The sequence below is a fragment of the Petromyzon marinus genome, chromosome 9 (genome assembly GCF_048934315.1).
Source record: "Petromyzon marinus isolate PM22_M1 ecotype Great Lakes invasive population chromosome 9, UKy_Petmar_22M1.pri1.0, whole genome shotgun sequence".
NCBI lineage: Eukaryota > Metazoa > Chordata > Hyperoartia > Petromyzontiformes > Petromyzontidae > Petromyzon > Petromyzon marinus.
The window spans coordinates 9,520,864-9,746,024 of record NC_133675.1 but is presented as its reverse complement, the minus strand read 5'-3'; the positions used below and the strand labels follow the sequence as shown (position 1 = coordinate 9,746,024).

At 46.8% G+C, this 225,161-nt stretch overlaps 3 protein-coding genes across 10 annotated transcripts; 1 reads left to right on the top strand and 2 right to left on the bottom strand.

The window, feature by feature from the left end:
- Window positions 1–43,878: 43,878 nt before the first annotated feature.
- LOC116940565 (uncharacterized) lies at window positions 43,879–50,709 on the bottom strand. Its single transcript, XM_032950534.2, has 5 exons — window positions 50,565–50,709; window positions 49,027–49,120; window positions 47,179–47,292; window positions 45,767–46,147; window positions 43,879–45,130 (listed from the first exon to the last, which is right to left on the bottom strand). The coding sequence occupies exons 1-5, from the start codon at window positions 50,607–50,609 to the stop codon at window positions 44,223–44,225; spliced, it is 1,542 nt and encodes a 513-aa protein (XP_032806425.2). The 5' UTR covers window positions 50,610–50,709; the 3' UTR covers window positions 43,879–44,222.
- A 39,857-nt stretch (window positions 50,710–90,566) lies between these two features.
- On the top strand, window positions 90,567–114,205 carry LOC116940566 (PDZ domain-containing protein 8-like). Of its 4 annotated transcripts, none has more exons than XM_032950538.2 (10): window positions 90,567–91,044; window positions 92,138–92,290; window positions 92,679–92,971; window positions 93,860–93,970; window positions 96,034–96,136; window positions 108,099–108,261; window positions 108,964–109,152; window positions 109,710–111,289; window positions 111,695–111,958; window positions 112,790–114,205. In XM_032950538.2, exons 1-10 carry the CDS (start codon window positions 90,688–90,690, stop codon window positions 113,198–113,200), a joined length of 3,624 nt encoding a protein of 1,207 aa, XP_032806429.2. In that variant the 5' UTR covers window positions 90,567–90,687; the 3' UTR covers window positions 113,201–114,205. The 4 variants fall into 4 exon arrangements, with proteins under 4 accessions (XP_032806429.2, XP_032806428.2, XP_032806427.2 ...); XM_032950537.2 differs by having other exon boundaries at window positions 109,710–111,316; XM_032950536.2 differs by having other exon boundaries at window positions 109,710–111,316; window positions 111,674–111,958.
- Window positions 114,206–114,251: 46 nt separating this feature from the next.
- Window positions 114,252–215,758, bottom strand: LOC116940568 (synaptic vesicular amine transporter-like). 5 transcript variants are annotated; one of them, XM_032950543.2, is made up of 17 exons: window positions 154,869–154,923; window positions 153,998–154,057; window positions 140,324–140,618; window positions 138,289–138,622; window positions 136,023–136,081; window positions 133,837–133,920; window positions 131,829–131,921; window positions 130,742–130,831; window positions 129,674–129,717; window positions 125,315–125,375; window positions 122,508–122,603; window positions 121,976–122,054; window positions 121,069–121,120; window positions 119,965–120,028; window positions 118,358–118,477; window positions 117,081–117,214; window positions 114,252–115,817 (listed from the first exon to the last, which is right to left on the bottom strand). In XM_032950543.2, the coding sequence occupies exons 3-17, from the start codon at window positions 140,439–140,441 to the stop codon at window positions 115,698–115,700; spliced, it is 1,548 nt and encodes a 515-aa protein (XP_032806434.2). In that variant the 5' UTR covers window positions 140,442–140,618; window positions 153,998–154,057; window positions 154,869–154,923; the 3' UTR covers window positions 114,252–115,697. The 5 variants fall into 5 exon arrangements, with proteins under 5 accessions (XP_032806434.2, XP_032806432.2, XP_032806435.2 ...); XM_032950541.2 differs by lacking the exon at window positions 154,869–154,923 and adding an exon at window positions 154,499–154,638; XM_032950544.2 differs by lacking the exons at window positions 153,998–154,057; window positions 154,869–154,923 and adding an exon at window positions 215,671–215,758.
- Between the last annotated feature and the right edge of the window lie 9,403 nt (window positions 215,759–225,161).

Sequence of the window (225,161 nt, the reverse complement as noted above, 5' to 3'; positions counted from 1 at the left end):
TGATTTAATGCGAAGAAAACCTCCGACTTTACGGACACAAAGCTCTCGACGTATGCCTGGACTTATCAACGCTTCAAATAATGCAATTACTAACACTTTCCTACATTTTCTGAATTGTGTTTTACTTGATTCTTTTTTTTACTAATTACGGCCATTATTTACACAGGAATTATTCGCTGAGTCTTAAAGCCACCGTTTCAAGAATGTTACTTCTGCTTTAGGATGTTTGGCCGTCTTCACTCACGCGAAGTGTGTGTTGTCACGTGGAATGAAGCTGGAATACTCACCATGCATAGGAGCATGTAACAAGGAACCACACAGAGTCAACAAATGTATTGCCTTGCTAGCATCTTGTGGCGACCTCGCAGTCCAAGCTTACAAAAGCTGGCATTCTCAGGCACTCTCTCTTCTAAGTATAGTACTAACCAGGCTCCAACCTGCGAAGTTGAACATGTCAAGATCAGACGCATTTAGGGCAATATTTCAATTGAGATACGGTACTGGATATTGCAAATATTTTTCTAATGATAAAATGGCACGCTTAAACCCCAAGTTGCTTAATGCGTGTTATAGTTTGCATCCAGGGGTAGGGAACTTTTTTTCTGCCAAGGGCCATTTGGATATTTATAACATCATTCGCGGGCCATACAAAATTATCAACTTAAAAATTAGCCTGTTATATTTGGTCAAACATTTAATTAACTCACCCCTAATGTGATGGCTGCAACTGTTTCTCTTTGGTGAGGCGTGTGATGTTAGCTGGTGTTGATGATGTTGCTACTCACAACTGCTTTTCCAGGTTTGCGCCTAGATTTATTGAATTTCGAGTCCTGCCTGCGGTTGCCTTGGCAGGGCCAGACCAAATGATACTGGTAGGAACCTCCTGGTTACATCAGCCCACAGGGGATTATTGTGTCCGTCCGTCCGTCGTGCATACAAAAATGGGAGGGGTGGGGCTGGGTGGAGAGGGGAGGGTGGGGAGGGGCTGGGTGGGGAGGGAGGGGCTGGGTGGAGAGGGGAGGGTGGGGAGGGGAGGGTGGGGAGGGGCTGGGTGGGGAGGGTGGGCCTGGGTGGGGCTGGGTGAGGAGAGGTGGGGCTGGGTGGGGAGGGGCGGGGCTGGGTAGGGAGGAACGGGGCTGGGTAGGGAGGGGCTGGTCACCCCGTGGTGCCCTTATAAAACTCAACGTTTAACCTACTCACGCCGGCTTGTGCCCGCCCTCACAGTCGGGCATATTTGCGGAATACACCACGTGGTGCCGCCGTTGACCCTGGCCATTGACCGAGCAACCCAACGTTCCTACCAGCTCCCTCCGCAGGAATGTGTTTACCGGACGTTCCCCACCCCTGGTGTAAAGCAATAGCTTTTTTGAGAACAGAAACCAATGCAAGAATACAAAATTGAACATCATCAGCCATGATCATTCCACTGCTGGATAGAGGTTTCCTTAAGCCGTTGCCATCCCTAAGCACCTGCGTACAATTAGATTCTTTATTTGCTGTTTCTCTGAGGTGGAGAGCCTCTTGGGTGAATTCCATCCTTTGCCTGCCGCTCCGTGATTATTCTCAATCACCGGTCATCATCCCTTCTAACGACGGATCCTTCCTGTGCACACTTTTATTAACAGTCAAAAACGCGTCTTAAACTGGAATGTGCTCTCGATCATATGATTACCTTTTTACATATATATCTATGTTGAAGTTATTTCGCACTGTACGTAGCCAAGCGTGTTCATCGTAGGTGTGGAGGAAGGATTACAAACTAAACACAAAAAGCAGTTAGAAAGAAATGAGTTTTCAATCTCTCACAATTCCACCGTAGCATCGTCGGGCCTTACCAGATCAAGATACACTTTGTACAAACACACCAGCAGCATTAACCTCCACCTCGTGCGTTTCGATGGGCAAAAACACATGTTTCAAGTTTTTTTTTTTATCACATGGAGTACAGTACATTCATTGTTATTCTTTCCATGACTTGAATTGAACATGCTCTACACTGCGCACATTCGAAATGCATTTACCAAACTTCTGAGAGGCTCAACCATGGCACATGGTGGATTGGCAGGCCACTCCCTCTACTGGCCGCGCCCACTTTTACATGACCACGCCCACTCATTCACTATCCGTGCCCACGGCAGTGGCTTTCCCCATTCTAACGATGGGCCCGGTCTTACTGCTCCCGCCTACTCCTTGCCCAGCCATGACCTTTGCCCGTATTATGAATCGGAAATGAGGCCAAAAAGTGTGAAGCCGGGTAAAAAAAACAAATATTCTAAAGTGCTTTTGACACACCACTATAGCCTCCCTGAAACGAGGATGTTTGCTGACTTTAATTGGAAAAGCAGGAAAATTAAAATGCCTCAAAAATGTACTGCGATGTGTACAGTCCGGTTCAAACACCTGCTGTAAAATGTTTAACTTTGTCTTCCTTTATTGGCTCATAGATGGCCTGATTAATGCGAAATCCCTTAAATGTGGTTTCTGTTGAGAATTCCTTTTTTGTGCACCGCTTATTGTAAAACAATGCTTGATTGAATAAAGCAGCTGTGTGGCTCAAGCTTCTGGAATCGCCCCACGTGAACACAAATGCCACAGCAGCAGCTGCCTGGCTTGTGTAGTTAATATTTCCATCATCATCGTCATGATCAAAGACCGCTGATTGCAGAAATAGTTATTTTATTGGCTCTGCTGGCGGCTGTTATGTAGAAGAGATTTGACGAAGTAAAATGTTGAGCAAGGCCATTGCTTAACTCGCACAAGCCATTGCTTAACTCGCACAAGCAACCGCATCTGTAGAGGACGAGAGATTAGGTAACATTCACGACTGGCGTTCCCTTCACATTGAACACGTGACAAAATGCATGCTAGTATTCCGTGGAACTCTGTAAAAAGGTTTGAAAAAGGATGGCAGCAATGCTGCTTATTTTCCCAATCATTAAGCACTCCATACAGAAATCCCGAGAAGGCTTCGGAGCAAAGCAGTTGTTTACAACAGCTGTAGGTGCTTGTAATTAATAAAACGTGTCGACAAGCCCGCCCAGCAGGGAAAATAAATAAATAATACACAATTTGCAATTAAATAGCATCTAAATAAAACCAATAACATTACATCATATTTAACTTCTTCACATGTTTAGGTTCGTGCAGACCAAATTTCACAAGCAACCTGTGCTTGAATCCTGACTGTGGCTAACATCAGTGGCAAGTGACATCTGAACTAGCCCTGACCTCCCCACCCAAACCTTCAACAACCCACACTTATCAGTGACAAGGTGGTAAAGTATGGTCAAAGGACCCCCCCATCATCAACAGGGCATAATGAGACCTTCGTCCAGCAGCGTCTTGACAATGGGCTGTAAATGATTGTGCATTACTGCATTGCGTCACGTAGCAGCATAGCCAGCGTTATGCTGCTACGTGACCGATTGTATGTCACTACACAAGCGTGAAAGGAGTTCGAGCCTGGGTAACTCAGTTGATGCGGTGCTATACCAGTTGCCATTAAATTGTTCGGGAAAAGCCGAGTTGCCACCAGTCCGCAAAACTGGCATTTGTTTTCAGGTGGCGTGGAATTGATTTGTGCTAAGATCCAGCAGCGTTATTGAGTCAAACTCGATTACAGAATCCTTCAAAGGTGTCATAGACCGAGACTGACTGAAAAAACATATCCCGGGCTTGGTGTTTGGAAAAGGTAACCTCCATGTACATGAAATGAAACAAATTAATTTTAAAGGCAGCGGTTATTGTTGTCGTTGCTGCTGGTGGAAAGGTTATTGGATTTCCCCGGTGCTGTTGCTGTTGAAACATCCGATGCATCTTAATAACTCTGGGCAATGTCTTTTTTGTTGTGTGTTTGTTGCAGTTGTTAGTGTAGGTATTTGCTTCAGCTGTTGCAATCTTATTGGTTGGCTTTTAACGTTAATCGGCTGCTGTCTTTGTTTTTGACGTTTTTTTGTCGTTGCCGTTTATTGTAAATTATATTTTGTTGCTGCATTTGGGGGTAGGCCATTGGAAAGAAAACTAGCGTTGGAACTTTCAACGATATTGTAGTGTTTAGCATTCGCTTTGACAGCCACGTGACGGAATGCACCCGAGGTGATTTAATGAAAACACCACGTGTGTTTGGTGCTAGACGGATTGTCGTTCCATGGCATGGCCGTGAGATGTGGCGACGGCTTGTTGAGGCCTTCATCCAGCAGTCGATGGAGCACTGCTGATTTCCATAGCATTTGCAGGATTTGTAGAGCCATGCGAGTATTCAAATTAATGGGTGCGATTCGGTGCGAAGCTTAATTTGTGTCGCGGTGTGATTATATTATTTCCAGCGGGCATCGTGATATTTTGCATCGCAGCACAGTGTAAGTGCTACTCAGAAGGAAGCACAGGAAGCTACTGTACGGTGATCGGTCGGTTTCGAAATTCTGGGCGGGTGTTTTTGGCCACAGGCCCCTGAACATTCGTGTTGGAGTTGCGTGTTGTGGTGCGGCCTTATCTTCTACAAAGTGGAACGAGGTGTGAGTGCAATGATGCCAAATTTGCTGCGTGAGTTTTCATTGCACGGTGTCGTTTCGCCGACAGGCCACTTGTGTTTCGAATTACACCGTGAGTTTGTCATCTGATAAACTCACGGTGTGCAAATCAGAGCCAAATGGACACTTTCATTGTGCTTGAGGGTGATCCAGATGTCTTGCGATCCCATGTTTAATTCTCTAAAATACATTCTGTAAAACGTCATATATCTTTTTTTAAAGTAAGGTTTACTTAAAACAAAGATGAATACGCAAAGGGCAAATCATTGTTTGGGGTCAATTAATTGAGAGTCACAAGACATCTAGACCACGCTGTGTATGGCGTGGGATTGCATTGATCCTAAATTGCTGCTTGAATTTTAAAGTGGTGTAAGTACCATCGGGCCAACTGGCCACATGGGTTACAAGTCACGGTATGAGTCATATTACCTGGCCAACCAGCCACAACAGGGTATTACGCTTCTTCATTACACTGGGGTGCCACGGTGGCGAGATGTTAACGATCTCGCCTAGTATGCAGGAGGCTGTGGGTTCAATCCTGACCTTAACAACTATAAATTTGGAGTTTGCATGTTCTCCCCCTGGTCGCGTCGAATTTTTTCGGGTCTCCCGGTTTTTCCCTCCACATTTAAAAACATGCGTTTGGCTGCTTATAAATTTCCACGTGATGGTAAGCCACTTCGTTGAGCTATCATTTGTGGACATGTCGCTTATAAAAATAGCTATATAACTCAGTGGGCCTTGCCTGGTAAAATACAAGTGTGTGCAATCAGACCCATTATTCCATTGGACCGCAGTATAATTTAGTAGCACTGGAGGTGGAACATATTTAGTGATTCATATGTTTTTGTACATGGCTAATTGAAATAGTACATGTGATAATGAATAAACAAGATAATTGTTATACTTCATTTTCATTGGTAATTTAAAAAATGTTGATGCAACTCAAGTGTTGTCATCTCAGGCGGTACCCACAAGTAAACTATTCGGTTTTGGGCTATGGATTACATGGGGGGGTGGGGGGGGGGGGTGATAGGGGGGGGGGGTCATGGAGGGTGTAATGGGCAATTGGTCTGTAATTGGGCCAATTATCCACTTGGGGTTTTCCACTGTGATGTCAGTGATTGAATCAGACCATCTGACCACTTTGATTTTAAGTTATGGTGTGTGTATATAAGGGCCAGCTGTGTTGTGAGTAAACAATGGGCTTGCATTGCATACCGCTATGTGCTCTGATCCTTGCCGTCATTGTGCCTGCTTTTAATTAGGGCATGTAACGATATGCATCGATTTAAATTGTTTCTTACCCTCGCGATACACGTTTGGCATTGTACGTGTACGAAATGTATTATTTCCCATGTATGTAATTTATCTGAAAAAATGGAGGGTCAGTGTTACTATTAGGCCAATGGAGTGAATAGAACCACACTTTGAATGGGAAAAAAACACGTTAAAAAACGGTCAAAACAATACCAATATTAATTGACTCTGGGATCAAATTGCGACGCTGGGGGGAGGTCAAATTTAATATTTTAAATGTAAAAAAACAGTTGCGTGAAATGAGTATCAAACTAAATATATAAATGTTTCTATATTTAGCACGTATACAGGCAGCACCGTGTAGTCTATCCAACTCTTTAGTCTTCTGGTTGTGAGGCTCCACCCAAGACTCATAGGAACCAAAAGAGTAGGAAGAAGTAAAGACTTGCGCCGGCATTATCGTCTGCCTGCTTTTAAACAGCATTTTTTTTTTTACCAATTCCTTGCATCTGCACCTGACAACAATGGTTGTGGACGGCAGTATTTTTGTGTGTATGTCAGTAAACACTGCGGCAGTGTTTACACAAAAATAAGCCCTGTCCAAAAAAGCAGAACGGTTTTACTAACGAGAAGTTAGAATTCCTTACTTCTGACGTTACGTGGCGGATACATCCCAACGCTTCTAGTAAATCCCAAAGTCCTGTGTAAGAAAACCATGCAGCCCAAACCAATGAATCAAGTGTTAATTGTATGTATGTTGAACTTCTTTCGCACCATACGTAGCGAACCGTGCTAATGTGCGGGGGAAGGACAACAAACTAAACACAAAAAGCAGTTCAAAAGAAATGTTTTCAATCCAGATTTAAAAAAAGTGCATTACTCCAGCGGCTACCTGATATCGGAAGGAAGAGCATTCCAGACGTTTGCAGAATTGCTTTTGAAAGCACGCGATGTAGTGACCGTCTTTGTTCTGTGGCCGCTGCGAGGGTGACCGCAGTTTGCGTGATGGTTGATGGCCCTTGACGAGATCAGCAAAGTATTGTGGTTCAAGCATGATGGGTTTGTGTAAACCATCGCTGGAATATCTAAGTGTTGAAGTCCCATATGGCAGCTGTGCACATTTCTCATACGGTCTGTTGTGGTGGATTTAGAACAGCTTATTAAAAAAAATGCATCCTTTCCGAGCGAAGATTCCCTAAATCCCACGGGGGGTGTGAGACGATCAAAAGGCATGCCGAGGGAGGCAGTCTGTGCGTTCCCCCGTGTCGCGACAGGGATCAGATGGAACGTACCAACGGCCCAGTGTCCACGTATTAGGAGGTGCATCTCAACGTGGATACGTTGGTTTACCAAATACCAATAATCGCGTTTCTAAGGTGCCTTATTACCGGCGATTAAAATCGCAATTTTAATGCACAGAAGCAGCAAAAAAAATAATAAACAGTGCTTGTATGATTGGTTCTTTTGGTAAAGTCACGTAGAAGGGAAACAAAAATAATAATATAAAACAATAAAATTCTCACGACGTTTCGACTGCAACACAAGCAATCATCATCGGGTGTGAAAACCACAACAAGTTTTCTGGACAAGATTTTTGGCGAAAATGTGCCGATTTATCTGCGGGATCTTGAAAACAATGCGTTTCGGCAAGTTTGTCATTAGTGCGTGCCAGGGGTGGGGAATTCCTTACTAAAACCGGAATAGAATGTTTCACGTACCTTTGGCAGGCCACACATTTAAACATACCTGAGCATAATCATCCAATAAAAACTAACAAAAAAACACGTGTGTGTCAACCAGGTATAATAAGGCCCTTGCATTGATGAGAGTGACTGGGCGCGCTCAAACTAGAAACGCCGTGTTCGTACCGGGTCAAACACATATCCCTCCAGCGCCCGGTTAGTGCGGCCAAGTTGCTTGCAGTGACGGATAGACGTCGTTTGCGAACCGATTCAAAGCAGGTAGGTCTCATGTGGCCACAGGCATCCTGAGAGTAAGAATCGATTTTAATGCCGTGGATCCATGCGCCGCTGCACGTCTATAAAACGTACAGTACATGATGCTTTCATTTTTTTGTTTGTTTAATTCACCAGTGTTTAAATGGGTTGGCGTGAGACTCCAACCAGGAATTCACCCCCCCCACCCCCCATTGCCCATTCCAAGAATGTTCCATTACCCAAAGCCTGTCGTCCCACTGAAGCACTGCGACCATAATATTTATTCAACTGCCAAATGCCGCCCTAAGTAATGAGGCGGTTAGTCTCACAGACCGGTGGTAATGCCACCTATTCACTATTAATTTCGCAAAACCGGATGTCGTTGTGTAAAAACAGTGAGGCGGAGGGTTTTGTAGACGTGCGGACGGGAAAAGGCGCGGCACCACAACCGCTCGCTCACACCGCTGCTGGCGGAAGGGGCCTCCACTCGAGAGGGCTCTGGAGAGTCTCTCTCTCTCTCGAGGATATATTTGGCCTAGGGGCCGTCCATAAATGACGTCACGCGATTTTGGACGATTTTTGACCCCCCCCCCCTCGTCACACGGCGTCACAAAAAGTCAGACCCCCCTCAAATATGACGTCACAAAGCTCTGCCCCCCTCCCCCCCCCAAAAAAAATATAAAACATGCTTCAAATCGCTTTAAACTATTGTCATTGTAGTGCGTATTTAATGTAGCGCTGCACCTTGATGTTGTAGGAGAAAACATTTATTAAAAAGTCTATTTAATTAAGTAGAACGTGTTGTCTATATTTATTTAAAGTTGCGCATTTTGATGTGACGTCACAGTTCTCAAACACCCCCCTCGTCACCCATCGTCACAAATGTCTGACCCCCTCCCCCCCAGGTGCGTGACGTCATTTATGGACGGCCCCCTACTCTTCAACACTGGTCAGGCCTCTCGGAAAACATGTACAATATATTAACAATGACATTGCTATATTCTTGGTTCTTTCGGTAAAGTCACGTAGAAGGGGAATAATAAAATAATAAACAATAAAATTCTCACGACGTTTCGATTGCAACACAAGCAATCATCATCGGGTGTGAAAACCACGGAAAGCACCAAGAATATGAATCCCTGCAGTCACGAAAGCTTTGAAACAAATTTACATTGCTATCAGCCTCTTTAATCACTCACAAAAGCTTTGATGAGTTTCGAGCATCCTTTGCATGACAGCTGTACATTGGGGTGTTTGGTCAATTCCACAAATTAATGTTTGGCTTCCTTTGAGAGGAAACCGGTGGTACCTTGAGGCAATCTACGCTGTAAAGGCGGCAACACTCACAGCTCCGAACGAGTAAATTCAAGAATCAATTTCGGCACTACCATCTCCTGAACACCCTGCAGCCCCAGCCTAGAACTCTTGGTCCCTCCGTCTCCCACTCAAGTGCTAAACAGGCTCCATTCTGCTTACGTTCTAAGATTCCTGATGGGACTGGGGGTACATTCAGGGTGATTTGGCTGTAGGATTCACTTTATTACCACGTCACCCCATCACCAATGCCATCCATTGCCGCGGTATAACAGTGAGAATATCACTGGCAAGGCCACCCCCAGCCCATACTCAGTCACAGTGCCTTGCAGGAGATTTTATAATAAGGATGGATACAACGCTCACCTGAATTCTCACTCGGCCAGAAAGATTTGTATTCTATCTTGGTGCTATGTGGTACTATGAACCCGGCGACCCGAGTTCAATTCCCGGCCACGACAAATATTAGTTGTGAGTGATATCTGAACCATTCCTGCCCCCACATTTTACCAACCTGCACTGGCCAGACCGACGAATTGCAATCAAACAGCGCACGTGACGAGCGCAACGTGCGGAGGCATTCATCCAGCAGTAGATTGATGAAAGGCTTTATTATTATTGTAGTTCTTCCATCCTGCCGATGCTGATAAAAAAAGCAGCGAGGCTGTTTACATTAGTCTGTACTCTCTGTTTTCTGGTCTCTATTCGAGAAAAGCACCCAGAATGAACCAGAACTTGTCAGATCCTTGAACTTAAGCAAGATTGAGGATGATTAGTACCCACGAGACAGGGAAAACCATGCGTGTTTGACTTATCCGTGTTGTGAGGTGAACAGAGTATGGCAGCACAGTCGTGGGTTCTTGACTTTATTTGCATGAACCTTTGATCTCTCCCTCTTAGGCGTGGGGTTTCGCTGGGCGTGTTTTCTTCCATATGGCAAATATTGGAATTGGCCAAACATCCCAATGTTTTTTTTTAAACAGCATGCTCCTGAAAACGAGCCGTGCAACTCATGAAGGCTAAACATGAGTTCATTATGAACAGTATACAGGCTGCTTCAAAAAAATGTTGACACTTCGGAGAATTTGCAACAATACCACAAGGAATGTGCTCCGGGGCTCTGGAGACCACCTGGAGAAGACTCCAGGCCACGTGTTGACAAGTGGGAGACTCTGACTTTTTGAAGCTATTAACATACATGTGTTATCATGTTACAGTGTATTATCCGTCCATTTTCCATTCAAAGCTATAGTCCCATATAAGTGTAAAAAAAGGAAGCACCTTGTATATTCATAAAGTGACAATAGATCCAGGCTGATAATGTACAGTAGTGCATTAGCAAATTCCCCGTAGTATTGTGAATGTTAATCTTGTTTTAAATATTCTATCGTATTGTGAATGTTAATCTTGTTTTAAATATTCTATCGTAATAAAAACACGCAACATAAGGTTTGATGCGCAATGTTTGATGCTTGAGCTAAATAAAACTGTACTGCAGTACAAACTCTGTTTTATTTTACCAGGCAAGGCTCACCGAGCTACACAGCTCTTTGTCAGAGGCGACCTGGCCACCAACGATAGCTTAACGAAGTGGCTTATTGCCTGCAAAACTACAGCGGCCAAAATACTCTAAGCTCGTGTTTCTCCATGTGGAGGGCAATAAAAAAAAACGGAGGACCCGGAGAAAAAAAATCCACGCGACCACGGGGAGAGAAAACATGCAACTCCAAATATAAGCAGGCGTCAGGGTCGGGATCGCTGTACAGACGTAGTTTACACGTTTATTTTACGGAGAGAGGCAGCCATAAGCCGATGGAACACGCAACGTCGTAAGCCTGGACTTAAAAAGGGTCAAGGTGTCGACAACACGCATGGATGTGGGGAGGGGGGGGGGTCCCATACTCGCACATGAGACTGAACGAAGTTACGATATCGCATTCCCATGTGGCAGTTGCTTGACCGCACATTGAAGGGGCAATGAACCTGACAATTTTACGTGGCGCTGATTGCCGCTGCTGCACGTGGACCACATTTTTGTCTCGTGCCAGATCGCCACCTAGTGGGAGAGTCCCTGCACTGGGCGGATTGGCTCCGTGCCCATTGCAAGTACGCCAGCCCCTTGCATTGCTGCAATGTTTAGCATAAGGGTACATGTATAACGAATCGACCCCTTCGCGATTCAATGAATTGTCGCAATTCTGGGTCACGATTTTAATGAAGAATATATTTGTTTTAATGTAGCAGCCTCGAGTAACTGGAGGGGCCACGTAAATCCACTACAGAAAAGCACAATCAAATTTATAGCATCGTTCATTTCAGAAGTGATGCTGATACATGTAACGTGATCTTAAAAATCGATATTTGACGAATTGATGCATCGTTACATGCCGAATACAAAATCATCATCATCATCATCCTCCGAAAAATCTTGAGAAACACTGACCTTTGGAAGGTAGCAACCATCTGGTCCAGGCCGATGGACTTCTTCCTTCGTATGGTGGTGGGGGGAGTTGACCCGAAATGTTTGTTTCGTGTTAATGTTCGTGTCGAGGTTGATGAATGCGCGAGTGGACCGCGTCAGTAGCGGCCAGCCTGGTTAACGTTTCAATCGCTGCCGGCGAACTATTAAAGCGGGCGGTGGCGCTCCTGAGTGGTATCAAGGTTTTGAGATCGGTGCCCGCAGTCACGTTGTGGCCTCTGGACTTAAGGCCCCGTTGACTTACGTTGGCAATAACGTGCAACATGATAGCAAGAGGAATAGCCAATAGCTGTTGATCTACGACCAGCATGATAGATGCGACTCTGAACCATCGCTCCAATGTAAGGAAATAAATTAAACAAATGTTCATTGAAGGTGATAGATTGTGTGATATTTTCGAGGCTCACTTGCTGAAACACAGCTCTTCATTAACTGCTGATGAATCAAATGACTTCGTACTTGTGTGAATCTCTCTCCAAAGAACTTGTACACTACTCAATCATCAGAATCACCCGTGATCTATCCACAGCTAGATGAAGCCATCGCCGTCCCCCCACAATCTCACGATGCAACAATCCATGCAGCTGGTTTTCGTTTCTCCATCTCCACAGTGGACATTCTCCATAACGCGTTCCCTCATTTGGCATGTCTCTCCATCGTCAGTCTCAACAGCCGACCCATCACCTCTTCTCGCCACGTGTCCTGTGCAAATTCTCATGCAGAGAATGCGGGTCAGGTCAGCAACGTGAAATTGGCCTGGAGAATTCAAGCTCGTGCTGAAATCACGGTCATCTCGAACTGTCCAAACATGTAGCAAACAGGTATGCCAGGTGGGGGGAAGGTATGGAACCTATTCAAGTGTTGCGGCTCATGGAAACGCGGTCCTGTATAGGGGAGATTCAAGATGCTCCACCTTATTAGCAGCGATGAAATTGTTGCTGCCAAGTTCACAGCAACTCATTGTGAGTGGCCCTTTGGCATGGGGCCACCTTGAGTCAGCTTTAAATGAAGACGTTCTTCACTCCACAGTCAGCTTTCCCACTTGTTAACCACGACGTTTTCTGGAATCAAGGGGCAGTGGTAAGCGGGCCATGTAATAAGTTGCACGTTGATTTGTCTTCGCGCATATGTGTATTGAGGCTTAAATGTTATATGCCACACAGCCACAATGCCACAATCTGAACATTTTACTTTGTCTCTTTCCCCGGGGTCTGTGTTTCTTGTTTAAATGTGTTTAAATGTTTTTGGAACAATCAAGTTTCCAAACAATGTATATAAAGTGCTGTTTATTCAAGTAAAAAAAGTTATATGGGAATTTTTTTTAGGATTGATACAAATTGTGCACATGTCCATTCTTCAACAGAAATACCTTATGCACGAACAGTAAATAATGTATATGCACTTTATGTTGTTGAGTACATGGATTTCGGACACCGTGAATGAGTTTGAAGTTGAAATGATGTCCATTGTTGCAGCTGCCGCTCCGGGAGATAGTAGCGAACTGGCGATCTCTGGATTAATAATTATATTAATAATCCAGTGTGCTAATCGTTACACCGCGGCAACATACATTACTGTTATTAAAAACGATCATTATTAAAATAAAAACCTCTATTTTATAAAGCGCTTTTCATATTGAAGTACCTTAAATTGATGCTATATACTACGATACATAGGCTCCACTTGTAGTTAAAACTACTGGATATGGTGGCGCGGTTGGGGGATGGAGCGGAGCGCACTTAAATACCCGTGGCAATGTCACGGCGTCGGTTTTAAGAGCCCCAGAATAAATTACGAAGCGGAATTGTACACATCTCGTAGTCCTTCCCTTTCCCGTTATCAGTACATCACCACCATCATCATCATCATCCCGCCTCGCCCGCATTATAGGAACACGGATTTCTAATGCATGTTAATTACCGTCTGGTTTGCACGGAGAGGATCAACCAAGCCAGGCCCATACATCGGTAATGTTAATTTGTGCTGCCTGGTTTCTTCCTGTTATCGGGCGTGACATCAGTGGGAAAATTGCTACGCCGCAGGCTGGAATTTAGCAATTAATTCTAGACTTATGTTAATTATATATAAACCACTCCTGGCTTTGTTTAAACTAGTATTATCAGGTTCATTGCTGTGTGTGTTAATAATAATGATGATAAAATACCCTCTGCAGCAGGTGATGTCTGCTGGTGAATGCAATCACGCACAGTGGGCAGACTCAGAGCACGTGGTGTAGAATAGTCTGATGGATAATTGGGACGTGTCACTGTAAACTCGACAGTGGGTATTCATTAAGGGTGACAAACGGTGGATCGATCCGTCAATACCGTATTGATTTATAAACGCACGACGCACGCGTAGTATTCCCGTGCGTAAGAATCAAGGTTTGTATTTCTGTGTTATATTTCATGGGTTGAAATGACCGCTTTACAGCGATTATAGACGCTAGTGTTAAACACAATATCGTTCTTTTTTAAGAAAATCACAATGGTGAATCGCAACAATAGATTGATGAGAGGTGGGGGTATATGCGGAGGGTGATTCGTTAATTCCTAATATCCATATACGCCTACCCTGTTGATGGTCAAATTCAGCTTGTGAAGTTAATGACGCGGGGTGATGTTCATTGGTGGTGGAAGTGATTATTCATGTTATTCCTACGCTTGGTATGCTGGAAAGCATCACCGAGTCTCAAGATCCTATTTCAAGAGGGTTCTGCCAAGTCTTCGCAGAAAGGAGCACAATACTGTTCCATGCAATCCCAATCGAGTAATTTGCAGTTGATTTTTCAGCATTGGGATGTTTATGGCCCATACCAATTGCAGCTCATTGAATGTTTTTTTTTAACGCCTCGGTGGCGAAATTATAATTACCTCGCCTGGTATACAGGAGGTCGTGAGTTCGATCCCGACCCTAATGCCTGCTGTATATTTGGAGTTTGCGTGTCTTATCTCCCCGTGGTTGCGTTGATTTTTTTTTACTCCGTGTCCTCCGGTTTTCTCCTGCGCATTTAGAATCACAGCGTTCAGAGTATTTGGCTGCTATACATTTCCACGCGATAAGCCACTTCGTTGGGCTATCCTTTGTTGCCAGGTCGCTTTTGAACAAGAGCTACACAGCTCAGTGGGCCTTACCTGGTAAAATAAAAAAAAATGTTTGTTTAAAACCCGACAACTCGGAGGAAAGCCACGCAGAACATGGGGAGAGCATACACACTCCGCACAGAAAAGGGCCCGACTCGCGAATCGAATCCACGCGCCTATTGCTGCGAGACAGAGGCGCTACCACTGACTCACCCTTGCCGCGATAGATGCAATTGCTAAACATTCCTCACCGATGCCATTAACTTGGTAAACATCCTCCACAATCTTCTCGCTAGGTGGGTTCACGTGTGCGATTGCTATCAGTCACAATTAGGCTATTCCTCCACGAAGCCAAGTTGCCGCACTGTTAATGTTTCCCCTTTTAACTCAGCCGTTGGGTCTCATAAAAGAAATGCATCTAAAATATTGCACGCACTTTATTGGGAAGCCACCTGCACACAGTTCATTGCATTTTATATTTTACAATCCTTCTCAATCAACTGAGGAATGATAGCCTACCCCCCCCCCCCACGCTGTTATACCGGTTGTGGTGATTGTTTGGCTATACTTCACCACGCTGGTGACGTGGGCGGAGGGCCCACGATCAGTTGGCATACCACTCGCCACTGATGTCAGCCGCGGCTTGGAATAAAACTCGGGTCGCTGGGTTCGCAGCTCAGTGCATCAACCACCGCGTCAGACGCGAATGCACAAAGCCAAAGATTCGCCACGTCGCTTACTCGGGCTGTTATGGCGAGTGCTAATTTAAGGCTGAGTCGACGTAGGGGAGACCCAGGGCCCCTTTAGATATTCGCCACTGATGTCAGCCGTGAGCGGAAATTGTGGCCAGCAGGTTCATCGCGCATACACACACAAAAACAAAGATCCCCCGTATAGCCTTAACAGACTGTTGGGGCAAGTGCTCTTAGTGAGTACCTATGAAGGCCGACACGGCACACGAGGTGGTGTGTGGCCAGCATCACGCCCGACCGCCTTTGTCTCCATAGTGACGACGTTTATACACTTCACTGGGGTCTCATTTGAGTCCGAGTCGACCTAGGGGAGGCCCCGGACCGGTTCAGATATTCGTCACCGATATTGGCAATGAGCGGGAATCGAACTCGGGGCAGTGTTCGCAGCGCAGCGCGCTTACCGCTACATTACCGCTCCCCGCGCGCACACACACAAGGCATCTACACACACACAAGGCATCTACACACACACACAAGGCATCTACACACACACAAGGCATCTACACACACACACACAAGGCATCTACACACACACAAGGCATCTACACACACACAAGGCATCTACACACACACACAACAACAACCGCCATTCGCCACTAAGTGGCGGTGACGTCACCACGACGCTTGTGCCAGGCTATGTGCACCCTGAGGCCACGTGAAGTGTCGAACGCCCGCTGGCAGGAGGTCACGAGGCAGGCCCAGGTGCCACGGGTCGACTGACTGAGATGACTGGCTGATGCACCACCTGTGCCCCCTACTGTGCCAATCTGCTGTGCTTTAGCCACCCGGCGCTCCGCTCGTTGTTCTGAGCGTCGCTCCTCCGCCCTCCGTTGTTGTTGGAGGGCGACTGCCTCCAACTGCCCAGTAGCATCCTTCACGAGCCTCCTCCACAGAGGCCGATCTTGACACCGCTGGTACCAGTCATCGGCAAGTCCACTCAGCTCCACGTCCTCCTGTACCACATCACTCTATCTCTTCTCTAGCCCGTGCCGCGCCCGCTTAGCCCCCTCAATCCGGCCGAACAAAAGCTGTTTCGGCACGCGGTGGCTGGGCATGCGGGCTACATGACCCAGCCATCGCAGCCTTGCCCGCCGGAGGAGCTCACCGATGGGACCTTGCCCAGATCTTTCAAGGATTTGTGAGCTCCTCACACAATCCAGTCTGGTTAAACCCAGGATGGATCGTAGGCAGGCCAGCCTAAATGTTTCTAACCGGCGAAGATGTTCCATTAGGGGGGTCCACGTTTCGCAAGCGTAGAGAAGGGAGGGAATGACCGTGGCCGAGAAGACCTGAAGCTTAGTGCGGAGCGACAGACCAGGTAGCTTCCACACAGCGTTACGCAACCGATGAAAAGATATTGCCGCTCGACTGATTCGGAGTGAGACCTCTGCTGTTAAACTGGAGCCAGTCATAAGCACACTGCCCAGGTATGGGAAACTCTCCACTCTCTCCACAACTGCCCCATCACTGATTGGGAGTTGTGGGGGTGGAGTGCCCGATGGTACAAAATACCCAGGCAGGTGCTTAGTTTTGGTGGGGCTGATGGTAAGGCCCCACCTCTTAGTGGCACGCTCCAGTCTCAGCAGCAGCGTCTCCAACTCCTCCTCTGACTGAACAGCTATTACCAAATCATCAGCATACATAACGTGGTTGAGCAATAGGGAGCCATCCCTTGACCGCACCCGGGCATCGATCAGCCTCCCATTATATCTGTACCATATGGAGATTCCCCCGGTACAGCTATTGAAGGCTTCACGAACTACGTGGTCAAAATAGATGTTAAATAATGTGGGAGCCAGAGGACATCCCTGTCGCACCCCAAGGTGTACAGGGAATGGCTCTGACTCCCGGCCACGTAGTTTTACCCGGGCCCGCTCACCATCATGAAGGTCCTTAATGATCGTGAGCAGAGGGTCAGGTACTCCAAAAGCACGAAGAACGACCCAGAGCCCAGGCCTACTGATGGTATCATAGGCCTTGACCAGGTCAATAAAGCAGAGATGTAGGTCTTGTTGGAATTCCCTACACCTCTGCTGTAGCAGACGGACAGAAAATATGGCATCTGTGCAGGACCGCCCTTTCCTGAAACCGCATTGAAACACACAAGGCATCTACACACACACACACAAGGCATCTACACACACACAAGGCATCTACACACACACAAGGCATCTACACACAAGGCATCTACACACACAAGGCATCTACACACACAAGGCATCTACACACACACACAAGGCATCTACACACACACACAAGGCATCTACACACACACACAAGGCATCTACACACACACAAGGCATCTACACACGCGCGCAAACTTATGCACGGATAGCAGCAGTGCGCTAACCACAAGCTCCCGTCCATCCACCCACCGCCGCCACCCTATATACGGTAATTTGCCTAATCCAGTTAACTTGGACTGCAAGGGCAACCCGGCCACGATATGTACCTCCTCTGGGAACCTCTACAGCAGGCGGGGATATAATAGCCTCCAGCAAGGCAAAACATAAGGCACGGGGCAAGTAGCAGGGGCCCGGTTAGCCTTCTCCACCCAAGCGGCGGGTCCCCACCACTCACAGATACAAGCGATAGGACACGGACAGCGTGGCCGTGATCACGCGGTGACAGATTCGCCGTTACCCCCCCCCCCCCCCCAATGCTGCTTTATCTCTCGCAGGCCCTTGCATGCCGCGCACATTACCGCTCGTAATGCGAGTCAATCATTGCCGGTCTTCCTTCTCCCATCGAGCAATTATCTCGGCTGCAGGTTCAATTATCGCGTTCTTGTTTCGTAAATGGTTACGCGGGGCTGCACTAACAAAAACTCATTATGCGAAACTACTCGCGCGACTAGGCTGTAACAGCATGTTGCGCGCATAATGGGAGCCACGGGGCGACAAGTTTTTCCCCTTCGGATCGAACGATGCAAATATCACGTTTGCGCTACTCGCGAAATTATTTGCGTGGAATTTTTTTTTAATTCCTAAATGTTTCGCGCAGTGGTGGGCACCCAAGTTTATTGCGTAAACAATTGCAATAGCTCAGAGTTGCCGCTGATTTCCCATCGCTTGTACTAATTTGAGGGTTAGATATAATGAATACAATTTCAATTAGTAACGCGTCGCGGCACACAGTATTCACTCACCCTCGCAGAGAGAGAGAGAGAGAGAACGACTCAAGAGGCATGAGGAGCCACAGACCATATCCCCAAGCTCTGCGGTTCTCTATATACTAAGGTGCTAACGAGTGTTTACATGCTGGAGAAAACCAGAGCAACCGGAGAAACCCCACGAGTGTGACGGTGAAACACTCTATCCTATACGGGCGGAACAGGCGCGGTCCACATTTGCTGCACTGCATTCCTTCTTCTTGCAAGCCCACGGGAGTTTCACAAAATATGTGTGATCCACAAACACTCACTGCCTCCACAGTGCTGGATTACTGGTGTGCTCCACCACTGCATGGCTAATATACCGTCAGCGTAATGCGTATTTACATTTAATATCGGGAGGAAATGTCATCACATCATCAACATCATCGCCAGCTTTAGCCTTGGTCAATAATCTGCTGGATGAAGGCATCACCAATTCCCAAACCTGCGATATAATAATCACCCAGCGCCTGTGCACGAGCTGGTTTCATGGAGAGAGAGGAAGTATAGCAAGTACATTTACCTTCCTCACCGGAGGTGTTTGGCATTTATTATGGAATTAGTGGAAATAATGCTTTTGTATCTGTAAATCACTTTGAGATGCCATGCCAGTTACGTGATTAATACGTACAGTGCATGCAAATCATTATGCTGAAAAATACACTTTGCATATATATTTAATACAGAAAAATAATTATTATTTTAATTTACAGCTCCTTTTGATAACTGTCTGCTGCATTTAAAGCCCCCCCCCCACTCAAAGTCTGTGATCATTATTGGGGTTGTTTAACCATACTTCACGATGCTGCTCACCACCGATGTTAGCCATGACCAGGAATTAAACTCAGGATGCTGAGCTCATAGCACAGTACGCGATTCGCTCTGCCATCGCTCCCCACGCCAAGTACGTTACTGCACATGCACAATACAAGTTATTCGTATTTTTACGAGGTTTATTATAAATGTTTCCCAACACATTGAAAACTCCACTCTTCCATCAATTCAGAGATGTAAAAAAACAAAGTAATGCCAGACTCTTTTGTTTGTCACCGAGTGTGGCCGTCCTGCATTTGATTGGCTATTAATTTTAAAAAAGGGCTTTTGAAACATAACACATTTTTCATTTAAATGCAAAATGATGCCGATAAAGCCGAGGTTAATAGACGCCTGACCCCGGTTTCTTTAAAACACTCAACCTTGGGCTACAGCATGCCCCCTGGCCATCCTTACCCAAAGCCTCCCTTTAAAATACATTAATATACATTTTAATTTAACGCAGCGCTCATCTTTACAAAAGAAAAAGTAACAGCGCGTGTTTAATATTCAAAATCTGTCCGGGGAGTAAAAAAAAAACCCTTACATTTTGTTTCCCAGGCAATCAGTGTTACATTTTAATAGGAATTTAATTTGATGGCTGCAACTGTCGTCATAAAATAAAATTGGATAATTGTCCCTTTACCCGTGAATGTAAATGTGCACCAGCAAGGTGCTAATAGAGGAATAATGTGAGCGGCACTTCGCTTTTGTCTAAAGCCTCCGCATTAGGGATAAGTGCTGTTCAGGGCTCAAGCAAGGTTTTCAAGCTTTGCAATAAGCCACTAATGAGAAACATAGCCATAGACAATGCGGCCTGTATACCTCGCGTTGAAAATTACTCACCGCGCCAGGCCCCCTTCGATGGCACCCCAATTCAAAATGTTATTAACCGAGATGAGTTTGAACGGGATTAGGAGATAACTAGGGTAGCTCGGCAAACAGTTCTAATCACTTTGTGTTCACAAAGCAATGGAACCGTGGCAAGGCCTGCCCAATTCAGTGATGTCACACAAGGGCCGCTGGTGTTTTGTTTGTGGGGCTTTGTAATACTTTCCAACAAGGGTTGAGAGCGTTTATGCATTAGCTATGTCGGTCTGTCTGTAAAGAGGGGGCAGTATAACTCTCATGGACGTGATCCACTCGGAACGAAACAACATACTAAACTTGTGTTGCTATTAGGGACTCTCCCTATTGAAAATCGAGCACATTGATCACAGCGCGCCTCAAAGCGTAGAGACACACACCAAGCACATCGAAGAACGATTGGCAAAACTAAAAACTTCAAACGCAACTTTTTTTTCTCCCCCCGTGGTAGCCACCCGTCAGTTTCCACATCGCTAATTAAACCCCCCCCCCAAACTCCCAGCAAGACCAACAAACACATGTTTGTGAAGCGTCACGTAATCCACGCGCGCGCAACCAATTTTTATTCCACCGCAACTCACTTTAAGATGCGACCGACAAACGCGGACACCTGCTCTGCGCGTTACCGTCGCTCGCTGTGTTATTTGTTTGTTTGTTTTAACCAGACACCTGAGCGGAGTTTACAAAGAACCCGTCTGCGGCAACCAGCCGCAGACCGACCTTGCGCGAGGTTACTGAAAACGAGGGCGCGCGCACGGACAAGCTTGGCCAGATCGTCGCGATAGGACACGGATTTTCCCCAGGGGTTTGAATCGGAGTGTGACCAGGAGCTTGCTTTTACAACCGTGTCCCCGGGCACCCATTCCATTAAGGCCGTGTGTCTCTCCCCTCCCCTTCCCTAACTGAATTTTAAGTCGGCAATAAAAGCCAACCCGGCTTTTTACGATTGCGACTTCCTCTCTGTTAATTTCCCATGCTTGGTCCTAATCCTTAGTTCTCTTTGAGTCATAAATCAATAAATACCTGCGCTAATACCTTTACAATTATTATTAGTGACAACAAAAATGCTTTACTTTTGTAATGCCCAATATTTTAGCAAAATCTAATTAACCCTTTACCGGGAGCAGTGAGGCATTGGCAAGTGGGCTATGCTATGATCCTTCTAAACTGAGTTAGATTCCCGACCGTGATTAACATCTTTGGCGAGTGATATTTTAATCCGTCCAGAGCTCCCCCTTTTACAAACGCGCACTGACCAGCATGGTGAGGTATGGTCAAACAACGCCCTTGAAAAGCGTGACGAGTCCTTCCTCCAGCAATAGATTGATCATTTTTATTGACAACCTGTTTGAACATAAAATGAAAATAATAAGAAAATATACGAATCCATGACTACATTTAGTAAACTTAGGTGCTCTATGTGTTTTTAATCCTTAAACATCATCTAGCCAGGTCTGTTATTTTTCTGCCTTGTAGATTGTGGTCTCGGTTCAAACAAAACTTTGATTACAACAGAGTGCAGTAACATGTTTTAATAGGACCTCTGGAGAGTGTTTAGGTCACCTTATAAATTAGAGAGATTGCTACTAATGATTTCGCCTCGAGTTTTTATGGCATCAAGCAGTATGAAGTTTAACAGCCAAATTGTTTTCCCCCACACTTGTAAACACAAGGCCCAGCGTTTAATCCGGAAAAAAAAGTCGAGCTGAAAGAATTTACAACATTATAAAACAGTTGCACGCTTCGAGATAAGTTATGAACAGACTTTGCAGATTGTCTGCTTCTGAGATGTCGCCCGTGAATCTATATTCGCTGTCATTGTTTATTGAGTGCAGTTTGGAGCGAAGCGAGAACAACACATCCAAGGAAAATGTCTCTAAACCGGCATATCACAAAGCGCGATAACATTCTTTTGACTGCATAGCACCGAGAGTCATTAACAAATAGGACGCTTTAGAAACAATATCTGCGGCATTATCGTGAACATTACGAAATGGCCCATTTCTGTGACGCACCGATGAATGCACAACCCGGCCCGTTAAATTTTTTATTTATTTAGTAAAGTTGGATTAGGATGATCAGGCCACACAGCCTGCTGTTTCGAGTGAAGAATATATTAACGGGTGACATTTTATTTTGATTTAAAGCTTTCGTGACTGCAGGGATTCATATTCTTGGTTCTTTCAGTAAAGTCACGTAGAAGGAAAACAATAGAATAATAAAAATATAAAACAATACAATTCTCACGACGTTTCGACTGCAACACAAGCAATCATCAGGTGTGAAAACCACAGCAAGAAAATGTGTTGTGGTTATCTGGTGTGCGACTGTAATCACCCAGCATAGACCATGGAACATAACGACTCATTACCAAATTCACAAATACAAAGGAGGCATCATCGCAGCGATACACCACTCTGCTGCTCCTGATGCAATATATCTGGCTCTGCCACCTCAATGTGAAATTATAGCTATTGCTTTTCATAAACATCAGCCATGGAAAGACGTGCATTTAATTTTTTGTGACATTGGGCTGGTTGGTTGGCATGCCTTACTAAACATGTGCTCTTCTCCACGACTTTACAAGCTCTTTAGTTCGACCTAATATATTGTAAAATAATATATTTTATTTTTATCCCGAGTAAATGGGAGAGTCAGAGTTGCTTTAATCTCTGTCGCAGGCTTGTGACAAAACATGAAATAGCGAGCGAGTGAGCGAGCAAGAAAAAAATGAGATAAAAAGCCAAAGAAAGGTTTAAAGGGGATTCGTACGCATTTACCAATTCTAGATATGTCACAGCTATTTTCCATGTAAGCGTCATGCGTGCGTGACAAACAAACGTTCAAGCACTGACACTTGGTCTGCAGTGGGACACTGAGAAATAGCATGTACTCTGTGAAAACCAGTTGCCTATCTTCAGCAGATGCTGTCGGCAAGGGGACTGTGAAGTGCCTTTCGATGGAATAAAAGCAATGGATTTGGTCAACAGAGAGATTTGATCCATGGATTCGGTCAACAGAGAGATTTGATCCATGGATTCGGTCAACAGAGAGATTTGATCCATGGATTCGGTCAACATAGAGATTTGATCCATGGATTCGGTCAACAGAGAGATTTGATCCGCTCACTGCTAATTTTGTGAACTGAATCTGTGCCAAGATTTGAGTGTTTTCTATACAGCCCCAAGTGTAAAAGCCCTTTTTTCAGGCTGTAAGGAATATTTGATGATACATCACCATTCCTGGTCAGAGGGAATGTGGGTGTTCTCCTTGTACCACCATCTTCTCCCATATGAAGCTAAACGTTCATGGAATTGGCATGAACCTTATTGGAGACCCGACGAAGAACAGCCTGCTTCCTCTCTGTCCCGACAACAGCGGGGACCGTTCTCAACCGTGTTTCAACAGCAACAACAGCAACGCACGGAGGAATGTGTGGATGTCTCCTACGGAAATGGAATGAATCCACCAAACTGCGATTGCAGTGAGGTGCCAATCTTCGGGCGTATATCTCTGATGGCTGCCCCAACACAGCACGCGTGTCCTGGTGGAACAAGTGAACTGTTCCACCCCAATACAACACGCTTGTCCTGGTAGAACAAGTGTACTATTCCACCCAGCTACCCCAATACAACATGCATGTCCTGGTGGAACAAGCTGACTACTCCACTCAGCCACCACTCCGGATGCCGTGCAGGAGTGGCTCACGCAAAATTGAACGTACAACTGTAGCCTGCTGCTGTTTTTCAAGCGCCCATACGAAAGCAGAAGAATAATAATAAGACTGGAATTGGCCCAACATCGCCATGTAGAACGAGGCAAATGGCCTGTGGAAGTATCTCGAGGCCCCGGTGCGGCTTCTCAGGGTAAATAAATGTCGGCTCGATGCAGTTGATATATTTTCTTTTGACTGCCACATCTGACGAGACGCGTTTAATGTCGCGGTCCACGTCCTCGTCTATCGCGACGAAGCCACTCAAGGCCCGACTGATTGATTGCATTTGCGCGCTACATCGACACTGTTTTAGGAAAGCGCTGTGATAATTACTCGGTTACTGTTTCTTAATTAGGGGTTGGGAATATCATTTAGCCGACTGGAATAAAAGTGGCAGCATTGAAGCCACCCTGTTTGGTTGCCGCGGAAAGGTTACACGGCGCGGGAGGACGAATGCACGCGGCAATAGGGCACCGCGAGGGCAACCTTTAAAAAAATACTATCAGTAATTAGTTTTAGTGTGCTTTTTTCCCATTAAAACGAAAAGGCACGTCTAATTTAGAAGGATTTTTTTTTATTATCATGGGGCACACTCTCCCCTCTCGCTGTTGTCGCAACTTCAGTCGCACTTTTATGGCAGGATGTCTTGCTTTCTTGGACGTTGCGGTGAGAGCAAGTGGCCCCAAGTGGCTGGAGGAGGTCAAGAGAACATATTTTGCAACAAAATAAATACGCAGACGGTACACCGTCCTATGTTTGTCTCCGCATAGAAAGAAAAGTATTTAACACGTAAGATTTTGCGACCAATATCATCCATAATAGAGGTTTTTTTTGGGTTAGATCGCGTAAATATATAAATGTGTCGTTAAATCCCGCCACCACCCGACACAGCCAACTAGTAATGGTTGTCACGTAAACAGAACGTGGCCAATTCGTCACTGGTACAGCAACACCGGTGTGTTGGAGAGCCAAGCCACAACATTTACAATCTGAGTACGACGTTTCGCCAGTAATTACAACTAGCTTCATCAGGCGATGAAGGCGATAGCCTGATGAAGGGATCCTTCATAATCCAGTGCATCTCCTGTACATGAATTGATCTCATGAACTGATCTCATCAGTTCACACAGTAAACAAATAAAAACACATAGACTCTTGTACAAGTGTCATAATCTTATATAAATGCAATGATATTGATGATTTTTTTTTAAATGCGCGTTAAACCGTATTTATATGCTTCCGCTTATTAAACTTTAGTTAATTTAGTATATGGATTTTTTAAATGTATTTTATGCTGAGTGTATGCTGCTGCTGTGTCCTGTACAGCGCTTTGAGGTCCTTGATGAAAAGCCACTATATAAATGAAATTATTATCATAATTTTTGCATTGCCATGGACACATTTAATCACATTTTAATCCATAGACGTGATGGGTTATGCCAGCTATTTATAAATTGCCGGGCGGTGGTGGCTATGCACGTGGCCTATAATCCAGCACAGTGGAGGTGAGGGTTGGTGGCATCGCTCAGATGTTGTGAAACCCGCCCGTGGGCGTTGAGAGGGAGCCATATCCTGGCTGTCCAGGAGAAGGCGGTACAATAAATTGTGGATTCCATCTGTTCCATCTGTACGGGATAGAGTGTTTCCCCCTCGTACGCGTGGGTTTTCTCCAGGTGCTCCAGGTTCCTTCCACCTGTAAACCCTCATTAATTGGCCGATAACACCTGAATATGTAGAGGACCGCAGAACGAATGTCCCTGAAGTGTAAAAACGTGTTTATTCTCACGGGAGGTGCATCGTTACCTGCCTACTGGGAATCGTGATTATTAATGACGACCCAAGCGTTATTCATGGAAAACAATCACCACAAACCAGTGACAACCAACACACATGGAGGGACTGAGTGACGTGAAACTATTTTTTTTATTGTATATTTTCATATCATAGCACTCACTGCAAAATTGTTTTAGTGGATAAAAAAAACACAGACAACTACTAAGTGTCTCCGTATGTTGCATTGCATAACTGCGCGAAATGGTGACGAGTCGGGGAGGCCTTCATCCAACAGTGGACTAATCATGCTTGATGATGATGATGAAGGTGATGATGAAGGTACGAAACGCACAAAATCATCGCTCATACCCAACTGTTCAGGGGGGGGGGGGGCATTATTTTCTTGACTCGGCTTAGCGAGGCTACCGCAACTAAAGATGTTTTCTGCCACCTGCTGTCCAAAGCGCTGGAATGCTCAAATGATGATCGCTGCTCCCGGTTTAATTTCAAGCGTTAGGCAGAGCAACTCCAAATTAAAGTAACAACGGAGAAACGTCAAATGTACTGTTTGGTTCTTTGGGTAAAGTCACGTAGGTAGAAAAATAATAGATCACGACGTTTCGATGGCAACACAAGCAATCGTCATCAGGTGGGACAACCACAGCAAGAAACGTAGTGATCTATTATTTTTTCTACCTACGTGACTTTACCGAAAGAACCAGAGAGTATGCAGTCACGAAAGCTTCAAATTAGGATTAAACGTCAACTGTGTTTTAATTGACAATGAAGGTGATGTCCAACTTTTATGATGTGATGAAACTCTGATGACACCCATCACTGCCTTCATCCAGATGTGTCCAACTCAAAGGTCGCAAGGATTTTTCTCCGGGTCCTCCGGGTTTTCCCTCTACATATAGCAACTTGTGTTTAGAGTATTTGACTGCTATAAATTTGCACATGATAGGCCACGTCGTTGAGCTATCATTTGTGTTCAGGTCGCTTCTGAAAAATAACTTTATAGCTCATTGGGCCTTACCTGATAAAATACAGAGTTTAGTTTTTAGTTTATATTCAACATGACTTCATAACAGACACCTCGCCACACGCTCTCAACTTTTTTCGCCCCGTACGTAACCAACCGTGCTAATCGGAGGTGGAGCATGGCGAGTCATGGGTCCTGGTGCTAGGGATAAAATGCCCTCCCCCCACACCTCAATCCGTTCAAATTCTTCCATCTTCGTAGCCCGGCGCCTGGGCCCTTTCTGCGCGTGGGTCGATGCAATTTCACCACCTGCACACTCGGTAACTGCCCCACTGCTTCCACGTAATGTCTCTGACCTCCGACAGAGCTCGCCGGGACACTTGCTAGGTCACCTCCAAGCCTTAGTCACACATCTGTTCCACCAGTAATCAAACGTATCCGTGTTATCTGCAACATTCCCTCACTACTCGACGTCTGTGAAACTACTGGACATCTGTGAAAAGAGCTTCATAGCTCATCGTATTCCTCCAGTATAAATACAGATTCGCATTCACCTCTCCAGTCAATGCATTCCTGATGAATCAACCTCAAAGATGTAAAATAAAATTCGCTAATTAGAATAGGTAGGTCGGAGGGCCAACACTTTGCTGCAACACACAGGAACTGTACCGATCGACTAACTGTGGTGTGCCCATTTCCATATTTTGTCCTGTTGGTTCGACGGAGTTGTGGGGTTGGAGTTGTGGGGTTGGGGTTGGGGGGTGCAAGACACTCGCCCCCTTGCGTCAACTGCCACGCGGCCGGGAGATCGCACGGCAACAACGCCCTCTGGATTGCGAGTCCATTGGCGCTAACTGCTACACCTCCGACAGATGTACAGATGTATAATGCATTTAAAATGACCATGATGGTCTGTTGTTGATTTATGTTGTATTCCTGGCCACCAAGACAGCCTCGATGTACTCACGATTTCTGAGTCCTCTAAATGCACGTGCAAGTTGGATCGTTGGAGTTAAGTGTATTCCCTCGCCAATCAAGGGCAAAGATCCCCCGTATAGCCTTAACTGACTGTTGGGTCAAGCGCTGTTAGCAAGGGCCTATGAAGGCCGGTAGAGAACTGCACCACGCCCGACCGTCTTTGTCTCCCCAGTGGCGGCGATGTTTACACATCGCACCAGGCATTCATTTTTCGGCTGGGTCGACCAAGGAGAAGCCCAGGACCGGTTCAAATAATCGTCACTCTGGTTTGTCGGGTTAATAGCGCAGCACACTAACCGCTACACTACCGCTCCCCGCACACACACACACATGCACCACCACATTTATTATTGCTTAAAAACAATGCTGGAAAATATTTGCATAGCCTTCTTGACGTATTCGTCTCACACTTTGCAGCTGCTTAATTAACTAAGACGCTTGCGAACTGCTATTTCATTTCACGTCCACTTACAAGTTTATATCTGTCTGACTCGCGAAGAGAATTCACTGTGATTGCTCTAGTGTATGTAAGTTGTATAATTACCGTATGTCACACCACCATAGCCGTAACATTAGCACGTGCTCCGCTAACGAATGATTACACGTAAAAATGCCCTGCAATTGACAAGTTCATATATAAACCGGTATTTTTTTTAAAAAACGTGAGACCATTGAGCCAGCGTGTCTGAGATCCCTGGTTTCAAATTCCACTTTTTAGCCAACCATTATTTAACCAGGTTCTAAAGTGCGGGTGAGTTGATGGTCTCAGCTTGGTCAACATTGGCTGTAAAAAGAAGAAAAAACCCCATTACATTTGGTTTGTCACATTTTGTCTAATTTCCAGCTCTAAGAATTAAAAACATGTAAAGATTCGACAGCCACGTTATGAACATTTCTCTACTGCATAAAGAAGTGCCATGACAGGAATTCATAAGTAGTTACGTGAAATCTGCTTCTTGCCAGCTGTTGTCGAACAAAGTGATGCACGGTTTACTGCAAGAGTCCCCAGTCGACACTGTATCTCATCTCATGATATGACATCTTGTCATATATATTTAGAGATTTTTTCTTGTATATAGTGCGGCCGTGAGTCAACGTGGTCTCTGTTAGTGGTGAATATAAAGCCAAAGTCGATAACAGATCCTTCTCCTCTCACACCGATCACGCTGAACAACAAACTCGCACGGCGCCGCCAGTTCAGCTCTATTTCGTGAGTAGACAAATCACTCCCAGGAAGAAAAAAAAGCCTGGTAAATATTAAATTCTGGTATTTGTCTTTGGACTATCCTCTCCCATTGCATCCATGCGAGAGGATAGCCCAAAGTCAAGGCGTGATGTCTTAACTGGAAATAGAGGAGCAGAAATTTCCCCCACCCCCACCAGATGATTTGAGCAGTTGGTGTAGTTCACGGTTACAATCAGATCAATCAGATCAATCAGATATCGTCTCTGGTGGCTCCTGGGGGGGGGGGGGGGCTTGTTAATGCAATGATACAACTAATCGACTGGAATCGTCGACCCAAAATCACTCCGAACGTGCGCCAATATCGGCAAATCTCCCCCAAGCCATGCAGAGTTGAGTCCGGTCAGCGCGGGACTTTAATGGGTGACCGCCACCAGGGCTTGCCAGGTGGTGTAGGCACGGGACCGCCAGGCGTGGCCAGGAGATGGCAGTGCCGGGTGTCATCGCCCTCGCGTGCGTCGTGGGTGTTATCCGGGTTCATAGGTTTCCTCAAAAATTTTGTTCACGGAATCGGCCAAACATCCCAACGCAAGAAAAATTGGCATTCTTAGAACACATCATCATCGTCGTCGTCGTCGTCATCGTTGTTGGCCACGATGAATCCAGTGCTGCATGGTAATGCCGCTCAATGGTATTGCGATGTAACAATCCACACACGAACTGATTTCATCACTCCATCTCAATTGCGGATGTATCCCTTGGCTGCCGCTCTGCCAACCTGCCTCCGCATCCCTTCTCACGACGTGCCCGGCCCAAGGACAGGGCACAGTGCTAATATCGAGATGTCGCTAACCCGCGCGTGGTTCTCGGTGTAAACCCCAGCGAGCAACCTTCGCCGCCACCCTTCGTGGCGTGCTTTTCAAAATTGTATTCCAATGTTCTCTTGACAGTGCCCATCCATGGCTCTAGCCTTGAGCCACGTCTAATGGCATGGTGACGTGCGCCACGCAAACGCCACACCGCGCTATATCTCCCCCGTGCTTTATTGACGCAGGAAACGCGCTCGTGCAACCGCGCGTATGTCTACACCGCCCCGAGCCACCCTCGATCTACTGCTGGACGAAGGTCCTCCCTAAGCAACCTCTAACTTTTCGGGCGATGCAAGACAATAATCCGCCTAGCAGCTGCACACGGACTGATTTAATGTCACCCCCTGCCCAAGTGCGTTCCTGAGATGGGAGCGGCAAAACGTAACGGAATTCCCACCCGATATTAATAACACCGTCGTTGAGCTTGTAACGCACACCGGCCCCGTACATTCCGTTTATAAAGTTACGGAAATAATTACAAGGATGTGTTCCTTTTTTATTTTCAAATAACCGAGAAACCGCTGGTGCCAAGTATGTTTTTTTTTGTTAAAGTTGGAAAATGCAATAAAACATCGGCGTTTCCGAACGGAGGGAGACGTTGAAACCATTCCTCCTGAACAATTTCAACAAAGGAATGGATTAGCGAGTGGCGAAATTGGAGAATGTTACGTAATGATTAAATGGCTTTATAACGGAATGATAAATGGATAATGCAGTCTGCCAGGTATATACCACTGCAGTAATGTATATTGTTAAATGACTTTGTCCTACGTGATACTATTTCTGCAGTGTAATGTACAAGGTTTTTGTGGAGCGGTGGCGCAGTGTTTAATGCGCTGCAATGTTGACCTGAACGTGTCCTCCACCACCTCCCTCATTCGCCACCCCCCCTCCCCACTACCTTTCACTAATCCTCACCTACCCGTATGGTGAAGTATGGTCAAACAAACCCCGTGATCCACCAGCAGTAGATCATTTTTACGGAATCAATACCAAGGTTCGTGTTGAAATTACATTTTGTAACTCGGGACATGCAAATGACAAGCGAATACAAAAAAAAATATTACAATACACTAATGTAACCGTAATTGTGAGAGATGCATGTGAAAATTACTGCGCTATGTAAAATTGATGAGGACAAAGTCATGTCTTTCAAATGTCCACAACACTCCCACAGTATGAATACGACATATAATAAATAAAAATAAATAGCAAATGAATACGGGACTTTAATTAAATGGAATACATTTTATATATTTAATTCCCATCTGCTAACTGTGAAACCATCAAAATACAATAATGCGTGCCACATGGGTATGGTTATTTATAGGGCAGAACTTCTCAAAAATATTTTCAGAAAATAACTTTCTTCCGCAGGTGTTGCCTCTAGAATTCTTGGGAAAGTGCTGTTAGCGATGACCTAATGTTAATAGGTGCTCACTAACAGCAAGAGAGAAATATACAGCACTGTAATCCCTGTCTTTGTATCTTGTTGTCTCTTTGTCTGTTTCCCCGTCCGCTTGTGTATCCTAGTCTCAGTGTCTCCCTGCATGCCTCTGTCTCTCTGTCTGTCTTTTATAGCGTTTGTTGTATTTGTGTTGCTGGTGACTTTGTGTATTTCATATCGGAATCGCCTCCAGTGCTGTTGCTGCTGGCGGCAATAAAAGTTGTTTAGAAGTCAAAAGTCTCTGTCTCAATCTCTCTCTCTCTCTCTATCATTGTATCCCTGTCTGCCTGTGACCTTGTCTCCCAGTCTCGCTATCTAGATTTCTATCTGTTCTATCTTTACGTTTGATTGTCTCTGTCTCCCTCTCTCTCTCTCTATCATTATATCCCTGTCACTCTCTTATGGTCTTCTTCCCGGTGTCTCTGTCTATCAATCTTCTTGTCTATCTGTAACATTGTCTTCATCTCGTGCTTACGCATGGATTCTTGGACGCTTTCCAGCATGCATTTGTCCTCGCAAGTATTACAATTAGCGATAATAACGTACGTTTCAAGCTGCACAATCAGATGATATCACGCCGAATTACACAATCGCATTGTCCGCCAAGGGTAATTATTTTTTAAATATATAATGAAGGTAATGGGAAACCTTTGATCAATGTGGTCTGTTTTTGTATCGCTTAAGTCCCTAATAGCAACGCAACTTCACGCTAAAGTTGCGTTCATATTGGATCATTTTCACTCGAATTATCACGACCCTCGCTACACAAAATCCGACATACAGAGAGCTAAGACAGACAGGTTTGTCTGCGCTTACCCCCTATCCTTCTTAGCACCGGGTCAGACTCAAATGCGCTTGTGAGGCTGCGTAAATATTGCGCTTTGGTTTCTGGCTCGACTCAGATGCGCCAGTGGAAACCCACCTGCAACTCGCTTGTTTACTGCGCTGGCTCAGCCTGTGGGAGCTATGCTACACCACGGTGGCTAGGATATGTTAACTACCTCGCCTGGTGTACACGAGGCCGTTGGTTCGATCCGGACCCTGACGCCTGCTGTATATGTGGAGTCTGCGTGTTCTCCCCGTGGTCGCGTGGACTTTCCTCCGGGTCCTCCGGTTTTTCCCAGACACATTTAGAAACACGCGTTTAGAGTGTTCGGCTGATATCAATGTCGACACGATAAGTCACTTCGTTGAGCAATAATGTGAGGCTACGTCACACCTCCGATTAGCACGGTTGGCGGCTACCTACGGTGCAAAAGAAGTGCAACATACATACATACATGCACGCCTGTAACACAGTAACTACGGAAGCAAGGGTTGGTTGATCTCACACATATACAGTCATGAAACGGATGTTAGCTGTGGCTGGGAATGGAACTCAGGTTGCCGGTCGCTGGGAAAAAAAATATCTTCGTGCGCGAAAAACACTTGTGCCGAGACTGCAAGACAAAGATCCCGGTTTCGCCTGTAACAGACTGTTGGGGCAAGTGCTGTTAGCGAGCACCTATGAAGGCCGGCACGGTACACGAAGGGGTGGGTTGCCAGCACCACGCCCGACCGCATTTGTCTCCTCAGTGGCGATGTTTACACACCGCACCAGGTACTCATTTGGGGCTGAGTCGACCTAAGGGAGGCCCAGGACCGGTTCAGATAATGGTCACTGATTTTGGCCGTGAGCGGGAATCGACCTCGCGTCGCCAGGTTCGTAGCGCAGCGTAGCACTAACCGCTACACCACCGCTACACCACCGCTCGCGCACACACACACATGCACATCTTATGCCGGCATGGCATGAATTATCCTGCAGACTAATAATTGTCCTCGATGGTTGATCTTACTTTAATAGCATGGGGTACTTCCGCGTAGTCATTTAAACGGCCATTGTCGTACCGACCGTGCAATTGCTCGGTCAAAGGGGCGGCACTAATTGCGGGCGCGGTCAGAGACAGAGGGCCTGCCGCCCCCTAAAAAGGTCACGCGACCAGGACACAATGGGCAGCATGATGTCAGATTGCAAGGTCATCATCATCATCTACGCCGACATCAAACCACCTGGTGGAGCAGAGGAGGGAGCTGCGAAGGCTGGGGACCGAGCCCGCTCTGATTAGGGGGCAGGAAGCGCGGGTCGCAAGGGTTTAACGCTCTTTGTGCCGCTACGTAAATCCCCCTATTCGCTGTGACTCCCACCTACCGACTCCCACTGCCTGCATGAAGAGAAGGGGAAAAAAAAACCACATACACACACGCCCATTAAACTACACGGGAAAATAGAGTTGGCAGGAGGAGGAGTGGAAGGTGATTTAAAAAAATAAACTCTCAAAGAAAGACGCTAATCGCGTCTCCCAATAGAAAAGTTTTTTTTTTTACCTATTTTCCCTCCCTCATTCTTAGAACGAAGCCTTTAATCTTTTCCAGATTTCTCATAGAGCAATTTGGGATTTGAGGACATTGTCCGCGTGCATTAATCGCCGCAGGTTTTCAGGCCACCTTTTCACGGGAGCGATTAAAGCAAGGCGATTAGAAGGGGCCAGCACTTACTCCCGATTCTCCCATCCACTGCCAACCAACCGACCAACCCCATCTGTGATCGCTCTCTCTCTCTCTCTCCGCTTTTCTTTCCCCCAGCACACAGCAGGACTGTAAAGGTGTTTTAATGTACGCTCCGGTGACATGAGTTCCATGCCTGGCGATGGCGAGTGATAGCTCGACCGATCTGGGCCTTCCAATTTAAAGCAACCTGCATTGACCACTGTGGTGAAATATGGTCAAACAAATCCTTATGACTGACACAGCGTATGTGTGGGGGGGGGGGGAATTAATTTAGCAGTGGATCGGATTGACAAAGCGCTGTCATTTTCGGTAAATGCTTGGTGTTTAGTGAATTTGTTCTGTAGTTGATGTGGCCTAGTTAAGGTGCTGTTTGAAATTCGTAAAATGGTTTAAACTCTAAAGCAGTGAAAGAGATCATCTCAAATTAGTGGACAATGTTTTTACACATTTCAAAAATCCCACAATATCAAAAGTAAACAAAGTTGACTCTTAATTTGGTGTAATGGTGCAACAAATAAGCCCATGCCTGCACGGTGATGGATTTCAGCAACACAACGACAATATAATCATAACATGAAGTCACAACAGCAATGACAATGTTTTATCAGGTGATAGCACGCACAACCTCGTCATCATCATCATCATCAGCCGTGATGAATTAACTACTGGACGAAGCCCCCCCCCCCCCCCCTTCAGAAGCTGCCACCGTCTCTCACGACCCCGCTCCGTTTAACTTTTAAAATTCACACGGAATTTAGCCGCACCGATTCATCGCCCCGATGCGCGCCGGCGGCAACCGACCGGCAGCCCAAACACAGCACTCCGGGGCGGCCAGTCCGGGGCGGGCACCCCCCCCCCGTCCGTGACCTGTGAGCGGGAACATTTCGGGTGTCGGGGCGGCAACGTTTAGCCACTCCCGCACGTTTCCCAGGGATTAAGGAGGGCCCGTGGTGTGGGGGAAGTTCCCTCGGCATGGCCAGCCGTCAGGGGTGATTGGCCAGGGAGGGTGGTGGGTGGGGGAGGGCAGAGAGCCGGGGTGGAGGTGGGGGAGGCGTTTGGGAGTGCAATAGGCAAGGGCCCAGTTCTCACCAGAGGCGAACGCGAGAAAACGGGGCTTCCCACATTAGCGGGTTAATTGAGGGTCAAGCTTCTTGCTTCGTCGAGTTGTTCACATCCCCCCCCCCCGACTCCTTTAAAGAGAGAGAGAGAGAGAAAAAAAACAAATCGTCGCACAATGAGCGTGTTGGGCATTAGGTGGGGGAGGGGGTGGTGGGAGAGCACTGCTGCATGAAGCAGGTGCTTGCTCACAGGGAGGGTTTCACACGAGTCGAGCCCAACACGAGCGCCTCCAACTTGTTTTTTATTTCACACGCGGTGTGCTGCTGCACTTGTTCGGGGTGATCCAGATGTATCGTGACCCCGAGTTATATATATCTAAAAACGTAATTTTTGTTTGCACACCAATGTGTGTGAAAACAGAAACGAATAAGCAAAGGGAAAAACATGTTAGCGGTCAATTAATTGTGAGATCCCAAGACACCTGTACCACCCTGTATATATGTACATGTAAGTAATGTTCAAGAGGAACCCGTACGGCTGCTGTTACTATTGATCCCATTTGCCGCGTTTGTATTGTAGGTGGCTAATTTAATCCCGAACGTGCTATTAGTGTCATAGCACGAGACGAAGGGACTCATTCGAATCACTCGCGGAGTAGTACAACCCCTCCGGTTGGGATAAGGGCACGTGAAAGTGGATGCCACAGAGAGTCCCTCTGAGATCCGGTCAAGTGAGATCTGGTCTAAACAGTGGTGGGTAATACTTACTTTCTTCGCTGCCCCTGTCACTGACAGATATGATTCGTCGTTTGACATTTAAGACAAATATTTCTAATTCTCAAAGTCGGAAGTTAGCCAACATGGGGCAGAGAACCACATTTACCGTCATATTTTTTTGCATGGTTGTTGGCGAATGGACAGAGATCATCATTTCACGACAAAATTGAGAACCCACTTTCATCACAAGCGGCTGCCCAGATTCGATCCCAGGATCTCAGCGGGGCCTGCACATTGCTCTGAACTCTGAGCCACCCGCCACGGTTCTCGGGTCTGATTATTCCACCGACACCAACTGCTCGGCCTTAGATTAATTTCCTGTAGTTACCCTTAAGGGTCATTCCCAAGCCACTGTTGAAGCACACTTTCGTCAGCCTCAAGGGCATCCTTCAATCACAATCAATGGCCCTCTCTAGGCACACACAGTGATATCTCTCCATCAGCTGTAAAGGTGCCACTTTAACCATCATCGTTTTCAGGGGTAATTTTAACCGGCAGCCAATAACGTACACAAGGGTCAAAGCAATACAGGTTGACCAATGCCGTACGCCAATGCTCTCTTATATCTCATTTACCTTCTACTCATTAAAAACTCCTTCCTTCTAAGCGCACATTGGGAGCAAGGCTGTAGGAAAGTAATTTGATCCACTAGACTGAATTAGCGATATGAACTTGACATCGGTATTAGGTTGATCAGTTAGTTCATTGGGATGATGATGCACGGGAAGTGACCTTTTAGGGAAAAATGTGACAGCAGCTGACATTCAACTCCCCCCACCGCCCCCCCCCCCGGGCATACACACGTGCTTGCTCTCACACACACACTCACACGCACGTTCGACTGCACACAAATACTAATATCCTCGGTATTGCCTCTACCAGACTGTTGGGGTAAGTGCTGCTAGCGAGCACCTATGAGGGCCGGCACTGCACACGAGGGGGTGGGTGGCCAACACCACGCCCGGCCGCCTTTGTCTCCCCATTGCTGATGTTTACACACAATAGCAGGTACTCAATTTAGGCTGTGTCGACCTAGGGGATGCCCAGGACCGGTTCAGATATTCGTCACTGGTGTTGGCCGTGAGCAGGAATCTAACTCGGGTCGCCGGGTTTGTAGCACCGCGCGCTCACCGCTACACTGCCGCTCCCCAGGCAAATGGCACACACACACACGCGTGCACGTGAATGCTCTCTCTCTCACACACGTTTATTCACACACAATCCACGCACACGCTCGTACACACGCACGCGCGCGGGAGACACACGCGCGCGTCCGTGTTTCCACAGCGGTGGGAATTCGCATTTCTCTACGCTGTCATTCACACAGGATGAGGCGTCGCCGTTCCTGTCCGACGTCCCACACTGCACCTGCAGCCTCGTGCAGGCGTGGCGCCCATGAGGGGTATTTCATCCGGAGTATTCCATCTCGTTCGGGGCACTGACAACCGGGGTTAGAACCTTTCACCCATACATCCCCTCGGCATCCTTCCAGCCGCCCACATAAATGGCACGCACCCAGCCTGCGGGGCGTGCACGCGCGCGCGCACGTGCACGCGCACGTGCGCGCTCAGAGAAGCAAACAAAGGCAAAGATCGCCCGCGTAGCCTTGAACATAACTGTTTGGGGCAACTTTTTTCGTGATGTTATTGCGTTGGCAGTGGTGCACAAACAAATGGCAGCAACAACGGGAATCGCAACAAATGCATCAAAAACACCGTGGCCTTAAACAACAATGAACACAATAGGCGACGTTCGAGCAATGATCCTTATTCACAGGACATAGGTCAGAGAGGTGGAGAGGCCATAGAGGGAGACGGTACATCTTTGTGCTGTGAAGAAGGGCCATCGCCGAAAATATACTTATATATATATTTTTTTTATTTTTAAGGCAGTGTTGTTAAAGATCGAGTTAGCATCTACTTCTCTGGCCTCTACACATTTCTGGCCTATGGGCTGTGAAGAAGGGCCGTTGCCCGAAACGTCGTATATTATATAGTGTATTTTTGTTTTAAATGCCACTGTTATTCATGGATGTGTTGAGTTGGTTTGTTGTTTGTTAGCGAGTACCTATGAAGAGGCGTTGTGTGGCCTAAACCGCGCCCACCCGCTGTCATCTCCCCAGTGCTGATGTTTACACACCGCATGAGATACTCACTGAAGGTTCAGTCGACCTAGGAGAGGCTCAGGATCGGTTCTGATATCACTCGCTACAGACGCGAGCCATAGCTGGGAAGTGACCTTTCTCATGGAATATTGTATGAAAGGGATTGCGGGGAATTATTTTCCTGAGCTCAGTCCCGGACTGCTCCAACTGAAATAAACCTTGGCTCGGAATCCAACTCAGATTGCTGGGTTACGTAACCACTACACCACCGCTCTCCCAAGCAAAAATGAATGCTCATCTGCACAAATTGTGAACGGATCCACAGTTAGGAAACAATGAACTTCTGTCACAGAGAACTCCCAGTTCCAGTTTTTAGACGTATTTCAATAATTAAGTAAATATCCATTCCGTGCAAAAACGTGTCTTCTACATGTGTCACGAATCTCGTCATGTGTTCTATTCTATTCGTGCTATATTGTCAGCAATACATTCAGGATCTAAATGCGAATGTCGAGGTCTGCTGGCCACGAGAGAGCTTTTGGAGAGATCTTTTATTATTATTTAACCTGTTACAGCCCACTGAGCTGCTATATAGCTTTTTTTCAGAAGCGACCTGGCCACAAATGATAGTTCAATAACGAAGTGGCTCATCACTTGGAAATGTATAGCACCCGAATACTCTAAACGCATGTTTTTTTTAGATATGGACAGAAAAAAACGGAGGTCCCGCGGAAAAATCCACACGACGACGGGGAGAGAACACGCAAACTCCAAATATACAGCAGGCGTCAGGGTCGGGATCGAACCCACGACCTCCTTGTATACCAGGCGAGATAGTTAACATCTCCTAGCCACCGTGCCGCACCGAGAGAGAGAGTGAGTTCGTGATGATCACACGTGGGTTGGCGTCGTGGCACGTGTTCAGCCCCGGTTAAATAAATAAATATGATAAGTAAACAAACAAAGAATAATGTTTACATAACGTTTTCCAACGTGCCTTTGTTTTCGGAAGTAATTAATGAATGCGGAAGCCCACGGGGTAGCTGTCAATGGAAAATGCGTTTGCATATTTTCGAGTGGGGTTTTTTTTTTGCTGTGGTTTGTGTCTTCAAAGTTTGCACCACCCTCTTTTTTAACCAATTTTTTTCGACTTTCAAGAGGCTAAGTTCCCAACAACTTTAGGAGAGTTTTAGTGGCCCCAGGTTAGAGGTGAGCAGACGGACAGAGCTAATGCATGAATGTAATTTATTTTTTAAAGAATGTCATTTTATGACGTATAAAATCAGTGTCTAACTCAAAGTAATCGGTAAGCTGTGTATAAGTTACACGGTTAATTTGAACTCCCTTCGTTTCGAACCTTCGTCGATCCGAGAATAAAGGCAAATACAAAGATCCCCCGTAGGGGAAAGTGCTGTTAAAGAGCACCTATAAAAGCCGGCACGGCACACGAGGGGGTGGGTGGCCAACACCACGCACCAGGTACTCATGTGAGGCTGAGTCGACCTAGGGGAGGCCCAGGACCGGTTCAGATAATCGTCACCGGTGTTGGCCGTGAGTGGGAATCGAACCCAGGTCACGAGGTTCGTAGCGCAGCGCGCTAACCGCTACACTACCACTCCCCTCTCCGAGGATACACACACACGCACAAGGGTGCTCTCCGTGAGCCTGCTCCCACAGTGAGCCCTGGCCCGAGCAGCTGCGTCATGAATCCAATATCGTCTGGGTCTGGCTCGGCCTCGTTTTTTTTTTGGGACAGAGCCCGGAATGACTATCTGCTCCAGTAACGTTTTGCCCAAATCAGACTGCGGTGGGTTACCACCGTGGGTGGCTTTTCCGGAACCGTTACACGAATTAACCGATAACGCGATGACCACCCCCGTTCACCAACGCGCACTGACCTGCGCAGTGAAGCATGGTTAAATCACTTCCTTCTAGTAGTGGCTTGATCAAACGAGTTAAATGAAGAGGCGGACGAGAGCAGTTTGGAGTTGTGTTGGGACAGCTCAACGTGATCATTAAAAGTAGTATAGAAGTGTGCCTACAGGAGACAGCTATCGTTAATCAGTGCGCACTATCCGCTACGACATATGGCCCAGAAACGTGATCATTGACAAAACCATGATCTGAAAAGTGTGCAAAGAAGCACGGGGTGATGCATCCTCGCAATTACACCGAGGAGCCAAAAAGGAGAGTCAGATGGATATACAGAGAATATACAGTCTAACACGTAGGGTTTCGCGACTAATATTATTAATAATAAATAATATTTTAGTTAGATCGTGTAACTATGTGTTGTAACCCTCCACCACCCGACACAGCCGGTAAGGTTTGTCACGTAAACAAAACGTGCCAATTAGTTTACTACTTGAGCCCACCGGTGTGTTGGAGAGTAACTCCACAACATTTACAATTATACACTCCACGGTTTCATGACATCGCTCGATCTGTTGAGAAGCGACAGGGGGCTTGGACAGGACGCGTGATGGCTAGACGGCACGATGACCGATGGTCAAGCAGAACAACGAAGTGGCAGCCTTGGAATGGAACGAGCCCGAGAAGACGTCAACTCGGATGGCGCTGCACTGAAAGCAGCTCATGGGCAGCTTGCGAGGTGCAATCATAACATCGCGTAGTGGCGGCGGGAGAGGTCGTTGGCTTTGTTGAGAACTTCATCCAGCAGTGGATTGAACATGGCTGGCTATGCTGCTGCTGCTGATATATTAGAGACCGGCCGGCTGGCTGGCATACTCCTGGGAGGGCGGGCGGGTGGGAGGGTGGTGGTGGTGGTGGTGGGGGGGGGTAACGGAAGTTCGGGCAGAAGTTAGCTTGACCATGATCCCTGCTGCCGCTCGCACGCGGCCGCGGCTGCTTGATGTTGTGTGCAGGTGCGGGGCTCATGGAGGCGCCTTGTTTTGGCACGCGTTTGTCAGCGGCCTCCAGCGGCCCGTGGCGAGAAGACTGTGGCCGCGGTGGAGGGTGAAGGGAGGTGGCGGTGGAGAGGGGATGGGATGGGGTGCGAGGGAGGGATGGGGTGTAAGCAAGTCAGCAGGGGAGCGAGACCTAGAGGAATCGCCTTACCCGCTTGTTTTCACTTCGGGCGGAACGTGGGGCCAAGGACCCATTTCCGTACGGGAGCAGTGAAGCACGCGCACACACAGACCCAGACAAAGATCCACACCCCTGCCTGCCGTGTACACTGCACAGACTGGCGGGGCAAGTGTTGTTGGCGAGCAGCTATATGCACATGCACAGGTACATATGCCTACACAAATATATACAGGCACGTACAGATAAAGATAAAGATCCCCCATATAGCCTTGACAGACTGTAGGGGCAAGTGCTGTTAGCGAGCACCTATGAAGGCCGGAACGGTACACGAGGGGGTGGGTGACCAGCACCAGATAGGCATACACACACGTACATACACACATATACATGCGGGTGTGTACATGCAGGCATGTGTATATGCACATGCACAGAGGGCCGTACACATACAGGTACACACACACATATATATACAGATACAGGTAGGTACATACGCCCATACACAAAGAGGCACATGTAGAGATGCACAAACACACATACATGCACGTGCACATATATAACGCACACACACACATACTGTAACATGCACACACACATATCCAGGAACTTGTATTCACACATACAGGCACACAGCCACGTAAACATACAGGCACACACATATACACGCACAATACATGCAAAGGCTAAGAAGGTCCCCTACAGACATATGTGACTGTAGGGGCAAGTGCTGTCCACACAGGCACATACACACGGACACAGGGGATGCACACCTGCATAAGGGTGACGGTCTATGAATGCACGGATGATCACGTGTTTGCATACACGTGTCACTTGCAGAGTGACACGTGTTTGCATGCACGTGTCACTTGCAGAGTGACAAGTTTCACTGATGCATCATCGGTCAACGATGTAACAAAATCACGCCATTTCCTTTTTTTCCCCATCACGTTTTCCTATGATATCGTCAATCCGGTAAACATTCTCTCGAAGCCAGAATTCCGAACAAGCCCGGATACACATTTTCAATAACACGAATGAACGGAATAGAAAAAAGAAAATTCATTTGATCACAAACATTTTGTGTTTACACGTTAACATGACAGCGTTACACACCAGCAGCTATTGCTTGCTTCGAGGTCACGTCTGTATTACATTCTGCAGACAATCATAATTATTATAGCTTATCAAGCGCCTTTCATAACATATCAAGGAGCTTTACATCAATGACAATGGGGGGATGGGGGGGGGGGTAACTAAAGATATTGACACCACTTTGCCAATCCACTGCTGGATGTAGTCTTTCCCACACCACATCAATTACGGTGGGGAGGAGGTTGTCTAGCCATACTTCACCACACGGTCAGTGCTGGTTGCGATTAATCAAATCCTCGTGAAAATGAGCAATAACCCGGTCACACGAGGGCCAATACTTTAGCAGGAACACGAGGCATAGCGACAGCTTCGGGGAGGCCTTCATCCAGCAGTGGATTGATCAGGGCTGATGATATGCCAATGTATTCCACCGATGCAGTCAACGTTGACGAATTAAAGTGGAGGGGGGAAAAAAGGTAACATTTGTGCACTTAAAACCTTTAACACCACCACCACTACAACAGCCGATGGTTTGAAATTTAAACTTAAAAGCTGCTAAATCTCTCGGCACCTCATTACTTGGTAGCGCACGATTTTTTCGAAAAAAAATAAAAATAATAGCGGGACCAGGCATGCGGGAGAGGGAGAGAAAGCTTAAAATGGAAACCATCCCAGGAATGTGTCTGGATTCTATTGAAACTGAAGTATGGGCCATTTCTCGCGTAAGTACTGGAACACGAAAAGGGTAGTTTTGTCAACAAAAGAATTTGTCAACAGTCGCCTCAAGCCATTCAACTATTGAAGTAAACCTATTCCAGTAAACAAACGTCCGATGATGGTATGTGCATTGTGCTGAATGGTGTTCTTATAGCCCAGCCTATTTGTGCACGTGTGTGGCTGTCGAGGGTTCAGATTACATTTTGCTGGGGCCGTGAGCATTTACCATAGACGTAGCTTACACTGTGGCCAAGTGGGCCTAGCAAACTACCCATTGATGGCTATCGTGTACTGATGATTCCCAACCAAAGTGAAACAGTATTCGGTTGCCTCATTGTCCTGCTGCAGCTGCCGCCTTGAAGAAATGTGGCCGCAATTGTGTCTCGTTTGAGTTGGTGGTCTGAAACTCGGCTGCCAATGTCCTGTGACGTGCAAGGCATGATGGGAGGGCCGATCTATTGGTCAAAATCACACGTGTCTATGAATCACTGTTTGTGTATATTTCTACTATGATTCCGAAACTACCGCCCGTTATGAGTTACTATCTCCTGATGAAACCGCGATGTATGCCGGTCGGCACGGTCCGAGTTTTATAAATTTTATTAATTATTCACAAATAACTTAATTTGGTAAAACGTCATCGCAACATCGCCATCTTACGGGCCGACTATGTACTTCGCGATACTGCCGATACGAATGGTGCCAACGCCAAATGTACTCGTTATTATTGTAACATTTGAAAGTTTAAAGGTTGAAAATGTAAACCTTTTTACAAGGATTCATGTCTGCATTTACCACAATACCTGCAGTCAAAATGCAAAAAAAACATACTATGATAATATATGCATTGTCCTTGAAACTGATTGGTCCACACCAAGGGACGGCTTTCTTTTGACGTGACTTTACCGAAAGAACCAAAGAAGAGGCGTCATCTGGTCGAGCACCAATTATCATAGTATGTGTTTTTTTGCATTTTGACTGCAGGTATTGTGGTTAATGCAGACATGAATCCTCGTCAAAAAAGGTTTCAGTTTTGTTGACAGAAAAAAGGGGAAAAAACCCTATTATTACATTTTGGTACTGGCAAAGGGGGTCTAATGATGAACGTTCATGATTGCAGATCTTTGGCGTTTGATCCGGGTGTCTGAATGGACACTGCGGCTGGGTCGATAACAGGGCCACGACAACACGAGTGTCGCCGCAGCACTGGACGGACTCCATAGCGCAAAAAAACAAACGTACAGACAAATCTAGATTATCTTGGGGTTATGAGGATTCTAGACAAAAAGTGAAAAAAACACCGATAATGCAAATGGTTGCGTGAAAAGCGTGTCTGTATTGATCAGCTGTTGAGCATCGGGGTGAAGGAGTCGAACGTGGCAACTTCTGAGAGCAAAAGGTTTCTATTTGGTGTTTGAACATCTTAACACCTTCTGTTTTATTGCCAGGAAGGGTAAAACCTCTTCTTACATTTTCCTTCATACAGATTGAAAACTCATTTCGTTAGAACTGCTTTTTGTATTTAGCTTCTTGTCCTTCCCCGCAACTCCGATTAGCAAGGTTGGCTACATACGGTGCAAAAGAAGTTCAACATACATACAAACAGAGAAAAATGGGGAAATAATGCAACCACGAATTATTACAGTCATAAAACATACAGCGCACGTTGTGTTTGCGGTCAGGTGTAAACAATCAGTCGGTCGATTTATTTTGGGTCGGGCACACCGAGCGAAGCGTCTCTTTCTCAGTAGGCGAACGTCCTCGCGATGGCGCCGGTGGGGGTGTAAGAGATGTGTGCTGCTAGCGCCGCCGGCTTGTAGATGATGCTGGTGCTGGGCACGTCGCTGAGCGGCGACCCCGACAGCCGACGGTGGCGCCGCTCCCACCGCCTCCCGCTGCTCAGCTGGTGCAGGCACGCCGCCAGGCACGCCGCCAGGCACAGCAGGCAGGACGCCGCCTCTCCGCACGCCGCGACCGCCAGCGGGAGGCCGCCGGGCCGCCCGGGGGTCGCGGGCCGCGAGCTCAGCGACCACGCGTCCGCCGCGACGGTGAGCTTGGCGGCCACCGCGGCGAGGGTCAGGGAGCCGGTCGCCACGAGGGACGCGCGCGGCCTCGAGCGGCAGCGGGAGGCGGGAGTGGCGCGCTGGCACGAGACGGGGCCCGCGGAGGGGGGCCGCACGCCCTCCGAGCTGGCTCCGTGCGCGCGGTACGCGATCGCCTTCACGCCGAGCGTCGCCCCCAGCGACAGCAGCAACCCGGCCGCGTAGAACGACAAAACCGCCTGGGTGTGGCGCAGCATGAGACGTGGCCAGGGAGCTGGGCCGCGCGCCGTCGCGGATGCGCCGGACGCGGCGGCCAAGTAGAGCGCGTGGAAGCCGGCGTAGGAGGCGAGGCGGCTCAGGCCCGTGAGCGTGAGGAACGCGCAGTAGGCGAAGCTCGCGCCGCGATGTTTGCTCCACAGCGGCCGGGCCTCCCGCGTCGCGTGGAACAGCAGTGGGGCGAGGTAGTTGATGCAGAGCAGGCAGAGTTTGGCGGCCGGGTCGAGGTGCGGATCCACGCCTCCGATTTTCGCCCACGCCATCGGCACGATGTGGCCCGCCGGTTCGGCTCCAGCGCCGTCCGTGTGGTTGGCGGAAGCACCCGCCTGGGAACCTGCACGGCGGAACAAGTACGAATTTTCACTATTGATCGCCAGCGATGTTGCTCGTTGAAGCCCCGCGTGAATTGCAACATTTCATGATGATGTTATCGGTGGCATGGGCCCTGGTGGAAGGAATAAAATTGGGGGGGGGGGGGGCTCTGTCCAATTTCCCCTTGTCTCTTTTAAAAAGAAACACTAAACTATTGTGTTTACCAGGTAAAGCCCACTGAGGTATTTGCGCTTTTTCAGAAGCAACTATGCCACAAATGATAGCTCAAAGCAGTAGCATATCATGTGGACATTTCTAGCAGCCAAATAATTAATCTAAGACCACGTGACCACGGGGAGAACACGCAAACTCCAAATATACAGCAGGGGTCAGGGTCGAGATTCAACCCACGGCCTCCTGCACACCAGGCAAGGGAGATAACATCTCACCACCATGGCACCCTCGGTGGCGAGATGTCTGGGACACAGGCCCTGCTGGCTTGGGGGCCCCCCTTGTGCAGTCGCACCTCGTTTACACGCAATAGCCACGCTGCAGAATTAAATGCGGGAGATGGTGCACGCGTGGTTCATCTGCGACCCAGTGAATCCATCCCCGAACAACCCGACAGTCGCGGGTGCCCACCAGTCCCGGTGCTCACCGTTCAGCGGGACGGCGGCGTCGGTGGCGGCGGTGGCGGCGGCGGCGCCGGGCGGACAAACCACCCCGTCGACCGCAGGCGAGACGACGCAGAGGAACGTGTGGGCCAGCAGTAGAGCGAGCCCGGCGAGCGCGTGCAGAGGCAGCCGTTGGAGCCCCAGGAGCGAGAGCGCCACGGCCAGCAGGCGTCGTCCCCGTACGCAGGCGAGCCCCGGGGGGTACCCCGTGGGGGCCGGCCCCGGGGGGGTGGCCTGGCCGGCGGGGAGCTGGGAGGATCTCGCCGCGCGGGGCACGCGCACGACGGCAAGCTCCAGGGAGAGGAAGGAGAGCAGCGTGAAGAGCAGCAGCGCGAGTAACGACGCGGAGAGGCACAGCACCACGCCTGCACGCCGTGGGAGTGGAAGGGATGGTGGGCGGGTGATTTAGATGATGGATCGTTGGGTGACGGATGACGATTGCAAAGTGCATCGTTAATCATCGTGAATGATCATCATCATGAGCCTCAATCATACTCGCCAAGCATCCTAATGTTAAATTCTCATCATTGTCGTCGTTATCATCCTCAGTTATCCCCATAGCACTAATCATCACCATCCATTGTCAAAATAAACCATCAACATTATCACCATCATAACAGTTATTCTATGCACGAGTCAAACGTACTAAGACAAATGCCGTTTAACTAATTCTCAAATAACTCTTGTTCCTGCTTTGCTTTTGTATAAAAATTACCTTCATTTATCCAAAAAAACTTCACTGAGTCAACATTTTATAGGAGCTTCCTGTATTTGTAGATTTTAGGCTATTGGTTTTTAAGACGTATTTTGCAATAATAAGTGACGCTGTGATCTCACATTTATTTGATAATTTCCAGCGTTTTTAATATAGTTTTACTTTCCACTTGTAATGTAATGTCCCTGCCATAGAAATGTGGAATTGAGACCGCTGGCTGAGGAATGTTATCAGGAATAAACACTTACCGTGTGAGCATTAGACACTTTGGCTTCTGACATTGTTCAGGATAATTTTCTCCAGTGATGCATTTGAAACAAATTCTCATCACGTGACGGGATCGTGAGAGATGGCGATAGATTGGGGGAGGCCTTCATCCAGCAGTTGATTGATCGTGGCCTATGATTGATGGTGGTGGTGAAGCAAATTACGTTCAACACCACACACCTGTATTACTTTACACACAAGTATTTTGTTTTCAAATACAGCCGACTGTTCACCGTAATTGGCTTGTAGTCGTTTCCTCCGAGACATAACACGGAGATAAGGAAAGCTAACTTGAAGCAGTCTCGTAACAAATCCAACCAGTTTGGCATCGTCGTTTGAAGTTATCGGCCCGTAAAGATCTTTAAACGAACACAAAAACAAACACCTCCTGCGCTGCTCGATTATTCGGTGTACCTTGGCTGTGGGCGAGCGGAAAGCTGGAGGTGACGTGAGGCAGAAAGTCCTTCAGCAAAATGCCAAAGAGGGTCAAATGAGTGGCCCAAGCCACAAGCAGGTACCAGAGGTTTCCTGCCACGCGCAGCGGCACATGGGAGGACAGTCGCACAGTAATCAGCCATCAACATCCACCGTAAGACAGTGGCATAGCTGTTGAGTGTGCAGGCGATGCAACTGCCCCTGGGCCCGCAGGACATAGGGGCCCATGCGCCTGGGCTAAGAAGTGGGGTGAGGTGAGTGGTGGGGGCGGCACAATAGGACAGGGCCCCCATTTTATAAATTATACCAGGGCCCATGCCAACCGTGGTATGCTACTGTAGATAGTGTTTGTGTTTGTAGTGTATAGAATCAGTGCCAACTGTTGGTACAATTGGGAGAACACAGGTGGTGCATCTGCCAGTCACCTGAGTCAACCGGGCGTGTACACGTGACCTCGTGCCAGCGAGCCTTTTGACACTTCACGTGGCCTCTAGGTGCACCTGGCCTGGGGCACAACTGCCGTGGTGACATCACCGCCCCTCGGTGGCAAACGGCGGCTGTTGTCGTCATAGAGGCAGTGGAGCGGCAACTATCAAGTGTGCAGGCGGTGCAACTGCACCGGGTCCCAACGGTCATAGAGGATCATTAGCCAGGGACCATGGAAGGTACCTCCCTTCCATAGCCCATGGCGTTTAGGGCCCCTTTTGGGGGTGGTGGGGGGGGGTTTAGGGGAATTGTAGAGTGGGGAATCACTCTCATTTATTGCACCAGACCACAGGCCAAAACCACGCTACGCCACTCTTTTAAAGACCAAGAGCCACAGATTCCATTCCTGCTGAAATGAGCACGTCGTCATGGTGATGTGCTCTGCTGTTGGTGTGTGAGGGAGACATCGGCGGTGAACATTCGTTGAACGGTCTCACGAACACGGACATTCCGCGAGACGCGAATCTGTTCCCAAGTGGTTTTTTTTTTATTGGTATGACCAATAGTTGGTTATGTAGAGCAAAGCGCAAAATTGTGTCTTATGTGTGCATGGTAATTATAAAAGTCTTGGGCATCGACATTTGTATTTGAATGATATTTTTAACGATATTATGTATTGGCTTTTTACGAGTGAAACGATACCCATGGCCGTGAGTATTGGACTTTTACAGTACAGCAGCGGCCTTCATAAACCCAAACTCCTGTACCCCACTGGGTCTGGCTATTCCACGTTTATCCTCCTTTGTTAACTCGCCAACGAAGTCCTCCTCACACAATCCGATGAATGGGTGCAGTACGAGAAATTGGACCACGTCGGTTCAATAGGGAGGCTTTCGGGTACGCGACAAACGGGGCGATTCAGCGGCGGTGGCGTGAGGCGAGAGCTTGTTTTGAGTTAACGCGCGGATTGGAGACCATGCGCGGGTTAACGGCATCGTCGAAGTATGAGAGAAGTCGGTGGGCTTGCGCAGGACTCGTCACGGCTGAAAGTGATCATCCGAATCAGAATTTGTGTTTATACTGGATGAATCCGATGAGCTATTAAGCTCTACCTCACAGATGTCTAGTAGTTCACAGATGCCCAGTAGACGATGGCCTATGGTCCGGAGTAATAACAGAGTGGCAGCCAAGGGACAAAAATCCCATCCTCGAGGACCACCTCCGTGGAGACGGAGCGACGAAATAAATTCGTGTGCAGGTGCTGGGCGGATTATTAAATCGCGGGATCGTGAGAGGTGGTGCCAGCGGATTTGGGGAGGCCGTCATCCAGCAGTGGATTGACCATGGCCGATGGTGACGATGATGGTTGCGTATTGAGTCACCGTGCATGGGAGCACTTACCGAGGCTCAGCTGGTCACACGAGGCCGAGAAGGAGATCGTCTCGAGGCCCCAGTCTCTCAGGGCTGGACGCTGCCCCGACAATCTCTTCACGAACTTCACAAAGACAAAGGTCCCCCGTATAGTCTTAACAGACTGGTGGGGAAAGTGCTGTTTGCGAGCACCTATGAAGGCCGGCACGGCACACGAAGGGGGTGGGTGGCCAGCACCACGCCCGGCCGCCTTTGTCTCCCCATTTGCTGATGTTTACACACAATAGCAGGTACTCGTTTGAGGCTGAGTCGACCTAGCGGAGGCCCAGGATCGGTTCAGATAATCGTCACTTGTGTTGGCCGTGAGTGGGAGTCGAACTCGGGGTGTCGGGTTTCGTAGCACGCCACGCTAACCGCTGAGCTACCGCTTTCCAACTCGACAGGTAGATACGGAACAAACATCGGTGATGAACCAACAACAAAGAACTGCTCTGCGATGACGCAGACGCGAGATATTTTTTATTCCCCGCGAATGGAAACAGTCTAAAAACGCTTCGTAAATTGTGAAAATAAGGCACGCTTGTATCGTGTTACGTGCGTGTTGTATTTAGATAGGATCATCTTGGAAAATGGTATTCTTGAAAATGTTGTATGTCGTGGCATAAACAAAGAATTAATATTAGCGTAAATTAAAACGTCGTTGCTATACTGCTCTTGATATAATAATAATAGGGGTCTTCCCCTTTTTTCTGGCAACAAAACTGAAACCTTTTTACAAGGATTCATGTCTGCATTAACCACAATACCTGCAGTCAAAATGCAAACAAAAACATACTATGATAATATATGCATTGTCCTTGAAACTGATTGGTCCACACCAAGGGACGGCTTTCTTTTGAGCCTCGACTCAATTGGTGCTCGACCAGATGACGCCAAAAGGCGTACAGCTGGACAGATGATGATGATGCTCTTGATATCTTTGTAATCTGCATTATGAGGTAGATTTAATAATTCATTTTATTCAAATATTTCTACAGGCGTCATATCATTGGACAGATCAATTTCCAATTTCCATTTCGAACTCTGCAGTTAGCAGTGCATCGCCCTGTGTCAGAGAACAGCCTCATTCAATACAGAAAATAAAAACTCGCAAGAACTTCTTCGTAAGTTACTTCAGCCGGCCTCTTCATGCCCCGGCAAAGCGACCATGGTGTGTCTCAGCCAAACTGAAGCCTTGCCAAATTAAGTCCAAAACCAATATTAATGCCACGGACAAATGTTATCATTAACTTGGCGATGGCTGAAATCGTGAACTCGGCGCAACTTGAGAGCCCGGTTTAGTGGCGCGATGGCTGAAAACCCACAAATTCAAACGCAGCATCTCAGCGACTCTGGTTCGGTCCTCTGACCCTCGCGACACCCGGCCACCTGCACGCGTGCACCTCTTAAACGGAGCGCACCGATCTCCTTCGAGTGACCGTGGCGGAAGAGAAGAGATCTCCCAAAGGTCACGCCAACGACACAAACGCGACAACCCGTCAGCGACGCTGGGGAGGAGTGCGACTTACGTATGCGTCGTCTTTAAGGATCTCCTTGCTTTCGCTCCGCTGCATCTTGAAATCGCTTCCCCCGCGCCGCGGGCTCCAAACAACTGGCTTCTGTCGGGGGAACAGAGAAGGCGGACCGGCCGTGGAGATGTCCGGCGATCGTCTCTTTTATATACGCACTTGTGCCCGGCAGTCTCTCGGATGGCGTGCATGATGGATCTGTGACGATTAACCAGCTTAGGCTGCCCGTTAACAACAACTCCAGGTCTCGTGTCCCACCAGAGCCCAACAATGGCAGATTAATTATTACGGCGGTGATGATGATGACGATGCCATGTGTTTGCACACGGCTGCTTAGGTGGACTTATCAGCCTCTGTGATAATGAGGATCCCTTGTGACAACACGAGGCTAATGGTGTCAGGCCACAGAGGAGCATTGTGTATCTTGAACTTCTTTCGCACCGTAGCTAACCATGCTAATAGGAGGTGCGGGGAGGGGCGGGGGGAACAACAAACTAAACACAAAAGGCAGTTCTCAAGAAATTAGCGGCTGCCTAATATCGGACTGGAAGAGCGTTCCAGACGGCTGTTTGATGCGCATCTGAAAGTTTCAGTTTCTTTTGAATGACCCTGTGAGCCAAGAAGCTCTTAAATCGGGTGTCATCAACAGGCAAATGAATCACAACACCTTGCTGATCTCGTCAAGGAACATGAACCATCATGCAAACCCCGGTCATCTTCGCAGCAGTGGCTACTGGCTCGCCATCGACCAAAGACGGTGACCACATCGCGCGCATTCAGATGCGCTTCTGCGGCCGTCTGGAACGCTCTTCCTTCAGATATTAGGAAGCCACTTGAGCAATTAACTTTTAAATCATCTGGCTTGAAAACTCATTTCTTTCGAACTGCTTTTTGTGTTTAGTTTGGTGTCCTTCCACCGCACCTCCGATTAGCACGGTTGGCTATGTACGAAAGAAGTTCAACGTACATATATGGATCTTTCATTGGGCAGGTGCATGGTCAGGGGACACGGGCAGGAGCCAGGCAAAGAGTGAACGGCTGCACGCGTGTATTTTAAGTGGGGAAATAACACAAACTTAAGTTAAATGCACAACGCCACCACTCAAATGAGCCGCTGATTGTTGTTATCTTATTCGATTTTTTCTAATGGGAATGACCGATTTTTACTTACACAACATGTAAAGTAAATCACATACGAAAGATAAATAAAATAATAGCAATATAATTAACCGACATTAAATAATTGACCGTGTCAGTCAGCTATTGCAAGGGTTAAGTGTGTTAAAGTCAAGAAGAGTAATGTTTATATAGCCTCGACAGTCGAGAGGTGTTGTTGCATTTAGAATTCACCGCTGGATGAAGGCGTCCCAACACTGCGTCAGTCATCGGGGTTGTTTGAGCATACTTCACCACGATGGTCAGCGTGGGGTGAAGTGATTGACCCCAGCACTAGGTGAGGGATCACCCGCCACTGATGTTAGCCGTGAATTTTCGCCGTGGGTGGTGTCCAGGTTCTCGAACCACCGCACCATCACTCCACGCACATTTGGATTATATCAAAATCGTTGTTGTTGTTCAAAGGCTGGACGAAAATTCTGAAAACACTGACACTTAAAAAGAAAAAGTCAACCCCACCTGAGAGTTGGCCTGAATTTGAGGACCCATCATTATGAGCTAATCACGTGAAAAATTGTGAAAGGGGTTTAAGGCATTGACAACGAAGCCGAGCATCACGTCAGAGGCTGTGTGTGGTTTCGATGGCCCATTCCCAAAACATTCAAAACATGCTGATGGTCCCTGATCCATGCTCATGCACGCACTCACACGTTACCGTCTCGCTCCCATCGCGGCGCGGAGATTCGACAGCAACATGTCACTGCAGGCAGCTTTTAATCTGAATGTTTCCGGTGTTTTACAATTTGGCATTTCGTTTGGTAAATAAATGTGCGCGCCGCACAGGGCTTGCGCTCACATAATATTTTGATGTTGCTATGTCTTCTGCACGACTAGAAAAAAACCCGATAATGCCCTTCTGCTGGCGTGCAGATGCACGTAAAAAAAAAAACACCGTCGTATCAAGTAACTGAAATTTACTGAAGACCGGAGGAACTCGACTGTTCATGAGCTGTGGGTGAGAGGATCATATCGGGATTGGATTGCTGTTTTGTTGGCAAGCTTAGAGGCAATTTTCCACTATCTGGGTCCTAATCAACATAAAATAGATTCTGCGTGCGCACGCCTGCCTGGCCCGTCTTTGTGTTTGTGTGCGTTGCCTTCAAAACAAAGATATCACGTGCATTCATTTTCGCTTATTGTCAAAACAGAGAGCATTGCTTCACGGAAGTTTAGTTGACTTGCATCACAGTTGATATCTCCCATTGTCTTGCTCTTGCACGGAATTTTATTAAAAGTCGAGCGGCCACCGGTGTTGTGTTACATACAGTGGGTGCGCTTATATGGCATTTCCTTGTATAAGTTCGGTGGTTTAACAATGCATTGATATATAGCCATCAATATTGATTCTTAAGCTCAGGATATGCGTGTGACAAAACGTGTGCAGGAATCTATTTTTGTTGCTGAATGTAATTTTGTATAATTAGTCCGCGTGACCCCTGCAGCCACTAGATGCGCTATGATTCAACAAACTGTCACAAAAAAACACAACAGTGAAGCAATCCGCTTCTGACCGCGATTCAAATATTGGTTAAAAAAAACATTTCTGGAAAGGAAATCTCATGCTGCAAGCAAATAAGTTCACATGGTGAATACATATGTCATGGTTTACTTCCTCGCTTGGTAGACAGGAGGTCGAGGGTTCTACCCGGACCCTGACACCTGTATATTTGGAGTTTGCATTTCTCTCTCTCCATGTGGTGTGGATTTTTCTCCGGGTCCTCCGGTTTTCCCCTCCACATGTATAATTAACGTGAGTATTAGAGTATTTTGGCTGCTATATTTTTCTACGTGATAAGCCACTTCATTAAGTTATCTTTTGTGGCACATGATGCTTCCAAAAACAAGCTCTATTGGTCAGTAGTGCGCCTTTCATTAGAACACACGAGTTTGTGTTCCGAACAAACATTTTGAAGTCTCCAGCCTGTAGATTTACATTTGCTAATGGGTTATTTGGTTTATCATCCCTGGCATCCCTTGTTTGGATCCGTCTGTGCCCCTTAATCCCTTTCTTTTGCAAAGTCAACCCGAGTCATTTAATCAGGCAGGCGGATGCTCTTTGCTTTGCAAATACACGGCCAGATCAACGAGACTGCCAGAATATCAGAAGATAGTTACCGAGAGCCGTGGCGTCGTGGTCTTTGGCTGTACCCACGTTAAATCAATTCAATATTTTATCTTCTGGTGATTACATAAATTATACCTATATATTTACATGTCCAGCCTTTTTGTTGTAATTCCACTTCTGGATGAGAGCCTACCCACGCAGCGCGTGTCGTGGGGGTTATTTGAACATACTTGACCGGGTTGGTGAAAGTAGGGAGCATAGAGCAGTACAGTACAAACAACGGATGCATCTGCACTACTGTGCACTGCGCACACAATGCAGCGCCCACACAGCTCGTAACCGCTTGCTGTGTGTAGCACACTGTTTGGTGATGCTGCTGCTGCTGAGTGGACATTGGTGCACGGCACAAACAAAACAACAACTCAAACATTCATCATTGACAATTATACAGGAGGTGTTAAGATGTTCAAACACCAATTAGACACCTATCACAAGGCATACAGTCTGGATTAACCACGCGTATTTGCGGTAAAAAAACTTATTTTTAAAATAAATATGCTTTGATAATTATGTGTGAATGTTGTATGGCTTTGTCTAACGCCCGTGCGAGACCAAAGGACGCCAAAAGACGAACAAAACAAGGACGATGCAAACGCCAAAGCATCAACAGCTCGGGTTAAGTAGTTATAAATAATACTTGGTTTAAATGTAAAAAAAAAATTGGGATCGATTGGACAACGGGAAGTGGACGAAATTTTGATTACAAGATTTGACCACGACAGACAAACAGAGGAATCAAGTTAAATAAAACCGTTGAAAAATATATAGTATATGCGACATTTCGGGCAGTGGGTCTTCTGCATTGCATGTAACATGTTTGTAAAACTGTGGTCACACATCCGAGCACGTATCTTGGTTCAACGCTGCTGAGCTTCCGAGATGCGGTGAGATCAGGTCCGCTGTGGGTGCTTTGGTCATTGCTCAATTAACATTATATAAGTAGCATCTGCAATGGCGAGTTGACTATTTCTCTACAAATAGGTAACTGTGTAAGAATGAATAATGACAGAAAGAGCCCAGTTAATACTCTGTCGTTCTTAGCAAATAAAAGAGAAAAACAAAGGACTAGCCATATTTTTAAATGAGTGTCTTCGACCAGAGAGGCCAATTACGGAGACAATAAAACAAGAAAGTGAGACACTCTTTGGTTCTTTCGGTAAAGTCACGTAGGTAGAAAAATAAAACAATAATATTACGTGACTGTATCGAAAGAACCAAAGAGTATGGATTCCTGCAATCACGAAAGCTTCAAATCAAGAAAGTTAGAATAGCAATGGATTTAATGAGTCTCAAATTGTCATTCAGAAATCTACAAAGGTTTTCTCAAGCAATATGGGACTTATTTTCTTCCCGCTGTTATATCAATGCCTGGACAATTTATTTTAACCAGGAGCAGGCCCTGGCTTAATAGATACTTTGAAGATCTGCAATAGTTTACCTTTCTTTGTTCATATGCAGAACTTGTTTGTGTTACCCGTCATCAGTTGGCCATGCTATTATACCCACTTTATCCATGCAATACAATGTACCCATGCTGTACAATGTACTTATGATGTACATTATTTTCATGCTGGACAAGGTATCCATGCTAGACAGAGTATTCGCCCTGGGAAATGTCCTCCATGCTATAAAAAGCATGCATGTTGTAACAACATATCTTTCATATGCTTGGTTCTTTCGGTAAAGTCACGTAGAAGAGAAACATTAAAACAAATAATAAATTCACGGATTTTATGTAATGTGATGAATCGGATCTGGATCTTGTGTTTATTCAAGATTTTGGAGATATGTTTTGTGATCCCCGCAATGTAGGGTAAAGTGATGGTTTTGAAAGGCTCTTCAAGAGGGTCCTTCTTCATGGTTGGAGTGATAGCTTTGCGGATTGTGTAGTCGGAGTAACCATTAGCCTTAAGAGCTTGGTTTACGTGCTTGAGTTCACTGGCTATGTGTTCCTGGTCGGATATGCATTGGGCTCTATGGTGCAGAGTCTTGATGAGGGAATTCTTCTGGGATGGATGGTGGTGGGAATCCGGTTTCAGGTAAGCATCCGTATTACATAAAATCCGTGATCTGGTTCCGTCTGTAAAGTATGTGATTCCGGACATACAGAACCCTGGCGTCTACAAACTAAGTTGCCTCTGTGGTAGTAGTTACATTGGAGAAACCAAACGACATGTCTCGGACCGCATTCGTGAACACAAAGCAGACCTGAAACACGGTAGGACCAACACCTCGGCCGTGGCAGATCACTGTTATAATTCACATGACATTAGCTTCTCCAAGACAGAGGTTCTTTGCAAGCCATCTGGCTACCATGAGAGATTCGTTCATGAGGCTATCCACAAATACAAACACAGAGACAAATTCAACCGAGAAGATGGATTCTGGCTTAGCAATCATTGGAAGGATTTGATAAACCATTTCGGGTCTTAATTGATTGTTCACGCTTACGGTGGCTTTCAGACCGCATCCATTATTTTCGTCTCCCTCATCCTCTTTTCCGAACATAGATGGAATCGTCCATTTGAACAAACTGTCAAATCGCTCTCCGTGGTGCTAACTTTAAAAACAACCGCCACTTTTTTCAAATGTTCTTGCTGTGGCTTTCACACCTGATGATGATTGCTTGTGTTGCAGTCGAAACGTCGTGAGAATTTTATTGTTTTATATATTTTTTTTGTTATTGTTGCCCTTCTACGTGACTTTACCAAAAGAACCAAGCATATGAATCCCTGCAATCACGAACGCTTTAAATCAAAATTTTACATATCTTTCCTATATGATTACAATGTATCCATGATTTACAATATATCCACGCGCGTGCATTCGATGCTGTACAACGTATTCAGCCAATACAGTACATTGTGCATTCATGCTCTATATTGTACGAATGCGACAAAATGTATATGCCAAAGCTACATCCAAAATACAACTCTCAATATTATGTCACTCTGTTGTGTTGTGTACATGTTTTCTGTGTTATTGAATTGTATTTTCAATCTGCTTTGTTGCTACCTGAGATTAGTGATGGTGCAGTCAAATTGAGTTTGATTCCCGGTTCACGGATAACATCAGTGGCGAGTAATATCTGAACCGGATCCCCTTGTGCCATTTCATCAACCCTCACTGACCAGCGTGGTGAAGTATGGCCAAACAAAACTCCGATGCCCAACACGGCGCGGGCAGACCTTCCACCAGCAGCGGATTGCCAGAGCTTTGTAAGTAAACAATGTTTTTTTTTCTTGCTGATATCATTAACACACAAAAGTGCCCGACTAAGATGTTGAATCATAGTTGTGTGATTGTTTTGACAATGTTTCTTATTTCAGCACTTTACACTGCTTACAAGCGTTTAGGCAGGCTTCTTTGTTTTTTCACCCAACTTAGCCTGCTTCCTGAATTTTCACGCAGTTTTCAGGCAGTCGACACGGCATTTGCAGGCAGTCTGCGTTTCATGGATGGTGGGGCTGTTGCAGACCAGTGAAACTTTTCGAAAATGTTTGGTGATGCTGATGCTCTTGCGTTGACAGTGGTGCACAAGTACAATAAACAAATACAAAACGCTGTCAATAACACTATGGTCTTGAAATAAGACAAACTATATAATAGACGACGTTTTTAGCAATGCACCCTGCTTCATTTTGCTCATAAATAAGCACAAAGTATTGACATGATAGCAGTATTGACGAATGTATATATATATTTCTTGTCGTGAGCAGTAGCGCATTAGTCAAGCGCACTTGCGCTACAGTACTAATCTGGCCACCTGAGTTTAATTCCTGGCCTTGGCTAATATCACAACAGCAGCGCCTTGTCTATCGGGTTTTTTTTTAATTCTTCACGGCTCTGCTCATCAGATCTGGGGTACCTCCCGCGCTCCACAACAAGGCTCACAAGCTCCTCCTTTGCAAATCCTTCCTCCCTCGCACCGTGGGCTGAGCCAACAACATCTGATGTCATTGCCCCTATCTCGCCCCGTTCCCACAGACAGACGAACGGTTTGCTGGTGCGGGAAACCCGATGCGGGTTCGGGCGGCAGCACCGGCCATGGGCCCAGTCGAGTCGGAGGTGGCCTCGCTCAAACAAAAGCATCCGCGGCTTGAAAGGCGTGAGATTACTTCTCAGTGAACTCAGGACCGCTGGTCCCCATCGCTGTGATTCGCACTCAGGAGGGGTGGTGGGGGGTGAGGTGCAGGGGGGGGGGTGGTGATCCTTGGCTGGTTATGGGTCATCGCTTCTTGAACAGAGATATCTGCGAGTTAAAATAAACGAATAAATAAACGAAGCAGTTGATAAGCACGTGAAGATACCGAGCGATAAACGAAAAAGCCGAAATCCCGATGCGTGTGTGTGTTTACTGTGTTTTTTCGTAAGAATACAGTACAGTCGTGATCGCCTGCACACGGAATAGTGATAAGACCAGACGAAAGCCAATCTGCTGATTTCCCGCGGTCGAGATCAAACAGCTGGAATTTAAATTACACCGTCGGTCGATGTAAGGGCTTTGCTTTGGATGGCATAGCGCTTATTTTATGTTCAATGTATATTCACACAGCGGTACATATCTGTGTATATTTATATACACACATACATGTACACTGTATATGCATGGGGGTAAGTCAAAACGTCTTGGGATGAAGATACGAACAAACATTCATCTGCACACTTCAAAGAAACTCGCATGGGAAGGAGGGCCATTGCCCGAAACGTCACCAATTAAATGTGATTTTCCTTTTAAGGCCAGTTTTTTGACGAATGTACTGAGGTTTTTTTTGTGCACGATAATTGTAAAAGGTGCACGTATGGTTTACCACTTGTACATTATGCTGTTAGGTTATGCGTGTGGCATTTTTGTAAATTTACCCAAGTAATGTATTAAAATATGAAAGTAAATGTAAAATTTTAACACGTTTCATGAGCTATCCCTCATCATTTCCCCCCTAATAGTTTGACAGAGATAACATTCACACAAATTATTCCCCTACTATATAAGCAGACGGTGGTAGAGAGGACCGGTGAATCTATGTATGTCGAACTTCTTTCGCACCGTACGTGATGAACCTGGCAGCCCGAGTTATATATTTCTGGATCCCACCTACATTCACCAACCCGCATTGACCATCGTGGTGAAGTATGGTGAAACAACCCCCACCCCTCCCCCCCCCCCCCTTTGTCTTTCTGATCTATGTCGACGGAAATCGCTTAAGTTTAGTTTTAGTTTATTTATTTTGGTATAGCCCTGTGAGTCATTCGGCTCTTGAATCGGGTGCAACCACAACAAACAAAAAAACACAAACAAGAAAACATCTTAAAGTGACTATGTGTGACTGTGCAAACAGAAAATCCATGAAAAAAAAACCCAGCAAAATATTCCTGAAAAAAGCACCGTACACCAACGCTGTGTGCAAGAAATCCCAGTGGGATGCAAGTCAAACAACAACAACCACAAGAAAACTTAGATTAATCTCGCAGCCCCACGCACTTATGTCTGAGCTCCTCAGTTTATGGTGGAGATCCATCTCTCTTTTTTTTCTTTCCCCCAAAATCAAAATGACAAATGTTTCTTTCACAAATCCGTCACTTTATTTCTTACACAACGCCATCGGCCTCCTTTGGAGAGTGCATCGTTTCAGCAGCTATCCCATCAAGGCAAGCAAATCCTGCAAATCGGTCTCCAACACAGTTGCTCCTTCATCAGCAAGCGGTCAGGCTCGCTTGGACCAGTGCTGGTAAACTGGCCGATCCTAATAGACAAGGATCCCTCTTTCTGTGTTACACGTTTTTGTTTGGGTTAGATCGCGCAAATATTAGTACAGGTTTTTTTTGTTGTAAATATTTAGGCGATCTAACCCCCACAAAAAAACCCCCTGTATTATGGATATTGGTCGCGAAAGCATGCTACGTGTTAAATCCCTCCCTCTCGTTACGATGATATCGGAATACATACCTCTAAATAATCGCTGGCCGGATTGTGTTGCATATGAACAATACAAATAAGCGGGCAATATTCTCCTTCACATAATCTGTCTCTCCACGGACAACATCAATAAGCATGTCTTCGTTCATTTCATTTTATTCGCTCGACCTCTCTCTCTACTTCCTACGCCTTCCACATGATAGTGCAGGGCCGTTGTTGGTCATGGATTGTTTCCTCCTTGCTACACCTTCAGGTGTGGGTGCTGGCCACGTGCTAAGTGTCGCGGTTAGCGCTACGTACGCTGCGCTACGAATCAGTTCTGGGCCTCACCTAGGTCGACTCAGCCTCAAATGAGTGCCGGGTGCGGTGTAAAAAAAAAACACATCACCACTGGGGATACAAAGGCGGTCGGGCGTGGTGCTGCTCGTGTACCGTGCCGGCCCTCGTAGGTGCTCGCTATAGTGCACTTGCCCCAACAGTCTGGTATGGCTATACGGGGGATCTTTGTCTTTGGTGCTGGCCACTCTCCCCCTTTCGTGTGCCGTGCAGGCCTTCATCGGTGCTCGCTCACAACACTTGCAGCAACAGTCTGTGAAGTCTGTACGAAAAATCTTGCGCCAAAGTTAACATTCGTCGGGCACTGCCGCCACCTGCTGGACGACGCCGAGAGTTAAAAGTTCCAGAAAATTCCACGAGAAGAAAGCCGGCCCGCTGGGGCGGGTTAAAATACAAACGCAGCCATGAAAACGTTCTCGGCAAAGTAAATATATTATTAAGCTGGGGGGGGTGGGGGTATTTTCAAAATGAGATCATGTATTTTGATATGTTTGCCCCGTGTTTTCTTCTGCGCTCTGGGCTAAATCACATCATATTTTGTACCACTCCACAACAACAGCCTCAAAACATTGTTAAACACATTACATTTGATGGTGTGAACGTTGCGTTCATTAGGCTTTTTTGCGCTGTCGTTATTCATCTGACAATGCTCAAAAAATGTCTTGTGAAATGCCTTTAATGGGCCTCCCTTGTTTTATTTTGGTCACATTTCGCGTCCCAAAATTGTCCTTCGCATCTCTCTCTCTCTCTCAAGTGTACCGATGATAACATATCTGGCTGACGGCTTTGCTCAGAACGACAAGGGAGCACACATTATGAATATAATGATATTCATTCGCAGCACTGGTAGTTCTCGGATGTGGTTTTTGGCTTGTTACCGCGGTATTGTCTGGCATGCTGTCCGACGTTTGTGATGCACCTGGAGCGAAACGTCGGACATTATGCCTAACAGCACACGGTGCAACGCACAGGAAGAGCGACTGAAATCGGTTCCCGAAAAAGCTCCCTGCATGTGGAACGAAACGTCGGACACCATGCCGAACAACACGGCAGCACAGCCCAAACACGCATCGCAGAGCGATGTCAGCAGCACCGTGAACAACTTCGCAGCAGTAGCACTGGGCTGCGGGTGTCCTAGCACCAGGCGGTATCACAGCGGTTGTTGAGCCAAGACGGAACCACAATAACGGTGGATCCCATCACGACACAAAACCCAGGCGCAAAGGGGGGCCTCCTGCCCCCCTCCATCCCCAAAGTGCTCCTTGCACCGACTGAGGGTTAAGCACGCCGGCCCATCCCACAGGGGCCACCCGATTCCGGTAGCTACACTTTGCGTTTCATGTAGAAATGCACGTGACGCCATGACATTTCCCGCAGCACCAAGGCATTTGATTCGGAATAAAAGCGAGCGCCGCAGAGCTATCTGCAAAGGTGCACGCCGAGTAGGAATGCTCCCCGCAGATAGCCCAGGACGCATTGAAGAGACTTAATGAGGCAATTAAAATGCCATTTGCGAATGTCCGATATAATGATTACACAGCGGGCCACAATGATACTTTAAATATTACAGGCTAAATAACAATCTGATAAAGCGGGCTCCCATTTTATGCCCATCAAGGAGCAGCGGGCTGAGTTTTTGGCGGCGCGGCGACGCGGCCCGCGCGTCCCAGCGCCGTCGCTCGCGGAATGCCGGCGTGCATTCTGCCAGCGGTGTCGATAGGAGTGATAATGCAAGAGACGTGCGTGGCTGTGTGTGTGTGTTTTTTTATTGTGGGGGAGCGGTCGTGCAGCGCGGCTAGCGCACTGCACTAGGAAACCGGCCGGCGATCCGAGTTCCATTCGGCCAACACCAGCGACGACTGTCTGAACCGGTCCTGGGCCTCCCCTAGGTTGACTCAGCCTTAAATGAGTACCGAGTGTGGTGTTTAAGCATCAGCACTGGGGAGACAAAGGCGGCCGGGCGTTGTGCTGGCCACCCACCCCTTCGTGTGCCGTACCGGCCTCCGATAAGCACGGTTGGATACGTATGGTGCGAAAGAAGTTCGGCGTACATGGTCATACATTAGTGCTCGCTAACAGCACTTGCTCCCACAGTATGTTAAGGCTATACGGGTGATCTTTGTGTTTTTGTGTTACTACTATCGTTATTATAAGTATTACGTAGAGCGGTGGGGCAGTGGTTAGTGCACTGCGCGACGCACCCGACAGACCGAGGGTTCGAATCTCGCCCTCGGCTAACACCATTTGCTGCGAACATCTGAACCGGTCCAGGGTTTGCAATTATATCAGCACTTGGGAGACAAAGGCGGCGAGGCGATGGTGCCGGTCACGCTACCGCCATTCGGACGCCGTGCCAGCCTTGCTTCACGGGTGCTCACTCACAGCACTTGCCCCAGCAGCAGCCTGCGTGGAGACTACACGGGGGTTCTTTTGAAAAATATTTGACTGGAAAAAAAACACAAGCACAAATAGGGAAGACATCCACCTACGATTCCTTGAAACTTGCTACACCGCCTCTCATCAGAATATCTCCACAATCTCCACGTCTATTTCTTCCTCTGATGTGCGGCTGTCATTGGCATTTTATTGCAGGCTCAGCCCCATTTTCGAAATGTTAACAGCCCATATTGGCATAATTAAGCGATGAGTATCACAGCATTTCCTCATACACACGGGGCGGCGACGGTGGGGTGACAGCCAGAGTAGAATGTGTAAATGGATAAAAGCGGCTCGCATCGCACGGTTGGCTACGTACGGTGCAAAATAAGTTCAACATACATGCACACGTTCCGTTTAGCGTTTATCATTTGTTTGACTTTGACTCTGTCGTGGCCCCATTGAAATGTTGTATGCACTCCCCCTCCCCCCTTTTTTTGAACCAATGTCACGCAACTTTGTTGATTTCCGAGGGATTGGTGAACTGGGGGACGCAAGATGGGAGGTTGCTGTCCAGAGGTTCCTGCAGGTCTGGAGGTAGAGCGTCACGTGACCCCCCCCCCCCCCCCCTTATTCCACCACCCACTTTGTTCAAACCCACGTCATGATTCCTCCAGCCAGAACACCACTTATTTGATCACAACATGCGCTCACTATAATAATGACAATAATTCGTTTAAGTACAGGCCTCTTGTGCGGTATGAGACGCGGTGACCCTCGCCGCTTACCCTGCCTCTGGGCTGCTCTGAGTGGCGCAGATAACAACCCTAGGTCAAGGACCTTGCTTAAGAACAAGTTGAGGAGTTGCTACAACTGCCGCTGCCTCTGCTGCAGGGGATGATCCGAGATACGTGCAGATTGCAACTTCTGCTTGCCAGGTCTGCGTCGCCTTGAGGTCGCAGTGGCGTGACAATGAAAGGGGAGGGAGGTGGTGGCAGCTGTCGGAGTGAAATGGGTCACCCCGGCAATAAAACAACAAAACTAAAAAAAAACGCATGGGCAAGGCACGCGCCATGCCAGCTCTTATCAGGAACACGCCAACGAAATCCATTGCCTCCTGATAACATTCCCAATGTCACGATCGTATTGGTCGATTACCCGCAACTGCTTGTAAGTATAAGTCCCTGAAAGGTTGTTCGTGTAAAATGTTTTATCTGCTGTGATTAGGGGGGGGGGGGGTGGTGATGGTGGTGATGATGATGATGGCAATGCATTGAGGCATTGAATGATTATGATTCTTACGCCCGTGATATACGAGCATTGGATTGCGTGTGTAAGTTGTGTAAATAATCGCTGTTTTTGTCTCTATTCGTACACGTTGTATATCATGGATTCACGTTATTTCTGTGTTAACTACAGGCGTTACCATTCACTGAAATCTGCAACAACAAAATAATAAATTCATTAATCAGTCGGTGACCCTGAATCATGAGAACAAAATCATTGTGGGGGGAGGGGGGGTGGAATTACACCGCTGGTTATGACTGAATTACTACTTACGTGTGAGCTGACTGGTACTGAGCTGAGTATGTGAGAGTGCGCTATGAACCTGCATCCCAGAATTCAAGTTCACTAACCACGGCCAACATCACTGGCGATTATCTGATCCGGTCCTGAAGCTCCCTTAGGTCGACTCAGCCTGAAATGACGACCTGCTGGTGCGGTGCGTGTGCACACGGTCAGCGCTGAGGAGACAAAGCTGGCAGGGGTGTGATGTTGGCAACACCACCCCCTTTCGTCGTGCGCTATTCCGGCCTTCCGTCATGGGTGCTGGGCTCGGAGCCTGTGTACGGCTCCACGAGGAGGGATCTCTGTCTGGTGCTTTGTCGGAGTATGCCAGCATCGGGTGCGTTAAACAGCCACACCGAGTGCTCGAACGCAAACACGTTTCATTGTTCATTATTGCGCAGCACCGTTATGACAATGTATATATTTTTTTGTTTCATTACCCCCAACTTGTTTCATTATTATACAAATTACCATGGATTAAAAAAAAACATAATTGGCCTTTTTTAAATGTCAATCTGACACTTCCTCGCCTAATGTGGCTTTTTAGATTAAAAATAGAGGTTGTCACGAGGACAGATCAGGCCCTGGGTGTCAGAGGAAAAAGGGCCTTTTGATGTTCCAACATCCGTGTGATAAGTCTGAACTGAAATTAAACTGTGCTGGATCATTCGTGTCACTAGGGAATGAGGCACATTAGAAGATTCAGCACCTCAAAAGGGATGATTTTACCCATTGCCGTGTTATCTCGGCGCAATGCGTTAACCCTGTAATGGGTCAAAAGACAATAATGCCACAGTGACTGTATTTTGAAAAAATATATATCCATCCAGCTGGTTTAGCAGTAGACTGAGTGGCTTGCAATCGGAGGGTTGCCAGTTAAAATCCTGGCTGGGGGTTGTCTCAGCCAATGTTTTCTCTGGGGTGGTTAAAATTAGTACCGCTTTGTAGATAAGTCAACAGTGATCGTCCTATGGGTAGACCGTCTCCCGCTATAGGCATGTGCAATGTCCACCACTGGCTCGGGGCTGTAAACAGGAGATATCAGTGTTCATTTGAGCAGAAATAACTCTGACTTTGTGAACTATACATTATATTATATAACAATATCCGTGTTGTGTGGAGGCTACTGTCAATAACAATGTCGCTAAAAGAAGAAGAAAATGAGCTACATTATTTATTGTGAAGCTTAATTAAGGGAATGCGATAATTCAGTATTTGCAACTCCTTGCTTAGTCCACTGCTGGATGATGGCCAGCTCCTGATTTCGAGTCCAGGCACCCCGGTCACCGATGGCGGCACAAAAAACCCCACCAAGTGACAATGAAATGTATACAACAAATATCGGTTTAAGAGGCATGTGGTGGACATTACTCTCAGAGGGTGGACAAATTCTGACCCCTACCGTGAGGACCAGATGTCCACTAAAAAGGCCTTTCATAGGTAGTTCTGTGGTATCCACTTCCACGGGCTGTTCTCTAATGCACGGACACGAAGGGTTGCACCGGTATGGGAAGATGCGAATCGACACTTCATCTTGTGAAACGACGGCGACAGCACCTTCAGGATAACATTGGGACAAGATAAAACAAGAGATTACCATGTGATGTGCTGTTTGCAATCATCATCACCATCACCGTATTGCCTTCATCATCGTTATCATGAATGGGATCACCACCTAAAACACTGAGTGAGAAATTATCCTCATCAAGCCATAATCAACATCCAGATGCGTTTATTTAAATATTTAGCATTCAGAGTCCCACCAAGATGAATCTCATTTTTTTTTTATTCCAGCAGACAACTCAAAGATATCTTAGCAGGGTGAATAAACACTGTCTTTGCCTTCTAGCCTTTGATGTCAACACGGTCATACATTGATCAGATCGTGGCCACTCTGGTGACTGAGCACGAGGCAACTCACGAGAGTCTCGATGCTGTGACCTCCACAAAAAGAGGTAAAAATTTGCTCAAACATAGATTACTTCCGTCCAGGTCAGAGAGAATGAACAAAAATCCACTCCTTGGAATGCTTTTTTTCCGTATTTTTTTTATTGTATTCCACCCATTCTCAATGTGTCAGTGGACGAAGGCCTCCCCACATCATATCAAACATGGGAATTCTCTATTGTTTTGCACGATGGTCAGTGCAGGTTGGTGAATGTGGGGAAGGCGGCAGAGTGGGGGAGACAATCGGTTCTCATGTCAATTTCACTGATGTGTGGCATCAGTCGGAAGTGGAAAACGTAAAACCGTGCGGTCATTCTCGATTATTATGTTTCAGCAAACTGCCAGAATGACATTGTTGGCTTAAGGATAACTGGGTGAAGACCAACGAATACTTTTTTTGTTACTTGTGATGCGCGGAGGCTCGGTTGTTAAAAGGGCAGCAGCTCTGTGAAACAACAAAGTTACCTTCAAATAAGCACTCAGGGAGGCGATACATAGCCTAATTTGCTTTTGCGATTTAGATGGAGAAAGCTGCGCGGCGCATTATGCGGCTCACTCCTCGGTAAAAGCTCTGAACATAGATCCACCCATCCCCCCCAACCATCAAAAACGGGACACATTAAAGGAGGCTGCTTGGCTGAGCCACGATACGTGTGATTTATCGTGACCCGAGAGAAGTGACTGAACATGGCAGATTACACCACTTTTTGTCCGGCTCAAGAAATTCATTTCACGGCAGGCTAAGCAAGGCAGGGCAGCTGTGGTGCAGCGTGTGTAACATTCACGTCTCACAGCCCTTGCGTCAATCACGTCTAGCCCACGTCTCCCATACTAGCCCTGGTCTCACTCTAGTCCTGGTCTCACTCTAGTCCTGGTCTCACTCTAGCCCTGGTCTCACTCTAGCCCTGGTCTCACACTCATCCTGGTCTCACTCTAGTCCTGGTCTCACTCTAGCTCTGGTCTCACTCTAGCCCTGGTCTCACTCTAGTCCTGGTCTCACTCTAGTCCTGGTCTCACTCTAGTCCTGGTCTCACTCTAGCCCTGGTCTCACTCTAGTCCTGGTCTCACTCTAGTCCTGGTCTCACTCTAGCCCTGGTCTCACTCTACTCCTGGTCTCACTCTAGTCCTGGTCTCACTCTACTCCTGGTCTCACTCTAGTCCTGGTCTCACTCTAGCCCTGGTCTCACACTAGCCCTGGTCTCACTCTAGTCCTGGTCTCACACTAGCCCTGGTCTCACTCTAGTCCTGGTCTCACGCTAGTCCTGGTCTCACTCTAGTCCTGGTCTCACTCTAGTCCTGGTCTCACACTAGCCCTGGTCTCACTCTAGTCCTGGTCTCACTCTAGTCCTGGTCTCACACTAGCCCTGGTCTCACTCTAGTCCTGGTCTCACTCTAGTCCTGGTCTCACTCTAGTCCTGGTCTCACACTAGTCCTGGTCTCACTCTAGTCCTGGTGTCACTCTAGTCCTGATCTCACTCTAGTCCTGGTCTCACTCTAGTCCTGGTCTCACTCTAGTCCTGGTCTCACACTAGCCCTGGTCTCACACTAGCCCTGGTCTCACTCTAGTCCTGGTCTCACTCTAGCCCTGGTCTCACACTCATCCTAGTCTCACTCTAGCCCTGGTCTCACTCTAGTCCTGGTCTCACTCTAGTCCTGGTCTCACTCTAGTCCTGGTCTCACACTAGTCCTGGTCTCACTCTAGCCCTGGTCTCACTCTAGCCCTGGTCTCACTCTAGTCCTGGTGTCACTCTAGCCCTGGTCTCACTCTAGTCCTGGTCTCACTCTAGCCCTGGTCTCACTCTAGTCCTGGTCTCACTCTAGTCCTGGTCTCACACTAGTCCTGGTCTCACTCTAGCCCTGGTCTCACTCTAGCCCTGGTCTCACTCTAGTCCTGGTGTCACTCTAGCCCTGGTCTCACTCTAGTCCTGGTCTCACTCTAGCCCTGGTCTCACTCTAGCCCTGGTCTCACTCTAGCCCTGGCCTCACACTAGCCCTGGTCTCACTCTAGTCCTGGTCTCACACTAGCCCTGGTCTCACTCTAGTCCTGGTCTCACACTAGCCCTGGTCTCACTCTAGTCCTGGTCTCACACTAGTCCTGGTCTCACACTAGTCCTGGTCTCACTCTAGCCCTGGTCTCACACTCATCCTGGTCTTACACTAGCCTTGGTCTCACTCTACGCCTGGCCTCACTCTAGTCCTGGTCTCACACTAGTCCTGGTCTCACTCTAGCCCTGGTCTCACACTCATCCTGGTCTTACACTAGCCTTGGTCTCACTCTACGCCTGGTCTCACTCTAGTCCTGGTACCACTCTAGCCCTGGTCTCACTCTAGCCCTGGTCTCACTCTAGCCCTGGTCTCACTCTAGCCCTGGTCTCACACTAGTCCTGGTCTCACTCTAGTCCTGGTCTCACTCTAGCCCTGGTCTCACTCTAGCCCTGGTCTCACTCTAGCCCTGGTCTCACACTAGCCCTGGTCTCACTCTAGCCCTGGTCTCACTCTAGTCCTGGTCTCACACTAGCCCTGGTCTCACTCTAGTCCGGGTCTCACACTAGCCCTGGTCTCACTCTAGTCCTGGTCTCACGCTAGTCCTGGTCTCACACTAGCCCTGGTCTCACTCTAGTCCTGGTCTCACTCTAGTCCTGGTCTCACACTAGCCCTGGTCTCACACTCATCCTGGTCTCACACTCATCCTGGTCTCACACTAATCCTAGTCTCACTCTAGCCCTGGTCTCACACTAGCCCTGGTCTCACTCCAACCCTGGTCTCACACTAGTCCTGGTCTCACTCTAGTCCTGGTCTCACACTAGCCCTGGTCTCACTCTAGCCCTGGTCTCACTCTAGCCCTGGTCTCACTCTAGCCCTGGTCTCACTATAGCCCTGGTCTCACTCTAGTCCTGGTCTCACTCTAGTCCTGGTCTCACTCTAGCCCTGGTCTCACTCTAGCCCTGGTCTCACTCTAGTCCTGGTGTCACTCTAGCCCTGGTCTCACTCTAGTCCTGGTCTCACTCTAGCCCTGGTCTCACTCTAGCCCTGGTCTCACTCTAGCCCTGGCCTCACACTAGCCCTGGTCTCACTCTAGTCCTGGTCTCACACTAGCCCTGGTCTCACTCTAGTCCTGGTCTCACACTAGCCCTGGTCTCACTCTAGTCCTGGTCTCACACTAGTCCTGGTCTCACACTAGTCCTGGTCTCACTCTAGCCCTGGTCTCACACTCATCCTGGTCTTACACTAGCCTTGGTCTCACTCTACGCCTGGTCTCACTCTAGTCCTGGTCTCACACTAGTCCTGGTCTCACTCTAGCCCTGGTCTCACACTCATCCTGGTCTTACACTAGCCTTGGTCTCACTCTACGCCTGGTCTCACTCTAGTCCTGGTACCACTCTAGCCCTGGTCTCACTCTAGCCCTGGTCTCACTCTAGCCCTGGTCTCACTCTAGCCCTGGTCTCACACTAGTCCTGGTCTCACTTTAGTCCTGGTCTCACTCTAGCCCTGGTCTCACTCTAGCCCTGGTCTCACTCTAGCCCTGGTCTCACACTAGCCCTGGTCTCACTCTAGCCCTGGTCTCACTCTAGTCCTGGGCTCACACTAGCCCTGGTCTCACTCTAGTCCTGGTCTCACACTAGCCCTGGTCTCACTCTAGTCCTGGTCTCACGCTAGTCCTGGTCTCACACTAGCCCTGGTCTCACTCTAGTCCTGGTCTCACTCTAGTCCTGGTCTCACACTAGCCATGGTCTCACACTCATCCTGGTCTCACACTCATCCTGGTCTCACACTAATCCTAGTCTCACTCTAGCCCTGGTCTCACACTAGCCCTGGTCTCACTCCAGCCCTGGTCTCACACTAGTCCTGGTCTCACTCTAGTCCTGGTCTCACACTAGCCCTGGTCTCACTCTAGCCCTGGTCTCACTCTAGCCCTGGTCTCACTCTAGCCCTGGTCTCACTATAGCCCTGGTCTCACTCTAGTCCTGGTCTCACTCTAGTCCTGGTCTCACTCTAGCCCTGGTCTCACTCTAGTCCTGGTCTCACTCTAGCCCTGGTCTCACTCTAGCCCTGGTCTCACTCTAGTCCTGGTCTCACTCTAGTCCTGGTCTCACTCTAGCCCTGGTCTCACACCAGCCCTGGTCTCACTCTAGTCCTGGTCTCACTCTAGTCCTGGTCTCACACTAGTCCTGGTCTCACTCTAGCCCTGGTCTCACACTCATCCTGGTCTTACACTAGCCTTGGTCTCACTCTACGCCTGGTCTCACTCTAGCCCTGGTCTCACTCTAGCCCTGGTCTCACTCTAGCCCTGGTCTCACTCTAGTCCGGGTCTCACTCTAGCCCTGGTCTCACACTAGTCCTAGTCTCACTCTAGCCCTGGTCTCACTCTAGTCCTGGTCTCACTCTAGTCCTGGTCTCACACTAGCCCTGGTCTCACTCTAGTCCTGGTCTCACTCTAGCCCTGGTCTCACTCTAGCCCTGGTCTCACTCTAGCCCTGGTCTCACTCTAGTCCTGGACTCACTCTAGTCCTGGTCTCACTCTAGTCCTGGTCTCACTCTAGTCCTGCTGTCACACTAGCCCTGGTCTCACTCTAGTCCTGGTCTCACTCTAGTCCTGGTCTCACTCTACGCCTGGTCTCACTCTAGTCCTGGTCTCACTCTAGTCCTGGTCTCACTCTAGCCCTGGTCTCACTCTAGCCCTGGTCTCACACTAGCCCTGGTCTCACTCCAGCCCTGGTCTCACACTAGTCCTGGTCTCACTCTAGTCCTGGTCTCACTCTAGTCCTGGTCTCACTCTAGTCCTGGTCTCACACTAGTCCTGGTCTCACTTTAGTCCTGGTCTCACACTAGCCCTGGTCTCACTCTAGTCCTGGTCTCACTCTAGTCCTGGTCTCACTCTAGTCCTGGTCTCACTCTAGTCCTGATGTCACACTAGCCCTGGTCTCACTCTAGTCCTGGTCCCACTCTAGTCCTGGTCTCACTCTAGTCCTGGTCTCACTTTAGTCCTGATCTCACTCTAGTCCTGGTCTCACTCTAGTCCTGGTCTCACTCTAGTCCTGGTCTCACTCTAGTCCTGGTCTCACTCTAGTCCTGGACTCACACTATCCCTGGTCTCACTCTAGTCCTGGTTTCACACTAGCCCTGGTCTCACGCTAGCCCTGGTCTCACACCAGGCCACGTCTCATAGACCACGATTCACGTTAATCCCGACAAACATAAGTTATTGGGTCATACATGTTCATGATTTCGTTTTGCCAACAGCCTGAGACCAGCATCACAACGTTATTCTTGATTAATTTTGTTTTTCACTCTTGTCGTAAATAGAGCTTCACCAAATCTCACTCACCAGCGTGGTGCGGTGTGGACAAATAATCCGTATCACTCGCTATGTGGAGACCCTCGTCCAGTAAAATCGCTAAAAATAGATCTGTACATGTGTATATTTTAACGTGTTCACCTTGCTTTATTTCAGATGATATTTAAGTGTATAGGATTGTTTTAAGATCCAGGTCTCCCTCGAAAAAGTGAGCATGGATCGCAACGATCATTCACGTGATTTCGCTTTACGGCCGTATCTATTTATCCGAAAAAAATGTCAAACAGAATAATGCATACTGCATTGTACAATTACGCCTGGATGAATCGGTGTGAGCGGTTAGCGCACTACACTGTGAAGCAGGTAAACCTGAGTTCGATTCCCGGCCACGTCTGACATCGTTGACAAGTGATACGAGCGTGCGCTTGAGGAGACCTTCATCGGAGTGGATTTACAAAGGGACACAAATAACTGAGCCCATATTCGAGCACGCACCTCCGATTAGCACGGTTGGCTACATACGGTGCGAAAGAAGTTCAACGTACATATATACTTCCTGTCCAAAAAACAATCATGTTCATAATACATCACCAAAAAAAGTGATGCGCACACGCGCAGTTCTTTAAATGATAGTGATCTGCAACACTTCGCATCAGCATGTCTTGGGGGCCAATGCTTCATGGATATCTAGATCAAAGTGTGACTGTCCCCCCCACCACCCCCCGAATTATGTGTGCGCTATCTCTGTCTCTCTCTCTTTGGCCGATTGCTTGTCTCGCCGAAGCGGCGTCCGCTCCAATCAGTGCGCGCGCGCGCTTTAAATCACCAGGTGGAGGCCGCGCCGAGCAACTCTTTGAAGTGTTCGTGCGAGACATGAAAAGCGTCATGGAACCTGCCAACGTGGGCAACCTATGGTAATATTTCTGCAAAGGGGTAGGAGGTGAGGCGGTCTCGGGGTGGGGGGCGGGCGGGGGTCAGAATTGTCCGCTAAGCAGATGGTCGAAATTTGTTTTGAATATATACACCTTCTTGTGAGCTTGTCCGTGGGATTTGTCGCGCGCGCCGGCTTTAAGTGCGCGGATGAGGGACCCCGCAGGTAATTTAACGAGAATCAATCGCGCGGTATTGTTCTTAAATCCCATTAAAATCGTGCTACATCGGAGGATCGTGAAGCAGCGACGGATCAGAGAGGTCTTCTTCATCCAGGAGTGGATTGATTGTGGCTAATGTTAATGATGATGATGGGGTTGTCAAAGCAATTGCCGAAATATATTGTATCTTAAAGCCATGCATTTGCACGTACACATAGCGACTAAAACAATGTTAACGAATCAAAGCTCGATTTTATACTGCGCCATGCTCACAAGGCTACATAAACTAAAGCAATAAGACGAATGCGGGGGTTGTGTGGCGCTGTGATTTGAGGCCGTGCTTGTTTTGAACCTGAACACCTGAGTTCAGCTACCGGCCGTGGCAAACGGCAGTGGTCCGCGTGGTGTCTGAACCTTCATCAACCACCACTTGCCAACACAGTGAAGTGTGGTTGAACGACCGCTCTGACCAACGCGGTGTGGGAAAGCCTTCATCCTTCATCGCTGTTTGATTCTTCATCCTGCAGTGAATTGGCAAAGGGCTGTAAATCATTGTTACTTTTAATGGAATACCAACAATAGATAATCAACTTTAACTCTAATTCCACCTTCATAAATCATTATAAAAACGTTATTATTCAACTAACATTCCATGCTTTTTAGATAGACAATCTATTTGATCCACTGATTGAGTAATGGATGTTGATGTCTGGTTGTTAACCATCACGTCGCATGCCGCTTTAACGGAAATAACATTTTGAATGATTTCTTACTCATTTTAACAAAACATGTGTTTCCCGTAAAATAACTCTTAGTCTCTGGGCCTATTGGCCTCCCAGACTTATGTGCAGATATGGAACAGAAACTGATTTATTTAATGTATTATCCAACATGCTCTCCAACGGATGAGTTATGATACAACATACATTTCACGTAATAGCAATGACAAAAAGGTCTCAGAACGAGGAAGTGGAAGGGTGGAAATCAGGGCTTAATTTCAGCCGGGTCTATATGGGTCAGTGACCCCGAAATTATTTCCATACTCGGCACACCACGTCCAGTATATATGTTACTATGGCGATGACTAGTCACGTGCCTACTCCTGTCGACCAGTGACATGCTAAAATAGTGAATGACAAATTAAGCCTTCTCTCTCTATTTTTTTTTAAAGGTGGAAATAAATCTTCGCACCAAACTGCTACTGCTGTTGCTCATGATGTAATTCCAAACGGAGCCTTTTAAAATGCAAGCACACACATGGGAACAGAGATGTTATTCTAAGTGGGAGGGTGGGAACGGGCAGATTAATGGTGGTGAGACATGTTTACTCTGGCCTGGCAAGCAGGCCTAGTGCAAACAGCACGTCATTAGTCTTAATTCAGCCCACATCGTCCCAGAAAAAAGGCACAAATAACAAGAGACATCTAATTGTGGGGTGAGGTACAATCAGTGGGGCTTATAGAAGTGTACAGAAGCGTTCATGTTCTCCAATAAATGCGATTTTTTGTTGTTGTTGTTGTTGTTGCTCTCCGTTAAGTAGAAAAGAGCAAAGTGGCAAGGTGTCAAGTCAAGAGCTCCTGTTGACTAATGAGGCAACTGACTTTTGATATTCATGTAAAATCTATCAAATTTACGCCATAGTGACACGTGGGGAACGCGCCCGAGAGAGCATCTATCAAGGAGATGGAGCGGCGATGACATCACGGAGATGGAGCGATTACATCACGGAGATGGAGCGATGACATCACAGAGATGGAGCGATGACATCACGGGGATGGAGCGATGACATCACGGCCTTCAGTCCCTCACCTGCTTAAAAATGTAAATTTACTTGAAACTCGACGCTTCACCTGTCAGTGGATTGCAAATGGTTACAATGATGGTAAATTGCATTAGTTATTCCGTCAGTAAGACATTGGACTGAAATTCGCCTTTTTAAAAATATAATACTAAATAAGCTTGAAACTGCATACAGTAGTGGACTCATCATGGTTACAATGATGCTAAATTTAATGCCGTGCTTCTGCCAGTAAGACATCGGACTGAGATTGGCCGTTTTCACGACATGCTCGATGTCTGTTTTCCCACATGCACGGATAAACAACTCTGCTAAATGTGTGCGCGCGCGTGTTTTTTTATTTACGCAGGTTATCGCTTTGTCTGTTATTTATTTTCTTTCAGAAAACAATTTTTTGCACCATTAATTGGGACGCGTTCTCTGTCTATGTTTGGTCGCGTTTAAGCGCCCATAAAACAACGTCACTGTTTCATGGTTAAGATTTCCGTACAGGCCTCGGGGTGGAGGGGGGCATTTGCAAAATAAAAATAAAACGATCCCACAGTTTCTGCGAAGCAAAACAAAACAGTCCGACAGCATTGTCATCTGAAACAGCAGCGAGGGGGTGATGGGGGAGATTATTAGCACACCACACTTCTAAAAACCCGGCGACCCGAGTCTTCAGTGCAATGCCTGGCCACGGCTGATTTTGGCGAGTGATATCTGAGCTACCTGCATTGACCATCGTGGTGAAGTATGGTCAAACACCCCCTGCCCACCGTGACCAACATGGCCTGCATTCAGCAGTGGGTTGATAGGGCGGTGGATTCGGATATTTTTAATCGACCCTAAACAGCCGAAACACTTGGATTTTTGCACATAGCGTTGGTGTATGGTGCTTTTTCAGGAATATTTTGCTGTGTTTTTTCATGGATTTTCTGTTTGCACAGTCACATAGTCACTTTAAGATATTTTCTTGTTCGTGGTATTGTTTTGTGTTTGTTGTGGTTGCACCCGATTCAAGAGCCGAATGGCTCACAGGGCTATACCAAATAAATAAACTAAAAAAAATAAAAAACGAACTCTCCACCAGTACCTTGTCTTGTAGAACATTACAATCGGTAAATGTGATGCATTTACAACCACACCCATTGTCTAGATGATGCCGTTTAATATAACATGTCAGCTACCCTTTTTTTGATTGAAATACAACACCAGACATAGCAGATCAGTGAGATTATTTTCAAAGTCTACGATAACTTATGTTACGGGAGTATAGATTTAATTAGCTTCCAGCTATGAAGTTTGTGCCAAGGCACAGCTTATGAAGCAGCGTACACTTGATAAATGTATATTTCATATGATATATGACCTTATAACTGCTTTTTTTGTACACTCGCGAGCCCTGAATTCCATATTCCGGACCCGAGGCAAAACGAAGTGATATGATATTGTATGCTCTTTCTCCTCGTGATTCGTGGATCATATTTGGCATTAAAGAATATCAACTGAACTTTGAAGATATTGATATGATGTTATCTTGAAATGAATAAAGGTTGCTTCTCATATGAGTATAAGCATTTTGTGTTGCATTGCAGTCATCGGACAGATGCCTTGATGTCTCAAAAGGTACACGAAAGCGTGATTATACGCTCGAGCAATCAGAATTACCAAGCAGGGGACGATACATTGCAAATAAGTTTTAAGGTAATTTAGGATCATATGCCCAAGACAAATACTGCTTGCAGAATGAGATCAGTAAACAAAATCCTGTAAACATCGCGTTACGAAATTATTCCTGTACAAATGACTAATTGTAATTTACAAGGATCACGTGGATCAGAGAGAGAGAGAGGGAGAGTGTGTATGGAAGTGAGGGACATCATATTGACTGTTCATGAAAGTCAGTAGGCTTGGACACCACATGTCGCTCGAAGGGATGACGGCCAGTGGTTGAGACTAACGATGGAGTGACAGCCAAAGGAAGGAATACGCTCGTGAGGGCTTACACCGGAGAGATGGAGCAAGGTGATCAGGTCGTGTTCAAGAAGCCACGTAGATTGTTGCATCGTGAGGCCATGTTTTTGTTGTTATTATTTCACGTCCATCTACATCGCCGTCGCAAAAATCATCACCGACGGTTGCTCTCATCGTGAGAACGCCCGAAAGCGATCATCTCACCGGCTTCGGGTTCCGATTGGTTTTTGGTTTTTTTTTGCCATCAAACGAATCGCTTTCGCTCCGCCAGCTGACGGAGGAACAAAGTGTCGCTTCGACTGCTTCTTTTTGGTCAAAACGCGTGGCACTTGGGCACCACAAAGCGACGGTCGCTTCGGGAGCTCTGCGGGTGACGCGTCAGATGAAAAGGAGCGTCAGATGCGACCCTTTCTCCTCCCGGGAAATGACACCGCCCGAAATCGATGCACTTATATCATAGGCCGTGTTTTTCGGATTATAAGATGGTCCGGAAAGTAAGACGCGCCCCAAAACTCGTGCCCACTGTCAATGGAGTTGTAGAATTCTCGTCACGCACACACACACACACGCGCTTGCTGGGTTATATAAGATGCAGCGCCAAACCTTTGAAATGCAAAAATAAAAGTTCGCCGTATAGTCCGGATAATGTGGTAATAGGTGATGTTTTGAATTTTGATTTAAAGCTTTCGTGACTGCAGTAATTCATATTCTTAGCTCTTTCGGTAAAGTCACGTTGAAGAGAAGCAGTAAAGTAATAAAAAATATATATAAAAAATAAAAAAATTCTCACGACGTTTCGACCGTTTGTGTTATGGTCGAAACGTCGTGAGAATTTTTTATTGTTTTATATATATTTTATTATTTTATTGTTTCCCTTCAACGTAACTTTACCGAAAGAGCTAAGAATAGGTGATGTTTTGGTTCAATGGATGACCTCGCTGCTGTGAAGATGGACCATCATTCGAAACGTTGCCTATTATATATGTGTTCCTCTGTGGGGAAGAGTTCTTGACGAATTTGATCAGTTCTTGTTATGCGTGCTTGTGTGCAAACTACCAACGCGGTATCGCAAATGTGTTGTTGTTGCTGCTGCTGCTGTTTAACCCACGGAAATGGATCACTCCCTTGCGGTATGGAAGTGTCTCCAAGTGGCACCAATGAATGACCAGCTGCCCGGAAGATCACTAATTGCGTCCTCCTCCTCTCCCCCCCCTGTGTTTGCACTGCAGTGCCGTGAACCGGATAGTTTTAAATTACATAAGAGTCACCGAAAAAAAACACACACACCAAAAAAAGGTTGATTTAGAAAAATATATTGGATAGTGGCCTTTATTTGATGTTACTTGGAAGAGTAAAGTATGGCAGATTTACACGTCGGTCTTTATATTTTGCAATTCCAAAAGAACGAAAAGCACAAAAGAGTATAAAAAGCTGGTTTTTAAATCCTCAAATTATTGAAGAAATATCACGGAATTTCTCACTTTTTGCTGCTCTCACATGAACTAGAAAAGTGTAATTCTGTTTTTCATAATTCAGCAAAACCCATTTGATTGAACTTTAAAATGGTTCTCTCCATGCATTACTTTTGCCATTAAAGTCAATCACGATGGATTTAAAATATGTATAATATTCTTAAAGAACCAAGCAGTTCCAGTTAATATATAGGCACAAGGGGATTTCACTGCGTGTGTATCATTTCTCAGATCCGCTAATGGATTAAAATTACTTATCTGTCTTAAATCACAGGCAACAAAGGCGCCTTTATTTGAATGCTGCACATTGTAACTGTATTAAATAAATATTGATTACACTTTTATAGAGGAAGTAAAATAGTGAGTTTGTAGTTAACGTAGTCACTCAATATTGCACAAATATACTTTATATATACGTATATGCAAACACAAATATACACATTTTATGGAATGTTGCTAGGCTGTCTTCAAGTCGGGATTATTGCGTAAGGCACTACCACTACGAGAGTACAAGGTACGCATATCCATAATAATGCTATATTATTGTACAATATATTCCTATAATTTTACGAACAGGTTAATAATAAAATAATATTACAATAAAATCAAGCAAGATTAATGCTGAGGGGCAAACGCAGCATTCCGTACTATTTCGGCTAAAAGTAAGCACTGACTATAGTCAACAAACGCATAGAATGCATAAATACATATCACATAGCCATCTAAATTAAGACGAGTGTTGTGTATTTGCGAAACATGCCATTACTGTAGACCTGGTGGATTAGCACGTGCAAAGAAACATCTAATGGTTTCAAAGCTCTACTGCCACCCTCAGGACGTGACGGGGCCGTTGCAACATAAAAAAGATGATAGCATGATGGGCACTGACGAAATCTTATGCACTACCGTTTGGCCTTTAACGAGTTAAAGGAGAGCCTCTGGAATGACAAGCAGATCTAAGAGATGGGCCCTATTATTTCCTGGTGTCTCACTGATGGCCATGTGGGAAGTGTGACAAATTTCTCATTATCAGATTACCTTGGAAGCCCTTGTCATTTCATTTTGCCTTTTCAAGAAATTACCATTTCTCACCGTTAACTAACTGATGTCTATGTTTCTCCCCCCCCCCAACCGCTTTTAGTCTGCACTGTAATCTTCAGATAAGGTAAATTGTTCTCAAATTGTGCAAGTTCAAATGGCAAATGCAACCGCGTGTCAATTTTTTGGGAAGGGTTTTTTTCTTCTTCTTCCAGTCCGTTTATTTCAAATGCACATACACACAGATGATATTAATGTAAATGTATATACACATATTTATACAGTGAGGGAAAAAAGTATTTGATCCCCTGCTGATTTTGTACGTTTGCCCACTGACAAAGAAATGATCAGTCTATAATTTTAATGGTAGGTTGATTTGAACAGTGAGAGAATAACAACACAAAATCCAGAAAAACGCATGTCAAAAATGTTATAAATTGATTTGCATTTTCATGAGGGAAATAAGTATTTGACCCCCTCTCAATCAGAAAGATTTTTGGCTCCCAGGTGTCTTTTATACAGGTAACGAGCTGAGATTAGGAGCACACTCTTAAAGGGAGTGCTCCTAATCTCAGCTTGTTACCTGTATAAAAGACACCTGTCCACAGAAGCAATCAATCAATCAGATTCAAAACTCTCCACCATGGCCAAGACCAAAGAGCTCTCCAAGGATGTCAGGGACAAGATTGTAGACCTACACAAGGCTGGAATGGGCTACAAGTCCATTGCCAAGCAGCTTGGTGAGAAGGTGACAACAGTTGGTGCGATTATTCGCAAATGGAAGAAGCACAAAAGAACTGTCAATCTCCCTCGGCATGGGGCTCCATGCAAGATCTCACCTCGTGGGGTTGCAATGATCATGAAAACGGTGAGGAATCAGCCCAGAACTACACGGGAGGATCTTGTCAATGATCTCAAGGCAACTGGGACCATAGTCACCAACAAAACAATTGGTAACACACTACGCCGTGAAGGACTGAAATCCTGCAGCGCCCGCAAGGTCCCCCTGCTCAAGAAAACACATATACATGCCCGTCTGAAGTTTGCCAATGAATATCTGAATGATTCAGAAAACAACTGGGTGAAAGTGTTGTGGTCAGATGAGACCAAAATGGAGCTCTTTGGCATCAACTCAACTCGCCGTGTTTGGAGGAGGAGGAATGCTGCCTATGACCCCAAGAACACCATCCCCACCGTCAAACAGGGAGGTGGAAACATTATACTTTGGGGATGTTTTTCTGCTAAGGGGACAGGACAACTTCACCGCATCAAATGGACGATGGACGGGGCCATGTACCGTCAAATCTTGGGTGAGCCCCTCCTTCCCTCAGCCAGGGCATTGAAAATGGGTCGTGGATGGGTATTCCAACATGACAATGACCCAAAACACACGGCCAAGGCAACAAACGAGTGGCTCAAGAAGAAGCACATTAAGGTCCTGGAGTGGCCTAGCCAGTCTCCAGACCTTAATCCCATAGAAAATCTGTGGAGGGAGCTGAAGGTTCGAGTTGCCAAACGTCAGCCTCGAAACCTTAATGACTTGGAGAAGATCTGCAAAGAGGAGTGGGACAAAATCCCTCCTGAGATGTGTGCAAACCTGGTGGCCAACTACAAGAAACGTCGAACCTCTGTGATTGCCAACAAGGGTTTTGCCACCAAGTCCTAAGTCAAGTTTTGTAGAGGAGTCAAATACTTATTTCCCTCATTGAAATGCAAATCAATTTATAACATTTTTGACATGCGTTTTTCTGGATTTTGTTGTTGTTATTCTGTGTCTCACTCTTCAAATAAACCTACCATTAAAATTATAGACTGATCATTTCTTTGTCAGTGGGCAAACGTACAAAATCAGCAGGGGATCAAATACTTTTTTCCCTCGCTGTATATAAAGAGAGTAGGTTATGTAAAATATAGTATGTTGGAGCAAGGGTGCAGTGGCTGGCACACTCTGCTATGAGGCCATTGAGCTATAACTTGAGATTATCATTATCATTAATATTCATCGATTGCACCACGTTGTCAATCCACTGCTGAATGAAGGCCTGCCCACGCTGGTGAATGCGGGTTGGTGAAGTGATGAGGTGCATGACTGGTTCAGATATCACTTGCCACTGATGTTAGCCATCGCTGGGAATTCAACTCAGGAACATTTTTTAAAATACTTTGTGCATGCCTCCTCCACAGTATCCATGTATAACAACTTTGATACGTGATGCATACTCACTAGACTGACTCTCAGTCACCAAAAATATGTTGCTATATACGGTATATTGTGTATGTATGTCGTACAGTGTGTGGGGAGCGGTAGTGTAGCAGATAACACGCCGTGCTACGAACCTGGCGTCCCGGGTTCGACTCTCCCTCACGGCCAACACCGGTGACGATTATCTGAACCGGTTTAGGACGTCCCCTAGGTTGACTCCGCCTAAAATGAGTACTTAGTGCGGTGTGTAGACTTCGCCACTAGGGAGACAAAGGCGGCCGGGCGTGGTGCTAGCCACCCACCCCATCGTGTGCCGTTCTGGCCTTTATAAGTGCTCATTAACAGCCCTTGCCCCAACAGTCTGATGAGGCTACACGGGGGATATTTGTACAGTAAACAATAATTGCATTATCTTTGACGAAGTATAATTAAATTGCAATTTAAATGGTGTAGCTCTTTTTTTCCGAAGTGACCTGGCCACAAATGACAGCTCAACAAAATGTGTAGCAGCCACAAACTCTAAGCGTGCGTTGATTCTAAACGTGGAGGGAAATAAAAGGAACCGGAGAAAAATAAAAATCCACGCAACCACGTGGAGAACATGCACAATCCAAATATACAGCAGGCGTCAGAGTCAGGATCGAACCCACGACCTCCTGTATACCAAGCGAAGTCGTTAACATCTCGCCACCGTTGGCTATCACATCCCGGTGCCGAACGTGCAATGTCCAGTCAGAAATGTTGCTTGGTGACGATCGTGCCTGCTGGAGCACGTCTTACCATTTCTGAAAGGGTAAAACGTTGAAGCTGACTGCCCGTTCAATCGCTCGCTCACGACAATGCCTGCGGAAGGACCTCCCACTTGAGGGACCTCTACAGAGCCCCTCTGGAGAGAGAGAGAGCGAGAGCTCCTACTCGAGAGGGTCGTTTGGTTTACTCTTTAATACTGACTTGACGTCTCGGTAGAGGTGAAAGAACCTACACTCTACCCAACCATAACCTGCCTATCGACTAACTGCGATGCACCAATTTATACTCTGGAGGGCTCTGACATGGGAGGGCGGGCGAGATTTAAGAAACGTGCCCACTGTTTCAAGTTGCTTTGCCGGGGGATGGAACCGGCGACCTCTGGATTGCAAGTCCAGTGCGGTAGCCATTACACCACGCCAGCAAATGCGAGTCAATTGGGTCAAAAAGAAGGATGGATGTATGATTAAATAATTTCACACCGTATGTAGCCAATCGTGCGGGCGAAGGACAACAAACTAACACGCAAAAAAAGCGGCTATAAAGAAATACGTTTTAAATCTAGATGATTTAAAAGCGCATAGCTCCAGTTGGTCGACATCCTAATATTGGAAGGCAAGAGCGTTCCAGACGGCCGCAGAAGCGCATCTTGAAAGCGCGCGACGCGGCGACAAGCACGGGGGTGGAGAGAGCGGCGGGTGCGAAGGAGACGTGCGGGACACAGGCGGCTGCGTGGCCAAATCCTCACAATGTGTGCGATTCCACTGCCTCCTGGTTACCCTGGGGGAGGGCGCGGGCCAGGCAAGCATTGAGGTCATCAGTCATCACTAGCAATGCATTTCGCAAAGGAGATTTGCGCTCTTTATGTTCGAGCTCATAGAAGGGGTTAATCCGTGATCGTCAGATTATAAGTCATAGACTAAAGTACAATTTTAGGAGGTGTCAAATGATGTAAAAACTTGAAATTGGATCATGGCAGACCATTTTTTTGCGGGATAAAAATGTTCACTGTCACGTTAAATAACACAGTGTGTGGGATTTAAACCAGAAGACTATATTCTGGGGAAATAAAAACAACCAAACAATGTTTTTGTGCAATATGCCTATAATAATCAATACAATAATATTACAAGTAAATACTATTCTACAACCATTTTTTTTATGGCACTGTGGATGAAGGCACTTTCATGCCGTATTAGTCATGGGAGTTGCTTGACCATGCAACACAATTCTGGTTGAAGGATATCACTTGCCACTGATGTAAACCAAGGCTGGGAATCAGACCGAGGTTGCCAGGTTCATATCGCAGTGTATTAACCAATGCAGTGGACATGTGGGTGAAGGGACATTGCATGACAATTACATTCCGGAATGTCTTCACGGCATTCCTGAAGGCTAATTGGAACATGGTGTACTAACCATCGAAAATCACATCAAATGACGCGTGTATGACGGTGGATTTGAACTTTTCTTTTTTAAACATTACAACCTTATTATCAGCTCGGAAGGTAGCATTACCTGTCTTTTACACAAGACAGGCGATTAAATGAGAGAAGCCTTTACATTACGATCGAAAATCCAAACTCTGATGGTAAATTATCAAGACAATATTTTCCGCCTCTTAACCTTCGAAAATAGTTTACTGCTAAACCCTTTTGCAATGGTTGGGGACTATGTGTCTGCCCTTGAGAAAATTGTAAACTGCCCAGAGCTTATAGATTTATGGCCTCTCGTGTCAAGCCGTAATGGCTGTTTTATGGTACTTAAATGAATTCTAAATTCCGTCCAAACTATTCGCTTGAAGCAAGCCAAGATGCCATAGCTGACATGCTGAGACAGGGCATTTTTGAACAATTTGACAACACCTGTGACAATTCTATTCGCATGACTGAGCACGTTTCTTAAAATAATATACGTAAAATTACGAATGAATTGATTTTTATTCAAGCGTCTAAATAGCGGAGCATCTCAAGTCACCATACAGGGCAACTACATACACAGTAGGTATGGAACCATGCGTAGATACATCGATTAACATCGATTCTTAAGCTCACGATACAAGCATCGCACAGAGGATTGCCACCTATTCCATAGACAAAATCCGGACATATTTCACAGTTAGCCTAGGTCTTTCGAAACTGTGGAGTACACAAAACCGGTACCACATCTCGCTACCATTTAATTATTGGCACTCGAACACAAATGCCAGTTCACAGACTGTCCAGATCGGGTGGTATTTTGTTAAACTTTACGCTATTAACCCGGGCAGGTGGCAACACGATATACACTTCAGGTGCGTAAGATTTTATGTTTTTCGAGCCGTATATATTCTCTGTAAATATTACCACAGCAGCCACTTGAGACACGACCATTCCCCTCCACGCGTTAGGAATGGGAGATTCAGTCCAGTGACGTCAACACCGCACCCTGTGTGCACTCAATCACACAGCATTATACATCCTGTCACCGAATTATCTTTGCAGTAACCTCAGTTATATGACTCCCACGAGGTCACCACTCATTGCCACGCATAATGCAACTTAACCTTCCATGTCCGCAGTCGTTGCTGTGCAGTGAAACCATTACATTCCCCATGTACACAATCACACGGCTATTACCAATGCAGTTTCGACCCTTTGCGCGTCTACCAAGTAACTTTAATTCGTTTCGGGCTTTCTCTACTTGGGGGATCAGCTCCAATCTTCGAGCCGTGGGAGACCCAAGGCTGACTTCATGTCACCATCTTCTCCCATCAGTTCCCACGAGACGCCGCTCTGTCTCTGATCTCGGTTCGTGCCGAGGCTCCACTGTTCTCAACCATGCGAACGCCGCGCAGGAAATTATAGGAGGCTGGAAAGAAAACGCACCTACACTATCAGCTCCCATGTAAACAAACAAACAAAAACAAATACAACAATCACCGACTTCTAAACAACTGAGGGGAGATCTGCAGTTACGGCTTAGGATGGAAGTCAACTTGCTCATTGCAGACTCGTTGGCGCCGATTCAACAGTTCCGCTCGCAGCGAGTGCTGCCGATGAATATGGCGCCGCTCGCTCCTCTATTTCCCCACTGAAGGTGGATGGGGATGGCGTGAATCATACCGAACACTCATCGGTAGGGTGGAGTTCACTGCTGACTGTTGTGTTTTTTTTTGTTTTCTTCAAATCACGGTTGCTGAGCGCAGGACAAGAGACCCAAAGCAACGAGCAACAAACATCGCAGCTGAAAGCGTTATAGATAAGACTTTATACGTTTTTATTTATTTAGCAAAGGTTATACGAGCGTTGGAAATGAGACGATGGAAGTTAAATTCGAAAGTCGAGCTTAGGGCTCTGGAAGAAGCATCGAGAGAAGTGTTTTTGCCTCCAGTGCGGTGCGTGGACACAGAACGGATGAGAAAGATAGACCGTATTCTCAACATGGGTGGATGAATCATTGAGTGAAGTTCATGGCAAATCCTGTTGTTCTGAACAGACTTGGCACGTACAGCCGCTTCAGTCAAGGGGATGCACTTCAGCGGGAACATAACTTGGTTTAAAACCAGCTTTGCGAAGCAGTCTCTGATCCTAAATCGGAGGTATTTTTGCTTCGGGTATCCGGGTACATCGTAGGTGGGTTTTCTCCACAACACCCAACCAGGTGTTTCTGTGGTCAGCATCCCACCGCTATCTGTCATCTTACCTAAGGAGTGAAACTACATGATAATTGCAGTCCTCGCGTGGATAATTCTTTCGCTAACCAATCAACCTGCCACCTTACCTCAATTTACGAGTCTCACTTAGCCTGCCTAACTGCTTCTATTGCCAGCGGTTGCCTCGCTCAAGTATCTGCCACACAGGGAAGCGAGGCACCACAAGAGTGATTGGCAGAAAATTATAACTTGTGCACCACAGTTAATAAATCCCACTGACTTTTATTTACTTTGTGATGTGCAAGAGGAAACAATTTTCTTTTTGAGTAAAAAAAGCGAGTACAGTGGTTTGGTATAAATTGCAAGGACGACGAGTGATTGCATCTGTAGTACATTTGTTACGCGTGTCATTGCTAATGTGACATTTGAAAGTTATCTTTAGCTGTACACACTGTATAGTAATTTAATACAATTACTCTACAGCCCTTTGCTAATTAACTGTTGGGACGAAGGCCTCCCCATGCTGCGTCGATCGTGGAGGGTTGCTGATCATACTTCCCTCACGCTGCACAGCGTGGGTTTGTTAAGGGAATGGGGTGCCCGGGACCAGGTCAAGAAATCACTTGCCACTTATGTTAGCCATGGTTGGAAATCGAACTCTAGTTACTATAGTGCGGTGCACGTATCACCGCAACATTGCTCCACCATTCTATATGCTTGTAGAACATTGAATTTGGAAATAGTGTAACAATAGTTGTCTCGTGAAAAGCACCATAAACCAATGGATAATATGCTGGGTCGTGTTGTTCAGCAAATAAACTTAAAACTGCAGACAAAAACAATGTTGTTAAGGGACTGACAATGGGTTAGAAATGTTCAGCAAATAAACTTAAAACTGCAGACAAAACCAATTTTGTCAAGGGACTCGACTGTTAAAGTGACCATGCGGACAGACTACAAGAGAACGCAAATACACAACGCGTTGAGCAGGCTCGTTCCAGAGGCCATGCACGCTTGTTCTTCCCATGCAGACTAATAAAACAAACTTTTTGAACGGAACGTGTTGTTGCTTTTGCCAGTTTTGAACAAAAAACTGTACAGACCTGGGCAATAGACTAGTATTAGTATTTGTAAATGTTTTTTTTAGTTTTGAGGAAACATGGAATGTGTTCTTAGATGGTTCAATCAGCAGGTGGACATTACCGGGCACAGCAAATAAGTAAATTATCGGCTTCATTTTAAAAGCCCCTGCTTTGCTAGACAATCAAAACATTGCGCGACATAATATAATGATGGTGTTTACCCTTCTCTCACATTACTCGGTAGTTTTGTAGGCAACATTGCTCTACAAGGAATTGCTGGACTTACTTGAGTTATCCCTGAGGCTATTCTAGCCCCAGCTTGCTCTAAGTGTCAAGCGAGTTCCTCAGCCTGCTTGCAAACAAGCCATAAGTCCTAATTTATGTCCTGCCTCTAATTGTAGCATTAAAATAACCAATCCATCTTGTGTGTTGGAATTGCAGTGCTCATCATCATCAGCCATGACCAATTCACTGCTGGATGAAGGCCTCCCCAAGTCATCAGCATCTCTCACAGTTATGTGATGCAAGAATCTACCCGGCACCTGCAACCGAGCTGATTTAATTTCCTCGGTGGATGTCCTCTTGGATGCGTTCCATTCCTTGGCTGCCACTCGAGTGATGTGTCCTGCCCAAGCTCACTTACTTTCCTCACCAGTCTGAATGTTGTGTTTCACCTGCGCATTTTTCTAATGCATGCGTTACTATTTCTACTCGCCAGGTGGCTCCGGTTGAGTGGCTCGCAATCAGAAAGTTATGAGTTCATATCCTGGTTGGCGATTTACTCAGCCCATCATCCCTCTGAGGTCGGTACAATGACTAACACTTTGTGGGAAAGTCAACAATGGTTGGCCTTTAGATAAATTGGCCCCAAAATAACAATGTGGCATTTCAACAACTAGCCCAAGGCTGTAACAGGCAATGAACACTGCCTCAATGCTCATATGAGCAATAAATACATTTTACTTTTATAATATAATTTAAAGCATAACTTCCAATTACACTTATGAAACTTAAAAGTGTGCAACACAAATGACGTGAGTTTCCTTGTACCACCTTGAAACAATAACAACAACTTTAGTAAAAAAATTCTGTGCAAGGCAATCCTTAATTCTCTCCACTCTCGATTTTATATTCTTATTTAATATGCAAACTTGCAAGCATGTTCAAGATCTGGTCGACGTATTTGAGCAGTTTTAGTCCGCTGATGGATTAGTGAGAAAGACATGATATCAGTAGCCTCTGATGCACAAATTAAAAAAAAAAAACTTTATGAAACCTATCAATGCCACCGTATGGATAGGCTTTCATCCAGCTGTGGATTGACAATGAGTTAGAAATGAAAATAATAATTTCACTGAACCATTCCCGTAAAATGAGGTTAAAACAATATATAGTTTTTAAACCTTGTCAGTCAGTTTCTTTTACTGAACCAAAAGATGAAATAAACCCATGTAGACACATGAACCATTGCCTCTTTTGCAAGGGCGATCTTGGTTACATCAAGCCATCTGCAATCTTAAATGCACAAAATATATGAATATATTTTAAAATATCAAATCTAGACTAAATTTAAGTAATTAAATCACAGACAAAAAAAATAGACGAAGTAATGACGTTAAATTGCACTTGTTATTTTTGTCGTTGTTAAAACCCACCTAAAGTGCTTATATTTAAATCGTGTTTGAGTCAAGGGGATATTCCTAAAACTTCTCATTTTATTTAATCAGGACTACTGACATTAACTTTCATGCCAGGTGATGCTGGCATAAACAGCTACGATGAGTGAAATACTGTAAATTGTAAGCCTAGTCTGTAGCGACATCGTGTGGACAAACGATAGTATTTTCTCTCTACGTGACTACCGAAAGAACCAGAGTAATTCCTGCAGTCACGAAAGCTTCAAATCAAGTTTGAACCACCTCCACGGGGAGGAGTTCCACACAACCCATACTTAACTTAAAATATAGCAATCTTTGGAAGAACGTAATCAACCAGGTAAAGTGTTAACTGTTGTGTTAGCCGACTCTCTGTGTTGCATTGCATTACATTTCTAAGTTTACTAGGTTTGTTTTCTCAAACTTCCAATTTCACTCCCCCTGCCGCTCTCATTGACATGCTAATTTCTCTGCCGCAACCCCCCCTCTCTCTTTATATAATACCTCGTCACAGAGGCGTTGTTTCTTCTTTGTGTCTCTGTGTGTGTCTCTCTCTGCGTGTGTCTCTCCTCTATGTGTGTGTCTCTCTCTCTGTGTGTGTCTCTCTCTCTGTGTGTTTGTCTCTCTCTCTCTGTGTCTCTCTCTGTGTATGTCTCTCTGTGTGTCTCTCTATGTGTGTCTCTCTTTCTGTGTCTCTCTGTGTGTTTGTCTTTCTCTATGTGTACGTGTCTCTCTCTGTGTATGTGTCTCTCTGTGTCTCTCTTTCTGTGTGTCTCTCTGTGTGTATGTTTGTCTCTCTCTCTCTCTGTGTCTCTCTCTAAGCGTGTGTCTCTCTATGTGTCTCTCCTCTATGTGTGTCTCTCTTTCTGTCTGTGTCTCTCTGTGTATGTGTCTCTCTCTATGTATGTGTCTCTCTCTGTGTGTGTCTTTCTCTGCGTGTATCTTCCTCTATGTGTGTCTCTCTCTGTGTCTCTCTCTGTGTGTGTTTGTCTCTCTCTCTCTCTGTGTCTCTCTGTGTATGTGTCTCTCTGTGTCTCTCTCTATGTGTGTTTCTCTTTCTGTGTCTCTCTGTGTGTTTGTCTTTCTCTCTGTGTATGTCTCTCTCTGTGTGTGTCTCTCTCTGTGTATGTGTCTCTCTGTGTCTCTCTCTATGTGTATTTGTCTCTCTCTCTCTGTGTCTCTCTGTGTGTATGTCTCTCTGTGTCTCTCTCTATGTGTGTCTCTCTCTCTCTGTGTGTCTCTCTGTGTGTATGTGTCTCTCTGTGTCTCTCTGTGTTTGTATCTCTCTGTGTGTCTCTCTCTCTGTATGTCTCTCTCCGTGTCTGTGTTTGTCTCTCTCTGTGTGTGTTTGTCTCTCTCTCTGTGTGTCTCTCTCTCTCTGTGTGTTTGTCTCTCTGTGTATGTCTCTCTCTATGTGTGTCTCTCTATGTGTGTGTCTCTCTCTCTGTGTTTGTATCTCTATGTGTGTCTCTCTCTGTGTTTGTCTCTCTCCGTGTCTGTGTTTGTCTCTCTCCGTGTCTGTGTTTGTCTCTCTCTCTGTGTCTGTGTCTCTCTCCGAGCTTGCATTCACACCTGATGACGGTTGCTTGTGTTGCAATCGAAACGTTATAGTCTATTATTTATTGTATTTAATTTCTACGTGACTTTACCGAAAGAACCAAAGAGTAAACGATAGTATGTGAAGTACTTTACTAAATCAAAGTTTGTTTCTTATCAACGTCCAAGTTGTAGAGTTAGAGTTGATTTAATGTTGATCTGTTATTTCTTGATGTATCACTAAAACTCACAGGAATGTGTGTAGGATTACATAATTCCTATGTAAGATTCCTATGTCGGAGTTACATATACATTCCTACACATGTGAAAAACAATTACACTCTGTGCCCATATTCAAGCAACACACAGAGCCACGTGTGAAGAGCAAAAGCCTGACCATGCATTGCACAAAAACCATCGGCATTTCATGAAGAACTGCATTGCGAACATATAATCTTGGGTCACCATCAAAATACATTTGAGCAAGTGTGACCGACTGACGGCAGCAGTGAAGGACCACCGTGGACTCGTTTAATCTTCATTTGAACTCAACAGCAACGATCATTAACCACAATCAATGCACTTCCTCAAGAAATGCTGAAATCTTTTTGGGTGTTGTTGCATCTACGGTGCACAGAAGCTGTGTGCGTTTTGCTAACGTTTGTGTTGTTTGAAGCATGGTTTTCTGGCACTCACTAATGTTAATGTTCTGGGGGATTTTTCAAGTAATTCACGCATTTGATTTACGTTCGTACTTTAAACTAATAGGCCCCAATGTGGCAGTGGAAACTCCACGTGTCCGTATGACAAAACCACAATTTGCTTTAAAATACGGTTGAGGTCCATTGAGAAACATAACACAAAATAATTATCTTATTTCCAAGTGAAACGTGATGGACTTAATGAGTATTTTAGAAAATACAAATCGCCGCCAAGCAAAACACAAATTCGTATTTCCCGCCATTTACGGACCCAAAATACGCCGCCTGATTGGCTGCCAGCGCGCAACGTCACCACGCGACCTCGCAACCCGATTGGCCAGCGGAACGCTGCGGGCGTGGCATCAACTTGTCACGCCGACCATGAAACTCGGCCCCGAGCGCAGCGTTCGCCGGCCGCGTAACTTCACCCAACACGATCGTGACATTTAAATTGCAACAAACGTCGAAATGTTTTACGTGATAGTCTTTTCCGCCTTGTTCGGCATCGTCTTTACCTTCATGCTCGAAGTTTTCATCTATTACCGCCTGGGTTTAAAGCCGGCCAAGTCTGTTGTCGTAGGCCCGAGGGAGCCTACGGTCTCGTCTAGACCCGGTGGCGGGGAGGCGAAGGGGGTCCCCGGGGCGCAGGGGCAGGGGCAAGTCACCTCTTCCCCGGACGGTCTCAGTGCCGGCGAGCCTCCGCCCGGAACGCCAGAGAGCTGTGACTTCTTGAACGTCCTCTTCCTCTTCTTGTTCCGCGAGCTCAGGGACACGGGCACTGTGCGCAGGTGGCTCATCAAGAAGATTCGCGTGGAATTTGTGGAGGTAAGCATGCGACGGGGGGGAGCACCTAGCCTGGCACCGCCGCCGCGGGGACGTTCCCCTGTCGCTCCCGGCTTCAGCTTGGCAGCGAATGTTTACCGATGTTCATGTCGTTGTCAATGTTTTGAGATTGTGTTGGCGGATTTTTTTGTGTCTGGGCATCTACAGCCCTTTTGTCAATCTGCTGCTGGATGAAGGACCTCCCCACACATATCCATGCTGTACAGGTACTTGGGTTGATAAAGGCTTGAGAAAATATACAGTTTGTGGGAGGATAGAAGTGATGTACAACTGCGCTGCCTGCCACATTGCCCCGGAGCCAGTAAAAACATTATATACATTACAAGTTAATTTGTGATTGCGGTTATGGCTGCGTTGGTTGTGGTGCATAATTAATACATACAATAACACATCCGTCAATAACACCGCCTTAAAATAAATAATTAGAATAGACGTTTTGGGCGATGACCCTTCTTCATGTACGGTGTACTGCAAAGAAGTGCCACGGCCCGAAACGTCGCGTTTCACTTCGCCAGGCACTATCCAGGCACAATCCTGCCTAACTTCCAAGATGTGATTGGATTAGGCTCATTTGGGGTGATTGTCCATTTACAAATTGTATTTAAATGGTCTGTTTTAACAAAACATTTGAGGACATCCTCAACCAATGTTTGCCAGCAGCAGGCAATGCGAAAAACGAAAACATTCCTTTGTCAATCCATATCTGTGTGAATGTGTCCCCAGCACCGTGTCAGTCGTGCGAATGTATATTTGGAAAGACTGTAAATACTGTATCTCTGTACAGTATATTGTGTGTATCCTGCTGTTTGCATAAATGTACTTTGTAACATGCTAGTGAGCGTACAGAGCATCGTACTAACAGATTTAGACGTAGATGATAAAAAGCCAAATGTGCTTGTTTAACCTCACTAATACCCCATTAATCGGATGTTAAGGCTACGTTTACGTTATACATCATTGTATTGTCAGCTCTGCTTACTGTGGGAGCTGTTCCAAATGTTTTTATTTCCCATTGACGGTATATAATACAGTTAGAATGAACCACCTAATTTAAGGGTCACATTTTCTTCCACAGCTGCTGCAGAGCAAGACAGTCGGACGGCTGATTGAAGGGCTGAGTTTGCGCGATGTGTCACTCGGTGACACTTTGCCCGTCTTCAGCTCCGTGGTGATGCATGAACCAGACCCTGTTCCTGAAAAAAATGTCCCTGAGCAATTGGATCTCGAGGTGAGAAGCCTTGTGCGTGTGTGGAAAACCTGGATCTGATTGCACGTAGCCACACATTCCTGGACCTGCATTATTAACTGCTTGTCTCCATTGCAATCAATAAATAATGCAGGGTTCTTCAACTGGCGGCCCATGGGCCAGAAGGTTCTTGGTCGCCCGCCAAACTATGGCCAATGAGGAGATCTGGTGTGCGTGCAACATAAAGAGGTACATTTTAGTGACATGAAAGGGAGAGATAGCAAACAAATTAGATGAAATATGTGGACAATAGATAAAGGTTAGTGAGGTTAAAGTGAGGTAACCAAGGGAGAGATGAGAGACCTGGAAGACGTAAGTGGTCGCATATTTGATCGTTACGTCATTAACATTTTATTTCATTACGTCTCAGGTCGATGTGGAATACAGCGGGGGATTTCACCTGGCGGTGGACGTCGACCTGGTGTTCGGCAAGTCCGCGTACCTGTTTGTGCGTGTGGCGCGTGTGGCTGGCCGCGTGCGCCTGCGCTTCAGCCACCTGCCCTTCACGCACTGGTCCTTCGCCTTTATCCGCGAGCCCGAGCTTGAATTCGACGTCGAGTCACGGCTGGAGGGACGGCCGTTGCCCCAGCTGACGGCCATAATCGAAAGGCAGCTGCGCAGTGCCATCTGCCGCAAGCACACGCTGCCCAACTACAAAGTCAGGTGGCTTCTGCAACTGTCCTCGCATTCCCATTCATTAGGTGTGACCACTGGCCTAGCATGGTTGCTGTTGGTCTTGATGCAAGGAATGGAACGGGCCACAACCCCGTCCATTTATACCCTCTTCATATCCTGGCTACTGGACCGCTCAGGTTGAGGGGCCCTGGCGCAGTTGCATTGCCCACGCACTTGCTAGCTACTCCAGTGGGTGTTAAAATGAATTGATCAATTGATTAAAATGAATTAAAGTAGAGGCATCTGCTCACATTGTGTGAATGAATTTGTATGTGTAAGAATTTCCATGTGCTCTAGATTTAATAACATCTTCCCCAAGCTTGTGCTCGGTGTCAATAATGTTATACAAATCTGTTCTAAGATTATATTACTATAAGACACACCTCCAACATTTATTTTAAAATAGTGGAATTAAGTGCTTCATATAATCCATAGGACACTTTGTTTTCGAAAGTGTGATGGCTTGGGTTTATATAATGCCTGCTGGCACTAGGGACTGCTATATTCAAAATATAAATAACTTGATTAATTAATCAAAATACAACCTAGAATTGTGCCAGTTGCTTAGATAAGAAGGGGCCAAATCATTCAGGTCAAATTAGGCATGTTATGATACATGCATTTATTTTCGCAGACTACATGAATTATTCAAATGATATATTATACAAATACTATACAAGTGATATATAATTGTACGTTGAGGCTCATGGAGCAACTGTTAAAACAAGGAATAATACAGTACAAGCAAGATGTTAAAAACAAGACCAATAATAGATTATTTACTCAAATTACAATGTTACATTTTGACCCACTCTTTTATACATTGTGCTTATGTGTGTGTGTTTTTGTGTGTACTCTACTGGTTTTCGAGTGCAGATCCAAGCCGTTCTTTCCTGTTCGAGTTGTTCCACGCGACATCGACCTGTGCATGCAGGACAGCAAGTTGAGCGAGGGTAGGCTGAGGGTGGCGCTTCTGGAATGCAGCAGGTGGGGCCCTTGCAAGCTTACAGTTATTGGCCTCATATTCATACAAAAATACAAAGGCAAATACCACCCAATATTGCGTTTTCAGGCTATTGGGGTAAATGCTGCTAGTCTTCTTATTTTGTATGGCTTACATAGATGCAGACCAACAACTACAATTTCACATTAAGGTGGTCAAGCCAGATAACCACCTCAGGAGCAACAAAGTGTACCGATATGATGCCTCCTCCATATTTGTGGATTGGGTATTGCAACGTTATATGTTGTATGGTCTGTTCTGGATGGCCACAGTCGCACACTGGAGAGTTTTCCATTTTCCATTTGTGCATCGGGTATCTGCATCTGCCAGGGTTTGTGTGGATGCGGTTTAAAGTGGACCACGAGCTTCGTGGAAGATCAAAACCAGGGATCCTTCTGCTTTGGGTCTTTCACCCAATGCTGTTAGTGAGCACATGAAGGCCAATGCAGCACATGAGGGGATGATATGGCCAGCACCATGCCCATTCGCCTTTGTCTCCCCAATACTGATGTTTACCCACTGTACACCAGGTACTGATTGAAGGCCGAGTCAACCTAAGGGAGGTTCAGGACCAATACAGATATTTGCCAATGTTATTGATTGAGTAGGAATCAAACTGGTTGCTAGGTTTATGGTGCAGTGTGCTAACCACTAACACTTGTCGCTCCCCACACACACATGGACACATGCTCCTATTAACCTCAATTATCGTATAGAAGCTTTTAACTCAACACAAAAATTGCATGCTATATGTATGATTAAAAATGCAGCAGTGCATGCACATTCACATCCTTTGCACAATTACTGGGTCAGAGTTCTCGCCTTGCCCCAAATTGAGGAAATAGAATTTTATGCTGATTAAATCTTTTTGCACCTTTTTCGCACTGTACATCAACAACTGCGCTAATTGGAGGTGTTTGCACACTTTATACTAGGTTTGCCACTACCATTTATTATGATTCGATTTAAGGTTCGATGATAAAATAAAGCAATATTTGAGTTTCCCGTAGTTTTTTAATTGTTTTTCACAATGTTATTGTTTTTTTTTTGCATTTTACTGTCCTGAAATGAATTAAGATAATTTAAAAGTACTTCAACTGCAGTTTGCTGCCATTAGTCTGCAAATTTTAAGTTTCCAATCTATAACGCTGGTTGGCTGCCGACGGGGAGCCATTGAGTTTGGAAAGAGCAATGCCACGTCCTCCCATACTCAACAAAGGACTGCTGAAGTCTGCCTCGCTTCTCCCTCATTTACTTCGAAAACGTTTCGGTTTACAGAACATTTCTGCCTGAACATGATTTTGTAGTCAAGAGTCTGCCCGAGCAAGTGATAACAATATTTTTGGGCTTTTTGACCATATTTAAGCGAGATAAACACATGCAAAACATAAACTTGAATCCAAAACGTTTTCTGGATAAAGGAGGGAGAAGTGATGCAGCCCTCCGCGGTTCATGGTTGAGTACTTACAGACCTTGGACTCAGTCTTGTCGGTATGAATTTTGTATATGTAGTAGTGAGATATGAGTGAACACTGGGTCTGGGAAGGTGGTCTGAAGTAGTCTGGAACATAGCCCCCCCTTTTACTCTGTCAAACTGGATTCAGTCTGCAAAGCCTGTTTGCAGCACGCATCCTCAGTGCAGAGTGAAGGAAGGGTTTAGAAAAAAAATACTTGTTACTTTCATTATTATTCTGAACTTTAGTTGGTGTTATTTCATAAATGACTTGTCAGAAAATGGAATATTTCAGTTTATTTTCAAGCTTATGGCAAATAAAACAAGTAACTGCGTAGACTATGTAAAAAAAAACGTACGATACCATTATCGTGGATCTTAAACCGTACGAACTCTCGGGAGTGTTGCTCTATACAATAATGATGGCAAACAAACTTTTGACTCGGGTTTCCCCGTGCCGATGGCTTACGTGACCAGTGTTTTATTATGTTCTGCTCACAGTTTGTGCATTATTGCACTTAGGCTGTGTGCCCCAGTACATGTCAGATTTAATTGTACTGCTCTCCACGCGTGCTCTGTGCGTTCCTTGGCTAGGCTGTACATACCAGGATCCCAGGACCGGGAAGTTGCTGTGCACTGCACATTGGAGCTGAGTGCTGGCCAGTGGAAAGAACGAGAAAGGAGTGCCGTTCGAGAGGTATCTCCACGCGGAGTGCATGGCACCCACCCCAGGGAATAAGTGTATGTTGTTCTAACTTACCCCCAAATATCATTTATCTTACAGGGAAATAATCATGAGTACATGTTTATTTCCAGCCATCCTTTGTGAATTCAATAAAAGACTTTACTTGTCAGCTAAGCACGTGGTTTAGCACGCACACATTGCCCGGTCCAATCCCGATATCCACAGTGCCTTGCAGCAAAGGTAAGTAGGTCTTTGAAGTACTAAATGTTTACAGTAACATTCCTTGCTCTCAAAATTCATATTAAAATGTATAACATACACACATTGAACTTAAAAATATACTTTCAGAGGTGCATTGATTCCAATAAAGGCCTATTTTTGAAGAGGTTAACTGCACGGATGTTTATTATAAAAACACTGATATTAATTTAGCCCACAAAGCGATTTGAAAGGGAAATGTGAATGATTATGTATGTTGAACTTATTTCGCACCATACGTATCCAACCTTGCTAATCGGAGGTGCAGTGAATGACAAATCAATATATATCGTTTTCCTGATTATATTGTAAATGTTCGTTATTTTGATGGACTTTTGTTATTTTCCTTTCGAGCCCAAGCCTACATTTTGCTCGCTAGGTGGTGCTAGAATGCTTCTTTGGACAGTTAATGACTTGCGCATTTTTTACATCGGTGTTCATCTCTTATTGACTCTCTTGGTATATTAGCATGCAGTGAAATACAAAAAAATAAAGTAGATATTATATTTTGGAGGAACATTTTTTTCTATATCTAAATGGATGTTTGCCACTTTTAAATAAATGATCCATCAACGATGTTGTGCCAAGGGTAAGATAAATGCATCATGTTTCTCATGGAAGCAAAAGGAAAAAGTAAAATGCGCTGAAAATATTGCATGTCTACACTATAGCTCGGTTGGCTACGTACAGCACGAAAGAAGTTCAACATATATATTATCCAACATCCCATGACCAAATAATTGAATGTGCTCGATCTTGTCAAATCTCGAATGCTACCCAGGTTTGACTCTGGTTAGGGGAGGACTGCTGGGAAATAGCAGGTGTTGTAGATTTGGGTTCTCGAGATACCCAATAAGAGATGGCAGTATAGCCATAACTTATGACTATATTTGTGTGAAGCTTTGGGTTTTCATCCTCTCCTATGAGTGGATTTTCTCCGTGCACCCCTCTTTCCTCATACATGCCAAACACTGGAAATGTCCAAGCATGAACAAATAGTCTAGAGGCTCATGTTTGCTTTTCTGAGAAAAAATTAGGGGATGAATATATTTTTATGCACCTGATGCTTTATTCAACATATATGCATTTACAAAATAAAATAGGGGTGAACAATTTACCCCCGGTTATTATATTATTTGTTGTGATTCATGGTCACAATTTGATTTAAGAATCGATTATGCTTTACAACGTAGGTGAATGGTGGCATATTTAAAGCAACAGAGATGACGTGCATGCATTACATACAAAGTATAAGTAAAAAAAAATAAATTCTTATGAGATTTGGTGTCTATTGGAAGCTTAGAAATTATAATTAATGAACAAAGCCGTCTTTTGCACATTCGCTTTTAGACAGCTAGCTTAAGATGTGACTATAAGGACAAGATGTGCAGCTTCACTTCACAAGTACTCTGTAAATAAAAAAAAACATGGTGCATATCAGTCTATTGCACGTTTAGAAATTAGTTTTATGCGAAGATTCATTTCACTGATTGCAGTCTTTGTCATAATAAAAAACAAAAGAGTATTTTATGCTTCATCCAGGCCATAATAGCGATTTTCCAAGCTGACATTTTCCATGACGGCATAATTGTAGGCCTACGCATTGCACAAAGCACATGACACAGAAGCACATTATACTTTCATTATTGTCCTGGTCACGGCTCGGAGTGCACAAATTAGTACTGACTTGTGTGCCTTTAAATGTAAGTCCTTCAATGCCATTATCACAAATTCCATTCCATTGTTGTGCAGTGCAAGGCTTATGAACATGTCTCCTTTGTGGAAGCTCAGGATATTTTTGCACTGAACAATGACTGATAGGTTTAGTTAATTACTGAAAATGATTTTGGTGGCAATGATTTTGGTGGCATTGATTACCATTTTAAGTACTTTTTTGTGATCGTTTTTGAAAGTTAAAAGTTTTGTAATTGCTCTGGCAATGTTTTATGCTTTGTTATAATAATAATACATGTATGTACAGTGAGGGAAAAAATTATTTGATCCCCTGCTGATTTTGTACGTTTGCCCACTGACAAAGAAATTATCAGTCTATAATTTTAATGGTAGGTTTATTTGAACAGTTAGAGAGACAGAATAACAACAACAAAATCCAGTAAAACGCATGTCAAAAATGTTATAAATTGATTTGCATTTTAATGAGGGAAATAAGTATTTGACCCCTCTGCAAAACATGACTTAGTACTTGGTGGCAAAACCCTTGTTGGCAATCACAGAGGTCAGACGTTTCTTGTAGTTGGCCACCAGGTTTGCACACATCTCAGGAGGGATTTTGTCCCACTCCTCTTTGCAGATCTTCTCCAAGTAATTAAGGTTTCGAGGCTGACGTTTGGCAACTCGAACCTTCAGCTCCCTCCACTTATTTTCTATGGGATTAAGATCTGGAGACTAGCTAGGCCACTCCAGGACCTTAATGTGCTTCTTCTTGAGCCACTCCTTTGTTGCCTTGGCCGTGTGTTTTGGGTCATTGTCATGCAGGAATACCCATCCACGACCCATTTTCAATGCCCTGGCTGAGGGAAGGAGGTTCTCACCCAAGATTTGACGGTACATGGCCCCGTCCATCGTCCCTTTGATGCGGTGAAGTTGTCCTGTCCCCTTAGCAGAAAAACACCCCCAAAGCATAATGTTTCCACCTCCATGTTTGACGGTGGGGATGGTGTTCTTGGGGTCCTAGGCAGCATTCCTCCTCCTCCAAACACGGCGAGTTGAGTTGATGCCAAAGAGCTCCATTTTGGTCTCATCTGACCACAACGCTTTTGCCCAGTTGTCCTCTGAATCATTCAGATGTTCATTGGCAAACTTCAGACGGGCATGTATATGTGCTTTCTTGAGCAGGGGGACCTTGCGGGCGCTGCAGGATTTCAGTCCTTCACGGCGTAGTGTGTTACCAATTGTTTTCTTGGTGACTATGGTCCCAGCTGCCTTGAGATCATTGACAAGATCCTCCCGTGTAGTTCTGGGCTGATTCCTCACCGTTCTCATGATCATTGCAACTCCACGAGGTGAGATCTTGCATGTAGCACCAGGCCGAGGGAGACTGACAGGTCTTGTGTTTCTTCCATTTGCGAATAATCACACCAACTGTTGTCACCCATCTCACCAAGCTGATGGGCAATGGTCTTGTAGCCCATTCCAGCCTTGTGTAGGTCTACAATCTTGTCCCTGACATCCTTGGAGAGCTCTTTGGTCTTGACCATGGTGGAGAGTTTGGAATCTGATTGATTGATTGCTTCTGTGGACAGGTGTCTTTTATACAGGTTACAAGCTGAGATTAGGAGCACTCCCTTGAAGAGTGTGCTCATAATCTCAGCTCGTTACCTGTATAAAAGACACCTGAGAGCCAGAAATCTTTCTGATTGAGAGGCGGTCAAATACTTTTTTCCCTAATTTAAATGCAAATCAATTTATAACATTTTTGACATGCGTTTTTCTGGATTTTTTTGTTATTATTCTGTCTCTCACTGTTCAAATAAACCTACCATTAAAATTATAGACTGATCATTTCTTTGTCAGTGGGCAAACGTACAAAATCAGCAGGGGATCAAATACTTTTTTCCCTCACTGTATGTTGAACTTCTTTTGCACCATACGTAGCCAACGTTTCATCTTGAAAAGTGTTGATCTCAATTACATGCGGTCGGAATACTTTGCTAAAAATTTCTGAAGCCGTGACGTAGAAAGCCGTTCCGGTGAACCATAAATAGACACGAAATCACCCCCAAGTAAATGGCGTTATTTATTGCCACTGAGCAACAATGCTGATAGGAGCTGTTTACACAGTCTCTTTGCCTATAGAGCATGGGGCCCTGTCCTTGATTCAGTCTGCGGCATGGCCAGATTTCATTCCGCCTGAGCTCCTCTCGGGCACCGGCACGCTCACTGGAGAGGGCACCATCGTGCGCCTTCCTTGATTGCTAAGTCGTGCTCACGACACCACGGTTCATATCCACGAGTAAATTGAATCGTGGCGATAAACCGTGTTGCCTGGTTATGCGACCGTCTGCAGTCTGCAGCTTGAAGGATGGGCTCCAGTTCCCCAAGGGCCCAACGAGCTGAAAGGCTTTTTGGCACTTCGCTTTCAATCAGGGCTTTCCGTGCATTTCCCCGCTCGCCGTAGTTGGCTGCTATTGCGAGCAAAGCAAGATGTAGTTCTGCACGTGAGCCCAAAGTTTATTTAAAACATCCCAGTGGGAAGTGCGTGACTGTTTTTGCAACTCTTACGGTTTAAATAACCAAATTAGGTGTCTCAGATGCTGCATCCAAATGAGCAAAATGTATGTGCAGTGAGGGAAAAAAGTATTTGATCCCCTGCTGATTTTGTACGTTTGCCCACTGACAAAGAAATGATCAGTCTATAATTTTAATGGTAGGTTTATTTGAACATTGAGAGAATAATAACAAAAAATCCAGAAAAACGCATGTCAAAAATGTTATAAATTGATTTGCATTTTAATGAGGGAAATAAGTATTTGACCCCTCTGCAAAACATGACTTAGTACTTGGTGGCAAAACCCTTGTTGGCAATCGCAGAGGTCAGACGTTTCTTGTAGTTGGCCACCAGGTTTGCACACATCTCAGGAGGGATTTTGTCCCACTCCTCTTTGCAGATCTTCTCCAAGTCATTAAGGTTTCGAGGCTGACGTTTGGCAACTCGAACCTTCAGCTCCCTCCACAGATTTTCTATGAGATTAAGGTCTGGAGACTGTCTAGGCCACTCCAGGACCTTAATGTGCTTCTTCTTGAGCCACTCCTTTGTTGCCTTGGCCGTGTGTTTTGGGTCATTGTCATTCTGGAATACCCATCTACGACCCATTTTCAATGCCTTGGCTGAGGGAAGGAGGTTCTCACCCAAGATTTGACGGTACATGGCCCCGTCCATCGTCCCTTTGATGCGGTGAAGTTGTCCTGTCCCCTTAGCAGAAAAATACCCCCAAAGCATAATGTGTCCACCTCCATGTTTGACGGTTGGGATGGTGTTTTCTGGGTCATAGGCAGCATTCCTCCTCCAAACACGGCGAGTTGAGTTGATGCTAAAGAGCTCCATTTTGGTCTCATCTGACCACAACACTTTCACCCAGTTGTCCTCTGAATCATTCAGATGTTCATGGGCAAACTTCAGACGGGCATGTATATGTGCTTTCTTGAGCAGGGGGACCTTGCGGGCGCTGCAGGATTTCAGTCCTTGACGGCATAGTGTGTTACCAATTGTTTTCTTGGTGACTATGGTCTCAGCTGCCTTGAGATCATTGACAAGATCCTCCCGTGTAGTTCTGGGCTGATACCTCACCGTTCTCATGATCATTGCAACTCCACGAGGTGAGATCTTGCATGGAGCCCCAGGCCGAGGGAGATTGACAGTTCTTTTGTGTTTCTTCCATTTGCGAATAATCGCACCAACTGTTGTCACCTTCTCACCAAGCTGCTTGGCAATGGTCTTGTAGCCCATTCCAGTCTACAATCTTGTCCCTGACATCCTTGGAGAGCTCTTTGGTCTTGGCCATTTTGGAGAGTTTGGAATCTGATTGATTGATTGCTTCTGTGGACAGGTGTCTTTTATACAGGTAACGAGCTGAGATTAGAGGCACACCCTTAAAGGGAGTGCTGCTAATCTCAGCTTGTTACCTGTATAAAAGACACCTGGGAGCCAGAAATCTTTCTGACTGAGAGGGGGTCAAATACTTATTTCCCTCATTAAAATGCAAATCAATTTATAACATTTTTGACATGCGTTTTTCTGGATTTTCTTGTTGTTATTCTGTCTCTCACTGTTCAAATAAACTTACCATTAAAATTATAGACTGATCATTTCTTTGTCAGTGGGCAAATGTACAAAATCAGCAGGGGATCAAATACTTTTTTCCCTCACTGTATACAAGTCACTTAGACAATCAAAGTAAACCTATTGATTTAATTGCGTGTGTAAGGGCTGCAAGTATATTGTTAGATGGTAAAAGAAAATGAGCAACGGGATTATATTCAAACATTTTATTGCTAAAGACAAATGTCCTTCAGGCGGTGCCAACAATTTTTGTACATCAGTCTTTAGGTTCAATTTCGCAAGTAAGTTGTAGATCATCATTAGACCTCCTTTGCCAGTACCAAAATATAATAATAGGGTTTTTCCCCTTTTTTCTGACAAATATCAGAGTTAAATTTTGTTTTAAAGCTTTCGTGACTGCAGTAATTCATATTCTTAGTTTTTTCGGTAAAGTCACGTTGAAGGGAAACAACAAAATAATGAAATATATATTTTATTATTTTGTTGTTTCCCTTCAAATATCAGAGTGTTTTTTGTTTGCATTTTGACCACAAGGTATTGTGGTTAATGCACACATGATTCAGTTTTGTTGCCAGAAAAAAGGGGAAAAACCCTATTATTATAAGTTGTAGATCGTTTGCCACTTTTGTAAATATATCTTTTTTTAAAGGAATCCATTACTGTAATTCTATACCAAATTTAATTTGTCATGAGCTGATTTGGTGGCATCTGGAAAAGCGCGAGCTGGAAGAATGGGGTCTGGAGCAGATAAAATAAGCTTTGCGACGCAATCCTTGTCTTAGAATGGCGTGTGTGTGTCTAAAGCCTTTATAAAACAGGATGGGGTTGGCACATTGATTATTGACATTGCTATCTATTAAATGAGAGCATTTATTTTGACACCATCAAAATTGCCATCCATGCTTGACACGTTAATAATATGCCCCTTAAGATTTGTGAATGTCAAAATCTATTAGTTGTAGAGGAAAGCGCTCTCACTGATATTCTTTCCCTGAAAACATTGTGTTCCAAATGTGACGATTGGCTTACAAGAAGAAATACTGTAATAGTGGCCACGTGTAAACATGTCCTGCGTTATCATGTGTGCTCAGCGCGTGTTAATGCCGCTGTAACATAAGCCATCACTTAGTTGAAATTGCACCACAGTTAATCTCTGCTGTCCAGATGCAGTTCCAAAACAAGAACCACATTAAAATAATTTTTAAGGAAAAAAACCCATCGAATAGACGTTATTTTGTGGACAGAAAATCCCAAAGTTCCTGGTATATGTGGATTCAAGTTTGGCAGCTGTAATTTTCCCTGATTGTTTTCATCATTGTCACAAGAAAATATATCGAAACGAAACTCACTCATTAAAATAATTACAGTTAATGATGTGTTGACACAATGCGATTGAAATTGCAGTGTTTATGGGGCTTTTTTTCATCCCTATTTCGAAAAATGTTCTTTCAAGCAAGAAAGGCCACATTGGAAGAAGTGAGCGCTGTGAGGATGTATTTTTTCCAGTACAAAGAGCCAGTAATGGACATATTAAAGTCCTACTGCGTTTTGGTGCCTCTTATGAACACATTTTAATTTTGACGTTATCGGTCGAAAAATGAAGCTCTGCTGTATGGAGCAGCGTATCTATTATGCCAAGCGCTGTAGAAAGGAAATGAAATGCTTACCAAAAGCAGAGCATTATGGTGCATTATTGCAACTTTCAGATTAAATCTTTAGGCTGTCTGCTTCTGTTATCTGTTTGCTGTAATCCGGCATGATAAAGACTCAAAATTGGGTTTGCTGAAGACTATAATTTCTTTACTTGTAAGTAACTTTACGTTTGCCTCTATCATCGCTTTTCTTCCATTTGGGTTTGCAGCATCAAAGCCTGTGCCTTTCCAGTTATCTGGAAAATGTTGGTGCTTCATTCAGATTGAGCAGACAGAATTTAGTTGTACGGTGTGTTATTCCGAAGTATCAAGTAATGGATGCGAATAAAAAATGAATTCGTATTCTTTTTGTCCAAAATATGAGAAAACGTGTTTGTTTAAATGTTAAAAAACCTCACGAATACAACTATGATGAAACTACTCTAATGTCCTACATTACAAAAATATCAGGATATATTTTTAGTAAAAATGTTTTTATATTCTTATATATTAGTATTTAAAATATTATTGGCAGGAAATGTATGCCTCTAGTTTATCACGATGGGACTGTTTATATACTATTGTTAGGGTAATTTTAAACACTCGTACGTGTTTGAGATTTTTTCTGTCATCTTTTTGATGCGTGGAATAAGCATGTTTAAGAATACCTATTTACCTACAGAGCTCGCAAGTACATAAAAAATGTGTGTGAGCCAATAGTTCTTCAAATTACATGGGCGCAGAACATTCTGCTTCCCAAATACGGTGGCCATATCAAATTATGCGACGAGCAATATGCCGACCTCCCTGGTGCTCATGCCACGTTTTTAGAGTGGCTCTTCAAAACGTTTCCAGCGATCCCTGTTGCACGCAATAATTTCACACGCTTTGGCTTCCTCTGACAGTTATTGATTGTCATTTTGTCAAAAGCAGGAACAGACTTTGTTGGAAAATTGCCTCCACCGGTGTTTATAACAGACCGCTATTGATGTTTATGATGTTCCAGGCAGGTGGATGTGTTTGCCGGTGACTTCCCTGTGGTGGAACGGGGTACCGACCCAGAGAGTACGTGCTTGCTGCTATGCCTGTTCGCCTTAGTTCTTTTCACAACTTAATGGCAGCGTTTAGTCTCCAGCAGATGTCAGTTGTTTCCAATGAATACCTCTAGACATTGATGGAATTTTCTCCCCGAGAAGCCAAAGATTGTTGACACAACCTTTTGGGAGGGGGGGGGGGCGGCAGGCGGTTGGGGAGTGGCTCTAGGGGAGGAAATTGCCACAATTTTAGTGATGACCTCTTTCTTGGTTCAGGTTTTTCGGCTGCAATTTTCGGCGTGTGTCATTTTATATTAGTCCATCATACTCTCAGACCAGATGGCATTCGTTGGAAAGGTTGTTTGCAATACAATAATTCCACCACCATGAAACATGCTTTTTCTCATCAGTACCAAAATGTCAGCACTCTAAAAAGAATATATGTATCTCATGCCATTCTTTGGATGTGTATTGTGATGTAGTCACAATGAAAATTTAGTTTTATTATTTTTCACATGCTATGATTAATTTGAAATTAAACTAAAGTAGCGTGCTACTTGCTATTTCACATTGTATTATTTTATCAATGCATTGCTTTTGTTAAATGAATGAAATCCAGTTTTGTGCTGAATTATAATGTAATAGTGCACTGTAAGCAAGCAGTATAGTGCATATGCATATACACATACATTATATAGCCTGCATGTTTTTTTATGTAACATTGAGAATTAGAGGTCATTACTGAAAGTAACATAAGCTGCCAATTAGCATGTGTAAGTGCTACATCTTGAGCGAAATAGCTTGAATTACCCATTGGTGACATTTTTTCCTCTTTTTGTAATAATTACTTTTTGTCACTTACCGGCAAAACTGATACATTTTAATTGCGGTCATTATGGAAACGATTCGAGGGAGTATGAACATTTGGTTGCAATTACAGGTATCCCTTTCATATTAAAGCAGAGAGATATAGTCACGGGTGAGGGACAGTAGCAACCCCTGCATGCCAATTAAGGTCCACGCGCTGCCTTGTTGGCTCCTTAAATTATAGTAATTATTTCACATTGCTCATGGTAATGATAAATCCCATCCCGTCTTGCCTGGCATTGCCGTGTCTGCTGAAATTAACCTATGTCTTTGATTGAGTGCATCTGGTGATGTGGGAATGCGATGTTTCCATCCCTAAGTGTTGGCTGAAAATGAGGGGTTTGCATGTGTCATGAAGAGTAGAGCTGAGTCGTAGTGACTATTGCAATAGATGGAAAGCAAAAGGGGCTATTCGTTCATTGCATGCAAATATGGTTCCTGTTTATTCATCCAAAATAAATCTGCGTGAATAGAAAAGACATTCGATTGTTATCATCATTGCTTGTGCTACATCAGTAGTGTGGACTCTCTATTTAAAAATGGCAGTTTTGTAAATATTCTTACTTGGCATTTGTTACAGTGGCTACGTTTCGGTTGTTTGTATAAGCCGCCATCATCTGTAAAATGGCATCGTACATTTTGCCATCAGAAGTGTCTCCAACATGCTTGATGTGCAATTGTTGTTGATGTCATTGAGCTTGGTAGTAAGTTGCTGCACACTTAAAAGCAGCATTTATTACAATCAATATTTAAGTCCACTAAAACTTTTATTGGTTTGAAATTGCAATAATATTCTAGCTTCACATGTTAAAGCAGCCGTATTTTGGTTGATTATAATCTACCATCATATTTAAAATGCCGTCCTACACTGTTGGTTCGTCACATCGCAATGCATTTCGATTTAAAAATCCCCTCCATGCTGTTGCGACATTTTGCGATGAGCAGCACCTTCATTAGGCTTGATGCAAGCACATGCGCACTCACTCCCAATAACACATTTTAAAAAGGGCATTACTATGTGTGGTGCTCTTAATCGGAAGTCATATACTTTCCAAATGAGTGGTGGCTTAAATCCAAACAATTCATCTGGCTGTTTTGACATTCTCTCAGCCGCTATGACACACATCAATGCAGTGTTTAGTTGGCATAGGTGACAGGGATTTTTGAGCAGTTCATGATCCATATCCTTTGAATAGGGAAACATTGTGAGTAGGCAGCAAAAGCTGATTCAGTTGCGGATGAATAGCAGAGGGTAACTGATTTAATATGCATGAGGCTGTTCAAAGGTGAACATCAAAACGTGTTTAATTTTAATATGTAAGCTAATGCCAATGTGTTTATTCTGTTTTGGTGATTGTTGTTTAATGTAAATGTTAATTAGTATTGATAATTATGCGGGGTGGAAGTGGATTGCAGCTGCAGAGGTTTATATTGGCTTGGATAATCCGTTGTTGAAGGCAAATAGGAGTTTGTGATGTTAGAAATTGCAAATGATTTTTTTTTTATTCCATAAAAATAATTCAACCCAAATATTGCAGATATGAAGTTATTTACATACAAGATCAATTGATAGATACAAGATAAATTCACTAATAAATGCTATAATGTGGACTGACAAGTCGGCACAATACTGAAAATAAATAGATAACTTAAAAACAAACATGGAACTAAGTCTATTTTTTTTGCATCATCATGACCTTGTTATCATTGTGACCTATTTATCTGGAACGCACCCAATCTCACCAAACCTCGGAAGCTAAGCATTGGATTGACGACCAACATCCATGACAGGTGCTACTAGGCCAACGGGACTAAGAGATGGGCAGCAGAGGCCAATGCAGAAAAATCCATTGATGGTCTGTACTGCTTTGCTCCAACGTCTGCGCTCCCCGCACTGATCAGCATAGCGAAGTATGGTCAAATAGCCTCACATGACTCACATGGCAGGGAGAGGCCTTCCAACAGTGAAGTGACAAAAGGGTTGTGCACATAGGTGGCGGGATGTTAACGACCTTGCCTGGTATACAGCAGGTTGTGGGTTCGATCTCGACCCTGACTCCTGTATATTTGGAATTTGCATGTTTCTCCCTGTGGTCGCGTGGATTTTTATCTCGGGTCCTACGGTTTTTAACCTCCACATTTAGAATCAACGTGCATTTCGAGCATTTGGCTGCTATAAATGTTCACATCACAAGTAACTTGGTTGAGCTATCATTTGTGGCCAGGTTGCTTCTGACAAGGAGCTATATAGCTCAGTGGGCCTTACCTGGTAGTAAAAAAAAAAAAACATTAAAAGCCGCTGGGTTATGAACGTCACTAAAGCATGCGAGTGCGGCACGCGTGCTTGGTGAGCACAACTCAGGTCAGCTGCCGCGTGTTTCCAGGTTGAGATCGTGAAGGTCGGCACAGCCCCCATCGGCCTCAGTTTCCGCCAGACCCAGTCCACAGACGGGGAGTCAAGCCAGGTCCTCGTGGAGGCGATAGCGGCAAACTCCCCCGCGTCCAGTGCAAACATACGTCGCGGGGAACGGCTGGTGACAATTGGAGGTACGATGTCCCGGAAGATGCGTGCCAGTGTTCTTGTAGCGTTCGCCCGGTGCTGTAACAATGCTTGTGTCGACATCATCACCTCCCGTACCTTGAATTGCTCTTGTTTGTTGTTACGTTCATATTCTCAACGGGAGCTCTTCAGCAGCTACGTTAAATAATGCCATTAGTTTGAAAATTTGTGTCTGCGTTCTGCTCAGAGTTAATGCGAACACAAACGCATTTCAGTGTTTCTTATGATATTTTCCTCCTGCTGTTTCGTTTGATGTGTGGTTCTATTTCACTCTAATATAGCCAGGTTCCTCGCATACAATTGTTGAAAGTAAATGGCGGCAGTATCATTTCACGTGTATGGCTATGAATTCTAGATTTAAAGCTTTCGTGACTGCTAGGATCCATACTCTTCGGTTCTATTGGGTAAAGTCACGTAGGTAAAATAACAAAAATCACGACGTTTCGGCCACAACACAAGCGGCCTTCATCAGATGAAGGGACGAGACTGTCTGATGAAGGCCGCTTGTGTTGTGGCCGAAACGTCTTGATTTTTGTTATTTTGTTTTTTTTTTACCTACGTGACTTTACCCAATAGAACCAAAGAGTATGTATGGCTATGTGAAATTTTGTTTTTATCATGCCGGTAGCCCACAACTGAACTGTGTTTCCTAGCCTCTAAACCTGAATCCAACTCTTTTTTTTTGGCAGGAACGAAAGTGGCAACTTCAAGCCAGGCGTCGAAACTGATCAAGCAAGCAGGGGAGCGAGTAATTATCAGCTTGGAGCGGACGTTTGGAGGCGTGCAGCCGCCTCCTGGCAGCGCCTCGGGCCCTCTGCCCCACGGCATGCATGTGGCAGATGGTTCTGCTATTATCCCAGATGACGATTCTTCCAAAGGTCAGTAGAAGTGGATATACAAATGCGATACCTGTGCCTTAATTTGGCCGGATTGCTACCTGCCGGAAATGTACACCTTAATAAGAAGGGTGATATCCGTGGTCAGTCCAATGCCAGATGAAAGCCACCTTGCGGCGTGTGGTCAGGGGGGTTGTTTGACTGGACTTCACGCTGGTTAGTGCAGCTTGGTGACGGGGGAGCCCAGAACCGCTTCACGATATTACACGCCACTAATATTACCCATGACCAGGAATTTAACTTATTTCACACCGTACGTAACCAACCATGCTAATCGGAGGTGCAGTGGGCTAACGACTGTGGCACTACAACCCTGGTGTACATCTGCTTTCCAGTTGCATTCCAGTTGCATCATTTGTACTATAGATATTTAAAGTGCGGGTAATGTCAGATAATGACATATGCTTAACCAAATTGTGCTTTTATCAGGTGGTGGAAATCAATTGTTAACCTTGCATAGTCGCTCAATGACATGCATGGACCACCTTTTGTCATCGTTTTTCTTTAATGTATGCCTCTGTACTTGGGAATGTGAACAGACACAGTCTCCCTGGGGTCCGTTGAAAGCAACGACGCGAGAGAGGGAGATTCCGACGTGGACGAGGGTGAATGTGGCGACGGTTTCCCCGAGAGCCTGCGCTCGAAAGAGGAACCGCCTCCGTCGCTGCTTTCTGTTCCACCGACCAAGGATGAGACACCGCAGCCGCCCTCCACGGCCAGCCCCAGCAAGCGGCGCACAATGGCCACCCTCGGCAGCATCTCGCCGATCCTTAGCCGCCGGCTGCAGCAATCCTCGCCGCTCCGTTCTCTACACAAGGGCTATGACGCGGCCAAATTAGGGAGCACCACACCTGCACAGCCAGATGGTGAGAAGGTCGCTCCGTCTGCTGCTGCTAAGCCCGGCCTAGTGAATCAGAGCGGTCGGCCGCCCCCGATACCGCCCAGACCGCAGCTTAGGGCCACCAGCAGTGCACCGCTTGGGAGCCTTCAGTCGCTCGCGGAAACAGGCGATGCAAGCACGCTCAAGCCCACGGACAAGGGAGGGTCCATGGAACAAGTGGAACAAGAGAAACTCGGCGACGCGACGGACAGCGGAGCGGTCGGCGCTAGCGGCCTGGCGTGTGCGGAGGAGTGCACGGATGAGCTGTGTGTCACGCAGGAGATGGTATACCACTCCAACAGGGCCGTGTGGCCGGCTCGCGCCGCCTCGCACACCTTCGACGTTGAGAGTCATCACCGCTCCCTGACGGTCGCTGTTTGGCGCAAGGACCCGCTCAAGCCGGACTCCCTGCGCTGCCTGGGCTATGCCAGCGTGCCACTCATGGAGATAGCAGCGGAGTGCCTGGCCACCGCGTCCTATGAGCACGAGGAGGTGTTCCCGCTGAGCGCTCCCGAACCCAGGGCCACCGCCAACCGCACCGCCATGCGCAACGCCAACGCAAAGGAGAAGCAGAATCTGGAGCAACCATATTATGGTGACGTTCGGCTGCGGTTTGCCTACTGGGTCGACGAAGGCGGCGATGGTTTGACATCGTCGAGCGCAAACGTGGACGAAGACCGCGATCTTTTCACAAGAGCCGAGGAGGTTGGCCCCGTGCCCGCCGGGGTGCGCGATTGGGACAGCGGCCCACCCGCAGCACCTCCGCCACCATTGCCACCACTGCCGCCATCGTCGGGGATGGGTGGAGCGGCGCGCCACAGCTTCTGCGACACCCAATTCCAGAACCCCACCTACTGCGACTACTGCAAGAAGAAGGTGTGGACCAAGGCGGCGACGCAGTGCTCGCGCTGTGCCTACGTGTGCCACAAGAAGTGCCAGGAGCGCTGCTTGGAGGAGAGCGAGAGCGGGCGCTGCATGCCGAGGGAGAGCAGGGACGGAGCCCGCGAGGGCGGCGCCGCTGCCGGCAGTGGTGGCGGCGACCCACCGGCTCGGCTCTCAAACCTCAAGCAGTCGGTAGCGATGGCACGGTCCCGTCTGACGCTGGCCGTGCCCAGGCCGCTGCGGCAGGCCGGGAGCCGGCTCCGAGCCAGTGAGGAGGTTGTCGTCGGGCCAACGCAGTCGGGGGGAACGTCGGACAACGAGAGCAGCGACAACGAGGGAGGGAGCAGCGGGAGTGCGGTGGGTCCCACTGGGCAGCCATCCGCTGTGAGTAGGAATATGTACGCAAGAATGAATACAAAATAAAGGACAGTACTCGATCGCTTTGAGTTAATGAGTGAAATGCTAAGAAATTTCACCACTTTATCATGATTACTAACAGTTTATCTTAGTCCTATACAGATTTTTGTCCGTCCACTGGATGAGGGCCTCGCTATGCCATGTGGCTCATGGGAGTTATTTAATCATGCTTAAACTATGCTGGTCAGTGCAGGTTGAAGGTGGGGAGCATCGATGTTGGAGCATAGTACAGTACAACTGTACTGAAATTTGTGATGTTTGCTATGATGATGATGATGATAATGGCGATGACGACGGCGACGATGACGATGACGATGGTGGAAGTCTGCGCGTGCGATGGAGCAGGCGTCCCTGCCGGGCCGGCTCGAGGACAGCGTGTACCTGGCCGTCAAGGAGATCGGCCGTGAAATCTTCCGCGGCATGCCGGCCGAGGAGCGGAGGTCCAAACTGGAGCAGATGCTGGACAAGCTGCAGCAGGAGGTGGAGGCCGAGCTGGAGCAGAGAAACACGCTCGAGAGGGAGGAGCGCCAGGCGTGCGCCGCCGGCTCGGATGCGAAGAAGGTGGCGAACGTGACGCACTCGTTGCGCAAGTCCACGGAGAGGCTGCAGGTCAGGCCATCGATTTTTTTTCCGCGTTGCAGTTTAAAAGCCCCGGCTTGCCGGATTTCGCATTTGGCCGCACCAGGTTGTCTCGTAAAACCAAACATAGTATGCAAATGAAATGCAAGCACATGGTCAATGGAATGTTGTGCACGCGGCACACTTTGGGATATGTTACGTAACGCATAATGTATGATCAAAATGCGCAAGAGCACGTGGGATTGTGTATAATGTACGAAATACGTGAACGGCAATAAGTGTATTTACGGCAATATGTTATTGGTGGGGTATGGAGGACGGGTATGGATAGAGGAGTGGCAGTGGGGGAGTGGGGACGGGGGTACCGGCGTACATTGAAACCAAAGGACATGAACACCATACAGCACATCATTACACAGCGCACAACATACCATAAAGTCATTGTATTTGTTGGTTGGTAAAATACCACACGCTACACACTAATACGTTTACAGTAATTCGTATACATATATGGGACAAAGGGTTGTTTATTACATTGATTTGAATAATCTTTGCAGCTAGCTGGTCTTTTCAGCTGTCTGGACCAGGGCCCTCCTACCCTACTTAGTCAGGCTAGCTGAGGTTTTACTGTAAATCACTTCTGTTACACCTGCCTTATGTTCTTAGCACAGGGTCCATTTTATCGCACGCATTTCATAGCAACACGTACCCGCGCTGGTTTCAAATGTGAGTTATCTTTTTTTTTTAATAGTGCAAGGGACGAAATCGTTTTCATTCCTCGCTCTAAGGCCCACGGCAACTATGCTACGCCACTGTCATGCAACGCACACGCTCACGAGGTATTGCATCGTCCGTGTACAGGCACTGACGCTGCTGTCCATCCACTACCGCGCTGGGATGGAGGAAGAGGATCAGTCGGAAGTTGGCTGCGTACCGACGGGTGGCCCTTCGACTGCACACCGGCTCCCACAACCTCCCCAGGCGGTGTCCTCCGTGTTGACCCAGCTCCCACCGGACGTGCCCTTGCACCCGGCGGAATCGGAGCAGTTCCATACGCTGCAGGATCCTTCGTTATTCCCGTCAGCGCCGCGGGACGACCTAGCGGTAATTCAGGGAGCAGTGGCAGAGGTGTCTGGGGCGACGTGGGAGGAAGGGGATGCGGAGGAGGCATGTGCAGCCGCGCCGGAGGTTTGCGAAGACCCGAGTGAAACTGGGTTTGCGTTGGACGTGGAGGAAGATGATGAGGAAGTTGGAGCAAAGCTGCTGGCTTAATACGATGCAGAGTGCAATTGATGAAAATATACTAGCAACATTGTGGAGAGACACATTAGCATACTTTATATTTATAATAAGACTTGACAGATAGAGCTCGCTCTAAACATAAAAGTTTGTCTCCTTTGTAAATCCACTGCAGGATGAAAGCGTTCCCACGATGTGTTGGTCATGACCATACCTCAACATGCTGGTCAGTGCGGGTTACCAAGGTCGGTTCAGATATCACTGGCCGCCACTGATGTTAGCCGAGGCTGGGAATCGAACTTAGAGCTCTCTGGTTTCATAGCGCGATGCGCTGACCACTGCATCATCACTCCACCCCTCTGTCTTTGTGGCATTTAATAAATTCTGACAAATATTTTATATAATTCTTCACGTTGTATGGCATGTCCTGTTTAATAAAGGAACATTTTGGGGGGAAATGTCCATAAATACCATGCCCATTCATTGAATCTGTGATGTCTTGAGAGCATTGTGTTCCTGCTGGGTATTGTGCATCAGTCTGTTACTTCAATGAAGGTCAGCAATGGACTTTTAGGTTTAAATATATGTATTAAAATCTGCCAGAATATGCATGCTACCTGTTGGAGATCATTTAAAATTGTTCTTTAATGTGCAGCTTACGGAAAAATAATTTTCCTGGTAATGTTTTGTTGCACTGTTATGGTCGGTTTCTCAGTATCACAGCGTTATTGTTCAATTTACAATTGTGACGACTCTGCTTTTCTGCTGATGTTGCACTTGTGTTCTGTGCGTAAATATATTTTGTTGTTTGCTAGCTCAAACCTTTTCGGGAATTGGGCTTGTAGCGGTGGAGCCTCTCCGAGACATTGAAATGTTAGAATCACTCCGTCCGCCGCAGAATGCCAAGCGAATGTTGACATCAACGTCACATCCACAGTGGTCATGCTCTTTGCAAAACAAGTGTGTGGCACATTTTGACTTTCTTTAATGCAACTTGTGTTTGATTACGGCATTATGATTAAAAGAGATATATTTAAAGCACTTTCTCTAAGATCTCTATATTCACAGTCGCTTAAAACCGATGCTTTTTCAATGTATTTTTATTTCAAGGTCAACATGAAATAACAGTTGTCTTGCTATCTGTATTCTTTTCATAGAGCTATGTCAATAGCTAACAAGAATATAATACAATGATGCCATCTCTTAATTGGAACTAGATGGCTGAGCTGATGGTTTTATATTAACAGTATACATTTTTGTTTAATTGGCAAGTAAATATTTATCCTTTTCAATGGCATTTGTGCAAATATTTCCAACAAGGTTCATACAATCCAAGCAAAGTTGGTGTCAATAGGCACAATATACAGTTAATATTACATTTGCGGTGGCTCCAACACATCATGTTGGATTTTAAACGTGAAAACGGTACGTTAATAAAAACAAATAGCACAGTCTAAAGTATATTAATGTCATTTAGTCCCATCAAGGTGGCATGTAAATAAATGAAGCGTACATTTGTGTATTTACTTTAATAAAATGTTATGGGTATATATGCATGGTAACAAACATCAACATGCCAGTGGATAGACATCCTAAAATTGCTTTCTTTCCAATACTGCCACAAGAATTATATATTTATTGTACTTTGACCAAATTAAACATGTATTCACCTGCAAATGTAGCTTTTAAGTACACATTGAATGTATGCAGCATAAATCCATAAGCTTGAGCAGGCATCGGAGTATTTTTTTGTTAATTTGACCGCATTTTTGGCATTATTGTCACAGACGACATCCACTGATGGAGACGGAGAGAAACCGGCTCGTGTGCTGGTGCACTGGAATATTTAATCGCAGGATAACGAGAGACGGCAATGGGTTTGCAAGGTCCTCATCTAGCAGTGGATTGACCATGGCTACTAAGGATTATGAGCACTTGCTTAATGTGAAATGTACCATCGCAATTATTTGTTCATTGTTTGCACGTGTTGAACCAATGTCATGCGCACTTAATAGTGTAATACATTTTTTTTCGTGAATACATAATGGCGTATCATATATATGCTCTATCAGAAAAAAAAAATTTGCTTGCTGGCTGGATTCCTGCTTAGATTCCTGGATGGATGGATGGCTGGCGAAAGTGAGTGTGCCAAATAGGGACATCACCGTGCACATCTGCGCAACGATGAGCCGGGTTTGTGCGTGCTGGTGTCACGCCTGTCCTCCATCCTGGCCGTGGGTCCTGCGCAAATGCACGGGATATATGCTCTCATCCTCTATTAAACATAAGTTTTGCCAGCTGGCTGGAGGAGGGACGGGCAGTCACATAAAAATAAACAACCCGCCTACACATTGCAATACCATGCATATCGCACGATTTTCACAATGTTGCATAAATGTTTTCCGAGTTGCAAGGTGTCAAGATTTGAAATGGAAGTTCCGTTTTTTTTTCTGTTTGTTTTGAAATTGCGGCTTTTGCACTGGGTGTGTGGTTGTGTACTAATATTTGCACCATGTATGTGGCAGAATCATCACTCTTCACTCTCTTCTTCCATGGTCTCGTCGGCAGTAATGGACTGCATCCGGTTAGGCATACTCTGGGTGAAGTACGTCTTGGTGTTTACAGGGCAGCCTTGGCTCATCAGGATGGCCTACGACAAGATCACATCACACCATTAGTTCATAGTTGACTCGTTTAAAAAGGCTTGCACAACCAAGTGTATAAATAAGAGCTTACCATGTTAGCTTTGGCTACATATGGTGCGGAAGAAGTTTGACATAGGAACCAGTTCTCAATTTGGTATCAGATAAATGTCACGTTTGTTTTACCATAGGGCAATGCAGATCAGTATTGAGATCACATTGTTCATATGTTGCATATATTGTCACTAATATTCCCTAATTTTAGAGCATATTTTGACAATGTTATGGCTCTGAAATATGTATTTTAATCGGCAACTCGACAGGTTTTAATTTGCTTTCCATCATTTTGCTGATGCTATTGTCGCCAAGAACATGTCGCCAAAAGCAATATAACGTTGAGTTCCTCCCGGAGCGTTTGGCATTCCTGTTTCTGTAAACTTGTTCATCCACTGTTAACACTCGTCCCTGATATAAGTTGAGCTGAACATAAACCATAGCTAAACTTTATAATAAGTGAGCTATTATTAAACCACAATTGTGGACAGTGAAGCAAAATCACGTAAGTGTCCTATGCACCCAACTTGTTTGATCCTCCTTTACCAACCCACACTGATTGGTGTGGTTAAGTATAGTTAACCCATTCCAATGACGTACGTGTATGTATGTGTACGTGATCAGTTCATCTTCTGGTTCCGTTCCAATGACGTACACGTGAAGTAAAATAACTTTATCGGTAACGAGACTCCCACAAGGCCATGCGAGAGGGCGAGTGGCACAGTTTAGCGCCAGCTATAGAGTGCGGTCATGTAGCTACAGTTCTCTGCGGTGAGTACAATGTGTTTGAAAATAATGACGCTCTGCGTCTTGAAGTAAAATGTAAGCTAACCGCTTGCGCGTTCCGATGATTAGCGGTGAACGGGACCCACCCTGCAACTTGCAGATGTCTCGGAAAGGGCAAAGTTTCTTTAAGTAACCCCCACCAACCGCACGGTGTGGAGTGGTGCACATGCAGCACTGGATTAACAACAGTGCAATAGCAAAACACAGCTCTCTGCTGCAGTGTCTTCATCTTGGAATGAACTAAGTACAGTGCTGCCGTCTTAGCAAACAAATTCCCTCAAAAAATTTGTTTTGAGAATGTATGATTTTTGTTGCTGATATAACAAGTATTTAAGTGTTCCCAAAATGTAGATCAAAAACTGGGGTTTTTTCTCTCTTCTTCTTCATCCTGTATGATGTTAATATCGGTGAGGTAGTGGAAATAGCCTCACCATTTTCTCCTCCTTGCCCGGTGGATTGCGGAGGAAGAAGCAGAGCGGAGCAAAGAGGATGTTGATGATGCCGATAATGAGCATTAGCCAGGGGAAGCCCAACTCTTTGGCTATGGCTCCTCCAGCCGAGGGACCTGCAGCAAGACCACATGACTCGTTTACGAGACCTCATCGCCCCAATCGTCCGATCGCCTCACCAGCTCCCCAATCTCGAATCAACATCAAGATCACACCGTTTGTTAAGATCCTCCATGGACTCGGCCGTGCCTCCCGCGCCCCCCTCTCATCTCCCTCGACTCTCCTCCATGGATTCTCCCGTCTCTCCCCTCTCATCTCCCTCGACTCTCCTCCATGGACTCTCCCGTCTCTCCCCTCTCATCTCCCTCGACTCTCCTCCATGGACTCTGTCTCTCCCCTCTCATCTCCCTCTACTCTCCCTCTACTCTCCATGGACTCTCCTGTCTCTCCCCTCTCATCTCCCTCGACTCTCCTCCATGGACTCTCCCGTCTCTCCCCTCTCATCTCCCTCGACTCTCCATGGACTCTCCCGTCTCTCTCCTCTCATCTCCCTCGACTCTCCATGGACTCTCCCGTCTCTCCCCTCTCATCTCCCTCGACTCTCCTCCATGACCTCTCCCGTCTCTCTCCTCTCATCTCCCTCTACTCTCCATGGACTCTCCCGTCTCTCCCCTCTCATCTCCCTCGACTCTCCATGGACTCTCCCGTCTCTCCCCTCTCATCTGCCTCTACTCTCCTCCATGGACTCTCCTGGCTCTCTTCGAGCACTCCAATCCTCTTCACACTCTGCTCAAGCAACAAAGGTATATCAGAGCCCCCCAGTGAACCTTCGGTCGGTTGGAGATCTCTCATTCTCCACACTCCCGATAGTGTGGAACTCCCCCTAGCCATCCGTGGTGTTGACTCCATGAGACAGTTCAATTCCAGGATCAAGACCTTCCTTTTTGTCACTTTGAAATGACTGACTCTGTACAAACAAATGTGCCGACTCTTTCTGTACAGCGGCTCGAGATGCGGTCGCATTTCGACGTTACACAAATCCAACGAAACTAAACCTTTTATTTTGCCAGGTCAGGCTCACTGAACCACATGGCTCTTTTTTTCAGGCGTGACCTCGACGAAGTGGCTTATCACGCGTAAACTTATCACATCCCAACGCTCTTAAACGCATGCAAAGGAGCAGACGGTGAGGACGGGCGCCGGAACGTCGAGCTACGAATGGCCTGTGACGGCGTGGCTTGTGCTGCCTCGGGACCCGCCTAGCGCGAAGCCGAGGCAGAAGGCGACGTCTGCGATGGCGTAGACGCTGCCGTAGACGGAGACGTGGCGCAGGTCGACCAGGTAGCCCATGATGGGCATCATGGAACAATCCACCATGCCTGCATACGCCGGCAAAAACACGCACCGACCGCGATGTTGTGGAGGCATGGCCGAGCGATCGCGTATCTTTAGCACACATGAATGTATGTATGTTGAACTCCTGTCGCGCCGTACATAGCCAATCGTGCTAATCGTAGGTGCGGGGGGAAGGACAGCAAACTAAACAAAAACCCGTGCACTTGTTGCAGAGGTTTACACTCAGAACTGTGCGGTACCCACCCTGCTCAATGATGTGCAGGTGTGTTAACCATTAATACGCGTCGTCTGCTTTGGCAGTGGAAGTGAAAGATCCGGCAGCGTCACTCATAAAAGAGTAGGCCGTGTTTTCCGGCGTCATTTCATATTTTTTCAAAAATACCTGCAAATTACTCAGTTGGGAAAACGTGGCCCCCGACCGCAAGACTCCTGCAGACTATGATTGTGAAACGGTGCATTTGTGATAGCCTTGTCCTATAAGAATGGTGCAAATACCAAAGTCATCAATGGGGATTTGTATTGAAAAGTTGCGTTGTCAAGCAAGGGAAAAATACATGTGCTTTGTGCGCAAAAATTTGAACGCACGCATTTGCACGAAACGTACACACTCCAAAAATCTAAATATTTGAATTAAAATGCTTTAAGCAGGTCCCGTGGAAAACGTGCTATGTGTCCATATTGAAGTGTGGTTGCTGAAACACGGGAGTCAAGGAGGGAGTGATTGCAGTAGAATTCAAACCGCTGTGGTGACTGCGCGCCTGTAATCCAGTACTGTGGGGGTTAGGGTTGGTGGATCGCACAAACGTGAACCTCGTGGGCGTTGAGGTGCCATACCCTGACAGGCAGTACAGCCAGTGGACTAATTGCAATCTGCTTCTATCTGTACAGGGATACATTGTTGCCCCCTCGCATGCATGGGTTTTCTCCGAGTGCTCCAGTTTCCTCCCACTTGTATAAACACTCATCATTAATTGGTTTATAATATCTTTCAAATGTTTTTTTCACAGATGCCCAACTGGACAATCTGTGAAAAAGAGCTTCAAAGCTCATCTGATTCTTCGAGTTCTAAATAAACATTCTGATTAAAATAGAAACCCAATGCAGGACCCTCCTGCAAAAGAGTCCTATGACTCGGTGGCATTCCTGGATTTAAAAAAAATGGTTAATATACATTGTCATGAAATGCGATTTAGTATAATCATGCTGGAGTAAAAGAGATAAGGTAAGAAACACGTAAATAAAGGTTCGATCACGTGAGGCGGCTGGAGGAAAACCGATTTGGCAATATGGTTCTTTGCGTGGCAGATGGCCAGAATAAGAAGACATGTGCTAGACCAAGGGAGAGATGCAAAGATGGTGTCCTTGAGAGAGGAAAGAACACGGGAATGGAGAGTGATGATGGCAAAATATGGTAAGATCATAAAACATGAAGAAAAGATGTCTGCCAATCTGTGCCAGGAAGACTGATGAAGACTGATAAGATACTCGTATTTTGTACAAGGAAACTTACCCAGCGCAAAACCAATTGCAAAATTCGGAGCAATCAAGGCATAAATGTTATTAGCCAGTGGTACCTGCAAAACAGTTTTGAAAACAAAGGTCATGTTAAGCGTCTCTAACCCACAATCTAATGGGTGCTGTGAATACCCGTCCTGAGAAGTCACAGTTAACAGACAAATATCATTAACCTTATGGTGGTACCCCCTCCCCCGGCTCTCGCATAATGTCCGTGATGCAGTCATTTTAGTCTGTTGATGGTCGGCGATGCGGCAGTCGACTCATCTCGACGAGCTGTACACATACTCTTTGTTTTTTTTTCCGGTAAAGTCACGTAGGTAAAATAAAATAAATGAAAACAACTCAATTAAATCACTTGATACAGATAATTTTGCTGTGTCTGTTCCACCTGAAGACGGAAGCTTGTGTTGCCTCCGAAACGTCGTGATTTAATTTAGTTGTTTTCATTTATTTTATTTTACCTACTTGACTTCACCGAAAAAAACCAAAGAGTATGAATCCTTGCAGTCACGAAAGCTTCAAATCTAGAGCCGTACACAATGCGCTACGCTGCGTACGAGCGTTCAGGGTTTCGGCGCAATCGTCCTCGCTCCGTTTCGACATCGCGGAGTGTGGCACCGATTTCGGATTGATTGGTACCCCAGTCGCGGAGTGAAGTAACACCCCTTGGAGAAAAAAAAAGTGTCCCAGAAATAAAATATTTAATTGCCTCGGCCATTTTGTATTATTTGGTACCCTGGCGTACCGCCATACGGATCATATATATACTATAAAAAGTAATTAAAATAAAACATTTAAATATTATCAATGGTCGTCATACCATCCAGGACACGACTGAATTCAACATCAACGCACGACGACGTTTCTCCTAAACTGCTCCGAGCGTCATGAAGTAATGAACTGGATAAACTGTGATACGGTTGTCTCTGCAGCTTTGCTCTTGCTGATACAAAACAGCAAGCGGCTTCCCTCGTGCTTTAGTGGTATGAAATATCGGGATTTTTTTTTTACTTCTTCTGAAAACCCGTGATTGTGTCAAAGTTCAATGAGAAGGATGCAACATTCAGTTGCAGCTGGTGGTGCGATGATTACTCACACAGCTCATGCTCACGCCAACCAACACCATCCCCAGGAGGGAGCACAGCCACCTGTGAACAGTTTACGGTAGTAAGAAGAAAAAAAACACACTTACATTTAAAAAAAAAGTAATGTTTCGCTTAATTTTAAATTGACTTCGTTAAAAAGCTGTTTCGCTATCGTCTGATTGTATGTTGTTAAGTACGTTTGAGCCTTGATGGGTCATGGGTCTATCCCCCGCAGTCAGTGACTGCGGATTGAACCGTCATTGGCGAAAAAGACAATGTGAGCGGTAATTTCAGTCGCCAAGATTTTCACGTGTGTGTGTGTGTGCGACCTGCTGGATTACAAGATTAGGTTTCGAAGCCGGCTATAAATGTCTTCAGCGTCTACCAAATTTGTAAGTCGTTACGGAGAAATGTCACGGAAAATTTAAAATTCATGTTATTACAGAACTTCATCCTACTCGAACTGTCTGCAAACCCTTCATCAGTCGAGGCTTCTCGGGCAAATAGACACTGGAGCGCATGGACACCACTCCCCAAACACCGGTGGCTATTTCTCCATCAGCGGTTGTGCCACCACTCAATCTAGACGACAGAATAAGCTCATGCAAGTTCGACTCGCGTCCTTCGTATGTTTTAGACCGTGGTGCACATCAGAGGGTAGTGCAGAAAAAATGTACTGTGCATCTGCGCTCCCAATTGTATGCTCCTCACCTTCACCGACGCGCACTGACCAGCACTGTGATGTGTGGTTAAATAACCCACAATACCCGCGTGGTGACGAGGTGAGGCCCTCGTCCAGCAGTGGATTGACCAAAGCGCTGCAGATATACGTAGGCAGTAAGATATCCACCAATAGACGGCAGTGTGCTGCGCCGTGATCATTAGAGGTTGCGTGCGTAAGTGGGAGGAAAACGTCACCTTCCCATGCGATGAGCGAGTGGCCCAAAGATGTTTGTTGCGATCAGATATGAAATGCTGGCTGGGAGGAACGCCATGCCTGGGAGGAAAGAAGATACATGTCCTACAATTTCCACATCATTCTGTCGTATGGTGAGGCGTTGATCAGCAATGTTTATTTGCTGATTTCCAGGTTGCTTGGCGAGTTGGTGGACGGCTTCAGGAATAGCCTGGTGAATCTCTGAAATGCCAAATAGCCCCACTGCTTGAATCATCGCCATTGCCACGTTCCCAAAACATAACGGTGAAACTTTACCACCACCTTTTTATTTTGTTCAGGCCAAACTCTGGCCTGTGGTTTGCGAAAAAATGCCAACTCTCGCATAGAGTTTTGGGGAAACCGCTGCGCTAAACAAACTGACAACCGTCGACCCAGCAAACTGTGACGCACATGCACGTGCCCACGCACGCACACATTGCGAATAAATCTCGGAGGGTTGTTTCGTGATCGGCTCGGTGGACTCGTTGAGAACGGGACCGTGCGCACACTCACCGATCTGCCACTTGGAGGGACACATGGTTTCCATCATCCAGATGGGCAGCAGCGGCTCCATCATGCCTATTCCCATGTTCCCAAAACAGATGGCGCCTGCAGCGAACAAATTCAATAAGCGCAACGGTGATTATAAATAAATAATCAGCGCCGTTTGCACAGCCGACAAGGGCAGTGCGCTATGCATGAATCTTCCTGCCTAATATACGCCCTTTAAGCAAACACCGGTTAGCATAATTTACTTCAAAGAACAGATACCAGTGCACATTATAGACGAGCTTAGCTCTGGTGTATAGGACATTGCAGTTGGCTTATGAGTGGACACAAAAGTATGATTCGGCCCTGGACTGTAAAGACGCGGTTAAGTGAGCACTTGACAGGGGTCTGTTGTATAAACGTTGGGTTGGGTTGCTGGCACGCCTACATCCCTCTTTATCCGATCTACGCACCACAGCTTCCTTAATACTTTTTTCTCTTTTGAAGAAGGACCTAAAACAGGGTTTGAAAACCAAAATAACAAGAAGAGAATTTTTTTTTTATTCTGCAAAAACAAACTCAATATTTCAGAGCCACAGTGCAGTGAGAATACAAGGCGGTGGTCTTTAATAAATAACTGTTACGAAGCAGTCCCTAAAGAGCTGCACCCGGCTTCAGAGCCACAGGTTTCTAACCCCTGGTCTAAAACATAGTTACGTCACGCAATCGTTATCAAAGCACATGTGTGCACGTACGGTTCCTTCGTTAGTCTCTCCTTGCCGTGTTGGTCATATGGGAGCGGTTTTACCATATTTAAAACAAAACTACCACTATTTTTTTTTTATTTTACCAGGTAAGGCCCACTGAGCTATACTGCTCTTTTTTCAGAAGCGACCTGGCCACAAATGATAGCTCAACGAAGTGTTTTATCACGTGTAAATGTACAGCAGCCAAATACTGGAAACGCGTGTTTATACATTTGGAGGGAAAACAGGACACGGAGAAAAATCCACGCGACCACGGGGGAGAAAATGCAAACTCCAAATTATACAGGAATCAGGGTCAGGATCAAACCCACGACCTCCTGTATACCAGGCAAGGTAGTTTCCATCTCGCCACCGTAGCGCCACACTGGTCAGTGTAGGCTTGTGAGGGCCCAGGTGTGGCCGAGGTCCCGGTTCAGATATCACTCGCCACTGGTGTAAGCCATGGCCACTTATAATTAATGGCGAAACGTCTTACTCAGATTGGAAATGTTGTGGCTTTGCTCTCCAACACATCGGTTTGCTGTACTAGTAACGAATTGGCTTGTTCTGTTTACGTGACAACCTTTATTAGTTGGCGGGTGGTGGCGGGTTTAACGACACATTTATATATCTAACCCAAAAAAACTGTATTATGGATACTAATAACATATTTAAAGAAATGTGTCCATCATGACAAAAGTCGCACAAAAATGAGGCCCTGTATGCCTATTGCAATTGAAACAAGGTATTATTCTGCTGCCAATTCTGCCAGGTTAGGGTTTAGCCCCTGGACTGTACAGATGCTGTCAGTGAGCACTTAATAGGGGTCTCTGTTGTGTATACGTAGGGTTGGGTTACTGGCACGCCCACGCTCCACAGCTTCCTTAACCCGTCTGCTTCTTGTGTGCACAGGAGTGATGGCGAGGCCGCAGTATGCCAGCGTTGTCTTGAAAAAATACTCATAATATGCATGCGGTATCTTCACCGTGCAGCTTTTTGTTCAAAAAAGTATTTGGTGTTGCTGCTGCTGCGGCAGTGGTGCACATGCACAACATTTATAGAACTAAACACATTAATAAAAAACCCTGTGGTCTTTAAAGGAAGATATTTATATTCGGTGATGTTTTGGGCAATGGTCCTTCTTCACAGGACATATATAGAGAGGCCAGAGAGCTAGAGTGGATAACACGGGTTGGAGACTGCACTTAACACACTGGTGCCTGATGAAAATTACATTACAAACAATGTTTTCTGATTATTAGTTTCACGTTGATATGTTAACAATTCAGGGGCAGAGCCAGGATTTTCAGCCCGGGGTGACATTCAACAAATTTAAATTTCAAGAATGATTGAATGAGAAATCGGCTATACCCCACACCATCGGTTGGCGACACACTCTGACAATGCAGTTGCACGGAGTCCGCCAGACCGAGTGTCGTACACTTAGACGCAGAATGTTTCAGATTTTCGATTTTTATTTTTTTCGGAGGTGACAATTGTCTAACCCTGTCACCCCCCTGGCTCCGCCCCTGAGTTAATTCACCGTAGCGATAACATAACAGGTGTTTGTTCAGGCACGCTACAAACAGCATCATCTTACATAACGGTACATACTTTTTGCAAAATATAAATAAAAAAATACGCAATGAGATGGCCCCTGCTCTGTCGCAAAATGGGCGTGATTTCTTTCATGCAAATAAAGCAGATCTATACATATTGAAACACAATTAAAAATCCTCGAGAAATATTCAATGCAATATATGACGTGCACTTCAAGGGCACAATCGTAAGCGAAACAAATTGCCAGCGTTGTACGAAGGCCTCCCCCACGACACTCGATGACGGAGTGGCAGCCGAAGGGGGGCAGAGTGCCCCGCGGACACGTCTCCGCCGAAGAGATGGAGCAACGAAATTGGCTCGTGCGGGGGGAGGGGGGGGGGCTCAAATGGAGTGTTCCGTCGCGTTGACCGTGAGACGTGGTGACGGCTTACCGGAGGCCTTCGTCCAACAGTGCATTGATCAGCGGCTGGCTGATAATGAGGATGATGAACCACTACGTGATATTCTTCAGAGCGATGTTCCTACCTGCGGCGATCAGGATGTAAGGGTCTTGCAGCAGAGTGAGAAGAGAGGATCCCTTCTGGCTCTGCGGGGGGGGAGATTTAAACGGTCATCGACGCAGAGAGAAAGCGAACGCGTCTCTCGCTGCCCTACCGTCCGCGTCTCCCGAGGAGGGAACCTCCCAGAGAGGACATTCCCCAGCGGAGGGCAGCGACAAAATCAGCTCGTGTGCGGAATAAGCGAAATCATATTGTTGCATCACGAGAGCACGAAAGATGGCGGGAAATGGCCGTCGTCCAGCAGTAGATTGTTCGTGGCTGTAGAATTGCGCAGACAGCATCGGTAATTTAGGTGGATGAACGCAGATAATAGGATGCGGAATATAGCACCCCTCCCCCCCTCCACATCATCACGGATACGAGGAGTTTCACTGTGCTGTACTTTTACCCTGGCGAACAGTTGAGCAATACGTCGCAAGACGTTTTGTTTTCCATCTGTCCCCCAACGGAGCCGTGTCACTGTTTTCGACTGTTTTCTACATCAATCAGAAGTCTACGTTTATTAATAAATAACACGATATCACTGCTTACGATCAAAACAATGTTTTCGTTGAATATAACGTCGTCGTTCATGCCATTTGCATCTCACAATCGCCGATGAACCACAGGCACGTTGGAACGGCAGCCGAGTGGTGTCAGCTGGCGCAAATAATTGCCCAAGCTCTGCAGTCCTATATATATAAGATGTACTCGGCCAATGAATGAGTGTTTGTACACGTGGGAGGAAACTGAAGCACCTGGAGAAGATGCATGCGTGAATTTGAATGTTGAATGAATCCCCTTAAACCAATTCACCAGAACATATTCAATATATTTAGATATCGGGTTGGGCCTAGTTGTCCTGTACTTTGAAGGGTGACTGCCTGAGAATACATGGGGTTGTCAGGCAGGCGATGGCAGTGCAGCAAAGGATTGTTGAATCCATCAGTGGGGAAATTAGAATGTTGCCTCTTTGTACGCGTGGTATTTCTCTGGTTTTCTCCGGCACAAAACCAAACAATCATGAAGGTTCTTGGCCAAACATCTCTCCTTAAAAAGAGCCCTGCGACTCGGTCAGTCTTTCCTGGGTAAATTAAGTGCATCATCGTTGCCATGTTGTTTTTAGTTTTTCCTCTCGGAAAACCAGGTGTGAATAGATGCACCGATAAAGTATCGAGAAGTAAGTAGGGTCTGCGACTCAACGAGTCGGTAACGCCAGCTACCGAGAGAAGATCCAAGGGCGGGACATTGATTTGGCCTCATCGTCGCTAAAGAGCTGACGTGAAACACAGATGGATGGCGACGCGAGATGAAGTCGCTCGAAATAATTCGCAGCAAGGAAGCTTCTCTGAGCGCAGTACCGATAGGTAACGTGACCTTTCCAGTTGACGTTACAGCTGCCCCAGGGCTACTGGGGGGGGGGGGGGGGGTAAAGAGTGGTTGGAGGGCTGCCACCCTGAACTCACAGCTACCCGCACCATCACCCCCCTCCGTGCCCCCCGATTCGTGTGAACTGCTCCAGACAATCGCGGCTGCGGGGCTGCCCGCTACCAAAGGGCACCCGCCTCACAAAAATGTCAGCGGGGTGCCCCGGGCGAGAGCAGTAGCTCCCCATTGTGGATGAGCGAGTGAGATCGTCGGAGAGATGCAAAGCGGCTTGCTGGCTGACCTTCTACTGCTGTGTGCTCGCTGGTCCTAGGCTGGATAAAGTAAAGGCAATGCATGGGTGAGGCGCACCCAAGCACCCACCCACCCCATCCAGCCCATCTACCCATGCGGCCCCATCCACCCATGCCACCCACAATCTTTTATTTTTGTTTAATATACTCAGCCACCAATCCACCCACCTACCCACCCGCCTGCCCGCCCCGTGCCAGTGATGGTCTCTTTTGACGATCATCGCTGCATGTCCTTGGGATGTAAAGAGAACGAAAGAAAAATACCAACGATCCTCATTGGATGAATTACACGTGTCCAAAGTGGTCAAGGTGAATATGAACTCGGTGCCGTCTCATCCTGCCTGCCCTTCACCACGTGTAGTTTTTTTTATTATTATCTCTGGCGTATGTCTCGAGGAGGCCGTTGTGGAAAAGTGCCATGGTTTTGTAGTCCGTGCATGATTTCCACGTCTCTGTTGGAGCTGCATGCCAACTGTAAAGATCTGTTGTCGGTAATCAGCACAGTGCGCTAGTTCGACCGAAGCGTTTGTATTAACTGTGCAAATGTCATGGAGAACATTGAAATGATACATGTGCTCGCCATTCCATTCGGTGTCACAATAAATCACCGCGGCCCCAATCCACTGCTCAGCAACTGTGCAAAGGCCAAATGTAAAAGTCTGACCGTCGAGACTGATGTTAAATAGAATAAATGTTCCCATTCTTTGTCAACACGCATTGCATTATTATTATTATTGTTCTGTATTCTCCACTAGATGAGCGGTATACATTATTTGGTGATGCTGCTTCTCTGTTAGCACAAATAACAACAAAAACCTCAACTTTCGTCAATAACACTGTGGCCTTAAAATTATTGTATTTATATATATAGATAATAGGTTATCTTTCGTTCAATCACCCTTCTTCGTAGCACATTCAATTGAAATGCCAGAAAGCTAGAATGGACAATAAGAGTTGTAGACTGCACTTCAGACACAGGGGCCTGATGACAATTACAATACCAATGTTTTCTTAATATTAGGCTTACATTAGCATAAATTTCGATTTAAAGCTTTCGTGACTGCAAGGATTCATCTTCTTTAGTTCTTTCGGTAAAGTCACGTAGAATGAGAATAAAATAATAAATTGATCAAATAAAATAACACGATAATATTCTCACGACGTTTCGGCCACAACACAAGCGGCCTTCATCAGGTGAAGGGACGAGACTGTCTGGAGGACAGCGCTGGAGTGAAAAAGCCACGCTCAGATCGCGAACTTTAAGCTGTGTGAGAAGAAACAAAGCGCCTTGACAAAGGAATTAGCATAGAATTTAGCATTGAAATGGCTGAGTGATTAGCTTGTGACTGGTCACAGAAATGCCTATGTTAAAGTTAAAGCATTAGCATGTTAATGTTACCTAATAGCGATTACATAAACGGTTTTTTTTGTTCAATCTTGCTAAAGTGTGTGCAATGGAGTGTCACTCCGTGTAATAATAAAGCAGACAGCGTTACTTAGCAAGAATATGAATTACTGCAGTCACGAAAGCTTTAAATCAAAATTCAAGATGGAACATGTTGTTTGCATATAATGAATGTTTTAAATTTCACAATGAGATGGTCACTTTTTCATTGTACATCATGTGCTATGAAGAAGGACCATCGCTTGAAACGTCACCTTATTATATCCATTTTTTTCCCAGTGTTATTGACCGACTTATTGAGTTGTTGATATAAGTATGTGGTCAATTCCACATTCGTGGGAATTACTGCATCAGACCGAGAACTTGATAAAGTCACAAAATGAAGCATCACCAGGGCTGTTATAGTTGCTGATTGTGCGTACAAAACACGTCGATGACGAGTGGTGAAATGCTGCACTGGTTCATCGATTAATATTAACTCTCTCTGCTCATAATACAAGAATAATATCGCTTGTGCAAATATCAATATTTATGCTATTCTGTCTATGTTGATGTCATGGGTTCACGTGATTCCTGCAGATGCTACGTTTACAGCAATGTAAAAATAACGCCGATTCCTCAAGGTGGCCGGGTAACTCAGAGGTCGGAGCAAGGCATCTGGATATGATAATGTGGTTCAGCTCTGAGAATAAACGATCCATCAGTTTGAATGATAATGGGACGAACGTTATTGTGTAGCGGGTCGGGTGGGAAAGTGCTGCCTCCTAATGTGTAGACCAGAGGTCACTCGAGGGGATCTCAGGAGTAGTTCTGTTATAGCCACTTCCCGTGGGCTGTTCCCTAACACGGTGGGGTGGGGGAGGAGGGGGTGTTGCACTTTTTTGTGAACGGTCGGAGTGAAATCTCTGTCTCATGAGTTTACACCGAGTGCACAATCAGGATAAAATTGTGGAGGGGGGGGGGGAAGACCAGAACATGAAATAAAACCATCGACTCTTGAATCGACATGCTACCCTGAATCTCGACAGTTCATTCAACAGCGCTGCGGGTACACCTATATCGGTGCGAAAAATACAATAATAAAAAAGCCGCATCGTTCTTGGTGACCTGTTAGAGCGGAATCGCCACGGTAAGTCACCCGCTCTCGTTGGCCACACGTGGCACACACCGCTGTATCAGCGGCGGCTTGGAGGCATGTGGGCTTTCAATGTGATTGTGCATGTCAAGCATGGGTGTGGAGAGCGGCCGAGCGTTCACTCACCTCGGCTATTGCTTTGGGCTTTTGCAGAACGCACAGCTGTAAGGCTGGGGACGAACCAATTCAGGGTGCACGTTAATACACAGAGCTCTGTTCATTACAATTTTGTGATGCTGCATTGGCAGCAGCGGTTAAAACTACAAAATTCACAAAAAAACTCAACACATTTGTTAATAACACTGCCCCTAAGGGGACATATTTTTACGTTGTATGTAATAGGCAACGTTTCCATCAATGGCTCTTCCTCATGGCGGAGAGAGATCAACGTCTCTGCTTTTTGACTAATACGTCGAGCTTGTTGCATTAAATGTGGCACGATGCGCTACCCACATACTCCGCCTTGGTCGTGCAAAAACCCACAGGACCCATTGCTAAGTGCAAATTGGCGATTGGCAACATACGCTATCGCTCGCAATAATTGCCCGTGGCCTTCGCCTGCGTTCTGTCGGCCACATTCCACGGGAGGTGAACTGCTCTGGTCACCGACGACGACCGGGGCGTGGTACCCGCGTGGAACTTTCCGCCTCGCCGTGCCCTCCGAGTGAAAGCGATCGAGACCTCCGGCGGCTGTCATGTGTTTTTTTCTTCCTGGCCCCAGATTCAACGACTTCATCATTTATATCATTCTGCTCATAAGCGTAGGCTTGACAATGTTTACAACAACAACAACAACAAAAAACTATCAACTCACTAAGTCTAGTGCTAGGGGTTGGCAAAACCAAAATAACAAGAAGAGACGGTTTTTTTTTTCTTTCGAATTCGGTACAAAGCTCAAAAATTTCAAGTGCCTGCAATGCACGTGAATACATGCACACACACACGTGACGCGACGAAGCAGTAACGTCAAGAGACGCATGCCTACGACACACTGGGATCGCACAGTTGCTGCACAGTTATCTCCCTTGAGAGACATACATTTCCTAATCTGCAGAAATATGACCACTGCTCCCCCGATTGAGCAACTTCTGTGAAGTTGACGGATAGCGGTCACATGACTACCTGAGGTTTTGGTGGGGGGGTGGGGGGGAGGTCAATCTTCGTTGCGTGTGCGATGCGGCGGCGCGCTTTTACCTCCATCGAACAGCGCGAGCACAGCGAGCACCAGGAATGGCGCCGTCTTGCTGACGAAGGCGTACATCAGACTGCCAAAGGGCGGTCCCACTGCAAACGCACGAAGAGTCGCTGTCGTCATTGGCGAAATGCCGAGCGCTGCGCAGCCTGTCCGTCGTCTGCTTGTGGAACGACGATGGGTGCGCATCGATTCATCGGAAGCAAAAAATATATATTTTTTAAAGGCCCACAATGCAACACGTCGAATATTTTGAGTCACAACTGATGTTTATTTTTTTTATTTAAAGCTTTCGTGACCGCAGCCATTCATATTCTTGGTTCTGTCGGTAACGTCACGTTGAACGGAAACAATAAAATAATAAAAAATATATATAAAACAATAAAATTCTCACGACGTTTCGACTGTAACACAAGCAGTCATCATCAGGTGTGAAAAACCAACGGCAAGAAGCATTTGAAAGAAGTGGCGGTTTGTATTTATTTATTTTCAAATGCTTCTTGCCGTTGGTTTTTCACACCTGATGATGACTGTTTGTGTTACAGTCGAAACGTCGTGAGACTTTTATTGTTTTATATATATATATTTTATTATTTTATTGTTTCCCTTCAACGTGACTTTACCGAAAGAACCAAGAATATGATGTTTATTTGTTTGTATCGTCAACATGCAGCGGCCATGGTCTATCCACTGCTGGTATAATGTCTCCGCATGCCTGTGGCCACCGCTCTCTGTGAGCTGATCTCATTGTGCCATCTCTACGGTGGTCGTCCTTTCATTTCCTCCTTTGGCTGCCATTCCATCACCAGCCTTGTCCAGCAATCATCACCATCATCATCATCATCGTCCCTTCTAAGCCCACAAACTTTTCTCGGCATTCGGTACGATGTCTCCGAGCGTGCTTGTGTCCCCCATTATCCATGTGCTCATCTTTCTTTCTCCCAGCCCTGTGCTTCCAATCGATGTTTCGTTTTCTAGCAGCACGTGATGTACGTACCGTATGTTGAGCTTCGTTAGCTCCATTACGTAGCCAACCGTGCTAATCGTGTGCACTGTGTTACTCCAGGCTGTGTGCTTGCGACTCCTTACCCAGCACCCCCAAGGCCAAACCACTCAGAGCGATGCCCATAGCATTGCCTCTCTCGTCGTCATCCGGATACACACTCGCCAGCAGACCCATGCCTGCAAAGACAAAGATCCCCTGTGAAGCCTACATCGACTGTCGTGGCAAGTGCTGTGAGTGAGCGCCTACGATGGCCGGCACGGCGCACGACAGGGAGTTGTGGCCAACAATGCACCCGGTCGGTTTTATTTCCCCGGTGCAGATGTTCACACACCACACCAGAAAATCAATTTAAGGCCGAGTCTCACCTAGGGGAGACCCAGGACCGGTTTTAATATCACTCGCCAGTGATGTTAGCTGTTGCCGGGATTGGAGTTCGGTTCGTCAGGTTCACTGAACAGTGCACTAGCCGCTGCACCGCCACTCCTCATACCATCCACCAAGGCTGAATTCCATCAGGATTTGTCCAGGCTGGTGATCCGGAAAATATATCCACAACAGGCACACCACATCCAGTATACTCCGCTCACTATGGCCGTGGCTACTAGTCACGGGCCGCCTCCAATCTCTTTGCGACAACAAGTTGCAAAGCTGCACCCAGAGCAGAGTGGTCACCATTGTTATTTTGTTACTGACAATTTGTAGACTTAACACTGACCAAGAATCGGATTTACACTTGCCATTTTGCTTGTCACACGATCCAATTAAATGTTGCCTTGCTCCACAGCCAGTCTGCCAGGAAGCCAGAACTACAATTTAACCACGGTATGATTGCTGGTATAGGTTTTTTTCAATTGCGCCTGCCGTGTTCTAAACTTAAATTGTCATTATTATTTCGTGATTTTAATAATGCATCTTATTAAATCAATGCAATTGTCATTACATGTACATTTCCAGGTTTTGATCATTTGCCACCGATGGCTAATATTGTAAAAATACCTAATGGTGAAATATTTTTTTTAAATATTGTGCATCCCATTGAATTACAGCTACATTCTGGTTTCATAGAATTTTAATTTGTAATTTATTTAAAAAAAATTCAGATCTGACCAATGTACTCATAGCACATTCAGTCATGTCCTGCAATGCATTTCCATTCGTTGTAAGAACGACTATGCCGTCAGAAAAAACAAATAGCAGGAAATTGTCTTAACAACTTAACAAAAAAGGCCCCAAAGTTTGCCTCAAGCTAGGTGTGAGAGAGAGAGAGATAAAAACTAAAACAAATATTACGTGCAGCAAGTTCTGTAAATAAATAAATATATCGGCTGCTTGGACACCACTGGAAAACCCATCAGAGTATATATATACCACCTGAGGCAATTAGTTATTGAAGGCTGGCTGGGATCATGAATTAACAGTGAAAGAAAGCATGTGGTTGGAACCGTTGGGCCAGCGTTATATAGACAAACAAAGACAAAGATCCCCCATATAGCCTTAACAGACTGTTGGGGCAAGTGATGTTTGTGAGCACCTATGAAGGCCGGCACGACACATGAGTGGGTGTGGGTGGCCAGAACCACGTCCGGCCGCCTTTGTCTCCCCGGTGGCGATTTGAACACGTAACATCAGGTACTCATTTGAGGCTCAGTCGACCTCTAGGAGGCCCATGACCGGTTCAGATAATCGTCCCTGGTGTTGGCCGTGAGCGAGAACCGAACCCCGGTTTGCCGGGTTCATCGCAGAACGCGCTAATCGCTGCACCACCACTCCTCACAGACACACACATATAGTGACAAAGACAAATATCCCCCAGTATAGCCTTAACAGACTGTTGGGGCAAGTGCTGTAAGCGAGCACCTATGAAGGTCGGCACAGCACACGGGGGGTAGGGTGTGTGGCCAACACCCGGTCGCCTTTGTCTCCCTAGTGGCGATGTTTACACATCGCACTAGGCACCCAAAAATTTAGGCTGAGTCGACCTAGGGGAGGCCCAGGACCGGTTCAGATAATCGTTACTGGTGTTGGCTTTGAGCCGAAATCGAACACACAGACGCGAGCCGGACCGTTGATTTATTTTTTGTTTTTACACACCGGCCACAGAGGAGCACGAAGAGCCAATGCCTTGCAGAGACCTGGCAAACACCAGCAGCCCGTAGCTCTCGGCGAACGCAAACACTGGGGGAACGACAGAGAAGGCAGGCGGCGGCGGCGACCGCCAAGTTAACGTGACCAGCGAACGACACGCGGCGCTTGTCCAGAGGTGTTCGCCGAATGCACAAAGGGGTCGTCGACGAGCAGCGGCTGCAGTCTCGAGATGCGTTTAAAACGTGTCTCGAGATGCGTTTAAGACGCGTCTCGAGATGTGTTTAAGGCCGCGTCTCGAGATGCGTTTAAGGCCGCGCCTTGAGATTCGCTCGGGCGTCTCGACGACGTTGCGCAGATCCTCACCGTCGCTTTGGATAATTGCCTCCTGTGACCCCCCCCACCCCATGCCTGTTTTTCCAATTGTGATGTCACAAGGGTGGACCGTGGGCCGCCACGCTGCCGCCAGCGAGCTGAGCGAGGCGTCGCAAAGACAAACACAGCTGTTTACACCGGATAGGCCGCACACGTGGACAAGGGGGGGTTGGGGCAGGCAACAAATAAAAGCCTCCTAAGTACTGGGTTTCAGCCGATGGTTAAGTGCCTCAATTGAACACAATTTAATTACTGTGCCCTCCTCAACAATAATTATAATGCAGGCCAATTACGTCCGTGCATTTTAAGAAATTAAATTGTATCCTACCGGCTGCACACTGCTATGAGACTTATCCAATTGCAAAAAAAAATTAAGATCATAATCTACACAGAATGTATTTATCGAGCTAAGATTTAAATGTAATTATTATTTCTAATGACATTTGTAGTGCTTTTCGGCATGACCTAGTTTATATGAGATGAATACATATCATTGCATTATTTCCTGCATTTAACGCCAATTGAATTCCCTCTGAATTTAGTTTTCAAAGGCGCTTTATATTTATTGGTCCTCTTCCAAGTCGCGTGGGTAGCTTGGACGAGTAGAACATGTACCCTCTACAGTCGAGGGGCTCTCTGGAGTTCCCTCTATGGCGCCGCGGAGGCGACATGTGAACGATCTCGCGCCTGGTATCTAGGAGGTAGTGGCTTTGATCGAGACCCTGACGCCTGCTGCTGTATATTTGGAGTTTGCGTCTCTCTCTCTCTCCCCGTCGTCGCGTGGATTTTTCTCTGCGTCCTCCACATTTATAATCAACATCACGCGTTTAGAGTATTTGGCTGCTGTAAATTTCCACGTGATAAGCCACTTCGTTGAGCTATCATTTGTGGCCAGGTCGCTTCTGCAAAATAGCTAAATAGCTCAGTGGGCCTTACCTGGTAAAATGAAATAGTTAAATAGCTCTTCCGCCTACAGTGGTGTGAACAACTCATTGCAGGGCTGCACCTTTACCTATTATAGGTTATATTTATTTCAAATAGCACTTTTATCATGAATATTTAATATCTATTTCCTCTCTCACAGAGGCAGCGCTTATCAATGGCCCGACTTCCAGATTCACTGTCTTGCAGTCTACTTCTCCATTTCAGTCTCACTACTTCACGAACCAAAGGTCTTGTAATTGTTTTTAAGGCTCATAGGAAAATAGTTTTTCTAAAAATGTGTATCCGTGGCCATTGCTATTCATATAAAACGTATGCATCGTGCATTTAACACAGGGGAATCGTCAACCTACGGACACATGACACGTACAACACGTTATACTCATTGTGGACTCCTCTGCAATTGGGATACGTTGGAGAGCTGACGAGTAGAATGCCCGGCGGATGCAGTCGCATTTAGACGTCATATCATTCCAAATCATTGCAATTGTGATCATGTAGAGGGGCAACCCCCGCGATTGTTCGCTCGAAGCACCGCTGGCGGATGGGTCTCCACTCGAGGGAAGCTCTAGCGAGCCCCTCTACGGGGGTGTTCTTTGTTCTAAATGTCCACGTTGGCCAGCCCTCTTGGAATACACGTCGCACTGAGCTTGCCCTTCAAATACGAAGCTTATTAAGGTTGCAATCTCTGCTGTTATTCGCAAACACATGTCACAGTGCCGCATTGTGCTGTACTACCAAACGTTTGCTGTCGCGCAGTTGGCAAAAATGTCGGCAGTGATATGAAGAATTACGTGATCGTATCGACACACGCGATTTCCGAAGATGTGATGATCTTATCCGTGCAATGTAAAAAAGGAGGAGAAACGATAACTTACTTATTGTAGATATGAACATGATGATGAACCCAGCAAAGAGAGGTATCTGGTAACCAACCCTGCAACAACACAAAAACCATCATCATCATCCACAGTAGCAGCCATCATCAATCCACTGATGGACGAATGCTTTTGTAACAAAAAAACGCATTATGACCAAGCAACTTAGAATCTTCTGGAATGATGACCCTATATGAATGCATTGCTGCCATTTGAAATCATGTTTGCAACGCAGCCGAGGACAGTTCCACAAATTGGGCAACCTCAGAACGAGCGATGTCATGTTTTTAGCGATACCGTGTGTTTAGCGATGTTGCAAGGAATGAAACGTGGGGGCCGGACTGTCCGCCTCTCTCCCCGCACCCTCTCCCCATTTGCATCGCGGTGCCTGGACCCCGGCGCAGTCGCACCACCTGCACACTCGATAGCGACGCCACGGTTCACAGCCACGAACTCAACTCATCCTCGTAAGACGTATGGGCGGTCACTTTAAAGGCAGCTGCCTATTGTTTAAACGCAAATTATCCGGCTTCGTCTATGGACCGAGCCGCTGGTTCGGCGCGTACGCAAAACCCAGCCTGGGTGAAGAAGTCGATTCGCCCGAGTAAGTCCGGCACCGCGGCACCGGGTTTCGCTTTTCTCCATCATCGACAAGGGCGGCCACGTCGTAGTTTTACCTCCGGATTAAAGTCATGACTAGTCGAGATACTATACCCAGGACCTCGCAGAGAATGCCTTGACGACGTAAGAGATTGGAGCCAGAAAGATGTGGCACTTCTTCAGCACATTGGCACAAGACGGAAGAAAGTGGAAACAAATCACGATAAAGTGCAGTGGACACCTACGGGCTATCTGTCCATGGATTTTGATAATGACTATGCCCAGGTAATATGCCACTTTGTGACTACGCTAAGGACTAGCCATAGATTTAAAGTATCTGAAATGTACACCTGAAATCGTGCAACTGCACACCCCCCCCCCTCCACGAAACTTAACTTGAAAGAGAAAGACAACAAAGCGTTGGTTATAACCTCCGATTAGCACGGTTGGCTACGTGCGCTACGGAGGAAGTTCAACATACGTACGTAACATTTATGTTGTCTGTAAACGCTGAAACAAATGTTTGCTGCCCTAATTGCTCCATAAAGTGTCTGCAAGCGCCAGAGCGGGTTCACTGAGAGAGAAGTCCAATGAGAGATGGAAAAAAGTACCTTGATTTTGACGTCCAGCATTGTCGTAGCAAGTTGCAAGTTTATTGCGTTTAACCGGGTGAGAACTCAAAGAGACCAGGACGAGTCTCATTGCCAAGAGTGCCCTGGGGTGCGTTCGACCGCCAGGATGGGGACGATGATTGCTGCCGAGTGTAACATCCCCAACTGAGTGATCGGCGGTGCAATCTTCAAACACGCCAAGTTTTTGTTCGCCCTGGCGCCAGCACTCAACGGCCGACACTTGCGAATGTTGTCAGGGGGTCTTCAGCGGTCGGCGAGCGGTAATAACCGGGGCGGCCGCTGGATTCCAACCGTGAACCTCTGGCGTCGATCGCACCGCCTCAGGGCGACGCCACCCGCCCTGCCACCGGACGACGAAAGTGGAAATCTTTCTGGAGCCACGCCCAGGCGCTTTTTTTTCAGCTGGGAAACCAATTGATCGCCAGTGGCGCGGTATGAGGCCAGCCTTTGCGAAAATCTCTGCCTAGATCCTTAAAATTGCAGATCCAGCAAAAAAGACAGCGTGGCCTCTCCATGTCTCACAGACGCCGGACTGAACTTAACCACTGCAGTGTACAAACAGAATCCGTCTAGCGACCTCAGACACCATCAAATGCCTTTTAAAACACAAAATACACGGTAATGATAATCTGCATTCATATTGCACCATTATTCTAAAGACTCCAAGTTGCTTGCTGCTCACGAGTTTTAGCTGAACTCCACTTCCAAAACACATCGTCTAGCATCACGAGTGGAAATAAGGAGGCTGATTGCCTTCAAATATTTTATCGCTGTATCAAAAGATGAATGAAAATGATTCGCTTCCAATATCTGACAACATTCTGGGTGACTTGTTCACAGACCTATGGATACAATGGTACGCTAATCACCTCCAAACTAATTTCTAGGAGCAATTAGAGACTTGCATTTATCTCGTTTGAGGTCTTTCAATGCAATAAATGAGAGTGACAAAAGATGATGACGATGACGAAGACGATAACGCCGATGAGCCGTCGAGTCCGCCGTCCGCTGGTGAACCAGGCGAGTAACCCCACCGGTTGGTGAGCGGGCCGATGAACGGGTTGGCCACGAGCTGCACGGTGGCCTTGGACGCGAAGAGCAGGCCCACGCGCACGTTCTCATTCGACAGGTCTACGTTTGAGCCCTCCTCGCATTCGCTTGGCCCCTCGGTCCCGTTCGCGACCTCCGACCTCGTCCCGCCGGGGGTCGGGAGTTCGTGAGCCCCCGACGCTGGGAGCGAAGCCGTTTGCATGCGCTGACTTTGGACGGGATGGGTAGGTCGCGATGCGAGCCCTGGAGTCGGAGATGGCGGGACCTGCGTGGCGTTGTGGTTTTCGATGGAGTAGAGGTAGCTGGGGATGATTGGCACTGCGGGTGCAAATGGGCGGTTGGGGTGTAGGGCACAGATAGGTTTCCAACGTCAATAATAGCACTTAAACAAGGGCACCTAATGAATTATAGGAACGTAGAGTTATCTTGTCAAGTCACTGCTGGATGAAAGCCTCCCCGTGGCATATTTTTTGCGTTTGTTTGACCATACTTCACCACCCTGGTCAGTACAGGTTGGGTGAATGAGATATCCTAAGATCGATTCCAGATATTGCTCGCCACTGATGTTAGCTGTGGCCGGGAATCAAACTCATGTGGCTTGATTCGTAGCACAGCGCGCTTACAACAGCACCACTGCTTCAACATGACCTGTACTGATCTCAATCTTTATTTAAAGCTTTCGTGACTGCAGAAATGCAAACTCTTTGGGTTTTTCGGTAAAGTACTGATCTAGGCCAGAGTAGACAATATAATTAGACCTCAGGTGAGCTCATGAGTAAAACGTTAGTTATCCTTTCCTCCACAGAATGGGCACTGTGGTGGAGAGATGTTAACTATCTTGCCTGGTATACAGGAGGTTGTGGGTTCGATCCGACCCTGACGCCTGCTGTAAATTTGGAATTGACATTTTCTCCTCGTGCATGCGTGGATTTTTCTCCAGGTCCTCCGATTTTTCCCTTCACATTTAGAATCCACATGCGTTTAGAGTATTTGGCTGCTGTAAATTTCCACGTGATAAGTCACTTCGTTGGGCTATCATTTGTGGCCAGGTCGCTTCTGAAAAAGAGCTGTATAGCTGGTAAAATACATTTTTTTTATAGTTTAGTTCAAGTTGCCCTGAATTAATGTGGTGGTGGTGAAAGAGTTTGAGCCCCCACTCCTTCTGCCCTGCTGGGCCAATGAGGGAGGACAGATGAAATGATCTCCACAGGGAAGAGACTCTTATCCTGCACTGATGGTGGTAGTGGCAGTAGTGGTGGCAGTCGTGGTAGGGGTGGTGGTGGTGGCAGTAGTGGGGACAGTGGTGGTGGTAATGGGAGTAGTGGTGAAGGTAGTTGTGGTGATGGTAGTCGTGGTGATGGTAGTGGTGGTAGTGGCAGTAGTAGTGGTGGGAGTAGTGGTGATGGTAGTGGTGGTAGTGGCAGTAGTGGTGAAAGTAGTCGTGGTGGCGGTAGTGGTGGTATTAGCGGTAGTGGTGGTAGTGGCGGTAGTGGTGGTAGTGGCAGTAGTGGTGGTAATGGGAGTAGTGGTGGTGGGAGTAGTGGTGAAGGTAGTGGTGGTGGCGGTAGTGGTGGTAATGGGAGTAGTGGTGAAGGTAGTGGTGGCAGTAGTGGTGGTGGGAGTAGTGGTGAAGGTAGTGGTGGTGGCGGTAGTGGTGGTATTAGCGGTAGTGGTGGTAGTGGCGGTAGTGGTGGTAGTGGCGGTAGTGGTGGTAGTGGCGGTAGTGGTGGTAATGGGAGTAGTGGTGAAGGTAGTGGTGGCAGTAGTGGTGGTGGGAGTAGTGGTGAAGGTAGTGGTGGTGGCGGTAGTGGTGGTAATGGGAGTAGTGGTGAAGGTAGTGGTGGCAGTAGTGGTGGTAATGGGAGTAGTGGTGAAGGTAGTGGTGGTGGCGGTAGTGGTGGTAATGGGAGTAGTGGTGAAGGTAGTGGTGGCAGTAGTGGTGGTAATGGGAGTAGTGGTGAAGGTAGTGGTGGTGGCGGTAGTGGCGGTGGAGTTGGCAATCGCGGCGCTGGCACCCACCCACCACCGTGAGCAGCATGTTGTCCAGGAGGAGCGCCACGAACACGATGACGAGGATGAGCTTCCTCGAGCGATGGCTGTCGCGCAGCTCGCTGAACCAGCCGCGGATTGCGCCCATGGCCACGGCACGAGCAGGGTTCCCGCTGCGCCCTCCTGCACGCCCCCCACGTGCGCTAGCGGTGCGCTAGCGGTGCGCTAGCGGTGCACGGCGATGCCGGCGGGGCGGGGCAGGAGTCGCGCAGAGCGGCGGGCTGGATCCTCGCCGGCGCTCGTGAGCGTGACGCAAGGAATGTGGCTGGGGATTTAAAAAAAAACAATTATTGTTAATCCACTTTTGTTTTAATTGTCAACTAGTTAATGAAGGCTGTCTTCGCCACGCAAAAAGTTTTCAATGAATATAATAATGAAGCTGATGTGATTTTTTACAAAAATGATTTTATCTATGATCAGACAAAAACAACTACTCCTTCATCATGGGACCTCCTTTGCCAGTACTAAAATATGAGAATAGGTTTTCCCCTTTTTTCTGGCAACGAAACAGGTATTAAAACACCAAACTGAAACCTTTTACAAGGAATCATGTCTGCATTAACCACAATACTTGTGGTCAGAATGCAAACAAAAAAATACTGATAATATGATGCATTGTCCTTGAAACTGATTGGTCCACACCAGAGACAGCTTTCTTTTGAGCCTAGTCTCAAATGGTGTTAGACCAGAGGACGCCAAAAGGCGTATTTTACATATTATTATTTTATTAAATTTATTGTATCCCATGGAGATGGAGCAACGGAATCGGTTCGTGCTATTGTATATGTTGTGTTCATTAAAATTAATGAAACATGAATAAAATAAAACAAGTCATTTTATTTATTTAAACTGTGTCAAAAATATGTTAATGTTAACGTTCTTTAAGTGTAAATGTTATTACATGTGTTTAAGTGTAATTAAAGATGATTTTAAAAATATATGAAAAATATTTACGTGCATGTGATTACGATGCGATTAGCAAGTGATTTGTATTATTGTATCTCTCGTTGTCTAGGAGTATTTATTATAATTTATTATAAATTACATTTTTTTAAATAATTATAATTTAGTATAATTATCAATTGTGATATTTTCAATGATTCTTGCTTGAACATTTTACTGATTCTCGCTGGAACAATTAAGCGTGTAATCGTGTCAAGTCTCCGGATTCAGATCCCACCGCAAGATACAGTTATCTTAATTAAGACAATGATGCACCAGTTAGGAAAGAAGCACTCAGAACCTTCTTTAATCTACGTAACTTTAATATCAACTTACTCTAACATCCAAAACACTTATCATCAGAAACAACGACAGTACCCATGCAAATATACGGACTCATCAATCCATACTGGATAATCATAAAAGCATCGATGGTCAAATCTCACGACCCCGTGATTCAATAAAACAATAGGCCAATGTCTCATAGTAACGCGACGATACACAATTCATTTGTCACGGTGTGTGATGCGTGCAAGCTGAGATTCTCCTTGGCACACAGCCTGTACAAGGTACAGTTACAAATGATGAGTGGTTGTAAAGTTAATGTTCCATCTTCTATCTTCTTTCTTCTCGCAAAAACACCTCCAGTCCCGCAACGATGCTCTGGAACGACAGGCTCGATCCACAGCTGGAGTGCGCTCTCGGCTCTCGAGTCCGCACGTTGCCAGTCGACCGTTAGCCGCAGCGCTGCGTACCAGCAGGTTGCCTGCACGCCAGGCTCGATCTGCAGCTGGAGCATGCTGCGGCCACTGCTGGTCCGGCACGCTATCTGTCAGCCGTCGCCTGCCGCGCCACAACCTCGCATATCCCCCGCTGTGCAAGCAGCCTGGACGTCCACACTCACTCTCCAGGCCTCTCCACAACTCAAATAATACCGGTCACTGGCTCGACCATCAACTTTGCCGGCCTACAGCTTGGACAATATTTCGGTGCACACTCAGTGTTACTATTAAGCACGCCCCTCGTGCATTCGTACGGTCAATCTTAGTTCACCTTTTGTTCTGGCTCCCTGGATACCTCGTCGTCCATAAGCCATCTCAAGACTTATGTGGACACAGATTTTTGACCCGTAGAAGCTGACCCCCGGGTGTGTTGTGTGTGTGTGTGTCTATGGGGAGCGGTAGTGTAGCGGTTAGCGCACTCCGCCCCGAACCTGGCCACCCGGGTTCGATTCCCATTCACGGCCGAAACCAGTGACGATTATCTGAACCGGTCCAGGGCCTCCCCTAGGTCGACTCAGCCTCAAATGAGTACCTTGTATGATGTGTAAACATCGCCACTGGGGAGATAAAGGCGGCCGGGCGTGGTGTCGACCTTTATAGGTGCTCGCTAACAGTACTTGCCCCTACAGTCTGTTAAAGCTACACGGGGGACCTTTGCCTTTTTTTCGTCGTCTACGGCCCATTCTATGTTGGTCAAACGGCCTCCCTCCTTCCCCCTGCGGGTTGTCTCTTGTTGTCCCCTCTCCCATTGAGGCTGGTCAGCCGAGTTCCAATTCCCCCTTCAATGCAGCGGCCGATGTCTGCGCTGGCTATTAAGCAGCAGCAGCAGCGGCGGTGCGCTCCTTCGGCCTCCCTACGGCCTTGGTCGTCTCAAGGGAGGGGTGTCGCAGGCTGCGTCACTGCTTATAATCAGCCAAAGCCATCAGGCCAGTTGTTCAACTTGAATGCTAATTAGTTTGGCCTCTTGTTTTTTTTGTTTACGCTCAGGATGCACTCGATCCTCATGTGTGTCTACAAAAAAAAACCGATTACACTGAGAATAGGCAATTTCTCACTTAATATAAAAACTAATTTGGAAAAAAGGCAGAGAAACAACAGCGCGCAGATTTTCGATGGTTCGACACGTCACGAGGATGCGAGAGCTGGTGACAGCTTGGGGGGATGACTTCATGCAGCAGTAGATAGATCTTGTCTGATGATTATCATGATCCTGACTTCATTGTACCCACTGGACATGACGCGCTTTCAACAAAACGATCCACCGACTTCACACAATCGTGCTGCTTCCCACACGCCACACGCGTGTCTGTCGAACTTCGTTCACACCGTACGTAGCCAACCACGCTCATCGGAGGTGTGTGGGAAGGACTGCGTACTAAACACAACAATCAGTTCGAAAGAAATTCGTTTTCGATCTCGATTTTAATACGCACAGCTCCACCCGCCCGAACCCACACCACTGCCCGAGATGTACCCCAGACGCAATACAAACCTAACTTACATGCGTTTTTTTCATCATGCCAGGAACATCGCAATTTTTTGTATTTTACACGAAGATATCGGCCCTCTTTAATGAAACCTGCGGCACCAACCTCTCTCCATCAACTGAAACTACCCCCGTGTGGGCTTGAAAGCGGGACACCCTTTCAAAACACCAGCACGCTCTACTCCGAATTTTCAACATCATAGCCGTGGGGGGGGTGTGGGGTGGTGAAGTCCATCTTGCCTAACTTGACAAAGACCATGGAGACAACGGCGTTAGACGCTGCTGGCCCACGCGGGCACCCAACAACACCTGTGCCATGCACTCCATGGGGAAAGAAAGGGAGTTTGAGGCCAGGTCGTGGGTCCCACCACGCCCTTGCCAAGCCTCAAATGAGAGGAACGGTGGAGAGGTCCCTGGGACGTGAGCTGGGAGCGGGCAGGGGGTGGGGGTAGTGGGGGGGGGGCTTCCCCCCAATCCCCCACTTCTTATTTTTACTTTAGTCAGTTGAGAGAAGATTTATGTGTCGCCAACCAACACATCAAGCTTCGTGTATGGTATTACCTGCTATAATCACCCAGAAATGTCTGTCCGTCCGGCGCGTGACGTCACTCGACATGAGGCCCACCACCCCCCCCCGCGTGACGTCACTCCACATGAGGCCCACCCCCCTCATTAATATTCATGAGTGGGTGAATTTTTAGGTTAACGCAGAGGCAGGTCGACCTGAATTAAATCAATTATTACGCAAAGTCGCTTCAAATATGACGTTTCTTTACAGAAAGTGACGGTAATAAATAAGTATATGCAACAAAAGAGCCCCCCCCCCTTCATTAATATTCATGCCCCCGTGGAAACTTACACTAACACACAAGAAGGTCGCGCACTCCACATGTAGCACCCCTCCGCTCATTAATAATCATGAGCGTGTAACGTCACTTCACATGACGCACCCCTCCACAATAACCATTAGCGAGTGACGTCACTCCACATGGGGCACCCCCCTCCTCTTTAATAATCATGAGCTGAACAATTTTTCTATTGAATATTTCAGATTTACTGCAATATACATTCGTCCTTTGACGGGCAAAAAAGCTCGAGTATGATTCATAGGCTGTCCCTTTGCTCCCCCCACCCCTCGCCACACCCTTCGATCTCCCCAGAGAATGCTGATTAATTATCTTCTAGATTTGAAGCTTTCGTGACTGCAAGGATCCATACGCTTTGGTTCTATTCGGTAAAGTCACGTAGGTAAAAAATAAAATAACAAAAATCACAACGTTTCGGCCACAACACAATTCTCCCCCAGCCCTCTTTCTGCCTCCCTCCCCTCCATCAACACAAACCCCAAACCCCCCGCCTGTCGGATAGAACCGCCTCATGGTGGGGACACCGAGCTACTGCTTCCTCACATCGAGACACGTTCAAGCACCTAGACAATGTTCAAGCACCGAGACAATGTTCAAGCACCGAGACAATGTTCAAGTACCTGGACAATGTTCAAGCACCTAGACAATGTTCAAGCATCTCGACATGTTCAAGCATCTCGACATGTTCAAACACCTAGACAATGTTCAAGTACCTGGACAATGTTCAAGCGCCGAGACAATGTTTAAGTACCTGGACAATGTTCAAGCACCTAGACAATGTTCAAGCATCTCGGCATGTTCAAGCATCTCGACATGTTCAAACACCTAGACAATGTTCAAGTACCTGGACAATGTTCAAGCGACGAGACAATGTTCAAGCATCTCGACATGTTCAAGCATCTCGACATGTTCAAGCACCTAGACAATGTTCAAGTTCCTGAACAATGTTCAAGCACCTAGACATGTGCAATCACCTAGACATGTTCAAGCACCTAGACATGTGCAATCACCTAGACATGTTTAAGCACCTGGACAATGTTCAAGCACCTAGGCATGTTCAAGCACCTAGACAATGTTCAAGTACCTGAACAATGTTCAAGCACCTAGACATGTGCAATCACCTAGACATGTCCAAGCACCTAGACATGTTCAAGCATGTAGACATGTTCAAGCATCTAGACATGTTCAATCACCTAGACAATGTTCAAGCACCTAGCCATATTCAAGCACCTAGACATGTTCAAGCATCTCGACATGTTCAAGCACCTGGACAATGTTCAAGCACCTAGACAATGTTCAATCACCTAGCACGTTCAAGTACCTGGACAATGTTCAATCACCTGGACAATGTTCAAGCATCTCGACATGTTCAAGCACCTGGACAATGTTCAAGCACCTAGACATGTTCAATCACCTAGACAATGTTCAAGCACCTAGACATGTTCAAGCATCTAGACATGTTCAATCACCTAGACAATGTTCAAGCACCTAGACAATGTTCAATCACCTAGACAATGTTCAAGCACCTAGCCATATTCAAGCATCTAGACATGTTCAAGCATCTCGACATGTTCAAGCACCTGGACAATGTTCAAGCACCTAGATAATGTTCAATCACCTAGCACGTTCAATTACCTGGACAATGTTTAAGCACCTAGACATGTTCAAGCATCTCAACATGTTCAATCACCTAGACAATGTTCAATCACCTAGACATGTTCAATCACCTAGACAATGTTCAATCACCTAGACAATGTTCAAGCACCTAGACATGTTCAATCACCTAGACGATGTTCAATCACCTAGGTCATGTTCAAGTACCTGGACAATGTTCAAGCACCTAGACAATGTTCAAGCACCTAGACAATGTTCAAGCACCTAGATATATTCAAGAACCTAGACGATGTTCAATCACCTAGACATGTTCAAGCACCTAGACAATCTTCTTTGGTTCTTTCGGTAAAGTCACGTAGAATGAGAATAAAATAATAAATTGATAAAATAACACAATAATATTCTCACGACGTTTCGGCCACAACACAAGCGGCCTTCATCAGGTGAAGGGGGCGAGACTGTCTGGTAGGACAGTGCTGGAGTGAGAGAGCCACGTTCAGATCACGGCTTTTAAGCTGTGTGAGAGGAACAAAGAGCCTTGACGAAGGAATTAGCATAAAATTTAGCATTGAAATGGCTGAATGATTAGCTTGTGACTGGTCACAGAAATAGCTATGTTAAAAGTTAAAGCATACACATCCGCAGAGGCACCCATTGTTAAAAGGAATTAGCATAGAATTTAGCATTGAAATAGCTAAGTTAAGGCATACACATCCGCAGAGGCACCCATTCGCTTGTAACTGCTACAGAAATAGTTACGTTGAAGTCAGAGCATACACATTCACCGAGGCACTTAGTACAAATCAAACAGGATAATTTAGCATTGAAATAACTAGGCGAATTTAGCATTGAAATAACTGGGTGATTTGCTAGTGACTGGTCACAGAAATGACTACACATCTGAGCTATTCACAGTACTATATAGTGAACCAATAAAAACTAAAATATAAATTACCTTCATGTTATCAATAAACTCTATATTCTCCAATCAGCTAAGCTACCAACCATAAGTCGTTATATATCACAATGCTATATGGCGAAAAAATGGGTGGATTCTTACCCTCAAATTTCCGTACCACGGATAGCTACGGGCCCCGTTCAGACGGACGAGTTCGTCCATGGTCGGAACAGAGGAGGGGGAGAGAGACAGCTGCGAAGCCCTAGTATACTCCATGTTGTAAACCATACCATTAACCGTGGTGTGAGAGGTATTAAGAGGCAATGCTGGCGAAAGAGCTGCGGTCTGAAGGTCATCGTAAAATTACAATTAATTAAGAACAGAAATGATTTAACACATCTTTCCAGTGGTTACTAAGCCTGAATCCATCTTCTCGGTTGAAATTGTCTCTGTGCTTGTATATGTGAATGGCCTCATGAACGAATCTCTCATGGTAGCCAGTTGGTTTGCAAAGAACCTCCGTCTTGGAGAAGTCAATGTCATGTGAGCCCACTGAATTGTAACAGTGATCTGCCACGGCAGAGGAGTTCGTCTTACCGTGTTTCAAGTCTGCTTTATGTTCGCGGATGCGGTCCGAGATATGTCTTTTGGTTTCTCCAATGTAGCTACTACCACAGAGGCACTTTAGTTTGTAAACGCCCGGGTACTGTATGTCTGGAAGAGCATCTTTTACAGATGGAACTAAATCACGGATTTTGTGTACTGTGTTGAATCGGACCTGGATCTTGTGTTTATTCAGGATTTTGGATATCTTTTTAGTGACCCCTGCAATGTAGGGTAAGGTGATGGTTTTGAGTGGCTCCACAAGAGGATCCTTCTTCATGACTGGAGTGATGGCTTTGCGGATTGTGTAGTCGGAGTAGCCATTAGCCCTGAGAGCCTGGTGTACGTGCTTGAGTTCACTGGTAATGTGTTCCTGGTCGGAAATGCATTGGGCTCTATGGTATAGAGTCTTGATGAGGCAGTTCTTCTGGGATGGATGGTGGTGGGAATCCGGTTTCAAGTAAGCATCTGTATGGGTAGCTTTCCTGTAGACAGAGTGGCTCATTGAACCATCATGTCTCCTTTTAATTAAGACATCCAGAAAGGGTAGTTTGCCATCTTTTTCGACCTCCATGGTAAATCTGATGGCTGGGTGTATGGAATTGATGTGGTCGCGGAATTGGTCTAGAGCAGGCTGGCCATGTGGCCAGATGACAAAGGTGTCATCAACGTACCTCTTCCATAAGGTCGGGCGTAGAGTGGCAGTCTGGATGGCGTCAGTTTCAAATGTTTCCATGAATACGTTGGCTACAACCGGAGATAGGGGGGAGCCCATTGGGGTGCCCTCAGTTTGTTTGTAGAAAGTTCCATTCCAGGTGAAGTATGTGTTGGTTAAGCAATGTCTCACCAGGGGGGGTACATCAGTATGCAGTCCTTGATGAACCAGGTCTTCAATGATAGCGATGGTGTCAGGTACCGGGACTTTGGTGAACAAGGACACCACATCAAAACTGACAAGCAGGTCGTTTGGGGACAGGGAAATGTCTTTGATTGTCGATACCAGGTGAGTAGAATTTAGTACCGCAGAGGTGGTTTTTCCAGTGAAAGGTCGCAGTATATCAGCCAGAAAACGTGCCAGTTTGTAGGTGGGGGAGCTGATAGTAGAGACGATGGGACGAAGGGGTGTATCTTCTTTGTGTATCTTTGGAAGGCCATATAATCTTGGTGGTCTGGCAGCAGAGGGTTTCAACGAGAACTGTTTGTTCTCATCAATTAATGCTGTTGAATCAGAGATAATTTTGTTCGTTTTTGTGACCAGGCTGTTGGTGGGATCTCTTTTTATTTTTGTATAGCTGCCATCGTTGAGTAGTTCTTGAATTTTGTTGTTATATTCTGTTTTGTCCATGATGACAGTGGCATTGCCTTTGTCGGCTGAGAGAACGACAATATCATCCCTCTTTTTTAATTGAGATAATTCAAAACGTTCGTCTTTGCTGATGTTGCTAGGTGGCAACTTAGCGTTTTTGAGGGTTGCAGCGATTTCAGATCTTGCTACGTCTGCAGAGATGTGACTCAAGCCCTTGAGTGCAACGTCGACATGGGCAATGATATCATTAACCGGTAAGTGTCTCGGTGTGACAGCAAAGTTTAGACCTTTAGCTAAAACGGATTTCAGACCATCAGAAATGGAACTGTTACTGCGATTGATTACGACTTTGTTGACGTCTATCTTTTCGGTGTGTGGATCCGATTTTTTGCTGGAGAGGTGATTGAATTTGGAAATCAAATTGTCCCTACATTTGTTCGACATAGTGGCAGCCGAAGAGGTAGTCATATTGTCTACATGTTCCCAATCCGATGTAGACATTGTTGCTGTCAATTTTAAGTGTGATTTGTAGAGTGTCTTGTCTAACTGATCGAGTTCGGTGCGTGTAAGTTTGATTTTTTCCGAGATAAGAGCGAAGCTAGTTCTAGCTAGAATTCGTTTTGCATTGAGAGAAGTTGCAACAGCAGAGGTTAGTGTAAATGCGGTTGGTATTACCTTAGAGTCGCGGCATCTCTTCAGAAAGGTGAGAGACTCGATTAGTTGAGCCTTCTTATCCCGAAGTCTGTTGAATGATCTTAAGGATGTGTGGAATCCCTCCCCGTAGAGGCGGTTAAATTTCGATTTAAAGCTTTCGTGACTGCAATGAAGCACCTAGACAATGTTCAATCACCTAGACAATGTTGAAGCACCTAGACATGTTCAATCACTTAGACAATGTTCAAGAAACCTAGTTCTTGAATTTTGTTGTTATATTCTGTTTTGTCCATGATGACAGTGGCATTGCCTTTGTCGGCTGAGAGAACGACAATATCATCCCTCTTTTTCAATTGAGATAATTCAAAACGTTCGTCTTTGCTGATGTTGCTAGGTGGCAACTTAGCGTTTTTGAGGGTTGCAGCGATTTCAGATCTTGCTACGTCTGCAGAGATGTGACTCAAGCCCTTGAGTGCAACGTCGACATGGGCAATGATATCATTAACCGGTAAGTGTCTCGGTGTGACAGCAAAGTTTAGACCTTTAGCTAAAACGGATTTCAGACCATCAGAAATGGAACTGTTACTGCGATTAATTACGACTTTGTTGACGTCTATCTTTTCGGTGTGTGGATCCGATTTTTTGCTGGAGAGGTGATTGAATTTGGAAATCAAATTGTCCCTACATTTGTTCGACATAGTGGCAGCCGAAGAGGTAGTCATATTGTCTACATGTTCCAAATCCGATGTAGACATTGTTGCTGTCAATTTTAAGTGTGATTTGTAGAGTGTCTTGTCTAACTGATCGAGTTCGGTGCGTGTAAGTTTGATTTTTTCCGAGATAAGAGCGAAGCTAGTTCTAGCTAGAATTCGTTTTGCATTGAGAGAAGTTGCAACAGCAGAGGTTAGTGTAAATGCGGTTGGTATTACCTTAGAGTCGCGGCATCTCTTCAGAAAGGTGAGAGACTCGATTAGTTGAGCCTTCTTATCCCGAAGTCTGTTGAATGATCTTAAGGATGTGTGGAATCCCTCCCCGTAGAGGCGGTTAAATTTCGATTTAAAGCTTTCGTGACTGCAATGAAGCACCTAGACAATGTTCAATCACCTAGACAATGTTGAAGCACCTAGACATGTTCAATCACTTAGACAATGTTCAAGCACCTAGACATGTTCAAGCACCTAGACAATGTTCATGCGACCAAAAGTTCCCCTCTCCCCTCGCATGTTTTCTGTCTTTCCTCCCACAGAAACCATCGGCGCGTTTTCTCGGTGCTTCTGCACTTTCAGAATAAACAAAAAACATGAAGAACAGTACATTGCTCCAGTGACTACCTAATAACAATAATAATACATTATTACTTCATGGACAGTAAGCTGATGTGGGTTTACCATGATGTGGACTGGCCTATATTACTTTGAGTGACTCTTAGCCATTTTATGTGCATTATTTTGTATATATTTGTTTACATTTTCCAACAAACGATGAAAGCGCTTGTGCATTAGTTATGACCACGGAAACGTGAACATAAACGAAACTGCAGGATGAAGTTATAGTTTTATGGATGAAGGTATCGTGTTGCTCATAAGGGAGTTTGCGTCTTAAAAACTGGTCAAATTGATCAAACAATTTCACCCAACTTGGAGATCACAACCGACAGTCAGTAAGACTACAGTATTTAAAAATATATTATGCATACGCGTCTGGCCCTGGGAGATGCCCATCCGTGTGGCTGACTTTTTTTTTGGTTTGCATACGTCTGCTGCAAACGAAACACTTTTGGATTCAAACACGTGCTGCGAACGCTTTCACAGAATCAACGATTCTGCGTGGTTTTGCGTCACTTGTATAACCGTCCGCTTGCAAACACAGCCCGAGGGATAAACTTTCCTACAAGGGGATGGGGGGAGGGTAAGAGGGGTAGCAAATCCCCCCCCCCCACCCCCTAGACCAGTGACTACTTGCTTGTAAGAGGCAGATGTTTTTTGTACCAAATGACATAAGTGAATATTAGCACAAGTTGCGTACTTTCTAGAGGGCCAGCAAAATCAGTCTGTGGTCTTTGTAAAGAGAGTAGGCATTGCACACTTATCAAAAGCTACACGAGGCTATCTTTTTAAAACGTACGGTATGTCAACAGTTGCACACGCAGCGTGGTTAAAATTGCCCTAATGGTAAACATTACTCGTGGCTAATGTTTTATTATGGACGGCGTCCTTCATTCATTTTGCGTCTCGCGATCGGCCGAGGTAAGCACAGAAAAGGTGGAAGTCAGCCAGGCAATGAGCCGGTAGTCGTCAATACATTAAGATGCCTTCAGCCAATTCATGAGTGTTTGAACATGCGGGACCTGTATACCCGAGCACGACGAGAAGACCCAATCGTGTAAGGGAAGAGCACTCGAAATCAAAAAGTGAAGGTTGACATTTGTCCGCTGTGTGCTGTAACCCGCCTTCTCCTGGCAAGTCAGGGCATGGCTCGGCGTTGAACAAAATGACAGAAGAGAATTAAGTTGCATAATAGCCACCGAAGCCCCTTCATAGGCTGAACGACAGTCCGCGCATCGGTGGGATGGACGACACGTGCATGATGTCGGGCCTTTGTGACAATCAACTGCTCGATCGAACTCAGGCCGCCAGGAGCGAGTAGCAGATGGGCGCTATCCTGTGACCCACGTACACGAACAAAGATACCCGCAGACACGCGATGCATCGAAACATCCGCATATTGTTCAAACACACACATACATCGGCGCCAAGTGTGTGGATTGGTAGATTTTCACCGTGGTCTTCTGTGCATGTACTATAGAGGAACTCATATATACAGTACGAGAGAGCACTGCATACTGAAACAAGCCTCCTTCAGTACCTTGACTGTTATTTCAACGATTTAAACTAAACAATGTTTTACTTCACCACTCGGCTATAAAGCCTTCCTTTCAGAAGCAATCTGGCCACAAATCATACCTCAACGAAGATGACTCTCCCTATCATGGAGACATTTATTGCAGCCAAACAATGTAAGCGCGTGATGTTGATTCTGAATGTGGAGGGGAAAACACGGACGACCCGGAGAAAAAAAATCCACGCGACCACCGTGAGAGAGTCACGCAAACTCGGAATACACAGCAGCAGCAGCAGACGTCAGGGGCGGGATCGAGCCCACGACCTCCTGTACACCAGGCGAGGTAGTTAACATCTCGCTACCGTGGCGCCCAAATCACGCTGGATACGCAAAAAGTCGCAAGCTTTTAAGCAGCTCAGCCCTTTGGGTAGTCCTTGAATGAGTGACCGACATGTACAAACACAGCGCTGTCCTCCAGACAGTCTCGTCCCTTCACCTGATGAAGGCCGCTTGTGTTGTGGCCGAAACGTCATGATTATTGTTGTTTTATTATTTACCTACGTGACTTTACCGAATAGAACCAAAGAGTATGTACAAACACGTTGTCATCGGCGGAGACTGTGGGCCTACGTTGTGGCCAGCAGAGGGCAATGCAGCTAAATCCATTGTTGCCCTGTACTTCTATGCCCCCACCCCTTCGCCCCATCGCATATCGGTTACCTGCATTCCCCAACCCGCACGAGGCGTGGTCACAACCATGCACGTCGGAGGGATGCCGTCATCCAGCAGTGGAGCGGCAAAAGGGGCTGGCCTATGGAGACCTACCTTGCAGGCAGTCACGACGCTCGAACACAGCGGCGGCGTGACGTGACGCGTTCATCTTTCAGGTGCAAGTGGACAATGGACGGTATAAAGCTGTGGATACGGACCTCAGGGACTGCGTTATCCGTGTGGTGGAGCGGTGAGCGCGGCGCGCTGCGAGCCCCGCCACCCGAGTTCGATTCCCGCTTACGGCTAGAAACCAGTGACGATTATTTGAATCAGTTCTGGACATCTCCTAGGTCCACTCAGCCTCAAATTAGTAGCTGGTGTGGTGTGCAAACAGCGCCAATCGGGGAGGCAAAGGTGGTCGGGCGTGGTGCTGGGGCCCCTTAACCCCCCGTGTACGGTTCCTGCCCTTCATAGGTGCTCGCTAACAGCACTTGCCCCAACAGTCTAAGTCTTGCAGACCTATAAAACCAGTGCCTTAATGTCAGCCAAAATAGTCCGCAGAGATGCTCCGGGACCTGTTTTGGCCACTCCACATCCGTAATTTGCTCGCATTATACTGCACCTTTTTTTAGTCGTTGTTGTTACAAATCTGCTCATAGCATTATAGGAATACAATGTAGAGTAAAATCGTTGAGAATGATTGTGGATATGCCGACTTTGTACAGTACTCTCGAGCGGTAGTGCCTTACGCCGATAATCCTTACTGCCTCCCAGCGTGCCTCGCAGCTTTCCCGAAAATACCTCTAAAGAGTCGAGATGATCCTTATTTTTTTTAAAAAAAAACATCTTATAAGAGTGAACAATGGTTGCGGTATATTATCAACTGTACGATTTGTTGCACGATCGGTACTGAATTCAGCTTGGCAAGTATCGTCACGTACCTTTAAACGGCGCCACTTGACGCGCGTGTGTGCTTCGGTCAGGCGGCTGCTGATCTGTTCCTGCAACAAGTTCACAGGGTAATATACTGGCCCGTTGCTAACTACCCCCTGCCCTGCTCACAATTTTGTATTTTTAAAACAATAATAAATCTCAACACCCCATTTCCGCAGCCTGGAAAGGACTTCAGCGGAGCCCTGAGTCGACCCGTTTTATATTTTCGGGAAGACTTCACGACCAATGTCGTGTTAATGACTGATGATAACGTAGGGGGTGGGGTGGGGGGGTGAACTAGACCGTCCAAGGGGAAGGTGCTGGACAAAATACGTCCGGAGATGTCCACAACATAGACTCCTGTCTACGCATCCGCGACCCTTGGGACCGCGCGTGGCTCCAGGAGTCAATTGACACTGGCCACAAATGACTTATGGTCCCCAAATATAACCGGCAGCCCAAAGTCAATTCACCCCACCCCCAGCTCCCGCATCTAACCCCCCACCCACCCCTGTCTTGCCCGTCCACCCGCCGGTCAAGCAGCCTGCTCCGTGTTGTTCATCTGCCCCCTTCTTCCTCGCCCTTCATTCACGCGAAGAGGAGGAGGAGGAGAGGCGAGGCGCTCGTGGCTGTCAGCGAGATACCACGAAACAACAGCTCCCAATACAGCCCCCTCCCTCCCTAACCCCCACATTCTCCTCCCTCCCTCCTTAACCCCCACAACCCCCTCCCTCCTTAACCCCCACAGCCCCCTCCCTCCCTAACCCCCACAGCCCCCTCCCTCCCTAACCCCCACAGCCCCCTCCCTCCCTAACCCCCACAGCCCCCTCCCCACCACTCGCCGCCCCACCCCCTCCCATCCCATTGCTCGCCACCAACCTCAGCGAGGCAACAATCTGATCACGACACGAGCAATAACGCGTTATCGTGACGCACTTTGTGGAAGCGGAATGCCTAATCTCGTAGAAGCCACTCTCCGCTCGTCTTCCCCCAGACGCGGCCCACCCACCATCTCAGCCCACCCACCATCTCTCCCGCCCCTCTCTGCACCTGACCTTTATTCTCGCTTTTTATTAAAAGCTTTATCTCTCATTCGTGTATAAATCATCAGACCCCCCCCCCCTCTACGCCCCCCCCCCCCAAAAAAAAGCAATTATCTAATGCACGGCCACGTGCGTAATTATTCGGGCCGCGTGCTTGTTTGTTAGTGCGACGTCGCGATTAGTCAATCCCACTGCTTGATGAATGCCTCCCCCCACACGCAGTTTCGCTCAAGGAGGAGGGGTTGACCATACTTCACCAGGGTGGTCATCAGTGCGGTAGGGTGAGTTGGTGAAAGCGTTGAGGCGTGGGACCAGTTCAGTATCTCGCTCGTCACCGATGTTCGTCGTGTCCGGGAATCGAACTGCGGTGGCTGGGGTGTGGTGGTGCAGTGCGCCGACCACTGCTTCCACCCCATTCACGTGTGGAAATAAGGGTGAGAGAGAACACGTGCTTGCTACGCTCTGAGCGTGTTCCATTTAGTTTCATTTATTCGGTATAGCCCTGTGAGCCGTTCGGCTCTTGAATCGGGTGCAACCGCAACAAACAAAATACAAAAACATGAACAAGAAAACATCTTAAAGTGACTATGTGACTGTGCAAACAGAAAATCCAGGAAAAAAACATCAAAATATTCCTGAAATAGCACCGTACACCAACGCTGTGTGCAAAAATCCCAATGGGATGCAAGTCAAACAACAACAGCCACAAGACAACTAAGATTAAGGCCATCAGTCTAACTCCGTACTACAATAAACAAAAACATGGCCAAACCAATTTTTTTTCGAAATCACCAAAATAAAGCCATAAATGCAATGTAACAGTGATCATAGGGACTGTGACCGAATTTTTAACAATAAACTACATAAATAACATGTAACACAAAACCCTAGAGCCATAGCTGGCTTGCATGAGTCACTCCACAACAACAGGAGCATCAGTCGGAGTATCACATTTTTCAATGCACCTTTAAGATCAGCACACTAAATCAAAATACAGATAATACTTTGCAGCGGTCATCCGGAGCGAAGCATTTTATTTTATTTTAGGCCACTGAGTAGCAGTGGCAGCTAGGGGTGTACAACTCTTCTAGAGCAGTTTTGAGTGAATATCTCATAGGTAGTGATTCAAGTTGCAGTTTATTGGCAATAGCATTCCAGACCCTGGGGGCATCAATAGCAAAGGCCCTTCCTCCGGTTTTTGTACGGCAATAGGGAATGTGAAGCTGGTAAATGAGCGAAGACCTGAGGTCAAATTTGTTCTTTGAAACAGAGAGGAGATCCAGCAGGTAGTCTGCGGATTTTTTTGTAAGTACATCGTGAATAAATAAGATCTGGTGCACAAGCCGTGTGTAATTGATTACCGCCCGGATTCAAACCCAAGTCCTCAGCGTTGACGGCTCAGTGCTCTCATCTCCTGCTGAGTCTTGACGCCCACGTCGGGCAAGGTATTTATTTTTCACAAGACGTGTTTGTATTTTTTATTCAACTGCTGTTAAATGAGTTTCGGAAGATGAACGCTTCTGATTGTAAGGAGTCACGTTTTTTTCTTCCATTTAGCGGTTTCAGCTCGGTAAAGAGAGAAAGAGCTGGGAGCCGTAGATGTACACGTAACGCGGCCTTTCCCGCGCGTTATTAACCCACTCGCGGTTGAAGGGGCCTCCTCGCCTCTCGCATGGCTCGTGGTGGGGGGTGCTTTGACCATACTTCACCACGCTGGCCAATGCTGGCTTTGAATGCGGTGCGTGTGGACGTGGCGTCACACAGGCGCAGTGACGACAACGGATCGTGCCGCTCTTCCCTCTGCTGCCCACCACGGAGAACCCGCAGCCTGTAGCACCTCGTTGTGCAATGTGGTCGCCCATGCAATCACCCATCCAGGCTCAGCCCCGCGAATCTTCCGAGATCTGGCGAGATCCGGTGAATTCCGGGTGGTTTACTCGTAAGCGCGCGGTGATCTTTATATGGTGATCGAATTGATGGCTAGAGTTACAAATGGCGGGTATCATTTTGGGGAAATATTTAACAAACACAATGTCTCTGCAAGCTTCACTTGCATATCGCTGCGGTGGTTGAGAGAGAGAGAGATATGTTCATAATAGACGTGGTGAGTTTGTGGAATCATCCCCGATACCAATGACTGCACAAAAGGCGCAATGTTTTGAATTTGACGGGTCACGTAAATTTGTTGAAATTTAAGCTCTGATGTTTAAAATATCGCTGTCACTGCTGTGAGAAGAGCGCCTCTACAGCAGGGCATTTGAGAATGGAAGGTGCATTTGAGAAGTGTGAATAAGAGGCAAATGAAGGGACCTCAAGTAGTCCAGTGATGTCATCTTCCAAAAACCGTGCGCTGGCATTTAATGATATCACTCCTTGTCTCCAGTTTAGGTTTAAGCTTCAAGTTTATTTTCTTTAACTAGATCAGAACTCAAGAGGCCAGGACAGTCTCATTTGCGTGAGTGACCTGGTGCCTTAGTCTTCCGGGAGAGGACCGATGACTGCTGCTGCTGTGTACTGTCGGGGAGGCTGGCCCCCGGCCCCTCGCTCACGTGGGATCCACTGCTCCGCTCTTCCGTGTCCTGGGGAGGGTTACTGCTCACCGACTCCCCCCCCCCCCCTTCGCTGCGGCCCCTCGGGGCATGATTCGGGCTGGCACGTAGCCACCAAACTTCGGCGCGGCTACCTGCCCGGCGCCGCGCACCAATCGCACGCGCGGGACCCGGGGTCAGGGGTCGGAGGGCGGAGACGTCACTCGTACGCGCGCAGCCGATTGGAGGAGGTGCCCCTGAGCTGGTTTAAAGGGCTGTGTGAACAACCTCGCGGGTACGCCGCCCGTGCACCTCTCGCACACGCTAACCACGAGCTACACCGCTAATCTCACGCGCACGCCGCCCGTCTATCTCGCGCACACGTTAAGCAGAGGCGGCACGGGTGATCTCGCATGCACGATGCCCATCTACCTCGCGTACACGTTAACTACGAGCTACACGCAGCGGCGAGCGCACACACGCGGGTAAAATATACGCTCGTGCGTGAACACAGGATACCACAACGAGAAGGCTCACAGTACCATGCACTCCTCTCCGCACTCGCAGGGACGACACGACAAGGTTTATTGACGACTGGCGATTTATTCTCCGCGAATAACGAAGCTAAACTACCCGTGTCAGTGTGGGCCAGCAGGGCAGGTCTAACCTATCTCCCGGTGGTCTAGGTCTCAGTCTGTCTCGTCTCTCGCTAATCACTCTCCCTAAGGATAATCCCCTTAATCTCACCTCTCTCCTGCATACTCACGGTTCAATTCCGAGGTGCAGGAAGCCGTGGAAAGGCGAGGCTGCACGTAGTCTTTGCTGGGAACGGGGCCTGGCTGCACTGCGACTCGTCTCACGGACGATCCAGTGGCAGGCACGATGACTCCTCCGATCCTTGACCCCAGAAGAACACGACTGCCTGCCCCTACCTTACCTGCCCTTTTTATTGTCCCTACATCAAAGATAACATGCCGCTAATCCGCTGGCCTCTCGTCCAGTCAGGAGCCTCGGATTTCCCGCTCCTCTATAATCGGATCGGTGCTCTCTCCGACGTCCGCTTTTATTCTTTAAACAAGCGCATTCGTCCTGCCAATCAGAGGGCCGCCCTGTTTTTCCGCCGCTCGTTACTCCGCCCCACCCCCTACCTGCCTGCTGACCCGTGTCGAGTGTGCCCCTCTATCCGGGGCGGCTGAGCAGCCCCGTCGTGACCATGCAACCACCATCCAGGTCACGGCGCCGCGGTGCGAGCTAGCCTCGGGGGAGGTCGCCCAATTCCCTGGTCGCAGGAAATCGTGAAGATTGGTCCCATGAGAGGGCTTCCGGGTGAAAACCTGTCGGCCAGGTGACCTCCCCCCGTGGCTCTATGTGGGGTGTGTGTGTGTGTGTTCATGTGGGGGCTCTATGTGGGGGTGTGTGTGTGTCTTCATGTGGGGGGTGGTGGGGGAAGCGCCGCGATGGAAGCCGGGCGACCCCGCTGCTGCAGCACCACTGCCGCAGGCGCGGCTCCGACGGAGCGGCTTCGTTGCTGTGGCACCACAGTACTCCAAAATGAGTAAAGTGCGCGTAATTTTAGAACTTGTGCACCAAATGGCCCACTCTTGAGAATGACGTCAGGGGATCTTTCGCCTTCACTTTGAAGTAGACGGCGTGTAATTATGGTGATTGCACTCGCAACAATAATATAATAATCAACAAAAAATTGTTTTGATTTAATTTGACCAGGTAAGGCCCACTAAGCTAGACAGCTCTTTTGTCAGAAGCGACCTGGCCATAAATGATAGCTCAACAGAGTGGCTCATCACGGCGAAATCTACAGCAGCTAAATGTGGAGGGAAAAACCAGAGGACCCGGAGAAAAATCCACGTGACCACAGGGAGAACACGCAAACTCCAAATATACAGCAGGCGTCAGGGTCGGGATCGAACCCACGACCTCCTGAATACCAGGCGAGGTAGTTAGCATCTCGTCATCGCGGCGCGATGATGATAATCAGGGTGGCTGCTGGATTCGAACCTCTGCAACAATAGGGGTAACGCACTACCGCTGGCCAATGTAAAAAAAAAAAAACCCATCCCAATGATGAACAAGTAGCTGCAAATCACTCCCTTGGAGCAACATCGCGGCCCCGCGCTGCGACGAAAACTTGTCAGGAACCTCCTGACGAAGAGTCTTGGGACTCGCTGAGGCTTTCCTAGGTCAAAAAGCGTGTCACTCGCCCCAGTCTACTCCCTGTCCCGTTTAAAGTCTCGGATCAATGCACTGCTTCCCCCCCCCCCCCCCCAACACTTGTGCCTATGACTGCCTCGCTCTACGGAATAAACAAAGTGAGCGTGTCGTGCATCGCGTCTTGAGATACGGTCGCATCGAGAATCAATACGCTATACATCCACGTTCTATTGCATAGCCCTATGCGAGCGTTCCAAAAGGAAATGTCTTTATCTCATAGAAGCTTGACACCGATAGCAAACCTGATACGTACCTAATAGTGAAAAGGAAATTTGAAAATATTTATTCGACTCGAGGCGGCTTTGTGAGTCAGGAGTCAGAGTAAATATTGGGTTGTAATGTACCACGCTCAAATCTGTTCTCCGATGACTGCGCACAAACATCACTTCTTACTTTGGTTCCACAACAACAATACTTTCTGTTCGCAGGGTCGATGGGAACGCGTTGAACCCGATATGTGTGGACTAGAGATCGCTCGAAGGATACCTCAGAGATGCTGAACTTGCGTGCGATCCGATTACCGTCGGTCGTCCTCTAATACGACGAGTTGCACAGAGAAATAGAGAGGGACCCGAAACAAGACACTTCGCGTCTCAGGACACGATGCCTCCGATAGAACAGCTGCGATGCAATTTGGGTAAGGGAACATTTTTGTTGATTGGACTCTGCGTGTGCATTTGTGACATCTTGAGTCGTCCATCACTGACATACGTAGAGTGTTTTTTTTCTTCATCATGAATGTGTGTTTATAAAGCCATTTACAACATGTTTTAAATTTTTTAAAGCTTTCGTGACTGCAGGGATTCATATTCTTGGTTCTTTCGGTAAAGTCACGTAGAAGGGAAACAAAATAATAAAAATATAAAACAATAAAATTATCATGAAGTTTCGACTGCAACACAAGCAATCATCATCAGGTGTGAAAACCACAGCAAGAAAATTGCTGTGGTTTTCTTGCTTGCGGGCAAACGCTTTCCATGAAGGAAAGCAACATCATAGGGGCTAAAGAGCTTAATGGCTGGATGGGCGCGCAGGTGTTACGGCAACTTACTATTAATCTAGATGGGCGGGCAGCTGATTTTATGGAGGCTCTACCCACAAGCGTCCAAACCCAGTTAGAAGAGTTGATGCGCCGACTCGACCTACGCTTCGGCACGCTTAATGTGAGGCAGGCAAAGACGGCCTTAGAGGCGCGCCACCGCCAACCAGGCGAGGACTTTCGCGACTATGCCGAAGACGTACGATCGCTGACACGGATCGCCCATCCAGAGTTCGCGACAGAGGTAATTGACGAGCTGGCCGCCGACAAAATCCTCCGGTATTTAGCCCACACCGCGTGGTGGCAGCTCAAAGTGGGTAGTGCAAGTCTCCGCTTTGATACCCTTGTCGAGCGTGCGCTTGAGTGCGAGGAGCTTGCCAGTGAACACGCGCAGCTCCGGGGGCTGGGACGAGAGTGCGCCATCGCGAGCCTGCTCCCAGAGGAGGAAGAGGAGGAGGAGGGGCTCGCCAGTACGGTAAAGGGTTGGGCAAGGGAGCCTCCAGGATCCCGTAAGACAACCCCGGGATGGGTAGCAGGGCTACAGACCGGCATGGCAAATATAGCTGGCCAGGTGGCCCACGTATGCGAGGAAACGAACCGGAACATGACCAAACTACAGTCTACAGTGGAGACCATTCAGTCCGAAATGGGAGAGCTGCGCTCCACGGTAGGGGGGCTAACTGGACGAGTGTCCCGATTGGAGGCAGAGCTTGGGCAGACACGTATCAGGGAGAGGAGAAGGGACGGGCAGGGGGCCTCCTATGGGGCCGCCCCCCTGGGCATGTTACCTATGCGACCGGCCAGGCCATCTCATGGGAGACTGTCCTCAGATCACTTGCGCTAGACATGCGCCAGGGTTAAACTCCAAACGCCCCCCTATAGAGTGGACCAACTAGGGGTGCAATCGACACGGTCCCAATACAGAAAGATGATAATAATGGTGAGCGAGTGACCTCCACACAGATTCCGGCAAACAACACCCAAGGACGCGGTGAGGACGGGTGACTGGCTACGGGAGCTGGTGACGGGAATCACGGGGACACGTCGCTGGTAGAAGGGCAGGTAAATGGATGGCGCACCCGGATTTTGCTGGACACAGGGGCAGTGGCCTCACTCGTGAGCGCCACACACTGCAGCGTGCTCGGGGTTGACGTGCACCGCCTGCAGGCCCCGGATCGCGCGCTGCACACAGCGAGTGGTGCCGGGATGGGACTTCCGGGGAGGGTCACCCTGGAAGTCCGTCTCGGACGCCAGGTGTGTGACCAAAAGTGCTATGTCTCGAGCGTGTTATGCCACGAGTGTATCGCAGGTACAGACCTCCTGGAAAAGCTGGGGCTCAACGTGCAGCCCCGCCAGCGATGCGCCACCGTGGAAGGCAGCGGGGAGCGGATCCCGTTCCTGGGACCCGAGAAGAATCGCCCTCGCTTCACACCCGTGGCCGCTACGCTGGTGTCGGCCGTCACCATCAGGCCGCTCGCCGAGATGCTGGTGCCAGTGGCAACACCCTCCACCGACCCCACACACCGACCATCGGGTGAGGCAATGCTAACTCCTCACCAAGAGTTGGCGGCACGGTACAGGGTTGTGGGATCCGCCAGGCTGGTCAACGCAGACGGGGGCCGACTGTTTATGCGGGTGTTTAACCCACACAGTACCCCGGCAATGCTACGACGATGCACCCCGGTAGCCACCATACACCCCTTGCACGCGCGCCACTCTAACGACTCGGTGTTTGCACTCTGGGCTAAGGACCCCGGTCGCCCCGAGGACAACCAGGACCTGGCCTGGCGAGTCGGCCTGACTCCCCGAGCCGAGGCCGTCCCCCTGCTTGACGCGTTACACGTACCTTGGGCAGATTTACCTAAGCGGGAGGCCAATCAGCTGCGTGGGTTACTGCAGGAGTAGGCCGACGTGTTCAGTGAACACGACTCGGACGTGGGTCGGACAAACCTTGTTAAGCACCAAATTGAAACCGGTGCCACCCGACCCATTAAAATCCCCGCATACTGAGTGGGTGCACCTGAACGGGGCCAGATTAAAGAGGCAGTCGTGGATATGCTCCGCAATAACATAATCCAGCCCTCAGCGAGCCCCTGGTCTGCCCCTGTAGTGCTATTGATGAAAAAGGATGACGACGGCCCTTAAACTCTGCTGCCTCTGAGTTCATTCCCCAGCCCGCAGGTGCCGAGAGACGAGAAGGGCCATTGGAGTGGAGGAGGAGACCGCCGCCGGAACCCCAGGAAACGGAGCCACCACCCCCGAGGCCGGCCACAAGGGCCGGGCGAGTCCCACAGACCCCGCGGCGCTACCTCGTGGGGGCAACTCAGGCGAGGTGCTCCAGTCAACCCGGGACGGGGACTGGCACCTCGGGGGGCTATGTGGTGCCACAGCAGCGAAACCGCTCCATCGGAGCCGTGCCTGCCACTGTGATGCCGCAGCAGCGAAGCCGTCCTGCCAACTCCATGGCCGCAACGCCGCCACCTCCGAGCGACGGGGCCGACACTGCTCTCCCTCACCACCCCCACATGAACACACACACACCCCCACATAAAGCCCCCACATGAACACACACACACACCCACATAGAGCCCCCACATGAACACACACACACACCCACATAGAGCCCCCACATGAACACACACACACCCCCACATAGAGCCCCGAGGGGAGGTCACCTGGCCGACAGGTTTTCACCCAGAAGCCCTCTCATGGGACCAAACTTCACGGTTTCCTGCGACCAGGGAATTGGGCGACCTCCCCCGAGGCTAGCGTGCCTCGCAGTACCGTGACTTGGGTTGTAATCACGTGGTCACGACGGGGCTGCTGAGCCACCACGGATAGAATTCACCCACAACACACACGGGTCAGCAGGCAGGTAGGGGGTGGGGCGGAGTAGCGAGCGGCGGGAAGGCAGGGGGCCCTCCCCTTGCACAACGTGTGTAAAAAGCGGACGTCGGAGAGAGCACAGATCGGATTAGCGAGGAGCAGGAAATCCGAGGCTCCTGAATGGACGAGAGGCCAGCGGATTAGTGGCACGTTATCTTTGATGTAAGTAAAATAAAAAGGGTGGAGGAGGTAGTGGTAGGGAGTCGGGTTCTTCTGGAGTCAAGGATCGAAGAGTCATCGTGCCTGCTACTGGATCATCCGTGAGACGAGTCGCAGCGCAGGCAGGCCCTGTTCCCTGCGAGGACTACGTGCAGCCTCGCCTTTCCGCGGCTTCCTCCACCTCGGAGTCGAACCGTGAGTATGCAGGAGAGAGGTGAGATTAAGGGGAATATCCCTTAGGGAGAGTGATTAGGGAGAGACGGGACAGATTGAGTCCTAGACCACCGGTAGATAGGTTAGACCTGCCCTGCTGGCCCACACTGACACGGGTAGTTTAGCTACGTTATTCGCGGAGAATAAATCGCCAGTAGTCAATAAACCTTGTCGTGTCGTCCCTGCGAGTGCGGAGAGGAGTGCATGTGCTGTGAGCCTTCTCGTTGTGGTTTCCTGTGTTTGCGCACGAGCGTGTATTTTACCCGCTTGTGTGCGCTCGCCGCTGCGTGTAGCTCGTAGTTAATGTGTACGCGAGGTAGACGGGCATTGTGCACGCGAGATTAACCGTGTAGCTCGTGGTTAACGTGTACGAGAGGTGCACGGGCGGCGTACCCGCGAGGTTGTTCACACAGCCCTTTAAACCAGCTCCAGGGCACCTCCTCCAATCGGCTGCGCGCGTACGAGTGACGTCTCCGCCCTCCGACCCCTGACCCCGGGTCCCGCGCGTGCGATTGGTGCGCGGCGCCGGGCAGGTAGCCGCGCCGAAGTTTGGTGGCTACGTGCCAGCCCGAATCATGCCCCGAAGGGCCTCAGCGAAGGGGGGGGGGAGTCGGTGAGCAGTAACCCTCCCCAGGATATGTAAGAGGGGATCAGTGGATCCCAGATGAGCGAGGAGACGGGGGCCAGCCTCCCCGACACAACTCCTCTAGATCAGTTTTGAGTGAAGATCTCACAGGTAGTGATCCAAGTTGCAGTTTATTGTCGATAGCATTCCAGACCCGGGGAGCATCAATAGCAAAGGCCCTTCCTCAGTATTTGTACGGCAATAAGGAATGTGAAGCTGGTAAACGAGCGAAGACCTGCGGATTTGTTTGTAAGTACATCGTGAACAAAATAAGATCTGACGCACAAGCCGTCGATCATTAAGAGATGTTAAGAGATGGATGGTTACATCGGCCACTAAACAAGCCTAGCCCACAACACCTGCCACGACACCTGCCACAGCATCTGTCACGACACCTGCCACGACACCTGCCACAGCATCTGCCACAGCACCTGCCACCACACCTGCCACAGCACCTGCCACCACACCTGCCACAGCACCTGCCACCACACCTGCCACAGCACCTGCCACCACACCTGTCACAACACCTATCACAGCACCTGCCACAACACCTGCCACCACACCTGCCACCACACCTGCCACAACACCTGCCACAACACCTGCCACCACACCTGCCACGACACCTGCCACCACACCTGCCACAACACCTGCCACAACACCTGCCACAACACCTGCCACCACACCTGTCACAACACCTGTCACAACACCTGCCACCACACCTGCCACGACACCTGCCACCACACCTGCCACAGCACCTGCCACAACACCTGCCACAACACCTGCCACAACACCTGCCACCACACCTGCCACAGCATCTGCCACGACACCTGCCACAACACCTATCACAGCACCTGCCACAACACCTGCCACAACACCTGTCACAACACCTGTCACAACACCTGCCACAACACCTGTCACAACACCTGCCACCACACCTGTCACAACACCTATCACAACACCTGTCACAACACCTGCCACAACACCTGTCACAACACCTGCCACCACACCTGTCACAACACCTGCCACAACACCTGCCACGACACCTGTCACGACACCTGTCACAACACCTGCCACAACACCTGCCACCACACCTGCCACCACACCTGCCACAACACCTGCCACCACACCTGTCACGACACCTGCCACGACACCTGCCACCACACCTGCCACGACACCTGCCACGACACCTGCCACGACACCTGCCACGACACCTGCCACGACACCTGCCACGACAACTGCCACGACACCTGCCACGACACCTGCCACGACACCTGCCACAGCATCTGCCACAACACCTGCCACCACACCTGCCACGACACCTGCCACGACACCTGTTATTCCCGAGGGGTCTCACGTCCAAGTACCCACAAGGCTCAAGAACCTTGCTCGTTACTTACCACGGGATGCTGGGCTATTAAGAGGCCGAGTTGTATCGCCTATTGATGGGAACCATCTTTATTGATCTCAATGAGAGCTCTTCACGTCAGCACGAACGCCGCATACGTGTAAACAAAAAAGACAAAGATCACCCGTGTAGCCTAAACAGACGGTAGGGGCAAGTGCTTTTAGCGAGTACCTATGACGGCCGGAACGGTACACGAAGGGGAGGGTGGCCAGCACCACGCCCGACCGCCTTTGTCTCCCCAGTGGCGATGCTTACACACCGCACCAGGTACTCATTTGAGGCTGAGTCGACCTATGGGAGGCCCAGTACCTCTTCAGATAATCGTTACTGGTGTTGGCCGTGAGCGGGAATCGAACCCGGTTCGCCGGGTTCATAGCGCAGCGCGCTATCCGCGACACTACCGCATACGTGCAAACACACAGACACACACATACACACAGACACACACATACTCACACAAACACACACAGACACACACATACACACAGACACAAACACACACAGACACACACAGACACACACATACACACACAGACACACAGATACATACACATACACACAGACACAAACACACACAGACACACACATACACAAACACACACAGACAGACACAGACACACACATACACACACAGACACACACATACACGCAGACACAAACAGACACACACATACACAGACACAAACACACACAGACACACACACACAGACACACACATACAGACACAAACACACACAGACACACACACAGACACAAACACACACAGACACACACATACCAGACACAAACACACACAGACACACACATACACAGACACAAACACACACACATACACACACACAAACACACACAGACACACACACATACACACACATACACAGACACAAACACACACACATACACACAGACACACACATACACACAGACACACACACAGACACACACATACCAGACACAAACACACACAGACACACACATACACAGACACACACACATACACACACACACAAACACACACAGACACACACACACAGACACAAACACACACACATACACACAGACACACACATACACACAGACACACACACACAGACACACCCACGCGCCGCTGTCTATCCGAAATCGAATCAGTCGCCTTACACGTCACATGGGACAAACACGTGCACGCTCAAACGAGATCTATTAAAGTTAATCGGTGCTCTATTTTTTTGTCGTCACGTGCGACACACGCCAACTCGTACACGTCTCTGTATTGCATGGAATCAGCGCTCCCCGATATATCCGTCACGTTGGGACAACGTTGGGGCAACGTTGATCCAACGGTTCCGACCACGTGCCAACGTTCGCCCCAAGGGTGGCATGTTGACGGGGCCTCGACCACGCGCGCGGCGTGTTGATGAACTATCAGGCGAGTGCAGCATTTCGCGACGTCTGATGTCACCACAGCCTAGGTGCCGTGCTAGGTGGGCGCTTTGAGGGCCACGCGAAGTCTCCTATATACACAATCAAGGACACCTTGTGTGGCAGACACAGACTGTTGGGGCGAGTGCTGTTAGCGGGCACCTGCGTACCATTGCGGCACACGCGGGGGTGTCGTGCCAGCACCACACCCATCCGCCTTCGTCTCCCTACGTATCGATCTTTACGCACCGCAACTAGGCACCCATGTAAGCCTGAGTCGACCTAGGGGAGACCGAGGAACGCTTCAGATATTCGTCACCAATGTTGTCTGTGAGCGGGGGGGATCGAACTCGGGAAGGGTCGCCGGGTTCGCCGCCACAATGCGCTCGCTAACCGATGCAGCACTACCGCTCCCCCATGCGCTACAACACGGCGCGTGCACGCACGCACGCGCGCGCGCGCGCATCTGACGTCTAAGCATCTCTGCTAAACTAGATCACAGACAGCTGCTTGCTCTGACGTCCCCGGCACTGACGCATGCTGAAACACATTAGCTGCTCTGCAGCCGGAAATATATCTGTGTCCTGTCCCTCTCTTTATCTGCCGCATGCGCATTATATGTTTGCCGCTGGCGCCTTGCCTCTCGATGTTGGTGAGCAGCGGCGCATGGCGACGCCGATGATGATGCTGACATTTGACGCGTGTCTCGCTCCACGTCGGTTGTTGACGGGACCTTGTTACGCGTCATATCCTTCGTGATCTATGGAATACAAACTCGACACATTCGTCAATAACATTTCCCTACGAATTAAAATATTCATAGAGTTTAAAAATATATATATGACGTCTCGGGCAATGGCCCCTCATTCTTTGCAGAGAGATGGCGAGGTCAGAGACATTCGGTGAATACTAGTTAGAGATTACATTCCATGTACAGTGGAACTCTCATATAGATTTAATTGTAGTGATAATAAAGCATGTCTAGATGAGCAGTACAGTATTCCATTGGCGTATCCGACGTAAAAATGAAGATTTATCAATTCGGAGAGTTGACGTGATCCCCACCAGGGTGCGTCTTTGAGAAGTGAACCAATGTCCCTCCTTTTCAAATAAACATGCAAAGTCCACTCTCGCAGGACCCGCAGTGGATTGACGCGTGCGAGGCCTTGCAGCAGCAGCAGCAAACGGCACAAATGCACAGAGAGAGAGAGATAATCGACCTTCGCGTTGATCGACGTGCGGTGGGGACACGTGGCGAATGAGTTCAGACAAAGCGAGCGGTGAGACATTGAGCCGATCTTTTGAAATATCCGACCTGTCTGCACACAGTGGGGGTGGGGATGGGGACTCTGGGTTAAAAACACACACACGGATCTCTCTCCTCCCCTGTCTGTCATGCCTCGGGCTATATTTTAACAGCGACCTCTGCCGATTCATCGGGGAACGTGAGCAGTCCCCCGCAGGTTTCACGTCAAGAGCGCTGGATAAGCGTGAAGCGTTTTGTTCCGGATGAGCCGAGTAATCTTAACTCAATCTTCTTCCAGACCCTCTTGTCCTACTGGACATCTGTGAAAAAGAGCTTCATAACTCATTGGATTCCTCCAGTCTAAAGAAAGATTCTGATTCCAGTAACAGCAGTGGCGATTGATATATTAACTGACCCTGTACCGACTTACATCATTCAATCATTACAGACGACGTGCTTGCCACAATGAACCCCAATACCTCGCTGATCTCGTCAAGAAGCATACACCATCACTCGAACTCCGGTGATCCCCGCAGCAGCTTTTGGCTGGCCATCGGACAAAGACGGTTACCGCATCGCGCGCTTTCAGATGGCGCTTCTGCGGCCGTCTGGAACGCTCTTCCATCCGATATTAGAAAGCCACTGGAGCTACGCACTTTCAAATCTAGAATGAAAACTCACTTCTTTAGAACTGCTTGTTGTGTTTAGTTTGTTATCCTTCCCCCAATACCTGCGATTAGCACGTTTGGCTACGTACGGTGCGAAAGAAGTTCAACATTTACATACACTGATCAACGTGGTGAAGCATGGATAAAGCAAACCCTCTCCACTGACCGATCCGGCAGAGTGGAGGCCTTCATCCAGCAGTGGATTAATTAAGAGGTGTACAATATTATTAATTGAATTCATTAGAATGAAAAGTCACCTCAACAATCGGTGTCTCTAATATACGGTAGTAATATTGTCAGAACAAAAAAACGTGTTTTGATGGAACCACGGGGTGCATGCTCATCATCTAATGTATTGAGTCCCATGTGCAATGTGAACCTTTTGTAAAGGAACAATCATTCTAGTTTCAAATCCCGTTGACAATGGGACCGCTGGATGAAGGCGTCGTTTCTTTCGTGTTTTAGCCATACTTCACCAAGCTGGTCAATTCAGGATTTCTGAAATAGCGCGGTATGACCAGGACCGGTTCAGAAATTCCTGGCCATTGGCCACAGATTGTTACAGGACATCGAACTCAGGGTGCCGGGTTCATAGCCCACACCCTGTACTCGGTAATCGTCTTGAACAAAGGCGCTTGTTACAGCGAGTGCCCGTCACACAAAAGCTCAGCTGATTAGCGAGCTTTGATCGAAACTACAAATTGCACGTTGACTTCGAATCCGTCAGGCAAATGCCAGAACATGCAGTCCCTGGGATACGGGTGAGAGTGTCTTATTGTTTAACGTTCTGAAACGCGAGGTCGACTCAGTGGGTACATGGGACAGAATGCAAACGTCGAGTCTGTACGTATTTGTAAATAAGTTTGTTGTTGTTGTTTTTGTTGTTGTATCAATGACTGCAATAGACAGTAACAGCCCGGTTTACGTCAGGGACGCGTTCCTGAAAGGTGCAACCAACATCGAAACGACGTAATTCAAAGCCTATTTTCCCCAATCGCAAAAAAAAACACCGTACACAAATTGTTTACTGATTGTACTCTGCAGTCGAGTAAAACAAACAAAAAAAACATTATTATGCGCGATGCAAAGTAGTTTGCGTACAAGCTGGGTGGTGGAGGCGAAGGCTGAGAGGCGAAGGACACGAGAATGGACGGACGATGCTGTCAGCGACGTTTCAAGTTTCATTTATTAGGTATAGCCCTGTGAGCCATGCGGCTCAGTCGGGTGCAACCGCAACAAACAAAATTTGAACACAGAACATCTTAAAGCGACAACGTGTAACAGAAACATTCTGGAATAAACCAGCAAATATTCCACACAAAAAAACGTATTAAAACGCTGTGTGCAAAAATCAATGTGGTGCAAGCCAACAACAACAATCACAAGACAATTTATATTAACCATATGTTTTCGAATCACCAAAATAAAGCTGTAAAAACAATGTAACAACAATAATCATAGGACGTGTGAGTTGAAGCGACGTAAGTGTGAGTTGAAGCGACGTAAGTGTGAGTTGAAGCGACGTAAGTGTGAGTTGAAGCGACGTAAGTGTGAGTTGAAGCGACGCAAATCGGGTCGTGGCATTAATACAGTGGCGAGGTATTTGCGGAACGACGTCAAAGGGAGGAACGTAAATAGTGGAATTGCTGTAATTGCTGATGGTTGGGATGTTACCGTGGTGTAGGCGAAACGGTTTAGAACAGTGGGACCTGCAACCCGGAGGTCGTTGCTTCGGTTCGATCTTCATGCGCGGCAGTTGAGACAATCGGCAAGTCTCTTAAATCCCTTCCCCACGCACCGCCTCCCTCCACCCAGCAGTATGAACGGTTCACACCACAGTTAGTCGATCTGCAGGTAGCGTGTGGTGGGGTACAGTGTGGGTACTCCCACCTCTTCAAAGTCATCTGGCCAACGTGGAAGAGTAGACCAAACACCATCTATAGCGGCTCCCATCAGCTCCCTCTAGTGGAGATCGCTTCCGCCACCATGGCTATCGTCAGTGGCGAGCGATATCTGAACACAGTCTAGGGGCAACCATCACAACCAATGCTTCACCAACCCCCGCTGACCTGCATGGTGAAGTATGGTCAAACAACTCTGATGACAGCTGACAAAGCGCTGAAAGTCCCTTATCTCAGCAGTTTAACACGAAGGACTTCGTGACCAATATTATCCATGAAAAAATACTTTCTTGGGTTCGACCGCATACATTTAAATCACGTGATGAGGCTGGTTGTAATCACCAGCGAAACGTCACAGTACTCACATTTTTTAAATGTTGTGGGTTTACTCTCCAACACACCGGTGTGCTGAAGTAGCGCCTCACCGGCGCGTTTCGTTCACGTGGCAGACCTTACCAATTGCCTGTGTCGGGTGGTGGCGGGCTGACGACACATTTACATTTACGCGATATGACCCCAACACTCATCCAGCAGCGGATTGACAAAAGGCACCGTCAAAAGGAAAGGATAGCCCAAGAGAGGCGGTCTTGCGTGCCGTGCTGTTTCCGCTGTAGGGCGCTGTACGCCTTTACGAAGCCGCTGTAGACAACACTGCACCACCACCCCCCCCTGCCCCCCCCCCCCCCTCCCAGTAACGAACACGCAACGCGCATGAACAGGGGACGGAGCTCGTCTTGTGGAGCAGATACGAGGGGAAACGTTACAGCGATACACTCCACTGCTCCGGACGCAGTTGTCTGTGGCTTGACCACCCTGAATGTGAAACTGTAGTTAGTTGTTGCTCTGCATCTACATCATCCACACGCAAGAAGAAGAAGACGGTGGTTTAAAAAATAAAATAAAATCGCGAACATATTTCGTATCACCCTTTTGTCAAGCCACTGCTGACGGCAACGAATTGACAACATAGTTCATAGTAGGTGCTGATCAATTTGCAGCATGTTCAGAATGCGGCTGCCAGGGTGTTCACCAGAACACTTGAATATCCTATTGTTAACTTGCAACGCAGTGCATCATGTTGCCACAGTCTACATCATTGACATGCTGCACCCATATGCCCCCTCAAGGTCCCTAAGATGTGGGGATGCAGATCTTCTCTGGAATCCTAGGTCGAGGTTCCTTCGGTCGATGGGTGACCGAGATTTTCCCCGTGTAACCCCCAGGCTATGGAACACTCTTCCAGAAGCTATCAGGATCTCTCTGAGTCTGTGGACATTTTTTAATTGCGTCTTAAAATCTATTCAAACGCTTCCGCTTATTACACTTTTAGTTAATTTAGTAAATGGATTATTAAAATGTATTTAAGATATCATAATTTTTATGCTAAGTGTCTGCTGCTTCTGTGTCATGTACAGCCCTTTGAGATCCATAATGAAAAGCGTTATATAAATGGAATTCACATTTAATATCTATCAATGATTGTATATTGACCTCTACAATCCCAACATACATACAATTAATGTATTCGTGTATTTGGTCTGGCTGATTGTGCATACGTGCAATAACAAAAACATGTACAGCCCATTGTCCATCCGCGGTCGCTGGATAGTTCGTTGGAGTTGATAGTTCGTTGGAGTTGATAGTTCGTTGGAGTTGATAGGTCGTTGGAGTTGATAGGTCGTTGGAGTTGATAGGTCGTTGGAGTTGATAGGTCGTTGGAGTTGATAGTTCGTTGGAGTTGATAGGTCGTTGGAGTTGGTAGGTCGTTGGAGTTGGTAGGTCGTTGGAGTTGATAGGTCGTTGGAGTTGGTAGGTCGTTGGAGTTGATAGTTCGTTGGAGTTGATAGGTCGTTGGAGTTGATAGGTCGTTGGAGTTGATAGTTCGTTGGAGTTGATAGGTCGTTGGAGTTGATAGTTCGTTGGAGTTGATAGTTCGTTGGAGTTGATAGGTCGTTGGAGTTGATAGTTCGTTGGAGTTGATAGGTCGTTGGAGTTGTTAGTTCGTTGGAGTTGATAGGTTGTTGGAGTTGATAGTTCGTTGGAGTTGATAGGTCGTTGGAGTTGGTAGGTCGTTGGAGTTGGTAGGTCGTTGGAGTTGATAGGTCGTTGGAGTTGGTAGGTCGTTGGAGTTGATAGTTCGTTGGAGTTGATAGGTCGTTGGAGTTGATAGGTCGTTGGAGTTGATAGTTCGTTGGAGTTGATAGGTCGTTGGAGTTGATAGTTCGTTGGAGTTGATAGTTCGTTGGAGTTGATAGGTCGTTGGAGTTGATAGTTCGTTGGAGTTGATAGGTCGTTGGAGTTGGTAGGTCGTTGGAGTTGATAGGTCGTTGGAGTTGATAGTTCGTTGGAGTTGATAGGTCGTTGGAGTTGATAGGTCGTTGGAGTTGATAGTTCGTTGGAGTTGATAGGTCGTTGGAGTTGATAGTTCGTTGGAGTTGATAGTTCGTTGGAGTTGATAGTTCGTTGGAGTTGTTAGTTCGTTGGAGTTGATAGGTTGTTGGAGTTGATAGTTCGTTGGAGTTGATAGGTCGTTGGAGTTGATAGGTCGTTGGAGTTGATAGGTCGTTGGAGTTGATAGGTCGTTGGAGTTGATAGTTCGTTGGAGTTGATAGGTCGTTGGAGTTGATAGTTCGTTGGAGTTGATAGGTCGTTGGAGTTGGTAGGCGTTTGGCCAATACGGCAACTTCATCGTGCTGGTCAGTGGCCCCACGGCTCACATATAATTCGCCGCAAATATTAGCCGTGGCAAGGAATCGAATTCAGGTTCCCGGCTTCATAGCGCACCGCTACCCCCACGGTAGTTGTTTTTTTACGCGTTTCAATTCCTGGCGGAGACATAGCTTCATGTCTCCGCCATGGGAATGTGGAATTTCCAGGACGGTCCCGAGGCTGTTGGTAGGTACAGGATGCGTTGCCCACTCTCGTTTGAGTGCGAACCCACTTGGAATTAAAAGGTTCTATTTTACAGAAAAAACGACATCAACGTTCTATAGCATTCATAATTTTTAGCTCTTTGTCAATTCCACTGTTGGATGACAGTTTTCTTTAAACGTCGGTTTGATTGACCATACTTCACTGTGCTGGACACTGCTGGCGGTTTTCGGAAGGAGGTGGGGGGGGGGGGGGGTGCCGTTCCTGGACCGGTTCTCATATCATTCGCGACTGATGTGAGCTGTGGTCGAGAATCAACTCAGGGACGCCGGTGTGCTAACTACTGCGCCACCGCTCCCCTTCCGTCACAGCCAGCAAATTGTGCACCCGCCTGGGCTAAGCTCTGGCGCCGCCTCGCGGAGGCCGAGTCACGAGCCCCGTGAATGGAATTCAGGGAGCCCTGCCGCTGGTTGGGGAGGTCATTTAGGAGCCTCGCTTGACGAGGCGAGGATACCGATGAGCGCAAAGCGCAAATTTCCTTTGTACGCAGAGGCGGTGAGCCTGTATGTGTGTGTGTGTCTCTGTGTGAGCCTCTGTGTGAGTACGAATAGGCGGTCTCTGTGTGATATAATGCTCACGCGGTTTGTATGGATAGGCTCTATAGCGTCGAACCCGATCGCATATCCAGACGGTGCTGTATGCAACGTTGTAGGTGTATTTATTGTATGGGTATAATATGTCAGACTATGTGTCTTTGCGTGAGCATCGTATATGATGGGGCTGTGTGTGACTCAATGTGGATTTATATAGCGTATAAATCGCACTCCAAGACGCTATACAGATGCAATGGGGAATGTACTTAAGAGAGAAGCCGTCATATGCAGACGACAGAGGGAAGGTCCCGAGGCATATAATTAAACGGGTGTTTAATGGGTGTACCTTGTTAAAGCTAACGCACTCTTAAGATTTGCACATTTCTTTTTAGTACCATTAAGCAACGAATCGAGAGTGGTGGCGTACGGTGGTTAGCGCATTGCACCATGGACGCAATTGACCTGAGGTGTACTCCCGGCCACGGCTCACATCAGTGGTGAATGGCATCTGAACGGGTTTGGCCCTCCGTCGCCAATCCGCACTGACCACAGTGGCGATGTATGGTCAAACAAGCGGCACAGCGTGCGGGAGACCTGAAACCCAGCAGAGGATTTGACAAACGCCGGAGTAAATCGTGAGCACTGGGCACGCGCACGTGGTTAGGTTTGGCCGCCGTTCGGTTTGGTCGCGTTCCCCCCCTCCCCTCCCTTTGTCACCTGCGTTGGACGTCACCGGTCCCTGGTCCTTTGTCTGTCGGCGGCGGGAGACGACGAGAGGCGGAGCGAGCGTGGTGGGTGGGAGGAGAGGGCATCTTGACCACAGGTCCACGCAAACGTGCATAACACTTATCCACAAAGAGAGTCAGAGTCTTTATTTAGACTGGAGGAATCCGATGAGCTGTGAAGCTCTTTGTCACAAACGTCCAGTAGGGGCGGGTCACCAAAGCACATCCAGAAACAGAATTAGAATCTTTCTTTAGACTGGAGGAATCCGATGGGCTGTGAAGATCTTTTTCACAGATGTCCAGTAGGGGCGGGTCAACAAAGCACTGATCCAAGCACGAATCTAGAAGATATTGTAATTTGCAAGTGGAAATAACAAAAAAAAAACTCAGACACCATTCGCCAAAAACGGTGACTTAAACGGAAAAGTATACATAAGAGGCGACATTTTGTACAATGGCCCTTCTTCTACGTGATATGAAGAAGGGCAATTGTCTGAAACGTCGCCTACCATACACCTTTCCTGCTAAAACGACAGTGTCGTTGACAAATGTGTTCAAAGGTCTGAGTTGGTTGTCGGGCATTCACGGGGCGTAGTTTCCCGCGTTCAAACGTCATTACGGGCCGTTGTTGTCGCGTAAAACGTTGGCAATAAATGATTGTGAAGATCACCCGGTATGAACATATAATAATAATTATATGTATGTTGAACTTTTTTCGCGCCGTACGTAGCCAACCGTGCTCATCGACACTGTATCCGTTCTGAATATTCTAAGTGGAAGGAGGCGTTCAGCGTAGTACAGCATATTTATGGTATGGTTATAATGGTGTTAAGTGCAGTCTTCAATCCTGATTAACTCGATATGTCTGACCTCTCTATACATTTTATGTGCTTTGAATAAGGGTCATTGTTCCAAACGTTGCCAATGATATGTTTTTTTTTTATTTGAAGGCCACGGTGTTATTGCCAAATTTGTTGAGTTGTGTTTATTTATTTGTTATTTTTTAATGCGCTTGTGCACCACTCACTGCATCACCAGATACTCGGAAGGATGACCACGTGGTGACTAGGTTGCTCACGCGGAGCCGGATTCACACGTCCTTGGTGAACGTTCCTTCCTTTTTCGTTAGAATTGTTGGCAAAAAAAAACCTCAGCGACTACGTTCCCATTAGCAACAAGAGGACAAAGTCACCACGACAATCACTGTCATCATCATCATCATCGTAACAATCACCGTCATTTATTATTTATAACGCGCCTCCTATGTCCGATGCACAGTGCAAGCAGACCAGAGCGACATCTGAGATAATAACACGCCATTCACGCATCGCCTCGTCACTCAGTAAGGACGTTATTGCAGACCAAAATAAGATGCGAATATAATACAGACAATGCGCACGTACGCACCGCTAATCACAAAACTGAAAAAGGCTCAACAGTGCTTAAGACTACATTCTCTGATTGGCTATCACGTCCACCTTTGTGTGCGTGATGCCGTTCCGTCAATGTGTTGCTGTGACCCGCATGGGTGCATATTGTTAAGGTGTGTCGTAAACCCTCCTCCACTCGACGGAGCAAAGTTGAAAGGTGTCACGTGAATAAAAACGTTCTCAGTTCACGACAGCTTCAGCAGCACATCGGTGCGTTGGAGAGTAATACATTTGGCACGCATGATTCCCGTGACACTTGTATTAATTCACTGTGTCGGGTGGTGGAGAGTGTACAATACCTTTTATACGACGATCAAATCCAACAAAACAATTATGAATCACAATATTGCTCATTTAAGCCTAAGTATAAAATAAATGAAAAGTACAAATCGCATTGTTTTAACCGCAGTGCTAAATTTCAGCGAAACAGTCCAGAACGCCACATCCATCTGGCCTTGTGCAGTCCTCACACTGCGGTTGTGTAAGTGTGCAGTGCTGCGTGAACAGCGCTTAGGATGAGTGACCAGATGTCTTTAAACTTTTTAAAGTCAGTAGGGTACCAGAAATATTACGATTATAATTTATTATTATTATGAATCGGCGTACGTTGTATTTGCTGTGGTAGTGATGATGTACGCCGATAATCTCTCTACAAGCGACTTTTCGAGAAATTAAGTCCTGATAATTTCCAATATGTTACTCAACAATATCCTACCTGTTACAGGAACACGCGTAGCGTTGCGCACTGAGCTGGGCCACTTAAGTTTGATTCCGCGCGACGGATAACGTCAGTGGATGCGTGATATCTGAAGCGGCCCTTCGACACACTTTAGCGGCGGTAGTCTGTACGGCAATAAAACGCAACACGCTATACATGCACTGCACCGTACGCATACACAGTGCCTTCTGTAATGGCACGCTTTAACGAGGAGCGGAGCCTTGAGTCTCATGGACCTGAGTAGCCATATACTGAGTAGAGATAACAACACCTACAAACTATTAGACACTCATAGTTGCTCGCTAAAAGCACTTGCTCCTACATGCAGTTAAAGGCTATATGGGGGACCTTTGTATGGGAGTGGAAGGTGCGGGGACGGGGGGGGGATAAGCGGTTAACGCGTTGCGCTACGAACCTGGCGCCTACCTGGGTTCAATTCCCGGCCACGGCTGACTCCAGCGCCGCATCATCTCTAAATTGGTCATGGGCCTCCTTTCTCTAAGGTCGACTCAGACTTAAAGAAGCAGCGTCTGTGCGGTGTGTAGACATCGGCACTGGGGAGACAAAGACGGTCGTGCGTGGTGGCTGGCAACACAACCCCCCGCGTTCGCCGCACCGACCTGTATAGGTGCTCGCTAAAGGCACTTGCCCCAACAGCCAGTCAAAGGTTATACGGGGGATCTCTATCTTTGGTATATATATATACATACCTTCATAACAAGAATAAAGAATTTATAAAAGCTGCACGCCCCATCAGAGTAACTGATGGTTTCACTCAATTCAAAAAACTAATTTTGCTCAACGGATAATTTGAAAAATTACGCATATTTGTGACAGCGATTCTTAAAATGTAACTCGTTTAAGAAATAGTTCCATTTGTTAACGTCCGCGCAAAGACCAGCCGAAATGGTCCGGAACGCTGTTCCTGGAATGATGTTGGCGCTCCAGCTACACTCAACTCGCCTTATTTTGCCCTAAAACTGTTCACAGGATTCGAGGAATACAATGTGAATGAATAGAGACGAATGATGTATTGGCGGTACCTTTTCATCGAGAGGTGGTAGTGCTATTTGCCCCGATAATTCCTACTTTAACAGCCATCCGAGCAGGGGTTTCTGGAAAATAACAATTCTCAAATTCAGCTCGCGGTTATACCCATTCCATTCGTGCGATATGTTCAGCAGCTAAATTCCAAAGTCGAAGTCTGCTAGCCACAACGAGGGGGCTTCGAGAGAAAGAGAGAGAGGGGGAGAGTGTGTGTGTGTAGTGTTGCTTTTCCTCCTCCTCCGCTGATGTAGAGCAGACTGAAGTGGTTTGAACATACAGTCCGTATTTTGGGTTGCATGGCCACGCATTATGCCCATAATCTCGCAAATAATGAATCGACTCCAACACGCTGAGATGTATTTCCAACAAAATAGGAAAGCGTCCTCTTTCATGGTTACGCGTATCCGCAAGCCAAAGGCGAGCCAGTGCTCCTTGCAGACTCGTGCGACGATCAGTTAAGGCGATATAACTCTGCTTTGAAAAATGGTCAGTGCCTGAAACGTCGTGTTGAGTTTTAGTTACGCGAGAGGTGGCTAATATATATTGGATTTAAAAACAATCATGTTTTGGCATCATCTTCACCATCATCAATTGCGAGGCAGATGGATTTTAATGTGATGTAAGTTTTTTTTTTACTGCACCGTGTTTATAACGATGCACACACCATTTGGCGAAAGGTGAAGCGATTGTGATGGGGATCTCGACACGTGGGAGACACACACGAGCAAACTCGTCAAACACAAGTTCGCAATTGCCAAAAGTACACAGCCTGAACAGAATGTTGGGGTGAGCGCTGTGAGCGAGCATCACCCAGACAGGTCGAAATGCGCACAGCCACACACACAAAAAACAAAGACCCTCCCCCTCGCGGTATAGCCTTCACAGACTGTTGGGGAAAGAACTGTTAGCGAACACCTATGAAGGCCGGCACTGCACAAGAGGGGGTGGGTGGCCAGCACCACGCTCGACCGCCTTTGTCTCCGTTCCTGGCAATGTTTTTACACATCACACCAAGTACTCGTCTGAGGGTGAGTCGGCCTCAGGGAGGGCCAGGACCGGTTCAGATAGTCGCCACTGGTTTTCGGTGGCCGCGAGCGGGAATCGAACTCGGCTCGCCGGGTTCGTAGCGGTACGCGCGAACAGCTACGCTACCGATCCCCACGGTGTTTCAGACAAACGGACACACAGGCACACAAATACACACACAGACACATCGAGACACACATAGACACATACGCGCGCAGCCGTCACCGTCGCTCCAACCATACATGCCGCTGCGTGTGCGTGAGCAATAAACGGAGCAAATTGTTTTCATTTTTGACCACAGGTTTAAAGACCCCCTCGCCCCACTATTCGCCCAAAAAAAAAGCTCCAAGCGTCCAGCGGCATTAAGCACTATTAAAGTTCTAATGAATAAGCACGTATTCTGGAAGTCCGTATATTATTCTACGGCGGCGTTAAAATGTTGGCCTCCGCAAAAAAAAAGATAAATTCGCACGCATTGATTCATTCACTTTATTCGTTTCAAGCCAAATTCATCTGGACGTTTACATCGATTCTGTTCGCCACGAACACACGCGCGGTCGCCGCGCAAATCCGCCCGTCTCGCTCAGGGCTGCACAGCCGCGTGGCGTGGTGCCCAAGCGATCATTATCCGAGCGCATCACATTCTCCTCCTCCTCCTTCCTTCCTCCTTCCTCCGGCTCCTTCTCCTCGTCCGAGCGCACAAGACTCCTCCATTCGCGCCTCGGCTCAGGGTCATTTCTCAAAGGGCGATACGACCCTCGCCCATTATGCACACCTCCATTATATAAATCCGCTGACGGGCCCTGAATTGGGGAGAGGCAAACACGAGGTTAGGGTGGGAGGACACTCGCCCGCAAGTGACGGGCACAATGGCCTCCTGATTTCCAAACGTGGGCCCAATCTGAGAGCGAGCGAGCGGGCGAGCGAGCGGACCCACGCGGGTCCCTCTGTAATGCATTTCGCTTGGACGCACAATTAAGGCATGCACTCCGCTGTGTTTCAAGGTGACTTTCCCCCCCCCCCCAACCTGGTGTTTATGATAATCGCCCGGAATGGATTTCCTCCCTAAATGCCCTATTATTCCGCTACCCCCCCCCCCGACCCTTCTCTCCCCCCCCCCATCTCCACCCCGCACCCCTCCCCCCATGGCCCACCGCTCTCTTACCTTCCTGATATGAACAAAAAAAAAACCCCACAGCGCTATGTAGGAATGCGAGCATCTAACGTGCAAATGCGGTCTCTAATTGTCACTTTGTTTGCGCTTCTGTTGGTCTTGCTGGTGAAGCTGCTGATGATGTTGCTGTTCATGTTGCTGTTGGTCTTGCTGGTGATGTTGGTGTTGCTATTGGCGTGGATGCGCGCGCGCGCTCCTGTGATAGCGAAACCCAAGGCAATTAAACTCCCAAATACAAGTGCAAAGAAAATTGCAGCTGTAACAAAAAAAAAACCCACACGATAAACGGGGAAGTTGCTCAGTGCCATTGGTTTGTTCTGTCTGGTAGGATTGTAGGCATACAGCATCTACGAGTCAATATCAAATGTGTAGTTAGGCAATGTGCACCTTTCAGACGATTCCTAGAAAGATTAAATATACATGCACAACGTATTGCATATCCGATAGAAAATGTACCTAAACACGCCTTGTCTTGTGAAACAAACGTTACGTGTTTGTACATTTGAGTAAGCTTCTGTGCTGAATAACACAAACATTATCAACTGCGCGCCAACCGCATCTTGTAACAGTAGTTCAAGTCACGATGCGCATGCACTGTTATATCCGTACTTTGTATATACCGTCACGATAGTGCTGTTTGCCTCTGACCGCTTAACGTTTTATGGGACCTGCGCTCCAGAAACTGTGATAAAGAATATATATTATATGAACTCTGGTACGCGTTTATCCACAGACAATCCTCCATCGTCATGCAGCAGTATTTGTTCAGCCTATATCTTTCCAAATAATATCTTCGAATTTTGTGCGCATTAAAATCCTTACACTGATCTAAAGGTCACGGCAAAATGCAATTTAAAGAAAGCCCCATCGCTGCAACACTCGCCTATCATCTACATTTATTTTTGTTCCCCTATTAGGGCCACAGTATTGTTACATACGAGTGTGTTTAGTTTGCTGTTGTTATTGTTATTTGTGCTTGTGCACCACTGCTAACGCGGCAACAGCATCGACCAAAAACAAAAATGTGATTTTATTTAAATTTGCAATGCATTGCTACGTGCGTCTTTACACGACGTGTGTATGTATATGTATAGTTCAAGGACTACAAGCGTGACACGTATAATCAAAACATGAATAAAGAGCTTCCATCTGTTCACTGCCGACCAGGGTTGGAGTTTGTTTTATTTTAACAAAACATGCACCACGAATCATCATCATCGTTCGAAATTATTTGCAGTTTACAATGTGCGCGTCTTACACGTGCCCACGCATGCGTGGTACACGAGATTTTGTAATAAATAAAACTAAATCACACACACAAAAAACACGTGCCCTTTTTTGTCATTAATATGCAGTTTAGCACGTAGGCTTTCGCGACCAATATGCAACCTCCAGCGTTGCCAAAAAACACATTTGAGACATTATTATGGCCAAGCGTGTACTGTGTATTGGTCGGAGCAACACGGCACTATTAGTTTACAGAAAATAAATATATAAGGGGAATTTATAGACTAACTTAGAAATTGGCAATATTGATCTAAATGCGAGAGCAAATGCATGCTATATGGATGTATCGATAGGAAATGTAGCCTACATGTATATAGGTTATTTATTAATTAATATTGTAATGTGTGCCAACGGCAAACAAAGCACTTTATTCGCTATGCAATATTATTATCAAATCGAAGTGTGTAAGTCGGTGTGGAATAGAGTGCAGGCAATGAGCAAAATTATAATGTTGGGCTACGGCTAATATAGCCCATTGTAAAGGCAATCTACTTTATAAGCAAATTATAAATGTAATCTATAAAAAGTTGAAGCATACGCTATTTCACAATGTTTGTTTGTAGCATATATAGGCTGTGCATACGCTATACTATCTAAGCGAATGATAATGGAAATATATAGCAAACACATGAACATAACGACAAATATCCGTCTATTTACATAAAGGAAGCATTATTATTTTCACTTTGCTATCGACAGTGCTCTGCAACAAACGCATAGCGTACATTTGACATACACAATCTATAGGCTCTGCATGGTCATGCACAGGGCACACCGCGGTATACAAACCATGGAAATATTCGTGCAATGGTCTTGAGGTTATTGTTTAAGGCAAATGTGAGAATGCAACAATTACACAATTTATTTTTTCCACTATCAAACGACACGCTTCATCTCCGCGCGTACCACCCCTCCTTCACCACGTGAAATGTTTGGAGACGTTATCAGATATCATTCGCGAGTCAAAGCGCCGTTCAATATGGAAAGACTGGACGATGCTCAAGAGGCAATGGGAGGAAAGAGTGAGTGAACGTGATAGCTTCCCCTCTATGCCGTGCTGGCAATCGTAGTTGTAGTTGCGTAGTTGTAGTAGTAGATGCGTAGTTGTAGTAGTAGATGCGTAGTTGTAGTAGTAGTTGCGTAGTTGTAGTAGTAGATGCGTAGTTGTAGTAGTAGATGCGTTCCAAGAAAAGTGCCGCAAAAAGTAAAACCGCACGAGTAGACAGATGCCTGCCGATTACACACACATAGTACACACACACAGTACACACTGTGCATACACACATAGGACACACACACACACACACAGTACACACACATAGTACACACATAGTGCATACACACACAGTACACACACATAGTACACACACAAAGTACACACACATAGTACACACACATAGTACACATAGCACACACACAGTACACACACATAGTACACACACAGTACACACATAGTGCATACACACAGTACACACACATACTACACACACATAGTACACACACACATAGTACACACACACAGTACACACACATAGTACACACACATAGTGCATACACAGTACACACGTAGTACACACACACACACAGTACACACATAGTACACACATAGTACACACACACACAGTGCACACAGTACACACTGTGCATACACACAGTACACACATACTGTAGTACAAACAGTGCATACACACAGTACGCACACAGTACACACACAATCTTGTCCCACGCCCAACCGCATAGCAACATATGAGTGAATTCAATCCCCATATAGCGAAATTTGGGTCGAAATAGGTTAGCCGCATATACAGCGCGAAATCGCACAAACCGAACCCGCGTAAAGCGAGGGAAGCCTAGAGTAGTAATAATAATGTACAGTATAACTAACCCGCACTGCACAACCAGTGTGGTAAAGTATGGTCGGTCAATCGATTCCGGTGAACGACATGAGGGTGTGGTGGGAGGCCATTTCATCCAGCAGTGGAGTTTAACAAAAGGGCTCTACGTATATTCTGTATATATACACACACGCCTGTGTGTGTACATCAGTGGTGTCCATAATCATACCGGCATATATGTAGACGTCTACGTTTTTGGACTCCTCCAGCAGTAGATTGACAGGTGCTGTTAATAATGATTATTGTTGTTTCTAAGCGTCGAATACAGCTCGTGTAATTATCACTGGATAAGGAATTAACCGGTTTTTTGTTTATTGCGTACGATTATCACGACACATTATTTATATATCTATGCGCGCGCGCGGGCGCGCGTGTGGGTATGCAATGACAGTATCTAGAATGTATTCGTATGTACATGCAAAATACAACATATGCACAATCGTATTAGGTTTAGTTGTATTATTCATTATCAGTGTGATCCCGCACCTCCGATTAGCACGGTTACGTGCGATGCGAAAGAAGTTCGACATACGTACGTACACAGATTATTGATTTATAATATAACGTTTATAATTCGCGAATAGTATGAGCGGTAGACAGGAGCGTTCTGTGTCAAACAACAAAAAACAACTCTAAATATTTTTCAACAACAACACTTTGCCCTTACAAGTATAAATACACAGTAGGTGACGTTTCGGGCAATGGCTCTTCTGTATGATATCAATAAGGGTAATTGCCCGAATCGTCGCTGAGTATGACTGACGAATGTTGTATCCTTTGTGATCTCCCATAGAGCACAAAGTCAACACACTCGTCAATAACAGTGTGTGGCTTTATGAATAATTAAATACAATGAGCGACGTTTCGGATAACGGACCTCCTTCCATGTGCTGTGAAGACGTGCCATTGCCCGGAACGTCGCGATTTTATTAACTATCGTAACTGAACGCCATCTCACCAAAGAACAAAGTCAAAGATTCCCCGTATAGCCTTTACAGCCTGTTGAGGCAAGTGCTGTTAGCGTGCACCAATGAAGCCTAATACTGTACATAAGGGGGTGAGTGGCCAGAATCACGCCCGACCGCCTTTGTCTCCCCAATGGCGATGTTTACACACGAAACCGGGTACTAATTTGAAGCTGAGTCAACCTAGGGGAGGCCCAGGACCGGTTCATAAAATCGTCACCGGTGTTGGCCATGAGCGGGAATCGAACTCCAATACATACAAATATTCTTTGGTTCTTTCGGTAAAGTCACGTAGATGGAAATACATTAATAAAAAAGAATGTGAATAAAAATAAAATAAAATAATAAAAACAAAAAAACTAATGTAGACTGTAGCCTGGTTCTTAATCGGAGTGAGTGTACTGGCAATCTATAATGTGGAATGTAGCCTGGTTATTGTTTGGTGAGTCTACTGGCAGTCTATAATGTAGACCGTAGCAATGGTTATTAAGCTGGGTGAGCGTACTGGCAGTCTATAATGTAGACTTATTCTGGTTCTTTCAGTAATAAAAAATAAAAAAGAATAAAAATAAAAACAAAACCACGACGGTTCGATCGCAATACAGGTGTTCGTTATCAGGAAAAGGGGGGTAAGCCTCTAAAGGCAAAGTGTTTATAAAGGTTTAGAGATGGGCGTGGCCTAAGTGTGTCGGCAGGATGGGCGGGGCAGCTAATGTTAATGTAGGGAGTAAACAACGACACTGGCAGCATTGCACCTCGCTCCACACACCCACACTGTTGACGGTGGAGGTTGACAAGAAAGCACAAATCAAGTCATGACCCAAAGTGGTTGATGACATCTTTTCAATGATTGCTGAGCATATAACCATCCTCTCGGTTGAAATTGTGTCTGTGTCTGTATATATGGATGGCTTCATGAACGATTTCAGATCTTGTCACGTCTGCAGATTTTATGGCTTACCAAAAATCCATGAAGAAGGTACACCCCTTCGTCCCATCGTCTCCACCATTGGCTCACCCACCTACAAACTGGCCCGATATCTGTCTGAGACCTTACAGCCATTCACTGGCAAGACCACCTCTTCTGTACTTAACTCAGCTCCCCTGGTATCGTCAATTAAGGACATCTCACTGTCCCCAGGTGATTTGCTCATTAGTTTCGATGGAGTTTCTTTGTTCACCAAAGTTCCTGTGCCCGATACCATTGCAATCATTGGAGATTTGGTCCAACAAGGATTGAATGCGGATGTGCCGGCCCTGGTGAGACACTACCTCACCAATACATACTTCACCTGGAATGGTACATTCTACAAACAAACTTAAGGCACCCCAATGGGTTCTCCCTTATCTGCGGTTGTATCCAATATTTTAATGGAAAAATTTGAGACGGATGCCATCCAGGCATCCACTCTATGCCCATCCTTGTGAAAGAGGTACGTGAATGACACGTTTGTCATCTGGCCACATGGCCGACCGGCTCTGAACCAATTCCTCAACCACATCAGTTCCATACACCCAGCCATCAAATTCACCATGGAGGTAAAAAAGAATGGCATGCTACCTCTCTAGGATGTCCCCATCAAAAAGAGACCTGATGGCTCAATGAGCCACACTGTCTACAGGAAAGTCACCCATACTGACGTCTACCTAAAACCTAATTCCCACCACCATCCATCCCAGAAGAATTCCCTCATCAAAACGCTACACCATAGAGCTCAATGTATCTCCGACCATGAACACCTAACCAGTGAACTCAAACACGTACACCAAGCTCTCAAGGCGAATGGATATTCTGACTACACAATCCGCAAAGCCATCACCCCAACCGCGAGGAAGGAGCCATCTGAGGATCCAATAAAAAACATCATCTTGCCATACATAGCAGGGGTAAGCAAAAATATTTCCAGGTCCGATTTAACACAGTACATAAAATTCGTGATCTTATCCCATCTGTGAAGGACAAGATTCCTGACATACAATATCCCGGCATCTACAAACTAAGCTGTATCTGCGGCAGCAGTTATATTGGGGAAACTAAGCGACATGTCTCGGACCGTGTTCGTGAACATAAGGCAGATTTGAAACACGGTCGGACCAATACTTCTGCCGTGGCTGATCATTATTTTAATGCGGCTGGCTCACACGAATTGATTTCTCTAAGACGATGGAACTTTGCAAGCCTACTATCAACAAAGATTCGTTTATGAAGCCGTCCATATATACAGACACAGACACAATTTCAACTGAGAGGATGGTTATAAACTCAGCAATCATTGAAAAGATGTCATCAACAACTTTGGATCATGACTTGATTTGTGTTTTCTTGTCAACCTCCACCGTCAGCAGTGTGGGTGTGTGGAGCGAGGTGCAATGCTTTGATTGGTGTAGACCCACTGCTGGTGTCGTTGTTTACTCATTAACATAAGCTGCCCCGCCCATGCTGCCGACACACTTGGGCTACGCCCATCTTTAAACCTTTAAAAACAGTTAGCCTTTAGAGGCTAACCCCTCTTTTCCTGATGACTGCTTATGTTACGATTAAAACGTCGTGGTTTTTGTTTTTATTCCAATTTTATTTTTATTACTGAAAGAACTAGAATAGGTCTACATTATAGACTGCCAGTGCACTCACCAAGGTTAAGAACCAAGCTACAATCTGCATTATAGACTGCCATTATGCTCACTCAGTTTAATAACCATTTCTACAATCTACATTATAGACTGCCAATACGCTCACCAGCTTAAAAAACAGGCTACAGTCTACATTATAGACTGCCAGTACACTCACTAAGGTTAAGAACCAGGCTAGCGTCTACATTATAGACTGCCAGTACGCTCACCGAGGTTAAGAACCAGGCTACAGTCTACATTATAGACTGTCAGTACACTCACCCAGCTTAATAACCATTGCTACAGTCTACATTAAAGTCTGCCAGTACACTCTCCAAACGTAATAACCAGGCTACAGTCCACATTGTAGATTGCCTGTACACTCACTCCGATTAAGAACCAGGCTACAGTCTACGTTAGTGTTTTTTTGTTTTGATTATTTTCATTATTTTTATTCAATTTTTCTTTTTCTTCTATGTACGTGACTTTACTGAAAGAACCAAAGAATATGAATTCCTGCAGTCACGAAAGTTTAAAGTCAAAATGTATACATATATATTTATATACACACCGTAAACGCTTTGTATGCGCATCATATTATCAAACATTAACACTTTACATACAAGATAAACAAGAACACGATAATAACAAAGTAAGGATTATAAAATGATAATGGATTACAATGCGTAAAGCTATATAACAATGCTTCATTATCTAGTGACGATTACTCATCCAACAGTGGAATTTCACAAAAGGGCGGATTATGTACACGTCACACTCAGGGTTGGACTTATTTTGTCTGACTGTGAATGTATACAGTATTTATACACACAATACAGTATATATACAGTATATATACTGTATTGTGTGTGCAACTATATAAGATTCTGACAGCAACTCATCAACACATGAGCGTGCGATTTGCTTATCAATTGGTGATTCTGCCGTTGTGTTGACAGTGGTACACAATTCACAACAACAACAACAAACTCGTCAATAAATCACTGCGGTCGTCAAAAAAAAAGAGAAGTAAAAAATACAATCACATAACGTGATGTGCATGAAGGGCCATCGCCCGAAACGTTACCTATTCTACATTCATTGTCCCCCTTTGTTGGGGCAATGTTGTGGACGGCCGTGTTGAGCTTTTCTTTCGTGCGTACATCCACAAACCCAGCAACACAAAGACGATGCGATCCGTGGCGACGTCCTTATAGTGGTGCACGTGCCAGCACAAGCGAATGGGTAGTTCGTGCACAGTTATGCGTGCGCGCGCGCGTGCGCTCTTGTATGTGAAACAAATTCTATTCACGTGCAAGACAATTATAGGACGATATGAAGTTTAAGTTACGTGATTTAAAACGCCGTCGTAAACCGACGCTTGGCAAATTGAAGTGTGATTCTGGTTGGTCGTCTCCACGGTGAAATTAAATCTTCATGAAATTTGGATTTGTGTTCATGGTGGTTTGCCATTTATAAATAAATTAGCTCAAATAATAATAACAACGTAAATATACTGCATTATTCACGACCAGGAGCATAACGGGCCCGATTCACGTAATGGAAAATGTTCACGTCCGTCCGATTTCTTGCGAAATCGATGCCATCGTCATCATCATCGCCACCACCGTCATCTCCACCACCACCACCACAGAGACAAAGATCTCCCTATTGCCGCATAGATTGTTGGGACAATGCGCCTGTTAGCAAGCACCTATTAAGGCCGGAAACGTCATCACCACCGCCATTGTGACAAATCGCATCGTGGCGATGGATGTCGCGTTGTGGGCTCTTTCGTCCACACGCCAATCTCGCCCACAGATCGTCACGCACGGACACCCCTCTGCTACGGATCTCAAGTCTCCGAGATAAAGATAAAATCATCTCGCGTGCACGTTGTGCCACGCGACCGGCGTTGAGAACGCGTCCGAAATGCGCGTGTCAAACCAGGCGTTCCGTAAAGGTGAGTTGTTGTTATGATGATGATGGGTTTCTTTACTTCCCACGGCGCTCGTAGATAACCACATTCTATCCACTGCTGAAGGAAGGCCTCCTACTGCCTTTTTGGAGATGGAGAGTTGTTGGATCATACTTCACCACGCTGGTCAATGCGGGTTTAATAAGTAGGGGGGGGGCCTCCGTATCTGTTAAGATGGAATTCGCCACGGGTGTTAGCCGAGGTCGGTTATCGAACTCAGCTCGCCTTGTTCATGGCGTACTTCAGAAAAAAATGTTTGCGCCACCGCTCCATTCCACAGTGCGCTTACGCTATACATATATAAACTAATAATCATCGTCATCTACGCAGCGGCGTGATAACAGTATACATAGACATTATGAGACCTCCTTTGCCAGAAACAAGATATAGGTGAATAAAGGTGTCAGTTTTTTTGTGCCAGTTAAAAGGGTAAAACCTATTCCTATAGTATACATAGACATTATAATAATCGTATGTGTGTAGACTCTATATCAACATCTACACAGTCTACGCACATACACGGAGGGACAGATGGATTGTTGCATCGCGAGACACGACCGCGGCTTGGGAATTAATTCCCTTCATCCATCTAGCAGTGGATGGATCATGAATGACGATGATGACAACGATGGTGCATATCTGACGTCCGCCCTGCGTGGAATCAATTGTTGCACGATATCGTAAATTAAATTATGGTGTGAATGTAATAAGTGAGTGAGTGGGTATGTATATTTATGTAGTTATGGGTACGTGAGATATACCATGTGTTAGAATGCTGATTTTATATATATACATATTTGTATCAATTGTGTATTACGTAAACCTTTGTCATTCCACAGTGCGCTTACGCTCGTGTCGAAATATCTACATTTATGCCAATCACTGAAGAGTGTTGCGTGAGGAATTAGACAACAGGAGGAAATGTATAAAAACATTATATGGTATTAGTCCTTTGTCAATCCACTGCTGGATGAGGACTTCGGTCAGAGCAGAGTTGTTCGACCATACGACACCACGCTGGTCAGTGCGAGTCGGTGGAGGCGCGGGCAAGACCAGTGTTAGCCGTGGTCGGATATCGTACTCAGGTAGGGAGTTTTTTGTGTGTGTATTAGCACCGTGCGCTAACTGCTGCGTCACAGCTTGAATTGTTCAGACACTATGCGGCTGTCAGTCTAAAGCGCACACTTCTCACGCATTATCTATCTTTTGTGTTCTAGAAAACGCGTGCGCTCGTCCGTGTGCGTGTGTATGTGTGGTTAGGAACCTTTCAGAAAATTATCCACCTATACAACTCGTGTCTCACCATAAATAACTGCACCTGCTTTGGCAATAATTACCTCCTCCCAAGCCAAAAATGCACCGTTTAAACCAGAAAACCCCCACATATTTAATGGCTGCAAATTAATTTAAAAAAAAATTCCACTAATACATGTACAAAGACAAAGATCCTCCGTATAACCTTGACAGACTGTTGGGGCAAGTGCTGTGAGCGAGAACGAATGAAGACCGGCACGGCACACGAAGGGGTGGGTGGCCAACACCACGCCCGGCCGTATTTGTCTCCCCAGTGGCGATGTTTACACACCGCACCAGGTACTCATTTGACGCTGAGTCGATCTCGGGTAAGTCCAGGAACTGATTTGATAATCGTCATTGGTGGTGGCCGTGAGCGTGAACCTGACTCGGGTCGCCAGTAGCGCAGCTTGTCGCGCTAACCCGCTAAACTAACGCTCATCACAATGTTGTTAGCGAGCACCAATGAAGGCCCGCACACGTACACGCTGAATGCGCACCCACCCACGCGTCTTTCATTACGAGAGGTGGGTAAATTATGCACAACGAATGCACGCCAATTCGCACTGATGTTTCACACTACACATATATATAAAAGGGCATTGGATTTTCCCCTTTTGTCTCCTATTTTTTGGCCCCGAAAAAGGGACTCTGCCCGAAACGTTAGGCGACTATAATTTGTCGATGCGTAACAATTAGATGTGTTTTACATTAGCAAAAAGAACGTACGGCAAATGTTAACATGTACGCACAAAGGTGTCTTAAAATGCGAAAAAACATCAGAAATACCCAGCATGCTTTGTATAGCAAGATGACACAACAATTATCGCGCATATTGTATGGACCAATCAGTTTCAAAGACAATGCATATACTATGAGAGCATGTTTTCTTTGTTTGCATGTTCACCACAAGTATATGTGGTTAATTCAGACATGATTCCTTGCAAAAGGTTTCAGTTTAGTGTTTTAACATCTTAACACAGCTGTTTTATTGCCAGAAAGGGTACTGGCAAAGGAGGCCCCATGATGTACAAGACAAGCTTATCGATATAGCTTAAATTGCGATATTTGTTATATACCAAAAGAGGTACACACGTGCTGACAGGTGTAGTATATGATTAGCAATATAACCACCACAAAAAAGACAAAGATCCTCCGTATAACCTTGACAGACTGTTGGGGCAAGTGCTGTGAGCGAGAACGAATGAAGACCGGCACGGCACACGAGGGGGTGGGTGGCCAGCACCACGCCCGGCCGCCTTTGACTACCCAGTGACGATGTTTACACACCGCACTAGGTACTCAATTTAGGCTGAGTCGACCTAGGGGAGGCCCAGCACCGGTTCAGATTAATCGTCACCGGTATTGGCCGTGAGCGTGAATCGAACACGGCCCGCCGGGTTCGTAGCGCAGCGCACTGACGCGCGCGCACGAACATCGTATCGCCCGTGCAGGTTGTTGGGACAAGTGCCGTTAGCGAGACACCGATGAGGGCCGGGAGGGCGCACGAGGGGCGGGGAGGGGGGTCCAGGCGTGGCCATAGCCATGGCCGACTGCCTTTGTCTTCCCAGAGTGCTGACGGCTGCACATCGAAGCGTGCGCTTATTTAAATCCGAGTCGATATAAGGGAGGCGAGTGAGCAACCGGTTCAGACATTCTCCACTGACGTTGGCCGTGGCCGGGATTGACATTCGAACTACGGGGCCGGGATTCGTAGCGCATTGCGCTGACCACTGCGCCACCGCTCCCCACGTACATCATCAGACGACAATAACAACAACAATAACAACAAAGACAAACACGAATAGACACACCACGCAGATACGCGCAACGACATATACACATCGCTATGCCAAAGACAAAGATCCCTCGTGTAGCCTTACCAGGCTGTTGGGGGCAAGTGCTGTTAGCGAGCAGCACCTATGAAGAAGGCCGGCACGGCGCACGAGGGGGGTGGGTGGCCAGCACCACGCCCCACACACACGCAGAGACACGCCCACCGCTTGCACACCTCCGCACCGGCGACACAATGAAATCCGACTAAAATCCCGCGAAGGATGTAGGGCATTCCCATCTCCAACACGAATCTCAACTGCCCCCTGCTTATTGGAGGTAGGGGGGTCATTGCCGGGTCAGAGCTATCGGTCATCAGATCGCATTAACCGCCGCAGGAGCCCCTGGGCCGCTGCCTCCAGACCACTAAATGCCCCCGACAGTCGATTGCGTCAGAAGCCGGCCGCACAACAAAGAGCAGCGATCGCTTGAAGATTGTGTTGCGCACACTTCGCGCGAGCAGAATGAATGGCTTCGTCGTGTGTACGCTGCGCGTAAACACATTGGATGCGTATTGCGTACACAGCGCGTGAGGACAATGGCTTTGTATTGCGTACAGAGCGCGTGAACACAGTGGCTTTGTAATGCGTGAACTCCGCGTGAACACAGTGGCTTTGTAATGCGTGAACTGCGCGTGAACACAGTGGCTTTGTGATGCGTGAACTACGCGTGAACACAGTGGCTTTGTAATGCGTGAACTACGCGTGAACACAGTGGCTTCGTAATGCGTGAACTACGCGTGAACACAGTGGCTTTGCAATGCGTGAACTACGCGTGAACACAGTGGCTTTGTAATGCGTGAACTACGCGTGAACACAGTGGCTTTGTAATGCGTGAACTACGTGTGAACACAGTGGCTTTGTGATGCGTGAACTACGCGTGAACACAGTGGCTTTGTAATGCGTGAACTACGCGTGAACACAGTGGCTTTGCATAGCGTGCACAGTGCGTGAACACAAAGTTGTTTTTGTGTGCATTTCGCGTGAACACAATTGTTTTGTATCGTATACATTTCACATGTATGTATGTTCAACTTTTTTCGCACCGTACGTAGCACAATGGCTTTGTATCGTGTACATTGTGCGTGGGCATAAGGGCTTTGCATTGTGTCCGTTACGCATAACACAATGGTTTTGTATTGTGTCTCACAGCGCATGAACACATTGGCTTTGTGTTTCGTCCACTGCTCATGGACATAATGGCTTTAAATTGTTTCCGTTTCGCATGAACACAAAATAGATTGGCATTGTGCATACCGCGTATGAACACACGTGTTGACAGGGTTGGTCATTTTCGTGAGTCCTTGCACTATGCCATTACTACTTTTGTCAATCCACTGCTGGATGAGGGCCAGTTTCCGACGCTCGTGGCGTCGCACATGAATGCGACGTTGTTCGAGTCGCTTTGCACCGAGTTGTAGTCTCTGCTGAGCTTGCACCAAGAGGCGAACTTGTACCGGTACACTGCTGGACATATGTGCAGAAAAGCTTCATAGCTCATCGTATTCCTCCAGTCAAAATAAATATTCTGATTCTGTGTTCACGCGTCGTGACTACCGGCAAGGTTCGTATACCTTACGCCGCCCCCCCCCCCCCCTTTTGCCAACCCACTGCTGATACGAGGGACTCCCCGCCACGTGCGCGGTCCTGGGGGAAAGGTGACCATACTTCACCCACGCAGCGTGAGTCGCGCGGCTTGGTGGAGGCGTGGGAGTACGGGAGTGGGGCATGGAAACGGATTGTTTTTCTTATTTTTTTTAACGTCCATTCCTCTGCCGTTCGCCACGTAGCCCCGCATCAGCCTAAGCATTGCCCGTTTTAAGCACGATGGTGGTCGCCCATCCACGCGCTGAGCAGGCGGAAATTTCCTGCTTAGATTCTGAGATCTAAGGAGATGCGGCGAATTCTCGGTGAGCTGCTCATCGGCTCATTTTGGTTTGAGGTGGGGGACACACGCTCACCTGCACGAACGCGACGGAGGTGAATAGCGATCGATGATTCATCGACACATATAGATTCGTCTTTCTTTCGTACGGCCGGTGTGGATGCAGAGCAACACACTACAATTTCACATCCAGGTGGTCAAGCCAGACAACCGCGTCAGGAGCGGTGGAGTGTATCGCGTGCAGATGATTTACACTCACGACATGACGAATGGACAATTGTTCAGAATCTATTATATATTTTTTTAAATTAGTTTTATTCATGCGACTGAAATACGAATGTCTGATTAAGACTCAGAGAGCAAACCAAACTCTGCTAACGAGACGGGGAGGGGGGAGGCGTAGGGGGTGATAGAGAGAACATACAAAAGAAACAATACAAACGAGGAGTAAAATAACCTGTTTTAGAATCGAATCGCCGATGGATGTTGAGCCACCTCGTACACATCACAGGTTGCGTGATGTGTTGTAAGCGGGGGTGGAGCGGTGGCGCAGTGGTTAGCGGCACTGCGACACCACTCCACCCTCGCCACAGCTATCGTCAGCGGGAGTGATGTCAACACCACACTCACCAGCATAGTGAAGTATGGCCAAATAAAACCCCACACACGCCGTGGGAGGCCTTCATCCAGCAGGAGGCATTCATCATGATCATTAAATGTATATCACATATATGTAGCATTAACCATGAATACATCGTTTGTCATTTTACTAACATTGGACTAATTCTCAGAGTAACTTGGCATATACTGATCAGGGATTAGGCAAATGAATGGCACTGACGCGCTCTCGATTCTCATTGAAAGGGTAGAGGTGGAGCCCTGCAAGTGCTTGCTTGCTTGCTTGCTCACGCCAGCGGGAGTTCTAGAGGGTATTCGATCTACTCTGCTCCACTGACCAGACGTCCTGGAAGACGATGGGCGTACCCACACTTTACCCCACCACTGTGGTGGGTAATGATCCTGCGGTGGATGTGGGAGGTTGGGGAGAGTGACGGATTTAAGACACTCGGACCATTTTTTTTTTTTATTGCCGCGCCAGGAGTTAGAATCGAGCCGGCGACCTCGCGCTTGCAAGACCCCAGCGTGTTACCCATTACACCACCGTGGCAGCAGCAGCAGCAGCAGCACCATTCGTTTCTCGCAGTTAAACAAAGTTACAATTATCATTTGTTTTTTAGGACGTGTGCAGCAAACCGGTAACCGCTTCTTTTTACCGGTTTATTTCCAATGAAGTTTCCCCGCTAATGCAACAACAAAAAAAACACCCAATGTTAACAACCCGTAATGCCAAATCTCATTCATTAATAACCAAATTGCCTCGAATGATGATTGCCCGAGCGAGGCTTCTACGGCTCATAAAAAAAGGAAAAATAGTGGCAAAAATTTGTGTTTACGTAGAAGAATGGAAACGTAGGTGGTAATTTGTCCGGCGATGAATGCTGGTTGAGAGACGTGTCATTAAATGCCAGACAGAATGAGTGTGAATTATGAGGCCCTCTCCAATGCTCGTGCGAATGGACATTGTCACGGGAAATGGCATTAATTCCCTTCGAGTTTAATTTCACGAAATGAACGTTATTTTCGGATAACAGTTTCGATAGTGAATGGGGCATGGGCCTATAAGAAAATCACAGATACAAAGATTCCGCTGTAGGGCCTTAACAGACTGTTAGGTCAAGTGCCGTTCGCGTACACCCATGAAGGTCGGAACGGCACACGAGGAGGTGGATGGCCAGCACCACGCCGGCCGCCTTTATCTCCCCAGTACTAATGTTTACACACACGCACCAGGTACTCTTTTTAGGCTGAGTCGACCTAGGGGAGGCTCAGGACCAGTTCAAGATAATCGTCACTGGTGTTGGCCGTGAGTGGGAATTGAACTCGTGTCGCCGGGTTCACCGCGCAGCGCGCTAACCGCTACATTACCCCCGACAAAAAGCACATGCACACACAACAGAACTGTGATTTTATTATTATTATTATTAGCATCATTGTGATCATGACTATTAGGAATTTGCTGGCTGGAATAATATACAGGACTTAGAATGAATTCAAAAGCCACCCTAACGACTGGAGTCCTACATTCGTGATACCAATTTCACTACAAAAACAAACACGCGAGCAATTCCACAGCTAGCGAACCGAGACAGGCTCCACATTATTTATACACATATACATACACACATATACATACATATATACACATATACAACAACAACCGCCATTCGCCACTAAGTGGTGGTGACGTCACCACGACGCATGTGTATGTATACACATATACACACACATATATACACATATGCATGTTAAACCATGGGAATGTTTAGAATTTGCTCATGCTGAAGGGCTCTATATTATATTCGCGGTTCGCTCAGTCAATGCCACGAATGCAATGCAGTATATACATCATATACTGCATGTGTATACTGCATCTTAAATGCCTTCCCTGCACACATGCAATTGATTATACGTAGACATGTCAACAAACACACACGCGCGTGTCTCTTTGCCTGTGGAACGCGGGTAATAATACTCAGAATTTACATTTATTTACATGCCGCCTTACACTCATGCCTCAAGGCGCCTTGTAAGAATACGGTTAAGGAAAGGCCAAGAGAGACGGAGAAGCGACGTAGAATGAACTGACTTACGAAAATGTGACTTTTAGACGAGAATTAAAAGTATCCACATTATCGGATGAGCGAATTTCCAGCGGTAGGGAATTCCACAACCGAGGCGCAGACGCAGCGAAGTCGACCGCTTACCGCAGCAACGCAGCCGTGATCGAGGAACGCGCACAAGGGCAGGAGTCTGCAGATCTCAACGACCTTGAGGTGCGGCGCACGGGGCGAATTAACTCGTGAGATGTGTGGCGGCGGTGTCAGGCCGTGCAAGGCTTTAAAGGAAATACAAGTCGAAGGCTCGTGAACCCTACTCGTTTCAAGGCCGGTAGCCGGTGTAACGATAAGGGAAACCCGAGAAATGTGGTCACGTTAACGGGATTCGGGTGAGCACCCTCAGGATTTCGCCGCGACCATGCGATTAAGATTGAACAATCGAACGCTTTTCTCTCTTAAACAGCGGAGGACGTAGCGCCCTCTGGCGGTTCGCGAGTGCTTGCGCGAAACCATCGCTTGCTACAGCGGTTGCTCGTGCCGCGAGCCGAGAAGAATCGGCATTCATTTATCGATGATGGACTAATGGCATCGAGGAATTGTTCCCACTGCTGCCGCAGAATCGGGAGTGCGCGTCGGGCGTGCTGCGCTACGGGGCTGGACCCCGCAACGAAGACGACGGCGCACCATGAGACATTCCATTACACTTCTTTAGGTGATGTCGTGATGTGTTGGCAGGAGGCAGAGCGCGGTGTTGCAGTGGTTAGCGCAGTGCGCTATGCAACACGAACACCTGCGTTGTGTTCCCGGCCACGGCTAACATCAGTGGTGTTGACCCTCGTGCAAGGTGCAAGGGACAGAATGCCGATGCCATTTCCAGTCACCACCTCTCCGCAGCCTGGCACCTCGCCACCTCCCCGGCGCCCCAACCGCCTCCACCCACCACCGTCCGGCCCGCGCGCCCACCACGGCGCAGTTGCACTGCCTGCACACTCGACGGCCATTCCCCTCCCGCTTCAACCAACCCAGCGCTGATGAGCGTGGCCAAGTGAGGTCAAATATAGCAACCTGGTTGTTGTCAAGGCGTGCGGGCAGCAGTAACACGTGCGCTTGCTGTACGCGATGATGGGGAGAGGGGCTCGCCACTTGTGCGGGACTCGTGTTTAAGAATCGCCCTTGCGAGTGACAGGGTTAACCTTCACGGAGCAGCTGCTGCTGCTGCGCGTTGTTGTTATTGTTGTTGTTACCTCTTGCGCTGCGGTGCCGGGGTCAGGCAGCGGAAGGGGGATGCAGAGGAGAGGGCAAGGTATTGTGTTAAGGCTGTTACTGTGTTACTCCATGATAAAGTTTATTGTGGTTTTGTGTTAAGGCTGTTACTGTGTTACTCCATAATAAAGTTTATTTTGGTTTTGTGTTGAGGCTGTTACTGTGTTACTCCATAATAAAGTTTATTTTTGGGTTAGATCGCGTAAATGTCAATGTGTCGTTAAACCCGCCACCACCCGACACAGCCAATTAGTAAGGTTTGTTACGTAAACAAAACATGTAAATTCGTTGCTAGTGCAGCACACCGGTGTGTTGGAGAGTAAATCCACAACATTTACAATCTGAGTACGACGTTTCGCCAGTAATTACAACAAATCTGGCTGTCGCCTGATGAAGCTAGTTGTAATTACTGGCGAAACGTCGTACTCGGATTGTACGGAATAATCGGCATAAGGCAGACCGGTGTGCTCTCCGAGTAACGAATTGGCATGTTCTCTTTGCCTGACAACCCTTACTAAGTGGCTGTGTCGGGTGGTGGCGGGTGTAACGACACATTTATATACGCGATCTAACCCCAAAAAAACGATATTATTATTATGGATTATAATCATCGCGAAATCCACGTGTTAAACTATTGTGTTACTATCTTGATTTGAAGCTTGCGTGACTCCAGGAATCCATCCTCTTTGGTCCTTTCGGTAAAGTCACGTAGGTACCTACTGTACTGTGTTACTCTTTGTAACTAACACAACCCCATCTTCATGATCCATGGGCAGATAGCCCGTAGGTGTCCACTGCACATTTCGTCATTTGTTTACACTTTCCTCTGTGCAAACAAATGACGCAGGTATACAACTTATAAAACACACAACAACAACAAATGCCATTGGCGGTGACGTCATAAAACACACACACACAACAGAGCGACATCTACAACAACAACAACGACGAGGAGGATGGGGATATTCACGCGTTAACAGAGCTTCAGGGGAAGGACTTTGACGCCTCGTTCAGGCCGTGTGAGTGTCTGTTGGATGACTGAAAAGGGCCTGCAGAGTTAAGTACTCAGCAGGGGATTCATTTGCCACTCGATATTTTCCGGAACTACGAGTCGGGATGATCGGTGTAAGGCACTACTACTAGAGTACAACAAGATGCACCTATCAAGTGGAATTACATATTATTGTATCCTATATTCTTGTATTCCTCTAAATCCTGAATTTATGTATTCCTATAAGGTGTAAATGGATATATAGGTTACAATGAGGACAAAATAGGGCGATATTAATTTAGCGTTCTAAAATAACTACCGGGACAAAATTCCGGACTTTTCTGGATGTAAATAAAAAAAATGGTTACTTAGGTTGACGTTCTCTTTAACTATTTGTGCTGTGTACCTAATGGATAAAGGCTCGTATTTATTTCGTTGGACAATTATACTATTTGATTAATTTTAAGTCTTCCGCATGTACACGTGGAGCGGTGGCGCAGTAGTTAGCGCACCGGATGAAGTTTACTTCGATTAACGGCCATGGCTAAGATCAGTGAGGGGGGGGGAAGTGGTATCTGAACTCGCACCGACCCAAACCACCTCAACCCGCACTGACCAGCGTGGTGAAGTATGGTCAAACAACCTCCGTAACCGACACGGTGTGGGGGAAATCAATCCAGCAGTGGATTGACTACGGGGAGCTGTATAATACATGTATGTAGTAGGTCTCCGCTATATTTATGCCCATAGCATGTATCTGGGAGCTAACGCAGCGATACACACGTCATTCAACTCAGCTAAGTGCATGCGTGCAAGAAAGGTAACGACATTACTTTATTAAAGCATATTAGGAAAGTGTGGCTAAATGCAACTACGAACAAAGACAACCCACGTGTAAATAAGTTCGCCGACAAAGGCAAATCATTGTGGGAGGGAAACAAATGTCAAACGAAAGAGTGTGCATATACTGAATGTACATCTAGGACTATATTGCAGGCGGATCGGGATCAACATCGTAGAATTCATAGGCGAGCGCGAACAGGAAGGGGAGCACAACTTTGATAATGGAAAGGAAACGCGACCCGAAATGCCTCGTGGGTGAAAGTCTTCAACCGGCGCTGCACAACCGTCCGTGATGAGTTCACCGTCGATGCGACCATCGACGGTGGCGTTCGAACACTGCAGGTGAACGAAGTGCGCTAGGAAGCGCAAGGGAGAGGTGAATGCTGCGCGTCACGGTCAAGCGACGGAGAGAGGAACGCGTTTGAGCGGAGAGAGAGAAGGAAAGAGAGCATTCGAGAACTGGGCAACTCGCACCGGACCATCAAGTAAAAAGTGCCGTTGGGCAGCACGCAGTGCCGGGACTAAGTTAGTGCGGGGTCTGTAGCATATGTTATGAAGGGGCCCTAAATAAATAAAACCACGTACATATTAAAACACGTAAATTTTTAATTTGCATAATAAAGTAATTTCATTTTTTCATTTGCTATACAGCCGGATAATACGACAAATCGCTAACCTTAAACACCCAGTCGTTCGTAAAAGTTAAAGGCAGTATAGTAATATGGTAATAGAGCAAGTGCAGAATCACTGAACCGTAATTGATAGCTTGAAAGCGTTTAGCGCGGGGCCCTTGAAAGTGCGGGGCCCGTAGTGACTACTACATATGTAGCTACTTGTGCTCCGAGGATAATCCGGCACTGGCAGCACGCAAAGCACCGGAACAGGTTGACGGCCCGCGGGCAAGACCCGGGACGGAATGGCAGTCGAAAGGGGAGAGGGAGCGCGCCCCAAGAGGATGATCGCCTCGCAAGGGGAGCCCACGAGATTCAGGCGGCGCCAGCGAGGGATAACGACCTGGAGTGGGGGGGAGGACTTCATCTGGCAGTGGATAGATGATAGTTGATGGTAAATGAGTTAAAACCTGCTGCAGAATTGTCCTCCGCCGCAAAAAAAACAACGCATTATTTAGCATTATCTGCACGTGCATAATAATAACAGCAATCCACCGCTATACGAAGCTGTATGCAGCCCTCCCCCAGTGCGATTTGTCTGACCATACTTCACCGCGCTGGTCAGTGCGGGTTGGTAAAAGGAGTGAGTGTCCAGGACCCGGCTCAGGAATTACAGCACTCGCTGATGATGTTAGCCCTGGCCGTGAATCTAACTCATGCGGTGCCGAGTTCGTAGCGCGGAACGCGAACCGCAACGCCAGTGTATACATGCAGATATTGGACAATTGGATTCGATATAATATAGCGTTGATATTCGGATTGGATGAAAGAGTATATCATTTAAATAGGTTACTGATTATATCGTGTATATATATAATTCCACACGCGGGCAGTTACAGTTATGGGGGTGACAGCTTACCGATTAATGGAAATTAAATTGATTCTTGCGTTCACGAAACGTGTATCGAATCGATACGCGTTTCGAATCGTACGTCTAATAATCAATTTTGGAATTAGTATAGCTCGTATGTAATTTTCTCACATTACCCCTGCTGTCACTGGAGGCCGCTACAATGAGCAAATTAGGTGGAATTTCGATACTGGACATCTGTGAAAAAGAGCTTTATCGCTCATCGGATTCCTCCAGTATAAATTAATATTCAGATTTGGATTCTTGTTTCAATCGCGAAGCAGACTCGTGACAATTTATCGAATCGTTACCGCCCAAATTGTTATAGAGTGCAGCGGTGGGGCCGTGCGGTTAGCGCATTTGCCTTATGAACCTGGGGGCCTGAGTTCGACTCCGGACCACAGCTAACATGAATAGCAAGTGCGATGGGTGTCCGAACCAGTCGTGCCCCACCCCCCTTTACCAACGCGCAGTGACCAGCGAGGTGAAGTATGGTCAAACTACCCCCACGATCGACACGAGGTTGGGAGGAGGCCTTCATCTAGCAGCCATTTCGAAGGGTAGAGGTATCAGATTACTGTTTAGAAGAGCACGTTGCTAGAAGGGATGACGGCCGGTGGTCGAGACGAACCTCGGGGTGCATACACGTACGTTGAACTTTCGCACCGTGCGAAGCCAGCCGTGCTAATCGGCGTTGCGTGTAAATGCACGTGTGCGACACGGCTAACGTCACGCGGTTGGCCGCTGCTGCTAAATATCCCAGCAATTCTTCTTCTTGGTTCTTTTGGTAAAGTCACGTAGAATGGAAATAGAATAATCAAAATGAAACATGATAAAATAAAATTCTCACGACGTTTCGGCCACAACACAAGAAGCCTTCCTCAGGTGAAGAAACAGGACTGTCCGGAAGACAGCGCTTGAGTGAACACTGTCAAGCATGGACAGCGTATTTTAAGCTGTGTGGGAGGAACAGAGCGCCTTGACAAGGGAGTTAACATATAATTAGCATATAACTCGGGGATTAGCATGATGTTGGTGTGAGGGATTAGCACCACGGAGAGCGGCGAGCTATGTTCAGACGGACGAGGGGAGGGGGGAGAGGAGTTTACATATAAATTAGCATGTAACTGGGGGACTAGCATAATGTTGGTGTGAGGGATTAGCAGCAGTTTACATATCAACAGTAAATTAGCATGTAACTGGGGGATTAGCATGATGTTAGTATGAGGGATTAACACCACAGAGAGCGACGAGCTTTGTTCAGACGGACGAGTCCATTTATGTTCGGAACGGAGGAGGGGGGGGGAAGAGGAGGAAACAGCCACGGTGCACTGCTCCGTCCTGTGTTGCGTTATAACTATGCTATAAACTGGACTACTATACAATACAATAGTATGCCTTCCAATCTAAACTACATTGTATAATATCGTATCAATAGACAAATCCCACCCTTGAATTATACATTGCGTTACTATACACTACCCTATACTTTAGACTATAAAATATTAGACGTGTAGTATTACACTATGTATTATTCTATTAACCCTACTCTATACCACACTGCTGTATATTCACTATACAATTACGGTACTATATATTGCCTTATGAATTATGTTAAACATTACACCGTTATACTATTTATTATTATACAAATGCTATAAACTATACTATTGACCGTCGTGTGATAGGTACTAATAGGCAGTGCCAGCGAATGGACTGCGGTCTGAAAGTCACCGTAAAATACAATCAATCAACCATTTCGGTTCTTGATTGATTGTATTTTACGGTGACTTGTATAATTCAAGGGTGTGATTTGTCTATGGATACGATATTATACAATGTAGTTTAGATTGGAAGGTATAATAATGTATAGTAGTCCAGTTTATAGCATAGTTATAACGCAACACAGGACAGAGCATCGCACCGTGGCTGCTTCCTCCTCTTCCCCCCACCCCTCCTCCGTTCCGAACATAGATGGACTCGTCCGTCTGAACACAAGCTCATCCCTCATACTAACATCATGCTAATCCCCCAGTTACATGCTAATTTATATGTTAACTCCTCTCCCCCCTCCCCTCGTCCGTCTGAACATAGCTCGCCGCTCTCCGTGGTGCTAATCCCTCACACCAACATCATGCTAATCCCCCAGTTACATGCTAATTTATACGTTAACTCCTTTGTCAAGGCGCTCTGTTCCTCCCACACAGCTTAAAAGACGCTGTCCATGCTTGGCAGGGTTCACTCAAGCGCTGTCTTCCGGACAGTCCTGTTTCTTCACCTGAGAAAGGCTACTTGTGTTGTGGCCGAAACGTCGTGAGAATTTTATTTTATTACGTTTTATTTTTATTATTTTATTTCCATTCTACGTGACTTTACCGAAAGAACCAAGAATATGAATCCCTGCAGTCACGAAAGCTTTAAATCGAAATCCCAGCAATTGTTTGTAAAAAAAAAAAAGTGGCTGCCAAAGAAAATAACCACCGCCGAGAGGACATCGGCCACGGGAGATGGAGCGATGAAATCAGCTCCGTGTGCAGGCGTGGCATGGATTGTTAGATCGCGAGATCGTGAGAGGTGTTGGCGACTGCTTGGTGTCGATGGCCTTCATCTAGCAGTGGATCGATCACGGCTCATGATGACATTTGACACTCGAGCAGCGCTGTGTGTTTCGTGATATTTCTATGCAACCCATAATCGTCCCTGCCTTCGTGCAATTATCAACAATAATAACCGATTAAATAGCCCACGAATGCCAGCGTCGCTTTATCCCGTCACAACCACTCTGGCTAAACTGCCGCAAGTCGATTGTTCGCGCACGTGTCCATGCAGGCATGTAACCACCCACCCTTGCCCCCACTCCCCCCCGCACCTAACTACCGACGTTTTCATAAATCGTCCACCACCTGTAGACTATACTATTGCATAAAATTGTATTGTCAAAGTTAATCAGCATATTTTAACGGACTCTCCCACCTGTGTACGACCGTATGCCAATCTGCAATCAATGGCCATTGTGTATGGCTGCATAATTGACAGAACTCAGAGACAAATCATGGTTATACTTCTCGCTGTGTATTTTCCGGAACGCTTCTAGGCTGGTTTGGGGGTAGGAATTATCGGCGTAAAACACTACCATCGCTACCACCACAGTACAAGGTACGCATATCCACAATAATGTTACGCTATTGTATCCTATAATCCTGGAATCATATGAACAGGTGTATACACACTGATTATATATAAATATGTTTCATAATGAGAATCTGTATTTATACTAAATGCATAGATTCATAGTTGTTCTGGCGCGCCGAGCGACTAATTATCAGAATGAGTATATGACGTAATACTTTTCGTCGTGATATATTATTTTTTATTGTATTTTTCTACCTACATGACTTTACCGAAAGAACCAAAGAGAATACTATTCGTTAGTTTAACACGTAGGCTTTCGCGACCAATATTATCCATAAAAAAACAACTTAAGCATAATCATTTGTTGTTGCTGTCTGGTACTCAATAGCTACTATTAGGTAACTCTTCATATGCCTAATCCAAAACTGGTCATGAGGAAACATCGTAAAGCATGCAATTCCCATCAGGCCTCATGGTGTCCAGGGTGCAGTATCCACCTCTCCTCCGCTCGCTGACCCTTTATGTTCGACGAAGAAGGCTCATTACACACAGTGCTTGCCACGAATGAACCACGATACCTCGTTGATCGCGTCAAGGAGGATACACCATCACGCGAACTCCGGCCATCCTCGCAGCGACGGCTTTTGGCTGCTGGCCATCGAACAGAGACGCTCAACGCATCGCGCGCTTTCAGATGCGCTTCTTGCGGCCGTCTGGAACGCTCTTCCTATATTTAAAAAGCCACTTTTATATCATCGACATTTAAAACTAATTTCTTTAGAACTGGTTTTGTGTTCAATTTTGTTGTCATTCGCCCGCACCTCCAATTAGTACGGTTGGTTAACTACGGTGCGAAAGAAGTTCAACATAATACATATTAAATTTTGATTTAAAGCTTTCGTGACTGCAATAATTCATATTCTTAGTTTTTTCGGTAAAGTCACGTTGAAGAGAAACAACAAAATAACAAAATATATATAAAACAATAAAAAATTCTCACGACGTTTCGACCATAACTCAAACGGTCATCATCAGGTGTGTCGGTTTGCATAAATTTATTTTGAAAACGGCATATTTATTTATATATATATAAATAACGTTTGCGTCACGCGCAACGATGGCAGTTTGCCAGGACTAGTCCATCTATTTTTTTTTTTAAAAGAGGAGGGGGGAGACGAAATTTGTTTTTATGTATGCTGTCTGAAAGGCACTGTAAGCGTGAACAATCAATCAAGAACTGAAATGATTTATCAAATCTTTCCAATGATTGCTAAGATAGAATCCATCTTCTCGGTTGAAATTGTCTCTGTGTTTGTATATGTGGATAGCCTCATGAACGAATCTCTCATGGAAGCCAGATGGCTTACAAAGAACCTCCGTCTTGGAAAAGTCAATGGCATGTGAGCCTACTGAATTAGAACAATGATCTGCTACGGCCGAGGTGTTGGTCCTACCGTGTTTAAGGTCTGCTTTATGTTCACGAATGCGGTCCGAGATATGGCGTTTGGTTTCTCCAATGTAACTACTACCACAGAGGCAACTTAGTTTGTAGACACCAGGGTATTGTATGTCCGGAATCACATCTTTTACAGACGGAACCAGATCACGGATTTTATGTAATGTGTTGAAACGGACCTGGATCATAGAGCCCAATGCATATCCGACCAGGAACACATAAGCAGTGAACTCAAGCACGTACACCAAGCTCTTAGGGCTAATGGTTACTCCGACTATACAATCCGCAAAGCTATCACTCAAACCATGAAGAAGAACCCTCTTGAGGAGCCTTTCAAAACCATCACTTTACCCTACATTGCTGGGATCACAAAAAAGATCTCCAAAATCTTGAATAAACACAAGATCCAGGTCCGTTTCAACACATTACATAAAATCCGTGATCTGGTTCCGTCTGTAAAAGATGTGATTCCGGACATACAATACCCTGGTGTCTACAAACTAAGTTGCCTCTGTGGTAGTAGTTACATTGGAGAAACCAAACGCCATATCTCGGACCGCATTCGTGAACATAAAGCAGACCTTAAACACGGTAGGACCAACACCTCGGCCGTAGCAGATCATTGTTCTAATTCAGTAGGCTCACATGCCATTGACTTTTCCAAGACGGAGGTTCTTTGTAAGCCATCTGGCTTCCATGAGAGATTCGTTCATGAGGCTATCCACATATACAAACACAGAGACAATTTCAACCGAGAAGATGGATTCTATCTTAGCAATCATTGGAAAGATTTGATAAATCATTTCAGTTCTTGATTGATTGTTCACGCTTACAGTGCCTTTCAGACAGCATACATAAAAACAAATTTCGTCTCCCCCCTCCTCTTTTAAAAAAAAAAAATAGATGGACTAGTCCTGGCAAACTGCCATCGTTGCGCGTGACGCAAACGTTATTTATATATATATAAATAAATATGCCGTTTTCAAAATAAATTTATGCAAACCGACACACCTGATGATGACCGTTTGAGTTATGGTCGAAACGTCGTGAGAATTTTTTATTGTTTTATATATATTTTGTTATTTTGTTGTTTCTCTTCAACGTGACTTTACCGAAAAAACTAAGAATATAATACATATTGCCCGAAATGTTGCCAATTATATTTGTGAGTTTAAAGCAGCGCTATTGTTACTCATTTAAGAGACACATTCGTCCATAACACTGCCTTAAAATAAAATATGGCTCACAATCAGGCATGGTTGGTTCATAGCACACGATGTGTACGTTATGTTATTATATATCTTTTATTTTTTAAAACCGCAGTGTTATTGACGAATGTGTTGAGTATTTTTTTTGTTAATTGTGCTTGTGCACCCACTGCCAACGCAGCGGCAGCAGCATCAGATGACTTAACAGTCGAAATCGCGTGCCAGATTGTTCTGTTCCGACGGAAATGCCGCTTCGCGATGGACCTGATGTAAACGATGACATCTCGCCGTCTCTTCGTCTGGGCGTCGAGAGCCTACAACGGCTGGCTTTGGCATTGTCTCATTGGTCGGAGTCGACTTGAATTATTGACTCGATATGAAAGCCCCCACCCACCCCCTCGCTCGCATGCGTAATAGCTATTGACAACAGGCAGAGACGCGAAGGAATGCACGGGTGTAGAGGTTGTTCAGAAGTACGGCTGTTAAACCAATCGCCAAGTATTTTCTTTTCTCTTTGGCCGCGCCTCCGTCCACCCCCGGCACAGTATAAATGGGCACGCCAAAGTCACTCGGCAGGTCACGTGAGGTGGAGTAAAGTATGGGTACTCCCACCTCCTCTTGAACGTCCGGGCCAGCGTGGAAGAGTAGGCCAAATGCTCTCTAGAGGGGCTCTCTCTAGTGGCGTGAGCGAACATTGCGGGGCATGCGCCTTTGCCTTTTTGTCCCCTTGACGTGTCTAGAGCTCACGGGCCCAGTGATGAACTATGACACGTGACCGAATTTTACTAAACGAACTTAAAACAACTAAACTTTTTTTTATCCCACCAGGTAAGGTCCCACTGAGCTATATAGCTCTTTTTCAGACGAAACCTTGGCCACAAATGATAGCTCCACGCATTGGCGTATCATGTGGAAATTTCAATCAGCCACATACTCAAAACGCATGTTGATTTTAAATGTGGATGGAAAACCTGGAGAAAAATCTACGCGACCACGGGGAGAACATGCAAATTCCAAATATACAAGCGTCAGGGTCGTGCTAGCACCCATGACCTCCTGCGTACCAGGCGAGGTAGTTCATATTTCGCCACCACGGCGCCAAAATAATTGCATCATTACCGTGACCCTGTAGAAGCAGACCTGGGCTGCGTGTTCCTGGGCTGTTCCACACGAGTGTGAAGCTTCAGTCATCATGCGATATCAATCCACTGCTGGATGAATGCCTCTCCACGCCGTGTAATGTCACGACCGTTGTTTGACTGTCCGGCAGAACACGGATGGATGAGCGGACAGGGAGGGTCCCAGGAACTTGTTCAGATGCCACTCGCTCACTGATGTTGGCCGTAGTCGGGAATCGAACTCAGATTACCCACGTTCATAAAAGGCAATATAAAGTAGTTAGACGGCTTCATAATACAGCGCGCTAACCACTGCGCCACCGCTCCGCCCGTTGCGCATTATATTGTCGACTAATTGTTTTGGCTCACGCGCTGCGATACCCGTGCAATCTCCACACCTATCGTCGTTGTACGCAGCGTCATGCACTTGTTGTGGCGACGCAAATGAAACAAGGAGTGGATGGCAAATCGGTACCAGGCAATCCCGCATGCGAATCCTAGATTTCCACAGACGCGCGTGCACACACACACAGGCCACGCGTGCACACACCCACACAGGCCACGCGTCATCTCGCTCTCGCGTGTTACACGCGTCGCACACGTGTGTGTGTGTGTGTGCACGCGCGGCTGTTTTGTCAGTTCAATGATGGATGTGGACCTCCCTACGACCGGCGAGTCAAATAGGGATTATTTAATCATATTTGACCACGCTTCACTTTTAGTGTGCTTTGTTGAACTGAAGTGGGGGGGGGGGGGGGGGCAGGAACGTAGACGTGGAAGCAGGGAAGTAAAGTTCAACAATTGGCTTGTTGCACTGCCCTCTGCTACCCACCACGCAAGCGACACAGCCCCGCAGGCCCGTGGCAACCTGTGTGTCGGTGATGGTCACCCATCCCAGCGCTATCCAGGCTCGAATTCCGTGAAAAAGAGCTTCATAGTTTATATATTTTTTCCAGTCTAAATAAAGATCCTGATTCTGACATTACGACTCTAATGAGCGAGAAGTGTGTGCGCGTAAATGTATGCGGACTTTTGAAGATTATACAATACGTGTAGGAATTATCTATATATATCGAAATCATCTCAAACCCTTCCCCCCTCTATAGCAGGCGCTAAGGACGGATTTGTTGCGTGGCAAGACGGCGAGGGATGGCGACGAACTTGGGGAGGCCTTCATCCAGCTGTGGATAGCTCGCGACTGCTGAGGATGATGATGATGATGCTGCGGCAACGGTGGCTCGAATGGCACAACAACCGGCAGAGAACGGGAAAGGAACCGCGGCGGTGAATGAAGACGCCGCATGGGGAGAGCGATGAGAACGGCAAACGCGGCCTTGTGCCTGGACGGTCTGATCATTGCACGTTGATTGCTTGATTGTACGGTACTTGTTTATGCGGTAAGAAACATTCAGCCTGAAGCTGATTTGCAAGAGTAACCCGCGGAGCGCCTTGGTGAAAAAACAAAGGACGTCACAGCGGCAAATGCATCGTAAACATTGCGGACACACCGAGCGGGAAAGGCATTCGAGGAAAAGAACGCGAAAGTCGTGCACCGTTCGAGTGGCACTGGCAGGTAACACAGAAATTCCGCATGAAATCGATGGCGACGTTTCAAGACGATAGGAGCAGCAGCAGAGAAGGAGCGGCCTCCAAGACAACGCAGGTTGACTGAGGGTGTTATCTTTGGTTGCCGTTACAGAGGGGATATAAGACGTGTCTGTGTGGCAATATACGCAGGAATGTGAATCTCCGTTGAGCCTCGTGCTGTGCTTCAGTCTTTCATCGCTCATACGACGTGACAAGTTGTTGTTGTTGATCTATGTCGGGTGGTGGAGGCTCTTACGACAAACATTTGGCCTAACCCCAAAACCAGTTATGAAAGATAATAGTATTCTTCTTCTTTGTATGGCTGATGTTGATGTAGAGGAATGCCTTTTGGCGTTCTCTGGTCTAACACCGTTTGAGACTAGGCTAAAAAAAGCTGTCTCTGGTGTGGACCAAATCAGTTTCAAAGACGATGCATATATTATCAGAGTCCGTTTTTTGTTTGCATTATGACCACAAGTATTGTGGTTAATGCAGACACGATTCCTTGTAAAAAGGTTTCAGTTTGGTGTTGTAACATCTTAACATCTATTTTGTTGCCATAAAAAAGGGGAAACCCTATTCTCACGTACAGGAACAGCTCTAATATTATTTTATTGACGTGACTGAGTCAGATGATTGGGACAGGAGCAGTGGAGTGGTGCATCGCTGTGGTGACGACTTCCGTCGTATTTGTGAATCGGGCATTGAGTCGGTATATGTCCCATGGTCTCTTCTGGGAACCATATAACGATCACAATTATAATGCTCATAATGTACATCCCTTTGCCAATCTACTGCTGGATGAAGGCCTCTGCATGCCTGCCCTGTCCATCATGATGAGTAACTATTCTTCACCACAGTAGACAGTGCGGTTTGGCGAAGGGGGCGTAGCCCACCGGTGTGTTGAAGAGTGAATCCACAACATTTACAATTTTTGTGTACGACGTTTCGCTGGGTAATTACATCCAGCATCATCAGGCGCAAGCCTACGTGTTAAAACTGACCGTCTCATTTGTTTACCTTCACTCATCTTCATTTCATCTCGCTTTTACCTTCGTGTAATACGTGGGGCCTCGATTGAATTATACATTTCCTGGGCCGCGGGAGGGAGGGTCTCATCAAACCCGGGTGTCTACCCTATGTATTCAATATCTACGCCTCAGCTTTCTTCCGCTGACTGCCATTATCCTCGCCTTCATAATTCATTACCCCTCGCTCTGTTGTCAGACACTGGCACTCACATCTACCCGGTGACTCTCCTTCCAAACACCATTCTATCATCAACTCTCCACGCTGCTGCTGCGAAATTAGATTCCAGCTCCGACTTTGACGCAACAGTGGACATTTGCTAAACAACAACACAAACAAAAACATATATAAACGAGCAGTTATTGTCTAGTAGTTAGACACCATAGCCACGTGTCTGGGACTGTCGCACACGAGTTGAATGATGTTTGTTTTTTTGTAATTATCACCAAGGACATGTATTTACTTACTTCTTTATGGTCAGACACATGATCGTGGCTCTCGAATGATGTCACCGGATCGCTCTTATGAGACGATTGATGACCGTGACGTTTCAATCATTTTTTACTCATCCTAATTAACGGATCTTTAAATAGAAAAAACTCGCGTTCGACGTCACTGCTTGTTTTATTTGAGGGGGGGGGGGTAGAATTGCATATTTATTTAATAAATATATTCTCCCCGTCGAATGCACTCTCTGGAAATAACAAGGTAGCGATGTGATCCAAGGACATGAATATGAATACACGTCCGTGTAAGCATTCACACTTCAACTGCTTTCATTATGCCTTCATTGTTTCTCATAGTTCTTGGTTCTTTCGGTAAAGTCACGTAGAAGGGAAACAATAAAATAATATAAATATTATTAAAATAAGAAAAAATATTATTTTGTTTCCCTTCTACGTGACTTTACCGAAAGAACCAAGAATATGAATCCCTGCAGTCACGAAAGCTTTAAATCAAGATATTTCTAATAGTTCATGAGTCAGAGCAGAAATCGGTGCCACCTACGGCAGACCAACTTTAGGAGTACCGACGTATATGGCTAATGGAATTGAATTACTTGATAAACCGCTCATTTCCAACGGTTATTGATTCAATGCCATTGGCCACATACAGACATTGGAACCGCTAAAGTTCTGCCACCTCGGGTGGTACCGACTGTGAAATGTCTGGTTCGGGCTCACGGACAATCTTCCTCTGTCTCCAGGGCTACAGAGGCTGCGGCGTCCTCGCCAGAGCTCGTGAAACTGCGGCGTCAAGCCGGTCCTCACATCTAGCAATGCGGTGGTGGTGGACATGATGATGGTGATGGTATTGGTGGTTTCCCATAAGCCCCTCTTACAGCCACGCTCCTTATAACTCGCCTCTATTAAGATGGGTTTCTCATTATTAGTAGAACGTGTTACCATCGATCCACCTCTCTATAGGCTAGATACACAATTCTGCTATCAACCGTGGGTGTGCGTTCGATGGAAAATATTGAATACACGGATGATGTTAACGGTGACGTGGAGCAGCATGGTTTGCATGGGCCCTGGTACAATTAGTGAAATGGAACCCTCTTTCAAATTTCTCTCATCTTCGTAGACTGGCGCCTGGAAGTCTCCAGCGCTTGGTGCAGTTGCACCGCCTACACACTCCATGGCTACGCCATTGCGGGCCAATGATAGTCATCGTTATGACAGCGATGTCCAACGGAAGTGTAGATATTTTCGTGTATAATGCAGTATATGTGCTAGAAAGAAGGGCCATTTTCCCAAAACGTCGCCTATTAGATATTTTTTTACGTTTAAGGCCACGGTGTTATTGACGAATGTGTTGGATGTTGTTGTTGTTGTTTGTGCTCGTGCACCACTGCCAATACAGCAGCAGCAGCATCGCCAAATAAATCGTTTAAATAGATTTGTAATCACTGGGTGGATGTTGCGGCATGGATTTCTTGGGACATAGCCGTGAGATAGTGGTGACCAATGGGGGGAGGGCATGGAGGTTCGTGGGTAGTTTTTCGAGGAGTCTTAGGAGGACTCACAGATGGCCTCAGCGGGCACCTTTGAACTATGTTAATTACCTCCTCCTGGCCACCCTCTCTCCCACCCCTCCCCTCACCCAATTGTAGAGACAAGACAGCCTTTGGAATCTGGGCTTCTCTCACGCGTCATGCATTGTAGAGCAAAAGACAAATATAGGCAGACATCTCATTTGTCTCTGCACCTATGTATATATATAGACAACATGTTTCAGTCCATCTGCCCGTTGGCTTTACAGACCAATACCACCACGCAGCATTTGATTTGTTTTTACCAAGCAAACTCTGCACCCGTTTCGACCTTTTTGGATCTCACTCACCGGGAGAGTTCGGAGTTTGCTTCGCACAAATTCTGTTTGATGGCGTTGGTCTGAAAAGCCAACAGGCTGGTGGACTAAACAATATATTTAATTTACGTGTGGACGAAGATACTGTGGAGTGTTGCTTAGTCAATGATTTAGTTGCTTTGCATAATCTAGATGACTTCGCCAGCAAGGAGGAGGATCTGTCTCGACCGTGGACGCTTCTCAAATCCGGAAGGCAAACGGCGTCAAATGGCGGACTCAAACTCAAGGAAATCCTACGTGACCCCCCCACTCTCTCTCTCTCTGTGCGGCTCATGGCTTGTGTAAATTGAATGTTTCACGTTTTATGTACAGGCAGAGATATATGCAGGAGACGTATTTTTGTGCGTGTCTGTTTTGAGTGATAGATTGTTGTCTCGGTAGAATAACTTGTAGCGCCCACAGAGATTTGTTATGTTAATTGTCGTTGCTTTTAATGCAGAGTGCAGTTGTAATTGCATCGTTCCAACGTACGACGACTCGCTCCCTCGCAGCCTTGAGCACACTATGTGTTCACTTAGCATCACCGTGTTACTAATCCGCACATTTACACAGTAATAGTGTCTCAGCAAAGACACCGCACTCGGGGGTGAATCGGTCGCGAAGTAGTCCGCACACTACCGTCACCTGAGGTCCGATTCCCGGCCACAGCCACAATCATCAGTGGCGAGTGAGATCGGAACCGGTCCTGTACCTGTCCCCCCTCATCATCCACCGCGGTGAAGTATGGCCAAACGGCCCGCACGACCGACACGGCGCGAGGCGGCTTTCGTCCAGCAGTGGATTGACAAAGGCCTATATGAAGTATCATTGATTCACTGTCATCTTTGTTCGCGGGCGTTCCACGGCTGGATGAACGCATTTCCCCGATCCGACCTCCTTTCTATCGTGGAGTGTTCCATCCCTCGGGTGTCAACTCCGCCGTGATTCTTTGACCATCGACGAGCAACTCGCCCCAAGCCCACTACTGATGGCACATTCCCAAACGTGCGTGTCTCTCACTCTCTCTCTCTTCCACGCGTTTCTTCGCACACCCTTTTCGCGTTTATTAAACACCGAACTTCAGAGCCGCAAGTGTCTCAACGATCGGTCGAGTGCGTGATTAGTACTCGTGATTAGTACTCGTGCTTAGTACTCGTGATTCGTACTCGTGATTAGTACTCGGACGTGGATCAGTCGAGGAGGGACTCAGCCATCGCGCCTGTTACGCGGCTCCACACACAACGCTCCGCACAACGACGCACGCGTAAGTGGTAATCATTCGCCCTGTCATCGTCGTCCCACGTCGACAACGTATTGCGTGCACGCTCGTCGCGACGGCGAGGATAACAGGAGCGTTAAGTTAGCCTACCGCTGTGCTATTCTTAATGCGATACAACTCACTGCAGTGTATAAGAGATACGCAGACGCGCCGCAATAATGCAAACACATCGCGCAATTTGACTTAGAGCGTTACATATTCACGTTTTATACGTGCGTGTGTTGAGTGTGTGTGTGTGTTTCAACATTAGAAGGCATCCCAGTCTTACCGATCGGGTTTACCGTCCCCCTTAATGATACCGAGCGGGTGAAAGTGCATCATTTTAGGCACGTAGATATTACACAATAATAATAATGCGAATACAAACAGTGCATGTCATCATCGGACCGTGTCGGATGGCCCACGGCTTGAGGAGGCTTTCACCTAGCAGTGGATTGATCATGCCTGATGATGATGATGACGACAACGATGATGTTCATGATGACAAACTATACTTTTTAAGTAACAAATTATATTCGCGCGCGCGCGTGCGTGTTCATCATCCTGTCTTACCTTTTTTTAAAATCCTCTCTCATTCCTCTGTCGGAAACACCTAGAATTATGGAGAAGTCTCGCTGATGTTATTATCCGCACGTGCAATCTCCTGTCTCTGTGATTTGGAGGGGGGGCGGGGGTGGTGGTGGACTTCTCAGTGGGAGAAGTTGGGGGGGGGAGTGGGGGGCTGGGGGGGGGAAAAGCACAATCCACACAAAAAATAGGGTGGGGGGGGGGACCCACCTCCTCGGCTAAAGGCATAATAACTGCGTGCCTTGCTATACAACCAAACTATAATGTCTTCCGTCAACTGTCTCTCCACAGGAAGACTAATTAAGCCAACCAGGCAAGTCTGAATTAACACCCTGAACACAAAACTCCATTCACGCGGGACGAGTCGCACAAAGGCCTGTTTCACTGTCAAATGCCATCTGCAAAGCTTTTGTGCGCCAGAGAATACATTTTGGTTGTATGTGTGCATGCGCGGGGTGCGCGTGTGTGTGTGTATGTACGTGCGTGTGGGTATACTTGTGTGTGCGTGTATCTGTGTGGTTTGTTCAAAATCGCCTTGGTCAAGGGAATGATTTGGATGCAAATGTATAAGCTCGGCAGCATTCATTGTAAGCATGGCCTTGGGAATAAGTCAACACGCTCGTAATCTCAATGTTGCTTTTGTGTGGAGCGACAATTTGAGGTACATTCAACCTTGTTACCCATGAACGGTTAACTTTAACCTAAATTGACCAGCGTGGTGAAGTATGATCAGACAGCTCTCGTAAACGCCACGGTGTGGGCACCACTGCATCTCGCAATGGATTGTGAAAAAGCGGCTCTGTAAATTTGTTTAGATTGCACAAGGTCCCCACAACATCGCATAAGAAGTTTTTTTTTTTGCATGCGACATGCGTGTCGGGTCATTTCGCAGTCGAGGTGGCGGTGTTGGTTGGTAGTGGTAGTGGTAGCAGCCTTTATGTTACCAGGTGACGGCCCATTGAGACAATAAGCCTCTCTTCCAGAGCAGCAGCCCTGGGCAAATACAAAGGACTCGGACAGAGAACAGGCGGGAGACCTCCGGGTGTATACATTCAGAGCACGTGGAAACACAAATTGCGCCAAACAAACAAAGGGGAATGGTAGCGGAATGGCAAATATAAGACGTTTAATAATGGACATTGTAGGTTAGCTTAGCGCGGTTGGCTACGTACGGTGCAAAAGAAGTCCAACGCACATACGCCCAGACGTAGGAGGTTTATCAAATAAATAAATGTGCTCGGTGGATTGTCTAAAGGATTCCTCCCACGTGAAGCCACGCGGCTCATGAATGCTCCGTGGGCAAACATCTCGAGTCACAGCGCCCCAATAACGAAAACAAACGAAGGCTCGGCGAGGCTTTCATTGGCACGCAGTTGCCATCGTGCTATGATCGTGTTATTATTAATCTGATTGCTTTGCGTTGATACCTAATTTGGAACGCAGCAAAGATTACCAAGACACCCATTCGGGAACCTGGTATTGTTCACAGTCAAATGTGCGTGTTATATAGAGTGCCGCACATAGAGTAGAAACTGGTTATGAGCACGCCCTACATAAACACAGTGCTCATATAAGCAGGTCGGGGGAATGCAAGGTCATATTCGGATACAAACACACTACGGATATAAGCACACTTGCCTTTACTCCAAACGATCGTGCTCATATCAAGCTTCGACTGTGTCTATTATTTTCTTGTGCGTGTTTACACATTTGCATTCACCCACTCGGCAATGCATCTGTGCTTCCACATATACCCTTTGCTACTGGCTTTCCACTTACTTCACTCGCGTGATGTTCATCGCTGTCGCAGAGAAACATAATCCAGATGCGTTTGTATGTTGCCACTGAAGCAAAATGCACGGGGAGTCGTGTGTACCCGTGTGTTTCACGCTCGGAATTGCAGAGGAGGGGTTCATGCGTGTGCTTGCGAAGGGGTTAATGGCTGATGGATGAGACTGGCGATGGAATGGCAGCCAAACAGGAATAAGGACGTGTCAGACGGTTCGGCAGCTCGCAGACTTCACGTGCAGCAGCGAGACGCATTGTTGGCATCGCTGGACCGAGAGCGATGGCTCGCGGGAAGATCTTGATTCAGGACAATGTCTGATACGGACTGCGTGTTCGTGCGTCTGAGTTGATGTAATGGAAGAATCGACGCGTAGTTACGCCCCTCATAGTCATCACACTATATCTGCACTCTTCATCTCGCCTAGCTTAGTGTGTGTCAATGTTATTGTACTGCAATTGTATAGGTATTCGCGGTGGATTAGTGGTGCAGTGGTTAGCGTACAGCTCTATGAAATAGACCACCTAAGTTTGACTCCGAGCCACGACGAACATCAGTGGTGAGTGATACTCGGACCGATCATGGGCAGTCTCCTTCACCAATCAAGCACTGACCATCGTGGTGAAGTATGGCCAAACAAACTATGCAGCGTGGGGGGTGGGCTTAATCCAACACATTGCACATAGGTTGTGTAATGTTGTTATATAAATAGTCGGAGCTGGATATAAGCACACCCCCTGCATGCAAGTCCATCTGTGCTTACATCTGAAGTAGTGCGCTTGTAATTATTTGGGTCTTTCGGTAAAGCCACGTAAATAGAAACGTCGTGATTTAGATTTTATTATTTTTCTATCTACGTGGCTTTACCGAAAGACACAACGAAAATGAATTCCTGCAGTCGCGAAATCTTTAAGTCAACATTTAGTGCGCTTGTCTCAGAAGTCGTCCTTCACCTTCCTTCCCTCCCAAACGGTGTAATGTGTGCGTACGTTGCTTGCAAAATATATCAAAACTGTGCTGAAATACGATGTGCCTATATTGAGCTTCCGATGTACAGGATTACACTACCGCAGACATTGTGACGCGTGTAAGTTCAGTGCGGTACTTTAGGAGCATCGCTTATTATGTGTTTTTAATTTATTTTCACCGGCGCTCATCTTAATGCACGAGAACAAATTGTGATGGTTAATTATTGTTACTTGGCGATTCCTCGTTAGCAGTGGTGCACAGAGCACAAATAACAAAGCACTAGAGACATTCGTCAATAGCACTGTGGCCTTAAGGGGAAAGTGTAGAATATAGCCCTTCTTGTCATCTTATAATGTGCAATGAAAAAGGGCCATTGCCCGAAACGTCGCCTGTGGTTTTGTTATTTATTTTCTTGCGCCGCAGTGTTATTAAAGAATGTTGCGACGTGTTTTGTCAATTCACGCGAGGGTGCTTTGGCACGCGTACGATAATAAAATGGCAGGTTGGAACTCATGAGGCCCATGGCAAAGTAATTCTTCACTGCAGGCAGCGTGAATATTGCCACAAATGCTGCGCAATGCCCAAGCACACACACACACTGCCGCACAGCAGAACATTACATAATAGACAAGCAGGCAGCAAGCAGCCGCAGAACTGTGCCAGCAACGATTCGAGAGGGTCTTGGAGCCGGCTGCACACGTTCTAGCGTGGCACAAGATGCACGTGTTATTGTGCCCGGGCGCAATTTGCCCTCCATAGCCGAGACACTTTATCTAATGCAGTGGCGCTGGAGAGTTGCCACGTTATCCAAATTCCATCTGATCAATGTAGGTTCCTGCAGACTCGGCCCTTGATGGAACGTGTGTTGCCCTGTCCCCCCAGTGCGCTGTCCACTTGGGGTGGAGGTGGCTGCGAGGAGTGGAGATTTGAGTGGAAACTTGAACAATTTTTAGATAACTCATACACACAGGCTTATTGTGTAACACAGTCACTGACAAAGAGATACAGATAACACGTGTAGCCTTTCACAGGCTTTTTGGGACAAGTGCTCTTAGCGAGCACCTTTGAAGGGCGGAACTGCGCAAAAAAGCGGCGGTGTGGTCGAAACCACGCTCGCGCTGATCCGCCTATCACTACCCCAACGCCTATCACTGCCCCAACCCCTATCACTACTCCTATAACTACTACAACCCCTATCACTACCCCTATCACTACCTCAACCCCTATCACTACCCCTATCACTACCCCAACCCCTATCACTACCCCAACGCCTATCACTACCCCAACCCCTATCACTACCCCTATCACTACCCCAACGCCTATCACTGTCCCTATCACTACCCCAACGAAGGAAGTTCTCACCCAAGATTTGACGGTACATGGCCCCGTCCATCGTCCCTTTGATGCGGTGAAGTTGTACTGTCCCCTTAGCAGAAAAACACCCCCAAAGCATAATGTTTCCACCTCCATGTTTGACGGTGGGGATGGTGTTCTTGGGGTCATAGGCAGCATTCCTCCTCCTCCAAACACGGCGAGTTGAGTTGATGCCAAAGAGCTCCATTTTGGTCTCATCTGACCACAACACTTTCACCCAGTTGTCCTCTGAATCATTGAGATGTTCATTGACAAACTTCAGACGGGCATGTATATGTGATTTCTTGAGCAGGGGGACCTTGCGGGCGCTGCAGGATTTCAGTCCTTCACGGCGTAGTGTCACCAATTGTTTTCTTGGTGACTATGGTCCCAGCTGTGTTGAGATCATTGACAATATCCTCCTGTGTAGTTTTGGACTGATTCCTCACCGTTCTCATGATCATTGCAACTCCACGATGTGAGATCTTGCATGGAGCCCCAGGCCGAGGGAGATTGACAGTTCTTTTGTGTTTCTTCCATTTGCGAATAATCGCACCAACTGTTGTCACCTTCTCACCAAGCTGCTTGGAAATGGTCTTGTAGCCCATTCCAGCCTTGTGTAGGTCTACAATCTTGTCCTTGACATCCTTGGAGAGCTCTTTGGTCTTGGCCATGGTGGAGAGTTTGGAATCTGATTGATTGGTTGCTTCTGTGGACAGGTGTCTTTTATACAGGTAACAAGCTGAGATTAGGAGCACTCCCTTTAAGAGTGTGCTCCTAATCTCAGCTCGTTACCTGTTTAAAAGACACGTGGGAGCCAGAAATCTGTCTGATTGAGAGGGGGTTAAATACTTATTTCCCTCATTAAAATACAAATCAATTTATAACATTTTTAACATGCGTTTTTTCTGAATTTGTTGTTGTTATTCTGTTTCTCACTGTTCAAATAAACCTACCATTAAAATTATAGACTGACCATTTCTTTGTCAGCGGGCAAACGTACAAAATCAGCAGGGGATCAAATACTTTTTTCCCTCACTGTACGTTCGTGCACGCCCTACCAGATACGTGTGTGCACGCCCTACCAGATACGTGTGCACGCCCTACCAGATACGTGTGTGCACGCCCTACCCGATAAGTGTGTTCACGCCTTACCAGATGCGTGTGTGCACGCCCTACCAGATACGTGTGCACGCCCTACCAGATAAGTGTGTTCACGCCGTACCAGATAAGTGTGTTCACGCCCTACCAGATACGTGTGTGCACGCCCTACCAGATGCGTGTGCACGCTCTACCAGATACGTGTATCCACGCCCTACCAGATACGTGTGCACGCCCTACCAGATAAGTGTGTCCACGCCCTACCAGATACGTGTTCACGCTCTACCAGATACGTGTGTGCACAACCTACCAGATATGTGTGTGCACGCCCTACCAGATACGTGCGTGCACGCCCTACCAGATACGTGTGCACGCCCTACCAGATGCGTGTGTGCACGCCCTACCAGATACGTGTGTGCACGCCCTACCAGATACGTGTATCCGCACACCCTACCAGATACGTGTGTTCACGCTCTACCAGATACGTGTATCCGCACCCTACCAGATACGTGTGTTCACGCTCTACCAGATACGTGTGTGCACGCCCTACCAGATACGTGTGTGCACGCCCTACCAGATACGTGTGTGCACGCCCTACCAGATACGTGTATCCACACCCTACCAGATACGTGTGTGCACGCCCTACCAGATACGTGTGTGCACGCCCTACCAGATACGTGTGTGCACGCCCTACCAGATGCGTGTGCACGCTCTACCAGATACGGCCGTCTAAAGCCTCAACGACACCGTGATCCGTCATCGCAGGCTCCGGGGGCCCCCAATGTCGCTTCGCAGTAATCGTCAGCGTCTGCCCGCAATCAGTGGGTCATACCACACGGTGCACACTTATGTCAGGTGGTTCTATCGAATCGTTAAAACAATTCTTTCCAGACCAATGCCTTGTAGCCGCGTATCCATAATATATATTTGGAGGAGTTCCTGGCCTTATTGAAAACTCTTAAAGAATTCCAGTGAATGTAAATTATGATTGCAACGTGTTTGTTTGGTAAAGCGTGCGGGCAGCTATTATTCCGTTTAACACGTAGGCGTTCGCGACCAATATCCATAATACAGGTTTTTGGGGTTAGATCGCGTAAATATAAATGTGTCGTTAAACCCGCTACCACCACCTGACACAGCCAATTAATCTGGCTGTCCGCCTGATGATGCAAGTTGTAATTACTGGCGAAACGTCGGACTCAGATTGTAAATGTTGTGGCTTTGCTCTCCAACACACCGGTGTCCTGTACTAGTGACTAAGTGGCATGTTCTGTTTACGTGACAAACCTTACCAATTGGCTGTGTCGGGTGGTGGCGAGTTTATCGACACATTTATACATTTACGCGATCTAACCCAAAAACTGTATTATGGAAGCTATTATTCCACTACTGGGTCAGGCGGCTTGCTTATTCAGAGCGCTCTGGCCCACAGCGATCTCACACTGGATGGGCTTAACACCTAATGATTGTAACGATAATAATATTAGGAATAACAATGAGTTTTGTTTTTCATATAACGACATTCTACTCTACGGCCAAGCGTCTCAGAGCGCTTGTACGACTTACATCTCATCTCGATACATTTGAAAGGGCACCCTAGTGGCAGCTATCCCTGTGGGACACATGGTAACTCTGCGCATGCCCTGCAAGTTGACACTACTCTGCCAAATAAGTTGGGGGGGGGGGGGTGGGGGGTCGATGATTGCTGCTCTGTGTAATCCCAACCGAGGAACTTGCGGGTGACTTTTCGAGTTTCGACAAAAGTTGACCATGGTGCTGGCTTAAAACGGCCTCTACTAACGTCGAACGATGTAACGATCGATCTTTTCACATCGATTCTCTGAGCTCGCAGTATATGCGAATTTACACTAATCAATGTAATGTTTTTGTTTACATGTCGTGTCTATTGTATGTGAAGGTTCATTTATCGTAGATTTTCTTCCACCAACCCCAACCCTCGCCCATCCACCCCCGGCCCCCCTCCCCCACACCGCCGCAACGTTTCAAATGAATTTGTTTAATCAGACGAGAACTCAAGGGAGCAGGAATGTGTCTCATACGCAAATGTAACCCGGGTCACCGATACGGTAAAAGCAATAGCATGAACGCAACGCCCAACACTAAAGCAAACATAATTCAGAACCGTGCCGTAAGGTGAGAATATATTTTTTGTCCGGAGCTCAACCCTGGACGGCCGAGGCTGAAACGAAGCCCGAGTTTTATGCAAAGTGTTTACGTTGACACTTGCAGCCACGGGAGGCCGCTACATCCACCACATCGGTTTAGCCATATTTTGTTTGTTGTAGTACAGAGTTAGACAGATAACTTTAATCTAAATTGTCTTATGGTTGTTATTGTTTGACTTGCATCCCACTGGGATTTTTGCACACAGCGTTGGTGTGCGGTGCTTTTTATGAAAGACTTTGCTGTTTTTTTTCCTGGATTTTTCTGTTTGCTCGTAGTCACTTGAAGATGTTTCTTGTTCATGTTTTGTTTGCTGCGGTTGCACCCGATTCAAGAGCCGCATGGCTCACAGGGCTATACCTATTCTTGGTTCTTTCGGTAAAGTCACGTGAAAGGGAAATAATACAAATAATACAAATAAAACAATACAATTCTCACGACGTTTCGATTGCAACACAAGCAATCATCATCAGGTGTGAAAACCACATTTCCCTTCTACGTGTCTTTACCGAAAGAACCAAGAATATGAATCCCTGCAGTCACGAAAGCTTTAAATCGAAATTCAGGGCTATATCTAATAAATGAAACTGAAACTGAAACTCTACCACAGGTACGTCGCGGTGGCCATATGTTAACTACCTCGCATGGCATGCAAGGAGGTCGTGGGTTCGATCCCGACCCTGACGCTTGTATGTTTGGAGTTTGCATGTCCTTCCCGTGGTCGCGTGGGTTTTCCTCCGGGTCCTCCGGTTTCTTCCTCCACAATTTTAAATCAACACGCGTTTTGAGCAATTTGGCTGCTATACATTTCCACATGACGATCCACTTCGTTGCGCTATCACTTATGGTGAGGTTGCTTCTGATTAAGAGATATATAGGTCAGTGGGCCTTAGCTAGTAAAATAAAATAAACAGTTTTAGTTTTAAGAAGAGACAATCGATTAGTCAACGTAATCGTGACAATTCGTCGAATCGGAGGAAGTGGGAATGGCATGAATCCGAATTCCTCTGATGACATTCTCGCCATTGATATCTCCGACCTGATAACCATCCCAGCGAAATAAATAACCTTGAGCAAACAAAGGCAGCATAACTGGATGATTCCATTACACTGCAAGGTTTGTAAATACATAACGTTAATATGTTGATGCGTTTAGAGAGACCCCATGGATGTCTGATGACACTGTAATTGTCTTCTCGACGGGCCATTGATTAGTGCGAAAAGGAAAGGCTCCATATTTTATGGAGGAGAGTTCACATGCGGAGTGAATGTATTGAGAGTGGTGGCAGAGGTGTAGAGGCTATTTAATAAAAAAAATAAGATTACGTCTGTAATATATCCACGTTGTTTTATTGGGCTGGCTACAAATGGATCACGCTGTCTGGATGTATATACACAAAGATAAAGATCCCCCTTAACAGACTGTCGGGGCAAGTCCTGTCAGCAGACTCCTATAAAGGCCGGCACGTGCACGCGAGGGAGTGGGTGTCCACCACCGCGCCCGGCCGCCTTTATCTCCCTAGCGTTGAGGTTAACGCATCGGACGAGGTACGCATTTGAGGCTGAACCGACCTGGCGGCGGCCCAGAACCGATTCATATAATCGTCACTGTTATTGGCCGTGAGCGGGAATCGAACTCGGGTCGTCGGGTTCGGAGCGTGGCTCGCTAACCGCTGCACCACCACTCCCCGCGGTAGTGTTTGTTCAAACACATACATTCACACACACACGCGCGCGCACACGCGGCGCAAATGTAAGGCAAAGCCCTGCTTTGGTACAATTGCCGACCATCAAGGTGCCATTCCACTTTCAACCGTTCAATCTCGAGAAGTAGTCTATCACGCGCACATTCCGGCATCACCCCACGGGGAGCTCTCTCTCTCTCTCTGTTCACCGCGTTCAATCGCCACAACCGATTTCCCTGCCTTGTACGATCACGTCTGGCCCTCTGTCACGGTTACCGTGGCGTTGTTGTATCCGACGGACCTGCCGTAAAGAGAAAAAAAAAAAACCTCTTCCCAACTGTGGGGGATTTGTTTGATTGTACTTCACCACGCAGGTCAATGCACATGTAAGCAATGCC

What these genes read in the sequence shown, in the direction of transcription:
- LOC116940566 (XM_032950536.2), top strand. Translation starts at nt 90,688, where the DNA reads ATGTTTTACGTGATAGTCTTTTCCGCCTTGTTCGGCATCGTCTTTACC. An exon ending in TTCGCGTGGAATTTGTGGAG is followed by an intron (nt 91,045 to 92,137) that starts GTAAGCATGCGA and finishes TTTCTTCCACAG; the next exon opens with CTGCTGCAGAGCAAGACAGT. An exon ending in ACGGCTGGTGACAATTGGAG is followed by an intron (nt 108,262 to 108,963) that starts GTACGATGTCCC and finishes TTTTTTTGGCAG; the next exon opens with GAACGAAAGTGGCAACTTCA.
- LOC116940568 (XM_032950544.2), bottom strand. Translation starts at nt 140,441, where the DNA reads ATGGGCGCAATCCGCGGCTGGTTCAGCGAGCTGCGCGACAGCCATCGC. An exon ending in AGCCCAAAGCAATAGCCGAG is followed by an intron (nt 125,376 to 129,673) that starts GTGAGTGAACGC and finishes CCCCCCCCGCAG; the next exon opens with AGCCAGAAGGGATCCTCTCT. An exon ending in CTGCCTCGGCTTCGCGCTAG is followed by an intron (nt 117,215 to 118,357) that starts GCGGGTCCCGAG and finishes GTCTTGCTGCAG; the next exon opens with GTCCCTCGGCTGGAGGAGCC.
- LOC116940565 (XM_032950534.2), bottom strand. Translation starts at nt 50,609, where the DNA reads ATGCAGCGGAGCGAAAGCAAGGAGATCCTTAAAGACGACGCATAC. An exon ending in GTGTGACCAGCTGAGCCTCG is followed by an intron (nt 47,293 to 49,026) that starts GTAAGTGCTCCC and finishes TGCGCGTGGCAG; the next exon opens with GAAACCTCTGGTACCTGCTT. An exon ending in CGCCGCCGTCCCGCTGAACG is followed by an intron (nt 45,131 to 45,766) that starts GTGAGCACCGGG and finishes TCCGCCGTGCAG; the next exon opens with GTTCCCAGGCGGGTGCTTCC.